The sequence below is a fragment of the Neolamprologus multifasciatus genome, chromosome 7 (assembly GCF_963576455.1).
Source record: "Neolamprologus multifasciatus chromosome 7, fNeoMul1.2, whole genome shotgun sequence".
Lineage (NCBI taxonomy): Eukaryota > Metazoa > Chordata > Actinopteri > Cichliformes > Cichlidae > Neolamprologus > Neolamprologus multifasciatus.
This window is the reverse complement of record NC_140445.1, coordinates 52,587,579-52,798,173: the sequence shown is the minus strand read 5'-3', so window position 1 is coordinate 52,798,173 and position 210,595 is coordinate 52,587,579. Positions and strand designations below refer to the sequence as shown.

The following is a 210,595-nucleotide window of genomic DNA, read 5'->3' as shown; positions in this document are numbered from 1 at the left end:
TTCATGTGTCCCATGGCTTGAGAAAATTAGAGAGGGAAAGATAGTATTTTTACATTTTCGTATTTTTCGTTTTGTTATAAAAAGGCTGATTGCAGTGTCTCAAATGTGAATTCAACTTAATAAGAACAAACAACAACGTCCCCATGATTACATATTTTTATCTGTGATATTTGGGAAGCAGTAGCCTGTACTGCATTATATTTAACTTAATACTGGGTCCACGGCTGTGGGGTTTTTTCTGTTTTGATAAGTGCAGCTTTCAGCAGGAGGATAACTGGAGAGCAAATCAAATTTGTCGACGGTCCATTTGCAATTTGCTGTCCGTGGTAATTTCCCGCAGCTTTAGTAAATCAGCACGGAGGAGGACAGGAGGTGGACGCGTCCATCTCAGGACCTCCCCTACCTCCCGTCGCCATGACAACAGCCGTGGATGGTGGCGATAGGGGAGCGGAGGGGGGTGTTGGGGTAGGGGGGTGGGAGCTTGCATAGAGGAGACAGGTGTTGCTGGCGTTTGCGCATCGCCAGTGAGCTCGTTTGGCAGGATGGGAGCTGAGGGAACACCTACACAACCCCGCCACAGTTTCCCATGTTTTCCGCAGTTTTGCGTTTTTTAAATACGGAATTTGATTTGCGCTGGGAACCAACTGAACGCCGCCATGGTGCACCACTCGGGCTCAATCCAGTCCTTCAAGCAGCAGAAAGGTTTGTGGATAACGTCAGGGGAAATTCAAGGTGTCTAGATGTAATTTTCTTTTTTGTCGTTGTTTTTAGACGAGTGTGGCTACTTTTTTTCTCTTGTTGAACAGTTTGTGTGTGAAGTGGTGCTCGGAGGTAATGGTCTCTCCACTTGCTGTTAGTGTGACGCAGAGTTGGAAGCTTTGCAGCCTCGTCCTCCTGGGAAGAAGCCTGTTTCTGAAACCTGCACTTTTGGTATTTTGTCCGCTACTTGACGTTGCACCGACAGTCTTACCCACGTTTTTATTATAAAGGTCCAGCCTAGTTAAATAAAACCGTACAGGTCAAAATGATCAGTAATTTAAAACAATTTGAAAGATCAACAACTTGAAACTTGAAGCACGTTTGGTAGATTTAAGTGGAAAGCTGCGGGTTCTCAGAGAAAACACATCTCTGCGCAGTTCATACAAAAAAAATAGCCCAGTTTCTAAACTTGTGTTCATATCCATGCTCATATGAATGAGTAGGACAAGAAGGTAATAACCAAACTTAATATTCAGTTGTGCTTTGAAGGGGAAAAATAAATAAAAACCATTCTGTTCAGATCTGTTCAGAAGCATGCCAGATAGTTTGTGACAAAGTGATATGTTTGTGCCCTGAAACCTGCGAGGAATAGCTTCCTTCAGCGTTTTCTGGCAGTCGTTTTTTTTAATGAAGCTGTTAAAAGTTCCTGTAATGCAGTCAAAATAGAGGGAAAAACAGTCAGATTTAATTTCTCCATGTTGGTGTGCTGTTGGTTGTTTTGCATTTTGGACAGGTACTCTTTTTACACACAGGACAAACTGTTCTGTAAAAGAAAGCTACTTCGTGTCTGCACACTGCTGCAAATCTGTGAGTAAAAAAACCCAAAAATCAGTGCCACATACAACAGCTTCTAACTGCAGCTTGATTACACTGCTGGGCCAGTATTGATTTTACACCCTAAGTAGGGTTCCTTGGGGGAAATTAGTGCTTCTTCAATGCTTTGTGGTTCTTGCTGTCTAAATTTAGAAAAACAGTGAAGAAAGAGCTTGTTTTTCATGCTGAGCCAGGCTAATAAATGGGGAACAGTTACCTTTTTTGTTATGCGTACCCAGCTGAAGATGGGAAGGTGCATCCCCTGGCTTCTGATGAGACATTGCCGAGCACCTCGACCTCATGAGTGGGGGATGCCCTGCTGGGAAAGGCTGCTCTTGTTCACCTCTCTGGGTTTATTTTGGGTTCTTTGTTTAATCGTGCAAATCGTTCGTTTGTTCAGTTATTACAGTGGGGCAAAAAAGTATTTAGTCAGCCACCGATTGTGCAAGTTCCCCCACTTAAAATGATGACAGAGGTCAGTAATTTGCACCAGAGGTACACTTCAACTGTGAGAGATAGAATGTGAAAAAAAATCCATGAATTCACATGGTAGGATTTGTAAAGAATTTATTCGTAAATCAGGGTGGAAAATAAGTATTTGGTCACCTCAAACAAGGAAAATCCCTGGCTCTCACAGACCTGTAACGTCTTCTGTAAGAAGCTTTTCTGTCCCCCACTCGTTACCTGTATGAATGGCACCTGTTTGACCTCATCATCTGTATAAAAGACACCTGTCCACAGCCTCAACCAGTCAGACTCCAAACTCCGCCATGGCCAAGACCAAAGAGCTTTCGAAGGACACCAGGAAAAGAATTGTAGACCTGCACCAGACTGGGAAGAGTGAATCTACAATAGGCAAGCAGCTTGGTGTGAAAAAAATCAACTGTGGGAGCAATCATCAGAAAATGGAAGACATACAAGACCACTGATAATCTCCCTCGATCTGGGGCTCCACGCAAGATCTCATCCCGTGGGGTCAAAATGATCATGAGAACGGTGAGCAAAGATCCCAGAACCACACGGGGGGACCTGGTGAATGACCTGCAGAGAGCTGGGACCAAAGTAACAAAGGTCACCATCAGTAACACACTACAACGGCAGGGAATCAAATCCCGCAGTGCCAGACGTGTTCCGCTGCTGAAGCCAGTGCATGTCCAGGCCCGTCTGAAGTTTGCCAGAGAGCACATGGATGATACAGCAGAGGATTGGGAGAATGTCATGTGGTCAGATGAAACCAAAGTAGAACTTTTTGGTATAAACTCAACTCGTCGTGTTTGGAGGAAGAAGAATACTGAGTTGCATCCCAAGAACACCATACCTACTGTGAAGCATGGGGGTGGAAACATCATGCTATGGGGCTGTTTTTCTGCCAAGGGGACAGGACGACTGATCCGTGTTAAGGACAGAATGAATGTGGCCAAGTATCGTGAGATTTTGAGCCAAAACCTCCTTCCATCAGTGAGAACTTTGAAGATGAAACGAGGCTGGGTCTTCCAACATGACAATGATCCAAAACACACCGCCCGGGCAACAAAGGAGTGGCTCCGTAAGAAGCATTTGAAAGTCCTGGAGTGGCCTAGCCAGTCTCCAGACCTCAACCCCATAGAAAATCTGTGGCGGGAGTTGAAAGTCCGTGTTGCTCGGCGACAGCCCCAAAACATCACTGCTCTTGAGAAGATCTGCATGGAGGAATGGGCCAAAATACCAGCTACTGTGTGTGCAAACCTAGTAAAGACCTATAGTAAACATTTGACCTCTGTTATTGCCAACAAAGGTTATGTTACAAAGTATTGAGTTGTATTTTTGTTATTGACCAAATACTTATTTTCCACCCTGATTTACGAATAAATTCTTTACAAATCCTACCATGTGAATTCATGGATTTTTTTTTCACATTCTGTCTCTCACAGTTGAAGTGTACCTCTGGTGCAAATTACTGACCTCTGTCATCATTTTAAGTGGGGGAACTTGCACAATCAGTGGCTGACTAAATACTTTTTTGCCCCACTGTATTTCCTTCTGTATTGATGCATCAGAGAAAATCCTACATTATAAAATTTTATAAGCTCAGAATAATGACCTCGTGACTTCAGTCAGCGCTCCAGAGGACTATATCAGATTTATGTTAAAGTTTGTAACCCAGAGGACCCACTCAATATTTCAGTGGCTGTTAAGTGCACCATTAAAATAAACGCGAAGGTGGTGAATTTTGGCTCACAAAGACCTGCTAAAGCAAAACTCAGCGATTATATTGCAGGTGTGTATGCAGAAATGAAACAGGGGCTTTGCAGAAAATCCTGTCATGTAGTGGAATCAGAAGCAATCGGAGGCATAAGTGGATAGTGTGACGTTAAAGCGATGAGGACGCAGATTGGAAGAGAAAGAGGATGTTTAATCTCCTATAATGATGCAACCCAGAGGTCCTGCCAGGCTTGTATAATAGGATCCTGAATTGTGTAAACAGTGGGTAAAAATGTGCCATCTGTGCAGAGGTACGTTTACGGTCAGGCTGTCCGGCTCAACTGCACGTGACTGACAGACGTGTCCATGGAGCTAATTATAAATGTCATAAACCATTCATTCATGTATTTTAAAGTGTTTTGCTGTTGGCATTTAAAAGTTTAATCGAAGCAGTGACCATGCTATGTTGTTCTTTGAAACCAGACTGATTAGAGACCAAGTATTTTTTTAATTGGTCATTCACCAGTTTCTCAAGCACTTTAGCTGGGATGCAAACTTTAGAAATGGGTCGATAGTTATTTAATAAAGTGGGATCACCACCTTTTGGTAAATGTAACACAAAAGTTCTTCTCCAAATATCAGGAACAGTATAAGAATATTTGACACTGTTCGGGCTAATACCAGCAGTGAGGTGCAAGAAATATGGAGGGAGGTTATGAAGACCTGCTAATTTTTTTAGGATTGAGGCCTTTTACAGTCTTTAAACTTCACTGACAGAAAATAGAGAAAATTTGATAATTGAGAATACAGTTATTGGGCAGGAAACATTTTTAAATGGGGAGCTGGAAGAAATAAAGTATCTGTTAAAGCAGTTCAGCATTTTTCAAATATGAACTTAAGACTTAAAGTCATTGCAACCCATATATTGCAATGAGCCAATGAGCCAATGAGCCACAATCATATGGGGCGATCGTGGCTCAAGAGTTGGGAGTTCGCCTTGTAATCGGAAGGTTGCCGGTTTGAGCCCCGGCTTGGACAGTCTCGGTTGTTGTGTCCTTGGGCAAGACACTTCACCCGTTGCCTACTGGTGGTGGTCAGAGGGCCTGGTGGCGCCAGTGTCCGGCAGCCTTGCCTCTGTCAGTGTGCCCCAGGGTGGCTGTGGCTACAATGTAGCTTACCATCACCAGTGTGTGAATGGGTGGATGACTGGATATGTAAAGCGCTTTGGAGTCCTTAGGGACTAGTAAGGCGCTATATAAATACAGGCCATTTACCATATCCTATTTATTTTTAGCCCTTATTTGAGCCTTTATTTTGCAAATAGTAATTGTTTTGTGATGGACTTGCAGGCCTAGGCCCCTGCAGCCTTTCAGCATATGGGTCGCTTGCTCAAACAGATGACATATAGTTTTAGCTCCATTGCCTGTTTTTTAAATGCTTTTAAAGCTATTGTAGCCTAATTCCACTGTTTAACCACACGGTTCATTACACAAAAAAAAAGGTGTGAGGGCTGAATCAATTATTAGTGCACAACAGAGTCGCCAAAACGGCAATTTTATGACAGCTGAATAAATGCATTGAATACTGCTGCGTGTTAAATCAAGCTTAGGGATGCGTTATTGCACTCTGCTGTGGATTTATCACTTGGAAGGTGTGCACTGAAAATCCGCCACCCTTTGCCATCTAATGGCTTTTAAGATCGTTCAAGGAAGCTGTTTGCACCAAAATTCTCATATGACTCATATCATTAGAATAGCCTTCACACCATGTTTTACTGGCTAGGCCTGATAAGGGACGGATGAATGGGAAAAGTGCCCTTGCTCTATGTGTTATGTCTCTTGTTCAGGTCCTTCTAATTAAATGAACTTTCCAAGAGGTGATACATCTTCAATGCCTGATGAAGCATTAAGCTTTAGAAGCTTAGAGTTAAGGCAACCTTAAATGCTGTGAAGAAAAACAAGACTCGAAGACTCTCCGGACTTTACTCAGCAATGTTTTAAGACTTAATTTCTCATCATCTGGAAGTGGGGAGTCATTACTGTGTATGAAAAAGAAATGTGGTAATCTGTGTGTCTTCAGTCAGTGTTAGCAGGTCTTTAAATGTAAAAAGTATTGGTTTATTAAAGATGGCATCATTTTGTGCTTCAAACCTGTGTGCCATTCTCCCAGTAACTTAAATGTGTGTCTGTGGTCGTAGTGTCATTGTGTTTCTGAGGTCTGGGCAATCTTTTCCACAGTGTGATCATCATATCGCCTCCCTGTGTGATCAGCAGTAACTGTCGCCATCATCCCTGGGGGTGTATCACAAAAAAAACGCAAACAACACTCTCACCAGAACTGCTGACACACACACACATTTTGAAGTTTATTTCCCACTCACAGCATGATAACAAAGAATAGAGGCTATACCAGCGGGAAAGCCTCCTTCGCATACAGTGGTGAATGATTTAATTTACTGTTGTGGATGGATACATCGGCCGGACAGCTAAAACACTGTGAAGTCATAACATGCCCGGTTCTTTATTTTTCTTTGTCCCTGCATGTCTTCCTCTCTGTTTTCATATCAGTAAAATGAGCAATCCCCACACACAGCAGACTCTTTGACACCTGCCTAGTTTTTGAAGGTGAAGACGGAGGATGAACGTGTATTTCTGCAAAGGCTCAAATGCAATAAGCTTCAAATCAAGCCAGCAGACACAAACTGCACTCCTGCTGTTGTCCTGATGATGATGATGGATCAGTGTAACTCCTCTCCAGACGCACATTCATCTCAAAGAGGAGAGACGTGAGCTTGAACTTCTGCGTGGGTGCCCAGACAGGTTTCTGTAGCAAGTGTCAGTTATTTATACGCAAGGATGCTGACATGAAACTATAGCAGGTTAAATATAATGTGAACCTTATAATGATGATAATAATAATAGCTGAGTACAGTAATAGGGCTGCATGCAGAAATTTGCAGTGATTTGAAAGCTGTTACCAGTCACTCCACCCCATCATCCACCCTAATGCAGAGAGCTTCGACCTATTGTGTTCCAGTGTTCACAAGCAAAACGGCTTTTTGTAGATCTGTGTCCTTTAACTTTAGCAGGCAGTTAAGTGACTACAGTATCGACAGTGTCTTACTCACCAAAAACACTCTGACATTGCACTCAGGATCATTTCCAGTTGATAGGAGGATGGAGGCAGCTGGGCAAGGTAGTGCTTCAAATGATTTCAGAATATATTCTACTGTGGCCAGGCTTCATGTCAAGTATTGTTCAAATAAGCTTTTACCTGACACCAGGGGGAAACTGTGGACTTTCATGTGGACCTTTACAGGATATTGCAGACACTGAGCAAGTCCTCTCACCGGATGTGGATGAACAAGAACCAGTTGGATAATGAACATATGTGATTTCCCTTCACAGCTCACCCTGAAAGGCTCTTTGAACCTCGTGAGGTCTTTAAAACAAGACAGAGGCCCCATCGTGCACTTGGCTGGAGTATTGGAGTATTCTGTCTGCGCACAGGCCCGTACTAGCCTGCAGATTTTCGGACCTCGATCATATTTGTTTTTTTACATACTTTATGCTCCTTAGAGAAGGTGCATTTGTTCATTCCCATGTGCTGTTGCCTCGGCGTTTTATTGCAAATGTCAAGTCTGATGGTGCTTGATCCTGCAAACCTATGCATGAGTAGGTTTGGGTAATCTAGAATCGTACTGTTTAATTTGTGAGGTGTTTGAAGGAAAAGCTAATTGTGTTGGTCACAAACGTTAATCCAGGCCACAGTGGTGGTGAGGGAGAGGCCATAGTTGTTATTTCAGGGCCATTTTATTATGGTAATCAAAAAAAACAGTGTTTGTCATCGGACATAAATGAAATTAGTTTCTAAAAAATGAAACTGATGAATGGTTTACTACATGAGCTTTTCTTGTTGCTGCCCCACTTCCGTATGTCTGTTTTAATGGAGGGATTCTATTCTTGAAGTTAAACCAAGCTAAACGCTACAGTTAAGAATCACGTGGGCTTTGAAACACGCTGCCAAACTCTCGAGAGACAACATCAGTCACATTAACACAGACTTCTAAACAAGTCTGTCCCAGCAGCTAGCAGAGAGAGCACTCAGGTCACATTATTATAATATGAACCGATTCTGTCAAGATTTTATTATATAAGAAAAACATGAAATATTACACACCCAGAAAGTACAGTAAAATATAACATTAATGGTGATGATGATAACAAGAAACACTCTGAGAGTGCAAATCTCCCCCGGGCAGCTCACTCTCTGGGTATTGTTTACTTTTAAGGGAATATTTGTTTTCTTTGTAGTAGTGCAGGAAAATAATGTATTTTGAAAGAAACGCAGATGTGAAATGTGAAAGTGAGGTCAGAGGTCAAATGTGTATAAAATGCATCCTTGAATGTGATATTTAGAAACACCATATACCAACATCATTTTCTAAATGTTCCCAAACAAGCAAAGGCAGCAGAATTTCAAGCATAGCTTTAAAGATAAAAGACATTTTATGAAGATTTGAATTTATTTGACCTTGAAGAAAAGGTCAGAGGTCCAAATTAATGTGATATTAAGAATGCTGTCGAACGGCAGTGAGAAACATAGTTTTGAAAAGCTGTATATAGCAGTATTATCACTTTGACCATCACATCAATCTAGTGGCCTCAGATGAAAAGTCAAAGGTCAAATGTGACATGATATTTTAAATATTTCTACAATAACAGTATACACCACACTTGGTTATTCAGGGTTTTTATCCAATTTTGACCAATAAATCATTGAGTTGACATTTAAAAACAATTCACATCCTAGAAAATAAATGTGGACGTTCACGGAAGAAGAAGAAAAAAGCTTCATCATAAAAAAACTACAAACAAGGTTACATGATTACAGTTGCAGTGATCTATTCTGACCAACTCTCTGTGAGAGAGAGGGTTTGACAGCATTTATCCAGTTTTACTTTGTTTTGCTTTTAGAGATGAAATAACAGAAGTGCCTTCGGGTGAAGTGTATTTTCCTTTTGAGATACTCCTGCTGTTTTTTCATCGGAGGCCACACATAGCACTTAACCAAAGTGATTGTGTGTCAAATGTGAATAGAGAAAAAAATAATGAAAAACTCAATTATCTATAAATCACCATGTGTCTTGAAAAAGTATATATTAATTAAACATCATGAAGAAAATAATGGTGATCCAGCATGGAGGAGTGACTCGCTTTGATAATGTAAAAATTGTTATCTTAGGATGCAATGAAAATGTAAACTAATCAATATGAATATAATCTAATTTTTAAATGTAATTTGGTCTGATTAATATTTTTCCTTTGTAATCTGATGACACACTCCAAGTGATGTTTAATCCTTAAGTACCTAACCCCAGCATTGTTTGAAAAGGCCTTGATGCAGTGTTCCTAATTTGAAAGCTGTGACAGCGAAAGTGTTATAAGCTGAACAAGGATGAATAATTCAAAGGGTAAAACGAGGAAACTTAGAGGCATGATGGGAAACAGCCCACTAACCTGAATTCTCTTTGTGCAATATCCTTTCACATAAAGCCTCAATGCCTCATAGCCCTTTTCAGTGATAGCGGACAAAAGTGACTCAAAGTGACATCCCGCAGAACTTTACGTCTGTTTCACCGCACTGTTTTTAATATCTCACTGCTTGTACCTGATCATCAAATCCTTACTGTTTTTCAAATCAACCGCTTGCTCTTCCAGCTGGCTCAGAGTACAATCGCTGCATTCACACCTAGACACAGTGCTGTGAAGCTGTCAGGCGTACGCCAGACTTATCATATCATGACAGAATTAATCAAGAGGAGCATAATGGTCTGATAATCATCCTCCTTTCTTGACTTTAGCATTTGTCACTAACATTTGGAGGCAGTAATAGAGTACACAGTATACAATCAAACAGGCACATGTATACGGTATCATACCCACACACACGGACAGACCTGAAAAATCCTTTTAATCGCACATTAAAAGACCGTCATGGACAAGCTGCACAGGAGAGATCCAAATCCCAGATCACGACCCTCCCTGAAGCTCGTCCAGCTTCACGTCAGATGAGCCTGAGTGGGTGTTTGCGAGAGTGCACAGAAACTGTCTTAGAGACTTTGTTGTATGCTGATGCAGAGAGAATCTGGAGGTGTTTTTTAACCTTATCACCTCACAGCGAGCGTCTTTTTCTCTGAATAGTGGGCGAGCAAAACTCGGACGTGCACACATGCACGCACAGTCCGAGCATGCACATGGGATTAACTTTGTCCTCACAAACCAGTTTAAGCCAGAACACAGCGAGATTAAGCATTACTAGATGAACCCCTTTTATATTTATGTCTTACACGGTGCACCGTCTTCAGATGCTCTGACAGCAGAGTACATAGATTCATCCTGCATGACAAAATTGGGCCAATATTATTGATCAGGCCAGTGATTGTCAGATAACTATTATTATATCTCTAATATCCACAGTCTGATTTGAATGGTGCTTTTTCCATCTCTAAATCATCTCAATTTCCACAGAAGCAATTTCACACAACACCAACCCCAATTTGTGGGTCTATTTTAAACTTTGAGGACCCATTGAGACCACCAAGCAGTGCCCCCACAGACCAATTAGCTCACTTTGCTCTGACGTAACATCTCAGACATGTTGAGTCTTGCTGCTGTCTTTTAAAATAATCGGGACATTGTTTGACTTTTTTAACCTTTATGCATAAACATAAGAGATTCAACACAGAGTCAGCTTATTGGACAGTTACATTGTATAAGGATACAGCCACTCTTTAATCTAATCCACTGTGACCAGTACACTTTAGGCCTCTAGCCACTTAAGCTCTCAATGATTTACTCCAGTCATAAAGCAAAACACGCCGCTGAGCCTTTTTGCTAACCGGACCGAAAAAGCTCTGTTTTCTTTTTAAATGTCAGTGCAGATGTAATTGTCACAATAAGTCTCCCTACAGAACAAGTGCTTGACAACCTACAGCTCTGAGTTGATTAGAAATATCGAAAGTCCTTCCAGAAACAAGTCTTGTCACTAGTCTTGCCATCTTTAAATGCCTCTGGGAACTTAGTTGCTCAGTTAAACTTTTCCCCAAAATAAGGTTTTAAAACTTGGAAGTTGTGCCTCTACAACTGTCTTTTGAATTGATTTATCCCACGGATTTCACTCTCTGCATGTAATGACTCTCTCTGATAATGCCTCTGATTAAACTGACTGAAACATTAAGCGTGCTAAGGAGGAACCTTTGTGATCCCATGTTGTTATGAGCCTGAGGACAAATTACATGATGGAAACAAAAAAATAATTTCCAGCTTCCCCATGTCGTGTTTTTGCTGACCATTCAGATTTATTATTAATCGACGCTCCTGAATGGAGTGGATTTCAAGCTGTAAGCACAATTTTGCTTTAATGCATTGAAGTTTTTCACTTTAGTAATTCATTGTAGATGTTAGCTATAGCTTACGACTTTCATTCATCTCATATCTACGGGGTTATTGGGGGAACGAACACCGTGATTGGCCGACAAGCTTGCATATTAAACTGCTTTATTCTCACTCAGTGCTGAAAAATCCCGTGATGGTTGGTTGAATGTTAAAAAGCATCAAGGGTCATTAAGTTGTTTCCGATTCGAAGCTTGCATATTTTTTTTTATTTCCCCTTTGTCTTTGGAGCTGGGGATTAATGCTGCACATTTACAGTTAAATTCATTAACTGTAAATAATGAAGAGCAACAGGATGCTTTAAACTTTAAAAGGAGAAACTATAACATACAACTTTTCATCGGGCTATAACCTTTTAAAGTTGGGCCCTTGGCAGAGCAGCCACTGTGGCCTGATTTGCCAAAATGACCCTTGTTTATATAAAGCAGTCTGCTGCCTTAGCCTACGGGCAAAGGCAAATTTCTCAGACTCCAGTGTTGCCAGCATATCTCCAGATAGTTAAAAAATGGATGTCTGGCTCAAGACATCCTACCGTGTGCATTAGTCATTGTTTACAAATGCAGATGATTTCAAAAATCTTATAAGAGGCGAAACTGTTGTCATGCAGCAGCAAATGGATTTCAGATTGTATATCAGCAAATTTAATCCCTCTTTTGCTTTCTACATAACTCGCTTCAGTCCAAACTCTTAATAATCCATTCAAACCTTTTATTTTTTACACTCCTACATTTATCTATTTCATCCATAAAAACTACAAGTAAATCCTTCTTAAACCTCATCACTGATTTAAATTTAGTCTACAAGCAGACTCTAAACAGAAACCAGGTCTGATACCAAGCATCTTGTAAATTCTGCATATTCGCATGTAAATATCTGTTTATTAAGATTGTGCAGACCAGCCCAGTCCAGAAGAAAAAAAGAATCAATTAACTTAAAGCGGTGCTCTTTCATTACCAGACTTTATTTAAACGATATTAAGCATGTTAATAGTGGAAACTTGGTCTCCAGCTGCTTCCAAGCTTTCCTCCTTGTTATGTCATCAAGGAAAGCCCACACCACATAGGGGTCAGTTTGGTCCTTCCTGCTTTTAAACCAGAGAAAGTGCGGCCTAGAAGACAGGTGAGAAACACGAAAATGAATTAAAATCTTCTTCAAGATCTCATATATGACCGTGTGTTCAGCATAACACTCACAGATTTAAATGCTTAACCTGCAGCACGATGGAAGAATAAGGATGACTGCGGTCGACGAACACTGCGTGCCACGTCCTCTTTAATTTACAGGGCCTCCCCATGACAGTCCCATTAAGCTCAATGTCATGAAAATGACATTACTGAACAGCTTGCAGCTCGGGCCCTCACTGTACAGAGAGTAAATGATCAATTCATGTTTCACTTGAATGTTTCAGGAAGGTCAGTGAGTGAATTCATCACTGGATGTGAAAAGAAGTCACGTTCCCATCTAAAGGCAACGCCTTAATTTCGTTAATGAATAAGTCAGGAGCTGCAGAGCTGAGGCTGAAGGTCATTTACAGTGTTCTGTTTCAACTGATGGCCATTCATTATTCTCATTAACTTCTCTCTTTACAGTTCATCGTCACAGTGATGAATATTCTGTTAGCGCAAAGCTAATCGGGGTGTAGAACAAGTTAATGTTATTAAATGTTTATTTGTTCAGGCGGTTGGAGTGCTAAGGCACTGCTGGTCTCGAGGTACTGGAGTGTGTCATTTGATGGAAATGAGGGAGTGCTGATGGTTTTAATGCACTATGAAGGACAGACATTATCAGTGGAGCCCATAAAAAAGTGGACCTTTTGACAGAGATTTCTCCTTCCCTTTGTTTTTGTTTTTTTCATCCCCTCTCGTGATTTCAGGGCACTCAGTTTTTTTTATGTTTTGTTGTTATTATTACTGGTCATATATGCTGTTTTGTAAGATACAAGCAAATATAAAAATGGTGAATGCAAAGCAGATACAAGCAAGGAAGTAAAAGGATAAGATGAATATTTTATATAAACTTGTAGCAGGTTGACTAACTCTCGTGTTGCCTCAGTGATGATTCATGATCTGCTTTCCATGGGGAGTTTGCATGTTGGTGTTGGTGTTGCTTTTCTCTGGGTGCTCTGGTTTCCTCCCACAGTCCAGAGACAAACACTTTAATTAAATGTTGATTCTGAATTGGGCTGTTAGTCATGTGATGTAGCTGTTAAAGGTGTAACCCTACATCTTGCCTAATGTCAGCTGGGATAGATTTCAGCCCCACTGTGACCCTGGTTGGATAAATGATTAAGACAATGGATGGAAGCCTGATAGGAAACAGCGGAAAGAAACTCATTATTGCTATAATGGATGTACAACATGTCAAGTTCTTCTTACTTTAACATCTTACCAGGGGTGTTATTTTACTGTTTATTGACTTCAGCTGCTTTATTAAAGAGATAATCCAGTCATGCGGTGTTTATTATATTATATAAAACTGGCTGACCCAGAAGAGCTGGATATATTAAAGAATTATCCAAACTGATGCAACATCAAATGTCCAAACTGAAATGCCATCATTGTGGTGATTTCCACAATGTTGTACAAGCATTGAAATTGGAGAACAGCATTACATGACTGTTGTCCACTTAGCCATAACTAGTAAGCTTACTTTCTGTTGAGCGGTGCTCCTTTCATATTTTCTTATCACTTTCTCATTCATTAGCTACTATGCTACTAGCTGTCAACATGTAATCTAACGGTGTGAGTTGTGATCAGACCTCTTCCCTGATTATTTTCAGAGACTTTCGTGGTAATACGTGTAACCACCACATACCACACGGACTTTAGAGTACCACTTTTGTAGTATTGCTGACTTATAATGAAGTGCTGATGTAGTGGTGAGTAGTTCTCTCTGCATAATTTTTGTTTTTTTGATGCCTCTTTGAGAGCTTCATCAACGAGCGCAGCCAAAGCCAATCCATCCTTTAATGCAAGTGCATCTGATTAAAACATATTTGTATTATTCTGTTTGCTGTATATAGAAATATAAAATTAACAGTGGATCTGAGCATAAATTGTACAATATGACATAAAACTAAGTGTATAAAACACTTTCTTTTTCTCCATGAGCTAATCTGAAAAACTCATGCTCATTCACTCATTTTTTCAGGCTTGGGAGATTTCCGACTGCACTTCTTTCTTTTAAGCAACTATTGACATGAACTTTTCCTCCGTTTCTTTTTCCTCAGGCATGCACACAAGCATCAGCGAGATCCTGAAGGAGAAGAGCCTAAAGCCGTCTCGCCGCAGTCTGCCCTGCCTGGCCCAAAGTCAGACTCATCCACTCAACCTCAACCACTTCCTGTCTGTGCCTCTGAGCCCAGAGCCTAAACCAGAGATTGAGGGTCTGAGTCAGAGCATCAGCACTTCCTGCAGCCTCCTCCCCCCACAGACAGGTCAGTCCACTGTCAGTAACTCACACATTTCTATACCCATTAGTGGACGAGATGCTTCAGTTATTAGAGAGCGCCTACATCAATTTAAATTGATCTTGCGAGATATTGAAGCTCACCATGAAAGTATGTGCACACTTTAACATTACAATATTATACAACTGTAGGTTTAATCACCGTGTCTTGTTTGCTTTTAATTTGTGACTTCTGCTCTTCTTTGCTGGCCAAAAATAAATAAATGAAAAAAATAACTTAAAAAAAAATTCTTGTTTTTGTTGACGAAGCTTTATTTTTTATTTTTATTTTTTTTAAAGATCCCCAGCGATCATGGTCTACAGGGCCTCCTAATAAATATACAGTGGAGGAAATAATTTCTTGATCCGGTTAATGTGCTTCTTCTTTAGTCACTCGTTTGTTTTTTGGTGGTATGATTGCATGTTTTGGGTCACTGCCATGCTAGAAGACCAACAGTTCTGGCTGAGGGAAGGAGGTTCTCTTCCAGATTTTATGGTACATGGCCCCGTCTAATGGCCCCACAGTGACGTACAGTTATCACGTACTCTAGCACAAGAACAGCTCAAAAACATAACGTTTACATCTCCATGCTTGATGGGAAGTGTTCTTTGGGTTTATACTCAGCATTCCTCTTCCTAAAGAATTATTTCCCCCAGTGTAAGTTTTTTCTGTGAAGTAATTCTGTTGTATACATCACAGGTTGTACAATATTTCCAAAAAAACAAAAGCCTCTTAAATGTTTTCACCATTATTGCCTTTCATTGTCTGAATGGCATGTTTAATTATTTTCTCCGTACTGTGGACTGATTGTATTGAACTTTAGGTTCAACAGGAATTGAGCTGGTCACTACACAGATTTTTATATTGATGGTGGTATTTAAGGCTTGTGTGTAATATTGATGGAACAGATTGTGTTAATGCTGCAGGAGATTTAGAAAACACTGCTCAAAGTTGCAGCTGCTCGGAGCACGTTCCGAGGGAATGCGATAGCGTGGGAAAATGCTGGTAATATAAATACAGTATATTATTGTTATGGGCCAGTACCACGGATGTGCCTGCTGGAGAGGAAAATTACTCTGTCTCATTAACAGCTTCAAGAATATTTAGAGGCCACAGACAGTGAGAGTGCTATTTTTTTCACAGCATGAAAACTAGTGCATGCAGCACTTCAGCATATTGGTATTTTCCTGACCTTGAAATGCCCTTTGTCTGCATACTTGTTATTTTGGTGCGGAGTGCAGTGTGCAAAAGTGGGACTTGATATAAGAATTTCACGCTGTCTGCATGAGGTGTTTCTATTCTGGTGTAAACCGTCTCTTTGACACTGTGCTGGAAATAGTCGTGTGAGGAGCAGGTCTGAATTTTTTTTTTTCCTTTTTGGCTCAGAGTGCAGACAGAAGGAGAGAGTGTAGACAGAGCAAAAAGCAGGAGCTGGTAAACAAGGAAGATCATCCATCAACAGTTTCCCACCTGTGGAAAGTGACAGATGTTTTTCAGTGGTTCTCAAGCTGGAAGACAAACTGCTAGAGAACTGAAAATGTACAGCGGGTTATATTTTACTGCTATTGTTATCATTTTATCGCACCTTGAAACAGGAACTACAGGCATAAAAATCCACACAATTTTTATTTGAATGAGAACTTGAACAGTGGCCACATTATATAAAGACAATTAGATCACACTTCACCTTAAAGGGACACATTCTGCTCATTATTCCACCTCCTTACGTGTACAGAATGGTGACAACTGCACGCTCAAGAAACCCTGCAGCCACTTTGGTCCTTCGAGCCTGATATGCCGCACCTGCATGACATGGCTGCCTCCAGAGATCAGGATGATGCACGAAGTCCCCGTCCTAGCAGGATCCATCGAATCCCTGGACATCTGGTGGACTATGAGTTGTCCTACCATACCCGTGGGCCAAGGCTGTCACCCAATCTAACAGAGGAGGTTATGATGGCACCATCAGACTCCCACTACACAAGGAGGCCGGATGTGGAGGAGATAAGATGGCGAAGAATGGAGGATTGTCTGATTAATATCCAGCATCAGATGTGATCTCTGCAAGTGACTGTAGCAGAGTCCCGCGACCTTAACAAACGTGTGCAGCAACTTGAGCAGCTCACCTCTCCGGTGCCAAAGGGGACATTAATGGAGGTAGAACCAATGGCTTCAGCTGTCTCTACACCAAATCCTACAGCCAGGGAGCCCGAATCAATTCAGGAGGGGGTGTCTGCCCCGAGATTCACTTCACCATGTCCTGACTATCTTCTCATACCAGTGCATCCAGCAACTCCTGCTCCACCTGCTGTAGCCAGCACTGTAGCTCCACTGGCAATACAGATGTCTGGGCCTCCTGTGCCATCGCAGACACCTCAACCAGACCCTTCCTTAGTGGCTCAGCCGGCCACTATGCAACCTTCTACTGCAAAGGAGGATTTCACTCGGGGTTTCCAGCCATGGATCCCCCCACTTCGCCCTCTGCCTCAACAGTCTCGATATGCTTAATTCCAACCTGTGCTATCTGCACAGGAGCTTAGACCTCAGCCAGGTATGCCCCCAGCAGCAAACCACGCGATATCAGAACCCAGTATGTTGGAAATGTTGATTGCATCCTCCTATGGCCTCCCTAAGCCCAAGCTCACTGTTTTCAGTTCTGGGAAGGAGAGTGACTTTGCCTTACTGAAGAAAGGACTGGATAGTGTTCTTGCGCCTCACCATTACTTGTCCGAGGATTATAAGTATCAGATCTTGCTAGATCACTTGAAGTTCCCAAGTGCATTCCAAGTGACTAAACGCTACATCCATGACCCAACTCCATATACTAGTGCAATGAGGGCTCTTGAGCAGAAGTATGGTCAGCCAAGACAACTGGTACAGAGTGAACAGCCATCCTGTGCACACCACACATAAAACCAGGTGACTCACAAGCCTTTGAAGGTTTTTCCCTGTCAGTTGCCAGTCTAGTGGGGATGCTTACCACGATGGACGGGGTGGCAGAGAGTGAACTCCACTGTGGATCCCACGTAGACCGATTACTCACCAAATCCCCTCTGAGTTATTGGGATAACTTTGCAGAGTACTGCCTTAACCGAGGGATCCTGCGGCCTGGATCAAATCGCAATTATACCCTCTACGATCTAGCCGAGTGGTTGGAACACAAGACCCAAGCAATGCAGGTCTCCCGACGGGCCACAGAGCTGTATGCCTCAGAGAAGCCCTGGTTGGAGGGGAAAGTCAGTAGGCACTTGGAAACAAAACACAAACCCAAGTTGGCCTCTGTTTATCATGGACCTGAAACCACAGCCACCAAACCACCTGCTGTGGCCCATCCAGGTCCAAAGGCTGTTGCGATGCAGAAGAAAAGAGAACGTTTCAAGCCTTACTACCCTTTCTGTGAAGGGACAGAGCATTACTGGGCTGGATGTAATGAGTTCTCATTACAGGCAATCGACATTCTTGAATCAAGGACGGTCCGCATACAGGTAGAGGGAGTCCACCAATATGCTACTCCCTTGCTTCGCCGCACGGAGTTTCCTCGGGTGAAGGCACCTCAAGAAGCTGTCATGGCTCTTCTGAGGGCCAATGAGTGTCGGCTATGCAAGGGCCCCAGCAGAGCACAGACATACAACGAGGAGATCAAAAAACTGGAGAAGGCAGGCTATCCACTTTGTACAGAATGGTGTACGTCAGTTTAATGCTGGGTGGTGCTGCAATAGTAACTATCCTCGGTCAGAAGGAGAGGCTGACATCCAGGGATTAGATTACCACAGGTGGAGTTTATTGGCGGTCAGATGGATGGTACAGGGAGGTATGGCATACAGTAGGAGGATGTGGGGGGGGGGGGGGGGGGGGGGGGTGCTATGGTGTGGTTTGTTTATGTGACGCACACCATCCCCAACAAATACAGGATGGGCTATTTGCTTCCCTTACCAGCAGCTCTCTCCTCAATCATTTAGCCCAGGAACGAACGAAGACCATCTAGCTCAGAAGTCCCATGAATCCCATCACAGCCCAGAGGCCACTGGGTAATGTAGTTCACACTAACACAGGCTTTTCTACATTACGTCTATTGTTTGACTCTACTCCGCATTATTAACAGTCCAAAGTAATCCTTACTTATCTCAGACTGGTTCTTGGTGCAACACCTCAGTTAATACACTCACAGAAAGAAGCTATTTTACCTCTCTTCCCCCTGTAACAGTACACCTGACAGAAAACAGGGAGAAACATAACCAGTCCCCCTTAAAGATAAAAAGGTTTTGAAAGTTAACATCACATTAAGTAGCAAGTACTTCTGCTCTTCTGTATTATAATGATATTTTCTCCAGATGTGAAATAAAATGGATAAATCTGCTCGCTTTTTACTTCTGAGCCTCTTCATGAATCAGCGCAACTGATCAGCTTCAAATATTCATATTAGTTTCACAGTGTGATTGGACATCTCGTCTCCTTTCGGATTTGTTTTACCACCAAATATTAGCCAGACGTCAGTCATTTTTCAACACAATACTTTTATTTCTAAATGATTAAAAAAACTACAAATATTAACTTTAATTGTGGGGAAACTTTAAACTAGCTGCTTTGTTAGGTACATCTTACAAAGTACTGAGTGTGGACCCCCTTTTCCCTTCAGAGCTTCCTTAATTCATTATTGCGTATATTCATAAAGGTGCTCGAAACATCCAACACATCCCCAAGGTGATGTATTAGATTGAGATCTGGTGATTGTGGGGGCGTTTTGAGCACAGTGAACTCGTTGTACCAGTTTGAGGTTATTTGAGTTTTGTGACATGATGTGTTGTCCTGCTGGAAGCATCCATCAGAAGATTTATCCACTGTGGTCATAAAAGGCAGGCTGTGGTGGTTAAACAATGCTCAGTCGGTACTAAGGGAGCCTAAAGTGTTCCACAAAATTATGCCACCATGAGCACGAACTACTGATTTAAGGCAGAATGGATCCATGCTTTCATGTTGTTTATGATAGATTCAGAGCCTACCTTCCCAACACTCCTGCAGAAATTGAAACTCATCAAATCAAGCAATGTTGTTCGAGTCTTCTCTTGTGCACGTTTGGTGAGGCTGTGCAAACTATATCCTCGGTTCCCTGTTGTTAGCTGACAACAGTGACTTTCTGTGTTGTCCATCTGCTTCTCTGTGTTCAGAGATGTTCTTCTGCATACATTGATTGTAACGAGTGGCTATGTCAGGTATTGTTGCCTTCCTGTTAGCTCAAAACAGTCTGGCTATTCTCTTCTGTCATCACCACCCAGAGAACTGCTGCTCACTGAATATTTCTCTCTTTCGGTCCATTTTCTGTAAACCCTGGAGACAACTGTATGTGAAAATCCCAGTAGATCAGCTTTTTGTGAAATACTCAACCCACCTTGTCTGGCACCAACAACAATGCCACATTCAAATCACCTTTCCTCCTTCTGTTATTTGGTTTGAACTTCAGCAGAAGGCACACTCTACACCTGCCCCACTTCATTAACAAGCAGTTGAGCGGGTGTACCTAATAAAGTGAGTATAAATAGAGAATTAAAACAAACTGTATGCAAACTGTGTACACCAGTAGGTATAAAGAAGGTAGTCAATTTAGCTCCTCTCTCTGGACTAGATTTGTAGACTTAGGAAGAAATGCTTTAATACTATTAATGTTTCATCCTGTTTGTGCTGGGGAACAGATATTTCCTTCCATAACCTCCCTGCATTCGACATCTGACACATGTGAAGCGAGCTGAAAACATATGGAGGTTGTTAGCCACAGCAGGTATAAATGAACCCTATGCTGCTTTTTGTCCCCGAACACTGAAGCTTTGGCTCATTCTGATCGCTCTAGAAATCCAGACGAAAGCTTCAGGTCACAGGAGCAAGGTTAGCTACAGAAAAAGAAGTAGAACCCTTCTCGTAATATGGATTTCTTATACTTGGTTTCTGCACATCAGTATCAAACAATACACTACACTGATAAGGAGGTAAAGATACAGCTGCCTGAAGAAATTAGCTAATGAGCTGTCAGATGTACCTGAGAAAGTATAACTTGTGCTGTGCTGTGAAATGCTTCATCTCCCATGTCACGCAATTACAGAGCTTGTATTATGAAGTTTGGATTGTGTCATAACAACCCACACAACAAGTATTTCTTGAGACTAATAAATCACTTTGTTTTGCACAGCAAACACATTTGTCCTCATAAAATGGTGAGCTGAAAAGCTAACACACATTTTGCTGCAGAGGAATAATCAGCAAGGCAAAAAAAGCAACGCTGGAACATTTAGAAAATGAATTTATAGCTGAATATTTACTGTTTATATTGTGTGGGCTGGACAAAATGTTATTTGGTTTGCACATATCAAGGCAGGAAATAAGATTGGGGCTTTTTAAACGTCGGTGCTCAGATCTGTTAAATTGCATCAAGGTGCCGTTTTCAACCTGACACCCACGTTTAAATAAGTTAGATTTTTATTTCGCTCAGAGCTAATGTCAGCGTTGGCAGCCAGATTAGGGAGAATATTGACTTTAGCAAGAACAAAGACCTATTGCACTTCAGGTACTCTTAGTTGTTTCTTACCAGTTCAGTAGTGTTTTTATTGGTCCTGCTGTGACTTGTGTGCAGCAGAGGATGGCAAGGATCACTTTGTGGAGGAGTCTGAAGTGAGTACGTGTGAAACGAGGGCAGACGAGTCATTTCTGCTGCACAAGCCTGTCACCCGTGCTAAATTAGAGGCCCGCACAGATTCAGTTCAGGTAACACACTCTCACTGATCCACCTGAATCATCACAAAATGTAAACTGATGATGTTCCAAGTTATTTTGGCATCAGCGCACTGAGAAGCAGTCCTTTGTTTTGGATAAAACTTTGTTGTTCCAGAGAAAGAAACCAACGGATTCATCCGGGCTCTTTTTCCGAGATGGTAAAAAGCGCATCGACTACATCCTGGTTTATAAGAAGTCGAGCCCACAGGTGGAGAAGAGGTGCACGTTTGAGAAGAATTTACGAGCTGAAGGTCTGATGCTGGAGAAAGAGGTAAATATACCTGGGAGACTTTTAGTTGCTTTAATATTTACTTAAATCTCCCTTGTTCTCAGTTCCCTGCACTCCTTTTTTGTTTCGAAAGCCTTCCTTGACGAACAACGACATCATGTTTGTGAAGATCCATGCTACCTGGGACACGCTTTGCAAGTACGCTGAGCAGATGAATATCCGAATGCCTTTCAGGTAAATAAAGAATTAACCTTTTAACTCTGAAAAAACATAAAAGTAGATGTTTTTGTTGTTGTTTTTTAAGCCACAAGCAACTTTACACAGTCTTTCTAACCTATATTCTTGTCTGTTATTAAAGAAAAAAATGCTACTTTACAGACTGGAAGAGCAAAACCTTGGGCAGGTAAGTCGATTTAAGGAATAATTTACTCTGAATACATCTGTGTCTCTAATCAAATCCATAGGCATAGGTGTGTCTGGGGGATTCAGTAGTAAGTTGGATGATGGACAGAATGTTTGAGTCTGTGAGGAACAGAGACGGTGGAAGATTGAGTAAGCCTGTTTTTGTCCTTTTGCAGCCCTCAAAGTGATAAAGTATGTGAAAGTTGAGTGTACTGTACATATAGAGCATTTATAAACATTGGAATTTTAAAGTTGGAAGGTATGCAGTAAAGATGAGTTGCAATAAATAATTGAAAAGGAAAGCTTTTAACAATAATTAACAATATCAACTACTATTCTTAACTGATTAAGTGCGGTACTTAATTTTTCCAAATACATGCCCTTTTTTATTTATTTAAAAATAATGAGTTTACGATACAACACGTTTTTAAAGGTCCAGTAAAGCAGCTCACCCAGTTCTGACTGCTTTTCTATAAAATACTCTTCATAAAAGATAAAATGGAGCCCCACAGACTTATTTGCATGCTATTTTTAGAGAGCCACATTTGCGCTTTGATGTGGTGTTCAAGTGTTGTCCAAGTTCTGTCAAGAACTCCAAATTTCCATTTCCTCTTCTCACTGGAAAGCAGACAGAAATAACCAGAAACTGTGGTAAGAAAAGAAAGAAAATGTGGTAGAACACTGTTTTAAAAAACACCATACTAAAAATCAAAACACCTGGTTCTTATATTTTTGTACACCAAACTTATTTTCCCAGTCATATAAAGGTGGCATCAAATTGCTGGATACATCATCGGTATGTGGTTAATCACTCGTGAGTGAGTCGTGCACAGCCATAGGTTTCATTAAATGCAAATGATTCTCAACTGATGGTCAAATATATTGATTTACAATATCTCCTTTAAAATATATACTCACTCATGCAGCAAAATGTTTGTTAACTTTAGTCATGGCTTATTTGTTATAATTATTTAACATTATGGAGAAATGCATAAAATTTGAAAGCTATTTTTTCAGTGGCTTTACTCACTTGATGAGAAAGAACTAAAATGATACTTGAGCAACAGCAAAGTGGACACTTAATGTCTGAGCTATGAAAGGGCCTTTGTTAAGCTCTGTAAAGGTAACGTTTAGTGAAGTGTGATACTGCTGGTGGTGGAGGACTGTTCGCTTCAATCCATTAAACTCCGAACATGCTGGGAGTGTTGTCGTTGCTGTTGTTTTGCTGTTTTGAACACAGCTTATTAGCATAGCTGAACAAGGCTAAGTGGACCTGACACACTAACTGCAGTATAAGTGCCTGCTTTAGTGTTTTATTCTACTTAAATGCCGACTGCGTTGTAGCCATAAACTAACACAATGACATATGATAGACAGACTGTAGTCAGTAGAAAATTAAAGAGGTTGACCGTACTCTGATAACTGCAGGCTTGTTTTGTTAAGCTTTCACATACTGTGTATACACACTAACCGCACGCACAAAAATCAGACAATATCACACGGACAGACAAGAATCACTCGCCCACCTGTCCAACTGAGAACAAAGCACTTCAGGGAACTAAATTAAATCTTGTGTGAGAGCGATCTTAGTCATTGTGAAGAATGAGGATCTTTATGTTTTCCTCAGCGCTCCTGCAGGCTTTCGCTAAGCTGTTGTTCTTAAAAGAAAAATCTACCCGAGCAGTAAATGAGCTTTATGTGATAACTAATGGTTTGTCTCTAACTCACATTTCTGTAAAGCTGAACAAATGGGCTGTGGCGACTGCTTGTTGGTTTGATATCAGTATCTTTACATACAGTACCTGGAGCCTTCATAACAACACATTAAACACTATCTGGCAGCAAGTACGTTTTGCAGCAGAATTGCTATTTGTATTTATCTAATGCATACAAGAACAGCAGCCTCACAAATTACTGGAGGCCTCTCCAACAAATCTGGAGAAGGCTGCATTGCCAAGCGAGCAGATTTTTAGCTGCATAGCAGAGTCACTGAAAGAGTGTCTGTCTGAAGGCTGATCAAACACTTGTCCAGACTGAAGGATTGTCAGGACATTTTGTACAGAAACTGATGGCTGCCTGAGGATAATTCCTGCTGGGACTGATATTAAAGTCAGATACATTTTATTAATAAAGCCCGGTATCAAAAACTGTGATGTCCTCTCTACCTTTAGATCCATACATCTGTTTCTTTTTGCAGCTTCTTACTACTTATGTCATCACCATTAGGTTTCAATTTATTAGATTTTAACTTAAATTTCTTTATAATTGTGAGTCGACTACAGTTAAATTTTATATGCAAATTTTTACATTTATACTGACCAGGGCATCAGCAGCAGCTCTGAGATTTTCACCTTTTTATACTTTGAAATATCTTGAAATGTACTCTTTGCATTGATGAAAATGATAATTCAGTTAACGTGTTATTGACACTAATGCACATTTACTACTTCTATAGGAATTCAGAGGCTAAGTAGGTGCCAGATGTCTGCAATTAGATACCCAGGAAAATTAATGCTTCAGCTCCACTGTATTTTTTATGGCACGACAGCAACAAGCTAATGTCCTAAAATTAGATAGTGTGCAATGTAAAACTCAGACAGGATATAAAATATGTCCAACAGTATCACCCAGTTTGTTAAATTCTGTTTTAAACTCTCAGCTTCAGCATTATTTTTCTTTTTTGGGCGCCACAAATGACCATACTTGGAACTGGGTTCAGTGCTAACGTAATACTATACATTTGGCTATTCCTGAATGGTGAATATATGGCACAGTCATACAGATAGACACTAGTGCACATTTACTACTTCTATAGGAATTCAGAGGCTAAGTAGGTGCCAGATGTCTGCAATTAGATACCCAGGAAAACCTCGTCTCTCTGACAGCACAGCTTAGATTTGCACATTGGAGATGTTTGGCATAATACACAGTGGAAATGAAAACATATGGCATGAAATAAACAATAAATAAAATTAGTTTGAGTGTATAGAGACCGCATGGAGTTCAACGAAAACTTTCCTTTTTCAAATGACTGTAAATAACTTGGGTAGATGTGTTTGTTAGCATAAGCAAAAATATAGTGATGCTATGATTTGGATTAAGCTAGCTGTTATGCTGGATCGGTCTCTCTCGGGCTCACGGGTCATGGAAATGAGAATGAAAAAAGATAATCAGACGTGCTGTCCAGCAATGCATGTACATGTGCATGTGTGTGCAAACATGCTTTTTTTGTGGTAGCGCGAAGTCGTCATGGTAGGTCAGGAGAAAAGGGTCAGGGACCTCCGTCTCACACCAAAGTAAACGATCTTCATTTAATCTGTGCTGTTAATCTCGTTTCTCTGCGTGCGCCTGTGCAGCAGGTTTCATCGGAGATGTCACCAAATCAAAAGCTGGCTTCCCAGAAATCCCATGAAGCTGGACAAAGAGGCCTTGCCTGACCTGGAGGAAACCGACTGCTACACAGCTCCCTTCAGCAGAGCACGCATGCATCAGTAAGGAGGATGTATACACACTCGTGCATGCCAGGACTCACAAACAGGATCACAGTGTTTTTACAGAGCACCAGCATTCCTAGCCCCCCCACCCCTCTTTTTAACCATCACTTCCACTCACGTCCTGAAGTCTTAATGTGGAATTTAGAAACCACGCGATGAAGTTTGCACTTTAAAGTCTTGTATATTTTATAGTTTTGCATCTGAACTTGGGAGCCATGATGATAAAGACAAGTTGATCATAAATAAGAAATTGAAATACAGCAGCAGATGTGCGTGAAATAACTTGCTTGCTGTTCCATATTTTCAAAACGTCCCTGTGATGAAAGGCATCATCTAATCTCGTCTGTCAGTGAATCATTTCCACTTTCCCTTAGCTTGTCAGCCGTTTTTTAAGGGGAAAGGGGATAATAATGTTGGGATGAATACAAGCTTTGCACCATGAATTGTGTTTTAATAACCTCCCATCGTTATCGACTCAGCTCTCATTAAAGGCCTCTGCTGAGTGATATTGATACACTGTTGCTTTATGAATAACTGAAGGAGTGTGCCGTTATTTCCTCCCAGCTTCACGATCAACAACAGAGAGACCTTCTTCTCCAATTCCACCAGAAGCAGAATAGTCCATCATGTCCTGCAGCGCACCAAGTATGAGGACGGAAAATCAAAGATGGGTAAATCACCGTGCTTTCTCCTCACATTCAGAACAATGTTCCCAGCAGCATCGCACAAATCCCATTCCGTATAACCATCTTAATGATCCATTTAGGACAATTTATCCACTGAGAAAGGAACGGAGTGTACATTTATTTTAAAAGGGAAAACGTTGGTTTCTGTTAATTTGATTTCAGAGTGATAGTGGGAGCTGCCGATGCAAAAGTGGTACAGTCTAATTTGTGTCTGATCTCTCCTCTCTTCTCCTTCTGGGCAATTGGTTTTCTTTTTTTTTCTTTTTATCTCAGCATCTTCTCTGTCTACTGCCAACATTATTTGCTGATTAAAGTTTGGCCTCAGCATCTTGGATTTATATATGTTAATATATAAATATTAACATATATAAATGGTAATATTTATAAATAACATATAAACATATATAACATATATGTTTATATGTTAATATTTTAATAGCTTTGACCACTCAGTCACAAGAATCAAATCCAAACTCCACCTTATCGCACTGTCTGGTGTTTCAGTAAATGGATGACAATGCGCTTTTGTCCTCCAGAAATAACGGTTTTAATGAGACACTCTATGGATTTGTCTCTCAATTACGAGTGGGTTTAATTTTTTAATGCGGTGTCCTTGTTCTTTATTCCAATGTAGGAATCAACCGGCTATTGGGCAACAATACGTATGAGGCTGCATTTCCTCCACATGAGGTGAGATGATTTTAATTCCTACTGAAAAGATGTCATCCAGAAGTCTTGCTACAAGACTGTGCATACTCATGCCAGGTCTTGTACTGACTACATGAATATTCACAATTGCAATTTTACCATTTGATGTCAGACTATTGATGCAGAGCTCTACCACTGAGGTGTCTGAGAGAGCGATCAATGCAAACAACCTAAACTTGTGGCTCCAATTCAGTTCCAGTTCGGTTCCAATTCAGGGTTGTACCTAAAAGCAAATTCAGAAATGAACTTATGCTTTGGACTCTGGGAAGAAGCTGGAGTACCCGAAAAGAACCAGTGCGTGCCCAGGTAGAACATGCAAACACACACAGAAATGCCCTGGCTGTCTGACTGGCTGGCTGGTGGATTCAAACCCTGACGCGAGTCCCGGATCTGGCTAAAATTAAATTCAGATTGCTTGCACAGGCTGTGCAAACATCTTGAATTCAGTCCCTCGTTTCTTTAAATTTTGCTAAGAAAGTATAAAGCAGTTAATTTTTATTTAAACATACATAGAAATACATATATATGTATTTGGCATAACCACCTTTACTTCAAAGTTTGAACTCTCTTAGTCAAACTTTCTTAGAATTTCTATCTGAAGATGACTTTTCTATAAAGTCATCTTTAGGAATATTCTCTTCTGCTTATCCTTTTTAGGGTCACAGGGGGGCTGAAAAGGGCCTCTTGCCTTAAGCTGTCTTAGGGCAAGAGGCAGAGTACACCCTGGACAGGTCACCCATCTGTCGCAGGGTCAACACATAGAGACAAACAACCATTCACACCTATGGGCAATTTAATTCAATTCAATTCAATTCAATTTTATTTATATAGCGCCAAATCACAACAAAAGTCGCCTCAAGGCGCTTCATAGATACAGAGAAAAGCCCAACAATCATATGACCCCCTATGAGCAAGCACTTTGGCGACAGTGGGAAGGTAAAACTCCCTTTTAACAGGAAGAAACCTCCGGCAGAACCAGGCTCAGGGAGGGGCGGCCATCTGCTGCGACCGGTTGGGGTGAGAGAAGGAAGACAGGATAGAAGACATGCTGTGGAAGAGAGACAGAGATTAATAACAGATATGATTCAATACAGAGAGGTCTATTAACACATCGTGAGTGAGAAAGGTGACTGGAAAGGAAAAACTCAATGCATCATGGGAATCCCCCGGCAGCCTACATCTATTGCAGCATAACTAAGGGAGGATTCAGGGTCACCTGGTCCAGCCCTAACTATATGCTTTAGCAAAAAGGAAAGTTTTAAGCCTAATCTTAAAAGTAGAGATAGTGTCTGTCTCCCGAATCCAAACTGGAAGCTGGTTCCACAGAAGAGGGGCCTGAAAACTGAAGGCTCTCCCTCCCATTCTACTTTTAAATACTCTAGGAACAACAAGTAGGCCTGCAGAGCGGGAGCGAAGTGCTCTAATAGGGTAATATGGTACTACAAGGTCATTAAGATAAGATGGGGCCTGATTATTTAAGACCTTGTATGTGAGGAGCAGGATTTTGAATTCAATTCTGGATTTAACAGGAAGCCAATGAAGGGAAGCCAAAACAGGAGAAATATGCTCTCTCTTTCTAGTCCCTGTCAGTACTCTTGCTGCAGCATTTTGGATTAACTGAAGGCTTTTCAGTGAGTTTTTTGGACATCCTGATAATAATGAATTGCAGTAGTCTAGCCTGGAAGTAATAAATGCATGAACTAGTTTTTCAGCGTCACTCTGAGACAGGATATTTCTAATTTTAGAGATGTTGCGCAAATGGAAGAACGCAGTCTTACATATTTGTTTAATATGTGCGTTGAAGGACATATCCTGGTCAAAAATGACTCCAAGGTTCCTCACAGTGTTACTGGAGGCCAAGGTAATGTCATCCAGAGTAAGAATCTGGTTAGATACCATATTTCTAAGCTTTTCAGCGCCGAGTACAATGACCTCAGTTTTATCTGAGTTAAGAAGCAGAAAGTTAGTGGCCATCCAAGTCTTTATGTCTTTAAGACATTCCTGCAGTTTAACTAATTGGTGTGTGTTATCTGGCTTCATGGACAGATAGAGCTGGGTGTCATCTGCATAGCAGTGAAAATGTATGCTATGTCTTCTAATGATGCTGCCTAGGGGAAGCATGTATAATGTAAACAGAATTGGTCCTAGCACTGAACCCTGTGGAACTCCATAATTAACCTCAGTGTGTGAAGAGGACTCTCCATTTACATGCACAAATTGGAGTCTATTAGATAGATATGATACAAACCACTGCAGTGCAGTACCTGTAATACCTACAGCATGTTCTAATCGCTCTAATAGGATATTATGGTCAACAGTATCGAATGCTGCACTAAGGTCAAGAAGGACAAGCACAGAGATGAGTCCACTGTCAGAGGCCATAAGAAGATCATTTGTAACCTTCACTAAAGCTGTTTCTGTGCTGTGATGAACTCTGAAACCTGACTGAAACTCTTCAAATAAACCATTCCTCTGCAGATGATCTGTTAGCTGTTTGACAACTACTCTTTCAAGGATTTTTGATATGAAAGGAAGGTTGAATTTAGAGTTACCAGTCAACCTAACCCCACTAACTGCATGTCTTTGGACAAGAGAATGTGGGAGGAAGGTGGAGTACCCAGAGAGAGCCCACGCAAACACGGGGAGAACATGCAAACTCCACACAGAGAGACGTTGGCCTGATGGTGGAATTAAACTCAGCACCTACCCACTGTGAGGCAACACCTTGCCACCGTGCTGTCCCATCTTCAGAAATATTGCTCCAGATTTTTTTCAGATCACATTCAAAGCTCTTCTTTGAATGTTGTCTGCCTTTTGTTTTGTTTTCAGTAAAGGTGATCCTACACAGTTTGTGAGACATTGTGTGTTTTTCTGTCCAGGTATTCTTTTACTGCATTGGCACTATGTTTACAACTATTGTCATGCTGAAAAATGAAGCTGCTGCCAATAAGATGCTTTCCGTATGGTATTGCATGGTGGATCAAATCTGAGTTCATAATGCCATCAATTTTGAAATGCAGCCCCAAACCAAGACAGAGCCTCCACCACAGTTTACAATTAGCTGTAGACACTAACTGTTGTACACTGACACCGATTTTGATGAGGCCTTTGTGGACAGTACGTGGCTCACCATAGAGACCTAAAGAAATTGGTTCTTTGCTAACTGGCTGTTGTATGTAGACACAAAACAAACAAAACATTCCTCTGAAAATAGTCAGGTACGAGAACTGGACTGAAGATAGTTGAAAAAGCAGATAATGTACAAAGAAAACCTTCGACCTTCAGAAAGCCTAGAAAACTATTTCTCAAGACCACTTTCAAAATTACGAGCAATGTAAAGAAATGAGGTGTGGCTCAAGATTATTACACAGTACTGTACATCATTTTTACACTGTGAAAGACTTCCGGTGCGCTTCACAGAGGTGCAGGTGGAGAGAACCTGACTTTCCATGAAAGGCAGCAAATATAGGAGTAGCTTTGGTAGTGCTTCACTACACCACAAAAAACAACAATGCAGGAGATAGTGGGAAAATTCAAATGTGGTATGTTTTGTGTTTCTTATCGGCTGATTATATCTGAAGGATATAAAAAAACATTTTTAGTCTAGACTCTTCTTCTCTTGTCTCATCAGGGCGGTTACAAGAGCAGACATTCAATCAAGACGCATGGTGCCCAGAACCACAGGCATCTTCTTTATGAGCGCTGGGCCCGCTGGGGGATGTGGTACAAATACCAGCCTCTGGATCTCATCAGGTAATCAGCTTTGAAGCAGGTGACACAAATCACGAGCTGTTTTTGTACACATACATTGTGTACGTGTGTGCGTCGTATGCGAGATACCGCATCCTGATTATGTTGCCGATCCGCTCTTTGATCACGAGATAGGTTGTTTAAATGGAGTTTGAAGTCTGCACGATCACAGATTTCTCACGAGGAGCAGTCTCATCTACAACTCCTTGACATCGCAGCACGTCTGTTATTTCTGAAGTGATGGAGCTATTTTAACAGCTGACGATGAACTCGCTTTAGTTTCTGGCTTCCTTGGTAGCTCTGCATTTCATCACCATCTGTCAAGTCTGTCATATCCATCTTATTACGAGGAACATGAGAGTGGCAAGGAATGGTTTGATATTTAGGGAAATATTATTTTCACTTTCTTGCCAAGAGGGAGTTGAAATGATGACTGTCTCTGAAGCACACCTTGTCATTTTCACATTCACAGCTTTGTATGCATTAAACAGGTGATAGACAGCGGGAAAGTCATTAGGTTTTTGAGGTTCTAGTAAGTACTTTGGAGAGGTTTTTTGGTTTTACACTGTATTGAATCTTTACGAGAGCAGTTTTGAAATAAATGTCTTGCTTAAGCTTGCTGGGATCATCGATTATTTTCCAGCCTCAGCGTTCAACTTTCTCTATCCATTAAGCAGCTGTGATCATCTCACAGTGCACCACTGACGCCTACAACTCCACGCTGAACGGGCACGGTCAAGTCTAATTAAGTCGTCACAGTTAATTGGTGAATTTTCTCCACTCTATTTTTTTGTGTCTCTCCCAGGCGATACTTTGGTGAGAAAATCGGTCTGTACTTTGCGTGGTTGGGCTGGTACACGGGCATGTTAATCCCCGCTGCCCTGGTTGGGGTTTTTGTCTTCCTCTATGGTCTTTTAACCATGGACGCAAGCCAAATCAGGTCAGTTCACACCACTGTGCCATGTAAGTCCGAACATCATGTCGGTTGATGATGGCATTTACTGGTTTACTCTCTCCCCAGTAAAGAGATTTGCGAGGCCAACACTACCATCATGTGTCCCATGTGTGAGGAAAACTGTGAGCCTTGGACGCTGAGTGACAGTTGTGTATATGCAAAGGTCAGTGCAGCTTTGGTATTTCTCCATATGCACAACATTACATGATCTTAGAGTTTCTCAAAAAAGATATGATGCCAGCAGACATGTATCTAGACTAGAAACGGGGACACAGTGAACCTGGTTCTTCAGGTGAAACCTTAGGTTTTTTATTTTATTTGACTTTTTTAATGTTGATTAAATAAATTAGGTCTTTTTTTTAGTAAGTATCAGGTGGATTTATTCCCACTTGACAATAACCAGTGAGCTGTTTCCACCTGCTTCCAGTCTGCATGCCAAGCTAAGCTAATCAGTTGCTAGCTGTAGCTGTGCGATCATTATTATAGGCAGTTGATGGTATTTAAAACTATGATTTCTTTAACAAATCTCCTGTGTTGGGGCCTGAACTCAAAAATGTTGATTGTCAGAGAGCCTGGAGATCTTTTTGGGTAAAATTGGGGCTGTGGATATTGATAATGTATTCTGTTTCACTTTTGTTTTTTTAAGAGCAGCCCTCCGTGTGCTTGTGCTTCTAGGTGACCTATCTGTTTGACAACGGTGGCACTGTATTCTTCGCTATCTTCATGGCTATTTGGGGTGCGTAGAAGCAGTTTGTGTTGGTGGCTTTTTCTTGTTGTTCCACATAAGCTTTGTTCTCTGCCCGATACGAACCCTACTGGAATTTGATTCTATTTATACTCGAGTGCTCGTGTTTCCACTCACCACTCATCTCTCCCAAACGTATTAAGTTTTTCAACTGAGAATTTAGTCCACAAGACACTCTGCAGTACACAAACAAGAGGTCTTCAGTCTGTAATGTGTTTTTCAGTAAGTAAATCTCAGTCCGCCTTCTCTAACTCCACACTTGTACTTCCAGTGCAGTTCTGATGTAATTAGTTTGATAATTAAAGATTTCTCCAGGGGCAGAATATCACTCGGCTGTCAAGGTTGTAGAATTGCACTGTGATATTCATATATTGCAGCTACGTTTCCCACAGCTATAATAACTTTGTAACGTGAAGTGTGAGCATTAGAGTGCATCGGCTGGCCCAGATCCATCTATCTGTCAAGGAGGTAAATAATCACCTGTGCCAGAGGGAGCAATTGGCACAATTTGTTCTTTATTTGGACTAAATGAAGGATAATGAGAGCTCCAAAGCCAAAGAATGTCCACACAGTTGCACTAACTGAGGTCTGTTGCTCCAAATCCTGCATAAAAGCTTTTGGCTATCTGGACCAAAGTTAGCAGCACTGCACCACTGAGTGAGTGCACTCAAAGTCTGGAGTTAGTGTTAGTGAGTGTGTGTGAGATAGACATGAAAAATTGGTTAGCCCAAGGGATTGAATGTAGGCATCAGAGAAGGCCGCTTTTCTCTCTCTTTAAACAAAAGTGGGTCAAGCTATATTAAACTTCAACATCTTTACGAGCAGCTAAAGTTGTTCTGACTGAGGATTCAAACTCTGGTGCATTTTTTGCCTCTGGTCTTTCTCATTTTACTCTACATTAAATAAGTTCACAGAAAATATATCACTTGTTTTGTTGGTTTGTTTGCTTGATTCATCGCTTATTTATCTGCAGGGTTTTAATAATTTGAGTTAAAACAGTGCCGGAAAAAAGCAAAACAAACCACATGAGGTTTAAAAAAAACCCCAAGGATAAAACATTTTTAATAGATAAATGGGAGCCATTGTGAGGCTACAAAGAACCAACCACATATTTATATATTTTATTGGAAATCTGTTATAAAAACCACATTGTGTTCGTATCTAATGCAAACGAATACACAAACTGTATCACTGCTACAGTGAGGTCAATAATATTTTGGACAAAGACACAATTTGTGTAGTTTTGCCTCTGCACTACAGCACAGTGGCTTCTAAATCAAACAATCGAGATGTGATTAAAGAGCCAACGTTCAGCTTCAATTCAAGGGGTTTAACAAAAGCACTGAATTAAGCATCGCTCATTTTTACAATATAAACTGGACAAGATCGGTTTTCTTGTTCTTTCATGACAAATAATTTTCAAAATTCATTCGAAAATATTGTATTTTGTGTTTCTTAAATATGAGATGAGATTTCAGAGCAGGTGAGGGAGGACTGAAAAGACAATATAAAAACTTCAGGAGCAGCCAAAACAACAATCTTACATATTTGAACAGATGGTGTTGTCAGCTCAGCAACACCAAAATAACAAGAAAGACCACAAAAGACAACTAAAGGCTGTGATGAAAGTTTTTTTTTCCTTATTCAAGAAAAACAACTTCTCAACATCCAACCAAGAATACTGTCAACAAGGCAAGACTATCACTGTCAAGATCTACACTCAAGAGATGCCTTCATAAAAGGAAATAAAAGGGTTTACAACAGGTGCAAACCACAACAAGTGCAAACCACTAGTTACACTCAAGATCAGGAAAGCCAGATTAGACTCGAAAGACTTGGAAACATCTAAAAAAAGAGCCTTCACAGTTTGGAAACAATATTTGGACAGGTGAAACCTGAAAAATGAATGTGTACCAGAATGATGGGAACAGAAAATTATACAGATGGAGAGAAACAATTCATGATCTGAAGCATACCACATCTGTCAAACATGTTAGAGGCAGTGCTATGGCATGTGCATGTATGGCTGCAATTGGAACTGGGACACTGGTGTTTCACGATGATCTGACTGCAGGTAGAAGTAGCAGGATGAACTGTGAAGTGTGCAGGGCTGTACTCTCTGCCTAGAGTCAGCCAAATACTTGTAAAAATAGGATATTCTTCAATGGCGAAATAGGTGACATGATCTCAACCCAGCCGAGGCGCTTTTCAGTTACTGAAGGCAAAACTGACGACAGAGAGACCCATCTCAAGTTGGGGAAACCCAGCGTGATGTCCATGGGTTCTAGACCTCATGCAGTCATTGAGTGTACAGGATTTTCACCAAAATAATAAAAACAGTCCTTATATTTCAAATTACATTAGTTTGTAGAATTAATTTCGAGCCTCTGAAAATGGAGACATCTGTCTAAAATATTTTAAATTTCCTAAGCATTTAGTGCAACACTTTTGTTAAACTACTTGAATTAAAATTGAAAGTCTTTTTATTTAAAATCCACTGTGATGTTAACAGGGGTAAAACTGCAACAATTGTGTCTTAATCCAGCAAATTGTGCATCTTAATGTATAGAATTACATTGTTTTCCATCATACATGATAAAGTTTCAGTTTTTTACTGACTTTGAAGCCAAATTCTTCCAACATGTGGATCTATGTAAATGATTCCTCTGTGTGCACGTTTATAAAAGCCCCTGTTTCTCTGTTACACATTTGTCACATTTTCTAGGCGGAAAACATAAAAAGCCTTGACAGAAAAAGAACATCATTTCCAACGTTGTTTTTTTACCTCAAGTCACAACAGAGCCTGACACAAAGGAAACAATGCCTCCAGTCTGAAGTCATCCCACAAAAAGCTTTACTTTAGAAGTCTCTCAAACCAAAATGGATCCTGCTCGACAAAGACACAGTTTGAGGATGTGCACTGAACAAGAAAAAGCCTATTTGTTGTTGCCAGTCTCCTTTAACTTGACATCCACAGTGTGAGTGTGAACTGATGACTGTAATCAGTCTCCATCTTGGGCCATGCACGTCACTGCAGCCTGTTTCACCCAGGATATCTGACTATGATGTGCTGTTTGCTTCTACATGGCCTCTTCCTCTTTGCAGTTAGCTGTGCTATAGTATATACATCAAAAAAGATCAATAACCTGATTGATTCATGATCCCTTCTGCAGCCACTGTATTCCTTGAGTTCTGGAAAAGAAGAAGGGCAGAACTGACTTATGACTGGGATCTTATTGATTGGGAGGAGGAAGAGGTATGTTAGACATATGCTCAAATATATGATTACCTCACAGTTCTAAGGTGTTCATGCTGTAAGAAAGCTACAGTTCAGTAGACAATGCTGGAATATGTGTTGTTAATCAGGAGGAGCTGAGGCCACAGTTTGAAGCCAAGTACTCCAGGATGGAGAGAGTTAACCCCATCTCCGGCAAGCCCGAGCCTTTCCAGCCTTTCTCAGACAAGCTTAGTCGGCTCATGGTGTCTGTGTCCGGAATATTCTTCATGGTAAACCCTTTAACCTTTGAATAATCTGTCTTTTTGGGAATCAGGCTTGGCGTAAGCTCACTGTTATTTTGTGTGCCATCTTTATTAGAACAGTGTGATGCGTTTGCAATGGTGTAACATCTCCCCCTGCTGGACAAAGACCATACTCAAAGGAAATGGTGTATTAGCTATTCTCATGGCCTAATTTCTCCTGTTTACATATAAGTTGCTTCTGAATATCTATCATTTAAATAGTTAAATGTTTCTAAACTTACAGTTTTTTCATATTTACGGCATACTTCTTTCTTATAGGATAAATTTAAAACTTTATTTCACCCTGTTAATCGTACTGGTTCTTCATCCTTTCTGCTGTGCTTGTCTTCTCTCCATCACCTCTGCTTAGATTTCCCTCGTTCTGACAGCAGTGTTTGCTGTAGTGGTTTTCCGCCTTATTGCGATGGAGAAGTTTGCTTCCTTTAACTGGTATTTTGTGAAGAAGAACTGGCAGTTCGCCACCTCTGGCACCGGTGTCTGCATCAACTTTATGATCATCATGTCTCTCAATGTGGTGGGTGCTCGGACAAACATCATCCCACATCCCACACGTTCGCATTTTCTATCCCATAAATACTTCACTCAGCACTTATTTAAGACTTTTTTTCATTCCAGCCTTCCTCTCTTTCTCATAATCATTACCCTCCTCAACCTTTTCCTGTTGACACTGATGTGTACTATCATTTTGTCAGGTGTATGAAAAGGTGGCCTATCTGCTGACTAATTTAGGTGAGTGTTTCATGCATTTATGCCTTCATTATCTTTGGCTTCCCAGCTGGTTGCACATTATTTATTCTCTTCACCCATCTGCCTAACAAACCCCTGTCCCTCCCCTTTTAGAGCACCCACGGACGGAGTCTGAGTGGGAGAACAGCTTTGCTCTGAAGATGTTCCTGTTCCAGTTTGTGAATTTAAACAGCTCCACGTTTTATATCGCCTTCTTCCTTGGAAGGTAGGCAAACTGCCATAAACTTTACAGTGACTGTTTACACCGACTTTAATGAGGGATTGTGCAAAGATGTTTCCTTTCAAACTCCCAGTCATGACCAAGCCAAGACTCCTTCCCTTCCCCTCCTCAGCTGGGGAAATCATGTTTTTTGGGTGCTTCATCTTTCAGCAGTTACAAAATGCCGCCCCGCCTACAAGTGTAACTAGGTCACGGATTGTTGCACATAATTAGCACCTCTAAGTGTCTTTTTTTTCTACTCTAAGTTTATTATTATTATTATTACATTGATTGAATCAACAGCTAATGTTGGCCGTCTTAATTTGATCAGGTTTGCTGGCAGGCCTGGAAAATACAATAAACTCTTTAGTCGATGGAGATTGGAGGAGGTGAGTGCAATTACCCATCAAACGTAAGTAGGTGATTATGTCAGCAGTGACTAGGCTGATTAGTGCCTTCTGTTTTGGGATATATTTAGAAATTTCGAGTAATTCATCTTTCTAATGATCCGCCTGCATGTGAACCATTAATCTCACCCCATAATTATTGTGATTTTCAATTTTAATGATTAAAAAAATGGAATCGGATCAAGTGTGTCCCAGAGTTTGCTCCTAGCTCTGAATTATTAGGCACAAAATATGAATGATACGCTTTTTGTACTATTATTATTTTTCATTGAAATCTATTTTTCTTAGTGTCACCCAAGTGGGTGTTTGATTGATCTGTGTCTGCAAATGGGAGTCATCATGTTCTTCAAGCAAATCTGGAACAACTTCATGGAGCTCGGTTATCCGTAAGTGCCTCATTATAATCGCACGTCTTCTTGTCTATGAACTATTAGAAATGACATGAAGCTTAATGACGTGAATTCAAGTGATGGCAATTAACAGGCCGTATGTAGTTTCTGCACGGCTTTTCCTCTTTCAGCTCATTTGCATGTGAAAAGATTTTTCTCCTGAAGAAGCACATCAAATCCTCTCGCATGTGGCTCAGTAAAACAGTTCCTGCAGAGCACAGTGCTTTGCCAGGGTTTATCGCTACTCTCTATGTTTTCAGTCTGCTGCAGAACTGGTGGTCTCGTAGAAAGATGAAGAAAGGAGGTGGTGGAGGACAGAATGTAGAGAATAAGGCCCAGCTTCCTCAGTGGGACAAGGACTGGAATCTGCAGCCGATGAACGCCCATGGGCTTGTGGATGAATATCTTGAAATGGGTAAAAAAAAAAACACTCCTACTAAGAATTGTGTTTTGACTTTCTGGAGAAGGAAATGATCCATGCAAATGCAGGCTATTATTCAAGCCTCAGCATTTTTTTTGTGCCAGTGTTGACATCCGAATGATTCTTTCCACTGCAGTTCTTCAGTTTGGCTTCACCACCATCTTTGTAGCAGCTTTCCCGCTGGCTCCTCTCCTCGCTCTGCTCAACAACATCATTGAGATTCGTCTTGACGCCTACAAATTTGTCACTCAGTGGAGGAGACCCATGCCTGCTCGAGCCACTGATATAGGTCTGTGCGGCTCACACGACATCTTCTTGGATCAGAGTCACTTTTAATTATTGTTTTTTCTTCCAGCAGTAAAATGTTGTGTTAGCTTAACATGACCTCTCCTACAGTGATGGATATGTTTCCATATCCTGTCCTTCTGCAACTCCATATGCTGCACCTCCCCTCTCATCAGCCCATCTCCCCATACGATTACAAACTGCATCCTTAAACTGCCATATGACCCAGTGATTCATGTGGCATGTTTCCTTGTAATTAAAGGAGGAATCCACCCTGAAACATTTAGAAATTCCTCCGCTGTAATGAACACATTATGTGTCAGTCACACAGCATCAAAGAGCTAAGCTCCTTTGAAGAGTTAGGCTGACATTTCCTGATCATCCACACACAGATGTAATGCAGATAAGGAGGAGAGATCCTTTTTATCTACTGTCTCTGTCTTCATTCAACTGCCACAAAACAAAACATTTTGTGTAATTCAATATGCTCCACCGGGCAGCACGGTGGCACGGTGGTTAGCACTGTTGCCGCACAGCAAGAAGGTACTGAGTTCAATTCCAACATCAGGCCGGGGTCTTTCTGTGTGGAGTTTGCATGTTCTCCCCGTGTTTGCGTGGGTTCTCTCCGGGTACTCTGGCTTCCTCCCACCGTCCAAAGACATGCAGCTTGTGGGGATAGGTTAATTGGAAAATCCAAATTGCCATTAGGTGTGAATGTGAGCGTGAATGGTTGTCTGTCCCTGTGTGTTGGCCCTGCGACAGACTGGCGACCTGTCCAGGGTGTACCCCGCCTCTCGCCCTATGACAGCTGGGATAGGCTCCAGCGCCCCCCGCGACCCTGGAAAGGATAAGCGGAAGCGAATGGATGGATGGATGAATATGCTCCATTACCGGAAGCTGTTCAATCGCATTCGGGGACATTATTAACTAAGGCAGAAGTAAATCGAGTGCAGTGAAGTAAAAATGGCATCTTGAAAATTGTCACTTATAGAGCTTGAGCTACACATGTCAGGAACTGCTAACAACTGTGACCATAAAAGGTTCATTTCTGTTATTTGTGACCTTATCACTAATATGGAGTCTTGTCACACCTTCAGTTTCCCTGATCAGAAGCGAGCCAATTAGATGACGCTTACTATGCGCACGATCGGTAGGTGGAGAAGGAGCAGGATTGTTCACCCCGGGAGAAGCTTTAAACAAAAACCTGTGCAACCTATAAATTTACTGCAATTTAAACTTTAGTTTATTGGTTAAAAGGGGAGCAAGAACAACTGAATAAGATGGCCTCGTCTTTTATTATTGTAAATCTATCAGCTGCATTCTCATATTCACTGCATGAATGTTTAATCAGCATATCAATTTATCGGTGTCTACAGTATTTGATGTAGTCTGTGTTTTATAAAGCAAAATACGGTATGCTGGTCATGTCAGCCATTGCAGATAAAGGCACCCAGGTTTAAACCAACATACCAGCTGTTTTTCTTTCTTCTTTGTTTTGTCTGTCAGGGATCTGGCACGGGATTCTCGAAGGTATTGGTGTGCTGGCAGTCATCACTAACGCCTTCGTCATTGCCATAACCTCAGACTATATCCCCCGCTTTGTTTACGCCTTCAAATATGGCCCATGTGTGAACAAGAGGCACCACCATGGCAATGAGTAAGCCTTAAAAACAGCGCGTACACTTTAAGTGCCCTGTATGTAGCCTATGCGGTTTACGTGATGGCCGTCTGCTTTCGCCCGTAGGTGTTTGCAAGGCTACGTGAACAGCAGCCTGTCCGTGTTTGACATGGGTGAGCTGAATAACAGAAACCACTCGGGATACTGCAGGTACAGAGACTACCGAGCGCCGCCCTGGAACACAGTGCCATACGAATTCACTCTGCAGTTCTGGCATGTCTTGGCTGCCAGGCTGGCATTCATCATCGTCTTTGAGGTCTGTAACCATTGGCCATTTCTCTTCTGTATGTTTACAAGCAGGACAAGCAGCTAAAGCTAAATCCTCTTACGCTGTGCCACTTTGAGTCAGCCTCAATATTTTTGTAGCTTTGCAAATGTTTTACTTTAATTATTTTATGTGCTGAGACTGAAACCGAAACCTCACAGCAGTAATTTAAGTGATTTTCATGGGTTAATTAAATCAAGGTCCTGGAGAAGGCTGAGAAAATTCTACCATTCAAAGCCGACCAACTAAAAAAAAAAAAAAAAAAACATCACAAATTACATGGTTGCCATGCAAGATATTCCCTTGACAACACTGCCTTGCACATTCTACACTACACTACATATAAAAGATAGAAAGGCATATGAAGATCCTTGGGTTTACTTTTACTCTTGCATGCGCCACTAATACCAAAACAAAATTGGCATCTAAAGCACGTGATTTCTCTGGATGTTGACTCATGAATAATTTAATCTTCCCTCAGCACCTGGTGTTTGGGATCAAGTCCTTCATAGCGTACCTCATTCCAGACATGCCGAAGGATCTCTGCGATCGCATGAGGAGGGAAAAGTACCTGATGCAAGAGATGATGTATGAAGCAGAACTCGAGCATCTGCAGAAGGAGAGGAAGAAGAATGGGAAGCGTTATCACCACGAGTGGCCTTAGCTTAAATCCCCCCACCCTGTCTCCGCTACGCAATCCTCAGCTCGCAAGCTACACCTCCCCTGCCTGCTTATTTATGTGTTTAAGCTTTTAGAGTCTAGCTTCACTGATGGCTGATTCTGTACACCAAAGACACCCTCTTGAGATCCTCCCCAGATCTGGCACTGGCCACTCCCTTGCCATCTGTTCCACCTCCCGGTTTCTGGCTCTGACCCTTTCTGCCTCCGCCCTCATCCCTTACCTGGCTTCACCCAACAGGGTGCCCTTGGGTCTGTGCTGCATTGTGGCTTAGCTGGGGAAAAAAACAAAACAACTTTGCAATTGTAATGTTTACTATGCAGATCAAGGGCTGCAGATCAGCACTGTTCACTGTCCCATCCTGCACTCTCTCTCTCTCCGTGTGGCAGCTACCATTTTGCTTTGACTCTGCAGTCCAGTGCAGCTCGCAGCATGGCCGTGTATCCCCTCCCCCGCCACCGCCCCCAACCCTTCGTGAACATCAGCAGAGCCACTTCTGTGTGACAGAACTACAGTGGCATTTTTATTGTTGCAAAGTGATTCTGGTGATGTGGCTACCAAATAAGAACGACTCGACTCTGTTCTTGCTTCTTAAATGTATATTTGCTGTTGAAGCATGCTGATTAATATTTGCAAAGGAAAAAAAACAAACAAAACAAAACTGAAAAGCACTCCTTGTAAAGGATGTTAGCATCCATTTAGTACATCTGACAAAGTATTCCCTCAGACATCACAAGAAGTGCATGGTAATCCTGCTTTGTACCTTTTCGATAGACAAACTTCCTGTCTCGAGGCCTGGTTCACATGTGTCTGTACTCAGTGTGAGCTGTGTGTTAATCTCTGTGCTACCGCTGAGCTTGACTGTCTCGAGTTGAGGAAATGTGAACTCTGTGCAATTTGACTGTGCCTACAGTGTAACAACATGGCCGCGTACCACAGTTTGTGTCACCAAACATCACGTGTGCCTGTGTTGTGCAGCACGTGCTTTTTTGTTTTTCTTTGAAGTGCAAGAAATATTCTCTCTCCTCATCCTATTGTCCTGATCTGCAGCAGACTCTCTGAACTCTCCGTTTAGGATTTGTTTTGGACACGAGTCACGCCGCAGTGTACCTACTTGGATCTCGGCTGACGTCAGCAGAGCACGCCGTAACGTGTACGCTCGCATGCAGGATCCACAAATCTGCTCTTCCGCTCTGACCCTCGAAGTCTGGTTTTCATTTGCTGCTGGAGGCCCCAAAGCGTGGTTGAAAACTTGGATCACTTAGAAATACCTGTGGCTTGGATGTTCAGTTTTGAAACGAACTTCTATCCACTGTTCTTCGCTCGCATAATACACTACAAGCTTCTGTTGCAGACTTTTATTAAACACACAGTGAGACACGGTTTCAGCAGCTGTCTGATCTTTGATCAAACAGACGCAGGAGTTTATTCAGTTGCAGAGTGGTGACATTGCCTTTTTTTATATTGTTATCAGATTTGATGTCATGGATTCGAGAAGTGTGTTTTTGCCTAATGAACTCAGGAAAATAGGCATCGTGGCAGGTATAGTTGGACCTGCGAGGTTGAGTCGGGATAATTTCCTTTCTCTGCGCTGTTGAGTTTGAGAGTTAAAGGGTTTGTGATGTGAACTGAGATGGGGACTTCAAACACTTCAGTGCATCATATTGATCATGTGGTGTTAAATGTAAAAATGTTATGCACTGTAAAGGTAAAAGCTGCACCAATCTAACATCTGAAGGGAAAATTTCTACCCTGAATGCATTGCACAACACTGACAACATTCTTCATTTTGCAAGGATTGTCCTCCTTTCTATATCTTACTTTGCCTGTTTTTTGTATATACATTTAATGACGTACGTAATGTTTTTATACATTTTATTTTGTGCTATCATGTGCAAGTTCACTCGTTCTCACCCTCAGATAGAAAACGTTACGTCCACTTGTCTCAGGTGTCCTCTGAATGTCTGCAATGATCAACTTTTTTATCATATTTTCTAAGATGCAATCAAAGGTATTCTGCTTTTTTTAGATATATATTTTTGCACTTCCATGTTTTTGCATGACTCTAATGCGCACTCACAATAATAAGCATGTTTTTTTATTTTATTTTGCTGTATGTTAGAGCCGATCAAAGATCATGGAACACGCTCACATACTTCATTTAGTTGGCATTTTTTTCAGGTTGTTGGTCAAAAAACTCCTTTCGGGTCACATTCAGTCCAGCGATTCATAATTTCATTCACCAGAGAGAGAGATATTTGCTTTCAAATCTTAGGAAAGTAGTCAGTGTTTTCAGAGTATCCTCCCTGCTATGTGAACACCTAAAATCTATGCATGTTGTTATCCTTGAATGCTATGTTTATTTTGAACAGTCATAAATGTACTGGTACATTTGTGCTGTGGAGTATGCATGACTTAACTACTGCTTTGAGCAGAGCTAACTTCTGTAAAGTTGCGTCTTAAACATATCACTTCCCTGTTTTTTTAGTGTTGATCGTTTCTGGAAGGACCGGTGTGTTTCTAGATGTGGCAGGATTTTATACTGGTGCAGTATTTTCTAAAATAACAGCATGATCTCCAGACTGATTAATTTAAAAGATATGTCCGGGAATTTTACGCAGAGTCTGATAAAACATATGAAACCTCAGACTTCCTCCGCTTGGACATTCAAACGGGAATTATAATCACGCTTACACTCTAACAGCTGAAGCATTTAACCGAAGGGAATAGGGGCACTTTATGAATGAAAAATGACATGACCTTGGATGTTTGGCTTGCCCAGTTACTAATTGTTTCTGAGTGGATCTTCATCAGTTCACCTCACTGATACTAATGCTGTACAGTGGTGGAAAAGTGTCTCTCATGCTTTCTACTGTTGGCAATAGCACAATCTGGGTATTGTATAATAAGTAATAATAGCGTGACCTTGCACATCTCTGAAAATATAGCAGTCTGGAGGGGGATTAAGCTTTCTGTTCTATGCCTCCTAATAGGATTGTGCTTGAGCAATGATGTACTTGAAGCACAGTGACGTAAGCCCGTAGATTTATTTGTATAATAGGACGATAGCAGTCGTGACATGAAGTGTATCAATAACATTGTTTACTTTGTTCCTGTTTACATGTAAAAAAAACCAAAAAAAAAAACATAATGAAATGTATAAAAACAATGTAACATAAACTAATTTGGATATCACTCTTTTCTGTAATAAATCATGGATTGTATCTTTTAAATCAATTCTGCTCGCTTCATTCTTGTCTCTCTTATAAACAGCAGAGAAAAGCCTTTGTGCCTATAGCTGATATTCTTCACACACCAAAGGGTGCTTTTTTTCCCCTTTCTTTCTTTTTTCCTCACTATTATCATAAACCACCAGGCCTCTGGCCACAGAGTGTTCATGTAACATATTGTTAAAAAAGATTGCATTTCTGTAACAAACCCACTATTTGAGTATGGCAGGGGTATTTTTCCACCACAACTATGTTACTGTTAAATGCTGCTTCTCTTCTATCTGCTTTTCCGTTTATGTCGTCTTGGTTAACATTAGGCTTCATTTTTTACAATGAAATCTAAACACTCCAGAAGAAACATGGTACGGCTTCGTTTACTTTGAGCCCCGATGACTGATATTCTATACTCTGAGTATTTCCTCTCTTCTGGCGCCCACACTGACATATATCCTTTCACCTCTTTGACTTAGAAAGCTGTGGTTTGACTTTCATGTCAGTGTTGAGCCTTTCAGGGAGAATAGCATTTCAAAAGTGGATACCGATATTTTTATCTTCTAGTACTGTTGCTCCATGTGAGGGGAGCTAGACCATGTGGTAATGGAAAAACTTTAAAGCCTCAGATCTATAGAAGGAAAAAAAAATGCCACTAATGGACAAAAAACTAATGAAATGGAAGCAAAACACCCAAAAACAGAATCAAATTATAGACGAGGGAAAAACCAGCGACTGAAACAATGTAGCAGTAACAGACACCTACTATCCTGCAGCACTCTAAATACATTTGAGTAGTAATAATACACTTACCAGCCACTTGATTGGGTAAACCTGTGAAAATGTTCATTAGCACATACATCTAAAAGCCAATCACATGTCAGCAATGTAGACATGGTCAACACAACCATATGGTTCACACTGAGCATCAGAATGGGGCATGAAGGGTGATGTAAGTGACTTTGAATGTTGCATGGTTGTTGGTACCAGACGCGCTGGTCTCAGTATTTCTGAAACTGCTGATCCACTGTGATTTTTCCACACAAGTGTGTCTAGGGTTTACAGAGAATGGTCTGAAAAAGAGAAACTATTCAGTGAGCTGCAATTATTATAGTCAGACTGCTTTGAGCTGAGAGGAAGGTAACTGTAACTCAAGCAACCAAGATATGCAGAAGAGCATGTCTGTAGGCACAACATAAATGCACTGATCTTACACTCTTTAAGCTCCTGCCAATACAGGAGCATCCAGACCCGCCAGACCCATCGGTCTACTGAACTACTCAGTTTATTTTGTACAATCAGTCTACACCTCTGCACTAGAGCCTACAGTAGTTTATCCAAGTGTTACTTACTTACCTTTTTATGTGCAATATTGAGAGTGCTCTGAACCCAAGAATTTCATTACCAGTAGTAATGTGCTATTTTACCTGTACATGACAAATAAAACTTGAAACATGCTGAACCTTCTAGCAGATGAGCTACAGCAGAAGCACAGTGCCACTCCTCTTGAATCCTTGCATTGATGGTTCAGGCCTGCAGTGTAATTGTGTGGGAGATATTTTCTTTCCACACTTTGAGCCCCTTAGTACCAACTGACCATCATTTAAACCTCACAGCCTACTTGAGTATTGTTGCTTACCATGTCCGTTCCTTTATTACCACAGTGTACCCATCTTCTGACAGCAGGATGGTCTCAAACTGTGTTTTATATACATAACAAAGAATACACTGTGCACTGCTCAAATGCTTAGCTGATCTCAATCCAAGAGAGAACCTGCGTTGGAAGAGGAGATAGTGTCTGCTTCAGAAGGGGGTTCACCCCAGTACTATAAAGGTGTACCTAACAAAGTGGCTCTCTCACACTCTGAAAAAAGTTATATACATAGTTATTTTTTCAAGGCTTGATTGAACAGTCAACACTTGAGAAGCTCGACTTGTTATTTTATATTTTACCCACAAAAAGTTTCACTGTTCAGTTTTAAAGCACGTCCAAGTCTCATAGAAAACACTGACCATATAAACCAGTTCAGATTACTGTGAGGCTCTTGTGGCTGTTTTCAAACTGAGGATTAAATGAAAGATCAAAGAGACCCTCGGTGTCCAAATATTGCTGTGATGGGTGCCATGATTATCATTTGTATTATTATTGTTGTCATGTATCTCATCAAATAAAACAAACTGAGAACATTCTGATTCTGCTGAAAAAAAGAAGGAAAAAAATGAATGAATAATGTAAGAAAGTCAAACAAATGGATAAAAAGCCTCCAGAGAGACAAGCAATCTTTTCACATATCTGCTCCCCACAAAAAGACAGATGCTCTGGTCCAATACAATATTTATTCTCCACTCAGAAGCACGTTAGTAGCTCTGCCACTAAAACAGAAAGGTTATTCACATTTTAGGCTGAGCAACCATATACTGTATGATTTAACCATCTTTCCACCCCTGACTGCAGACATCAATTCTTGGTCTCCAAGAGCAGTGCCATGTGACTGACGTTATTGATACAACACAGATTTACACTGCAAGTTAGAAAGGCAATCAATAGATCCCCTGAGACGGCCGTCATAAATCCACCAGCACAGATGTGTAAACAGGACAGCGAGTAAATAATGACCAGCAGCAACAAATCAGAGCACTGAGATAGCTCAGTGCAGGAAAATGCTCTCAGCATTATGTAGGGAGGTGTTTACTCTTCCATAATGTGTACTTAATGAGATTTGTAATGGAAAAATGTGTTTTCACAAGCAAGTCAGAATATTTATGAATTTTCCACTGATTTCATCTGGTAGTTAAGTTTTAGCTGTCCTAGAGAGATGATTCAAAGATGATTCATGGTCGTTCTCCAGAAAGAGATCTCACAATCTTTTAGTCAGTGTGCCATGACATTTTGTGCAGACATGATTCTCACAGGTTGAAAGCCCACTAACATTTTTCTCTGCACCCTCTGCGTCAGCGTGGAGGATGTTCCGAGGGAGTTTTCTCACCAGCTAAATGGACTGGTATTTACTGGTCTGGCTTTTCGTTTACCACTCAAAATGCTTTTACAATACGAGCTGTGTTCAACCATTGACACACGCTCTATGCAGTTTAAGTGCTTAAGTATTACGCAGAAGATAACATGCTAATGAATGCATCGGCGACAACTGTTGTGTCGAAACGTGACCATCTGCCAAAAATGATTGCCCATATTTGAACTGTTGCAAATCACTTGTTGGCCTATAATCTGTCAAACATATCTCTCACGAATGATATCAAGCCATTTTGAACCAGAAAGAACATTCATGTCACGATGTAGAAGCTGCAATCAGTGACTAAAAGTGTAATTGACATTTAAAATGTCTTTTTCCAGAGAGATGTGGCCAAGAGGGCAGCAGAAAATGCAAAAAATATAACATCACAGCTCTGCAAAGATATTCTTTGTGGTCAAAAACGACTGGACTGATTATACTGTAGGCACAATGATGCAGTCATGAAGATACTTACAAAACAGGTCATTTGTTTATTTTATATATAAGCCCTTCATAATTCCTGTTGACTCCAGTCTATGTGCCAGTGTAAGCAAAAGTATTACACAGAAAATATACAGAAACATTTGAAATCACTGTTTGGCACAGCAACGACACTGGAGGAGCCAGGGGATTGAACCCCAAACCTTCTGATTAAGTAATTTATTTATTTATTTATTTTTTGCTCCTAAAGGTCATTTAGTAGCCCAAACAATCCAAACAGCGTTCCCATCAGCTTCATTTTTGTTTTTTGGGGGGGGGTTTTGTTAGCAACACGCATTCTAAATGGATACATGGTAGCCATTTTTGTCATCGTGAGCAAGTTTTTTTCTTATCTGGTGGCATAATACCTATCAGAGAGAGATAATTTTAGACACGCAGCTGAACCACTTTGAGTAACATTTATAAGAATATAATTTGGTATTTTGCAGAGCATACGAGGGGAAGATAGATGTGCAGCACGCACGTTGGGAAAATGAGCTGGGTGTAAAGAGGTGAGACTCAGATATGAAGCGTGAATAACAGCGATGATGGATGAGTGGACCTAGGTAAAGCCTCCTGCACAGAGAAGCAGCCTCAAATTACTTCACAGAGCTCAATGGATGAAGGATTTGGCGGCTGTGCAGAGGGACAAAGCAAAACCTGCATCTCTGAAGCACCAGGACCTTAATGAGCAGACTCCATCTTTTTATGCCATCATGTTATTATTCTCAAAATAGAGTTAGCAGTAATAGTATTAGGAGAGTGGCTGTACTCCCACACCAGAACTCATTTTACTTTTGAAAGCATTTTTTGGTCGTTTGCTCTTGCGGTCCTCTCCTATTAGAGAACATGAAAATTGACAGTGAAGTGCACACTGCTTCAAAGTAAACGTGAAAAGATTAATCCAACATCTGGTCCTACCTTGTAAAAATGTGTTATGTTGCATCTGCTTGGCCACTTTAACATATTACCGGTTCATGTTTGTGATCCTGATTATTCTCGTTCGTGTGTTTATACAAACCTTTATTAATTCAGGTGCTGGTAGCACTGAAGACAGTCATACCGCACACTGCTGCGCTGCTGTTGATGGTCTCAATGCTGGTGTGATTATCATTAGCAAATTGATTGTCTTTATGTTTTAAAGCTGCAAGCTGCAACAAAATGCTCAGAAAATCAATGAAAAGTGAACACAGTCCAGAAATATGTGTGAACTTTTACAAGAGGTTCAGTAAAGCACATTCTAGTAAAGCAAGCAGTGGAAGCTGTGTAGCTGTGTGGAACTAGGGGCACTTAATTCCGTGTCAACACTTGCGTGGGAGGTGAAATCTGCAGAGTTTCCACATGAAAAGTCATCATTAAAGCGGGCGACTCAACACAGGAAACAAGAGTGATGAGCACGGGGAGACGACAGAGAGACAGTGCACGGGAGGGAAGGGCAGTGTGAGAAAAATCTCCCTCGTTTAGACTTTTGAATATAAATGTGACCTTCAGCAGGTGGATTTCCAGTGGATTAATAATTTAATGCTCCTTCATCACAGATGGGTTAGAGACCTTGTTGCTTTCGGTGATGAGTATGCGCAGTTCGTAACATAAAGGCATAAACCCTTCTGTGACTGATCATAATGCTACAGCTGATGTAAGAAAGCTGACAGTGGCATGTTTTGTAGTTATAATAATAGTCTATTGGGGCTGCTGACAATTATTTAACAATTATTTGATTGGCTTCAGTGGATTTCTTCTTTTTGCTTGTAAGATTGTCAAACTGGGATGAATAGCAAGCCAGAGAAAAGCCTTTTGACTTTACAGTTAATTCCCAAACCCCTTACAGTTCACGCTTTGGATGCTAATCGATTTCAACTGCAGCTGCAGTGAGATCTGACTGATCTGACTCGGCATTTGATCTGCAAAAATCAAACCAACGCAGCTTGAAACAAACACTTTATTGTCCTGTGGTGGTGCACAGTCAAGACTGAAAGGCTTACCCATGTGTTTATGAAGATCCAACTTGTTTTACTGAAGCATGAGATATAAAATCTTTTTTTCATTTGAAATGTTACATTTATTTCCAGTTTTTCACCAAAATTTCTTACACTTCTGTTTGGCACTTTTGTGTTTTTTTGTTTTCCGATTTGTTTCCCTGTATGTTGCTGCCAAATTTGGCTCATTTTACAAAACTACCTCTCTTGAATATTTAATGAAAAAACACTTAAGGGCATATGGCCAAAATGCCAGTCTGATGCAGTCCTCCAAAGATAGCATTTTTTTCTCACAGAACTGCAGCAACAGTCCTTCATTAATCTTTCATCTAACTAGGGCGGTGAGAGGGGCTGGAGCCTATCCCAGTTCACAGTAGACAGGTCTCCACAGGCTCAAATCCAATCCCTCTCCTACTCCACTATGGTGTAACTCTATTGAGTCTCTGCTATGGAGTTCATAGATTGTATAAAAACAAATAGATGTAGTCACATAATGTCATCCATCAATTTGGCTGCTAACGTGTTTTTTGATGCCACAAGTGATCGTGTTTGGACGAGAAGGTGGTGTGCTAAGTAATCAGCTAACAATAGCAAGATTCATAACCCACTTCTGCTTGAGGCTGTTTGCTTTGCAAAAGGAGTCAAGTGTGTAGCCAGAGGGTGCTGAGGCCAGATTGGTACCAGGACTGTCACGGGGCTGACACAGGGAGACAAACAACCCTTCATGCTCACATCCACACCTGTGGCCAATTTGGAATCACTGCCTAACCCGACACGCATGCTTTCTGGACTGAGGGAGTCCTGTGTAGATTTGAAGTGGCTATAGAGAGATTTAGAGGGTTGCGTTGAGGTTTGTCCTCTCTGCGTGCTTTGGAAACTTTTTTGCTGATTAGCGGAGGTCACCGTTTTAAATCCTCTGCTTTAATAAAACATGTGAGCATGAGCCTGATATGAATGATCACATCAAAATAATCCTTTTGATGGAATGAAATGAGCATGAAGTCATTAACAGCGAGCTGACTCACAGTCTCACAGTGAGTCAGCTCGCTGTTTCTGCAGTCTCCCACGCAGCCCGCAGGGCCTCGACCTATGCACCATGAGGAAGCCCATCACCATCAAATAGGGATCTGCTAGAAACAATAGACTCTGGGCCTTCTTATTCACATGCACACGTACACACTCACAAAATCAACAATAGTGGATCAACAAGAACATCCCTTCCAACTCCACTAAATTATATTTGTTTCTGCATGTGTTGTTACATCTGCTTTTGGGCGGCTTTATTTTACCCCATGGTACCCCGCTCTGCCTCTGCGAGCAGGACAGTTTATTCTGTTCGTGTTTATATTGAGAGACGCTGTATTTATTCAGGTGTGTGACTTAAGAAAAAACAGAGAGGGCCTGCATGCCGAGAAGCCTCAAGCTGTCTCTGCTTGTTTCCCTCATTCAGCAGTGTGTTCAGAAGTGCAACAGCAGTTTCAAACAAACAAGCAACACTCCGATGACCCAGAGCTGACGGGAAATGAAAAACATGTGCATTTGTAGCATTTCTCACATGTATTTCAAAGTGCAATTGAAACATATTTCCATGAAGACTAAGATGAGATAGAATACACTTCATTTATTATCCTGTAGATGGGAAATCCCCGCATTAGAACAGTTATAGCAATGAGCTATAACTGGAGGGAGGCCTGTGAGCTAGTTCAACCAGTCATCTCAAGCTGCACTGTGTCATATACATCATATCTCTGTCCCCTCCTATCATCCCCACCCCACTTTTGGGGTGCATTTAAGCTGCAAACGTTCAGTCTCTTTGCCACTGTTGCCCTATAATGACACCAGCTGTGGCAGCCCCTCCACCACCTCAACATCCACCTGTATGGGCTCCCTGATTTCAGCACATCTGCTTCTAATTAATCATCCTCTTTATCCAAGCATCAGTCTACCTTGCCACAAAGTTTTAAGAGATGCTTTAACATTATAGAGAGGGAAACCTGACTGTAATACTCCCATTGTGTATGCTGACATGGTTTACTGATACTCTTAGAAGGAGCCTAGACTGTGTTAGCATTAATTATTAAATAAAAAACAGAATGCAGAAAAGCCCATTACCTCTTTCTGCAGCAGTTGTCCCCCCCCCGTATTCCCACTTTTCCATCAATCCATTTCTGTCCATAAGAGTAACCCCAATCTCTATTCAACTGTTGTTTTCCTACCTTTTTTTTTTTTTTTTTTGGTTTTGTTTGCTGCTGCTGTCAGCTTACATCTTGCTGACCTATATCCTTCCTGTTGACAAATCCTATAAATCCTGCTTTTATCCTGCTGCTCTAAACTGCTTGTTGGTGTCAGTCAAGAAAGGCAAGTGAAGGAACAGCAACTCCTGCATGCTGAATGTGAAATACTGCAAATTTAGAGCTCACTGAATATTTTTGCATGGTCCTAGTTCATGAATAAATCCAGTCTGTTTTGTATTATTGTAAAAAACAAAACAAAAAAATAGCATTTCCAACCGCTCTACCTCATTGTTTAGTGACAAATATGCATCCCCTCTATAGTAAATACTGTATGGCTCAAACACAGGACCAAACAAGACATTTCCAGCCTTGTGTTTACAACTCACCATATGTTTCCAGTTTGGGTGACTATTGCTGACAAGCTGTGAGCCATATTTGAGACCACCCGGTGATGATGCAATTATCTTGGACAGGATGTGCATTAGAGGGGATCGAAGCCCAGGGGAATCTCCCCTTTTCAGTAATGTAATCACCTGACTAAAGTCATCAGAGTGAGTGCTCACTGCTCACTATATTCTCGCAGTCTGAAAATATAATAAAAATGCATTAACTACTAAATCTGTTTGAGACACTCCTATCCCCATGGAGGCACAGCCACAACATTAAAACTACATATTAATTTGGAGGCCGCCCCACCACCACCACAGCAGCTCTAACCCATCAGTGTATAGACATGGGGGTTCTGGAGGTAACCTCTAGTGCAAATGTAGGAAACATACAGCCAGAGGGCCAGAACTGACCCATGCGCTATCTCAAGATGACCCCTAATGTCTTCAATGGGAAATTAAACATCCGCTAGCATTAAAAAAATCTATAAAACACAGCCTCCAATTAATGGAGCATGACGTCTTTGACTATAGCAAGTCTGTACTGCCCTATGACTTGATTTCAGCACAAGGTAATCCAAATGTTTTTTCTGCAATAAACTTCAGTACCTTTATTCTAAAGGTTAAAATTATATTCTGAAAAATAAAATTGATACAGCTTTTAAATGGATTGTTTTATGCCACAATACACCATACTGAAGAAAAGTAGACAATTTCTAACACAAAGATTTTTGTTTTTAAATTAAGAATTCATTCTTTTTCCCACAAAGTTGAGTTGAGTATTATGTACAGAATGCTTCTACTCAGTTTGTTCAAAATGCAGCTCTTCATTCACTTTAGCGAATACATTTCTAAAAAAAATGTTGCCCACCCCTGCTAGTGTGCCACCTGGAAAATGACAGTTGATCCTTTGGATTCAGTAGGTGGTGGGATGACGCCTCCGTGGATCAGGCTTGTTACATTGCACTCAAAAAAATGAAATTGGGTGGTTGTTACATTTACAAAATTCAAGCTTGTAATGTGAACCAAATAATTTCATGTTTCTGTGGTGAACGTAATTAAATCATGTAGGATCTGCATGAAATTCAGCAACTTCAATTATTCTTGTTGAGATGACATGATACAATCTACTAAGAGTGGTTAGTTAGCTGGACTCACAAAATTCACAAGATCACACAAGAGTTCAAAACACAGGAAAATCACTGGGGTTAGAAGAGACAGACAACCATACACGGTTACCAGCTGTCAGCTGCTTAGAAAAGGATCCTGGTGTTATTTGTTTCTCAGAAACAGTTCATAACTTTGCTTCAACTCATTCATGTCACCTAAAAGGTAAACCTGTTTCTCCATCACCTGTACAGGTATAATTCGCTAAATATACAAACCGATATCATGACCAGCAACTTTTACGGCTGTGGCTCCAGCAAAACATCAGCTGATACTAGAAATTAATATTAAATAAATTCTAACAACAGCTGATCAAGCTTAAACATGCTGCTCTTGTTTAGCGCGACATCCGCTGATTTCCTCTTTCTGGAAGAAAGTGGGCGATAAACAAACAAGAGAGAAAAGCAATCAGCTGATCATTGATCAGTTTCATGATTGAATTAACAAGGGGGGGGGGGGGGGGGGAGAGAATGACAGAAGAAGAAACAGCTGTGCAGCATAAAGACACAGAATAACTCCAGCTTTGTGTCTTTTTCATTGTAGCTGAAGTACCGGACAAACTGTGTTCCTTTTCACCTCAATACGAAAACTGTAATATTTTCTCTGAATACGAGACGATTCCGGGACGGTTGGCAACTCTAATAATTAACCTTGTGAATTAAATAAAGTTCACTATCGGTAACATCATAGCACCCACCCAGGTGTATAGAAACTCCATCATGCTAGTTATTGTAACTGACTGTAAAAAGTCAGCACAACAAAAATAAACTCCACCTAAACTTGGTTTATATCTGACCCAGATAGACTGCAGGTCATAACTTCTTACCTGAAGTTCAGTTCACCTGACACTCGGACCGGCAGCCGCCTCGGGTCTCTCCTCCTCCTGCCTCCCCTGCTGGCCTCCACCACTTGCTAATGTTACTGAATCTATGGAAGCTCCGCTATAGCCACCACCAAACAACTGAGTTATTTTTACACATCTCCCAGCATCTGGCCAATCCACCACCTTTCAGTGTTTATACCGTTATGGAAAAACAAAAAACAAAAAAAGATCGGCCCATAAAAACGAAAAATCACATCGGCCCACCGGGCCAGTCCAGCTATGTTGCCTTGCAGCAAAAAGGTCTTGGGTGTAAATCTGCAATCTGGCCAAGTTTGCAGTGGGTTCTCTCTGGTTTCCTGCCACAGTTAAAAGTCATGCAGTAATTAGGATTAGGTTAATTGGCGTTTCTAAAATATCTGCGAACATGAGTGCAAATGGTTGTTTGTCTCTCTGTGATAGACTGGTGACCTGTCCAGTACTCTGACTCTCACCCTATCACATCTGGGATAGGCCCCAGCCTCCCTGCAACCCTGGTAAAGATAAGAGGATGGATGGAGTGGAAGTTATGATAAATCCATTAACATTTTATGTTAGCCAGACTCTAGACTGTTGAACACTCCAAAAAATAACTCTTTAAATGAACTTAAAATAATCATGGAAAGGATTTCCACATTAATAAATGGCTTTCTATTACGATTAAGCATTTTTGTCACACTAACGTAATTGGCATGGGTTGGATCAGCTCAATTAAATTAAGTTGGACTCAAATGTAGTGAAACAGTTGATTCATCATTAATTAATCAAGTGCATTAAGTTGGAATAACAGAATTGCATAATGCTAAAATAAAGCAATTTTAATTATGTGGAAATTCTTTCCATGATTTGTTTATGTTCATTCAAAGACTTATTTTTTTGAGTGTGCTCACCCAATTTAAGTCTAATGCTCCATCGCTGTATTTGGCTCTTTGTCATTTTCCTTTTGATATTTCTGACACCGGATTTGTCATGTGGTGTGTGAGATTATTCTCCTGTAGGAGGTTTGTTCTATTGAGAACCGCCTTTAGTTAGTAAATGTCAAAGTCACATCCATCTGAATCCCAAAACCCACAATTTCTCAGCAGCACAGTGTCACTGTGAATGTAGAAGGAAGCACTTTGTAACCTCTTGCTGATGAGCCACGCTTTGCTTATTATATGCCATGGGTGTTTCCATGCTTCCAAAAAGGCAATTAAGACATGTAACAATTTTGCATGTTATGGCTTATTACCAACAGCTGCCACAAAAAACTGTATCTGTATTATATCCGTGTAAAAACCAGCTAAACATCACATGCAACTTTCCCCACAAAAATCTTGCTCTTGTTGTTTCCTAGACCCTTTAAATCATGTTCAGGCCCCCAAAACGCCCCACAGAGGACAAAAAGCAAACAGTGGGATTGCACTTGTATTGAAATAAGCACTGCTCTTCACAAGAGCTGCATAAATACACTTACCTGCACCCTTTTCTAATCATATGACAATCACTTACATTTATAGCCAATGCTGTCTCTTTATCTTAAAGCGTCTGTTCACTATGCACTTAGTAGCGGCTCAAGGGCCTGAGAGAAGAGCATTAAAAGGATCAATATCAAATCAATAAATGGTTAATGGTTCTCGTGCGTAAGTTTATGCTTCTCAGTGTGCAAATGTTCTTCCTAAAAGTGCAAATATGCCCAGAAAAGTGTCTAGCAAGGTTTCTGGTTGTAACAAAAGGGGAGAAATGAAAATGCAAACCAGACTGCTGATACATGATCGATTGCAAATAACTGTTAAATACGAGGTTATATTTGTAAATCATAGAGCATAATGCACAAAACACGCTGTAGAAAAACCACTTATTCTAGATATGACTGACGGAATGCTTATTTTCCACCCAAATATATTTTTCTGCTGTGAACCATGCCTTAAAATTCTGCGGTCGGAAACACAGACGCTCAAAGATCAGCCGCATGACTCTGCACTGGTGCTGCGCGCTTTGCCTGACCCTGGAGCCACCACAGAGGGGCCCTTCTGCCTTAAAACAGGCAGTCTGCGCCTTTTAGGTGACGGGGACTGTGTAATATGAGTCGGGATGAAAACTGCGCGCTGAATCCGGCTGCCAGTCCAGATGCTGTTCGCTGGAGAGAGGAGGTGCATGATGGATCCCGTCCCACTGCTGCTCATCATCGTCACATCTCTGCCAGTTTGCTCGGCAGTCTACACTGGGCCCCTGCAGCCCGAGATCTCCAATGGCACTTTCCATCACTTCTTCGTCCCGGATGGAGATTACGAGGAGACAGAAGATCCCGAGAAATGCCAGATGCTGTTTAAATTTTCAGACGTGTATCCATGCGCGGCCTTAGATGACAGTGACTCTGTGGTGAGGGAGGACTTCGTCCTCACGAAGCTGCAGGCGGAGGACTCGGCGCGCCTGCTCGAGGGCATCGGCCGGACTGTGGCCCAGGATCTGGACGGAGAGGACAGTTACGGAAAGTTCCTCCGGCGGGAGATCTCCCAGATCGGCGAGGCTTTTTCAAACGTGGACAAGTCCCTGGTGGAGCTGGAGGTGAAGTTTAAACAAAGTCAAGAGACTGAGCTAAGGGAAGAGCAACAGCTGAACGTGCATGTGGTGAAGCAAGTGGGTGACGTTAGGGACGCTCTGAAGGAAACCACCGACATCTCGCTGGGCCTGAAAGATAAACATGAGCTTCTGTCTCTCATCATTCGCAGTCATGGTACCAGGCTGAGCCGCCTAAAGACTGAGTATCTTAATGCTGGTTCTTAGTGGGGCTGTGGTAGCTTTAAGTGTGTGTTTGTGTGTATGAAAGAGAGAGCGAGAGACTGAGAAAAAGAGAGAGCGAGGACGCTCCAGTTCATTAACCAACTGGAAAGTTTATTGTGGCTTATGAATATCCTTCTTAAGCATTTGAACTTCTCTGAACTTTGGTTGTTCCCATTCCTTGGAGCTGTGTCACTGAAGGAGCTCTAACAGAAATATTAGCACATTCCTCTGAATCAGGAGGGAACAAAGAAATGTGGGCATAAGTTATGTCTGCAAGGAACCCTCAGAGAGAGGAGAGAGTGTGAAAACAACACCCCCCCCCCCCCCCCCCCCAACATGGATGTATTGTCAGTAAAATATGTAACTCTGTATGATTTTAACTATGCTGTTCACGCTGTTAGGTTGTCATAACTGATCAAATAAATATTAAATATCTGATATTTCCCCCTTTCTTTCAAGACACAATGTTCTTCATTCTTCTCACCACATCAGGACTTTCAGGTATTTTCTTTTTCATGCTTGCCCTGAGACCAATGTGAGACGTCTCCCATCCTTTAAAATTTGCGATGTGCAATAAGAACTCGAAATCTTTGAAATTGTAATTTTTTTCACTTTCATCACTTTCAAGTGACCCTCCTCCTCCCTCATGTCTTGACATCACCGTGTTTGCTGTTGGCACTACAAGTGGCAGGCTCGACTGTCCCTTCAAGTGGCCCTGGTTAATTGGCGTCTGAAGTCTGTCACTGCCTCCCACTTCCATCTGGAAGTAATCTGCTCGAGTATGAAATATGCTTCTTCAAAGGCCGTCACTGTCATCATTATCTAGTCTTTTGTCTATCATAATCCACGCAGTTCGAGGTTGACATGAGATGTTACTGTGTTTAAACTCTGAGCTGTTTTGGATTATGTCATTTTTACTAAAAATAGGCTTTTAACTGGCAAGTGTTTTATATGTCTATAAAAAAGCCCTGTTTTGCTCTTGAGTTTATTTCAGAGACACTGTTTATGGATGGAAAATTGTTTTGAATTTCCAAAATAAGCATTAACCCTGGCTAACAGGGTCACACATAAACACATCTGTTAGGCAGTCTTCATTTGAAGTGCCTTGGATTTAATATCACAAATGCCTTTGGTGGTAATCTCTGTATTTTCTTTCTCTGACTACCGTAAAATGTTCTTATTCCAGCCAACGTCTGCAACAACCACAAAGTAACAGCTACAAGCATGCCCACTTTTTTTTCTTTCTTACTTTTTTTTGTTAACAGAGATCATGTCTATGCAGATGTGAGTGAACCAGATGGGCTGCAATGGGCGCAACTGGGTGTGATTTCCTCTGTCTGGTTTTCCTCACAGTCCAGCTTCCCCTGAGGGACCCCTTTTTAAAAAAAACAGCTCTTTCTTTCTTAGCACAGTGCAGACCAGCACAGCAAAAACCCAGAGCTGCAGGAGCTCCTGAGAAACCCTATATGTCTATACAGCTCTTAATTTCCAGGGGCACAGTACAGGGCTCCAAGATTTGATTAAAACATTTGGACAAAATTTCCACTGTGTTAGTAAAAGTGGAGCTATTCGCAAAACCTCTCATAAGCAACCTGCCCATCATAGTTAATTTGTCTTTTTTGGCTCTGATATAAATCCACCTATAGGAAAATATTTTTTTCCCGCAAGATTAGATTCAGATCCACGCTGCTTAGAGGCACGACTGCCCGAGCGTTAAGCATGTTGTTAAAGAATTTATTCTCCTTAAGAAAAAGAAAGAAAGGTCAAGAATGCAGACCAGAGTCGACCTGAAGCTACTCTGACCCGAAAATGACAGGCCTCTGGGGTGCTATTGTTAGAAAGGAGAGATTTGTTAAGTGCTCCATCTGCTACTATCTTACCGTTATTATTACTGCAATGAAACGACTGATAGTTTTAATATGATTCAACTGCATCTGACGCTCTTTTAAGGAGCTCTTGTTCAATAAAAATAGAGATACTGTTTAACTTCTCAAGTTTTTTAACACATCTCAGTGGACCAGCTCCATGACAACAGAGAAATTTCCCACTGAGCAAAGTCTGCCTTCTGCTAAAGACCATGAAAGCTCTTGAAAGAGCAGGAAAGTGAACCTTGAGATAAGATTTTTTTTTTCAGATTGCTGTGTTGAAGGCCAACCCCCCCTTTCACATACTCAGGAGCAGAATTAATTTACATCCTTAACAAATGTTGCTGATGTAACAAGACAACATAACTAAGTCAACGACTAAAAGAAGTGAGAGCTTTAACTTCAGTAAAAAATAAACACTTATACCAGTGTGGTATGCAGGGATGTAAGCAAAAATCCTACATTTAAAATTAACTTTAGTATAGGAAGTATTGTTAAAGAAAACAAAATGCAGAATATGTCTGTGAAGGTTCTCAGTCATCCAGGTCATCGTAGTCAAAGGAGCTTGCAAAGAAAAGCGTCTGGACTTCTTTAAGTTACTTGAAGACGTTTCACCTCTCATCCGAGAAGCTTCTTCAGTTCTAAGGTCAAATGGTGGAGAGTCCCAGATATAACCCTAGTGGGAGTGTCCCCCCAGACGCCTTAAGGCCCACTCACACCCTGGGCCATCTGACCTCAGGAATTCGCATGATAAGGTGGGGCCAGGTTTCACAATGAAATCACCCGAAACTCTGGCTGATTGGGACCCACACCCAGTTCCACACCTTGGCTCAGGCGATTAGAGGATCATCAGGGGGTCCTTTTGTCCCTCTGTGGGGGGACACTCCCACTAGGGTTATATCTGGGACTCTCCACCATTTGACCTTAGAACTGAAGAAGCTTCTCGGATGAGAGGTGAAACGTCTTCAAGTAACTTAAAGAAGTCCAGACGCTTTTCTTTGCAAGCTCCTTTGACCAAAATGCAGAATAGCCCATTCGGAAGTGACGGATTACCTTTTTCAATGCTTAATTGCAATGAAAAAGCATTACTTTGGTGTAAGTGGAAAAGTGGATTCCTTACTTTATAGTAGCTGGTGATCAACTATAACTATTTATGTATATCAGTCTGTCTTATTCTTTTATATTTGTGAAGTCATTACTTAATTGATGAGAAATGGAAAGTACAATATTTTTTTCAAAAATATATTTTAGTATAAACCAGAATAAAATACCAACATTAAAGTACAATGGCCTTCAAACTGTACTTTAGTAAATAGTCCTTGCTACTTTCAGCATACAGGCCTATGGAAAACTAAGTACAGTCTTACTGCTTCCATTGAAATTCAAAGAGTAAGGCACAGTGAGGTGCTACTAATTAAATGCACTTGATTAATTAATCATCTGTATGTGTGAGCACCCTTGTAAAACCAGATGTTTTGGCAGTTTGATGTCTGCAGCATTCAGGTAGGTGTTAATGGAATACCAAGAACTGTTCCTGCCCATCAATTTGAGATGAGTTATGAGGCCATTTCCAAACAATTTGAAGTTCATCATTGTGCAGTGAGGAAGATTATTCACATGTGGAAAGCTTTCAAGACACTTCAAGCTCAGACTGCGCAATGCTCGGAGAAACTGCCAAAAACAAAACAAGAGGTACATCTCAGAATCTGCAGGCCTCAGTTAGCATGTTAAATGTAAAAGTTCATGAATATTACGATCAGGAAAACAAATGTGGTTTGTTTGGAATGGTTGCCAGGAGAAAGCCTCTTCTCTCTGAAAAGAACATGAATGCACAGCTTTGGATTGCAAAACTGCATCTGAACAAAACAAAAGGCTTCTGGAACAATTTCCTTTGGACAGACAAGACCAAAGTGGAGATGCTTGGCCATAATACACAGCACTCGTGGCTTGTTTTGCAGTCATGAGTCGACAATGAACTCTTCTGTATAGTCAAATGTGAACCCATCTGTCTGACAGTTAAAGCTTGGTGTAAAACTGCATCATGTAACAGGTCGATGATCCCAAACACAGCAGCAAATCTTCAACAGAATGGCTGAACAAAGATGTTGCAATGGCCCAAAGTCCAGACCTCAACCTGTTTGAAATGCTGTGATAGGACCTTAAGATAGCTGTGCATAAATGAGTCCCTCAGTGAACTGAAGCCACGCTTTAAAGAATAGTTGGCTACAAGCTACTGAATCATGGGCTGCATTTAGCTTTTCTTTTCACAAGACTCCACAGAGTCCCATATGACCTTATATAGAGAAAAGCATACATGCTTTTTACTCCACTTATCTGACATGGTATTAGTCACTTTTTCAGATTGGGGTTTTTAATGCAAAGCATACTTAAAGTTCAAGCAATTGAATGCACTTTGGCCAACAAGCCATGGGTATGTAGCATAATTAGACCACCTACAGCACCGGATGACTTTTTAATGATGTGGGCACATGTATGATTCCTCCTCATTAACCACACAGTCCTTTGTATCATTGATACCAGAAACTGTAACACTGCAAAACAAACCAGTCTTCACAATTCGTTTGAACAGTTAGTTACATTTACAACAGAGGACTACTGTTTGTTTACATGAAAAATGTTTTCATGTTTCCAGGGGCTGTTAACGGAATAAAAAGGAGCTCTTTGAAATGAATTAACGGTCCACAAAGAGAGTCTGTACATCCTCTAGCAAATGATTTTATCACTAAATATATTATGTTCATTTATGATGTAGAATGTTTGTTTACTTAAATCTCCAGTGCCTTAAGTAAACAAACACTGTGCCTAATCAACAGCAGGGATTTATTTGAAGACTGCAGATGAAGATTGCCACAATTTGAGCAACAGAATAGTACCGATGAGCAGCGAAAGTTCAGGAAATGAGTGAAGCCAATATTTGAATTAGCTGTCAGAACGATTAATTTTTTTCTTAAAACTAGTACACATGAAAAAAAAAAACTTGAAAAATTATCAGCATCATCAGTGTGTTAATCTGTGAATTGTCAGCATGTTGTGATCCGAGAGCTTTGGATGAAGTTATCCGGACATTCCTCATTTTATGTGGCCCTGATGTTTATAAACATAGATTTAATTTCCACTGAAGCGTGCAGGAGGGAAAAAAATGACTTCACTTTCATGTTCTATTAAATTTGGACTGATTTATTTCTGTCAGTTTTGGTCACTGACGCACATTTTGGCCACTGACATTTGCACATTTGCACATTTAGAAGTGGTTGCATAAAACGGTGGCCTGCAAGCAGCTCCTCGTAACACCAAGAGAAATAAATTCAGCTGCAGTTTTAAAACAATGCTGTAAACGCGTTGACTCGGTTAGCAGGCCTCTTCTGCCTGCTGGCATAACAGTGAACACATGTTGAGACATAAGACAACCACAAAGGGTTTTTTTGCTTTTGTTTCTTTTTATATGATGTCTGTTCAGTGCATTACATGAGGGGGGAAGAAAAAAAAATACTTTTGCATGGCTCTTTTATTTTTCAAAAATATTCCGACAGGGGTAAGACCTCAAGAACAACAAAACACTTCCCTCAAACACAGTTTGGTCTAATTCTCTTTTTTTTTTTTCCTTGAATAAACACAAATGCATCTGCATACATACAATTCATAAAGTACATGTACATATCTTGTTTTGAATGGGTACATAATGATACACAGTTGCCCTTTGAAATGTGAATTACAAGTCCATGGTTTGATCTTCAGTTCCCATTTGAAAGTTGTGCTATTGACCTCCTGCCAGTGCATCTTTTTCTCTTTTTTATTCTGTTTTTCTTCTCAAACTAGCAGATTTTACAAGAAGAAATTGTTATATTCTCCTCTTGAAGAGCAAGCAATGACACTCAACAGTTTATTCATAAAGAGGGACAGAAGAAAAAAATCAAAAAGCACCAGAGGAACTGAAACCATCTTCAGTCAAATGTCACCTCTTTATCATTTCCCATGTGAGTGCGAGCAAGTGTCCCATGCTTTCTCTGTGCCTGGCTAAGTGAACGCTTTCTCTTCTCTCTGAGTCCCTGGGTGAAGCTGTCTCTGGAACAGGGCTCGTCACTGTTTCACAGATGAGACAGGTGTCTGTTTGGTATGCCCGCGGCCTGTCACACACAGCCGTTCTCCTGTCTGGGCTTGTGCACCGCACTGGCCTGTGGGGGGTAGAGGGAGGGAGCGAGTGTGCACAGGAAGCCAGCCAGCAACGTGAGGCCCAGTCCACCCCACGCACAAAACATGGACCAGCCGTAACCATGACTGATGTCCTCTGGTATGCCAAACATGTAGCGCGGATAGCGGGACAATTCAAAGTTGATTCCGGCCACACACGTGCAAAGGGAGATTATGCAGCACGTCCCTGCCAGAGAGCGAGGATGAAACAAGTCAGCAACTCGATTTGATCCCCCCCCCTTTTGATGCGCCACGGTTAATAAAGACCACACCGCCCCTCTGCGGTGAGTCGGGGCAGTGCTCTTTATGTAAAGAACTTCTTACCTCCCATGAGGAAGAGAAGTCCGGCGACATACTGCATCAGATCGTGGTCTTGACAGCAGCCCAGAGCGCCTATGATCCAGCCGAACATGATGATGGATATGGCCATTCCTATGAAACTGGCAGTCATCCTCTGGAGATCTGCAAAAAAAAAGGCACAGCAGAAAACACCGTGTATGTCAGGGGGCGTGCTCAGTTTTTCTACATTAATTCATCAGATTAAAAAAAAGGTAACTCACGAAGCGCGTGCCACTCATCCTGCCTTATTGTCTTCGTCAGATTGATTGGCAGATTTCTGGGGAGCTCTGATGATGAGTAGTAGTATTTTATTGGTGTGCAGCGTGGAACCAATCCTGTGGATGTAAACAACACAAAAAGGATGTCTCACATTAGCACTGAGACGAGATGAAGAGGATATCACAAGGCTCGCTCCTGCCACCCCCCACCTCCCAAAAATACGCACCCAGCCCCCCCTCCACCACCACCGCCCACCCATCCACCCACACCACTGTGGAGTAGCTTATTGTACGCATCCCGAGGCTTCTGTTACTACAGGCTGCCCTTTTGTGCTGGGGCGAGAGAAAAAACACAGCACGTCGATCGCATTGTAACTGTACTCCGTGCGATACTGCGTAGGCCTCGAGGGTCTTTGCGCAGCATCAGCACCTTGGATAGCGCATTCGTGCACAAAGTATTGTTACCGACAGCGCCTGTCACTCGACACAAAGCTTCCGAAACAAACACGTTACAGCACAAAAACACGAAGCCCGACACCAAACCTTTAAAGATCAAATCCTCCGTCTCCAAGTCAAACCCTTCTCTGTGGCACTTTCTCCACAGTCCGGTGACGGTGGAGTTGAAATGCCGACTGCAGAGAGACTCCATTGCCGGGGCAGGAGGCAAGAAGTGCCGCTTAGCCCGCAGCAGCATTTCGCCGCTGACACTGGAGCCCTTTCTTTCAACGTTTTTCTCCTTTGGCAGCATCCGAAGCGGAAGGTTGTTGTTGGAGATGTAAATGTAGCCGGGGTCGTTTCTTTTGTTTGAGTAATTCTTGCAGCGTTCCCGGTGCCTCCTGGCGTCAGTCTCGTACCAGTTGTCGGTGCTGATCGCCACCGCGATCAGTCCCAAAGCGCAAAAAGCCAAAAACAGACCTGCCACGGTTAAAGTCCTCATAGCAGCCATGTTCCATGCGTATCTCGCCTCGGTGCCGTGATATTTCCACGGGACAGCGGGACTCCGCTCCTGGCTGCTGCTGCTGTCAGTGTCTAAGGTGGGGAGGAAATTTGGCAATACGTGAAAATCGGAAGTGCTGATAAATCGGCGAAGCCCTCATTTCTCTAATTTGTCAAGCATCCCCTAAAAGAGCCATATTCGGGGGCGGAGGATAAATAGATTTGGGCCTCGATGTGCTATTTTGGTTGTCTCCTCTATGCCTCTGAACTCAGTCTAGCCTAGATACTGGCCAGTTCAACGTTTCTTTCCAGTAGATGGAGACAGAGCAAATATTTGAAAGCACGAGAAGCCCCAGACCTGCACTTTACGCACCGTGGGTCACGGTTTGCAGTCGTCATAAACACGATTTTCTGGGGTTAAACAAAATAAAGGAACCTTTGCTGTCTTTTAATAGACCATGTCTCAAGGCACCTCAGCTGATGTGTTCCGTGAAACACAAAAATGCAGACAAACAACCTGCTTTTCTCCCTGTGGTGTGCTCACAGGAAACAGTTTCATCACAGCCAGCAGACTGCCTCTGGTAAGTTTCCATTAAACAGAGGCAAAGATGTCAAAGCACAGCGTAATAATGCTTGACTCATTCGATTATTTTAAAAGAAGTCATAAAAATCCACCTCCATGCCAGAAAAAAAAGTCAGAAGGTGGTTATAAAAATCTCAGTGTTGTATGTATAAAAACGTAGACAAGTTACAGGGACAAAGTGAGTCCAGCTCTTTCCGTCTTTTTTTCACTGGTTTCATCTCATGGTCAGAACTTCCTCAATTGAAACCATAATGCCAAACAAAAAGAGGAACAAGCCTGGTCCAAACTTCACTTTTGGTTTCGACTGCTGCCTGCAGTAGCGATTAAAAAATTCCAGTGTGAATAAATCATACTCATTGTAATTGAGAGTTAGAATCTCATAAAGCCTGCTTTCCTATTCAATTATGATGTGTTAAATGAAATAAGTGTCGCATTATCTTTAACTTTAATCATGTTAGGAATGAGTCCAAAGATTAGAGTTAATGTCTCTCTAATCACATCAGTTGAACTGATGAGAGTTGAAGCAGGGAAGGGCTCGTCACTTAATATGTGATAACCTTCTCCTCTCACTGCGTCTTCTTTAAGGCTGTGGGGTGTCTTTAAGGGTGTCTTTAAGACATGTGGAGATATTTTGCACTCAGAGTGTGCTATAACACACAAAAAAAGCACACTGGGCTTTAGACTTTTAATAAATGCATGTAAACATGGTGTATGGCCATCAGGAACTAACTCACCATATGAATCTAGCAACTGGATATGAATGCAGACGGTATATGTTCCAGCTTATTTCTCACTTTCAGTTCCCATTTGCGTGCTGCAGTCAGTGCCTGGCGACACTCCGTATCTATCGGTGAAGCAATAAGAAAAAGTTAAAAAATTACCACAAGCTTAAAGAACCAAGAAGCTCATGAAGCCTTGTTTACATGATGGATGGCTATGTTATATCATCTGTAAGTGGATTTCTTTTGAATTTTTACCATGTATATGTCATACACCAGGAGATAAGGCTTTGATTTCAGTTTGCGACATCATGAAGGTATTTTGTTTTCCATGTGGGTTTCTGTTAGATTGAGTTTTCAGTTACCTTTGAAGGTTATTCTAGTGACCAAAGTAGAGCTTTAAGACACTGGAGGTGATATTTTATTTGTTATTAATGTCTGCAAAGATGATTTTTGTTTGTGTTTAAACAGGATATACTTATTTCACTGCATTTTAACCGTGAACATATGGTAAAGTCCAGTATATAATCTGCACTCCTGCTTTATTCAGTTGATTTGATTGTTTTTGTCTGTTTTATGTTCTTCTAAAAGCAATGAGTAATAGCTGAAGATCATATCTGAAAACATTTTGGAAAGACAAAGAGACTCAAACTTTAAATTTTTCAGAAACAACATCTCATATTTCCCCCCCAAAAGGCTTCAGAGGAGGTTATTGCAAATGAGGCAGAGAGCTATCGACCATCTGTGGAGCTGTACCCCTACCTCACCGGCGTGGGGGAGATTTGCGATGGTTAGTAGACTGGATTTCAGTGTTAGAAGGTGACTCATCATACGGCCATGTGCTTAAACCTCGGTCCCTTTTCAGAACGTAGATGGACCTTCCAATCTGAGCGGGTCCAGCCGTCAGACTTTGAGAATCCCCTCACGGAGCTTCAGGCCGTGTCTCCCCCACAGCTGATACCACCATACCGCTATGGCAGTGAGTCACTGTACCTCCAACTTGATCCTCCACTCGTTCCTCTGACTGCATCACCACAAGTAAGTCCATGTATGGTAGCTTGAAAAAACACAGTTTCCATTGATGTGATTGGAATTACTGACAAGTGGCCTGACAAGTAACGAACCCCCTTCTATTAGGATACACTCACTGCCCAAGCTACTATTCTAAAGTAGAGAAATGCTTTTAAGTGTACTGCTGTTTTTTTTTTTTTGTTTTGTTTTGTTTTACTGTGATTGAGGTATTAACATGCAGCAGTGATGTTAGGCAGTGATGAAAAAAACATTTACTCAACTGTTACTACACTGCGTGACTCACATCAGTCTGATTGCTCATTATTTCTTCCCTGAGGGAGAATACATTTACTGGAGTCTTTAAAAAGACCTCAAACATTAAAAGAAACTCAGAAAAAAACAAAAAAAAAACTAAAGTTTTGGTAATTATTCTCACTGTCTTGAACACAGCCGTGTCTGAAGTAACAGTAAATTATTTGACTTTACTCTGATTCATTTGACGTTAAAATGTTCCTCATGTAAGGGTCACGTTCACTATGAATCCTACATAATGTCAGAAAATTGCCTATAACAATTTTCTATACTCCAAGCAGAATCACAGGCCAAGAAGACCAGACAATATTTGGTATTTTTCTACTACACACTTGTAATGAACATATAATCAACAAATGGATTAGCCATTTCACACATAACTGTGTATATAAACTGTACGTGCTCCTGACTTTCAGAATCATTCAACTGCTGCCAAGAAATGAAAACGAACTGTGCTGCTGTGAACTGAATCGGGGATTTAGAAGATTATAATGTGATTTTATCTACACAAATACAGCACATGATGTGGACAGTCTGGGATATTTCCTCTGAAATGTCATCTGCACTGTTGGGTACTGCTGAGCACTGAATTCTAATTCTGGCACGGCAACTTCCTCTTTTAACACAATGACTGAGTTTAAATGAAAATGTCAGGTGATGAATAACTGCAAAACAAAAAACGTTGCCCGGTCTGTCACTTCTGTGCATAAACATGTTTTAAATTTCCCCTAAAGATCCCATATTACACCTCACCCCTGTGCTACCAGTACCCGCCTTCGGCCTCACCTGGACAGTACTACTCAGAGGAGGACCAGAGAGGAATCAGTCCACCGCTTGAGGTATCAGAGGGCGAGGATGAATATGAAGGTCATAACCCTTCTTCCTTCAGGAGAGACACTAGTGGGTATTTTCAAACCTCTTTTTTTCTTACATTCAGTCATAAACCTTGAAAAACTGAATAAAATTGCTTTAGCAATTCTTATACTTTCCACTCCAGACAACAAGAAGAAAATCCGTCTGTACCAGTTCCTCCTTGACATGCTAAGAAATGGCGACATGAGTGAGAGTATCTGGTGGGTGGACCAGGACAAGGGCATCTTCCAGTTCTCCACCAAACACAAGGAAGCCCTGGCGAACCACTGGGGTATTCAGAAAGGAAACCGCAAAAAAATGACCTACCAGAAAATGGCTCGAGCTCTGAGAAACTATGGTAAAACCGGAGAGATTAAAAAAGTGAAGAAGAAGCTAACCTACCAGTTCAGTGAGAATGTGTTGAGAAACTTATATTCACGTCAGTACCCTCAATGACAAGGGAACAAACGCTGTCTCTAATCATGCTAAACTACTCAAATTTTGTCTGTAGATTTACAATTTCAGTTTGTTTTTCTACCATGTTTCCTTCCTTATTTATTTGTAATCTGTGACATTTGCTAATGTCTATATAAACAGCTTAATTTCAAACTCAAATTATGGGTGAATAAGAACAAAACTAAGAGTAAAAGATCAGTGACAGCTGCAAAGAAATGTTTTAAAAATGCATATTGTAATTTTCTGAATGGTGTAAATAAATATAATGCTCTGCTATTTTTGTCAAATTATTCAAATGAACTGGGTCTGTCTTTGAACGAACAAAAAATATGTTTTATTCCTTAAAATAATTTTTTCCTAGCTTTGTTAAAAAGGCAGAATAGAGCTGTCCCTCTCTGGAAAGATAGAGAACTCATTAGAATAGTAAATTAAATAGATGACGCAACAAGTACAATAGTTGCTACGAAATGACCTGCGAGTAAATTATAAAGGTGTATTTAGTCTGTACCTATGTAACGTCCTTCTTTGGACAAAGCTTTTTCTTCACTCGTCAGTCCAGTCCTTATACCTGGCTATTTAAGAGGAAGGACTTTTATTTTTCTTTGTTTTGTTTTGTTTGTTGCAGACATTTCAAACACTTTTGTATGAATCATTAAAGCAATATATCCCCATTTACCTCTTGCTGAAGACTGCTGCAGCCCCGCGTTTGGACAAGTGGGAGAAGTTCCACGTACAGCATAAGCTTTTATTTTACAAGTTCTCTGGTTCCGCTCCACAGCTATTTCCGCTGACGTCATTTCACCAGCCAATCAGAGTCCAAGCATTGTTTCGGTGCAAATTTCAAATGCACTCGACAAACGAACGGGCAGTCGGGCAACTACACTGACTTTAACCTAGATTTTTTTTATTTGAGGAGTCAAAAGACCGTTTGCAGGAACAGGACGATTCTTTTTAAAACATTTCAATTGTCTGCGGTGGCGAAATGAGAGTGAGGTTAGTACTGAATATAAATATAATTTTTAGCGGTTTATGTAAGTTGTATTCTAAACTTGCTGATTAGCGTTAGCATTTAATGTTAATTGTGAGAAAAGTCGCACAGCCTGTTTCACACATTGAGACGGAGCAGTCGTTAGGTTATGCTGTCATTACTATTTGGGTTTTTTTGGTCACTCGTATTATTTAGGATTAGGGGTACCACGGATATGCTACGCCGTCTGCAACTATTTAAATGTTAGTTTGCTCGGTCGATGGTGGAAGGGCTGTTGCGTCTGGCTTTGCGGGTGCTAACACAGCTGTTTCCTGTCTGGTTTTAAAATCCCTGGCTTACTGTAGTATAAAATAATATACATTTTTGTTTACATTTTGAGTAATTGAAACACCAGTTAAAATATCCAAGTCCTGCTAACGTACAGCCCCCCCCCCCCCCCCCCCCCCCCCCCCCACACACACACACACACACACACACACACACACACACACACACACACACACACACACACACACACACCCCCGGAGGGCCACTCTGAGTCAGGAAAAAGCCAGTGAAACCTGTCTGATTTGATTGTTAGCCCCGAATACACACTCGTAACCTCTGTGTACACCAGCTTATTTTATTACAGTATCCACCACACTTTACACTTTGTTACCCTGAACCTGTGTGCGAATACGTTTTTCCGTTTAATGAGCTCTTGAACTTTATTTTTACTTCATGAAATTAAATTTTTACTTGTATTGCGTTGTCATGTTGTATTTTACTTCACGGAAATGTATACCTTTCTACTTTTTTATGCCATTTTGTTATGTTTTTTGTTTGTTTTTTGTATTTAGCTTATTTTTGAACTGCTGCAACAAAGGAATTGCTCAACTTTTGTGGTAAAGTGTATCTTAACAAACTTGAGGATCTGGTTCTCTTCCAGTGAAGTCCATGCCGCAGAGTCTGTTGCCTACCTGAACAGAGCCCTGGTCAGGTTGCAGGATATTTGGGAAGAGATAGGGATTCCTGAAGAGCAGCGCCTACAAAGAACCAATGATGTTCACAAGCACATTAAAGTGAGTTCTGACACTGGTATACATTATGGTACCTTTTGGCCTTGTAGGACTAATCATACAATTGCCTCTTTGATTTTTCTTGCCTTCAGGGTTTGCTGGACCTCATGATTGCAGAAGAAGAGGAGCTCAAAAAGCGAGTACTCAAAAGTATAGAGTCTTGTCGCAAGGAACTCAGTATTTTGTATAGTGAGCTTCAGATGCCCCCTTTTGAGGTATTTACATTTGAGAAGTGTGTCTGAGTGTGTGTGTGTTTTTTTTTTTTTTTTTTTTTTTTGTTTTTTTTTATAACCAACTAGATGATCTGTGTTAGGCCTTACCATACCTTTTGGATTTCTTTGCAGGAGGAGGATGGCTGCAGCATGTTGCAGATGGAGAAGAACTGCCGCACACATCTGGAGGTGATGAAGGAGCACAAAAAGCAAAGAATGGAAGAGCTGAAAGGCCTCGTTGTCAAAGACCGAGAGCTGTGTGATGTTATGTGCACTACCCCATTTTGCATCAACCAGGACTCTGTTCCATCATTGACACAGCTAGAGAGCTATCGGGCCTACCTTGATGATCTCACCAAAGAGAAGGTGTTTTTGATTTTCTGTTTGTTTCTTTAATATTACAGTTTTTGCTTTTGGTTTGTAACCTGTCTCGTCACTGCAGGAGCATCGTCGCAAGGAATTTGTGAGCATCAAAAAGGAGATCATTGTATGCATGGATGATCTGGAGCAGCAGCCAGAGACCAGTTTTGAGACTGATGTGATTTGTGAGGATGAAGAGGCATTTTGCCTGTCGAATGACAACATTGCTGCTCTCAAACTCCTCCTCGGTCAAGTGAGTTTGTGATCTTTCCTTTTCTAATGTGATCCGTCTACGGTATTGCATAGAATAACGTGGATGATTTCTTCTTCTTCCAGTTGCAAAACCGCAAGGCTGAGAATGAGCTCCTTTGTTCAGGTTACCGTACTAAGATCCAGGAGCTCTGGGAACGGCTTCAGATTCCCCAAGAGGACAGGGAAATTTTCTCAGAGCATATGATCAACACAAAGAAAAGAAACATGGAAGCGGTACAAACCTACCTTTTGATTTATGATTTTAAATAATGTGTCTGTTTATTTTTCCACCCAGATCCACTAAGCCGTCGTAAAAGGTTCTGATAATGTGTATCCTGTGTTTCCAGCTCCAGGCTGAGGTCCAGCGTCTAGAGGTGCTGAAAATGCAGAGCATGCAAAGTGTCGTTGAGGCCATCCGAGCAGAGATTGCCCTCCTATGGAAGAAATGTTTCTACAGCCCCGAACAGCAACAAGCTTTTGCGCCATATCATGATGGTGAATGTCTGTTTTAATAATGACTGCTTTATTTCAAACATATGCACCAAAGGTCACAGAGGGAGTTACTGTTCTGGTACATCTTTTCTTTACTCAGATGATTTCACAGAAGAGCTCCTGAATCTACATGAGGCTGAGATCACGACCTTGAAGAAGTATTATGAGGGCCACAAAGATCTCTTTGAGGGAGTCACTAAATGGCAGGACAACTGGACGTTGTACTTGGAGCTTGACGTGAGTGCTGTCTCTATAAGTTTTTTGTGGAAGCTTTTAAAATGCTTATCTCTGGGCATGGTGACATGTGGCTGTATGCTTCCCCTTTTAGAAAAAGGCTAATGACCCTTCAAGATTCAACAACAGGGGTGGGAACCTTCTGAAAGAAGAGAAGCAGAGAACTGACCTGCAGAAAAGTTTGCCTAAGGTGAGAGTTTCTATGCTGCTTCAGTAAATATAGCATTACTGTAAGCAGATGCCAGCCTGTAAGATATTCTCTTAGAAGACATTTCAAAGATGTCATATTGGATGAATTGGCAAATAAAAGGAGATGAAGCAAAATTCCATTGCTGTATTGAAGGTTTTGTCCAACAGATGGGGATATTAAATGACTGTCACTCTGTGGTTCAGGTGCATATGTCTGTTCATCAAAAGCATTTCAGAAATTGATGTAATCTGACAGTCCACTGTCAGTGCAGAAGCTGTTAAAAGGGAATCGGCTGAGCTCTGCTAATCCAAAAATGCACATTTTGCTGTTCAAAATGGGCTTTATTTAGATAGCCTAGTCAGGGGACACATGCAGCAAAGGGCCTCTGGTGGGTGGCCCTGCATTAAGTATTGGTATTGTTTCACAGTGGTGTCTGTTTTTTTGTTTTTGTTTTTTTGTTTTTGTTTTTTAAGTGTACATATAAGAGAAGTAAATGTAATAAGACCCCCTTTTTGTGACAACATAAAAACTGTTATGCTTGTTTTCAGTTGGAAAAGAGTCTGAAAGCCCAAATCGACGCTTGGGAGCAGGAGCATGGCAAAGATTTTCTGGTGAATGGACAGAAATTCCTCGATTATGTGCAGCAGCAGTGGGATCAACACCACAATGAAAAGGAGAAGGAGAAGCTTGAAAGGGTATGTGAAGTTATTGCTGTGACACGCTGTCGTGACTTTCACTTCCCTGTAGCAGTAGTTTTGTAGTTTTGCCAGTGCATTTTTTTGTTTTGTTTTAAATGCATTGTTCTTTGGAAAATAGCAAATGAAGAAAACTAAGCAGATACAAGAGGAAATGCTGTATGGAACGACGGTGAGAACCCCGTCTAAAAGGCGGATAGGAGGGACTCCCACACCTGGAAAAATGAAAAAGGTAAATGGGTAGATATTTCTGTGGTTTTTCTGTAACTGTGTTAATGTCAAACATGAGCACTGACTGAAACACCTTTGTCCCCTGTCCACTCAGCTCAATGGCACCTCAACTTTCTCCACTCCAACCAGCTTCCTGAGTTCAGGCCTCAGTGGGACCATGTGCCTGTCGTCCACCCAGAAACCACCGTTGTCTGCTAGCAAGGTATTGTGCTTCATGTAGTTTTTGACAGTCAAACCATCAGGATTAGATTGGTTTGTTCAGTATCTTAGACAGGTTTGATCATTATTTTTTTCATATTGAAACGGTAAAACCTCTTACATTAGTTTGTATCTAGACTCAATGTTGGTCAACGTTTGAGTTTAGTGTGTCCTGAATATTATGCAGACGTTGACACTGATAACTTTTCATTCTACCCAACCAGTCAAGTCCAGTGTCGTTAACTAAGATAAATATACATAATATGAAATGCATTATTTTGTATGTCAATATATTGGACACGGTGAAAGTGCTCATCTGTCATAATGTCCTATATAGTCCTATATAATGAAAGGGCTTGCCAAAACACATCATCATTCTAGTTGGTCTCATTGTAGGGTCTTGGCCTGCGAACCCCTGGACATGGAAAGGCACCCCGTGCGCTAGAGCGAAACAAGGAAAATATCTCCCACCTTAATAGAAACACTCCAAGTGGCACACCATTAAGGTCTCAGGATACTCAAGATCACACCTTCACCTTTAACTCTATTGCTGGCTCCTATTCGGAATTTGCGGTAAATGGGGTTTTTACATCTGTTTAGTCAACTCAGTAATAAAGATTATTGTAAGACTAAACATTTGGCTCACAGTTTAAGTTTACGACCAAATGTACAACTTATTTAATTTCTTGCTATGTGGGTGTACATGTATTTTATAATGCAGATGAAATTCCCACATTATGCAGTTGTGATGCAAAGAAAAAGCTACAAAAATCATTTATAACATGATGACAAGACTTTAAGAAACAAAGCTGTCTGCCATCTTTTAATGTTTGAATACATGTATTCCAAATTTCGTCATACAGTCAGCAGTAATTAATATATAGAAAATGTTGATTATTTGTATTGAGATTTACACGAACCATCACCTTTTACATATAAGTATACATATAGTGTTTGACACATCCACTGGGAGAGCGGGCAGGGGGATTGCGTCAGAAGGGGCAGCCGGCATACAATCAAAGTTACTGATTCATCCACTGAGGCAACCCCCTGTTAATAAAGGGACAGCCAAAAGAATCTGTCTACAATGAATGTATAAATTAAAATAGTCAAAGTACACTAGGTCTTATGAAAAAAATATTGAAATGGCTACGGCCCTGTGCTATAAATAATAAATCAAAAAAATTCCTGTCATGCCGAAGTTTCAATGACTTATTTGTCTGAGCTGCAGCTAAAACTTTCCACCACATGACTCAAATCTGGTCATCATGAGGTTAAAGGTTTCCAAAGTGAATACATCTACTTAATTTGTCATGTGAGAAAACCATGTTGATACACAAATATTTTACCTTTGATCTTTTGTTGTTTTGTTTTTTTAATATGAAAACATTAATTTGGACTGTTTCTTACAGAGGGACCTCACGAAGTCTTCTAAATCGAATGTAAAGTCAGGACTGCTGAACTCGACTGTCAGTCATCAGTGATGGTTCAACAGAGCTGCTCTGGCACAGAGGGTCGCCCACCTCAGGGGTAGTTTGGTGACACAATGAACAAGAGGGAACTTCCTACAAAAAACTGTAAATATTTTGTCAACATTTCTCTTTATTAGAATTTATTCCAGGGTTTCCTCTGCTCTTTGCATTTCTCTGGCATTTTAATTTTTTTACGATGTCTTTTTATTTGATCCTATTTTGGCTTAAATTAAATATCTGTTATCTACAGCACTACTGTTTTACTAAAGTGGAAAGTGGCACCATGATTTTCTTTTTCGAGCTGGATTGACAGCTAATTTTGCTCATCAGAAACCAAACATTGGGTGGTTTTATTCTTTTCCTTAACCTGTAAATAAACGTTTTAAAAGCAGTTTGTTCTCTGTGACTATTATTTTCCCATCATTCCTGCCCCTAATTATTCAGCTGAACATGGTTTTACTTCCACTGAGCGTAAGCCAAAACGCAGTATTTGAATTCAGCCAGAGGTAAATCCTTGCCAGAGTTATCAAAGTATTGTTCTTTCTCTAAAACTATAGGTAGGTGACTGGTCTGGTCTGGAACTGAGCTCTCACAAGTGCTCTTCTAGTGAGTGGATGTAAAAGTCCTTCCCTTCTTTTCACTGGAAATGTGATGACTTATTTAAGCCATGCGTGTCATGAGCTCCTCAAGAGCCCTCTCACTGTGATTTTCATTAACAAGCAGCACTTCTTTGATTGCGCTTTGCTGGAAGCCCATCTCATTAAACTGAGCCAACAGGCGTAGGAACTCAGCAGCCTGGAAAAAGAAGATATTGTTTTGCTCCTTCATGTCAAGGTACAATAGGGTGTGACAGGTGCTGACTTTTCAACCTGACTTGGAAAAACTGGATTTACCTTGCTTTCACAGTTCTGAAACATCTCCAAAGCCTCTTCCACCTGTGCTTGGTCATAACCCAGCTGACACAGACGATCACAAGTAACCAGATATTTTAGCACCTGTCGATAGCAGAAAAAGCATGAATTTTATCCATTTCTGTGTACAATTTTTATAAAGTCTATTCATTAACATTTGGGAATGTGAATACAGGATATAGATTGACCTACATACTATTACTTTACAGATGTGTTTTATGTTTAATGCATTAGAAAAACATTGGTTTGCCAAGTATTGCAAATTAGGTGATAATTGTGATTGCTGTATTTTCTTTAACCTCTTCTTTCTTCTGATGCCATTATTTTTTATTTTTTTTTAAGGATGTGTGTATTGGTTGTTAAATACTTAAAAAAACGCATTTATACAAAACAAATTGGCGGCGGCTCAGAAAAAGCATTACTTGAGTTATAAGTGTTCATTGTACAATGTGATATTATTAATCCACAGGACAATGGATAGAATAAAGATTTATTTTGATCACCAATTTCATGGTGGTTGGTTCCCTATTTAAGGCCTTGGTGGAAAAACTCAAATTAGTTACCCCAAAACGTCTATAAACTGTTACTGTAACTGTTGTTGAACTCATTAGATAGGGTTCCTTGCTCTGTTCAAAAATTTACACACAGAGGTGAAGTGCCTTTGAATATTTTACGTAATCTAGTTGGATAGAAGTATGGACAACTTTGAATTGTATTGAGGTGTGCTGAGCATTTATAGAGATACTGTGAATGTTTACCAATCTGCCCGGAATGACTCTGAGGATGAATCACTTAAATTTTGTTGGATGCTGTAGAGTTGAGACACGGCTCCTTTGGAAAATAGCTTAATTTTCAGGAGACCATCCAAGACAGCATGGCTAGGCTTCTGTTCATCTTTAAAAAGGATACATGTCTCAAGTTTGCGCATGTCTTTCAGTTTTTCAATTGAAAGCTTGAATGTCTTCTGTAATTTTTGGAAAGGGGCAAGCTAGCCCTCAATATAGATGTCTCCCAAATAACTTATACCCTTCTGCCTCCAGATTTTAAACACACAGTCCTCCAAACCTGGACTGAATGCTTGATTGAAGCATATTGATGACTCGACATATACCTTGGGGCCTTTCAGTAGTAAGAGCACCTGAGGCCAGACTTGATGCCCAGTGCCTTTAATTAAAATACAATAGCATATATCTCATCCCACCACTCATATCTGTGATGCTGGGCTAACAAGGAGATAGATACCATTCATGCTCACTTTCACACCTATGGCCAATTTAGATTCACATGTTAACCCAACATGCAGGTATTTGGGCTGTGCAAAGAAGCCAGAGAACCCACACAGGCAGGAGAACATGTAAACTCAACACAAAAGGCTCCAGCAACTACTGTATCACTGTGCCGCTCTATCCTAAAAGTTTTAATTTCAAGTCAGAATTTACTCAGTCAGACTTAAGAGTTCACAGTTTCGTTGAAAAATGCAGTCATTAAACAGCATGTTATAACCCCAGTGTGTTACGTACCTTTTCAGGGCTCCTATAGCCTGTCTTCTGCAGCGCCAGAATAGCTGTTCTTAAAGGGTAGCCTTTCTCAGTGATTGTTTCAAGCAACTCTCTCTCTTCCTGGCTGAGGGCTGTCAAAAGCTCTGCTGCACAGTCGAAGAAAACCCCCCGAGAGGCACCGCTCGTCAGAACCTGATGATGACAAGGGAAGACCAGGCACAAATAATAGAAAACAGCTTTACCTGCTTCAAGTATTATATTGTTATGTGACGCTCTCAGAAAAACCAACCTTCTTTCTGCGGTTTTTTAAAACAGGCCCTGCAGAGGAGGGTCGTTGTTGTTGTTGCCTCGGTGGGGAAGGTCCAGCGGGTGGTGTGTTTTGGGAGAACTTCCTGCCTGAAGAGCGCTGCCTCTTCTTGATGTTCCTCTGGCCCTGAGGGAGCGGGCTGGCCTGCTGTGATCTGTGCTGCTCGAGCACACGCAGAGGCTGTCTGCACTCTTGGGGAGAAGGCGTGCCCCTGTGACCTCTGAAACACTGAGCTGAGCCAGTCTTACAGTTGTGAGGGGAAGCAACAAAGTGCATGTCTTTGACTCTGGAGATCGGGCCTTTGAGTGAAGCGCTCCGGGGCCGCTCCCTGCAATTGATGAGGTGAGGGGCATCTTCAGTAGAGGACATTTCATTGTCCTCATGATAACCATCTTCATCATCAGAGTCAGATACGAGGAACTTGACGGTGCGATGGCGCAGCCAGTGAGCGTCTGCAGAGTTCAAGCTGTGGCTGCGGGGCCGAGGGTTGGGGACCCACTGATCGCTGCTCCTGGGAGTGACTCTGTGACTCTCCTTAGGGCTGCTGAACATCAACCAGTAAGGTGGGCAGGATGGAGCCTGGCAGACTGGCTCCTGGCCAGTTAAAATCCATCTCTCCAGGTTGAATCCGTACTGCAGAAAAATTATAAAGATTTGGAGCATTAGCCCTTTTTCACAGCTGACATTAACAGGTGTGGAGGTTATTAAAAACAGTAATAACTGTGTAGTATTCAAGTGTGAACATGACCCTAAATATACTAATTTTATCATACAACCTGTGCTTTTCTTCCAGGGGAAAAAGACCTATACCAGTAATGTTAATAAGGTGCAATAAAAACTATTTCCAACTTCACAGTAAAAGCCCAATCTGGCTCTTTTATTTGAACTTAATCCTTCATTACAGTGTGCATATTGTTTCAGGAGAACATTGTCTTCAGCACTGTTTAAACTCTTATTAGAATCTGTAACTTCAGAAGTGCATTAAAATGAAGAAAAAAAGCTTTGCTAAACTCCAAAACTCAAACCCTGGATTTTAAAGTAATTAAACTGAGAAAGTAAAATTGCAAGCAGATACTGAACAAGAAAACACACAGGCTCTATATTGAGATATTTTTGGAAATGTTTTTTTAATGTTTGACCTCAGTTTCCTTCATTATCTGTCGGCAGTCTGGTAGAGTAATGTCCGGAGCGGGCAACAGCTGCATTTCTTCCTCCAGTGGACCCAGCTCAGTCTGAAATGGGACATCTTCCAGCATGTTCATCACCACCAAAATGCTTCAAATCACCAACCTGCATCAGAAGACACGAAGCTGTCCTTTATCTTCACCTTTAAGTTTTAAAAGAAAGTTTGACTTTTTGAAATTTTTACCTTGGTAAGATATGTTCTTCCAGGTCCGCGGTCCTCTGAAACAATCGGCAAGTGTTTGGAGTAAATGACTCACAAACAGCAGACGCAATAAACCCCTTCGCCACTAAGCCTCTGACATCATTGGGTTTGTTTACCAATACCTCAGGTGCCTGCTTTAACCTCCTAAGACCCGAACTCTTAAACAGCATGCATTTTTAATTTCTCTTTGATATTTGGGCATATTGGGGCCCGATAAATGTAAAAACAAAGAATTACCAGAATTTTATTTTTTTACCTTATTTTTGTTTTTAGGAAAATAAGAGCCACATATGAGGATATTCGTTTAAAATTTTAGAATAGTAGCAGTATAATGTCCTCGTAAGATATCAGGCCCTTGTAGAGCAAAATTTAGTATTTTGGTCTAAATAACCCAAAATGTGATGTCAACATATGTGGACGCCAGGTCCTAGGAGGTTAATCCCACGGTCATAGAGCCATAAGAAATATATCAAACAAACATATCAAAATTAAACCATATAACACCAAAACATATTATACATATATTTTGAAAAACAATCTAATACAGTTGTCTCTAATATTTAAGTATTATTATTAAAACTTCACTATTTTATCCCTTTCAGCAGATTGTATCATTTTCCATCTCTATTCAAGGCCACACTAAAGACTTTGTACGGACACTTTGTGACTTTCCTGTGTACTAGGAGGAGGATTAGGGAAATGCTGAGGTATCAGGAAACAAAGCACAGCACAATACTTTCCAGAGATTAGCTGATTACATAAAGGTGACAGCCTAACAGTGCATCACAACATTGTGATGTCTGTTGCATTCATTTATTTTAAGGTTTTAATCGCACCTCAAACTTAAATGAGAATGAAAGAACAACAAAAAAAAAAAAAAAAAAAAAAAAAAAAAAAAATTGTACAGAGATATACATTTTATTTATACACTTTAAACAATCACAATAAATTTAAGATTCACAAAAGTTTGGGGGTGGGGGGTACAGGTTCTGTAACAGACCTCTGAAAACTTTAGTAAAATAAAATGAAGCTTCAAGCAAAGGGGGGAACAAATCTAGTTTAATCTAGTTTGAAAGCACAAACAGCATTTTAAAGACAACAGCAGCATGGTTCAGTCAGAGCATTTAAGTAGAGGCTTGATTACAGACGTGTACTGAGGTACCATTTAGTAACAGGATATTACATCACTAAAGGTAAGGTGAGCTTCCAACAGCCAACCAGGCAACCACAAGGAAAATAAAAAATATCCATGCTGCTCTGAGGGGTGTTTGACAAAGCAGGTTTGGAGAGGCAGCCAGCATTAACAGGAAAGAGAGCATCTGAACACGGTTCAGTTTTTATAAAACAAAACTTCAGAAGCTATTTCACTGATACTTCAAAGTGACCCGGCTAACCAGCTTTGTGAAACAGCCCTCTGTGAGACAGAGGTCTGTAAGTAAACACTAATACATTCCCTAAAAAGTGTGCTAAAGGAGGAAGCCAAAAACTGAAAATAACCATTCTGGCTGTTTAAAAGGTCACCATTGTGTCTCACCTGCTGTAATTAGTGTGCTGGTGCATTATACCTCACAATATGTTCTAATAATTAGAGGTCATGTCATACAAACTGCTTACAAATGCTACCTAAGCAGCATGCCTAAACATTTACAGCTGATTTCACTGTGTGCACCATTATTACAATGATGGTAAAGGAAAAAGAAAACATCAAAAATATTGATGTGCTCATGGAATATGATGCCCTGATGAGGCATCAGCTAACATGTTAACATCATATCGGGTCTTTCTTTTCTCAGCATCCCATGTTTGCAAGTGTACAGTATGATCCCATAATTTCCATTTGCTTCCCTTGCCATTACAACCCCTCACTACAAAAAGGAAAAACAAGCTAGCTACAAATACTTCCATGAATAAAATTTCATTATCTTTATATAGATAAAATGTTAACAATCCCCAGAGATTGAAATATTTTAAGGTCCACCCTGTGAGTGCACCACTATAGAATCTACATCTGATGCACAGGACCCAAGGCTGTTACACTCTCTTAACTTCATCACAAAAACCCTCCCCACCAGTGTCCACAGCTTATTCGTCAGGGGCTTTAATAAAAGAGTTGGTACCAAACTTGGTATCCAAAAGGTTCATAGTGATCTAATGATTTGCAACAGCATGGCCTTTAGGGTAAAATGGTTCAGTTGTTAGCAGCGTCTGCCTGCCTAGGCCAGTTGTCCTCCTCGATGCCAGAGTCGTATTCCTCTTCTGCCGAATCCTTGGCAGGAGTTCTGAAATTCAAATAAAGGATGCAGGTCGAGTTTCAGTTACTGAGCCGCCGTGTACTCGGTGTAAGAAAACTGATCTCTAGCAGGACCCATCTACCCCGACACTGTGAGGAGAGGTACTGACCTGACATATCTGGGTTGGGATTTTCCTTGGACAACATCTTTGTCCAGCTCAACAGCCATGATGTCAGAGTGGGGCACCTCAAACATGGGCTCAAGGAGGAGTTTTTCCTGTACATGAAGACAAGTTTTCACTTTACACCACAACAAAAAAATAAAAACCTAAGTTTGGCACCTTCTGTAAGAATCACATACCATGATGGATCTGAGGCCACGAGCTCCAGTTTTCCTCTCCAAAGCCATTCTTGCTATTGCCCTCAAGGCATCCTGAGTCACATTGAGATCACACTGAAACAAAAGATATTGACCATTTAATTTTAATTCTAAAAATCAAGTCATTTAAGTCACAAACACAAATATATTATTATGTTTCTGTACATCTGATCTAACAAAAGAAATAGAGGCTGTTTTAGAGAGACATGATTTTTTGGTACCAGTGAAACAAGAAAGTACATGCATCAGATTACCCTCTGGAAAGTGTTCGTATTATAAATAAAAGCAGTATGTGCAGATATTTGAGAGGACAATGCTGTATTTTGACTCAAGAAAACCCTCCTGTGCAAACACAGCAGCCCAAATATGAGAATGTCTACCCCCCACCACCCACACAGCGTTGCAGCAACTACAATATTAGAACTCCTACTTTGTCCATGCTGAACAGAGCCTGGTACTGGGGCACTACAGCATTGCGTGGTTCAGTCAAGATCCGGACAAGCGTGTCTTCATCCAAGCTGTGCAGAGGAACGATAACGGGAAGACGGCCAACAAACTCTGGGATCATTCCAAACTCAATTAGATCCCTGGCCTCGACGTGCTTCAGCAGCCTGTCCTTCTCCTCGATCTCTGCTACGGTGTCTGTCTCGCCGCTGGTGTTTGCCAGATCTGCAGCAGCGGCTGCGCGGCGCCCTTTCCCCAGGTTAGAGGGAGTTCCAAAACCCAAATACTGGACAGACATGAAACACAAGGAACATTTTAAAGGCAGGAATAACAAACAGGCTGAACACCTGCTGGCGTGCAATACGTCTGAGCCTTGTCAAGTTTACCTTTTCATTCTTTCTTCTGCTAATGATTCTGTCAAGTCCATTAAAGGCACCAGATGCAACAAAGAGTATGTTTGTTGTGTCGACCTGCACAGTTTCTCCTCTCAGTTTCCTGGAGTTTTTCTCAGGAACGTTGACAACTGTACCCTCCAGAAGTTTAAGTAAACCCTGACAGAGCAGAAAAAGTGAATGTAAGTCTCAGTTGACCAATACAGAATAAAAAGGACAACAAACAGAAAACCGCAAGGTCATAAATGTAAACAAAATCTGTCTGTGTTCGCACAAAACAAAAAATAAATAAATAAAAATCTCAAAACATTCACCTGGACTGTCCTAAAACTTTAACAAGGAGGAATAAATCGAACATATGATCTCTAAATTAAATAAAAGTATAATCAAAAATAATTTGTTGCAGCTTTTAAACAAACTGCTGCATAAAGTTTGCACACTAACCTGCTGAACTCCCTCACCACCCACATCTCTCAGCTGATGGATTCCAGGAACACTGCCAATCTTGTCAACCTCATCCAGAAACACAATACCTGCACATGAAACAGGAGAATAAAGCTTAATGTCTTACAAAGACACTGCCTGAGACACTTCTTGTCTTTGATGAGCTTTCTGTGGATAACTGCTTAGTATTTTCTTCCAATCTCATGCTTTCTGGTGCATACACCTCACCAGTATTCATGCTGAAAGCTTGTAAACATGCAGTGCAGAGTACAGTGCATGTGTAAGCTAACCTGTTAATTTAACCTGAAATCCAATTAATTTAAACCTGTTCCTCTTCTTGTCAGTATATTCAACATAGTAAAGCCATAAACACATTCTTTAGCACAGTCAAGGATGCAACATGGAAAAAAAGCATTCTAGTTTTTAGATGTGTTGTAGCAGAGTAATTCAGTAATGTATATGAAAATGAAACAGCATTAATCTTCTCAATGATTAAGCTTCACAAAGTGGTTTTGCATACAAGAGTCCAATGGTACCATTTTAATTTGTTTATACTCTAATCTTTTCTACTCCCAGTCCTCTAATCTAATTACTACTGAGTTTTGGCCTCGCAGTTGAGGCCTTGTTTTTATAAAATACCACTGTGATTGCTTTCTTTTAGGGTCACCATAAATTAATCTGTTAATAATCAGGTTCATTAATTTGTACAACAATGGTTTGTATGGTAAACCAAACATTGCGACATTCAAATATTTGCTCATTAACCCAACACTTGTCTTAATTTTAATTTTAAGTAGTGATTTGAGACTGCCTATATCAAATGAAATATTATTATTAATTGCATGTTAACATTAAAGAAACAGTTGGGTGGATGTGAGGGGGAGGAACGAGATTATGTTTGTGTTAGATACTGCTGGTGCTTGCTGCTTGTGCTCAGTGTTTTCAAAACAGGCCGTTTCTTACTTAGTAAACATACGTATCATTCTGACACTGGAAACTCCTTCTGTAAATAAAGTCTCTCTGCCCACCTTGCTGTGCTTTTTCCACTGAGTAGTTGGCATCTTGCAGGAGTTTGGCAATAACCGATTCGATGTCCTCTCCCACGTATCCAGCTTGAGTTAGTGTGGTGCAGTCGCAAATTGCAAATGGAACATCCAGACAACGTGCCAGTGTCTGCGCCAACAATGTCTTTCCTGTGAAAATGTATGTGAATCATAAAATTGTCTGGGGAAGGACATAATACAAACACATTGCACAGTGTATCTGACAGAATCGGCTTAAAAGTATTACAAACCAAACTTACCTGAACCAGTTGGACCAAGCAGAATAATGTTGCTCTTCTCCAGTTTAATCTCATTGTGTGTAGAGTCCAACACTTCCCCACCTCTCCTCTCCTGAGGTGCCTGTTGGCTCGCCTGCTGCTGCATGGACGCCCCGAGAGCATTTCCATGAGGGCTGATTCCTGCAATCTGCAGCAGCTCTGGAACAACAAGCCAATCGGACAGGTCACCTCATTACTAAAAAGAACTGTAAAAACTCTATGCTTCATAAATCACTAAAAATGCAATGTAATGGATTCATTTGAGTCACTGTTAGACAAACATGCCATTCACTGATCATGAATGCGACCATTTGTGTAGAGTAATAGTTCCCATACAAGGGCTAAAAATACACACACCCTGTTCAGTGTCACTGTGAGTTACTGAGAACAGCTCGACTAAAATTAGCAAACATCTGAAAGTCGGTCAAAGGTCAACTTCATTTGCTTGTCTGGTCTGTCAATCATTGAAAAGTGTAATTTTACTGGTTCAATTTCTAGGTTTTATTTTATATAAAAGGTCACTGTTACAAACTGGAAATATACGATGTGATGTTGACAAAATTCCTTAATCTTTTTAGTTCAAAGTTCATCATTTTTTAAATTGGACACGGCCATAAATGCATAAAAAAATGCAATCTCTCTGAAAAAGGCAAAACAAACCCTTGACTGTCACAGCGGTCTGTACACTTTGGCATTTGTGCAACTTAAAAGCAACAAACTGCTGATTAAGTGACTTCAATAGTGCTAAAAGACAACAGCGAGTAGGACAGTCACTTACTTGTGAACCTGTATTCATCCTCTCGTCTTCTCATCTCTAGCTCTACAGAGAGAGGGTGAAAGTGCTTAAATCAATATTAATACTAATACCGCTATATTACCATTATAACATTATCAATGCAGTCGCTGAAAGAGAGCTTTATGAAATCATATGATAAATATTGAACAAATGCCAAATAATACAGATTATAACTTAAGGCCACAGCTGTAACCTCTCTACGGTTATTTGTAAGGACGTTTCAAGAGGAACCGTTATACTCTTAACATGCAAATATTAATATTGTTTTCAATGTGGCAAACTTTAAAGTCTGCTTATTTATTTTGGCATTTGCATGAACACATTTCAAAGTGAAAACTTGCATGATCATATTTTGTTAATTTATTACCAGCTTATTTAAATTAGCCTTGCTTTTAGGATATACTGTTCCTGTCTCCAAATTCAACTTAGAATTCACTAATTCTCTACTCTGTGTTTGACAGACATTCAGCACAGCCTATTTTCACTTTGAGGTTTAGTTTTGAAATCATTAAAAATAATCTGCTGCATTCATTTTTTAAAGATTCATATTACATTTCAGCTCTTGTTCATTTATCGATCGTGTTTCTGGTGTTAAATGAAGACAAGAATTTCACCCAAAATTTGACTAAGCTCGGCACTATCTACCAATACCGAAAAGGGACTCATAAGCTTTTAAAAAAATAAATAAATAGATAAAATCAAGTATGGTTTCCATCAGACAGTAATGGTCGATATTATTTGAAATAAATCCTTAGATGCAGAATGATGCAGTGTCTGCAGAGAAGACTGATACTGACCACGAGGTGTTAAAGATGGCTGTTTTTCCACCTCCACCTGCTGTCGGCTCCCAGAGGGGATGTTATTGTAGATGCGCTTATAGTGATTATACACAGCAACTGCCAACACTTTTTTTGCATAGGACTGGCCAACCACATACTTGTCAAGATAGGCATATATCTGGGAAGGAAAAAAATATATCTTTCACAACAGGAGAAAAACACAATCAAATTCCCAATCGAATGTTAAAAGCTTGTTTTGACCAATTGTTTCCTGCTTCAGTTTCTTACCTTCTTTGGAGGTGGAGGAGGTTTCTGTGCAAATGCCAGTTTCACTGCCTCCGCAGCAGATTCTGGCTCTTTGTTTAGCCCTTTCTTAGAGTCAGTTTCAGACAGCACCACGAAGAAGTGATGACATTTCTCACATTTGACAAATCGTGTTGATGCTACAAAAAAAAAAAAAAACCACCACCACATACAGTGTTAAAGACATTTTTAAACCAAGCTGAAGCAATTTTTAAAGACACTTCAACATAAATTTATGCATTAATCCCACTGATGTTGAAACCTAAACTAAATATGGAAAAAGTGAAAAACTGCAGCTTATTATGTTTTTGATCCTTCGTTGTTTTGAATACTGTTCAGCTTTGATTACCAATAACAGTCAACACATGCTCATTTAAGGTCCAGTTAAGGACAATCACAATCTAACACATAACAAGCAGTTCTCTTCATTGCATGTACTACAGGCTTAGGAAAATAAACTCCCCAATAACCCCATCAGATTTCCTGTAGCTGCTCATATTCATTTCCTCTGTAAGCTATAGATAGTTCATGAATATTTCTGAGATGTGTTGACTGACTAGTGTGGTGTCGACCATCCACCCCTAGACAACAGAAAAAGCTCAACATTTTCTGCATTTGTTTGTCTTATTGAGAAATAATGAAAACCCAGATATTGATTTTTCTTAGGCCTTTGTTTATAAAGACCTTTATTACCTGCAACTCAGGTTTTATACTCCTAACTGGAACACTTGACTCTCAAGCTTTTATTTTTGTTTTTTGTTTTAATTTGAGCATCAAAACAAACTTCCACCTTTTCCCTGTGGTCTATAAGAAGATAAATTGTTAAACAGCTCACGAACTGTACATCATAAACCACTTCTCTGTCTGGAAAGTGTATTGTAGATTTAGATTGGCAAAAATGAATAAAGCAGGTGCAGCTGATGAAAATGTGATTTTTAATTGATAGTACTCACTATGATTGGCCGATTTAAAGTCAGAAAGTCGTATAGACCAGCGGTCCCCAACCCCTGGGCCTCGGACCGGTACCGGTCCGTGAGTCGTTTGGTACCGGGCCGCGAGAGTTGAGGCTCATTTGTGAAATGTATAGTTTTCAGGGTTTTTAATCGGTTTTCAGCGTTATTTTGTTATCGTTTTATCGTTAACTCGGTTTTCCTGGGTCTTTTCACGTGTGTTATGAATAAATCTTCTTTTTTTCGGTACCGGTACCAGTTTTATTTTGTTGTATTTATCCGTGACACCTTAAAGGCCGGTCCGTGAAAATATTGTCGGGCATAAACCGGTCCGTGGCGCAAAAAAGGTTGGGGACCGCTGGTATAAACAATTATACCCATGTCCAAGATGTTTCTCACACGTCCAACAATCCTAACAGCCCCTCTTGGTTTAAAGCAATGAGTCAAAATGTTTATGTGGCACCGCAAAATCTAAAACATTCCTGAGACAGCAATAAAACCGACATTACACAGTTTATATCCACATCTTTATTTTGACAAGCTGTGCCAGGAAATACTTGAAGTGATGGTTTGTGGTGCACTATTCATCTCCTGTGTTTACACTAGTGTTTATAGTTATTTCCATGCACAAAGGTCTGTGTCACAGAGAAATATGAAAGTTGATGTTAACATGTTTTAACACTAAATCATGAATTTAAGTGACGTCTAATGCATCTTTTTTTCTCCCTGCTCATCATCCATGTTGAGAGGAATCCAGTAACAGCAACCATTTATTCAGCAACCATTAGTTTTCTAGCAGTGATAATACCATGTATTTATTTATGATCAGTTTATTTACTTTGGTTTTGGTAAACAACAACTTTATATCGTAAGAAAAACATCTGGGACACAAACATTTCCACAACTGACACAACATCACATGACATCATTCAACAGTTAGACCATTTGTAAATAATTGTTGAAGAGTAATATGTGTACTCACATACGAAGGTCTCTACATGTGTGCAGGGGTCCCCACACTTAGGGCAGCGTAGCTGGCTTCCACCCTTACCCGATCCTCCGGAGCCAGACATTCTCTTCCCCTCACTGAGGCTCTTCTGTGTAAAAACAACTGTGTTAGCACGTGTTAAATTAAAGTATTATCATCCACTGCTTTAACTAGGTTGTGTACGTCCACATTTACAAAATGTTGCAAATAAAGATTACCTTTCCACCATCACTTCCACCATCCTTGGTTGTCCCATCTTTAGAGCCATAACAGACAGAGGTCTCTGAAAACGACCTCACACGTACTCGAAGAGGCAAATGAGTTTCTCGAAACCCGTGACGACTCAGAAAAAACAACTGAATCCGAGAGCATGACAGTCCTGTTAAAAAAAAAAGAAAAAAACAACAACATCCCTTTAGATTTCTATCAGCCATAAGTCTGAAAACTAATGACATTTACATATGATTTTAATTGTGTTTTCCTATACAATGCATAGTGTCCTTAGCATTAATTTTGGGGGAAGAGGGAAGGGGCCATAATATTTTCACTTAAATTTTCTTTTAGTTTTCAATTAGGCTTCACCTGTGTCTGGGAAATGGGAAAATACAGGTTAAAAGTAAAACAAAAATGTTTTTTAGAAACGTTTAAAGATTTTAAAAAAGGGGCATTTTAACAACATGTCTAAAACTACATGTTATAAGGCTACATAATGCATAAATACCATAATACCAAAGACAATATTTCTATTTCATGTATATTATTAAGAGCAGCACTTCACGGTCTGATGCAAGAATTGTATTTACATGGGGTAAAATCGCTCCTTATGTTTTTGTTGTTTGTCGTGAAATCATATGTATTGTTGGTCTAAAATCTGAAATACGAAAACGTAGGTGATGTGACAACATTGTCCTAACTTTAGCTTCTAAACTGTCATGAATTACCTTTTTACCTCCTGCTGACGTTAGCTACAGAACTGTCATAACAAACAGTAATCTAGGTCAGCTGGGGCCCTGATTCCACAAGTTGAACCAAATAGCTCAATGTCATGCAGCTTAACGCAGCTGTAGGGCAGGGAGTGTGTGCGTCTTCCCTTTCGTACCTCTGTTAGCAGTGTTTAGGAACAACCTGGCAGCCGAAGCACATGGACAGGACATCTTTTCTTCTGTCTCAAACTCCTTAAACAAACAAAAAAGTGTCAAGTTAGCATCGTACAGCTAACAGACTGCGCTGAATAAGACAGGCCGGTTTAACGCCTCAATACTCCAACGTCACGATTAGCATTAGCACAGCAGCTCGTTGACGAGACTAGATAATCGCCACTACAGTCTAAATATTTACACTGTACACCACACGAAAAGGTGTTGGTATTTTAAGCTATCACGCGATGCTAATGCTATAAAGGTACTCTGTATGAACACTGTATCTAGTTAGCTTAAGTAAATAGGTAACTGTTAGCTTCGCATGCTAGGCCCTAACCAAATTCACTAAGCGTTTTCTTCTAGAGGAAATGACAAGCAGCCGACGCTGCAGAGCTAATAGACAGAGTGACTCCTAAGAAAAACAAATTTGCAGGTATCGTTTCCAGCTTATTTAAAACTACTAACTACGAAACACAAATCAACATTTAACTAGCTTTCCAGTTTTACTCACAGTGCGCGTTGAAAGCAGTCGCGTCTTGACAGCCCCTCTCTGAAACACAAATTTGCTAAATCACTAAAGCTTCTGCACGTTTGTTACAGCTAGAAAGGTCAGTGTGTCATGCTAATGCCACAGTGCCTGTTACATGGACTGAAAAGTGTCAACTTCTTTAGGCCGTTATTTCACAGGTGTGACACGAACTAAAGTGATGTAACGCCTGCTGTTATGAACTAGGTTATTAGGTTGGTTACCCGGCTAGTGAACTAGCCTTCCCCAAAGGAAGCGATAGAAACAGTGTGCAGGGTGTCAGCAGCATGGTGGATTCATTCGTGCTAGCGCATTCAATACCCATCCAGATATTTTGAGATCTGCTCAAACATAGCGCGATTCGTGGTGCGTTCATGACAACATCGTAATATGCAACGTTAACAAAGATATTGTGAAATTGCGTTTGGTAGTTAAGGGACATATCACATCTAGCATTGTAACCTGTTAACAGTCGTTTCAGTCACACTTTGTTATTTGATAGGCTCAGTTCAGATTCAGTATGCATTATTATGTAGAAGTTTAACACAGCCTTGGTACTCATGAGAGGTAGTTTGACATTTTAATGCATGTAACTTTAAACAAAGAAAGAAATGAAAAAATACTCTCAAAAATATGGGCTATAGGTTTGACATCACCCGTGTTAATGGCAAATATGCACTATTTTGTCTTTGTTCTTGATATTGTGCAGTGTTCTTGTTAATTTGTGTATTTCTTGTTGCGCTATCCAATAGAGTTCAGTACATCACTTATGGATTCTTGTGATATGTGTCCGCCTCTGTAACCCAGAGCCACTCAAAGTAAGGGCCATTTGTCTGTCTATATGTGGTGGAAGGGCCCGAGGGTTAAAAAATACTGTGCAGTCCCATATAAAGTTGTCTTTGTGTCACTGTTTTGCTGACAAGGTTTTTTGGGACACTTGATGAGATCGAGTCTGTGAAGTGAAAAAAAAGGTGTATGATTATCTTGACCGTTTCATATGTCATGCTGTTTCTGCACAGCTAACAGTTCACCCTGTCAAAGCAGCTTGATAAAAGACAGACAGAACTTTAAATCAGAAGTTCTGTCCGTTATCTATGGATAACAGAAAAACTACTAATTTTAGGGATATGTTTCATCAGAAATATACTGTATGCTACAAACAAGAAGCTGTTTTTTTGTTTTAAGAAGGGGCCATGACACTTTGTCATGGATGTTATATGGATAACGGAAAAACTACTAATTTTAGGGACATGTTTCATCAGAAATATACTTTATGCTACTATCATTCAAACAGACGGCTGTCACAAGATGTCTTGTTAAATATAAGTAAATGAATGTGAGGTCAGAGGAGAATGGCCAGACTTCTCTGAGCTGATTGGAAGGTAACAGTAACTCAAATCACCACTCGTTACATCCAAGTGTATGCAGAAGAGCATACCTTGAAGCTTCAGCAGCAAAACATAACACTCAAGACTGCATCTCCTGTCAGCTAAGAACAGGAAACCAAAGCTACATTGAATTGCTCACCAAAATTGGACAACAGAAGATCTGAAAAAACATTACCTGATTGAATGGTTCTCAGTTTATACTGCAACATTTAATCATGTTGCAATCATGTAATTAAGGCGGTTCTAAAAGCAAAAGGAGGTCCAGCCCGGTACTAGTAAAGTGTACCTATAAAAGTAGCCAATGAGTGTGTAAGGTTACAACTTTTCTCCCAGTCAGTTGTACAAAGTAAGACATGCAAACAAAAACTACTCATATAAATGTACATTTAAAGTCTGATTTCAAATGTTTCAACCCAGCTGCACAGTTAGCTGTAAAAGCTGTTCCAGTGTGTCATCTCTTAAGGCTCCTGGACAAAACTTGGCTTGTGAGCTTCTGCCGTCCACCACCACCTGTACACCACCATCATGTATTCAGATAGCTTTATCACATCCACATACTCATTAAGGCAGGCTCTCGAGAGAAGTGAAAAATGCTAAATATTATGTTGACACAGCAGAACCTGATTATTATTAAAGAGGTCTCACACACCTTTTATTTGACCAGATTATAAGACTTTCAGTACAGAAGTCTGTCTACAGAAAAATACAAAAATATACGTTGCTATGAATACTATTCGTCTTTGGTTTTTGGTTGTTTTTTACAAACAAATTAAACTGAAAAGCACACAACAAGAAAAATTGCGCAATTATTTACCTGTATATTGTGACAAAACTAAATCATACAATGCTTTGTTAATCCAACTGCATGATGTCATAGAGTTTGATTATTTATTTTTAGGTCTTTTTGAATTTAACTCTGCAGGTATTCACACTTTTGTTGTCCCACACGTACAAAAGCTTTTTGTTGGGATAGTACGACAGCATAGCCAAGATTCCATTACCTGATCTTATGTCAAAACCTGCATCCACAGGACTCTCTTTCTTTAAATCATAGGCATATGTCACCCTTCTGTCTTTGTCATCTGTAAAATACAGCACCCCACACACAATGAAAGCATTTCCTGCTTTAGCTGTCGGGTAGGTGGTGTTTATGACAGACTCTATAGAGAATGTGTCATCGTCGAGCTTTGCGACCAGTGTGCTGTCATCTGCGTTTGAGGCAAAGATGACCCACAGTCCACTTTCATCCACAGCAAACTTGAAATATGTCTTTGAGTTTCGAAAAAGATAAGTCAGGTTGTGATATTTGGTGTCTGGCATGGTCAGAATCTGTGTTCTCTTCGTTTTCAAACCAAATCTGTAAAAATTTAAAATATTGACCATTAAATAAATGTTGCAGGCATCAAACACCTCAAGACAGGCGCAGATGGTGCAGCACTTACTTTATAAGTCTGTTTTTTCCGCCGTTGTGGTAGTAAAATGATCCTTTATAAACAACATGGCCACACCCCTGGTAGAACCTCTTGGTGTCTATAGTGTTTTTAGTGTTTTGCAATGTTGAAAGGTCCTGATATTCCCACAAATGTCGACCTGGTGACAAAAAGTTCTCGCGTTAAATCCAATCAAATAACTCTCAAAAGTCTGTTATGAAGTGAGAATTCATGGATGTTGTGTAAGTCACCTGAAAAATGATCGGCCAGCCAGTACTGATCTTCATCCAGCTGTGACGCGTCTGACATCCAGGCTCCATAGGTGCTTTCCATTTCAGTGGGCTTCTCTGAGCATTTTATGTTTTTAATAATACACTCTAAACAAAAACAAAGACACACACACACACTTTTGTATTTCAGTAAACTATACAGTAGAAGATAATTAGATAATGGCATGATTTGAAGCTTAATTTAGCAAGTCTCTAACCACTTTCTGTTGATTTGTCACCAGTGGTCACACTGATCTTATTATCAGACCAGAGCTTATTTGAAGAATCTGAAAAAAAAGAAAGATCATTTTTAATGTAAATATTAATGATGTTTGAGTCATAGCAAGTGATCATTACTTTGTATTTTTGTGTGAGGTGACTATAAATTATCAATACTATTTTTTATTGAGCCTTGCAACAAAGTGAAGTGTCAGTATTGAGGTCAAATATGGGACACGTGGCCATTCCTCACCAGTTGTCATGGGTTTATCGTTGACGTTTCCACTGTTATTGAAAGTGTCTCTGTTTTTATCCAGTTCTTCTGAAAGTGAACCTTTAAATTGAAAAATGAAAGAGTGTATAGAGATTCCAAAGATGTTATAGTTTAAAAAACACCATATTAAGCACACCCTACTGGCACCAGGTTGGGCCTCTTTTTCCTTCACACCTTTGATTTTTTTGGTATAGATTCAACAAGGTGTTGTAAACAACACTCATTTTGGTCCATATTGATATAATAGCAACACACAGTTGCTGCAAATTTGTCAGCTGCATATCCATAATGTGAACCTCCCACCCAACATATCCCAGAGGTGCTCCATTGGATTGAGTTCTGGTGAATGTGGAGCCCATTTGAGTCATGTCAATTAACCAGTTTGCTAGAAGCAGCCATTCACTGTGGTCATAATACGCGGGTAGGCCATGGTCTTTAATGATGTTTAACTTGTACTTAGTGGCCAAAAGATCCATGCTGTCACATGGTGTTTACGTAAAATTTTAACCATACCATCCAAATGTTCCAGCAAAAATCAAGACTCCAATAAAAATAGGATGAAATATTCCATATAAATAAATAACGCTATGAGAGTAACGTTCATAACGAGAGTGTTAGTCTTACCTATAAATAGTGTCACTGATGCCTCTGTAGCATTTTGTTTAGCAACATTGAAGGCAACATCTTTATCAGCTGCTTTTAGCTCTAGAAAACAAAGTAGTGCTTACTCTCTTGTTTTTTTCTCTTTTTTCATATAATTAGACTTCAGTTTATTTCTAGTGTTTTACCAGGTTCTATTGTTTTATCTGCATCCTTTTTAGAACCAGGAACAGTAAAAGCATCTCTGGTGTTTTCAGCTGGATGTGGTGTTGGTGTTACTGCAGATACAAAGATACAAGTGAGTTAGTACACATATAAACAGTATAACCAGAATCAGATACAGTATGGCAGTTTTTTTTACCTGTTATTGTGCTTGTTTTAATTATGGTTCTCCTGCCATTAAATGTATCACTCTTTATGTTGGCATCATGGGGGGCTGCAGAGTGAAATTGGAACCACATTCAGAACTTTTATTATGAAAGAAGTAACTTAACCATTCAAAGCAGATGATTTCCTACCTATTAATACTCTTACTGGCCCCTCTGTGACATTTGCAGTGTCTGTATCATTCCAGGAGCCCTGGCTGTCATTTTGATCAAAATTTAAGGACTCTGGGAAATTTAAAGAAAAAAATGGCTTTAGCATATTCTCTTCATGTAGTCAAACTAAGGTTTGTCTCATCTGAGGTTTACCAAGTTCTGTTGTTGCCTCTGAAAGTTTCTCCGAGTCAGAAACATTCAAAGCACCTCTGGATTTTTCTGGTGAATGTTCTGTTGGTGATTCTACAAAAAGAAAGAAAACCTTTACTAGAAGAGCTGGCACACCAACTCGAATCAACCAGTCCTTATAAGCTTGAGCTTCCTGTCACTAAATGTAAAAAGTTAAGCTATTTAAGGTTTAACTAAATATTGAACCTTGAGTCAGCATAGCTCCTGATTTTGTCAGCAGCTCGGGTATCATTTTGGATATTTATTCAAGATTAGAGTGAAATGATAAAGTTCAAGAATGTTTTATGAATAATAACCAAAGTAAAATAGGATATTTCATAATCCAAAGCAATGATTTCATACCTGTTAACAGCATTACTGTACTTTCTGTGTCATTCAAGGTCCCCTGGCTTTCATTGTCAGCAAATGTTACTTGTTCTATGATTTTAAAAAATAAGATTTAGGTTGAATTTTGTTTTTTAATATATTCAAACTTATGTTTGCCTTTGCAGTCTTGGTTGATTTACCAGTTTTCACTTTCATGCTCAGATGTTTCTCAGATTCAGAGACATTCAAAGCATCTGTGGTGGTTTTCTGAAGAGGATACGCTGTTGGTGATTCTTCAGGAAGAAAAACAAGATGTAACTACAATTTCTGCTGCACACATTAGATTTGTATACAAGTAATATATAAAAATTGGTTTCTCACTCCTGGTTAAATCTCACTGTTCATGAGATAAAAAAAAAATAAAAAGCCTAAACTATATATTTTCATAATTAATGATGTTTAAGAGATAAAGCTCTTACCACCCCAAAACATTTACTACAGAAACATAAAACATCGCTGAACTTTAAACAGCTTGAATTTACCAGTTTTCAGAGTTGCTTTAATGAAGGTTTCGCTGCCATTAGAGGAGTCACTGTTTATATCTGCATCAGGTGGAGCAGTGAAAAGAAGACAACAAAGTTCAACACGTCTTCTTTGCATACCAAGCACAACAAGAGGAGGACATGCAGTTAATAATTCAAAGCACAAGATTTATTACCTGGTAATAATTGTACTGGTCCATTTGTAACATTTTCAGTGTTGGTATCATTAAAGTTGTGCATAAATGGTTTTGTGTCTAGAGGAATTAAAATGTTGTCATTAATCAGTCCTGGTGAATTTGTTGTGTTGGATTTTTGTGTCAGAAGGGTTACAAATGTTCATACCTCCTCTGGTGTTTGCAGCTGGACGATCTGTTGGTGATTCTTCAGTAAGAAAGAGAAGTCGGTCCACACATTAGAAAAATTATATATTCGAATAGTTAATTGCTTCAATTTGGAGCTCAAATTCATACTCTGCTGCAAGTATTTTAAACAGTTTCTCATTCAAAATCAAGTTAAACACTGCAGACATGATTAATTAGCTTAAATAAATAGAGCTCAATAACATAGAATACAGTATGATCACATTAGGATTAAAAACAAGTGTTAAAAAACAATCTAAAAGCAAATGAAGTAAAATAAGTATGGATAAAAAATATGAAATGATAATATAATACTATAGAACTAAGGTAAGTATTCAAAGACGTCTAAAAGATATTAGTACACAGTCTGTTAGTCAGTTGTAACGTCAGCTTGTGAATGATTGTGAATGAGTAATGTATCTGCAGCCAGTAAAACTAATCAAACCAATTATGAGCCCGTACACTCACAACAGGAGCATTTTTAAAACACACCAGTTTTTACTGTTGTTCACTGACAGTTCTGCTGCCCTTAAATGCAGCACTGTTTAGATCTGCATCCCTGGGGTCTATACAGTGAAAGCACTTCTAAAGTGACCGAAAGAGGATGTTTTAGAGTTTAATACCTGTTAATTTTCCTGCTGCCTCTGTGATGACTTCAGGGTTTGTAAGAATTGCTGTGCTGTAGCTGTAATCTTCATAAAACGATGAGCGATCTAGAATGTTTTTTTTTGTTTTGGGGGGGGGGGGGGGGGGGGGGGGGGGGGTTAAACTGTGGGGTTTAAATACATTTTTCATATATTCAAATTTCGTTTTTTTGATCATTTACCTGATTCTGTCTTATTGTCCGGTTTCTCAGAGTCAGAGACAGTCAAAGCATCTATGAGGTTTTCAGCTGGATGTTCTGTTGGTGATTCTGCAGAAGGAACGTAGAAGATGCCACTGGATAATTGGACACACAATTTATCATAATCGTAGAAGAAACTTTCTGGTTTATTACAAACAGCAAGCGATCTTTATGTCACTGTGGAATCAAAGAGGAAATCCAGTACAATGAGTATAGTGTGAAATAAGATTTGTGTGTACAATGAATGAGTACCAATATTAACCTGCTAATAAATTCATTGGTGCTTCTGTAACATTTTCTGGATCGATTTCAGTCAGGTTGTCACTTTGGTAATCTGGGTGAGGTGATATCCAGTCTGCAGAAAAGAAAAATGATCAGCATAACCATAAATGTTTTATATGAATCCAGATACACTATTATACTGTATATGTGGCCAAAGTTTCAAATCCTTTTGAGCCAAAATGGAAATAAGCATAAAAGATCACATTTGAGGTTTAACTGAGTGGGAAATGCAATTATTCAACCATTTTTATTTGTGTTCTGAAGTGATGTGGCAATACTGATAGCAAACACAGCAGACATTTTCTTACCACTTTCCACTGTAGTAACAGTAACATTTCTGAAGGAGTCACTGTTGATGCCTAAGACTACACTCAGCAGGCCTGGAGGGAAAAGGAGACATTTACAATTCTGCAGCATTTTCAGTTGTGACACAAAAAACAAATGATAGTGGCTGCGCTCACTGTTGTTAAAGTTCAGCACTTCTCACCTGCTGATGATTGGGACCTCTCGCCTGCTGGGACCTCTGTGACATTTTCTTCTTTGGTATTGTTGAAGGCGTCTTGGCTGTGGTTTGGATAAAAAGAACCAAAATCTAGGAAATAAAAGATGTTGAGTTTGATGCTCTTTCTTAGTCAAATATTAGTCTGCCAAACAAGACTTCTTATCGCTCAGAGTGGTAACTAACCTAATTTTATATTTGTGCCACTAACATTCAAAACATTAGTTGTGTTATCAGCTGGACGTGGTGTCTGTGATTCTGTGAAGAAGAAAAAAAGAGACATAAATTGCTACCCTTATCTTAGAGCAGTTACGAAGCACACACCATCCATAACATCTACCCATACAGACATACATATATACTTTGCAACGTGTTATTTTATTAGCTACTAATTTTAACCCTGTGAGGTCTAAGTCATCATCAGTGATGACTCTTACTCTAACCCAACTCTAACTCTAAACAATCAGAAGATGGATGAATGGATGGACAGTTGTCGATCAGGCTAATGGACACCTCTATGACCAGTGTGTTGGGAACTTATCTTTAAGATCAACATGACTGAAACTAAGAGACTAAATAAAATGGAGACAAATCCAGACAATCAAAGAGTTTAAATTAAAATCTAAATAACAGTCTTAAATCTTGTTTCTGTAGGAGAATGGCTTCTGTGCTTTTAAAATATTGGCATTAATCATGCCTTTGACTAGTCTGATTTGTGAGGAGAGACGTGAAAAGATTTAACTTTGTGGTAAAACCACTAGAACTGTGAATGTTACACTGCTTAATATCATAGTGGATAAACAGGTGATTTTTAACTACTACTGAAATCGAATATACAGTGAACAAATGCAACTGAACACTCTTCAGGTCAGCCAACACTGTTTTTTTTTTAAATCACACAGCTTTTCATATCATGTTTGCAATCCTTGGTCCACTGGCTTATTGTGGCATTATTCCTACCTCTCCATGCGTAAATCTGATGACTACTTCCTCCAGTAATCTTGTTTTTCATGTCACTGCTGGAACAACAGGTGGAGCAGGGTGGACCAGGTGGACCAGGAAGACCTTTATGTACACAGATTATTAAAAATATGATGTGCAAAACAGACCAAATTAACAATACTGCTAATATAGACTCTTTAAGATTAAACCAATTATATTTACATAGTGAAAAGTCAAAACGTAAATCATCTCAGAGTATTTTTACACTGTAAGGCTAAGAGTTCACGTGGTGGGTGGGTGGGTGGGTGGGGGCTCTGATTTTATATTCATTTTGAATGTTACCAGCCAAAAAAGCTGTTATCAGTTATTGCCACTTTCATAAATATCACTGGATGCATAAATATGAGGTGAGTGACTTTAACATGAAGAAAGATCAGCCTGGGCCACACTTATGGAGAGCACCCATCAGCCTTGACTGGTTGGGTTAAAGGGAGAGAGGAGAAAATAGGTCAAGGAGACAATTAAAACGAAGGAGGTTGGCTGAGTCAGAAACATTCAGCAAATGGGGTCTTAACACACCCCCGTTCTCTGCTAGCCATCGGGGCGGGGGGGCTGGGAAGAGATGCTGGCTGTCCGATTGGCCTCCCTGCTGCCGCGGAGCCTGGGGCGGTCTGCTTGCCTCCACCCCGGAGGGAAGGGTAACATCTCTTGGGTCTGGGTGCCGTTTCCATCTCTGGGGGTGAGGATACCTGGACCCGGGGTATAGAGTATGTTTGGGGAGTGTGATTGTGTGTACATGTCCATTTACATGTCCGGGTTTATTCCTACGTTGGGTGAGTGCTGAGTGTTTGTATATGTGTGCATGAGGGTGGGAATGCATGTCTGTGTCTGTGTGTGCCTGTTTGTCTGTGTCTATATGTCAGGTCGGGTCTTAGACTCCACCTCTCTGGGAACTCCCAGGCCCTCCAAAGTGTGGGGGCCTATCTCCCCTCACCACACTCCCTGCCGGTGACTGATGCCCTCAGGGGTCGGTGCATTGTTGGTTCTTGGTGTCCGGGGCTGGGCGCTCAGGTCATGTGCCAGCTCACTCCCGGTGGCTACTTGGCGGGGCCTGGCGCCTGCTGCTCGGTCAGGCCTCTTCCGGGGCGCGGGGGGCCCTCGGGCCTCCGGCCTCTGTGCCTGAGGCTCGGTTCACTCTGGCACAGCTGGCTGCCGGCGGAGCCGGCGGGCACGCCGGTGCAGCCCCCTCTAGCTTCTGCCCGGTGGCTACTGGGTGACCCCTCGTCTGGGGATCCTCAGCCCTTCCCATGAAGGTGGCACGGATGCCCCTCCGGTGGTCCTCCTTGGGCTCTTGCACTCTGGGGCCTCTGGATGTCTGGGGCCTGGATCTCCTCCATGCCTGCTTCATGCCCTGGGGGACGGGGCTATGGCTCTCTACATCCTCTAGCAGACCATTACATGGGGAAACCATTTGAATACAAGCGCGCCGATCCACACAGGTGTGCACATGGGTGTTCACTGTTCGTAGACTTAAATCACACCTTTCTTGGCTGCTACTTCAAAGCACATTGTGCGCTGTCTGTGCTGCACAACAACATTCAATATTTAGTATTTACTGCTGTTTACACTTAGCTAGATTAATGCGATGGTGTTGTGTATAGTATGTTGCTTTGTTTTGGGGTTTTTTTGCTTGTTTTCTATTCTTTTTCTCTCAACAGGTGATCCCGGAGATATTTTTTCTTCCCCCCTTTTCTCACTGTCCCTCTCCCCTTCTGTTTTTCTTTTCCTTCCTCTTTCTTTCTCCCTTTCCTATCCCTCACTCATGTCTGTCCCGTCTGTAACAACTGAAAATAAAATAAATAATAAAAACAAAGGTCGATCAAATGGACCAATACGGCAATGCCATGATGATCCATTTGGCAAAATAAATCCATTGGGTATCCTTGTTGGTCTTCAGACAACAATTCTGACGGCTAAAGAACCAAATGGGACAGGCGGGAAAAAAAAAAAAAAAAAAAAAAAAAAGAAACATTCAGCTCCAGAGCCAGAGACCTCTGCTGAAAGCACAGGGAGGTAATGGCATACAATGTTCATGGCCCTTTGAAGTCTGTGGAGTGAAAGAGAGAAGAGTAGAGGAAAGGTGCTCGATGCATCATGGGAGGTTCCTCTGACGCAGCAGCATAACTAAGTGATGGTTCAGGGTCACCTGATTCAGCCCTAACTACAGGCTTTATCAAAAATGACCGTTTTAAAACTAATCTTAAAAGTAGAGATGGTGTCTGCCTCACAAACCCAAACTGGGAGCTGGTTTCAAAGGAGAGCAGCATGATATCTGAAGGCTCTGTCTCCCACTGAAATGCTGAAAATGTGAGGAGCAGAAGTAAGTCTGCCCTCTGGTGCTATCTACAGAATATGGTACCATGAGATCTATAACATGTGTCAGAATGTGAAGAAAAGAAAAACTACCTTTTAACAGGAAGCCAGGCTCGGCGAGTGGCAGCCTCTGCCATGACTGGTTTGGGAGTGAGTGAAGGGAAACAGGACACAAGACACAATAATGGTGTGTTTTTTGATGGAAATTAGAACACTGGGGTTTTCAGGTAGCCCTGAAAACAGGGCAGAGATTACCCTCATTAACCTTTGATGCACACCCAGTTATTTTGTTCTGGAAGCAGGCCTGAAAAATGACAAAAGCTACTCAGTTCAGAAAAGAGAAGTAAGGATTAGCCCTACTTAGCATATGTTTAACACATCACATAACACATCATGGGCTTCATAGATAATTGGCAAACCTTCTGGAGGAAACCTGGTCTTGTTAGGAGAGATGGCATCCATCCCACTTTGGATGGAGCAGCTCTCATTTCTAGAAATATCGACAAATTTATTAAACCCCTCAAAACATGACTATCCAGAGTTGGGACCAGGAAGCAGAGTTGCAGTCTTACACGCCTCTCTGCAGCTTCTCTCCTCCTGCTACCTCCCCAAAAACCCATCTCCATAGAGACTGTGTCTGCTTCCAAAAAGACAAAAAACAAACTAAAAACCAGCAACAAACAACTTAAACAATCACAAAGAAAGAACAATACAGTATCCACATCTGAACCAAAGAGTAAAACAGTGAAATGTGGATTATTAAATATTAGGTCTCTCTCCTCCAAGTCTCTGTTAGTACATGACTTAATAATTGATCAACAAATTGATTTACTCTGCCTTACAGAAACCTGGTTGCAGCAGGATGATTATGTTAGTTTAAATGAATCAACACCCCCGAGTCATTCTAACTACCAGAAATCTCGAAGCACAGGTCGAGGGGGCGGTGTGGCAGCAATTTTTCACACCAGTCTATTAATTAATGAAAGACCAAGACAGACTTTTAATTCATTTGAAAGCCTGATGCTTAACATTGTCCACCCCAGCTGTGAAACTCAGAAACCAGTCTTACTTGTTATCATCTATCGTCCACCTGGGCCTTACACAGAGTTTCTGTCTGATTTCTCAGACTTTATATCTAATTTAGTTCTGAGCTCAGATAAAATAATTATTGTGGGTGATTTTAACATCCATGTAGATGCTAAAAATGACAGCCTCAACATGGCATTTAATCTGTTGTTAGACTCAATTGGTTTCTCTCAAAATGTAAAAGAACCCACCCACCACTTTAATCACACTCTAGATCTTGTTTTAACATATGGCATAGAAACTGAACATTTAACAGTGTTTCCTGAAAACCCTCTCCTGTCTGATCATTTCTTGATAACATTTACATTTACAATAATTGATTACGCAGCAGTGGAGAGTGGACTTTATCAAAGTAGATGTCTTTCTGAAAGCGCTGTAACTAAGTTTAAGAATATAATCCAGCCACTGTTATCATCGTCAATGCCCTGTACCAACACAGAGCAGAGCAGCTATCTGAACGCTACCCCAACAGAGGTCGATTATCTTGTTAATAATTTCACCTCCTCACTACGTACGACTCTGGATACTGTAGCTCCAGTGAAAACTAAGGTCTCTAATCAGAAGTACCTGACCCCGTGGTATAATTCTCAAACACGTACCCTAAAGCAGATGACTCGTAATCTGGAGAGGAAATGGCGTGTCACAAATTTAGAGGATCATCATTTAGCCTGGAGAAATAGTTTTGTTGCTTTATAAGAAAGCCCTCCGCAAAGCCAGAACAGCTTACTACTCATCACTGATTGAAGAAAATAAGAACAACCCCAGGTTTCTCTTCAGCACTGTAGCCAGGCTGACAAAAAGTCAGAGCTCTGTTGAGCCAACCATCCCTTTAACGTTAACTAGTGATGACTTCATGAACTTCTTCACAAATAAAATTTTTATCATTAGAGAAAAAATTACCAATAATCATCCCACAGATGTAATATTATCTACAGCTACTCTTAGTTCCATTGATGTTAAGTTAGACTCTTTTTTTCCAATCGATCTTTCTGAGTTAACTTCAATAATTACTTTCTCCAAACCATCAACGTGTCTTTTAGACCCCATTCCTACAAAACTGCTCAAAGAAGTCCTGCCATTGATTAATTCTTCGATCTTATATATGATCAACCTATCTCTAATAATCGGCTATGTACCACAGGCCTTCAAGGTGGCTGCAGTTAAACCTTTACTCAAAAAGCCATCTCTAGACCCAGCAGTCTTAGCTAATTATAGGCCAATCTCCAACCTTCCTTTCATATCAAAAATCCTTGAAAGAGTAGTTGTCAAACAGCTAACAGATCATCTGCAGAGGAATGGTTTATTTGAAGAGTTTCAGTCAGGTTTCAGAGTTCATCACAGCACAGAAACAGCTTTATTGAAGGTTACAAATGATCTTCTTATGGCCTCTGACAGTGGACTCATCTCTGTGCTTGTCCTTCTTGACCTTAGTGCAGCATTCGATACTGTTGACCATAACATTCTATTAGAGCGATTAGAACATGCTGTAGGTATTACAGGTATTGCACTGCAGTGGTTTGTATCATATCTATCTAATAGACTCCAATTTGTGCATGTAAATGGAGAGTCCTCTTCACACACTGAGGTTAATTATGGAGTTCCACAGGGTTCGGTGCTAGGACCAATTCTGTTTACATTATACATGCTTCCCCTAGGCAGCATCATTAGAAGACATAGCATACATTTTCACTGCTATGCAGATGACACCCAGCTCTATCTGTCCATGAAGCCAGATAACACACACCAATTAGTTAAACTGCAGGAATGTCTTAAAGACATAAAGACCTGGATGGCCACTAACTTTCTGCTTCTTAACTCAGATAAAACTGAGGTCATTGTACTTGGCGCTGAAAAGCTTAGAAATATGGTATCTAACCAGATTCTTACTCTGGATGGCATTACCTTGGCCTCCAGTAACACTGTGAGGAACCTTGGAGTCATTTTTGACCAGGATATGTCCTTCAACGCACATATTAAACAAATATGTAAGACTGCGTTCTTCCATTTGCGCAACATCTCTAAAATTAGAAATATCCTGTCTCAGAGTGACGCTGAAAAACTAGTTCATGCATTTATTACTTCCAGGCTAGACTACTGCAATTCATTATTATCAGGATGTCCAAAAAACTCACTGAAAAGCCTTCAGTTAATCCAAAATGCTGCAGCAAGAGTACTGACAGGGACTAGAAAGAGAGAGCATATTTCTCCTGTTTTGGCTTCCCTTCATTGGCTTCCTGTTAAATCCAGAATTGAATTCAAAATCCTGCTCCTCACATACAAGGTCTTAAATAATCAGGCCCCATCTTATCTTAATGACCTTGTAGTACCATATCACCCTATTAGAGCACTTCGCTCTCGCTCTGCAGGGCTACTTGTTGTTCCTAGAGTATTTAAAAGTAGAATGGGAGGGAGAGCCTTCAGTTTTCAGGCCCCTCTTCTGTGGAACCAGCTTCCAGTTTGGATTCAGGAGACAGACACTATCTCTACTTTTAAGATTAGGCTTAAAACCTTCCTTTTTGCTAAAGCATATAGTTAGGGCTGGACCAGGTGACCCTGAATCCTCCCTTAGTTATGCTGCAATAGATGTAGGCTGCCGGGGGATTCCCATGATGCATTGAGTTTTTCCTTTCCAGTCACCTTTCTCACTCACTATGTATTAACAGACCTCTCTGTATTGAATTGTATCTGTTATTAATCTCTGTCTCTCTTCCACAGCATGTCTTTATCCTGTCTTCCTTCTCTCACCCCAACCGGTCGCAGCAGATGGCCGCCCCTCCCTGAGCCTGGTTCTCCCGGAGGTTTCTTCCTGTTAAAAGGGAGTTTTTCCTTCCCACTGTCGCCAAAGTGCTTGCTCATAGGGGGTCATATGATTGTTGGGCTTTTCTCTGTATCTATGAAGCGCCTTGAGGCGACATTTGTTGTGATTTGGCGCTATATAAATAAAATTGAATTGAATTGAATTGAATTGAATCACAAAAAGACTCAAGAGTTGAAGGAAGGAAAAGGAACCAATAACAGTTAACAGTCTGTTAAGGTGATGTCAGGCTCCTTGAGTATTCATCAAGAGCTTCATGTTAGTTCAAAAACCTAAATTTCTTCAGAATCTCAGATTAATCTTAGAGTTTAAGCCATGCAGAGTTGGTAAAAAGATACAGTGAATGAGTAAAAGTAAAAAAAAAAAAAAAAAAACATTGCCCACACTGCAATTTTCAGCTTCAAAACAACAAAAATACTATAATTTGGGCTAATCAGTGCTAATCAGTGCAGCAAACACTTATCCCACTGCAGTAAACAGCTATGTGGCAGCTAAACACAAGTTTCTTGCAGACAGTGAGTGGGATGCTCGTGTTGTGCAATCACAGCAGGAACAATGAAAGACTGTTTGAAATGCACGAGAAGCTTCTGTTCTGCAAATTTGGTTGTTTTCATACAGCTTTTCACTGAATGGGAGAGGAGATGGGTTCTCAGATTTCTTAGACATATAAAAGTTCTCACCTTTTCTACCTCGTCTCCCCTCTGGCCCCGGTGGACCTGGGAGTCCAGGTGAACCAGGTATACCTGACAGAACAAAAACACTTTGTAATGCAGTAGGAATTTAGCATAATTTCAGTAAATTTACTCAGTAAATTTAAATTTCAGTTTTTACCTGGGGGTCCAGGTGGGCCTGGAAAGGAAAAAACAATTCACATATTTAAAAAACAACAACAACTAAGGGCAGTAAATACGCAAATGAAAACAGTGGAGATGCCTGTTTTTATGATGTGCACCTGTTAAACAAATTCCTTTGGAGCTCCTGCACATATCTGTGAAGGTTTTGACCTGAAATAAAGAAAAAGACATGCATGAGGAAAGTTTTGATTTAGGTGTAAGTTAACCACATATAGGGCCATTTTAGTTAGGCCCTGTTAACACAGAAAAGACAGGGTGTTTTCTAAAGGTCTATATTTTAATCTTTTGCCATGTTCAGCAAAACCGGTTCTTTAACAGTGTTTATTCCCAAAATCCAGCAAAAGAATCATTCTCATTAACGGAGCTGAAGCAGTTAGAGTATAACAACAACAACAACTAAAATTCCCTAAAATTTTCTCACTTCTTAAATCTCTGCTGTTCTTTTAATCTTTAGGCTTTAGATGAAACAAACTGAAAGTGAAGATTAATTGTTAATAAAAACAATGATACTGCCCCTGGCTCCCTCACAAAGTATACAGTAGCACGGCTTTGAAGAAATGCCAGTTTTGTAGTGGAAGAAAGTGGAGCCGAGGGAGGAGCAGTCACTCTTCACAGCACAAAGTACTTTTTCAGGAAGCACTCAAAACCATAAATTTGTTAATGGTTACAACAGACTCCTGGATTTCTTAGATTGCAAGGAGATGCCTCACATAATCGTATTAAAGATTATAAAGATAAAGATAATCGAAAAAAAATTCCCCCTCTCTTCCGTTTTATAATATATATTCAGAGATTCATAACTCAGTTTTTGTCATAATAGAGTAAACAACATATAGCATTAGTATTCACAGTCCTACAGAAACATCCAAGCATGCTGATGTCTTACAGGAACCATAGAGTATGTCATGAGCATCAGCATATCCTTCTGATCTTCGCTTTGCATTGGATCTTCTTCCTGGTTTCTCCTGCGGCGGTGGAGCTTCCTGAACTCTCGGGCCTCTCCGGGGTCGATGGGCAGGATTCCCGCCCGCAGCCTGCAGCTCTCTGTCAGCTCCTGCATCTGGGACTCCAGCCTAAACAGCTCGTCTGCCAACTCTTTCTGCCGAAACAGCAGAAACACTAAACCTGCCGTGCTCAGGAGCAGCAGCACGCACATCCCCACCAGCAACACTTTCCACATGGGAGAAACTCCACTTCCCTCTTTCATGTTTGTGCCCCGTTCCTTGGTCCTCTGCTGCACAGTGATCCGGGCTGTGTAATTCAGAAGCACATACAGCACATTTCTGAACACCTGCCAGCAGATGATACGTCAGAGAGAAACCACAGTAGAGCAGTTGGAGAGGAATAAACATGTCAAAATCTGCCTGGAACTACGGCGAGAGAGAGACACGTGATGCATTGCATAATAACAAACATCTGCAAGACTGCTGAAATCTGTAGGCTTGCATGATTTAAATGCAGTTAATGGACATATTTCCAGAATGACACATCCTCCAGACAGCATAGGGCTTCCCATCATTCTGGTGCCTCTTTTCCTCAGCATTTTCACTAGCCTGTCCTACTCAAAATTACATGGAAGTGGAATAAATAAGCTGGGAACAAGGGACACATTGTTGGGATCTACAAAAGAACTTTCAGAGAGCTTTCAGCAAATGTCTGCGAGTGTGCGGATGTACATGTGTGGGTGTCAGAATATCCTTTTTATGAAAGGGTTTTGTTTTTTTTTCTATTCATTGCACTATGAATTTCGAAATTGAAAGTTTCGTAAATAGTCAATGTTACATATTTTTTTGATCGATTTTTGATTTGCTGCTTTTTCGGGGGTGGGGGGGAAGAGGTCATTGTAGCTTCTGTTGCTAATTTCAGAGCAAGACCAACACATCCACCCCTAGATGTGTGGCCAGTATCTTTAAACAGGGCATACCAGCTATTCACAGGTACCAAGCATGAAAACCAGCTCATTCACAAAAGCTTTCCATGAACAGTGTTTTTTCCTTTCAAGTTTGCAACTATGATTTCTTACACTGGACTAACTAACATGCAATCAATCGCTTTGACAGCACTTTTAGATTAAATTATTAAAACTGAGCTTTTAAGAATATAATTATGACATTTTTTAAATTCTTCTTTTCCCTTTCTGAACTCCTGAGTAAGTCCTTGTCTCCTTTGACACAGGTCAGTCTGACCCAGCTAATTAATTTCCCTTTCAAAAGCCTCCCGGGTTGATGAATTGGACAGTGGGGTTTCTCTGGGTGCACCAAAGCTAAATGTGAAGTAAGCCCATCTAAACACTAATGCAGAGCACAACCAGTGAAAGCCTTGCAGGTTCTCCATTCTTATGAATAAAAAGCACCTCCTTTGTTCTGCTGGAAACTGCTTTGTGGTTCAGATGTGCACTGCTGTGTCTCAGGTTCACTCCTCTGCTATGGTGCTTGTAACCCTCAAGTGACCACGTCTCCAGGCAACTGTTAAAGTGAAAGCTCAGCCAAAGGATTTATAAACACTTGAAACACTGGATTTATTTGCACAAAGGATGCTGGTCACCTTTAAAACCAGTAGAGGAAGTACTGCACCTCTTCAAATTGTACTCTAAGTTGGACTGGAGCAGGAGAGGAAAGAGAAGTAAGTAGAATTATTCAACCTTTTTTTGTTACAAAGATTTATGAAGCAAACTTCTCACATAGACTGTTAATTTTTTTTATTTATATTTTCTACATATTTTTATTTTGTATTTGGACCTTGAATTGAGAGACTGTGTTTGATATTAGACTTTAATATTAAATCAGTTTCTGCGTCTGGCATCTTGCTTATTTAGTCTATTTATTTATAATGAGCTCCCATTTCGCTGCTCATCAGTGTCCTTCTGATGCAGTCTGACAGCAGCAAATTCATGTTGTTCAATTTTCTGCAGCACAGTGATGAAAAACTTAAGATACATGACAAAATACTGTAATTGTAAAATAACTATAAAGGTATAAATAGTTTAGAAAATAGCAAAGACAATAAGTAAGATAAGGGCTAATGACCCTATAATTGTAAGATAACAGACATCAATATGGAAAAAAAATCATAATGATGTCTGTAATTACTGTATATTTGATGCTAACTACTTCAGTAATACAAACAGTTAATGATAAAGGTTGATGTGGGTGTATTTTGGTTTGAATGTGGCTCAGTGCTATGTTACGTCCTAGACTGAAGGACAGACTCCACAGGAGATTAGGGAGGAGGAAACACACAGGCTGATCATCTTCTGTTTTGTCTGCTGCTTATTAAAATATCTGAACGCAGACTGCAGACGCACTGTGTGTGTGTGTGTGCTCCATTGGGTGTACCCGGCTAGAGAAAGGCAGAGGATGCTGCCGGTAGAGGAGCTCATCGCTGGCCCCATGGTGGCTGATAGAGCGTCAGAAGTCACTGCTGTCCTGCTACTTCTGCTGCTGTTGCTGCTGCTTTTCACCACCTGGAGACAAAGAAAACAGTCACACATACCAGGTAGGCACTAATATATATATTCATATGTACATACATACATACATACATAGGTATATATATATATATATATATATATATATATATATATATATATATATATATATATATATATATATATATATACACACACACACACACATATTGATATAATGTTGATATAATGGAATAATATGTTCCTTATAGAGAGATATTTAGGATGAATAATAGGATTTGATAAATAAGGTAAAGATTTTTTAATTGTAATTTGAAGTGTATTTAGAGTGTAATTACTGTAATTACTGTACTAACTATAAGTATTTATATACCATATTAATTAAAGGCTCCAAAGTGTCTTTTTATATCATTTAGCCATCCACTGCAAAAGAATCAGATACAGAGTAAAGTCAGCAAGCATCTAGTGACAAAGAAAGGGAAACCCTCATATACACAGAAGGTCTGCAATTCATCAATGACAAAACAAGGTTTACTCAACCATCACAGAGCGTGTTCCTTGTCTATTAAAAATAATCACAAAGAGTCTCTGTTTTGCAGCTCCAGGTGCAAATTCCTGTATACTGATGAAAAAGGTTCATGCAGAAGTCAAATAACAGTTACACACAGAACAAAGAGTGCCGTCCGTACTTGCCACTCTCCTATATACTAAGATCAGAGCCTGGCAGCTATCCCAAAAAAATATACTATCTTTCTCAAATTAAACTCAACAGACAAGGTTCTTGCTAATTTGCAGTAGAAGTGGGAGTCTACTATCATAACCCATTTCTCTCTGTCAGGTCCTTCCTTCTTAGCAGGACTCGGTCCCATTCTCTCCTACAGCAGGTTCATCTGGTCTGGGATTGGAACAGCGTGTAACTACTACAACAACAAATATGGGAGCATTGTGCGGGTGTGGATAAGCGGAGAGGAGACCCTGATTTTGAGCAGGCAAGTGGGTTGTTTTTTTTGTTTTTGTTTTTTAGAGTAAACCGAACTTGTTTTACATTAAACTTTCAGACAGGATAAAGGTAAAGCCTGGTTTCTTCTGCAGGTCCTCTGAAGTGTACCACGTTTTGAGGAGTGCCCACTACACCTCCAGATTTGGGAGCAAAAAAGGACTCGAGTGCATCGGCATGTACGGAAATGGTATCATTTTCAACAGTGATGTCCTGCTTTGGAAAAAAGTGAGAACATATTTTTCTAAAGGTGAGCGATTACCACACACTGATAGCACATACTGTGGTTAGACTATTGCTTTCTTGAACTGTGGAGCTACTGAATGTTACTGTGCAGCTCTGACTGGACCCGGCCTGCAGAGGACTGTAGGAATCTGTGTGAGCTCCACAGCCAAACACCTGGACAACTTACAGGATATGACTGACCCCTCTGGACATGTGGATGCTCTCAATCTCCTGAGAGCCATCGTGTTGGACATCTCCAACAGGCTGTTCCTAAGAGTGCCGTTAAATGGTCAGTTGCGCGTTTACTGCACATAGATTCCTAAAACCGCATACTATCTGCAAGAGATTGTGACGCATGAGCTCTGGCGCTGCATCTATTGATTTTTTGTTGTTGTTGTTGTTCTTTTTAATAATTCAGAGAAAGACTTATTGATGAAAATTCACAACTACTTTGAGACCTGGCAGACAGTTCTAATAAAACCAGATATATTCTTCAAGGTTGGATGGCTGTACAACAAGCATAAGAGAGCAGCGTAAGACACCTCATCTCACAGTAAGTCAGTATTGTGGTTTGCGATTTCTTCAACCTAATGTTTGTGTTGCATTTTGTGCCAACAGACAGGAGCTGCAAGATGTGATGGAGAGCCTGCTTGAAGTTAAGAAAAAGATGATTCATGAAGCCGAGAAACTGGACGACGAGCTCGACTTTGCAACAGAGCTCATCTTCGCCCAGGTCGGTCTTTTTGGAGGGATTTTTGTCGTCCCCCAATACAATTGTCTTTTCTTATTCCCGTCTGTTGTGTTTAACAGAACCACGGAGAGCTATCAGCAGATAATGTCAGGCAGTGTGTGCTAGAGATGGTGATCGCAGCCCCCGACACACTTTCCATCAGCCTCTTCTTCATGCTGATGCTACTGAAACAGAACCCGTACATAGAGCTGCAGCTAGTGGAGGAGATGAACACCGCCTTGAGTTAGTGCAGCTTTACAGTGTTTCCATATTCCATATTCACAGTTTCACTCTGGTGAGTAGAAGTATTCTGACAGATCTTTCATTTTCAGATGAAAAAGACGTGGAAAATATCGATTACCAAAGTCTGAAAGTGATGGAGAGCTTCATCAACGAGTCTTTGAGGTTTCATCCTGTGGTCGATTTCACAATGAGGAAAGCTCTGGAGGATAATGACATCGCAGGTACAAATATCAAGAAAGGCACCAACATCATTCTCAACATTGGCCTCATGCACAAAACCGAATTCTTCCCCAAACCTAAAGAGTTCAACCTCACGAACTTTGAAAAAACGGTAAGTGAGCCGAGTGTAGTTCAGCAATAAAGGTTTCATGGTTTAAACTAAAAAAAAAAAAAAAACATGCACACACACACACATTTGAGTCTTTGCTTTCTCTCTTTGGCAGGTACCCAGTCGTTACTTCCAGCCCTTTGGCTGCGGGCCTCGTTCCTGTGTGGGCAAACACATCGCCATGGTGATGATGAAGGCCATCCTGGTCACTCTCCTGTCTCGGTACACTGTGTGTCCTCGTCAAGGCTGCACGCTCAACAGCATCAAGCAGACCAACAACCTGTCACAGCAGCCAGTGGAAGACGAGCACAGCCTGGCCATGCGCTTCATCCCACGAACGACATAACCCCACAACATCAAGCTGCGAAACATAACAGCGCTTTTTACACTTCAGATGAAAACATCTTGAAATGGGTTTAAAGGCCTTAATGAAGTCCTGTACTAGGAAATACTAACAGTAAATTTGTATTAACAGCACATGTACTCCAAATTAAACTTTACTAATCTTTAACAAAGTACACTTGTTAAGTATAGATTTCTGATTCGTGTTTTGACAGTGTACACAGCTCATACATTTAATAAAGGTGCATTTACAATGACTGAAATAACTGAAGAAAAAAGTCACATGCAGAGGAACAATGGTTCTGTATTTACATTAGTTTTATTTGTATTATGTTTTCAGTTTGATATCAGTTTCTTCTCATCTCATTTAGCATCTGTTGTTTTGTAAGTGGGTCACCCAAACATTACATTACTACAGGAGCTGCTCAGCCACAGAATCTCACGCTGTGAAGCTTTCTCAAAATTCCTCAAACTAAACTGTTGCAATGGTGGCACAGTGATTGGTCCTGAGTTCAACTCCGCCACCTGGCTTGGGCACGATCTCTCCGGGTACTCAGTGTAGTCTCATTTTTGGCTGTGTTGACAAATTTGGTCAAATTAACTTGAGACTTTTTACTCTGTGGTTTTGTAATTACCCAACATTATGCCTGATTTAAAAAAAAAAGTTTTTTTTAGTTTATATAACTAAAAATAAAGCTATAGAAAAAGTACATTATTGCTAAGAACAATAACCCTTTTCATGAATAATTTACCGTAAATAAAATCTGCATTTACTTTGCCTTTGTGGGTATTTCTATGTTATATAATCAGCGTAGAAATATGCTATAGTGCTGTATATACTTCAGCTTCACTATGCAAACAACTTCACATAAAAAAGCTCATTTTAAATATTCATTTTCATTATTGTGCAGAATCAGTAGTTCATATAAATTTTCGTATTATTACTTCCTGTTTCACACCCAGTACATGTGTTAATAAGCATAAACTCCACGAGAGCCTCAATTTATTAAATAACCAATGAGTCAAAGTCAAAGGGTCATTTTCACATGTTGAATTTATTCATAAGTTAACTGAATGTAGGGACAGGCACTCCAAGAAACAAGGATGTTTTTTCCTCTGTACCACAGGCACAAATCAAACATGCCGTACTGGCATTAAAACATAAGGCGTAGGCTTAAAACTGAGTATTAGAGACACTGTTAGCATCACACTGTGCTTCAAACCAGCACACAGGCATAGAAGAAACGCAGAAAGCAAACTTTCCCTTCAGGCTGAATTACTTAAAACAAGCCAAAACATGTGAAAGAAAACATACAAGTGTAATCTGGCACAGACCAGTCAAACAGCACATGAAGAACAATGGTTCCCTTTCTTTCAGTGAAATGCATGTAAACATTTTATAAGAATATAAACTCATAAATATGTTCTTCTAATACTGCAGTCATACAAAAATATAACAAGACAGAGCGCTCTCACTGTATGTGTCAGAAAGAAAAAAGGGGAAGTTCACGTCAGCCGCGAGCAGGCCAACTGGATATTTTACAAATATTTACAACACTTTAAATTTCATTGGAAGACAACCATGAATATGCCAAACATGACTGATCAAATGCTTCAATTTCTTATTAAGCTCCACGAGGACTCGTTGTCAGTATCGTCCTGTGCTTTTCCCATAAAGGAGCAAAACAGCTGCAAATAAAATGAACTAGTGCAAATATACTGTGCACTCATCCATTCAAGAGACTAAATCAAAATCAGAGGACAAGCTGCTGATTCTTGGAAAATAATCAAACACTGCACTTCTGTTTAGCATCTCATGAGACAAGTCTGTAAAAAGTGAACAAGAGAGCATCTTTCTTCAGTTTTATTTGCATTTCAGCCTGATGTTATTATGGTGAAAGTCAAAAAAATTAAAAGTGTAGCAATTCTGTAAATCCGAGGTTCAGTTGTAAGCAGGAAAAGGTGGTTGGGCTGGTTTTACCATGAGATTTATCGCTAGATCATGATTGGATTAAGTAGAAATAATCTCCATTAAGCGTCTTTAAATATTAAAGCTAGCATGCTTTTACTGGGCATTAGCCATCACAGCTCAATAGGGCTAATATGTTAAAGGTGTAGAATGGATATAGTGGTGCTGCTAATTTTGAAGCCGCAACGTTTGCATTTTATCAGCCGTTTTTTTTGGAGAGAGAAGCAATGATAATTAGATCAAAGGTTGGATTGGCCAGATGGAGAGGTCCACTTCAGTTTTTTAATTTAGTAAAGTCCTAGCAGGCTACTATTGGCTGAAGCTTCCTGTGTAAACACGTCTGCCAATCAAAGGACCCAAGCCCAAGAAAACAGCATATAGTTGTTATGAAGACAAAAAGTATGCATTTTTGTAAAGTTGCTCATTTTAATGTGGGATTGATTTGATTTGGGAGTCAGCCTCAAGGGGCCATTTTTGGTTGGTGCTGCATATTTAGCAACCATGCTTGGCTAACGAACTAATAGAAAGTAGCTTAGTGATGACATGATCCTTCAGTTTCTCTGCCGTGGTCGTCATGTAATCATTCTGATTTGTCTGTGGTTATTCATACACTGAAGTTGCTACACTATCTTTTCTTCAATGCATCTGTTGTAAATGTGAAAGTGGAAGAGGGACAAGTGACTGTGGACTTACTCGCTCCACTGTTATGATTGTTGTAGCCTAGAAAATGTATTTCAGATCACAAAAAATATATATCTTCTCTCTGGTCTACAGGAAAAAGAAACAACTGAGAACTTCATTATTTTACACTTTGAGAATTTTCTGTTATACAAAGCATACCATCAGAATTTAACCAGGAAAGAAGGCTTCAATCGTTTAGTGATTATGGAGCTCTTTCACGACTAAAAGGCAATAATGAAACACCCACGGATGATTAAACACCATCATTTGACCCTGAGCTTTTAACCTGCCATGTCTTTCAATGAGTTATAATTCTGCCAAATAAATAAAACCAAATCTTACTAAATAACTTTGAGTGAAATTCATGAAGACCGCAAAATAAAGATCAAAAGCCACAACAGCAGGTTTCTCCTTTTCTGTTCAGTACTTCAGCTCTGGTGGGTTTAGTTCCTCAGTGGTTTCAGTGGTGATGGTGCTGCAGCTCTGAGTCTCAGAGGCTCTGTAAAGCTCTCTGGCAGTGGTAGATCAGGCAGTCAGGCAGGTCGGGCACCGGCGACCGCAGCCAGACAGCCAGCCAGCCGGCATTCACCCGGCAATGCATCAGACACGGCAGATCTTCAAGGAGACGGCAAGCTACGATTCCTTCCATGCCTGAGCAGAAAACAATGAAGGTTACTCAGTGTGAAAATACAGCAAAAAGTATAGGACACATTAATATCTGTCTCCTTTTTTGTATGCAATTTTAAAATCTTCTTCTTCCCCTTTGTAATGCTGTTTATTGGTACCGCCGTGTTATTTAATGATGTTCATGCTGCATACAAGTGAAAGTTGAAGTTGTAGGTTTTCTTCATAAACTCCTAACTACACCTCATTAGAGGCATATTTGACGTATAGTCAAGCTGCATTATCTCATGTTTTTAATTAATGTAGTTTTTTAAAACAGTTATTCCTAAGGTTAAGAATAAATATACAGTAGTTACCAGAGATGAGTTGGTGAATATTCTAACACATACATGTTGATGTGAATGCTGCTTTTATATGTATTAAGCATAAAATGATACTCTCAGTTTGAACAGCTTGAATACGAGCAGGAAACAAATGTTCATTCACCTATAACTTCCACAACATGAAGCTGGAGCTTCTTCTTCAGAGCATTCAGAGTGGCTGTGAGAGGTTCTTGGTTGTCATTTATCAACGTCAGATTCTGCTTTGTGTCGTGAGAGAAGGAAAGCCACATCGTCCCGTATTCCTCCGTGGACACCACAAAAGGCCTGCAGGAAACTTGGATTAATTTTATGTCACTTAAATGCTGCACTTCAAATACGAGCACTACATATCTCACCTGATGAAGCTGGTTAAAGGGACTTTATATAAAAACTGCAATGACTGAGACGTCCCAGCAGGCAGCTGGTAAGATACCGTCCCGACCACCTCGACGTGAACCGCAGGCCTCTTCACAGTTAGAGAATACTGGCCCACTGCTACACTGTGGCTTGTCACCTCCCCCGCTGGACTATCACATAGGCAGGATACCTAAAAATAAACAATACAACGAAGCAACCTCATTATGAAAGACTAATGGACACCAAACGACTCTATTGATTTTCCACTGAATAATTTACCTCAAGTTCTTCCGAGTCGACCTGAAGCAGCATCTGTTGTATGGCAGACTCAGAGGAGTTCATAATAAAAACAACTAATATTAATGAATCTTCCTTCTGCACATGACAGGCTGAGAGATTCAGGCTTTGGTTGGCACACAAAGGAGCGATTTCTGAGCGTGAAAGGCCAGAAAGCTCTGCAGGAAGATAAGAATCCAGACACACTTCTGTTAGTCTGCCTGGGTCGTTATGTGGACCAGGATCAGCAGCTACCACACAGTTATCCCTGCGGAGAGCAGGGTTACATCCCTTTGTGTCAGGTTCAGTTAACTCTGCCTCTGCGTGACAGGTGCCATTAGCAGTAGTGGGGCTCTGAGAGAACTGAGATGCCTTTTCGGCCAGCTCTGAGGCGTTGTTGGAGTCTAGTAGGTTGTTACACAACAGGTTATCTACAGCACTGGGAGGAGAGATGAGGGAGCTGGATATTTGCTCGTTTGCATTACAGGACGAGCCCAGACCTTGACCTTTGGCTTTTCTTCGGAATCGCTGTGGTGTTGGCTCAGATTTTCCCATCTGTTAGAAGCAAAAAGACATATATGTAGAAAAAATGTTCAGAATCAGCAATGCAAATAGCTGCACAAATAGCTCCACGTTAAACACTTTCACTTATAGAAGGGGTTTTAAACATAAAGCCTCTAAAGGTCTCCAATCTGGCCCAGTGACAGCTTTGGAAAATATAAAGAACATCATTAATTTTGGACTTTGAAATGTGTGTTCAAGACACACCTAAGCAAGTTTAAATGAAAGTTTAAATGAAAGAACTACTAGAACTTTTTATGCATTTATCAAGTAGTTTCAAAGATCTGGCCCACTTAAGATCAGAGTGGGCTGCATGTGGTCTATGATGTAAAATGAGTTTGACATCCTTAAATTAATAGCATTAGTAGATCCTACCACCCAAGAAAATGTTCAGCCAATCATGTTCTAAAAAGCAACACCTTTTGTCTCATCTTAGACTCACCAAGTAGCTAAACGGGCCTCACAAAAATGTATCATTGTTTGGTTCATCATCATTAATTTTGATAATAAAAACAGACGAGTGTTCATCCGGTCCTCTTTGTGCAATACTTCTTCCAAAAAAATGTTGCCCTCTGTGTTGAAATTGCCAAAAATGTAAAAATAGATTAACACATATTTTATTCAGGGCTACCTTCAGGGACTTAGTGCGATCATAAAGTTCCACAACTCTGGCCATAAATATCTAAAACAGTCACTGATTTAAATGTTCCTTAAAGGTCATCTCCTTCGGCAACACTCCAATGTTTTCAGTGTGGCTGCTATTTTTGAATCAGAGGAACTCCTGTTCTACCCCACTGCCCTTGTGGGTGATGCATGCTTTATCTCCTCCTCATTTCAAAATGATGACCCTTCAAAAGAATTGAATTAATTAAACGAAGGCAGGCAAATCTGGTGAGTTGGGTGATAAGCACAGACTGAGTTGTCGAGGCCAAAAAAAGATATTAATTTTAATTGTATGTTAAATGTGCTGTCAGTAGGCACATTATGACATGTACAAGTGATCAACTTGTTTACAGCATAACTGACTCTGGTGACAGTTTAAACTCGGACCTGATGCCCTAAAACTCCTGTGGCTAAAGTGCTTTCAGTGATCCTCCACATAAAAATCAGAACAGTCTGAACCATAAGCTGATGCTTGCTCGTTGCACATATGGTATATGGATTGATAACCTCACCAGAGACACAGAGCTTTGGGAAGCCAGGCCAACAAACAGCGAAGAGGCCAGCTGCTGTTTCTCTTGTTCAGGCTCTGGGGTCGGTGTCTGAGTTGGAGTTTGGCTGTGAAAACTGTCGCCTTCGCCCTGCCGGCCGGGAGACTGAATGGGACTGGGAACCTCAACCTGTGCAGCTTCCTCTACAGGTTCTCTCTGGGCCAGATAACCCTCCCTTCCCCACACCCTCTTTATGCCATCCAGCTTCAAAGCTGAAGAGCTGAAACACAAACAGCAAGTCTTCAGTGTGAATTCAACACTAAAACTAGGAACTTGATTACACCAACAAATGCATGCATGTGGTGTCCACATACCCTCCTTTGTGTGAGAGGTCAGCGCTATCCCCTGACAGACCCGAGCTCATGGACAACAGTGTAGGAGACTGTCTGTCAGTGATGCTGCAGGAGGACATGCTGATAGGCAGAGAAAGGCCATAGGGCTCCAGGCTCAAGGCTGAGATAGACAACAAAGTCAGAACAAATTCAAACAAGATGCCGAATGTGCTGCCAAGATATTTATCTACATTTTACCCTTTTGACTGATCTAATTCCTCCTGCCGTTGGTGGGGAGGTTTGTATGGAGCAGCGCCGGCAGCCAACGCCTCTGACACAAATCTGTCAAGAAATGACAGCGAGGAATCCACCTAAAAACAATCAAACAGTCACGCAAAATTGCCGCAGGACTGAAGACGTTGTGCCTGAGTGCGCTGTGTGCTTTGCTCAGCTACATAAAAACATAATTACTAATTTATATGTTTAAAATAAAATTCTTGGCCAAAAGAAGAGAGATTGGTTTTCTTGCGCTCTAAATGAATGAAAGTGAGTCCGATACTGAATGAAGTTCTCTGGAGAGCCCCGCCCTTCAGACTTCTCCAGACATGTTACAGTTTTGATTACTCATGAAATGAATAATGTGATTACGGTAAAGGCTGTCATCAATCTAATCAATTTTGCACCCTGAGGGGTGTTTCCATAAAGTGTTTGCAGGTTTTCACAACCGTCAACTAACCTGCTTTTACTGCGAAAAGAGCTACAGAGTTAATATTTAAATGTTATTAATGTGGCCGGGCTCTCTGCTCACTGCAAACAAGTTAAACACGTTACCTCCAGAGTCTCTGGTTTGGCACCTCGTGGCAACACCCTGGCTCTTAGTTCAGGGTCTTGGCTGAGGTACTGCAACTCATGCGCCCTTTGTCTCAGCACTGTATCCAGGGAGCTGCTGTATGTCTCAGAAACCTCCTGAGTTACAGAAGCATCAGCGCCACCTTTGCAGAGTTTGGTCATGGCCATGAGGACCCAGCTCTTGGTTTCACTACTGCTGTTCTTCATGTCCAAAAGTTTGGCTAGCAGGCTCAGGACTTCAGCAGGTTCAAGATCCTCCCTCAAATGAGAGTATTCCCCAAGCACCTGGGAATTACAGAGAGTAAGTAAAGGTTTAGCATAAATATTAATGAAGTTCTGTAGAACGTTTTTAGTTGCAACACAGGAAAACTGTAAACTTGTTGTTGTCGCTCTCTTTTAAACTAGTGTCACCTTCTGCAGTGATACCCAAAGCAAATAGTTTCTCCACCTATTTCTAAAGAACAGTTCCTGGTTACGATCCTGTTTTCATACAGCATTGTGCAAAAGTCTTGAGCCAGCCCTCATTTTTTTATATTTTACTTCCAAGGAGCAACTCTTTTAAAATGGTCTTGAGGAATACTTCTTAAGGCTTTGTGAAGGCTTTTTTAAAAGTTTTTCTTTTGATATTGGCTGCTTTGTCCCCCATTTTCACTCCAATCTCAGTCCTGAGCCACTTAATATGGACACATGAATTATTCAAGCACTTAATTCAAGGGATGAACTAGTGTTTTACCTACACATACAATAGAAAATTTAGCAAAGAACCAGTATTAATCTGTATCTTTAAATATTTTGTTAGTGGTCACAGTGGAAGGGTGGTTATTAAGCCATTCTTAAGGAAGGGAAACTGCTAACCCTTTTTACAGGTGTGGTGTGATCAGGAGAGAGGAATAATAGTGGATGTGTAGGCCACCTGTTTAACATTGGAGGCTGGTTTAGTGTTGCGGTTCAACTAGTTTGGTTATTTTTTGAGTCCTTTTAAAAATGTAATTCTTTATAAATTCAGTAGTCAAAAGATCAAACTTACCACATAATCCACTTTAATGTGAGGCAACATTTGTGCTCCTTTATTAGTTGATCTCTTTGGGCTTCCCGACTCTTGGGTCAGGAAAAAGCAAACACATCTGCACTTGTTCTTGTTGGTTACTGCCTCGATATTTCAAGCTAACACATATTAACCTGGCTGTGGTGTTTATTTGTCACAGGCTTCAGTTCCTGTGAGCTGACTAACATGTTCTCGACCAGACTCAGACATGACTAAACGTTCAGCTTCTGGATCCTGAAACCTGTGCAGAATTTGTACACTCATATTTTTTCACAGCACTGATTTTATTTTTCCTCCATTTTTCGGAACATTAATTTAAAAGAATTTTGTATTTCAAGCACTTTTATATTTAACTGTTTGACGTAAACCGAGCAGTAACTGCATGTACTGTTCTTTTGCTTCTCGCGCTTATTGCATAATAATATGTAATAATAATAATTATAATAATAATAAAAGTCTATTAATGATCCACATCGTGAGAGCATCACTCACCCAGCTGATGACTTGGAGGAAGCGCTGTGGCAGTTTGCCAGGCTCTCCCCGCAGCAGAGGAATGTACGAATTCACAGCAAACAGCCTCAACTTCCTGTCTTCCTCCACACTGTCAAAGCCTGCGTATTTAGAGAGAAATTCATCATCCATCGCTCACAATTAAAATTTCAATCAATCAGCATTATATCAGTGAGCAAGAAAATCACAGTAGAATCATTTGAACGTGTGGGTTTCTCACCCTCAGACAGCAGTTTGAGAAAACTGTTAGGGATGTCAGGCTGCATCATGTCTCCACCAAGAGAAAACACAGTGTTCATCGTTTCTATGAACCACTCGTTATCTGGTGCATATGTATAGTGGTTTATAGGAAAATACAAGAAATTTAACAAACAAAGTATAAAAGATACACTTTGGGCAACAGGTTGGGATAAACCCCAGACAGGTTAAATGAGATTATATTTAAAAATCTTTTGTTAGTTTCTGTTTACTTTCTGTCACGTAATCTCAACCTCCAATTGTTGATAGTTATGATGTTTTAGCGCAATATTAACTGAAAAAAAGTATCAAGGGTTTCAAATAAAAAGAAACTTGAAAGTTAATGTTTTCTCTAAATTCATCATATTATTGCTAGGAAGTATAAATTTACATCAGGATTTTTCAAAACCTTTTTTGTGCAGTGCATTCACTGTGGGTGAAGAACACTGAGTCCCCACCACATGTCCATTTGTGAAATGTCCTAGCTACTAAATATTCTACAGTGAACTGTTAGAGGTTTTATCACAAAAGGAAGTGATTGGGATCGTGAGAAATTCAGCCACAAAGTTGTACACCTCGTAAAATCCACAAAGCAGGGTCAGCGGATGCTGAGGCACATGATGCACAGAGGTCACCGACTTTCTGCAGGCTCAATCACTACGACCTGATGGAGGAGTCTGGGTTTAACGGTTGGATTATGGGCCCATAGTTCCAGTGAAAGTAAATGGTTCTTATATACATATATATATATATATATATATATATATATATATATATATATATATATATATATTTCTACTCTAAGTGTGCATTCAACATGCTTTACACAACTTGCCTCATTCACCCATTCACACAAGCTCTCTTTCTCTCTAAGATTCACACACACTCATACTTACACATTCATTAATTATAATACATTGTTATCATAGTTGGCATGTGGACTGGAGCAGACGGGGGATCAAACCACCACCAATTGGTGCTCTACCACCTGAACTACAGTCTCATGCTTTAGCATACCAGGACATTTTAGACAATTTGACTCTCCCAACCTTCTGTGAACAATTTGGCCATGGCAACTCCTTCCAACATGACTGCATACCAGTGCACAAAGTAAGGTCCATAAAGACATGGATGACTGGAAGAACGTGACTGGCCTGCACAGAGTAATAATATGAGTTTTGCCAAAATTCTATGACTGTGATTTCTTAGTCGCAGCATTTTACAGCTCCAGAGGGCCAGAGGAGTGATAATGAATGGACATTTAAGACGATTACACTTTAAAGGATATTTTTCCGCCAGTTCTGCCACCTTTCCCACCAGGTCAATGGTAGTGTGATCATCTTCACTGATACACAGAAACTCCAGCATCTTCTCAACAATGACTGTAACATTCTGGGCATTAGTGATACGAAAAAGCAACTCCAGCGTCTACAAGACAAAAAAAAGAAGAAGCCTGGTAATGCTAAAAACCTGCAACCCTACAACCTCACACGTTCAGACTACATCACCGTGAGCCTCACCTCACGCTTAATAATGAGGTCAGGGTGATCAAGACACTCTATGATGGTCATCTGATGCTGCAAGGCCAGTTTAGGATCCTGCTGGACAACGTAGGTGAGGGCCTTCAGGCCTGCAGTATCATAGAGAAAGTGTTTTTGTTAGATTTTCAACAAAGAGACATTATTTATGTACAGTCGTGTTTCTCTTTGTCTCTTACCTAGATATTTTAGATTTATCTTGGGGGACAAAACAAAGTTTCCAATGCACTTTGCAGCTTTTTCCAAAAGGTCGGACTTTGGATGAATTGTGTAAATACATTTTACACACTCATATAAAATAGCTGGAAATAAAGAGAAACGTATATAAGTGGCTGACAGAAGAACTTAAATGGTTACAAAAAACGCACTGATTAGAAACGCTGCATACCATAAGTGATGTTATGGTTCATCTCTGCTCTTTGTAAAGACTCATCAAGGACTTCATACATGACCTCACTTGTACTATGAAGAGAGAGAACATGCACAAAATCGGTGAAGAATCGGGTGATTTTAGTGAGATGTGAAGATGGGACAAATAATATCTACCTCTGATCATTTTTCCCAAGTAAGGAGAGTATTCTGAGCAGCTGAATTTGAAGCCATGGAGCAGGAACAGTGTGATAATTAAAATCCATGGGCAGCTTTCCTCCCACCACCTGCTTCAATATGGTGACAAAACTTGGCGTCAGGTCCTTGTAAGCTTCTGGGTTCTCCTGTATTAAAGCATAAAAAATAAATAAATCCATACATATGTACATTTCAACAGAGTACTGCAAATTATGAGGAAACCAGTAACTACCTGGATCATCTGCAGGTAGATGTGTAGTGAGGCTGTCATCACACCAGGATCTTTGTCACAAAGAGCTTTGCGAAACTTGTTGTGGATGTGCTGAACTTGATTTGGTGCTATTAGGTAGAACTTGTACAGCGCCAGGACTGCTTTCCTTCTAATGATTTCTCTGAAAGTTTGTTCCCACAAAAACGTATTAATAAAAATATTCAAGCTCAACGGCACAAAGAAATATTCAACCATGCATGCAGGTGATGAGCAGCGTCCATTACTTTGGGTGATTTAGTTTTTCCTCCACTAGAGGAAGGATTGCAGGGATCATATCTTTGGGGAACATCTGGCTGACAACAGTCAGAGCCATGCACACTTCAATAAGATTTGTACTCTGAAGATCCTGTGAACACAAAACACGACAATCAAATATCCTAAATTCCCTTTTGGACATCGTATGACGAATGTTGTGTAAGCCCACGCCCACCTTTAACACAGTGTTTACCAGGAGGAGCAGAAGCTCGTGACTTTCATTCAGAAATAAGGACACAGCGAGGTAACCTGAAAAACCACAAATAAACATATTTGTGACCAAAGCAGTCTAGCTTTTTCATATTTAACACTGATGTTGTAAATAAATCAATATTCTGCAACACTCTCAACACTCTGAAGCTTTTAAAGTACCACCTTGTGTCTTTTTTTGTATAAATCTTTATTGTTAAATCCTCAAAAATGACAGTATTATCCTTTAAATTACGAAAAGAGGAGGGAGTGAGGCCACGTAAGGACTCGCACTGGAACATAAATGTAAAATGATTCATGAGACCAGGTGCGGTGGGTTCATGGTATTCTTTTATATGTCGTTCTGTGTGCCAAGGATTTAAAGGAAGATCAGCAGCTTTTAACAACCAGCTGGAGCCCACCTCCTGTCAGTACATTCTGTTCAGCTGACTCTCTCATCTCATCAACACCCTTATGTTTTTTCCAAGTAATCAAACATGAGTTATGAAACTAGACATATGTCAGAATTTGCCACAAAGGACAAAGCTTTTATTGTTCCATGCAATATTCTCCTCGTTGTCCTAACAGGTTTATGCAACCTTCCTCATCATCAGCTGCTCCTCCTGGCCTTGTGTGTAGATCATAAGAACAAATGGGCCCTGACACACGAGACTCTGAGGAATGAGTTATTTATTAAACCTACCGACTCTCTTTTCCAGAACAGTGCCTTGCTGAGCTAGTTTAATGGCATGAATATAGCTGAAGGAAGCCTCGTAGCCCAACATTTCACAGTAGATCGATCGCACCATGAGCTCCTTCATCTGCCTCTGAATCAGATTATGACAAAAGGAAGAAGTAAACACACTGGTAACTTCGTGTCTTAGTGGAATTTTAATGTATATGATTTCTTGTGCAAGACAGCAGAGAAAAAACAGGAAAGATTTACCATGGTGGTGTTGGGAGAGGACACTTGTTCCTTGATCCCCAAAAGCTCATGCTGAATAAGTTTTTCTTCCTCCTATAGAACAGGAAACAATGGGAAGTAAGATGAAATACAGTGGTGGTTTACCGAGTCATGCTTATTTCAAGGTAGTGAGAAGTTTACAGCGAGCCAGTGATGCAAAGAAACATAAGTTTAAATGTATTTCAGACTGTGAGACTCAAGGTTTATTCCTATAGAGTATTCCTACTGAACATGAGAATTATTTGAATTCTGTCATAAAGTTTTCGGCCTTGACGATACCTTGTAGAGCAGGGGTCTAAACTTAAATGAGTGTGGGCCACTGTTGGCACTGTCATCTCATTGGGGGGGGCACTTTAGTGTTCATGTAGTACAAAAACCCACACAAATATTTCTGTTGAAAATGGACTCATTGTCATGTTCAAGAAACCGGTTTGAGTTTTGTGACATGGCGTGTTATTCAGGTTATGGTGTTTAATTGATGCTCAGTTTGCACTGGGGTGCCCAACATGTGCCAAGAAAATATCTCTCACACCATTACACCAGCAGCAGCAGCCTGAACCACTGAGTAGGATGAATCCAAGATGTTTATGCCAAGTTCAGACCCAACCATCCAAATGTTCCAATAGAAAATGTGAAACCAGGCAATATTTTTCTAATCTTTTATTGTCCAATATTTGGTGAGGCCATCCAAATTGTAGCCTCAGTTTCCTGTTCTTTTTCCCCCTTTTATTAACCAGTTCCTCCAGTCAGTTTCCTGTTCTTAGCTGACAGGAGTGGCACCTGGTGTGGTCTTCTGCAGCTATAGCACATCTGCTTCACAGTTAAGTGTGTTGTGCATTCAGAATTTAAACATTCAGGTTTGCTCTTCTACGTTTTCTCTTTTTCGGGCAATGTTCTCTATAAACTCTAGAGAAAATCCAAGCAGAGGAGCAATCTGAAAGACTGAAATACTCAGACCAGCCTATCTGACACTAAGAACCATGCCATGACCACCTAAATCACCCTTTTTCCAGATTCCTGGTGGTCAAGTTTGAACTTCAGCGGGTTCGCATGTCTAAATGCATGGAACTGCTGCAACGAAATTAGCGATTTGTGTTAAAAAGCAGCTGAACAGGTGTACCTTATAAAGTGGCAAGTGAGTGAATACTGCTGACTACTTGTCCTGTATGCATTGAGTGCTTTCTGTCACAGAGACTAGACGTGATAAATACCAGGATCCTGTCCAAAAAACATTTACCAAAACCTCGGAAATCCCAGAAGACGAACTTCTCCAATTTGTCTGAGTTTACGAAAATGACATGAACGCACCAGTGAGGATAAATGCGTGAAGTAGCACTGCTATCATTTGTTCTGCCACATGATATTAACATGGCAAAAACAACACAACGCCTGTAAACCAGCCTCTAACTTAGTACAGTAATGTAAGGCCTCCAGTAAGTAGGTTAAACGTAAAGACATGCCAATAATGAGTTAGCACAGGCAGCTTAGCTTAGCAACCTTAGACGGTATCGTCAACTTATCTTGTTTTTAGTTCATTTCAAAGAGCAAACTCACATGTTTAGACGTTAGCTCAGTGATTCCTCTGATGAGGTTTCCTAGCTTTGAAGTAGAGGACAGTTTTGCAGACCCAGGGTGAGAGTCTAAAGAGAGGAGGCTCGGCAGAGCTGTCAGCGTCTTCTCCACAACATCGCTCATTTTGGCAGCTAAAAGCGGACTAAGCAGCTGGCTTCTCTCTTATAAAACACACTTATTAAATCGCTAAACATCACAATAAGAGTCTCTTACATACACACAGTAAATGTTACTAGTTAAACATTTAAAACGACTACAAGAGTTACAACACTGGCTCTCCTGTCGGCCATTGTTTTGAATCGGCAAGGCTTTTTGATGATGTCACTTCCGCTTGATTTGAAACTTTATTGGAAACCCTCAACAGTAACAGTGAGATAATAATAATAATAATAATAATAATAATAATAATAATAATAATAATAATAATAATAATAAAGAGACACGTAGGAGCGATATTCAAAACTGATTTTATTATGTTTGTAATAGTTTGATTAACAGTCCCCTGCATATCTGTACACTAAACTACAATAATTACTCTAAATATGAAATTACAACCATTGGACAACTGCATGAAAAGGAGTACATTCAATTATATGTATATATTTTTTTTTTAATTAATTTTTTAAACATATTAGTATTTCAACAGTGGGGTAGCACAAGTTCAGGGTGTCTCTAGTGCACATCGAGTAGTGAGTGGCTTCCACATCTGGAAACGAAAAAAGATGTAATAAACCATGTTTTAAATTACAGGAATGAAAAAAAATAATTCATCTCATGTTTACCTATTAATGTGCTTTCTTTGCATTTGATATTGATACAGTATTATATTGGCAGGTGAGAAGCAGCTGTTGGGTGCACAGGTTGTTTGTTAGATGTACATTTAATATAATTTCCAAAAATAAATATTAATTTGTACCTTTCTCCATAAATCTCATATTATTTCTCATAACTTTTGCCATTCACAGAAAAGCCCACCTGCTCTTTGATGTCTCCACTGAATGAATGTCCTCATTTGTTTAATAAAAAATAATAACAATAAGTAAACATGTATTTTCCTCCATGTGGGATAATTAACAATCACATTATTGTATCACTTCTATCCTAGACTGATGCAAGCCACTACCAATAATATTTTCAGTAATATACTTGTTTCAACTCATAGTTGTAATCATAAGAACTTCTGTGCACCTTTTCTTCCCATCACATTGTAATGCGAGCTAGCCATTTGGTTTATTACTCTTTAAAATATGTAAATCTACCCTGGCCAAAACACTGGAGTATATACAATGCTATTGATGTGCCCTATGTACAATCAAAACTGAGTCTCTATCTCTGTGATTGTACTCTAGCAAACAGAAACATCAGTGTGTCTTCAGTAGGTCTGTCTACTATTTAATCCTTTGTGTCTTGATGCTTAGGCCAGATCTGGAAGGCAAAGAAAATAGGACATTACAAGATATAACCAGACAGAAACCTGGAGTAATCACATGTGCCCAGATCAGATATCATACCCGAAGAGTGTGGTCCCAGGAACCTGTGCAGAAGGCTTGTCCATCAGGGGAAAACCCGCAGGGTGGCTGACACGGTTCTCGTGTCCAAACAGAATAGAGACCCGTGTTCCTTTGAGAACATCCCAACATTAATGGTGTAGTCGTTGTAGCCACCAAACAGTAGCCGGCCTGGGGAAAGAGAGGGCACACCCAAAACGTTTTAACGGCATTATCCTTAAGCTCAGTACAAACAACAGCGAAGGTAAATATTCTATATATCGTACCACTGAGCGAGAAATCAACACTGGGAGACGCCAAATTATGATGCTGTCTTTGGAATAGATAGCCACTTCCCTGTCTGCCCTTAGGTCATACAGGCGGCACTGTAACAAAGGGAAATGTTTTCATTTTTTTTTGGTTTTTTATGGTGCAGTGTAATTATGATTAATTATGTGCAGCACACTGCACATGAAAACTGGCTTCACCAGTCAAAGGTAACATGAAGAAATCAATTCTTACTGTAGCGTCATCCGATCCAGATGCAAAAGCGTCTCCCGCTGGGATAGTATCTGTTAAATACAGACAGCACTAATAAGAAATCAATTTTTAAAAGCTCTTACATGTAAGATTTGAAAACTTCTGACTTATAGCAACTCCTAGTGGTAGCATAAGAAAATGAGACTCCAGATTTTAACATTTTTGTTTGCAAACAAAAATATAGAGGCCATTGCAATAACATACAATATGTTATGATAATGCACACATGATGAGGCCTTTAAAACACCTCCTTTTTTGCGTAATTATAAATAGAAAAATGCGCTCATCTTTACACTTACCTTCTCTACACTTACATTCAGGAGCCATTACAAGGGGGCGACTTACCGTACACTATTTATGTCTGACTCGTGAGTTTCAAAGGACTGAATACACTGCCCTGAACGCATATCCCAGACATTGGCCTTCTTATCACAGCCCTGCCAATGAAAGCAAAGCAGAAAGTGTCAAAAATTTCAGTGTTTAGCCTCTTAAGTAAGCTGTACCGAAAGCTGTGGCAGAAAGTGTCCTCACCCCAGAAACAAACGTGTTTCCGGTTTCAGATGGGGCCAGATCCAGACACAACACGTCTGCAGCGTGTCCATGGAAACTCTGTAACAGCTGCCCACTCTCAACATCCCATAATGCACATGTTCCATCCCCGCTGGACGTCAGGATCTTAAATGCATGCGGCAAGAGAAAAAAAAAAGAAGTCGTTACAGGCTATCATGTAGTTGGAAATGGACTGCCTTTGTAGTGTGACGCCTCATGTGACCAGGAAGTCAAACTTGTAAATTATTAACAAAGTATGGGAGCTCTTTCACTGGAATATAGAAGGAAGTGATATCTGATTGAGAGAAAAATAAAAAGGTAGCTTGCAGCTACTGTCTCCACAGGCATTTCACCCATGATCCTCAGTGGTTTGTGGATGTTTTTAGAGTGTGGTGACAGTTTTCTCACCTGCATATCCGAGTTGGTGAAGCTACAAGCAGACAGGTAGTTGTGTGCATGGCCACTGACTTCTTCTTTGCAGCTAAGTTCTCATTCTTGTCCAAAGACAGAGGATAAACTGAGCATTTATTGTCCAGGCCTCTGCAACAGAGAAGCTACACACTTTACCACAAAAACAAAATACAGAAAAGCAACAAAAGTACAGAAAAATACAACCAGATCTGGATCATCAAGGAGAGTAACGCACTCACCCACAAGCTACAGCGCAGCCAGAGGGGGCATAAGCACAGGCCATCACCCAGGTGCAAGGCATTGTCACAGCATGTTCCTATAAACATCAGAAGACAAGGCTTTTGTGCTCGAGCCGCACAGGGAGAATTCATTATCCATAATCAAAGCAGAACAACTAGCTTTGTTTGTCCCATGTAGAAAACTTTAGAAAACACTTTTACACAATTTGGCGGTCAGTTTTTATCATCTAACTCTGATGTCTCGTTCATAAAAATAGGACAGTTGGATTTACCATCAGCACACAATAGATTTATTGATGCACAAATCCTATGTGTCACTCCTATCTGATCTAAAAAAAATAAAATAAAATCCTATCTAAAGCAAACTTATTATCATCATGGAAATTTATATTATTTTTATTATTATTGATTCAAAAGCGAAAAATACAAATATCTAAGAATATGTCATGATGACCCATGAAAAGTAAATGTTACCTTGTTGGTGGTGAAAGCGTCCCACACAATAACTTTTCCATCCTGCATCAAAAGATAATAAAGGTTTGTACACTTTTAAAACACATGCCACCAACAACAAACTTGCTCTGCAGTCAGCTGGAAACGAGACTAGAGGTTTGTGACCTGTGAGGAGCTGACGATCCTCCTCTTGTCCTTGCACCAGTCCATGCACAGAACTTTATTCCCGTGCCCCTTCAGGGTCCTCCGGGTCTTCATGACAAACTGGCCCAGCCCCTCCACCTTCTCTGCCACCTGATGTACTGCACAAACACACATGTATATTATACATTAAACATGTCCCCACACTAACACTCGTGGCAGCAGCCAGGATTAAACTACAGCAGGCCCATCTACATGGAGGAATATTGAATTAATCTGTCTTTAATCTGCCATGTCTCAGATAGCCCGAATCACATAAAATATTCATCAGAAATGACCTGTGCTTGATTTTCACGTTTTTATTTCACACTCTTGCTTTAATTGTCATATTGTTCAGATATTATGAGTAAAATATGAGTAAAAATAAATCAATAAATAAAAAGAAAGAAAGAAAAGGAAAACAGTCCATGGAGGAAACATGGATGAAAGTATTAGGCTATGAAATGGGGAGGCAAACCCCCCGTCTCTTGTCAAATCGGTGACATCGGCGCCGATCGGATCGATAATCTGCTCCGCCAAATCCCCCATCTCCGGTAACACCGGCGATCTTTGACTTCTGGCGGAGAAACGTGAGGCTATGAGAGACGCTCGCTGTTATCCGTCCCGTCACAGGGTAAACGCAGAAATGAATCAGGGCCTCTCCATTTTTTTTAGCACTCACGCTCGACATCGTGCAGCTTCGCTCTTTCCTCCTCCAGCTTCGACTTCAGCGTCTCCGACTCCGTTTTGAGGTGAGCCAGAGTCTCGTTCAGCGGTACCTTCCTGTGTCGCCATTTCAGGGGTTGGAGGGGATCTCATATATTTCCTTTGAGCAGGAAGCGATCGGCAGCGAAAAGGCTTAGAGCAGAGCTAACAGCTGATGCTGCTGTCATGACGTCAGAGGGTGAAGATGCTCCTCCAGTTTCCAGGGGAGGAGGATCCTGCATCCCGGTGATGCTGCCGCACACACACACACACACACAGGATGCATCCCCCAAGCAACACTATACTCAGATTAATAATGCATTTTTTCACACTGCCCACATGAAGAGAAGGGACAAGCTCGTTTGCCTGAAAGGCATTAATGTGGCAGAGGGAGAGGGAGAGAGGGCTTTCTGGCATTTTAATATGCTGAAATGGAGCAAAGATGTTTTCATTTTAACCAAAAAAGAATTACTGAGAAAACAAGTAATATTGTTTGTTAAAGTAATTTTATTCTTCTTCATTTTTTTTAATGAGCTGTTATGAGTTGGTGATTTGGCATGCTATTTTATTAATTCATATTACTTCATTTTCACATCTTACATCCTCTGATTCAACTACAGGACACACATATGAAAAAAAAAATACACAGTCAGCATTTAATTAAGTCGTATTATAGCCTTGCTGTATTTTAACCTGAGTATATGATAGTATAAAATAGGTTTGCATTGGTATAGCTTTAATCCAAGATAATGCCTTTATTCATTTATTTAGCATGTTATTGCAATTTAAATAAAAATATACACACACACACACACACACACATATTATATACAGTACACAAGAATAAAATATCATTGCTATGTTGTGTTTGGTCAAAATGTTGCAATGTTATTCAGTTGTTCTTTGTTTAAAAATGTGCTGTACAGGGTTTTAATGAAAGTGCTTAAATATTTCTATCTACAATCTAGTGCAACTTTAAACAAACTGACCAAGACTCAGTATAAGGAGTAAAAATGTCAAAGGATCTGTGTGTCAGATCCTGTTGAGGAAGTCGAGATGAAGGCTGTTCGGGACCTGCAGCAGCTCCAGAGCCTGTGTGGACGTGCAGAAAGGAAACGTGACCTGGAAACGATAATCTGCGTCCAGCATCAGCTGTGCGGAGCCTTCGTGGTCTTGGAGCAAAGACTGGAATGAGAAATATATTGACAGCTTAGTCAACTGTATTTTTTTTTGGCTAGGAGGGTTTTTATATTTGAAAGTGAACAGCTGGGCTCACCTGAACTTTGCGGACAAACGATGATGTCACTCTTTTTTCAAAATCGTCAATGGGTGTGTACGAGTTCAAAATTTTGACAATCTATAAATTTTAATGTCAGGTTGGAGTTTAGTGCGAGATTTAAAAATGAAAAAAACAAAACAAAACACCAAAACCACATTTTAAACAACAGATGGAAGTACCTGAACGGGGCTGAGTTCAGAGCATTTTTCAATGATCTCCTTGGCGTCATCAACAGTGGATTTGTTGACTTGCAGTAACCACGCAGTTTGAGCCAGTGGCTTCAAAGTATCCATAGCATTCACATTTTGAAGTTCCTTCTCTTTCAGCCACTCTTCTAGATAACTGATGTTGCATCTGAAAAGAGAAAGCAGCTGTTAAACTAAACTCTCTTTGAGTTTTGTTCAAAGCACATACCTGATCTGCGAGCACAGACCTGATCTGCATCCCCTTCCTGCAGGAGCACATGTCCTTGCGGAGCATGATGTTGTTAAGAGTGATCGCAGCCACGAGGTAGAACAGCTGTTTGATCACTTGTTTGATGAGGCCCTGGTCCAGACCATGGTGGTTCATGGTGGAGTGGAAGACAGTTAGATGCTGGAGGATGGAGGAGATGGTGTAGGTCTCTGATTCCTCATAGAAGCTGTTGGAACGCTTCCTGAAGCCCGTCGGCTTCATGCTAGAAATCCCCTGTAGACTCTCGTGCTCCAGCATGCCGGGTACTAAGAAAGTGTAGAAGTAGGGTTTAGCTTACTCATAAAAGTCATAGTAAGGATTTTTTTTGCAAAATATTACATTTGAAAAAACATTACCAATAGTGGGAGTAAGAGTCTTTTGCATGACTGAGATAAACCGATGATAGATTTGGATGGCCAGATCGCTGAGAATCTGTCTGTGTTCCGACAAATCGAAATTCTGCAAGCAGTTTTTTTTCTGGCGAGGTGTACTTTGCTTCAGGAACTCCTTTTGTTAACAGGATGGAAAACAAGAGCATTTTAATATGTATATGATATTATCAACAGACCGAAATGAAACAGTAACTACTGAATTTTTTAAAAAAAAGTAAATTTGTACTTCCTCCCCGCTGTACTGCTTCAGACAGTTGAGGAGCTGGTGGGTGTTTGAGAGCCAGAAGGACAGGAACTCTAAATCTTTTTGATGACTCTAAAACAGGAAAATGTTCTTTACATTATTAGATATAAACAATACCTCAAAATACATCAATCCCTTCACTAGTCTATCCATATATATCCAGGGGAACAGAGAGGTGTTCCCAGGCCAGCCAAGAGATATAATCTCTGCAGCATGTCCTGGGTCTACCCCACCTCCTCCTGCTAGGACTTGTTTCTCAGCTAGCTTAACCCCACCTATCTGGGGTGCAAAACCCCAAACGAGAATCTTGAGCTCAAGAGTTTTACTTACTGGTTAAACAAGGGTTACAAAAATAGTTAACCTTACCATGATGACTTTCTTGACTCCAACAATGATTGCATTCATAAGGGACTTGAGTTTTGCCTCATCGTTCAGGTAGTCCACATGGCGGATGCACATGAAGAGGATGTAAGCTGGCAGGGTCGGGATCATGTTGACCGCCACGCCTTTGAGTTTCAGATCTGCGAGGAAATTGGGACAAATTTGTCAGAGAATATGGTTTATCCATTCATCCGAGTTTTAATACCCTCACTCCTGCTCACATCCATGGATCAAATAGCTTATATGATTATTAAATAAAAGGCAGGTAACATGGGCATATTGCAGACATAGTGCAGGGGAAGAATACCCAGAATGATGTTTTCAATGAGCCTTGGTTCATCCTCTCTCTTGTACTCCAACATGCCAAGGTAATCTTTGGGAAGGGTGGATGCAGTTTTTTGCCTCGCTGTTTGAGAAACAATAAATGTGATGAAAAAGTTGAGATAGCTTGTATGGACTCAATTTCTTTGTTTACAGGAGCTCCGGTGCTACCTCTCTGTGACGTTTTGAGGCTCTTAACTTGAGTCTGAAGTTTCTTTATTAATCTGTCTTTCTGGTCGAGCAGCTCGTCAAAGTCCTGAATTAAAAGTGGAATCAGTTATTGGTTTAGTCTCACTGTAACCTTCTACCCTTCGTACGCTCAACGCACCATGTTCTCAGCAGTTAACCGTGAAGTCTCCTCTCTGAGTTTGCTTTTGACCTCATTCTCCATCAGCTGCTGTCTCTTCAAGTGATCATTCTCCTCTTCCAGCTCCTCTACTCTGCCTTGAAGCGCTCTCTTCTCCCCCTCCAGCTCTTCAGCTTTCTCCTCAAAGTACCTAAAAAAAACATCCAAAATCAGGATGAACCAGATATGACCATCACTACTTTAATCAAGAAAGACATCACTACCTCTGAGTAATTTACCTCCGTTGTGAGCTCTCTTCTGTAATCTTCTTTTGAAGATTGTGAGTGATCTCTTTGGTTTTTTCTGTTGAATGACATAAAAACAAAAGAGCAAGTTAAAACAGTAATCTGCTTCACTGCGAGACTCCTGAACAAAAGAGTGTACCTGTTAATTCTCTTTTCTGCTCCTCGACAAGGCCTTCAAGCTCTTGTTTCTGTCTCTGCAGCTCTGAAACCCGCAGCTTCAGCTCCGGGATCACCTGCGAATGAAATTAAAGCAGACGTCACAGTTACATTCTGAAGCTCGCCCCTTTAACCCGTGACATATTGAATAAAACGTGCAATGACATACTGAGTTTTCACTGCTGAGTCTGGACACTTCTTGGCAAATATTTTCATTGACATTGCTTTTCTCCTGGAACAGGTTTTGCAGCTTGCTGTTCTCATTCTCAAGGTGGTCCACTTTCAATTTCAAGCCCTCTACTTGAGTCTCATAGCTTTCCTTCTGCTCCCTCTGGTGGTTTTCTAGAATCCTGCCAACAAATGTGAGACGTTTAACAAATTCAAGTACAGACACCCAGAAGGAAAGGTGCACGTTTCTGTTAATAAGAAAGTGGTTTTCTATGGTTGAAAAATAAAGACCTGATGGCTTTTTGTAGGCCTTCAAAGGCTGACAGCAAATCTTCAACTTCATAAATCTTCTCTGATTCGTCAGAAGTCATCCTTTGGAGAAACAATGTGTCAGGTTAAATGACTAATAGAGATGAAGTGAGGAAACACAGTGCTCAAAATATCTGGATTACCCCAGTAGAACTTCCTCTTCAACAACACCTCCAAGAAGCTGCCTTGCGATCTCACTCACTTTACCTGCAGAAAACATTCAAGGCTCATCAACAAAAGACTTTACACAAAGGAGATTGTTTTTTTTACATAAAATTCTATACACACCTCTTGCTTGTTCTGACTGCTGCTTCATCTTTCTCTCCATGTTATTTCTCTGATTTTGCAGGTTGTTCAGATCTCTGCGTAGCTCGGGAATTAGTTTGACATGCTTGGTGAGCTGGATGACCTGCTCCTGCAGGTCTGAGTTTGCCTGCGCCCCCTCTTCTAACCTTCTCTGCAGGATGACTCGTTCTTCTTTCAGCCTTTTTATCTCCTCTTTCAGAGTTGCCACCTCGGCCTCGTGGTCCTGTCTCTGAATTTCAATGTTGTTTTCTGCGATCCTTCAGAGAAGAAAAAGCTATCTGATTAAACCAAAGAAGCTGGGAAAATATTAGCTTAAATATTTGCTCAACCATGCTGTACACCAGGAGTGTTGTTCTTTTTCCTTCACACTGACCCCAAAGTGTTTGCTCATAAGGGGAGCTATATAAACAAAATTGAATTGAATTGAATTCTGCAATTGTTATACTGGTCCCACCGCTTGAGATCAAACTGGGCTGTGTGTTGTACATAAACTAAAAGGAGTTGGAACCCCAGCTGTAGATGATAAATCTCACTTTTTAAATACTTACTTTCTAAGCCTTGCTTCATTTTCTTTTTCTTCCAGAAGGTTCCTCTTTACTTGATCAAAGGTCTCTGAAAGATTGTGAGGCCGGTCACAAATGCGACGCAAACGCAGTCACTGTGGTGTTTATACAGAAATCTCAACTCTTATTACCTTTGGCGTCTTTGGTAGAAGCTTCAAATGTTTTCTCCAACTTCTCCTTCTCAAGGTTGAGAACTTCTACGTCCTTTTGAAGTTGTGCGATTATCTAGGCAAGAAAAACAGGTTTTCCTAAAGGATCTCAAACAGAGCGCTTCCTCTGCAAACAAAAATGCAGCAAAGACACAAACAGACTTCAGGCATCAACTTCAATACTAACCAAACTGGCATCTTCTTTAGCTTTCTTCTCTCGTTTCTCTAAAGAAGCCTTCTGGTTGGTTGATTTTTCCAGCTGTGCCTCCAGACCCTGAAGCTTTTCCATAGTTTGGGAGTGTGAGTTTGCCAAGCTTGTCAACCTTTCCAATAATCCACGATTCTCTTTGTTCTGTCAGGGAACACATTAAATTATATTATCTGCAAAAAACAAAAAGAAAATCACAGCTAAAATTTGTCTCGAAGCACCGTTACCTGCTCTTCAATCTTCTTTCTGAGCTGCTGCACCCGGTAGGAGAGCTGGACATTAAGCACGAGCCGACGCATGGTCTGAAATCGCCGTCGTGCCAGCCACGCTCTGGCATACTTCTGGATAACCAGCGCTTTGTGTTCTTCTATCATCTGAGGTTTACATAAATCAGGAGGTTACATTCAATTTGTCAACAATATTTATTTTAGTGATGAAAATGATTTGTAAACTCCCTGTTACAGACCTTCTTGTATCGTTTACGAGCAATCCAACCTCGTGTGAAGGCCTGGATGGTGATGGTTGCCAGACGCACTACCTGGTAGACCTGCCTCAGGCGGTAGCCTCTCCAGTGTCTCTGTATCACCAATGCTGCCCAGCCCTGCTTCAGTGTCGCAGCAGTCACTGTTTTACTGAAGGTTTACGAACAAAATAAGTGTATATTCATTTTATAATCTTAAGAGGAATCTTTACAGGATGCAGGTCAACAAAACTCAAACAAGTGAACGGTTCTAACCGGATTGTCCTCTTTCCACGGACATACTGCTGGAGAATGATGACGGCCTTTCTTAGGGCCAGGTACTTCCTCCTCTGGCTCCATCCACGAGCATGTTTCTGGATGGTCACACAGGCTCCTCGAAGTCGGTCCAGACGCAGCTTCTCGAGGTAAGCTACCTGGCCAGCTCTGAAGAAGATCTTCGTCCGGCCAAACTTATACTGGTTAGAGTCCTGGGGAGCAAGCCATGAGGACAAAGTGACGCACGGCCATGAATGACACTTACATTAGTGAGTGCCATATGATACAACATACGTGAATCAACCTCTGCAGCACATTCTTGCAAGTCTGTTTCTTGTCATTGAGGTCTGCCTCCACGTGTGACATTAGGATACTGTATCTGCTGTAAAACTCAATGTATGTCCACCTACAAACAAAAACCATGCCAACACTCAACATGATGACATGGAGCTGAACATGCTATAAGTTATAATTACGCTGCATGAACATATATGATATATAAAGTCACCTGGATGGGTAGCTCTGTGCACTGATACGAATAGTTTCAAGGACTCCGCAGGCTCGCAGCTGCTGCACTACCCTCCTGGAGTCAAACCTAAAAACATGAGAAAACACCAAAAACAGAAACATGAGCAAGCGCTTCAGTGACGCAAGAGAGAAACATCTGAATTAAAGATTCACTAGTAATCATACTCAAATGGGAGCTTTTCATCGTTAGGCTTAATGCAGCGCACGTAGTGAGGCGTGGTCGCATTCAGTGTTTCCATGAGTAAGGAGAGGGAGCTGCGAAACTGCATTCAACAACATCGTTCAAGCGACAGAAAAGAAATAGAAATTCAGCCGGTTGGATAGGAAACAATACAGTATGTGAACTTCAGTGAGAATGTGAGTTCAGCCTACAGCAAAGCAGAGAAACAGAGCAAACATTAGCACCTTATCTCCCACTGAGGTTCTCAGGTGTTTATTGGCTGGTTTCACTGAAGGCCTGGCGGGCTTCACTTTGACACTCTTACCGATCGCAGCGTTCTTCTCCTCCTCTTGGAAAAAGTTGGCCAGAAAAGGTAACTGATAACATTTGCAAATAAGAGGAATGTGTTAAAAGGAGGAAAAGCAAACATAAAGTGAACATACATGAAGGCTTTTGATTACCTTACTAGACCTCATCATGTCCACGAGTTCTTCATAGAGAGCATCTCTGTTCTTCTCGAGAAAACCTCTGCACTGATATTCCACCTGTAGAAATACGTATATAAGAAAACAGTTTATAAAGTTTATAACAGCAGGGAATTTTTTGCTATATTGTGCAGACGCCAGGTGATTAGACTCCACCTTGTCTGCAAAGTGCTGAATCACAAAGGCCTCATTTGATAACCTGGGCTTCTCAAACATAGGGCTGGCTTGTAGGTAGTTATAAAGCTTTTGCAACCAGCTCTGATCGGTGCCTTGAGGGAACTGGGAAGCAGAAAGACGTAAAACAAAAGATGCTGACAATCAAGTCAAAATGCAATTTGTGACTGATGACACCAAGATCATATTATTAATCAGATCTTACTAAACATTCTTCATCGAGCAAGTCAAGGATCCCCATCTTTGCTTCAATCAGATCGATGACAGGTTGATTGTCATAGAAATCTATCAGCGTCCACGGGATGTCCTCTTTCATGTACTCCTCTTGCTCCAGCTTGAATACATGCTGAAAAGACCCAAGAGAATAAACGTGTAAGCTGGTAAAGAGGTGCGTGTGGTAATTAGCAGTGAATGTGGAAGAAGGTATTGCTGACCAGGTTAAACTGCTGTTGAAGCTTTTCGTTTGCATAGTTGATGCAAAACTGTTCAAAGCTGTTGATGTCAAATGTTTCAAAACTGAAGGAAAAAAAACAGAATGCACATTTAAAAAGGGCAGCAAAAGAAAGCTGCACACATATTAAAAAAAAAAAAAAAAGAGTTGCGCTTGCATTACCCATAAATGTCCAGAACACCAATGAAAGCATGTTGCTTTCCTGGCACCTGTAGTGCTGTGTTTATCCTGTTTATAATGCAGTCAAACAGATGGGCATAGATATGCTTAGCTAGAGCGTCTCTGGCATTTACTGCCCGATCTTTGGGGACCGGCTTCACAACCGTTTCGGCTACCAGAACGATCCTCCGATGGCACAGCCAGCGTACGAGCCCCTCTGCGCTCACCCCCAGCAGCTCGCAGAAGACAGCCAGGTGTGGATCACTGGGCTGAAAGATATACAAATCAAGCTTTGTACTTAACCTGGTGAATGATTCAAGATCGGTCGCACACACAAGTTATGAACAGCTACTCACGGGAACTGATGATTTGTCATCGCCTATGTTTTTAATCTCCACATTACCCAAATGCAGAATGGCTGCCAGAACTTTAAACACATCTGACTGAAAGTCCTCCTTCAATCCTGGAGAAAAGACGTTAAAGCTAAGATAAAACTTTAAAATCATAAAGGGAGGTTTCAGTCATGCTGAGGCAACCTTTACCCAGAAGTGAGAAGGTCTGTCGAGTCTCTTCCAAGTCCTTCTTGTCGTTCACACCTTCAATGGTTATGTCACCACCCATGCAGGTGTAGTTGAACTTGTCCGCACTCTCTGCAGATGAAAGATTATATCACTGATGCTGCTTATAATAAACTACTGCAAGACTTAGTTGTGTTTTCTGGGTGAGTTAGTTAAAATTGTAATAAAACAGCAGCAGTTAAGTGTCACAGATCCACAGTAAACCCTCAGTGCAAACACTTACGTAGTCTCAGGTTCTTAAACACTGGTGAGTCTGCACAGGAACAAATCTGGTAAAATATGTGGTAATTACGCTCATTTTCTGCCTGAAACAAAAACAGAACAAAAGATTCGTATTATGGATTAAACACAGTAACGAAACCTGAAAGAATCCTGATCTCACAATCATGCATACCTGAAAGACCACTCTGGATTTCTCTAACAGGTAGGTCCTCATGTTTGCTCCGATGATCCGGTACTTCCTGTCAAAGCTGATCTCTGTGTATTTCCCAAAACGGCTGCTGTTGTCATTCCTAGTGGTCTTTGCATTTCCTATTGCCTTAAGAGGAAATGAATTATAAGAACTATTTATAAGATTTTTTTTGTGTATGAATAAATATGTGAACATTTTTGCCTGTTTAGTTCAACAGCTATTTTGTGTAGTCTCGAGATCGTACCTCTGTTACTGGATTGGATGCCAGGACTTTGTCTTCAACTCGTGTCTTATTTGCAGATTTGCTCACAACAGCAAAGTACCTCATAGCGTATCGAGCAGACACCGTTTTACCAGCTCCAGATTCACCGCTGACTATGATAGACTGGTTCTTGTGGTTTCTGAGAAAGAAAAGGGGGATATAAACAATGTACGCACCACTGTGTCTTGAAGCATTACTTGGGACTTACTTGGGCAGTTATTGACTAGATTAACTTTAATTTTAATGATCACCAGGACATAAACACGTGCACGCATAGCACACAACCATACAGTTGTGGTCAGATGATGTCATGGCAATTTGGGCTCTTTAATTATTTCTTTGGACTTTTCTTTTTCCAGGGTGGAATGTTTATGTTTAATGAGTTTAAAAAACAAACAAAAAAACAACAACAATAATTAGGCGCATTTTGAAGTGTGTTTGGCTTTTCTCTAACCCCCACAGGGTCAAATAGATATACATACACTCACTCAAATCTAATAAGTGGGGCTGAAAGTTGTACATTGTTTATTATCTTAACAAGGCCAAGGTCTGTTAACTTCTCGTTAGTGATCATGATTGCCTACAACTGTCAGTTTCCCTTTTCCAGCATAAAAAGGATTTGCCTGACAGCACTTATTGGACTGACTAATACTCAGAACAATGGGAGACTCCAATGAACTCAGTGATCTGCAGATTCCAAGAGCATCAGTTCAAATAACTGTACATAAGTACAAGTTATTTAGATGTTTAGGGGCGATCGTGGCTCAAGAGTTGGGAGTTCGCCTTGTAATCGAGCCCCGGCTTGGTCAGTCTCGGTCGTTGTGTCCTTGGGCAAGACACTTCACCCGTTGCCTACTGGTGGTGGTCAGAGGGCCCGGTGGCGCCAGTGTCCGGCAGCCTCACCTCTGTCAGTGCGCCCCAGGGTGGCTGTGGCTACAATGTAGCTTGCCATCACCAGTGTGTGAATGTGTGTGTGAATGGGTGGATGACTGGTTGTGTTAAGCGCTTTGGGGTCCTTACGGACTAGAAAAGCGCTATACAAATACAGGCCATTTAACACTTTCTTGGTGACCAAGAAAGTTTGCGCCATGCATATGTTAGTCCTTTTAAATCTGCAGACTCATGCTCACTGCCTCCAATCTGCATACAGTCATCAGTTCTCGCTGATGTAAAACTACTATAAAACTTAAATGAGGCAATCTCAACTTTTATTTACCTTGCCATCTGTTTGTAAGCCTCCTCTGCCACTGCAAATATATGAGGGTCCATGTCTCCCATGTTCTGTCCTGAGTAGGCATGAATGATTGCATCTCCATAGATAGGAAGCTGCTTATAGGGATTTAGAGCCACCAATATAATACCTGTAATGAGGGAACAACACAGACTGAGCAAGAAACTTAACCTGCTAACACCTCAGTACTCAGTTACACAAATGGGTGACAAATTAACAAAAACGAAAAAAACAACAACAGCATAAAGTGTTTTAGTAAGGTGTTGGCTCACTATGTTGGCCAAAAATCTCTGATGACTCTTAAAGCCATAATTTGTGAGTCATTATTTGTATACTTATCATGTTATTCAGTGATTCATCGTGGCTGCATCAGCTGCATCAGTATCCTGTTTGTGATCACTTGGAGCAACGTCGTATGAATTTACAGTAAAAATGCATTACAGAGCCACAGGACCACCTCATCGTAAGGGTCAAGCATGAGAGGTTTTCCTTTAATTTATCACCCATTTGTCAGTTTAAGGCTTCTTGCAGCTGTACCACAGTATGTATAGATGATTCTGGACTCCACAAATCGCACTTTGAGATTGTGCAGGACTGCAGGTTCATGCAAGTAACTCAGAGCTGTCAGGTCATTCTCCCCCACCAAGATGTCTGGATTTCGGAGAGGAGGGAGTTGTGGTTTAGACGGGTCAACAGTGTAGCAGTACTCCTGTCCAGTGATAGGTGATGTAGGAGAATCAGGTCAGCTGGTGCTTCTCACCATTATAAATGTAATACAGTCATATATTGAGGGCATTATTAGTCACTTTCCATTTTACTTACAGAGCCATCCTCCAGAAGCAATTCAAGAACTTTATCTCCTGAATGGAAATCTTTTACAATCTCTGCCGATTTCCACACATGTTCTTCATCTGATAGCCACACTCTGTTGTACTAAAATGATTAAAAAAGTGACAAATAGTTATTTCAGTTATTAATGCCATGGCTTACTGTACAAGTGACTAAAACCAATACATGCAAGAGAAAATCCACCCAACAGGAACCAATTCTCCATCATATATGCTACCTCATAATATTATACTATAAAAAAGATGTAGCTAAGTGTTTCGCCTTTAAATTCCTGTGGATCTGTTTGCTTTACAACCTTTCAGAGCGCTGACAAAGTTTCCATATGCGTCTGTAAACTTGCAACCTCTAGACTGTATGGAAACATGATCTTACGTGTATTTTAAAAGATTAGGCTCGTTTCCCTCTTACCTTGGTGTACAGTTCCAGCACAGCCATGTTTGTGCATTATTTTAGTAACTTTTTTTGTCCGTGTGTTTATCACTTGCTGTTTCACCGCTTTCCAGGTTACCAACACATTTCCTCCCCGCCCCACACAAATATTCCGGAATAATCTGTCAAGTTAGATTACAAACTCCCGATGATCTTTTTCAAAATAAGAGTCACCCTAAGGCATTTTTTGAAATACACTTTCTACATCATTACAGACGTTACGTCATCTATTTGTGTTAATTTATTCGTCTGCACTGTTTTGTGTCATTCAAAGCAATTAAATTGTACTTATTATAAATGTACTTTTTTTAAATTGTTGGTAGCCTGTTACTGTCCATTTTGAAAGAATCAAAAGATTAAAAGGGTGAAAAGCAATTCTGCTGTACAGATCAATTTTTACATTTTACTTGAAGCTCTTTCCCTGGACACCTAGATGCTGTAAACTATTAAAACCTCTCTAAAGCCTCTCTGGTTAAGTTGATCCAAAATAGATTCAAATCCATGTATAATTTTGTTCTTTGTCTGTTGTCTCAATACCACTGCATTCACTCTGTAACAAAAATACAAAAGCACTGAAATAGAACAATTAAACATTAACAATATTTTCATAGATTGTTTGAATTATATAGATATTTAATTTTAAGCGATCTCAGTTATTGTCAACACAGTTTTTGGCACTACTTAGAAGTAAATTATCAATAAACCATTTGAAAAGTCTCATGTAGTCATAGCTTTAACTGATCACACGCGAAGGCCGGGGACTGCAGCGGCTGAAAAAGCTTTTGCATTCATTCTGAAAAACCGATCAGCCATCTTCCGGGTTTGTCTCCTCATTTTCTCGGTGCCTTGTCGCTCACCTGCTCCGGACTTTGGATGACTCCGCCCTCCCGTCTTGTGACAGCGGCTTGCCAGAGTGGGTGTGCTCGTTTTTGATCAAGGATTCTCACTCCTAAAGAAACAGGATGCTGACGTCGGCCACCTCACCATATGTGAGCAGATGTAAGCACACAAACACTTAACTTTTTTTTAAAACCAACTCATCACATTTAAGTCAATCCGACCCAAGACTCACAAGAGAGTGAACCAGAAAGGCAAGGAAGCACATTAACACATCCCCAGTGGGCAGCAGGTTAATCATTCATAAATTTTTAGGTCATTTCATCTGTTAACCTTTTGCAAATTCACAGCACTTGTGAACAGGAGATAGCATGCTATTTAGCTGCACAGCAATGTGCAGCTACAAAGGCAATGTTGGGCCAGCACATTTAATTCAATTTTACTCCCAGTTTCTTTAATGGAGGATGTCTACAGTCAGACACAGCTGTATACCTTATTACAAAGAGAAGTGGATGCATTACAGTGTCAAGAGAAATATTGACTATAAAATACTCTTGATTGTTCTGAAAATTCAACAGAACACCAAGCTTGACATACCTCACGAGGTAGTTAAACACTGTGCAGCATTTTAACATCATCATGTTACTGATCAGCCAGCCTTTAATGTGACCGACAACATCAATTAAATACATATACATATATGTACTTGAACTCTCTCTTCCTTCCCCTTGCCATGATGTGCATAAATAGAATAACATTACATCAGCAGTTGTAAAAATATAAAGAAATACTGGAGTGCTCCCAAATTTCTTACTAAATTTAAAAATATGAACTCCACTTTTATGAATTCATGTAATCATAAATACCATATAAGCAAGTGAAGTTGTGAAACTTAGTTTGGTAGAAGAAACAATCCAACCCATGAACGCAAGAATGAACCAGTGTGTTTACAATACAGTCAGCAACACAAGATTTGCAACCTTTAAGAGATCTATATTTTATATTCACTGTTCCAAGAGCATTTATGCTTCATACTAAAAGCAAACAGATAACATGTACACGGCCTCTCCTTGGTTTCTGGAGTCCAATAAAAGCCAACTGTGAAGATATTTTTATACTGCAAGTATCAGAAGTTACAGGTCTAGATGCGAGTAAGGAAGCCCAGATTGAGGCTACTCGGGATCTGGATGGTGTCCAGAGCCACAGAGGAAGGTGTGAACGGGAGGGTGACGGTGAAGATTTTCTTGGCATCCATCATCAAAGTGGATGACTCAGCTCTGTCTTTCAAAAGGTTCTAAAATGCAAAGCAAACAAACAAAGCCAGATAAAGAAACATATTAAACATTAACATAATAGTAAAAGAGGACAAAGCTTTACTCACTTTAATCGTTGTGATGAATGAAGGTGACACTCTCTCTTCAAACTCAATCACTGGTGTGTACAAGGTCAATACTTTGACAATCTGTCAACAATAAACAACAAAAAACAAACGACAATCAGAGCACGAGCAGGATAAACTGTCTACAGATTAACAAAGCTGAGTCTTAACTGGTGGTCAACCTGCGCTGTGGTGAGGCCAGTGCACATGTTGCAGATGGCTTGGGCATCTGCTTCAGTCTTTTTCTTAATCTGTAAAAGCTGTGCAGCCTGTATGAGAGGCTCCAGAGTTTCTTTTGCACCGCTGTCTGTCAGCTCTCTCTCAGCCAGCCACTCCTCCAGCTGCCATACATTGTACCTGAACCCAGAGAAACAATACAGATCAAGCTCCATACTGCCCAGGTAAGTTCTTCCATCATTCTTCTATCCAACCACAGAAATTAAAACAAATATAAAAAACAGATATGTATTATATTACCTGAAAACTCTGCCACCTTATGATTTTGGCAGTGCTATTTGTTAACCTCATATTCAAGGGTAAAGGTCAATTAAGTAGTCTTATGTTAGGATCAGTTGATGCCCTCTTCATGTTTTCTCTCTGGTGAATGCCCAACTCAAATCAAAAAGTTGTCTCAAATGGTATTACCTTACATTTTGCTCTTTGAAATAAAGCTGGGCCCCTAGATTTCTCTCCCGTCGTTCTCCCAGCTAGATCTCATTCAGTGTGCCATCAGTGACCTTGACATTAGTTTGGGTGAACCTGGCTCCCCTCAGACCCCATCTTAACCATCTCTCCTGAGTTACCATTGTGCATTTGAACTTGTTAAATCATATGAACTGTTTTCCAAATGTGTTTGCTTAAGAAATGGTGAAATGTGTTTAAAAACCTCCTTTGTATTATATCTGGAATATTTATATTTCATGTAATGATGCAGCTATAAAATAATAGCATCTTCTTTACCTGGACAGCCAGGTAAATTATATTCGGTACGTGATCAGTCTGTGTCAAAAGGGGGAAACTTCAGATTAAAATCAAGGTCTAAACATATAAGGCTAATGTAACATAACTCAGTAAGATGGGACTGAGGTCTTGTGTTTGAAATTCATACCTGTAATTCAAATACGACAAGCAGCCGTGTATTTTATGTCTTGACTTTTGAATGCTGATTGATGATAAAGCAGAAATCTTGCCTGCTATAAATAATAGACTATCATTTTTATTTTTTATCTTCACTCTTCTTTTGTTTTTCATGCCCAGTGTGTGTTTGGCTGTACCTGATCTGCAGGCCTTTACCCCAGGAGCACATGTCCTTCCGCAGCAGCAGGTGGTTGAGTGTGACCGCACAGATGATGTAAAACTGCTGCTTGACCACCTGTTTAATGAGGTCTGAGTCCATCCCATGCTGACTCATGGTGGTGTGGAAGAGGCCAAGACGCTGCAGGAGGACCTCCATTGTAACAGCCCCCTCTTCTGAGAAACTGGTGCTCCTCTTCCTCAGGCCTGTTGGTTTGGACCCTAAAACACCCTGGACTGTCTCGTTCTCCAGCATGCTCGAAACTACACATAAGACACAAATTGTAGATGACAGACTTAATAACATATGTTGTTACTTGTTAAGTATCATTAGATTAGGTCTCCTCACCTATGAGGTGCTGCAGGATGTCCTCCATACATTTGATGAGTTGACGGTAAATCTGAATGGCCAGATCGCCAAAGACCTGCTGGTACTCTGATAGTTCAAAATTGGTCAAGCAGTGCTCATTCTGCTTAGCCGTGTTGTGCACTATAAACACCTGAAGTCCACAAAAGTCGTACAGATATGTAGGATTAATTAAGTTCTATGTACAGCTACATAAATAACACTGGTATACTGGCAAACTTTCAAGCTTACCTCATCACCACTGTACTGCTTGAGACAGTGCATTAACCGGCAGGTGTTAGCCAGCCAGAAAGACACCACTTCAAAGTCATTTCCTCTCCTCTGCAGAAAGATTATAAAAATTAAATCAAACTAAAAGCGTCACTTACTTTAATAATGCAGATTTAAGTTATATACTGCACCTTGATGACCCCTTTGATGCTGCTGATGGTTGAATTTAGCAGAGCGCTAACTCTCTGATCGTCATTCACAATGTCTGCATATCGTACGCACATGAAGATGATGTAGGCAGGAAGGCCTGGAGTGAAGCTGACGGCAAAACCGCGAGGCTTCAGATCTGAGCAGATTGAACCATTTCATTACAAAAAACATCAACCACATTTTATTATTTCCTTGAACATATGTTTGTCCCACCTATGACCAGATTCTTAAGCAACCGGCTCTCGTCACCCTGCTTGTACTCCAACATGCCCTGGTACTCCTTCTCCTTGCGGGTGATGTTCACTGCTCTGCCAGGAGGACTCACCACTGAGCGTCTGTTCTCTTGCTCAGTGCTCACTAAACACAGCAATAACACGAGCAATGACAGGATTATTGCTAACATGCTCTTAAAAATAAGTGTAACTATGTACAAACTCAGTTCTTTGTGTTTACCTTCAAAATCTTCAACCTTTTTCATGTAAAGTTTAAGTTGTTTTTTCAGCTTTCTTATGGTTTTGTCTTGTTTCTCTTGCTGTTCCAGAAGTTCCTAAAATTCCATGATTACATTATTATTTTAAGGCTAATACGTGGCAGAGAGGTATTTGTTACTGAAACTGTGAAACTAAAAGTATTACTAATATTACTATTACTACCACTTTACTTTAAGGCAGAGCGATAGATGTTGGATAAACCCACCAGGTTCTCTCTGGTCAGCCGTGTAATCTCAAGCTTCAAGCTTGCTTCAATTCGGGCATCTTCAGGCAAAAGGAGGCTCTGAGCCAACATCTTCTGCTGCTGCTCCTTTTCATCCTTCAGCTTGTTCATCTCCTCTACCAGCTTCATGTACCTCTCATTGTGAACCCGTTCCTGCTCGTGCATCTGGTACTCCAGAAGCCTGCAAGATGGAGGGATAGCTTTCAATGGCCTTGAACATGAACTTGCTTTAATAAGTCCTGACTATTATTACTTCATTACCTATTTGTCTCTTTCAAGCCTTCATAAGCCAGCCACAGCTCTCCATCTTCATTCAGTGTGTGGATGTCAGTGGATCTGAGTAATTGGAGCATCACAACATGAAAGTTCATTTTAAGACATTCTAACTCCACATAAGATAATATACAAATAATAAATAATAACAACTCATAAGTTGTCGCAGATTTTCTGTGCGTAGAGATTGTGCCAGCAGTGCACAATTGTGCACCCGCGCAGCTTAGAGGGAACATTGCACACAAGTATTAAAGCCAAAAGAGATGGATAAACCAAACAAATAATTATCTTTGCTTAACACACGAGACATTTCGGTAGTGACAGTGTTTCACCTCCCCCAGAAAAATAAAAAAAAATTACCAGCCTTCTGTGTGCAAATTCAAAAATCACAAATTATTACTCATATTACCTCCAGCACACAGAAGACTTTTTTTTTTTTTTACCTTTAATGGCCTTTTTGAAAATGAATTCATTGCATTCAAATTTTTCGGGAACATTAATATTTCAGCAGAAGCCAGGAGGTCTTACTTGTGAACGTCTTGATATGAGGGAATTTCACTGAGATCCAATTTCACGCCTTCTCCCAGTGCAGAGTCCTGCAAGTCAGATCAATATTATATCCCTCTAATTACTGTTCATTATACATTTTAATGAAAATACTGTGTTTTAAATGAATGTATTTCTATTTCTTTTAATGGGAATAACAACAGTATCATTCAATTTTTCACCTTGTGTTTAAGAGCCTCTTGGCGCACCAAATGCGACCGCAGGAGCAGCACCTCCTCTTTCCTCATCTCCAGCTCCTCCGTGGAAGAATTGAGTTGCTCCAGCAGGACTTTGTAGGGCAGAGAACCAGGGACAGGGGGCACTAAATCACTGTTCTCATTAGTCAGAGACTTTCGCAGCTCATTTAGATCCTGCTTCAATTTCTTGTTCTCAGACTCCAGTTCTTGTCGCTGCATCGAGGCATTTAGAAACAAGAAAGACAAAAAACAAAAAGAATCAATAAATATATTTTGTTCATAATCATCTTTCAGTATTTCAGTACAAAGAAAGGTTATTATAGACTGTGGTAATATGTTAAAACTATTTGTGGGCATTTTATTTCTGGCATGCTGAAACTGAACCATAGAGCATCACACCTTCAGTGTTTCCAAGTCCAGTTCTGCTCTTCCACTTGTTCTCTGTTCCTCGACCTCCTTTTATTTTGAAAAATATCAATAAATAATAATAATAAATAAAATCACCAAAACCCTTTAAGAAAAAAAAAGAAGCTTTACAATTTTACATTTTTTGGAGAGAGAAAAATTGCATTCATACTTTTGCTTTTTCTTGCTGGTCTTCCTCTCGTTTATCCAGCTGCTGCCATAGTGACTGTTTCTCCTGCTCCAGCTCTTTCACTCTCCTCTGAAGCTTCAAGAGGACTGGCAGGTCCACTGCAGTCTGGGTCTCATCCTAACAAAACACAGCAAGCTCTGGTTGATCTCTTCAGAATCTAACTAAGAATGCTGCACTAATAGGATTATAACACAGACATTGCCAGAAAGAAATCTTCCCACAGATGATCTGAGGAAGGAGTATCCAGTGCCTAGAGGAAACCCACATAGATAACATGCGAACTCTACCCAGAACAGTCCTTCTGAAGTGCCTCATAAAAACGTGTTACTTGTAAAATTCCTCATAGTACAACATCCCACAAAATGCTTCACAGCCACCTCAAAGCTGACAGACAGGCGAGTATTTCATACCTCTGTTTGTACAGAGCTTTCTTCACCCTCAGTAGAGCCTGAGCTCTGACTAAACTCAGATGAGTTACTGCTGTAGTTGGAGTCTCTCCTCTTCAGACTAGATTTGCTTGAAGTCTAGGTGAAAATGAAAAAGACAACATGTCATACAGGGAATAAACATGACAAGCATTCCTATGTTTGCAGCACTTAGTCTTTGTCTAGTACTTATAGCTGGCTTCGGTATGCTCTGTAAGTCATTGTGACCATGTAAAAACTGGTCATGGTTTGTAAGTTATGCTTGAAATTCCTAATGTGTGTTTGAATACTAAGTATAGTTCCTCACAGTGTTGAGATCCATCTGTTCCTTCAGGTCTTTGTGCCGCTCCTCCAGATGCAGGTGTTCGCTCAGCAGACTTTGGTATCGAGAACGTTCCTCAGTCAAGTCCTGCTCCAGCTGTTTGGTGTTCTCAGCGTTGGTTTGAATCTCTGGGTCAAAACAGTTTTCTTTATGCATATTTTTTTTTCTAAATGTCAGGAATTATTGATGACTAGTAAAGGCCTGACGGTAACCGTTTAGTACCTGTCCGCTGTTGTGCTTGTTCAATGATTTGCTTGTTCAGTTCATCTACGTCATTTTTCAACAAGTTGTTCTTCGTGTTAAGTTCATCTACCACCTGATTGTGAGAGTGGACATAATCATCAGATATTATTTCTGTTCATTCTTTGGAAAATGACACATTTTAAGGTCCTCTTGCCACCAAATATATAAAATTGCTTTCTGTCATATAACACTCTTTATTCAACATTTACAGTAAGGCAACTTATTATTCTCTATAGTCTGAGGTGTTATGGAATACAATATTATATAAATTGCATGTGACATTGTGTCATTAATCTACGATGTCACCTTTTCTTATAATTAACAGGTATGAAAGAAAGTCAGGTCAAGGTTTGAGGCAAATTTCGAAGACTGGAATAACGGCTTACCTGCTCTGTCTGCTCCTTGTAGACCTTTGTCTGCTCTTCCAGGTCTTCCTTCTCTCTGCGGGTGTTTTCCAGTTCGTGCTGGAGGAAGGAGAGCTGCTCCAGCAGTGAGGGTAGCCTCTCTGCTTTAGCTCTGGCCTCTTGCTCTGATCTACGCAGGTTTTCTATCTCACTGCTCTGTCTCTCTATCTCCATAGTCTGTGCTTTCTCCGTAACACTCAGCTTCTCACTGAGTTCTCTGTTTTCCTTTTGCTGCGGGAGGGGGGGTACAAACACATGCTGTTCATGTGATATGACAACTCCCAATGAACTTTTTTTCTTGTGACAGAGTAATCAAATACATACCTCATACAAATCTAGACCTCCATACTCACACAATACCCACCTGCTCATTTATCTTGTGCTGCAACTGCATAATCTTGTTCTCCATGCCAATATTGAGCTTCTTGAAGTGCTCCACAGAGCGTGCTTCTACTTTCAGCTTCTTTAGTTCCCTCTTTGCCCTCATGCGACGCACACAACTCTGCAGCAGGATAATGGCTGCCAGGATGCGCTTGTAATGCTGTCTGGCCAGCCAGCCTTTCACCCACTTCTGAATGACCATTGCCTTTTTCTCATACATCAACTGTGAAAACAAAGAAGGGCAAAAGCAAGTCCATAACGTCTTATTTAAAAGTGAAGTAAAAGACTTTCACTTAAAAAAAATACAGTTACTTATACATAGTGCTTATCATATATTAAAAAAAATGAAGTCTGTTAGAAGTGCATCTCTGTCTTACACGAATAATCCCAGACCATTTCAGTTTCAAACATCATTAATTACACATTTTAACTTGAGAATCATATAGAAATAGAGCAAGCAGACGTCATTCTTTATGTGGGTCTGCACTGTGTTTTTCTCCCACGTAATGAGAGGTTTTCAAAAGTCTCTGCTGTAAGACAGAAGCATTAAAAAAATAATCTGGCTTTCACTGAATGGAAGTGAGGGCAGGCTTGGGTTTCCGGGGGCTAAAACCCAAGGCGGAAAACAGCACATCATCACAAGGTCACAAGCCGCACTACATTCAATAAAAAAATACCACAATTAAAAGGAAGTTCAGCTACAGCTAAAATCAGGAAACTTCTAATAACTGTCTGTGTTCTCACAAGAAACTTAAAGCTCAAAACATATACCACTTGATGGATACAGTGATGATTACCAGCAAAAACAGCTATTAAAATAATAATTTTAAATCTTACCCAGGAAAAAAAAAGAAAAATACATAAGAATAAAAAGACATAACGCATAAGAATTAAACTTTAGCTTATTTTTATGCTCACTGCATTGACTTAGTGAAAGGGTTGGGAAGACTGCCTTTAAATATACTGTGTTCAGATGCTAAATACGTCTCATTTGTAACATATCCCACATTATTAGGCAAAGATGCTCTTTTTCCTGGTCACCTTATATTGTTTATTTTTTTGTTTATTGATTAGCATTCAAATCTCTCAATGAATACAGCAGAAAAAAAATAGGTAGGATATAGTAAACGTCTACAGATCAACATGATGTTACCTTATGGTACTGCTTTCTAGCCATGTGAGCCCTCCACAAGCACTGAATAGTGATAGCTGCAGAACGCTGCTGCTGGTAGAGTTTCCTTTTCGACCACATTCGCACATTGCGTTGAATGATAATAGCTGCTCTGGTTTGCCGCAGAAACTTGGCGTAACTGACAGAAAAAAGCATTTCAGAAATACATCTAAAATATCCATAAAGTTTCTAAAATCAAACTTCTGCTCTTGTTTGGCATCCCCACTTACCAGCGTGCCTGGTGACCCCGTACATGTTTCTGAATAGTAATGGCAGACTCCCTCATCCTCAGGTACTTTTTGCGTGCCAGCCAGCAGCGAATAGTCTTCTGGATGCAGACACAAGCCATACGCAATTTGTCCGAGCGCAGCTTCTCCAAGAAAGCCACCTGGCCAGCTCTGAAGAAGATCTTGTTTTTGCCAAACTGGTATTTCCCCTGGTCCTAAAACAAACAAACAAAAAAAAAACCACAGTCCAATATGTATTATATCACATTAAAGTGAGCCTGTGAAAGCTGATTTTATAAAACACACCCATACCTTTATAAGTTTTTCCAGGAGATTTTTGCAGGTCTGTTTTCTATCAGGAAGCAAGTCCTTTTGCTTCATGAGAACCCGATAGCGGCTAAAAAATTCCTGATAGGTCCACCTGCAATAATCAGATTATAAATTATATCTATAATTTATATAGGATTATCTATTGCAAAAAAATTTAACAGCTTCTCGTGGCTCTTTGCTCTGTATCAGAAGTGCTTGCTGATATGCTACCTTGATGGGAAGCCTGCTGCTGAGATCCGGATAGTTTCGAGGATACCGCATGCTCGAAGCTGTTGTACAGCCCTCACAGGGTCCAATCTTTATTTAAAATAACATAAGCGCACAACCTTTAATCTGTTCTTGTTGAACATAGCTGTATGAAGAAAAAGTGGGAAACAAAAAAAAAAACAACAACAAAAAGCAAAATCTGCCTCACGTGAACGGAGCTTTATGGTCATTTGGTTTGATGCAGCGCACGTAGTGAGGAGTTGTAGCATTCAGTGTTTCCATCAGCAAATAGAGGGACTGTCGAAACTGAATAAAAAGACAAGATTTAATTCTTCCTAAGAGAATAAAAAAAAACAATAATTAATATGGTCAGTTACTATAAATTTCCACGTTTGTTTTAATTCTCCCCCATCATGCAAGGATCCTAAACAGACTTGAACCTGAACAGCTGATACAATGTCCACAATCATGCATGCTCTCCAGGCTTTGAGAACAGGGACTTCAGAACGATCAAACATCACATTCACAACGCTTCTTTATAATTTAACAGTTATAAAGAAGGGCAAAAAAACTTAAATATGAGTACTTTAGTGAACATGGAGTACAAATCAACAGTTAAATCAAAGCATAGCGGCTTCTCTGTCTGTTCTGCACAAGCTGGTTATTACAGGTTTAACTAACACTGTGATAAATTCATCTTTACAATGGTTATGCTTACATAATGAGACACTGTACCACTTTACAGAATTCATTAGCACACAGTTACAAGAAAGACCAGCTAAAACCCTGTAATTCTGTCCAATGTCATGGCCGTCTATAGTACGAGAGTTATGTGAGTGGAAATGTTCCTTGGGGTGGTTGCCACTCAACTGGCTATACATCCAACCTTTATGTTGAGAAGGCCAGAAAAGCCTGGGTTCCACCCCAAACCATATTCTTCATGCCTCCCTCACTTTCACCGTAATTTCCTGTTTGCTCGTTAATGTTCTACCAAAATAAAGACTGAAAAAAAAGGGGGGAAAACAGTCAAAGAGTTACCTGTGAGTCATTTTCTTACCTGCAGTCCAACAGTCTTCTTGGTATCCTTCTTAGCTGATCCAGCCCTTCCAATGCTGCTTGTAAGTTTGTTAGAAGAATTTGCTGCCTGCTCATCATCCTCAAATAGCTTCAGCAGCAGATCAAACTGAAACAACAGAAGTAATCAGTGAACAGCAGATGGCAGCATTTTCAATGCAGACAAGTGTGTACTTCCTTCAATAGTTATGCCTGAACAATTCAAGGGTGTGTGCCCACAAACTTACGACATTTGATCTTGGCAAAGTGATGCTGAAATTTAAACCTTCTGAATGCTTTTACACAAAAAACAAACAAACAAAAAAAAAACCCTGAATATTAGCAGAAGTGAGAATATAATAAACAACAGAAAGTTTATAAGTTCACCTTGCTCTTTTTCAGCACATTAATCTGTTCTTCATTGACTGTGTCCTTATTTTTCTCCAGGAAGCCCACACACTGATACTCCACCTAGGCACAAAGGACCAGGTCAGACTGTGTTCTCTCACTAAAAGAGCAAAGATCATATTCACCCAAAGCCTGAAGCAGACTGAGTGGTATGGCTTCAATAAACAGAATCATATGAATCAAACATTTGTGGGAAAGGTATGAATTTTGACTTTGCAGACAGGTACAACTTCACTGTTTTTAGTTTTGCTTAGTAAATGAGTCACTCATCCGTCTGTTTCCACACTGCTTGTTCTGTTCAGGATATGGAGAGCTGGAGCTAATCCCAGCACACGCTGGGCAAAAGCATGGGTTTATACCACAGAGTAGTCAGTAACCAATCAAGTCACAATTACACACATTTGCACACACAAGCAATTCAGTTAAAGTTCATTTGAGACACCTGGAGAAAACCCACGAACACACAACAGAAAAAGATCCTGAACCCTTCAAGCTGAAGCAAGGGCACATTAGCGTAAGCCATACAATTCCTTTTCACCTTGTCAGCAAAGTGGTGGATGATGAAAGCTCTATTTGACAACCTTGGTTTTTCAAAGTGAGCATTCTGCTTCAGGAGGGTGTTGTACAGCTTCTGTGCCCATGTTTCGTCAGATCCTTTGGGCATCTGTGGAAAGAGGAAGAGCTGACACATCAGTTAGTCACGGCATTACTCATAACCTCCAAGCACAGTGTGGCGGAGAGTCTGAAAAGCAGCTGGACACACTTCTGGTGGGAAGAAAATAAACAAAAACGGCATTTTACCTTACACTCCTCATCCAGAAGGTCCAGGACGCCCAGTTTGGCTTCGATGAGATTAATACAAGGCTGATTGTCATAGAAGTCAATCAGTGTCCAAGGGATTTCCTCTTTCATGTACTCCTCTTGTTCCAGTTTGAAGACATGCTGGAAAGAATGGGAGCTAAAAATGATTTACAGGTAGTGTAGGTTTTGACAAAAAAAACAAAACATAAGATAATAAGATCTGTCATTATCGTTCAAAATAAATAAATATGTAAAAACATTTTGAAGAGAAAAAGACACATACCAGATTGAACTGTTGTTGAAGCTTTTCATTTGCATAGTTGATGCAGAACTGTTCGAAGCTGTTGATGTCAAAAGTTTCGAACCTGAGGAAAAATACAAGGTTAAATTAAAAACAAACATATCTGGTGAACTGCAGAGTATAAACAGAGACATGAACAGCAAAGCTAGTGTTCAAAAACAGACCCGTAAATGTCGAGCACACCAATGAATGAGTGCTGCTTCACTGTGGATTTTAAGGCACTGTTGATACTGTCCACGATCCAGCTGAAGAGTCTGGCATAAATGTGTTTGGCTAGGGCATCTCGGCCATAGACCGCGTTCATTTTGGGAACAGGCTTAACAAAGGTTTCCGTGGTTGTCTTGAGCTTCCTGTGGCATAACCAGTGGGCCATTTCTTCACAAGGCACTCCCATCAGGTCACAGAAAACCATCAGGTGGACATCATCCTGCTGGAAATACATGAATAACATTGATCTGATAAAGACCTACGCATCCTCAAAGGAACATTCATACAATTATATCTTTTTTTAAAATTATAAAATTGTATGTTGTGTCCTGTGAAAAATAATGTTTACCTTTATGCTGCATCTGTCTGCTGACTGGTCTTTTACCTCCACATTGCTAAGATGAAGAATAGCTGACAGAATTTGGTAAATTTCCATTTGATCACTTTCCCCAATTCCTACAATCGAGACAATAAATGAGGATTTATAATGTCACTGAGTCCAAAACCAAGACTGTACAGATGAATGACAAATAAACCCTTGACCCCTATAGTGAGGGGTTCCCATGTTTCTATAAGAGGGGGGCTTTAGTTAATTGCCAGCATATAGCCCAATTTAATCTCAAGTGGGCTGGACAGAAAACATGTTTACTTAATGTGAAGAAGTGCATGCATGTTCTACAATGTTTGCATTTAAGGAACCACATGAAGTTCATTTCTGTAATGTTTCACATTATTCACACTGGACCTGCAAAGCACAGAGAGTACAGTTTGTGTAGCTATTTTACTGTGTATGAAGCAAACAACTTGTGGCCATCCAAAAATACTTTCTGCACAATTTAATATCACTCTTTCACAGTGTTCAGATCACTCCATCAAAATTGAAGATATCATGCTATCCAGAGGCTGAATTAGACCTACTGGCCTGCCAGTTCTGGCCCCTGGGCAACATGTTTGATGCCACTGCCTTAAAGCAAAAGTAACTCCAACTCAGTACAAAGTTATTCTAAATTATCATCTTTACAAAGAAACATTTTTCCCCCCAAAGGGAATTGTTCTTTCAGCAAGAAAATGGCCAGACTCGTTGGATCTTACGAGTCACTGAAAGTTTTGAAAATGAAAATAATGTGAATTAAATGTTGCGTCCTTCCCACTTTGGGCTTATGTGTCAAACAAAACTCTATAACACAATCATCAAACGATCTGCTCTACATGCACATGTAAACCTTACTAAAACACAGCAAACACTCACCTAACAGTGAGAAAGACCTACGGGTATTGCACATTTCTTTGGCATCATCCACTCCATCTATGACTGGGCTCTGACCCTGATTAGTGCAGTGGAAGTCATCTGCGCAACCTTACCTCATTAGTGAAAGAAAATACTATATTAATACAGACAACTGCAATTGCAAAATGTTTTATTTTTATTTTTTTAAATGCCTAAAGGAAATTTATATTTTAGAGAATTGCACACCTAACTTGAAGGCTTTGAACTCTGGTAAATGTGAAGAGGCACATAGCTGGTAGAATATATGGTAGTTCCTTTCACCGTGGGCCTAAAGTTGTGAATACAGATGTAACATAGTTACCACGAAAACGTACCACAAAGAAAACTTAGTAAAATTAGGCAGAAATTCAAACTAAATGTTGCCTTAAAAATAGCTGGTGTTCTCCCAGACAGATCAAACAGTGGGTTGTTTATGGTTCATTGTTACTACACTGCGCATTAAACACACTGTTACACAAACATTACAGTGCTTTAAAATAGCTTCATATTCAGGAGAAATGCTTCATATAAAAAGATCAAATATTCAAGTAAAATCCAAAGAAATGAAATTTACCTGAAACACAACTCGAGACTTTTCCAGTAAGTAGGTTCTCATGTTAGCCCCAGTTATACAATACTTTGTGTCAAACCCAATCTCAATGTATTTTCCAAAGCGGCTGCTGTTGTCGTTCCTTGTTGTCTTGGCATTTCCAAGGGCCTACATAAAACATAAAAAGGTTCAGTTCAACAAGTTAAAATAAGATGAAGCTCTGACCATGGACAGGGAATTCTGATGTAGATGATCAGGCATGTGTTTGGCACTCAGAAGTGATAGTTGCAGGGTTTTCTGTAAAGGTCCCGGTCTGCTGTTCTGGATCCTAATCTATTTCTAATTTATTTGTCTTGCTGCAGTTGTCATGCTCAAACAATCTGTTAGTGCTTAGTGGCATAATCAAAAGCCTAAATTAATTGTTGCAGAGACATGTAGACCACAGGCAGAGAAAGTTGCATCATGATTAACGCTACAGTTGCAATTAAATGAAATGAAAGGGTAAATAAGTTTTTTTTTAAAAACAACAACAAAATTGGACACAAAACTGAAAACAATGACACATGTACAAATTTAGTGTATAACATAAATAACATCAATATACGTACAGATGTTCAGTAACTTTTAATATCTTCTATTTTTGTCCTAAGTCCTTTACCTCCATGATGGGACTGGATGCAAGAACTCGCTCCTCCACATTGGCCTCTCCAGAGGAGCTGACTGTTGCAAAGTAACGCATTGCATACTTGGCAGAGACGGTTTTGCCAGCCCCAGACTCACCACTTACTATAATGGACTGATTTCTTTCATCCCTGGATTAAAGGGTCATACAGACTGAACATTAGTAAGAGGAAATACAAAAGAATTTACTAATTTTAAAGTTTAACATGATATGTACTTTGAAATGTCAACACCTGGCCATCTGTTTGTATGCCTCCTCTGCAACTGCAAAGATGTGGGGATCCATATCCCCCATGTTTTGTCCGCTGTAGGCATTAATGATGCCAGCGTCATAGATGGGCACTCTCTCATACGGATTGATGGCAACCAGGACAATTCCTAAAAATCAACCACAAGAAAAATGTTCACACTCAATTACAACATTATGAATTGTCTAAAACTACTTCTTCCCATGTATTTAAACTCTACCACGGCAAACAAGCTGCAAAAGCAGACTGGTTATCAGATTGTTAAACGTATTACTCAAATTTGGTAAATGAAAATATATCAAAAGCATTTACAGTGGAACCAAAACAATTTCACTTTCTTTATATCCAGAAATAAACAAATATGACAAAAATGAACAAACATGAATGAACATCAGTCTCTTAATCCGATAAAGCTGATAAAATAGTTTTGGGGGGAAAAAAAACAGCTTGGGTAAGACAAATGATGCTAAGCCCTCCACTAGAAAGAAGTCTGTACATATATATAGTATGTGTATATACGCATATGTGTATGTATAACTTAAACTTGCATTGTTTCTGACAGCCACCAGAGGGTAAGTAAAGTAAGTAAAAATGTATTTATATAGCACCTTTCAAGATAAAAATCACAAAGTGCTTCACAGAGAAGCTAAAACATAAAAACAAAAATCAACCAAAAGCAAGTTTAAAAAGATGAGTTTTTAGAAGAAACCACTGAATCCACAGATCTCAAGCTCAAAGGGAGAGAGTTCCACAGTCTGGGGGCCACAGTTACAAAAGCTCTGTCGCCTTTTGTTTTCAGCCTCGTGATACCATTATGGACGAAAAAAGACTTGTGCAAGAGTCTGGGAGAAAATAATCCAGGATATGCTCACAATGGCTTCCGACTGGCACGTCTTTTTTCAGTGAGTATGTTGTTTCACTCATCACATCCACACACACAGGCAGTGACTCTGGCAACCAGAGTCCCTAGAAAGGGACGACATTTGTCATCCATAATTTGTTGCACAATAGCCATATTTGTAATTTTGTCTCTGTATACCACCACCAGGGACTTAAAACAATCAAGGTCTGACTGAAGCATAAGCTTCCAGCTTAATTTCAAGGAGTTAAAAAATAAAATGGCAATAACTGTTTTAGAAATTTTATCAACTTTTATTTTCAAGCAGGGCTAGGTGAGGCCTGTACCATCAGTGTTTCAAGACAAATTGAGACGACATATTATCTGAAGTGAATTCAACGTTGAATTTGCATATTATAGCTTTTCACTGTAATTTTAAATATGAGGCTCAGAGAGATGTCAGTGCAAGTAAGAGAGGAAGTCTTTAGGCTGGGGGGAAAAACTAAAAATAAACTTGTCAACGAGATAGCAATAATTTTAGGAGCAGCCAACAAACAGTCTTAAAAAACAACAACAATAAATCCAGCAACACCAAAAGACATGAAAGACCACAAAAATGCACGATTACAGAATTATTTCCAGGGATAAGAAAAACTATTTCACAACATCTAACCAAGTCAAGAACACTCTGCAACTAAATGTCAAGCTTTATGATCAATGGACACTTTCATGAATGTAAATACAGAGGGTTTACAACAAGATGCAAACCACTCGTTACACTCAAGAACAAGAAGACCAGATTTTGCCAGAAATCGTCTAACAGAGGCAGCACAGTTCTGGAAAGAAAGAAAAAAAATCCTTGTACAAATGAAAAGGTGAACTTGAGCTGAAGCATAACACACTCTGTAAAACATGGTGGAGGCAATGTTATGGTGTGGCCATGCATGGCTGCCAGTGGAACTGGGCCACTAATGTTTACTGATGATGTGACTGCTGATAGCAGTAACAGGATGAAGTGTGCAGGGCTATACAGATTCAGCCAAATGCACCAAAACTGATCAGACAGAGTTTAATATTGTAAATGGATAATGACCCAAAGCATATTGCAAAAGTACCTCAAGAGTTTTGTAAGGCATATTCTTGTCAATGTCTTCAATTCAGTGTCTCCAGTCAGACACCTGATCTCAACCCAAAAAGAGCATGCTTTTATTTACTGAAGACAAAACCAAATCTAGAAAGATCCACAAACAAGCACCAGGATTTTCAACCAGAAATCAAAAACAATCTCTATTGTTAAAATGACTGTTAGTTTTACAATTAACTTTGAGCTCTGAAAAACGCCCCTTTGATTAAAGCTGAAAAATTGCACTTCAATCCCATCTTGATTGTTTGAAAAATTTGTTATATGAAAATCCACAGGTGTTGTTAGTGTTGAGAGGCAATACTTCAAAAGAAATGTGGTTTTAGCCAACTAACTATGGACCTGGAACTACATGACAGGGTGGTAAATATATTAGAGGCTTACCTAGACTCATGCAGAAAACAAAATATTCACAGAACTCAATGCAGTCCTGTGAAAATCTAAATATGCTCTTACTGATGGTATAGGCATTAACAGGGTAAAAAGCAGGTTCAGCTAATCAAATGACCTGTAGTTAACTGATCATCCACAAGTATGACCACCATAGCACCATATAAAAAAAAAAAAACAGAGCAGCACAAACACCTGTATTTTAGACTCTTTTTCTCCAATCGATCTTTCTGAGTTAACTTCAATAATTACTTCCTCCAAACCATCAACGTGTCTTTTAGACCCCATTCCTACAAAACTGCTCAAAGAAGTCCTGCCATTGATTAATTCTTCGATCTTATATATGATCAACCTATCTCTAATAATCGGCTATGTACCACAGGCCTTCAAGGTGGCTGCAGTTAAACCTTTACTCAAAAAGCCATCTCTAGACCCAGCAGTCTTAGCTAATTATAGGCCAATCTCCAACCTTCCTTTCATATCAAAAATCCTTGAAAGAGTAGTTGTCAAACAGCTAACAGATCATCTGCAGAGGAATGGTTTATTTGAAGAGTTTCAGTCAGGTTTCAGAGTTCATCACAGCACAGAAACAGCTTTAGTGAAGGTTACAAATTATCTTCTTATGGCCTCTGACAGTGGACTCATCTCTGTGCTTGTCCTGCTAGACCTTAGTGCAGCATTCGATACTGCTGACCATAATATCCTATTAGAGCGATTAGAACATGCTGTAGGTATTACAGGTATTGCACTGCAGTGGTTTGTATCATATCTATCTAATAGACTCCAATTTGTGCATGTAAATGGAGAGTCCTCTTCACACACTGAGGTTAATTATGGAGTTCCACAGGGTTCAGTGCTAGGACCAATTCTGTTTACATTATACATGCTTCCCCTAGGCAGCATCATTAGAAGACATAGCATACATTTTCACTGCTATGCAGATGACACCCAGCTCTATCTGTCCATGAAGCCAGATAACACACACCAATTAGTTAAACTGCAGGAATGTCTTAAAGACATAAAGACTTGGATGGCCACTAACTTTCTGCTTCTTAACTCAGATAAAACTGAGGTCATTGTACTCGGCGCTGAAAAGCTTAGAAATATGGTATCTAACCAGATTCTTACTCTGGATGGCATTACCTTGGCCTCCAGTAACACTGTGAGGAACCTTGGAGTCATTTTTGACCAGGATATGTCCTTCAATGCACATATTAAACAAATATGTAAGACTGCGTTCTTCCATTTGCGCAACATCTCTAAAATTAGAAATATCCTGTCTCAGAGTGACGCTGAAAAACTAGTTCATGCATTTATTACTTCCAGGCTGGACTACTGCAATTCATTATTATCAGGATGTCCAAAAAACACACTGAAAAGCCTTCAGTTAATCCAAAATGCTGCAGCAAGAGTACTGACAGGGACTAGAAAGAGAGAGCATATTTCTCCTGTTTTGGCTTCCCTTCATTGGCTTCCTGTTAAATCCAGAATTGAATTCAAAATCCTGCTCCTCACATACAAGGTCTTAAATAATCAGGCCCCATCTTATCTTAATGACCTTGTAGTACCATATTTCCCTATTAGAGCACTTCGCTCTCGCTCTGCAGGCCTACTTGTTGTTCCTAGAGTATTTAAAAGTAGAATGGGAGGGAGAGCCTTCAGTTTTCAGGCCCCTCTTCTGTGGAACCAGCTTCCAGTTTGGATTCGGGAGACAGACACTATCTCTACTTTTAAGATTAGGCTTAAAACTTTCCTTTTTGCTAAAGCATATAGTTAGGGCTGGACCAGGTGACCCTGAATCCTCCCTTAGTTATGCGGCAATAGATGTAGGCTGCCGGGGGATTCCCATGATGCATTGAGTTTTTCCTTTCCAGTCACCTTTCTCGCTCACTATGTATTAACAGACCTCTCTGTGTTGAATCATATCTGTTATTAACCTCTGTCTCTCTTCCACAGCATGTCTTTTATCCTGTCTTCCTTCTCTCACCCCAACCGGTCGCAGCAGATGGCCGCCCCTCCCTGAGCCTGGTTCTGCCGGAGGTTTCTTCCTGTTAAAAGGGAGTTTTTCCTTCCCACTGTCGCCAAAGTGCTTGCTCATAGGGGGTCATATGATTGTTGGGTTTTTCTCTGTATCTATGAAGCGCCTTGAGGCGACTTTTGTTGTGATTTGGCGCTATATAAATAAAATTGAATTGAATTGAATTGAACTTTGAACCATGGTGGTGGAGGGGTGATGATTTGGGCTTGTTTGCACACACAGGATCTGGTCATCTTGGAGTCAGAGTTCACGATGAACTTCTCAGTATACCAAAATATTCTAGAGCCAATGTGTGGCCCAGGCTGCCTACAGTCAAAATAAACGTTGTTTTTCACATTATTGTAGGCAACAGGAGCACAGGAATGTCCACTGGGAACCAACCGCCAGCTACAAGGTGGTAAAATCAAGTATCCATTAGCTTTCACTTAATTCACTTATTTGCAGTATCCGGTATTATATGGTGCTGTGTTCCTTTAAAAGCGACCTGCAGCACATACATCAGCATAACATAGTGCAGATTATGTCAGAGTGTACAGTGAGCAGAGCTCCAAAGTCTACAGTGACAGTGATAGTGCGATTCAAAGGAAATGTCGCTCATTACCACAGTATGTGTAAATCAACCTGGAGTCGATAAAGCGCACTTTGAGGTTGTGTAGCACTGCTGGCTCATGGAGATAGCTGAGAGCTGTGAGGTCATTCTCCCCCACCAGGATATCTGGGTTTCTTAGTGGTGGCAGGTTGTTGGTACGTGGGTCTATTTTGTGCTCCACTTTCTAGAAAGACACAAAAAGGTAGCAAAACATGAAGAAGAGAAGAGAGTAAGTTGCTTCCACTTTTAGGGAATGGCATCACCAGGTGTGCCTAATGATGAAGCTAAAAAGCAGCCACTGTGCTCCCCCTGTTCATGTTCACTCACGATAAAGCTTCGACCTCATTTTCATACCTGCTGTGCAAGCCCAAACTCGACATCATAGCTGCAGGCAGCAGCATAGCTGAGGATAACTCTTTCACCACATAATTTTTCCTATTTTCCACCTATTTTGAAGCCAGCAAATGAATTTGTTGACTTCTTTAAGTGTTTTTTAAGGATTTTTGTGCGCTCATCAAACAACTCAGCTGTCTCAAATAATCCTCCAGGGCACATAGAAATTTATGAGGCTCTGTTGCCAGCGTTCCTGCAGAGAAATGTGCGCATGGCTCTCAGACAGAAGATCAATGTCCATTTCAGTGCCTCTGTGTGAAACTCTTGTGTGCTTATGTACAGTAGTTGGTATTTAATTGTCTCACCGTGCCATCCTCCAGCTGCAGAGACAGCGTCTTGTCGCCAGGAGTGTAGTCTTTGGTAAGCTCTGCTGATTTCCACACTTCTGCTGCATCTGGGAGCCATACACGGGCATACTGAGGGGAAACGGGTCAGAACCATTCAACCATTGCACTTACAGAAACCGTACAAAAAACTACAGCATAAACATCAGTGACAGGAAAATTAAAGAATAGCAATTATGAAGCTGCCAGACAGCATTCACTCATATCATCGGCGCTGACACAGTCTAAAGGTCTGATTTAAAGACCTTTACTAAATGAAGTTTTTAAACTCTTCATTTAGTAAACTCTTCATTTAAGCGGACACTCCTATGAGAAAAACGCCATACTTGACAGTTACCTAAAAGTTAACTAACTCAGCTGGGTGGAGAAGCTGGATACCTGATAGTCAAATTCAAACCTACCTTGGAGTAAAGTTCAGCGGCTGCCATCTCTTTGACGTCCTCAGTGAGCCTGCTCAAACGTTTTCCTACCGCGAAGAGAGGCGCCGAGCATTTTTACTGACTCCCGGAGTAGAATGCCATTAACTTTTCTCCTCTCCTCCTCCGCTCTCTGGGACTCCGAGCGCCTAGCGGAGAGTGGGATTCAACACATGCGCGTGCTCAGGCACGGTTTGCTCTCGTGCGTCTTGCGTGCCTCCCAGCGGCCATCAAACTTATCTCAGCCCGCGAGGACAACGCCACACTGTAACCGCGGAGCCACTAATTATAGTGGAAAATATTACTCTTTCGAAATCATTACTTGTCCACAGGGAGCATCACGGGGCACTGCGCAGAAGATCACATCTTCTTGTATTAACGAACTGTTTTTGCAGGGCAGTGGAAAAAGTATTTAGACGGTTTTTTCTTTGCCCAAGTAAGATGTGCTGTGCATAATGTGACCTTTCACTGACTTCATATCAGTCTGTTTCTTAGATATGAAGAGAAAATCACATTATTAAATTACGATAAAATATAGGAAATGTTGTTAGTCGAAACACATTTGAGTGTGTTTTTCAAAACCCAACAATGACATAAGATTGCGTCAATGCTGTAGAAACATTATTATTAGAATGAATATTCTTTCATCATAGGTTTGTCTGAACATGAGTGGAGCGCCTGGCTGAAATTGAATGAAATAGCAATATGGACTTTTGTTAGTCATTTAAGTCAAACTATTGCCACCATGCCTCCGTTTGTCTGTAAGTTGATGAGAGGCTGAGGTTGTTTCACTTTAAGGATAGCCAGATTGAGATGCTTCATGGGCCGGTTCCATTTGATTATAGTCTTTACCTGAAGTCAAAGTCCTGTTTAAGTGTTAGTGCAAAAAGTTAAAGTACCCACTACACAGAATCATACACGCTAACAGAAAAATCCCAATAGATTAGCAGTTTCTGAAATAAAGATAGAGACCAGCCTGTCTGCCTCAAACAACCATGCCACATTCACCTTTCCCCCCATTCTGACAGTTGGTTTGAACTTCAGCAGGTTGTCTTGATCATGTCCACATGCCTAATTGGACTGAGTTTCTGTGGTCCTGCTGAATCTCAAACAAACTGGCTTATTGGCAGTTGAACTGGTCTTCTTAGCAAAGTGGCAAGTGAGTGTACATCATTGGATCATCGGTATTGATTCATTAACATGCATGTTATTTGCATACAAAATATTATGGAGCAAATGTAGAAATGGGCATACCATTGAAATACAGGTACATTTCACTACTCTATTCATGCTCTCATCCAATGGTTTTGGGCATTGTAATATAAACAGGTTCCAGCTCAGTGGCATGGGGTAATTTACTTGCACACCTCAGAATGTATCTGTATACTAAACTAAAAAATATTCAATATAAAACACAATATAAAAAGTAAAATATCTTTTTTATAAATACATCAATGCAATAGAAACATTTCAAGCAGTTCTTCTGTAGTTTTGTTTCTTAGTAAAATTGAAGCATAAAAAAAAAATCATGCAAGGACAAATTCCACTGAAAAAGTGTAAGCTATTATGCAAAACTATTTTTATTTACAAAACAAATGGCACAGTGTGACTGCACAGTAAATGCACATGCACACTCCAGACATGACAGGGGAGTTTGTTTCCATAAAATCATAAATCCCAGTCAGACAGTGAAGGACATTTCAGGCAAGATTCACAACTAATATTCTAACAGAGGGAGCAAATATTGCTCAAGAGAAACCATTCATTCATTTTAAGGCCATTTTAGAGGTCAGGATGAGATTGAGACCAGCAGCAAGTCAATGCAAACCAATGTTACTAATTAGACTTAAACACAACTGGATACAAAGCTAGTCTTGAGAACTTCAAAGCATGGAATCAAGTAGAATGACAGAGAAAACGAGGGACGTAAACAGAGTAGAAGGAAAAAACATAAATGGAGGATTATTGACTTTTCACCCATTAAAATGTCTCCATAAGAGAATGGGATCCCTCAAATTGCTGTAAATTCAATTTTCTGTTCATAGTTCTGTTTCTAGCCTTTCACAAGCTTTCAAGCATTTACTTTGGAGGCATATATTCTTAAAAGCGAAATAATTTGTCAACATAAGATAGCCATAACATATAAATATATAAGTGTGATAACTGTTCAGGAAATATCAATGTATTGAGTCTTTAAGAGCCTGAGAAACACTTTCACTTAGCTGAATTTGTCTCACTGATGCCCCAGTGCCTCACAGTTGCCAATTCTTCAAGTATTTGGCTTGTTACATGACTTGTTCTTACAGAATACAAACAAAAGGAGAAAAATAAACAAAATGTAAACAGTGAGCGAAGTAGATATTAAATGGACATGGGAATAGTAGCAAAACAGTAAACATAAAACCATCAACCAGCCAGTTTACTGGCCACGATGGAAGTTTTTCTTTGAGGCAGGTCCTGAGGTGTTGGGATGTGTCCCCCTGTGATCTCAGTCTTCTCCGTTGGGGCGGATGGCAACTGTTTATTCTTCATTTTTGCCTTGGCCATGTTGTAGTCCCCAGAATCAAAATACTTTTGCTGTAAACAAGAATAAACAGAGTGAGATCTCTATAAGGCTGACATCTTTTAATTGTAGTAGCTAGCCAAAGTTAGGTGAGAAAACTCACCCCCTTCTGGAGTCTTTTCCTGAGAAATTCAGATCCCCCTGGCTTGCCTCCAAGGTTGGGATATCTGGCCTTCAGTTTGGCCTCCTCTGATTTTTCTGGGCTGATTACCTTGTCCTCCATTTCCTGTTGACAGAGTGCAATGTGTAAGGATAGTAAAACTTGCAATTTGGTTTTCCAGCCGTATGCATCAACGTGACAATAACGAAACTTCAATATGTTGTATACTGACAGCAGCACATACTATGGTCACAGATTACTTTGTTTGATTAGATACCGGCGCCGCCATGAGGTAAACTGCTGTTCGCACTAGCATTAAAGTTACTGTTAGCATGATGAGCTACTGTACAATTTTGCATGTACAGTGAAGAAACCTGTTTGCCAGACCCAAAACAGCACAATTTTACTCTACCAACAAACGCTAACAGAATATTAGCCAATTCAGCGACAGCATCGCTACGGCTCTCAGTCAAGGTTAGCAGCTGGCTAACTAGCTTGGTGCTAGCCGCCAGCTAACCAAGCAGCACTGGCTAACTGGTGTTAATTTGATGTAATTTTCCATTTAGTGGTTACAGTTTACCTGCTGTTCCTCTGAAGTTCTCGTTTCTTCAACTTCCACGGACATGGTTGTGCTGTATTCCCGCTCTGTTCGCAAAACTGTAGTTATGGCCGAATAAGCTCCTCTTCGGAAAGATAAAAGGTAGCACTGTCAAAGCAGCGGGCGAAGACAGCAGCAGCCTGTCATGCAGCCTGTGTAGCAACAGGCCGGTGAATCGACGCTAGAGACACAGATGGGCGGGACGATAGCGATCATAGAATCTGTAGGCGCTAATAACAAAGTTGTTTTTCTTCAGACTAATTCACGCGTAAAAAATATGATAGCGTTGTTGAAATTTGATTTTGCATTGTATATGGATTTTTTTGAACTCGTCACTTTGTTCAGGTACACCTGTTAAATAAGAAACATAATAGTTTGTTAACCCCAGAGGAAATTATGCAACTGCTCATAAATACAAATATCGAATCAGTCACACATAGGACCAACTTAATGTATTTAGTAATGCAGACACGGCCAAGACAACCTGCTGAAGTTCACACTGAGCATCAGAATGGGGAAGAAAGGTGATTTAAGTGGATCTGAACATGACATGGTTGTTGCCAGATAGGCTGGTCTGAGTAGTTCAGAAGGAGCCATTTCCAAACAGCCATCTCAAAGGGAAGAGGAATAGCCATACTGCTTCCAGCTGATGGGAAAGGCAACAGTAAAACAAATAACCACTCATTATAGCAAAGATATGCAGAGGAGCATTTCTGAAAGCATAACACCCTGAACCTTAAAACAGATGAGCACCAGTGGCAGGCAACCATATTGGCTGCCATTCCTGTCAGGAAGAACAGAAAACTGAGGCTATAACAACGGATCACAAAAATGGACAACAGATGACTGGAAAAATGTACTTGGTCTTGACTTCTGATGCAATATTCAGATGATAGGGCCAGAATCTGCCATAATCTGCATGGGGCCATCCTGCCTTGTGTCAACAGTTCAGGCTGGTGGTTTTGAAAAGGTGAGAAGGATATTTTCTCTGCACACTTTGGGCCACTTAGTACAAACTGAGCATCATTTAAATACCACAGCCTACTTCACTGCTGCTGCTGGCCATGTCCATCCCTTTACTACAGTGTACTCCCAGTGCACCAATCTTCTTAAGGCTACTTTAAACAAGATAGTGAACTATGTCACAAAGCTCAAATATCTCAGACTGGTTTCTTGAACATGACAATGAGTTCAAATAACCCCACTTAGGACATCTCAATCCAATCAAACACATTTGGGGCGTGGTGGATCACATCATGGATATGCAGCCACTATGTGATGCCAATTTTGTCAATGCAGCCCAAAATCTGAGAAATGTTTCCAGCAGCTTGTTGAATCCACCTATGAATAATTACATTTGTTTTAAAGATGTGAAGAGCTACATCAGGGGTGGGCAACTCCAGGCCTCGGGGGCCGGTGTCCCTGCAGGTTTTAGATGTGTCCTTGAACATCCTGCAGTTCTCCAGAGGCCTGGTAACGAACAAATCATGTGATTCAGGTGTGTTGACCCAAGGTGAGATCTAAAACCTGCAGGACACCAGCCCTCGAGGCCTGGAATTGCCCACCCCTGAGCTACGTGCTCAAAATGACCATGTGAAGGATATCTGCTCTTCCTGGCATCATAAAGAGACAAAAGTAGGACTTATATGTACTCTGACCTCATTATTTGAAACTTCCAACATGTTTATTAGGCACAGCCACCATTTTAACAGTATAATAATTATATTAATAACTGACCCTCACAATTTCTCTGTACAGACAAGTTGTGATTGAATGACTGGCACAGGCCTATAGTTTTTCCCTGCTGTATAACAGTTGCTGCAGATTAGGATTAAATGTTTACATTGTACAATATATACAAGGGCAGCTAATCTCTTATGATGCTCATGCCAAATAATAACCTGCTGAAAAAAGTAACACTGTTTATGGTCTATTAGTCTTACAAAATTGAATCTATTATTGGCAGCAACTTTAATATTCATTCATGTATTATTTGGTATTATGATCATCTCACAAAATAAAGAGCAGGAGAAATTCCAGAAAAGATGCTTTTTAATATATCGGCAATCTTAATATTTTCAGAACAACTGTAATACATTAGACTTTGCAACAGGGTTAAATCCATTTCTTCACTGCTCCAAATACTACACAGTGAAAACCAAAACAGAACAACTGGGAAAACTGCAGTTAATGGCTGCTGCTTTGAACTAAGGCCTTTATGAAGTCAATACATTCAAATCTTTCACAGCAATTTAAAGCCAAATGCTTTACTCAGCACAACAACTGCTATTTGGAAACTTAAATTTCCAAACAAATATACAATAACGTTTCAGGAAAAAAAAACACGTAAAAAAAGAAAAGCAACAGAAGATTAATCATCCTCCTCCCGCATGTCCACATCTTCTTGCAACTTCTGCACCATTTTGTCTTCCAACTGTTTGGCTTTTCCTGTAACAGACAGCGCAAACCATGCTGAATTTATCTTTATTAAAAGGAAAAGTAACCAACAAATATGTATGATCAGTAACTGCATTTACAATGATTCTACTTGAACAACCTCCATTCTGAAGAAAGAAAAAGCAAGAATAGTAATCTTATTTCTATTTTATGTGCAGACATTGGTTCATCATCTCTTTTATACCTAAAGAGTGCTGCACCATTGACCCTTACCCTGTTTTGTCTGATAAAGTCACACTTGACTGTAAGACACTTGTACTAAAATCACTGTCACCAAATTCACTACATGCACAGTCATATGGATAACTTCATGAGTCTTTACCTGCATGTGGTGCTTTGATGAGGTGAATGTTTTTCTTGACTTCGCTGATGGCCTCTTCTTTCTCCAACTCTTTGCCCTTCTTTAATCTACAGAACAGAAAGAGTTTAGGCAAGGCAAGTGCTTTTATCCCCAACCGTTAAACATATTTCCCTAATTTACAGAGATTTTAAAAGTATCATATTTAATATTCAATATTCAAAAATCTGAAGAAAGTCTATTAAAGTTTTTTTTTTTTAAAATGCTCACCTGTTCATGATAAATCTTGCCTGTCGTTTATGTTTTATTTCGCTCACTTTCTTCATTGCTTCCACTGCAAAAGTTAACAGAACATAAACACATTGCTTAGAATGAGACAATAACCAGAGGTTTATATGAGTGTGTTCTTTCATGTATGTGACAATCAGAACATCTTGTTATAGAGTGATACTTGAAAAACCAGCTCATGGATTTATTACTGGTTGTCCTAAAACCTCCCTGAAAGCTTTCAGCTGATCAAAGATGCTGCAGTCAGAGAAGGAACAACTAATGAGACAGATCACATTTCTGCTAGGTAAAATGTAAAATATATATATACCTATATACAATTTAAAGCCTTTCTACTCACAAAGCTCGATGATACCTTAAAGACCTTAGAGGATTATAATAACCCAATAAAAACTGTACACAGGCTTCAGCTATCAGGCTCCTCTCCTGCCTGGGTTGGGTTTTGCAGGTAGATGCCCCTCTTCCTCTGAGATTAAACTTCAAACTTTTGTTGTTGATAAAGCTTAAAAATAAGATTAGATCCTATGATCCTGAATAATTGCTGCCAACTATATTACCTATTTTCATGCATCTTTCATTCTTCATGCGTTTGTATGCTACTATTACCTTTGTTCCTAGTCTGTCTCACAGTTTGTGGTTTGCCTTTTGTTGCCTCTCTACGTGCTTACATGTTATCCCTTTTCTTTCCCCGAGCTGGGTTCTGTATTTTAAGCTCTTAACCTTACTTTTTTTTTTTAAGTGCTCTGAGATTCCTAATGTTGGTATTTAATGGTATACATACAATTAATATGAATGTTTTTGCCCAAAAAGCTTCTAATAAATAAATAAATATATACATTACCTGTCTTATCCCAAAGCTCTCTGTTATATTTAACAGGAATATTTCTGCGTTTCTCAAACTCCAAAGAGTTATCCTGAAAGACAGCAAGTGTGTTGGTTAAGGTTTAGTCAAACAAATGAACGATGAGATGGTCCTCATAGATGGACAGCTTACCACTGTCAGCTCCTTTCCTGATGCCTTTCTGAATGCTTTGGTCCATCTTGTTTTTCTTGGGTTGCGCTTCTTCTTGAAGTTCTTGTGGCATTTTGATTTGCAGAATCTGAATGTCTGTTTTATTAAAGAGAGAAAAACAATTTAGGGATCACCCGATAAGAAAATGTGTGGATATAAACAAGCACATGAGTTAATGATAGAAAGTGAGACATCAGCAGTAAAGATATTACATTTGCTGAAAATTTAATGATTGGAAGTGCACTGGCAAAATCAATAGCTGAAATTGGAGAAATTGTTTAAGACGACCTCCAAAAATAACAGGAAAATTATGAATTTACATATACAAACATACATACATATATAGGGGATATAGTTGATACTTTACAACTTAAAAATACATTTTCAAAACATTTACTGCTTGTTATTAGCACTTAAACCTACATTTATTGTATATTATTAAATCCTTTATCTAAACAGTCTTTTTGACTTCCGGATTTCTCTGTGTACGAAATCAGATACACTGTGAAGAAGAACTACATTATACATTTTTATCTTTAAGAACAAAGTTATGACACATTGCTTTAACTGTACTAATGAGTATATATATTCACAAATAATCGGAAGACAAGAGACATATGTAAACTAAACACAAGTGAGTTTAATGACCTATAGCATATTTTCCCTACAAACTAAAATGCTTATAAATACCATTACCGTGGCACAAAAGTCAGGATTATGAGGACCATCAAGTGTTTGTATTAACATTTGTTTACAGCCTACAATTCCAAGCTCCTGGTCTCACACTGAAGCATAAGAGGGCGCACTCACTCCATCAGGAAAAACCGAGGCCCTCCGATTTACACGTCCAGACTCACCCAACAACTTCATGTCCATTAGGTTTGCGAAATAAAGTAATGTGTTTTAAAAAGAACTTTACTGTCTATTTCTTCCCCTTTCCGTCGCAAATACGATTTACGACTGTTATTTACCGTTTTCCAGCCCTAACTCCCTGCTTTGGACCCACGTGAATGAATCCAGCACGTTATGTTAGCATGCTAGTATTAGCCGTACACTAACGAGCTACCACTATCAGTCAAAACAGGAGCTTCGGTTAAAATTAACAGCATTGTTCGGGCAAAAACCTGCGCCATACCTTACAGTCGTTCCGTACAAACATCACCCCATGTCCGGGGTACACTGGTCCCGAGCAAAAATAACACTTTTCGATGCGCATTTTCGCATCAGGAGTGCTGCGTGTGGCAGCGGACAAAAACAAGACCGTTCCCTCTTCTTCTGCTTCTTTTTGTTGCCTGACATCCAGCAGTTTGGTGTCTTTACCGCCACCTAAAGACGAGACTTGAAACTGCAGTTATCCTTCAAGAGATCGGAGGTTTTCCCAAGCATTCTAAGTAAACTGTGGAAGAAAATATGTAACAAAAATGTAAATAAATAAATAGATTTATAAAATTCAAAAATTAATTTCTGTGCATTAAAAAAGTATAAATAAACAATTTCCAGAAACACATTTAACTTTAATCTTTGTACATTTGGTCAAATTTGTCAACACAGATAGAATTTGGTGGCATTGGATGGAAATGTTTACTAAGAAATGGGTGCCTGTGTGACTGTTTCAAGTGTTTGTACTGTTGTGTTTTAGTATTTCTATTAGTAGTAGTAGTATCCTGAACTTATTACATCTCACAGTCTGACTAATGCACTCTAAAACTAATTTACTACAGATAAAGCTAACACCGAATGTCTTTGCTTCTTTAGTATTTTCTGTCAATTATACAAGATTGTTTTTCATGAAGTCATGCTGTCAGAGAGATAACCTCCCTTCGGTATACAGCGGAGTCCATGGGGAACCAAGTGATTCTTAGGTGACAATGGGCATCCCTCCACAATTACGCTTGACAGTTGGCATGAGGTGTTTGCACTGATATGCTGTGTTTGATTTTCTCCAAACATAGCCAGACACCCCGACTATGGTCTTGTGCAAAGAATATCGATGAAGAAGTCTTGCATTTTGTTCAGATGAAACTTTACAAGTTACGTTGCCATGTTCTTCTTTTAGAGAGATGAAGCCTTTTCCTGGCAACTCTTCATAACAAGCCACACGGTCAGTATTTTTCATGAACTTTAACATTTAACATGCTAAGTCCTGCAGAGTCTGAGATGTAGCTCTTGTGTCTTTTTGCAGTTTCTCAGAGGATTGCACAGTCTGACCTTGATGTAAATTTGTTAGAACATGCACTACTGGGAAGACTGCCAACCATCTTGAACATTTTCCAGTTGTGAATAATCTTCCTCACTGAATAATTATGGACTTAAAAATTGTTTGGTAATGGCCCTATAACCCTTTCTAAATTGATAGGCAGCAGCAGTTTTTTCTTAAAGTTCATTGTTCATTACTTTGCACTTTGTCATTGTTCATACATACTTGAATACTGCTAAAACCTCTACTTTTATAGAGGCACAAGATCAAAAAATGAAAACCTAAGTGGTCCTAGCAAACCTCATATGAGCTTTAAAAAAAAAAAAAAAAAAAAAAAAAAAAAGACAAACTGAGACAAGTGCAACACATTATTTTTTCCAAGAATTTTATCATCATCATCATCATCATCATCTACTAGTGTGATCATCTTGAGAGTATCAAAAAAAGGCTTTTTGGAACATTTTAACACATTAAATTCTTTGTTTTGTTGCTCTCTTTGGATCAAACATGTAATTTGGTATTTAAAAGCAGAAATATTTCAAAAAACAAAACATAACTTAAATAATAACAAATACATCTACACCCTAAAATCTACACTCTGAACCTGAATGAAGTCTGCAAAATTATCAATGGCTTACAACGCAATCTTTCATATTAAAGCATTTCACAGAGAAACTTTAAACTGACCGTAATTTGCAAAATGTCACATTAAAATTAGGAAATGTTTTTCTTGACATTATTATAAAATGGGTCATCTAAACTATTTAAACATATTACTCAGGTAAAAACATTTTTTGGTGATAAGCACTGTTTTTTGACATCTCAAGCTTAAAATAAAACAAAACAAAGAAAACCCTATGTAAAATGCCTTTTCAGCAACCAAACCCACAGATATTATCACATTTAAATGCAAATAATGTATATAATGTAAATGAAAACCAAAGAAAATTACTAAATAATACACATCAATATTCTTTGGTTAGCATTATTTGTTTTAGAAAGGTATCAAAAATTGATTATGTTGCTCTTCACACATAGGGTTTCCATTATGATAGTCAAAATCCTTCATTGTCGCACCTGGACAGGAAACATTATGGAGAGAGAAAGAGAAGTCTTTCCCATACGGCAATATTTGTGAAAGGTGACAGATGATTCTCTGAAAAATATAAACCTCATCATCTGTCACTGGGACGCTGGATCTTTGGTCTTGGCATCAACATTTTCGTACCAAGGATCGACTGAATAAAAGAAAAAAGGCTGTACCCATCTGAGGAAGCAGACAACTCTTTGGATAATAGCATCGGCATCACCGCTGCACTCAGCAATGGTCTAGAAGGCAAATGAAACAAGCCCCGGAGACTCGTGCTAAAGCTTTCACCAGAATAAAGCATTAATAAAATTTACACAGAGGAAAATCAGCGTTCTAAAGGGAAATTTACATCACTGGCACAAACAAAATTTGGGCAAGCACACCCTTAATGTAAATCTACTAAGTTTTTGGCTGCCTTAGAATATCTTCTGTAGTATCAAAAACTCTTTGGGTATAACTTTTCCCGTCTTTGGATGTCATCATCTAAAGTACGCAAAGCCCTTTGACGTTAAGGCATTATTAAAGCTTGAAGTTCAGTGCACTGGAAATGCCAAACAATACTGTTTGATAAAGCTTTACAAGGTTTGAAAAAAACTGAATGCACTTTTCCTCTTCACAACATACAGGATTCAAAGACAAACATGTAACGAAAGCCCTTTCAACCATGAAAACAAAAACTATGCGATAACTTTTGAACACGGTAACAAGACGTGGTGATGAAGTGTTTTCACTTTGTCCCCTGAGTCAGAGATAATACTGCACAATAGGTGGTTAAAAACAAAAGGAGGTAGTAATGTATATAAAGAATAGAACACTGAGGTAGATAATCAGTCTAAAAAGGCTCAACTACATCCTCCGCTCCAGTGGAAAGTAGTTAAATATAATGAAAATGCACCGCAGTACATTTCTGACATTCTCTTTTTTGACATTCATCGTGGGTGAGTTTTGGTTTAGGACAGACCATGCCAAACACAGAAATACAGGTAGGAAGTTGTTTAAAAAAATGGAAATAAAAATGTTAGGACAAATGTTCATACAAAATCCTGAGGTAAGTCCAAAGCAAACGCACACATCTTCCTTTGCAGCAGCAGGATTCCTGATCCCTCGTTTCCCAGGAGATATCTAAAGGGCTTCCAATCAGGAAGCGGATGAGGTAGAAGTGGCATGACTCTGGCTGTTGGGAGAGCAGATGCAGGCCTGATGATGTTAGCAGCTGGCTGCTTGACAAGTATTGGAGACCACATGAGCCTCTGAGATGCCGCAAAGCAAGCGAGCGTCAACCTCTTTTTCCACTTTGAACGACTGCTTCAGCTCCAAGACTGCGATGCCGTCGTCTGGCCCTAAAGATTCAGGCCTAGAGCTTCGGCTGCTCGACGGGCTGCTCATCTCTTCATTGCTTTCTTCGTTGGAATAGTGTCCAGAGTCACCCGTCTCTTGGCTGCCCTCACTGGTGTGAGAGCTCTCTGAGCGAAGAGGTCCGTAGATGATCTCCCGTGATGAAGGCGGCAAGGGCGCTGAGCCGAGATGCTCCTCGTATCTCAGAACAGTTTTGCCAGCTTCGTACAAGCTGGCTCTGGTTTCGATCTGAAGATGAGGACAAAATTAAATTAAGATTCAAAAAGAAAAATCTATTTGGGGAAAAAGCCGAGTAAGCAAAAACAATGCCACATCACTTACATTGCTGTCAGCTGGATTTCTGATTTCTCTGTTGAAAAGCAGCCACTTCTTGCTGCTGACTGGACCCGTACCATTTATGATGATACTAGATCCACCCTGTAAAAATGAGAGAATGTATGGAAACTACATGAGAGTGTTTTCTCAACAGACGTGTAATCACGAGAACCTATTTACTGTTCCGTTTCTCACCTTAGCATCTATGAAGTGATCACTCATCATGGGTATAAGGGCCTCAATATTCTCCGAATGCCGTTCACTGGGAAAACCAGAACGTGGACCTTCAGGAGCTCCTACAGCAATGACTTTATGACTGGAAGATTTTCTATTAGTTAAACAAATGACAATAAATATATAAATATCAGTAAGAATGCTTATGCTTTATTATATGATTCCAAGTATTTTTTCATCATTTGAAATACAGATAATCAGTACCTTTGTTTCCCCTTACTGATCAGAATCAAAGCACATGTAATTATACAGGTCAAAGCGATGCTCACACCAACGATGATCCCTGTCATAGACCTCTGGTCTATGTGGTAGAGACCATCAGAGAATACTGGAAGATAAATAGAGAACAATTAAAGATCTGCTATATTATAGGATTAACTTAAAATACATCTAAGAGACAGAAAGCAGCCGTACCCATTTATTATTATTATATTCAAACTCCTGTTAAACAAACCTGCATGTTTGTGGTTCACCGTCAATACTGCATGCAGTACTTGAAGTGAAGTCCACCAGACATTTATTAGAAAAACACTTATATTCCCCCCTTAAATATCAAAATGCACTGGACTGGATGATATGAGACAGACCTTTGCCCAGACCTCTGTAAACTCTTTCCTGTTGAATTTATGGGATCAGTCACTTGTTTCGAGTCTTACTGAATAAAACATGTGCATTTTGGAAGTTCTTTGGAAGTGAGATACATCCCACAGTTTTTGTTTTTGCTTCTGTGATTCATCTCACTCTTTAAAAAAAACAAAAGCAGTTTTTGTCAACAAAAGGAACGTCCATTCAATAAAAATGAACTGAAATTAAACCTAAAGACACAATCCTAACAACACAACCTGAGAATTACCACACGGGATTTTCAGTCATTTCATTCAGTCATTTCATTTGAGACATAGAAATGCAATGCCTTAGAAACCAAAGCCAGATAAAAGCATGTCTGACCTGTACTATCTGGAAACCAGTCAGAGTGTCTGGGATTTTTGCTTCGGTGGACGTTTCCTCGCTTCGGTGCCAGCTCCACGATCTCAGAGAAAGGACCTTCACCCACCTCACTGGAGGCAGCTATTTTTACAAGGTAGACATTTCCTGGCTCCAGCTTCTCCAGCAAGGCCATCGCATGACTCCCTATAAATGACAGCACAATCACACAGTAGAGATTAGATCATGGCTGTCAAATATATGGCCAGAGGTACAGAACTAGAACACCAGAAGATCCAATTTGTCCAACTTTGCTTCGCAAAATATTTCAGTCACAAACAAGGAGATCATAAATTTGGGACTTTTCGTTGTATGTTTTAATTAAGTATGGAGGCAAAGACAACATCATCATATGCAATTAAGAGGTAAAGTATACCAGAAGGAGGAGGTAAACTGGGTGTGAAACATTTTTTCACACTCAGTTTTAGTTTAGTTTGACTTAACTACAATAACCTTGGCTGGATCATTCAATCCCCCAAAGAATTATTCTGAAAAACTTATTTAACACATTATAAAAACAAAGTAAACTACTTGCCCTCTCTCTGGACTTTTTGCCAGTGTCCAGCAATCCAGTCTTTTTGTGAAGCATACAGGATGGTATAGCGTGTAATCACCACGTTGGACTCTGTGGGCTCCCTCCAGGACACCAGAGCGGTGTCTTCCTCAATCAGAGTTACTCGCACTCCTGCAGGAGGTTGGCTTGGTGCTAGGCACACAGAACACAGAAAAATTCTGAGTACATTGGTGAAAAATATGCAATGAAATGATGAGAAAGAAACAGGAAGAAACATTTACAGTAAAATGGCGTTGCAATGATATCCAGTTTGTTACCTGCTGGGAGGGTTTGATGGTAAACTACAGAACTCCAGGGACTCGACATCTGGTCCACATGAAGGCGCACCATAAACTCATAACGAGTGTTTGGATCCAACTTCTGAACTGTCACACTTTGCTTCGTACTGCAGAGAAACAAGATTCCCACATCATGGCAATTTGGCAGGAAATAGCCCAGAATACATTCTCACAAATTACATGAAATACAAGATGTGAATTATTAAAGGGATGTACTCATCAAACCAAACTAAAAGCAGGCTTCAATTCTCATGCCTTTGGGAGGTTCTTACGTTTGCAGGTAGCGTATTGCAAAGACGTTATGAGTGCCCACAGGTGTACAGCGGACTGTATAACTGACAGCCTTGCCAGAGGGGAAAGGAGGATGACTCCAGCGCAGAGACACTGCAGATGAATTGCTGTCCAAAACAGTGACTTGATTTGGAGGTGGAGGAGCTGCTGCAAGTTGGTCTCTAGCCGCTAAAGGAGAAAAGAACATGAATCTTCTTTTTTTTTTAAATTTACAGGCAAAGGTTGTATTTCATTTTTAGTGTCTGCCATGAAAGCACTGAAGTTATTTACTATAAATACACTATATTGTACAAGACCATCATCAGAAGACCAAACTGAATTAATGAAAACACGAAGAAATTATTCATCTAAGGCTTGTGTGTTGACAGGATTTTCACATAAAGGTTTGGGTTGGCTGCAAAAGAGCAGTCTTTGGGAATGGATGATTTACACCAATACTTACACACACATCCTGGGGTACTGATGGTCTGGTCTCTCTGATGACCATCTGCAACTTTGCTGACAGCCAGAATCTTGACGTGATACTTTTTCCGTGGATCTGGAAAGATAATATTCAGATTTTAGCCATTTTAATGGACATTTTGCTAGAATAAAAACATTTAATAATTTAAAGAAAAGCTGAAGGCTGAGAGATCATGGTGGTTAATAATCTATTTAAAAAAAAAAAAAAAAAAAAAAGAGTGAGAGGGGGACATAAGGACAATTAGCTGCAGGAGGGTAACTGCTGGTCTTAACTGGCCATCCCCCATGTATGGACAATACATGGCCTCCTGAGTCACCCCAACCTTTCATTTGTCTCGTGGTGTCATGTGTAACGACCATGAGAAAGCTCAACCAGGCCCAAGCCAATGTAAATAAGGTGACACGCTCAAATCTCCAGCATGAATGTTGTCACTCCATGATTCTGCATATAACTGACTTTACAACTATGAAGCTCTGATACCACAAGCTTGCTTCAATATACAATACAAATTACTGATGTCCACAGAAATAAACAAAGGTGGATGAGGTAAAATATTTGAATAAGACATTCAGGACAGCCACAAAAAAATCTGAAGTAAACAAGACCTCTAAGGTCTGAACTTTTCATTTAAAAATATTCTGTCACATTGTATATTTTAACTTGAGAAACTACCATTTTTCCTCAGCACCTAAATCAGGATGCTTTTAGGGAGCGTTAAAATTTTTAATGCCTCTGGAGTGAAAGGTCATCCTTTGGGTATTGACCAGTGAAGGCAATATGTCCAGGCCTGTTGTGGGGGCTGGGGTAGGGGCAGCGTTCAGCTGCTGGGATTGTGGGCCCATGGGACAGGAGGGGGTTTGACTGGGGTCACCGGGTCAGGCCAAGAACAGAAAGAATCCAGGAGCAGGACTGTGGGATAGGAGGTGGGCCTCTTTTGTTATTTTCTATCGCTTTTGTGTTACAGCTTTAAACTTGGAACAACAAAAGAAGTTCAGCGATATTGTGAAATATCAGACTAATAGCCACTTGTGATTTTTTTTTTTTTAACTTAAATAATACTGAAGAGTTTTGGATTTTTAGACAGGTTAGTAACACAAATAGATTTCCAAACAGAAACATGCAAACTTCTCCCGTTTCAGCTTATTTGGGACTTAGAAATCAAACTGTGCTCAAAGACTAATTCATATATATAATTTATTTATTTATTTATTTTTTAATCTGTAGATTATTTAAATGGACATCAGAAACAACTGGTGGGGGTAGGGTACTAATCCAAGTGTGCTGTCCCATGGCTAGAGGTCAGTGGCTTGCTCTGGTCTTTGTTCATGTGCACTAGTGTCCATCTGAAAAAAGGGTAGTGGCCAGGGTCTTACATGCCACGTCTGGCCCTGGACAAAACACAATGGCTAAGCATAATTATGCAAGGCCCGAGATGGCTAGTAGTGGTGGGAGGGACATCTGGAACCTGACCTCTAAACCAGGGAGCCTCGTACTCCAGCCTGACTGGAGAGTACTGCTGGTTAGGCAGGAGGGGTCAGCACATATTGATCAGGATAGGGGGTAGAAATGCAAATTCAGAAGCCGACTGCCCATTGAATTAAATTTGAGTGATGCAAAAATGGCCCATCACTCTCTGCCGTGTCCTGTCCAAAGCACAGGTGCAGATAAAGGAAATTCACTAATTGTAAACATTTTTTAAATTTACTCCTGGGTTCTAGGCACACTCACCAAGGCCACCAATCGTGTACGTATTGGTTTGAGCCTGCAGCTGGATGTCGGGCTGCTCTGGTTGTCCTTCCTCATGGTAACACAGACGATAGCCCTGAATAGCCACAGATTCAAGGGAGCTTTGCCAGCGTGCCACAATGGAGGTGCAGTTTAAAGCTTCAAGTTGAAGAATAGGGGCTGAAGGCACTAAGAAGGCAGCAGAGAGAGCACTCATTAGAATTATGAGACTACTGACATAACAGAAAACAAAAAACAATAACAGCAGGACAGCCAAAGAATGGATTGACGCTGCAGTAAAACCAAGAATTCCCTTTTGGTTTTAGTGTTTTACAACAATGTGTAAATATAAAGCTAAAATTCAGCTCTGGTGGAAAAAAAAAAACCAACCTCCCCAGCACATCAGGCTATGAAAATAGGATATTCTTTCCCCCACATAGATGCCTGAGGCCCTCTCTTTATGACCCGTGACTGAGGCCAATCTAGCATCACTGACAGCAAAGGGCAAAGGTTTCTGAGTAACCAACACAAAGACTGTGGGACAATGCTAAAACAGCAAACTCCAGTCATATGCTAGCCACTCTGCATGAACTCTAGTGTCCTGGTTTTCAAAGAGCAGCCAAACAGTGATGCGACAAAAGAAAAAAAGGTTCTGCTAGTTACACGTTTAAACACCATCTGATTTCACTTTGCTGTAGAATTTACTAATTTGCTTTTTAAACTTAATTTATTTTTATACTGCATGAAAACAGGAATAAACTAGAATCACAATCGTGTGATGAGCCTGCAGAGACTTTTTGTTTTTTTAAAGCAGCTAAATGTACGTTTTTTTTCTTTATCAGACTTCTGCTGGTTTACCTTTGTTGCCGGAGGTCTTAGGCGTACGGTGTGATGTCCATGCTGAGGGCTCACACCAACCCACTCGGGTGGCTGCGGCCATGCGGAGCAGGTAGATGGTGTCAGGCTGTAGCCCCTCCAGCAGGTATTCAGTGCTGTTCTGCAGTAGCTCTACAGATGTGACGGTGCTGTCTGCAGCTGTGCGATAAGAGAGTCTATATGCAGACACACGACCGCGGCTCACCTTGGCTGGCAGTGGCTGCCAGCTCACCTGGATGTCTGTTGTGCTCTGGCTGGTCAGGCTCAGCTCCGGAGTACGAAGAGGCACTGCAGGGAAAAAAAATTGGATATAGAAAATGTATTAAAAACTAGAGATTTTTCTACTTATTATTCAAATCAACCAAATTTTCTTAATAAAAATCTGATTTATAACACTACAATCTTGCTAATTTCCTTTCAAAACATGCTTTGCATACAAGCTAGCTTAACTACCAAAATGATTTACTGCGAGGAATGTTGGAAGCGCTTCAAGCTTACCATCCTCCAGGGTATGTTGACTGACTTGGTCTGACATTCGACTGGCTCCCATTGGCATATAAGCTACAATGTAAAAGCTGTAGTTTCGAGCTGGCTCCAGGTCATCGATGATGTAACTGGTAGTGTCGTTGCCAATAACAACTTGGTATTCTTCGTTGTTTAGACCTGGAAAAAAAAAATAAAAAAATCATACAGCAAGTCATTAATTAGGGTAAGATTATCCACAAGAGAGTGAAAAAAAATAAAGCAAGTTTAACTTGGTAGTTAAGTGTGCGTCCTATAAACAATCAGTGCTTGGAAAGAATTCAAATTTCTGAATTCTCTTTTTTTGTGTAAATGTGTAATGAAAATGATAAACATACAATTGATTCCAGCCAGCATAAAATAAACCCAGTTTAACATCTAAAAGACATGATTTATTGGAGGGACTCAGCTATTACTTTAATGGTTAAAGTGAATACAATCTTACAACTTTAGTTTGCAAAACTGTGATTTTTTTTTAAGCTCGCTGTCCCTTTAAGTCCGAGCAGAATGAGCTAGGGAGTGGACAAAGGGCTGACTAAGCCTGTTGTTATTTAAGTGAAGTTGCCTTGACCCCTGCGCTGTGCAGAAGCAACAGATGGCCTTCACCAAGGAAAGCTGATCATGTGAGAGTGTGATGCAGCATAAAGATGTAGACCCGTCAGCCTTTTAAGGCCCAAATTATAAGAAGAATCAAATAAACCATCTTTTTCCTTTCTTGTCTCACCTTCAGCCTTCATATAATGGACAGAGTAGGCAATGACTTTGTCCGTATTGTACAAAGGTCTCTCCCAAGCCAGTAAGATAGCAGAGCTTGAGATGGTCTCAGCATGGATATTTCTTGGAGCACTGGGCCTGTCCTCGGACATGACAACAATAAGGCGAGCCAAGGATAGCACAGATCCCTGTTCATTCTCTGCCACACACTGATAGATGGCATCATCCTCAGGAATGATCTGCGTAATCACCAGTTTACTATGAAACAAAAGAAAAAAGGAAAAAGAAAAATCAGCAAAGCCAAAGAAGCCAGCTTATTTAAGCAGGTTAGTCTTTCATAATGTTTAATTAAATTTAAGCGTGCCCAAATCTCCTGTCTATACTTTACCTGCTGTACATCTTAATCCTCCCATTTAAGTGAACTTGTTCTCCATTCTTCAGCCAGGTGATGTGAGGCGTGGGTACTCCCTCTGCTTGGCACATGAACCGGGCAGTGCCTGCCCTCGGACGGGTCTGGCTCTCAGGTTTCTCAACTATGTTTGGTGGCACTGAAACAACAGCATAACAGAAGAGCTAATGGTTACCTTTTATTAAGCCATGGAGTTCTAACTGTGTGGCATCTTGCACCTAACACATTTGTTACTTGGATGTATAAACATTTGCAAAACCTTTAGTTATGAGTCTGTATACTGAATATAAGAACCAGGCCAAAGATGTGATCTGAAGACATCTGTGGCGTAATCACCAAAGACTGATCATTACCCAAGACTGTGAGGTTGGCTGCAGCAGTGGTGTGGTTGCGGGTTCCAGGGGTGGTGGCCCTGCAAATGTAGACTCCGCTGTGCTTGGTACTGACATCAGTAATAACCAGGTTTCCATTGCCCAACACTTTGGCATTGTACACATCAATGGGTTTACTGTCAGCACGGCTCCAGGAGATGATGGGCCGGGGATTGCCTGTGGCCACACACTCCAACACCACCGTTTGGTGAAGAGAAACTGTCACATTTTGAGGTCCAGCAATGATTCTGGGTCTTTGACGTAGTTTAGGGCCTGCATCTTCACAAGAAAATGTAAACAAAAAAAGTCAGGGAATGACAGTGCTTAACATTCATTCATAAAATGCAGTCAGTGCAATTAATTTACCTAGGTTGACTGTCAGTGTGGCCTCTCGACTCTTCAACACACTACCAATGTTAGTTGCCACACATTGATAGTGTCCGGCATCCTCCAGATGTACATTGTGAATCTGAAGAACTCCGTTTGGCAAAACAGTTATTCTGAAAACATACAAAACATACGGTCTGGGTCAAACTAGAACGCTCATGTGAAACCCAACAGAAGATGGAGCTGTAGGCTAAAAAATAAACTAATAAAAATGTGCCTAAACAAGTTATAATTATGCTTCTGCAGTTACCTGTCTGTCTGCAGTGGCAGTGTCCTTTGGTTTAGCTCCCAGGTTATGGTAGCAGGTGGGCTTGAGATGACTGCACAGGAGAATCGTGCCACAGAGCCCACAGTCACCACAACAGGCACAGGATGCAACACAAACTCTGAGATACCTGTGAAAAAAATTATAGAATCAATTTCAACTAATTAATTTGCTTTAGTTTTGGTAAAATATACATTATGCATGCAATGCCCTGACTTTGATGAATGGTAATTGATTAGATGAAAGGTACTGATTTTATTTTTGTGCAGATGAGCTATGAGGTCCTCTTCTGACCAGCTGGCCTAATCAATGGATCAGTTCAACAATGACACTGAATGATGCATTATTATATATAAAAAGTAATCAATTCACTTCACATAAAAAAACAAAAAACAAAACTGTAAACAAAAGTAGACATGAGAAATGTCGAACAATGCTGAACTATAACGCTGTGGTTATTTTTTGCACACACATGCAACAATTAGCTTTTCTTACACATATTTTAGACATTTAAATCTACTTTAAAATTACAAAAACAGTGTACTCTTTATTTATGCACTTCCGAAACGTGTTTTAATAGCCACCACAAATAAGCAACCACGAATCTGCATTTAACTGAAGGCTACAAGATATGATCAATGATCTTCATTTATTAAGGTGATAACCATCTCCCTGCCCCCTCACTCACAGGAAGGAAGTCAATATCATGTTAAAGGAAATCAATGCTCTGTTTACCCACTAAAACTTCCACATTCAGATTCTGGGATTTAGAACATCAATAATTGAAGAGCAATGCTTCAATTTAAACTCTCGTCTCATCAGTATCAAACAAATAAAACTTTGATTCTGTATCTGTGAGGCGAATTAAAGACTGCTTTTTGAATGGATTTGGGAATTGTTTCTCTGAACTTGCAATAAGGGGTTGGTTTAAGGTTAATGTACAACGGCAAAATATCACAAAAATAAACACACTTATTTAGTCGCCAATCATTTGTCTTATTGTGAAGTCTGTTACTAGCCACATGCTCCTATTTCTGACACCAAGACAAGCTGGTGGACATCCTGAAAACACACACAGCGTCTGGTAGGACGTTAACAATACGATGCTGACCACCTGGTTTTGCTCTTGTAGATGGAGGGTGTGGCCAATCTGCTAATATGGTCACCTCTGCTGTAGACTGCAGATCAATGTCTAGGTCAAACAACAGAAAGGTCTCTCCAAAGAGGTCAAAGTGCACTGCAACCCAGTGTCAATTCCATTTTAGCCCAAACTGGCCAAATCGAAGCCAGTTTACTATTGGTCAACCAAAGAGACCTGGTGATTCAAATGTGGGGGTTTTTTCCTCCCCCAAATGAGATACTTGCAATGATCTGATCTATTGCAAATAGATTTTATATACATATCAAAGGGCAGGCCAAAATTTAAAGCCACACCTGTGTTCATATTTGCAAAAGAAATAGTTTCTATGGCCAGCTGGAATATAATCAGATCTTCTGATTGTCAGATGAAGACACAAAAGTGTGAGAAAACCTAGCTGGCCTTTGCAGCTGTTTCTCCCAACACTTTTATTCCTTTTACATGGTTTGTGGGGTTTTCCCTGCAATTAACTGATGAGTTTTACCAACTTAGAAATGCCATCTTCCTTAAAAAAAAAAAAAAAAAAAAAAAAAGTAAGCATTTTTGTGTACTAATGTAGTAAATTTCAACTCCATTCATAATTTTTTGTGGCACACCATTTGGAATCAACTGTTGTAAGCAATGTTCAGAAAGATATGATTTCTGACATCTTTCCAGTTCCTGGATTTGTTAAAATTGGGGACTTGGTGAAAGAAAACCTTAAAAATGCCTCCTTTTATGTGGAGGATCAGGCTCAATCACTCACATGACAAACTGGCCTTTCTTTAACAAAAGCGCTGTGCTTGACAGGGCAACAGAGAGGCTGATCCAGTGAAAGGGGTTGTGGGCTGGGCAGAAGAACAGCAGGCTGACCCAGCTAAAGCAGGCCTGTGACATCACAAAGCCTTTCCCCAGCTGACCCCTGACCCCAGGACCTCTGGACAGAAGGGGAGCACAGAGGAGCCCCATCCTCCACTCCCCTGCCTACAGCTGACCAAAAACCTTTAACCCTTTCACAGACAATGGCTGAATCCCAAACCAAACTTGACTTTGGAATATTTTCAAGTGGTCAACTTCTAGAAATTCTTATTAAATAGAAAACAACTGCAAAGAGTGCATTTTGGTGGAAAATCAACAGTGGGGATGAATTTATTCAAACATAAAAAACTTTTGTTTTCCTCCATCAAATGTCCAGCGACAGAAACATGCACTAGCTTCTGTTTGCTAACCCATCAGGTTTATGTGTAGATGCCTCTCTAAATGTCCGTACTGGGCAAATAAATTGTAAAAAAAAAAGTTTATTGCTTTGAATCTCATCCTCTTGGATTGAAGTTGTAGTTTTTTTTTCTAATGCTGAGTATTAATGCTAATCTCTATAACCCCAGTGCCCTCTCAGTATATTGCAGAGGCCAGTACTAGTTTCCATGACACCCGTCATGGGATATCCCCTTCTAAGAACTATGAAAAGTGTCCATGGTAGACCAGGCCCATTGTATAGACACAGCTGTCCTGGCCACTGATATGTGGACAAATAAATGCCCCAGAATCAGGCCTTTTCTTCTGGATCAGTCAGGGGCACTCCAAACAAAGGCTTAAAGGCAAATGCTTTTCAGAGATTCCTTGGGGTAGCAGACCATCCGTCAATTACACACCACTATAGTCCACTCATATTTAAAGAAAGGAACCGATAATACTATTTATATGATACATACCATAAAATGTGTGAGTGTGAGTGATACTTAGTCAAAATACAGAAAACCTGGTCTGACTGATTATGGAGTATTTATGAACCTTTAGATTTAACCCCATCTACATTTAGCGGTCTTTTAGTGATTTTAACACTGGACTAGCAGCTTTTAATTCTGACACAGAAGCTTGTGTTTCAGAGGATCTTCCCAGGAAAATAAAAGGAGAGGGACTGAGGTACATCTGCCTCCCCTTTCCAGGTTTGTTGTCCATGAACTTGCCATTGTGATTTTTGCATGCTGACAACACCACAAAGTCAATACCACCAGCAAGTCTAACCAGTCATCACACTGATCAATGGAAGAAAGGAAGAAAGTCCAAGTTAGGAAATTCTTTCACCTGGAGATCCATACTCACTTGCGATAGTCAAACGTGATCTTTGGCTTAAGATAGCTCCAAATTTGTTTTGGGAGAGGCACTGGTAGAATCCTTCATCTGAATCCTCCTTGGTATGCTTTATCTTTGGTATGTACAAGGAGCCATTTGGCAGGAAGTGTATGTGCTCACTTTCTGCCAGCTTAACCCCATTCCTCAGCCACTTGATGGTGACTGGAGGCTGTCCATGGGCCTGACAGTCCAATACAGCAGGGTCCTTTGGTAACACAGTAACATCACTGGGCTCTGTGATGAAGGACAACTCGCTAAAACATAAAACACCTACAGGGAAAGAGAGGCTGCATTATTAAGAAGAGAAGAAGACTAAAGCAGGTCATATTTACTCTATAACCTGTCAGAAAAACCTCACTGATAACAGGATTATTTTTATTTTAAAGACCATCCAGCATTATGTAGTTGACATACATGTATTTTCTCAACATAACAAACTCTATAAAAAGCAGATGCATGTCTTAATGTTAATATTTTACGTGTTAGGACAATTTTCGGAAACAAAATGAAATTCGGAAACAATGATGTGAAAATAGTATCTGACGTGAAGGCTGAAGGCACGCGTCCCAAGCGACGGAGCGTTATCGCCTTAAAGTTAAAAATTTAGCGACATGCCATCTTATCTCATCTCATTCAACGTGGAACAAAAAGCAAAGCTATGTTCAAATAATAGAGCTAAAATAGTTTGTTTCAAAGAAGAACGGCTGTAGGCAATATAAGCGTAATGTACAATCAACGGTAGAGGAGTGTGGACAGAAAAGGTCAAGCACCGCTAAAAGTTAGCTCATTCACAACCATAATATCAATTATTTAAAAAACAAACCAACACTTACTTGATAAAGGCAGACACAAAACAAAAAGCAACCAGTGCCGGAAAAATTTCATCTTAAAATGTGCCATTTATCCAGACTGCTCTGTCATTTTTCCCCCACCGAGCGAACGCTGCTCCTCTCCGTGATGCTCTCAAATCCCCAATGAGGCTTCTACCAGCAGAATAGCACCAGCGGCTCTACTGGGGTACCGGGGAGAGGGGGTCCCACCCCGCCCTCTAACGCATGCGCACATAATAAACGAGCGTAAAAGTGAAGTCAGATGACCACGCGCTCCTTGGAAAGTCTCACAAGATGACAATCTCTAATTATTATTATTTTTAACTAAATACTTTTATTTATAACACCTACACGGTGGTCTAGCCCCGAGGTTTCAAACATACAGACAGCTCGTCCCACTGGCTGGCTTTGCAAAGTGTGAAAAATCATTAAAAAGAAAAATAACACCTTGCTAGCCCACAGACCACAATTTGTTTGGCATTACAAATCTGATGTAGCTCATTATCACAGCTCTTTAAGGCCCTCACCTGAACAACAGCATATCTCACAGACAGGAATACTTCATGCAGCCTGCAGCTTACACCGCTAAATAAATGTGACATTGAGTTTCACCCTTTGTATGTAAATTCCTATTAATGTATTAATAATATGGGTCATCTGTAAAAGTAAAAACTGCTTTGTTATGGCATAATGTTGTCCTTTCTTTCTTTTGTTCTAATCTAACTCTGTGTTTAATTACATATTTTTAGCTCAGTGAGACTTTCTGAATATTTAAGGCTTACTTGTAAACTTTTTGTGGGATTTCATGGGGCCTCCAGCTGTTGTCCTTCTCCATTATGTAATTTGCCATTTTTGCTTACTCTGCATGTGACACAGCCTTTCCATGCCTATTAGTTTGTTCATGGATTTGTAAATACCATAAAGCCCTATAGACTACTGAATTCTTTTAGGCTGTTAACATTTCAGCATCAAGCACTGATCAGAAGCATTGACTAGATTACCTACACACTGATCAGAAATCAACAACCAGTTTCAATAGATCAAATGTTCTGGACAACAAAATAAGATGAACTTTTGAATTATCAGTTACCAGCAGCTAATGAGGTCACACTGAACAGCATCTGCTCCTATAGTAGAGCCTAGTAATTATGACGAGATATTGATGGCTACTAGTCAGCTGCTTAATGAATTCAGATATTGATCCAGCGACTGTGCCTTTTGACAATGGCCCTCCTGTCTCCAGGCTCTCATTCAGTAGCAATACAATGGATTCCAGCTGTGAGCTCAGCCACGCTGTATCAGCAAAACCTCCCTCCACTGGCACAGGTAAATAAAGTCATCAAGCTGGTAACTGTGCTCCCTCACAAAACATATCACACTCTCCTTCTCAGCTACATCTATGAATGGATGTTTACTGATTTCAGAGGATTACTACTTAAAAACATGCATCGCCAAACTCCAATATCCAATCAAATGAGGAGACACGAGTGTAATTATGTATTGATTAGAACTAACTATTGATTTAATCATTTAAAGCCTTCTAGTCATAACTCAAGGCTCAAAATTATTTGTCAGGCAAATAGCATGTGCTAAAGTGTTTACTCAGTACTAATAATTTATGCGAAAAGTACGTTTTGGTCACCTTCTCAAAACCCTCAGTGATAATAGTAATTGTCACTGTGCACACTTTTGCCCCCCAGTATGTTTAACTGTAGATTCTTTATTGCCATGTTCTAGCCTATCAAAAACAAACACTGCATTTTCTTTCCAAATCTGTTGACTCATGTTGCTAAATGTTGGCTGAAGTAACCACTGGCCCCGTATGGCTAAAGGTCAGGGTGTTTGGCCATGATCAATAGGGTTAAGGTTATTAACATATGATGAATATCATGAGGCCCTGGGAAAGCAGAGCAGAGGGCCAAAGAGCTGGATTCTGGTTGGCTGTAGCTTGTTTCTAGGAGGCGCCAACCCCCCTACAGACCTTAGAGGTCAGCTGAAGAGCTGCTGACCTCTAACCTTGGGTCGAGAAGGTGATGGAGAGGTTTGAAGTCTGCATAAAACAGACTGATAAAGTATTAAATGTGTCTGTGTTTAATCAAAGACAAATAAACATCAGTGTTAGTATATTTGGAAAAATCTTTACTGTACAAGCTTTATTTCTTACTCTCCTTTCCAAAAATAGACAAACAATAGCAGGAATTGGAAATTTCTTAACTAGTAAAGCAACCAATTCCTTTATTTTCACTTGGTTTTGGCATGCTGTGGGGCTTTTTTTAAACTGTAAAAAAAAATTACAAAAATAAGGCCAAGATGGTTGTTTGGATTTAAATATATAATCTGAAAGCTTATCTGCTGATTATATTGTTTTAAACATGTGGCTACACTGGTCAAAGAAGGCTAGGGTAGGTGTGACAAAGCCTATAGCGACCCTTAGATTAATAATAATAAAGTAATTATTTGATGCGCGTGTGGAAGCAGTGGCCAAGAAGAGCCATCTACACCTGTACTGAGGAAGTTGCTGTTTTTTCCTGTATATAGAAAACTGCTGACTATTTGTTGTTGAATTGGTTTTAACATTTCTCATTATTATGTGGTTTGGAAATATTAGAACCAAGGACAGTATAAATGTGAACAAAGATTTGAGGATAGTCACCAAATATGACCCCCCCCCCCCCCCCCCCCCCCCACAGACGTCACTACCTGCTGCGAAAGGTCCCCCCAGTTGTGGAAAGCCAGACCCAACCATGCACAGAGAATTTAAACTGCTTCCTTCATGCTGTAAGTACAGAACAGCACGAGTTAGGTGTATTAGGACTAAAAAGTCCTTTGTTCATGTAGCAAAAATGATACAAATTAAAACTGAGATGCAAATGTAACATTTAATTTCATGTTTAAAAAAATAGCAAGTTATTTTGTGTGATATCTGTACCTTACCTTACACCAGTGGGTTTTTTTTCCACAAGAAATTTTAGTTTAGTTTTACTGGAAGATTATTTATTATTATTTACATTTAGTGAATTTTGGATGTGGATTTATGTTTTGTGGTTGTGTATCGTTTTTGTTTTTCCTTGTGGAGGATTTCATGAGAGAATGCCTGTAAACCAAGTTTCCCAGTAGGAACAATAAAATGACTGAACGTGAACTGAAGCGAAAGAAGAAGAATGACCACTTAAAACGCCTGCACAAAAAAAACCTTCTTTAAAAAAGTTTATTGGCTTTTAAAACCACTTTAAAAATCTCACCAGTGAGTACTTTCCATTGAAAAAAGAAACAACGCGATTGCAATATTAACAAGCTACTGTACATTAAGCGAAACACCAGACAACACCACAGAGGAGGGTTTTTTTTTTCTCTACTGGTAGAAATGGACAAGATAGTCTGACAGAGTTGGGTCTGGGTCAGTCAAAGGTAAAGAATCACTGCTTGATGGAGCTTCGGAACTCATAAAGAGGTGCATTTCCTTCATTCAAATTCAAATATCAGTGCCATATTGTTAAAGAAAAAAAATGAAGAGAAAATGTTAAAGTAAAATACTCTTCACAAAATGCATTTTGCAAAAACAAAATACAAACAAACAAAAAATATGTAAAAATTGTCAGAAAACAGTCAACATAACATACAGAAGAACATTAACTTAGTAAACAGCACACAACGAAAATGATGTAACTCATGAAACTAGCACTGCCAGTCTGGTTAACAGAACCTGCCCAAATCACAGAAGACAGTGGTTACCAAGAATACAACGTACAACAGAAGTAATCACACATGCGTGCGTACAATCATTTATCAACATAATGAGCATGTAGGTTTTAAAAGGTTATTTAACTTTTTTCCCCCCTCAATGCTTTATATTCTCATGTAAGAGAATGAGTAAGAAATGTGTATCTCACTGAGATTAATGCACATTTTGCTACAAGACAATTAGTCATTTTCTGACAATTCACTGAAACTTCCTTACTCGTTTTGTTGTAAAAAAATTGTTTTTTTTTTCATTTTTTCTCTTTTTTTTGCGGGCATCCATCATTACATTTGTCCATAAAGATGTGGCAAAGCCATGTGTCATAAAAATTTAGTGCAATAACGTGAACCTCCAAAGTTTGTTGAAACGTGAGTAATCGCTTTTTTTCGTTTTTTTTTCCAGTGTCTGCTGAAAGACTTTGAGCACAATGTCTGTCACAGAGATGTTTGCAACCAGCTAACAGTATCACAACTTTTTTTTTTCTCAATATACCATGCTATTGATCCTGCTCAAAGCACACATCACTTCTGCAACTGCAGAGACCTTTGAATAGAACAAAAAAATAAAACTAATGGAAAAAAAAAACATAATCAGCAAGCGAGACCAGACAGCATTACTTCTACGACACACTGAGCCAGAAATGTAACACACAACATACAGTATCTTGCTGACTATAAATCTGCTTTTTTTTCCTCTTTTAAATGGCACATACTTAGCTAGAATAATGGCCATAATATAGTGTCTTGATACATCAAATCTCTATGTATCTATCCTATTTACAGATGGAGCTTAAACATGACTTATACAACATTGACAATAGCCAAATAACTCAAGCAAGCATCCTACTGTATCACTTAGCCTACCTGGCTAGCAGTGATGGTTTCAACATGCTTTCAGGTCCATGGTTACCTATAAAACATAGGACAGTGACCATTTCACAAATATACATACTGTACATAAGATTTATCTAACTTCATCCTTTTCTGCGAATGCAATAGATCTCTTTTATATCTCTGAGGCTGCCCGCTCCCCGTTGTTGTTAATGTTTACAAGGAGTGTTTCTACGTGTAATAATCTCTTATGATTTTCAAACAGAGCATCTTTGGTATGGACATAAGGCTGGATCTCCACAAACATAATAATGTAATTTCCTCTTGATCTCAAGATGACATCAGAACACACTTCAGCCTCCATCCTCCCTTGTAAATGAGCCTTCTCCATACCATTGATATTCTTATCCGAGCTGGGCGTACAGCATGCCAAAACCCCCCCATTAAAATAAAAACAACCTCATGACTGTGAGTGCGCCTGCCATGGTATCGTGAAATGACGGCATATCAAATTCCTCTAAATTCTTTAACGATAAGGGCACACACAGTGTAGTCGTTAGCCTATACAATACATATCTATACTGAAACACTGCGGAACAAAAACAATAAGAAGTAGTATTGAAAATATCAGAGTAACAGCTGCCTTGATATGATGAAGCTCTGGATGGTTCTGAAGATATCTTAACATTATACTATATACAGTCTCTCTAAAGATGGCGTAAGGCCTTGGACTTTGGAAATAAGGCAGCCAGTTGTTGATTCCTTTCAATGTATCGTCCACAAAGTGGCCTGAATCCCCATCTTCTCACTACAGATTCATCTACTCCCTTTATATGATAATAAACAGTACAAGAAGTATAGGCTTAAGAAAATTTCACTCTCGGACAATGCTCAGATGTGAATCAGTTTTTCCACTGATTTGGTATATGATAAAGATCATGTCATAAATTCAGCACCCGGCAGCTTAAGAGGCTACCCTTTTAAATATTCAGATATGGCAGGCAAATGTACTACAACTAACATGTGCATATACTACAATATCGTCTCCATTTGGTTGAATTTGAACTGCAAAAGCATAAGTTGTTGTTTTTTTTGGTGAAGTCTCTTGTGCCAAATTTCCTACCCATCTCTCTTCCTTAATTGTTCATCAAATACAAATATTGCATTATTGAAGATTACCCTTCTCCTAACGTTCTTAAGTAAGTGCACGCGGCCACTGAGAGAACTCAGATGAGGGAGAAAAGTGGTTCGACACTGAAACTCTGGGTGACAAATGCCAAAAAAGGGGAAGGGATCAATTAAACATCGCGTGTAGGAGAGATTTTCTGGTACGCCTGGCACTTTGAACAGAACAAATGGCAAAGTCCAGACAAATCCCAACAAACTAGAGTTTAAAAACAGATTTACTACATATGCACAAAACCAAACAACAGAGAACAGAAGTCTTACAGAATAAAAGATAACATTAACCCAGCATCTCTACTGTAGTAGGCTGGTCTTTGCTTTCTAGCCAGTCAAAACCAGAGTTCACAGTATCACTGCATATCTGCTGAAAAAGCGGGTCGTTCTTCAGTTCTTCCAGTGTTGAGTCTTCATATTGTTCCTGCTGTTGATTGGGATCAAACAGTAAGTTGGTGTCCAACGTGTTAAGGTCAGTGATGCTACTGGACAGATCTGAGGTCAGTCTGATGTCGTTTGAGAAGTCGGACGCCACGGCGTTGAGCTCCGAAGCTACCTGACCTACCAACTGGGAACTGGGGTTGAGGCCATCATCCCCCAGCAAGTCCTTGACAGTGTTGTTGAAATCCAGCTGTTGTTGTTCATCCTCCACCTCCTGCTGCTGTGTGCTCTGGAGGAGCAGCTGTGGCTGTGTTTGCACTGGATTCTCCTGCAGCTGCTGCTGGTCTTGTTCACCAGAGCCCACTTGTGCTTGGCTGTCCCCAGTAGAGAAACCTCCCTGTTCTCCACTTCCGGTGGTGAGGTAGCCGTGCTGCTGGAGCTCAAAGGCAGCAGGACTGGAGCTGACGGGCAGCTGAGTCTGATGAGCAGTCCCTGCAGCAAAGCCAGGGGTGGTCTCCAGGATCTGTGTGAGGTTCATACGGGCCGTGTAGTTAGAGGGGAGGTTGTTTATGCCTAGACCGCGGACAGAATCATCCCCGTCCGCTTCCATCTTGCTGAGGAGAACATTCGTGATTTTGGCCGTGTTGCTCTGACCCTGCACGGGCAGCATCTCACTCTGCATCATGATGTTCAGAGGTACAGACTGGCTACGCTGGACCATGCTGTGGACAGAGGTGACAGTCTGGCTGTTCGACAGGATGCTGAGAACCTCGGAGGTGATGGGGGAGTTAAAAGGTGAAACCACAGCGCGCGTTGTCGTGGTGGTACTTGTGGTGGTGGTCGCGGGGCCAGTGTTGCCACTGAAGTTTCTCTGGCGCACTGCTGGGCTAACACTGCGGCAACGGAAAGTACTAGATGCAGACGAGGATGAGGCCTTGCTATCTAACGGTGCCGGCACAGCAAAACTCTCTTGTTTTGTAGGAGTTGTTACAATTTGCTGCTGTTGCTGCTGCTGCGGCTGTTGTTGTTGCTGCTGCTGCAGCTGCTGCTGCGGCTGCTGCTGCTGAACTGGAGAGATCGGGGTCAAACGGCCAAAGTGAGCAGCATCCTGTCTTGACTGAGACTGAAATGACTGGCCAGGAATTGCAAATGCATGTGGCTTACGAAACTGATCGTCCACCAGGTCTTGGTAGCTGGGCAGAATGCCAATGCTATGGTTCGACAAAGGACCTGAAGAGTTGCTGTTGTAGCGGTTGTTGATCCACTCCAGCTTGGCCTTGTCAGGGTGGGTTGCCATGGGCCTTTGCATGGGCTTGACAGGGCTGCTGGAGACAATACTGGCGTCGTGGTAACCTGTAATGCTCGAGTTAATGGGAGTAAAAGCAAAAGGGTTCCTGCACTCCACGGGGCTCGGGGGGACGCTGCTGCTGCAGTTGGACAGTGGTGTGCTGATAGGGGTGTGACGACCCATGGCTCCATCCACAGGGGTTATGGGAGCCATACGGGAGCACGGGCTCTCCCTCGTCAGGCTGTGAGCGAGCGTCATTTCAGAGGTAGGGGTGGGTGTTGGGGTTGGTGTCGGCGTGGGGGTTTGGACTGGAGTGGTACTGCTGTGGGCAGACGGGTAGAAGGTAGTAGTGGCCTGGTGAGTGCTGAGGATAGAGCCTTGACTGTTGGCTGACTGACCTTGCAGGGTAACGTCCACACAGTTACCGAACAGACCCTTCAGCTTCATCTGCTCCTCCATTTGGACTAGCTCCTCCACAATGCTGTCTTGGGTCATGTCATCATCATTAAATGGGAAATAGTCCATGTTGGTCTGAGAACCTGCAAAATCAACCATTTCCTGTGTGAGGGTGAGCTGGCTCGAGGCTTCAGAGGGTTGGGCTATAATGGAAAGTTGGTCAGCAGGGGCTTGTTTGTGTTCTGCTGGTATCTGCTGGGCAAACGCCTGCTTGCGAAGCTCATCAAGGTGCCCCTCCTCCCATATTGTGCTCTTTAACTCACTCATCACAGAGGCTTCGTGTGGTCCTGAGTTGGCTTGTATGGCACAAGGATCCCCAGTGATCTGCTGCAGCAGCGCCTGATCGGTCGTGTTATTTCCCACTGCCCCAGTGCTGGTATCGGAGCTGACAGAAGGGTCTTCGTGTTTCACCACCAGGTCTTGGTGTTTGACAACAGTCTGGGTGCTCTCAGTGTGTGTGATGGGTGAGTCAGAGAGTGCGAGGATCTGTGTGGGCCCTATAGAAGTGTGTTTCACTTTGCAGGGGGCACTCTCTGGTCTAGCAGGGGTTCCTGGTCTGGGGATCCTCTTCACTGCAGCGCTGACTCCGGGTTTGGGATTGTCAACTAGAGCCAGCGGCTGCTGGGATATAAACACCCTTTTCACTGGAATTGCATGGGATTCCCCGCCTGTGCGCTTCCTGGGGCTCTTGGCGTCTGCGCAGGGATCCTTTGATGTTGGGGTAACAGCAGAGGAGCTGCTAGATGATGCGTTGACACTGGAGTTCTGATTATCAACAGTCAAGTACAAAGTACTGTCATGGCAGTTACTGTTATTGCTGTCCTGAGTCCCAGCTGCAGCTACAGAAGTAGGAGGAGATGTGGGGTCATTTTTTATCCTCGCCCCTTTGTCTGGTCCTGGAGAACATTTAACAAGGAAACTTGGCTCACTAGCAGCCCTGAACTTTGCCACTCTCTCCTCTTTGGCTCCTACAGCAGTTTTCTCCATGCCAGAGGCAGAGTTATTGTCATTTCCGGCTTCAGACACCACTTTGGCGTCAGCAGAGGGCGTGAGAGTAGAGGCAGGAGCACTAGGTCTGACTGCAGGAGACTGGGGGGCAGCAGAACTCCCACTTTGTAACTGCTGGGATTCATCCAAAGCAATGGTGGTGCTCACGCCAGCTGAGGCTGGTCGCACAGAAGTGCTGCTGTTGTTACTACTACTGCTGCTGCTGGGAGCGAGAGCGATGGCTGTCATCTTCACCACGTTCACTGAGCTGACGTGGGGAGTGGGCATCACAGTTTTTATTGGGCTGTTGGTGATGAGCAACGTGGGGGGTGAACGCAGCGTGATGGCACTGGTGGCAGAGGGCTTAGGCAGGATTTGGGCGTACCGTGTACTGTGTCGCGCCAGCCGGTCACCTACAGGACTAGCTGAGATATTCTGAGAAGTTTTGGGGGACTGTTTGAGAGACTGAGTGACCACTTGAAAGTTCACAGGCAACACTTTTCCTTCGGCTGTCCCTACGGGACTGGGTGAGGTCATCAACTGCCTGCTTCTCTGTACCTGGGAAAACAATGAGAACATAACAGCACATTTTAGGCAAAATGATCAACAACTTGTCAGATAATAATTAAATAGAAAACTCAGTCACGCACCGTCACTGGGCTAGGGACAGCTGCTACTACGATGCCTATGGTAGGCTGAGGGGAGAGCAGAGCAGGGCTGCCACAGGGGATCGTGGGGCCCGGGGTACTGGCCTCTGTTCTCTTGACCTGGGTCTCAGTGGGCAAGGGTGAGTGAAGCTTCTGCTCCTGCTGCTTCTTCTGGATCTTGCGTTGCAGTTGCTGCTTTGCATCAACAGAAGGCGAGGGCAGGGTCTTCACCTGGGGCTGGAATGAGTTAGACTCCGCTGTCGGCACAAACGCAGAAGCTGGAGTTGGTGTCTTCATTCCTATCAAGACATACGAGAGGAAAAGAGCGGTAGATCGTTGGTGGTGTTCTTGTCTTGTCAAACATCTCTGCTGAGGCATGAGCTGTCTGCAGTTCTGGATAGTTAAAATTCAACAAACATGTACTATGTGTAGCCTAACAAACATTTTACAGCACACAGACATCATGGGGACGGTTAATTTAGATAATGCTTAAAAAGTAACTACCTAAATAAGGCCTTGATAGGTGTCAAGAGGGCTACTGATTGGTGTGAATTACTTCAAGTCGAAGTGCTTTGCATAAACATCAGCTAACATCAGTAAATACACTCTCTTGTGCAGATATGCCAGTACTGGTTAACAAGACTGATACTGGCCAATGCTGGCTAAAACCGATTGTTGGACAATAACTTGGTGCACTCCTAGAGTATGTGCAATCACTATTTTAAGTGACAGGTTAGTTTTAGAAAGATTTGCATTATGCACGCTGTAGCTTCACTTTAAACATGAAGTCAGTTTTTTCATTTTGGTATTTCTGCTTTGTCGCTTGCAGTTCAAGCATCAGCGTGGCAGAAGCCGTACATTTCTGAAACAGGACTTTTGATTTGCATTAAAAGCTAGGCCCAAAAAATTAGGATCACACTTAGAAAACACTCTTGAATCAGTGAGATGGAAATACGTAAAGAAAGAATAACAAACAGCAAATTATATTTTTTGACAGACGGTGGCTTTATGCCTTCCAAGCTTGTATATCTCAAGTGAAAAAACACAATGTTTAAGATGTACTACAGTGCCTAATGAACTTCAAACTTACATGCACACGAGACAACAATGAAACAAACACGCCAACAGATCAATAGGACACCTTTACCTGTGGGTGTTCCGGTCATAACAGTGAGTGCAGCCATGGACTTAGTACCGATGTAGTGGCTATTAAGCAGAAAACGAGCCAGGTCCTCCACGTTATCAAACTGACGGCTCAGGACCTTTTGAGCCCACTCACACACTAATCCACAAGCTGCAGACCTCATTTCATCTTCAGCACTCGGAGACTGGCCTGTTGGCTCCATCAGTTCACACTAGTGAGACAGAGCAGAGCAGCAGCGTCAAACAGGGAGGTGAGCGTCAAACAAATTTTTCGAGTCTAACTATATGGATCTGGGTTTTTTTTGCAGGCAATCTTACCCCATCACCAGACTTCTGAAGATCCAGGTTGGGTAGGGATGGCATGTGAACAAAAGCTTTCTTCCTTAACCCACTATAACAGTATGTGCGAAGGAGTTAAGGTTTCTAAAGCATGAAGACTGTGCAAACCTAAATGGTTATAACATGCCGATATTTGTAAGTTTTTTGAAATTCTGCCCTAAAAATATGACACCATCTAAGGCCAGTCATCAGCCTTTCATCTGTGAGCCAAGGATTCCCTGCTACTACCTTTCTACTTCTGTAGCCAGACTCTCTTGGAATTTTGAAAAAAATAGTTCTCCAGGCTTTATGAAGGTATTCTCTGGATATTTACTGTTTTTTTCTTTTTTTTACCATTTTCAGGGGGATGTTGTTTAATTTCTTAAGCCACTTCACACTAAGCTATGAATCATTCAAGCACTAAAAAGGCACTTAGTTCAAGTGTTAACACAGTTTAATAGGCAAAAAATATTTTTACACTAACAAGCTGATTCCCAAAGAGATAATAGTTGAAAACGTGGCTTCTCAGCGTGGTGTGCAATGTGTCTTTAACAATATCTGAGGGCACTGGACTCTTTTTGAGTTCACAAACTTGTATCTTTTCCCTTGGTTTGGTTTCTTTTCACACAGCAAAGACTCCAAGCAAACTCCAAGTGAACCAAAATGCATCACCACAAACCACATGAGAACATTTAGTCTGCTTACTGCTCAGACGCGTCTGGGGTGTGAGCAACACAAGCAAACACAAGAAGAAGGTGCTGTGTTTTGGCCTTATAGAGATAACATGGAGAATTTACATTCACTTTACAGCTAGCTGCTAGCCCATACTGACTACTTATGCACTCTGCACATCTAGGTTACCATGCTGCATCCCAGAATTCAAGAGAAGATGTTCAGCTCAAACTTGCTGCATGCACCTGCTAGTTGGCTCGGATTACGTTCACACCATAAATGAACCGCTCGCTTGGAAGTGGACTGAGACCCACGACCATGTTCACACGTGCACAAGCAAACCACACCAAGATTGAAAACTATTTTGGCTAAATTAAAAACTGGCTAAACACCGCAGGTGTGAAAGCACACTAGGAGAGTTCAGGTATTTTGAAGAATAAAGGTTTTCACACCAAATATTGACTTAGAAGCTTTTAAGAATTGTACTAACTCTGTGTTGCCTTGTCTACTGTATTGACATTTATGTTTGCATGTTTCAGTAAATCCCTGCGCCTAGTTCCCATTTTCCTAGCAAAATATAAAGAAAGATGCCTCAAGACTGTTTAACTTTTTTCTTTCTTTTTTAATTTTTTTAATAAATAAAGGAGCAGCTTTGAAGCTTCCTCTTTTGGGGCAGCATGAGAACGTGAAAAAAGACTCAAACTGGGCATGACAAACACCCGGTTTGAGTCTTTCTTGGCATGTAAAGCCGAGAACTTTACTTTTTTCCCTTGAATTTTTTTCCCCCTGAAGCTTTGTAATCCCCTTATGTTGTCTGGCCATAGGGTCTGAGCTCAGGTAAGCCTGTCCATAAAAAAGGGACCGTAGCAAATAAATGGCAAACTAAGTTACATGCACTCTGGAACTTAAATTCACAGAAGCCGAGCAATGATAACTAATGGCGCAACTGCTCTCTTGACTCTATCCTCTGTGGAATTGTGAGGTTTTAATATATTTATAAAAAGCTTATTTTAAGCCCAGCTAGTAGTATCGTGTTGAGATGAATTGCCTAAGATCTCTGCAAGCAAACATTAATGATCTGCCTGCTCAGCATCCATACAAGCCCAACTGCACACATGCAGTCACCTAAAAGAATCACTCATGTTGAAAAAAAAAAAAAAAACGAAGAAAGAAAAAAAGAAAGAAATACAACCAGGGTAACACTTTGTTTAAGGATATTTGGATTTCCCTCTCATTCCCAGACGACGTGCCTTCATGTTAGGAAAGACATTCTTCATGATCTTTCCAAAGTCTGCTGCACTCAGTGGATTGTAGCCGAGATTGTCACAATAGCTCCTTATAGGAGAAGAGAACCCACATGAGATTATGACGAAACTATAACTGTCTGAGAGCAGATCGCACGTCTTCTGCAAGGTTATCCACTTACTTGTATTCATCATACACCTCTTGCTTTGGGAGGGAAGTCTCTGGGTGCTCTTCTAGGTGATTACGTATCCAGTTGAATGCATACATCTGTTGAGTACGGCTTGACGACATGGAACTCTGATCACTGAAAGTGGTGCATAAGAAAAAGACATTTGGTGAGGCAGTACCCTCGACTGCGGTGCATCATTTCTTGTTAATACAGAAACTTTAATACCATAATCCAGGAGTGGAGGACCCCCTCTCATTCTCAGTCCAAATGGGCAGAATTTGGGGGTTGGGGTGATGAATAGATATGGGGAAACAAATGAAACACAGACAGCTAGGTATAGCAAAAGTCTACAGATTTCAGTGGTTCAATCATACAGCTGAAATGTTGTTTTAAGAAGAAAAAGAAAAAACCCTCAACAGTGACTTAAATTCAAATTCGATGCCCCTCTAGCGTCTATCAGCCTAACCTGTGTCTGTGTAGCAGCCAGTGGATTTTTGACAAGCAATGAGACAGTGCCGATAATGTAATGAGAGCCACAACAAAGCATGTATTTGTGTGTGCGTCTGTGTGTGTGCATGTGTGAGAGGGGAAAAAAAAAAAGAAAAAGCCAGAGAGCAAAGTGGAAAACTTAGTTTAAGTGCTCGCCTGTGACATACCTTTTATCATTGCCACTGCTGGGACCAGAAGGCAACTTAAGGTAGAGGTAGAGCTTTTCGATGTCTGTAAACTTCTCAACATCTTGCTGTAAAAATAAAAACATCACAGAGAGGAGAAAAAGGTGAATATGTCTGAAGAGTTTAACACACGTGCTGACGAAGGCTGTGGTCAGGCTGATGGTTTAAAATCTGGTTCATAATTCAACTCAAACAAACACGGACTCTGGAATTACAATTGCATGCAAGAATTATTATTTTTATTATTGATCCCAACGTAAGTGCTTTTCATCTGGTTTCTAAGAATGGATTCATCTCACCTCTTCCTTTTGTATTTGCCTCTTTGTTGCTAGGGGAACCAATACTTAAATGAACGAGGTGAGAGCTGTCAGCCAATAAGCAGTGAACGAAGACGCTATTTACTACACATCACTGCTGCAAGCCCTGAGTGAATTACCTGCACAGGTCCTGACCTGCTGGCCACTGGCTGGAACTTAACTCTTCCCTTTTTAAACTTCCTGAACTTCTTTTTGGTTTTTAAGTCTGATCTGATGATCAAAATCACATCACACCTATGTATTTCTTAAAAGACTTGCATCAAAAACAACTGCAAATGCAGATTATACTGGTGGAAATTTCTCTCAGTGCTTTTCCCAAGGTTTTTACTGCATAGAGAAACTTTTGGCAACCGGCAAAGAGATTTTAGCCAGAGCCAAAGAAAAAACTACAACAAAACAACACTGGAATAAAACTTTGCTTCTACTAAGTGTTATTAATCTGAGCTTCATTTACTCAAGCATAAAATTTGCTAATCAAAGAGGTCAGAAAACAAATGCAAGGCAAAACAGACTGAGCACCACTAATCTTTGAGGACTGATTGTGCACAGCCCTCCAAAAAAAGCTCACTCTGCAGGAAAAAAACACTTCAATGTGTCACCTGTTCAATAAATTTTTCTACATAGTTTAAGGCATCTAGTTTTACCATTTTTGCATGACAACAGTGGATGTTAGTGGCAAACATTTGTCACTGACAAAAAAAAAGAAACATATACATTTTATCTGATTCTAAAATGACAATATCATATATGTATCTTATTGCTATCTTATTAATAACAGAATATACAATTTGGTACCTTTGACATAGAAATTCTGTGCACATTATTATATGCCGATAGTAACTCTATCAAACAAAGTTATTAATATAACCACATCTCAGTGCGTCTAAAAGCCGCCCTTTTAGATGTTTATTTACTGTTTTATGTGGAAGCATCAGAGGAGTCAAAGAATGGATTTTTTTTTTTTTTTAAATCGAGACAAAAATGGAATAAAGCCCAAAAAACAGCAAAAACAAAAACATCTGCCTAACACCAGACAGAGGTGTTGAAATTAAAATCCATGCTCTGTCTGCTTTATTGACGACAAAAAATAGACAAAAGCTTTATCACGTCGCTTTGATGTCACTGACACTTCTTTGCAGCTGCATACGGCGGCGAGACAGAGGGAGACGCAGCGCCTACAGTTTGAGAATAATCTAAAACTGTGTATGAATAACCAGCTGAAACCAAAATACAAAAATCTTCATATATTTATATAAACATTGGAAACACTTTTATCATTTGCTTTGCACAGTGCAAAAAAAGGCATTCGTGAACATAACATTTAATGTGTTACATGTGTTACTAAAAAAAAAGAAAAAACACAATAGCATTAAGATTTCTGCATGTAAATATTAGTTAATCAAATTGAAGCTTTGTGGGGTTGGCTTTGTCTACTCTGCTTCATCAAGCATGAAACATATTTAATCATTTATATGATTTAATGAAACATTCATTGCACAACTGTTCTCCGAACGCAACAAGAAACATTAACACATGGCTCTGATAATGAGGGGATTGCAGATTAAACAGTATTTACTGATACTCACCAATATGCTGTCCACTTTTGATTGTACAGATTTGCTACAATGAGAAAGAGATAAAAATTCAAGAAAGTGAATAAATAAGAAATAAAATGTCATGGAGGCATGCAAGATTTTGTCAACATTTCAGCAAATAAAAGAAAAAAATTTCCCTTCTGGGTTACATTATTTTTGTACGTCGTTCAATACGACATATTTTATCATTCGCTGATATACTTTGAGGGCATCTTTGATAAAGTGAGAACATGTTTTAGGAGATTTATGAACATATTAAATCTGTTTAAAAAAATGACATGTTTGAGTCCTCTCTCTGGCAGATTCTCTCTAGGTCGCTCTCTGAAGATGAACTAAGGCAGCAGTCCCCAACCCCTGGTCCACAGACCGGTACCGGTCCGTGAGTCGTTTGGTTGTGAGTTGAGGCTCAGCTGTGAAATGTATGGTTTTCAGGGGTTTTATCAGTTTTTAGCATTTTTTTAAATCATTTTATCGTTACCCTGGTTTCCCTGGGTCTTTTCCCGTGTGTTATGGATAAATCTTCTTCTTCTGGTACCGGTACTGGTTTTATTTTGTTGTATTTATCCGCGACACCTTAAAGGCCGGTCCGTGAAAATATTGTTGGACATAAACTGGTCCGTGGAGCAAAAAAGGTTGGGGACCGCTTAAGTAAGGGACTGAGTTCCAGGTTTTGGTGGTGTTGTCTTCTGTATGCTTCGGGTCACTATCATGCTGAAATATCATTTGTGTAAGTTTTTTGCATCGTGTCCTGCAGAAAACTGGCATCCAATATATCATCACCAGTGCCTTGCTGTACGGATGATGTTAGCCAGACTGTGAGTAACAACTAGTGCCTGTATCTCTTGGTCACTCTCCCGACCAAAGCTCTTCTTAGACCGTCACAGAATTTTTCTGAATGACCAAATCTAGGAAAAATTCTTGTTAATTTCCAACTTGGCTGGAACCCACTAGCTTTTTATGCCTCATGGCCAGATTTAAACATCTATGGAGATCGCAATGTGGGTTTTTGAATCACACCCAACCAATGTGAATCTGCCACAGGTGTCCTCATTTACTTGCTACTCTCAGCGAAACGCTTGGTGACATTTTATCACGATTTTAGGCTTATCACGAGCAGATCGCGAGTTACACGACTGTGTTGTGGTTTTTTTTTTTGCAATTAAAAAAAAAAGCAGCATATTTTGAGTCTGCTGTTACTACACAGTAACGCTTCCATGCCATACCGGACTCATAATAACAGGGAAAATTCCGATGCGATTAACATTGCTGAAGCCTCCGTAGCGTGTGCAACAACGTGTAAAATTAGGCCTTCACTAATCACATTTTATACAGCACGTGCTCGTCCATACCATGATGCCGACGCAAATAACACGGCGGCCGGTTTCAGTTAAAAGAGACTCATCACTAGAAATATCACAAGGCTAATCAAAGCAGGTGTATCAAAGGAAGATGAGCTGAATATTTATGTAAATGAAAAGTTTCACCATTTCATATGAAACCCCAGAAAACTAAACACACCACGTTTGCAGCTTGTCACTGTTGGTTATTGTGTGTGTAATGACTACTTCAACTTTAACCTTTTTTTAAAAAAAATTAAAGCCTCAGTGTAGTATGGCATATCATCTGAGCAGACACGATAATAGCAGCAAACGTGCATCTGGTTAATTTTAATCCCAGTGCTTTTAAATTTGCGACGTGCTTCTTTTTCCTTGTGGTCTTCATGAGTGATCTTTACTTTATTACTCACGCGCTTCTGACTCTTATCTACGCACAGATGCTGTTTACATCTTTGGCTTCCTTTTTTAAAAAAATGCTTTCTGCTGGAAATGAGCCCGTGTGGCCATTGATCTCTTTTTTTTTTCTTGTATTTAACATAAACTTAATTTGCTGTAGAGTAATGATGAGGTAAGGGAGGGAGGAGGGACAGAAACTGGTGAGTAATTTCCAAAGCCACAGTGCACAAAATAACGTACTGGTTTTTCAGAAGGAGCATTTCTATTTATAAACACACGTTATTCCCCCACATGATGCAGCCCTCTCATTAGGAGCATTAAATCAGAGCGAGGCTGGACGTGTGGAGCTGCCTGCTTTGACACCTGTCATCCCGAGCATCAGCACCGCCGGTGGAGTCGGTGTCATCTATTATAACATGGCCTCCTATGGCTCGATGCTAATGACCATAGCTACCCCTGTTGTAGGTAACCCGACGTTACCGTGTCGTTAGCGCACAAACAGGAACCAGACGGAGCGGCGCGGCTCGGTGCCGTCGTGTTTCTCTGAAATATTTACGCCTAGCACGGCAGCAGCCGTGTTGTTTTTCGGGCAGCTTTTTTGTGCAGCACACTGCCTCCTTGCCACTCCACAGTCAGATACGCTAATTACAAGGCTACGGCTAGCAAAAATGACAGTGTGGCCGCTTGTGGATCGCTTCCATCCTTACCAAATTGAATTCTTTATTTTGAACTGTAACGCGTTAGCCTCGGGCCCCTGGAGTCCTGGCACCAGCGCTGGAAGAGAGCCTAATCCCGAGGCAGGCTTCTGACCAGGTTGTTGTTGATCATCAGCCATCACGATGGAGGGGTGGTGGGGGAGCTTTAACAAGTAGGCCTCATCCCCGGCTGTGCACTGCACCGGACCCACCGCTGCTGGAGCGGCTCAGTCAGCTAGGACAGCCCGCTGAATCCACCACAGAGCATGGCTACAAACACTGTGATCTGACCCTCGCGAAGCACAAAACAAAACCCCCCAAAAAACACCCGGGAATACAAAAGGCATATCGCAGGGGTATCTCCGCTGCCGCAAATTGCACGCCTGCAGCAGCCAGCAGCAGCTACAGACGGAGCTGCCTGCGTCAAGACGCACGCGAGCTGCAGCGCCAGACCGGAAGTAGAGAGGGTTTTTTTAGGGTGAAAATAAAATCCCGATGTTTGCCATGTCGAAAGTTCACTCATATGGGTGGATCTGCCTTAAAATAGAATAGTTTATGTCCTGAAGCTCATAGCACGCGTTCAATCTAAATATCGATAATATCGATACCAGCGCTGGTTTTTATCCTTCAAGTTCATACATATCTCACTGAAATGTGTTAAATGAATTCTTTTTTTAATGAACCTTTTTGTTTTGACTGTCATGTCAACTTTATTTACAGCCTGTAGCACATTTGATTTGAATAGTGAATCTAGGACGCCACTGACATTGCCCCGTAGAGCCATCCATTTTACCCTTATGCTTATCCATTATATTATATACATTTAAATTTACTTACCTTTTCTAATCTGCATCTTTGGCGTGACAGAGGAGGATGCTAAGGATAGGGTGAGATAGAGGCAGCTGATCTGCTGTAGTGGTCACTAAAGGGAGCTGTTGAATGAAGAAGAAGAAGAAATATTTTAATGAATGATAGCTGGGCACAGCTGTTATCTAAATGTCTGTGATGTGGTTTTTTTTTAAAAATTATTATTATACTTTATTATCTTCCACTGCAGACCAAAGAATCGAACAGGCAGTTGAAAAATGTCCCTGTTGTTAATAAGAAATACATTATTAATCAAATTATGTTAAACAAAAAAATAATTCTTGCCTTAAATTTTCTTCAGCCTTATGAATAAACTAAGCAATGAAGCAAATATAGGGAGGGTCTGCTCAATTCTATCTGCCTGATAAACTTAGAAACTTAGTTTCAAGTAACAGTGCACGCCGTAATTGATTTAAACATGACACACCATTATCCCAACATCTGCCTTTTAAATTTGAAAAATTCCAGGAGGCTTTTATTTGAAAAGTCATCAGCGGGACTTCAGGGTCTCATAGCGTCTCACTTGACGCGCTGTAGTTCCCATATGCACCTGCAGGGGGCTGCTGCAGGAAGCTGGTTGATCAGATAGTGACAATGACGGGTAAACAGCCAGGATGATATCACTTTGCCATGTAAACCAAGCATTTATAAACAAATATATTGATCTCAGTATCTACCGACACACTTGAATAAAACGGTGATCGAAAGAGACGATCGACGAGGAAACGCTGATACACCAAAGAGGTGTCACAGACAGGTCGCTCCAAGATTGTCTTTGCTCATTGAGCAGCTTGCTATTTTTTTCCTACTTCGGCTGAAATCTGAGACACAGTCGGCAGGAAAAAAAATAGCCCGGGAGCATGACACTAATCGAGACCATCGGCACCAGATCTAAATATAACGTTTACTTATGCCACATCTGCCATAAATGAGATATTTTCCACGTGGCAAATTAATTCAGTGGTAATAACCTGTTTTAACCAACGCGTGATCAGCAGTGGTTTATAGAGGTCCTATAAGGGAAAAATGCATGTGAAAATTCAAAAGAATGAAGTAACCAAAGCAAGAAAAACAAGACCTAAATAAATGCTTATTCATGACTTATTTTATGCTGCCATCTGTTGATGGAAACTGGTAATGTTACTCCACTACTCCACTAACGCCGCAAGAAAGCAACAGACACACATGGGTGGGTGGGCATGTATGAGCAAGTACACAGTGACTGGAGTGACCTCATGGCTCCGAAGACAAGAATAACAGGAAGAAGAGGAAATAGTACCAATGGTGCTGCTCGCTTTCTGCTACTTCTGCAGGACTTCATGCTGCTCTGCCCCAGCTGTGTTTGTCCACATGTTTGTTTAATGTCCACAGGACTGTGTGTGACAGCTTCTCTGTTTGCCTTTGCAATGGCTAAGCCTTTATTTTTTCTCAGTGTGAGTGACCTTATGAGTCAGAGGCCCAGGTTAGACATCCAGGTGTGGAGATATTAAAGTTACTGACAATCCAGTGCATGGCTTCTGTAGTTGAATGTTACACAGTTTAGTGTGCCTGCAGTGAATAGCAGAAAACTGGCATAGAAATTAAACTCAGGTTCAGCTAGACGGGTTATTCTCATTTTAGCTTGTGTTGCAAAATGGGACGAAATAGTATTTGTGAGTGAATTCTTCCTGCAACTAGTTCCTTGTGAAAAGCACGGCAAGAGCACTCAATTCATTTTCTATTCCTAAAATTAAGAAATAGTAAAACTCACTGATCTGGTTGATTTTTACACACTGCACAAATTATATATAAAGAAACAAGGACACAAACTGCTTCCTGGGAATATTCTAAAGTGATTTTCTGAAAGAGACAGGGGGTACAATTTGGGGAGTTAAATTGAAAACATGTATCTGTACATGTCAAAAGGTCTAAAGTCTAAAAAGCGCCACTAAAACATGTGTTTTGCATGGTATGGGAGGAAATGGGGCTTAGATCAGGTGTTCTCACAGACTATTTAGTCTATATGTATGTGTACATGTGTATCTGTGAATATGCAATACTGGGCCTGTTATTGGGATTATAAACCCAAATACAAGTAACAAATTATAATAAAGGATTTATGACGTAATAGAGCATGAACAAGAAGAAAAAGTGATAATTATTTGTTAATAAATAGTGGAAAAAATAAGCTTGTGCTTCTTCCTGCTCCTTGTTTGGAACATGTTAAGCTATTTATTATAATTATTATTTTTTCTTGTGTTTTGTTTGTGTTTTTTATTGTTGTTGCGTTATTTTAACGTGTTCAAAATAAAGCCACATTACATTACAATAAAAAACATATAAAAAATATATATAAAAACATGGATTTTTACTCCCTAATCTACTATTTCGTAGTTATTTGCAAATACACATTTATTTTGCTGGATGCTTTTATTGTGTTGTTTTCATTTAGGAGCTTTACAAAGACTGTGTTTGGTCAGTGTGCGCTTAAAACTCTGTTACCCTTCAGAAACTGTTGCTTT

At 40.4% G+C, this 210,595-nt stretch overlaps 17 protein-coding genes across 31 annotated transcripts; 5 read left to right on the top strand and 12 right to left on the bottom strand.

Moving 5' to 3' along the window:
* The first annotated feature begins 450 nt into the window (after positions 1-450).
* Positions 451-44,230, top strand: ano3 (anoctamin 3). Of its 6 annotated transcripts, none has more exons than XM_085166329.1 (25): positions 451-702; positions 14,437-14,643; positions 21,275-21,405; positions 21,530-21,685; positions 21,777-21,877; positions 22,002-22,046; positions 25,402-25,536; positions 26,104-26,210; positions 26,860-26,915; positions 30,565-30,686; positions 31,489-31,623; positions 31,705-31,801; positions 32,314-32,374; positions 35,557-35,639; positions 35,750-35,890; positions 36,273-36,437; positions 36,616-36,652; positions 36,764-36,875; positions 37,201-37,258; positions 37,565-37,662; positions 37,926-38,080; positions 38,223-38,375; positions 39,878-40,028; positions 40,116-40,305; positions 40,796-44,230. In XM_085166329.1, exons 1-25 carry the CDS (start codon positions 657-659, stop codon positions 40,976-40,978), a joined length of 2,925 nt encoding a protein of 974 aa, XP_085022455.1. In that variant the 5' UTR covers positions 451-656; the 3' UTR covers positions 40,979-44,230. The 6 variants fall into 6 exon arrangements, with proteins under 6 accessions (XP_085022455.1, XP_085022454.1, XP_085022453.1 ...); XM_085166328.1 differs by having other exon boundaries at positions 451-732; positions 21,278-21,405; XM_085166327.1 differs by having other exon boundaries at positions 451-732; positions 25,405-25,536.
* Positions 44,231-56,288: 12,058 nt separating this feature from the next.
* On the top strand, positions 56,289-59,449 carry fibina (fin bud initiation factor a). Its single transcript, XM_085166406.1, has one exon. The coding sequence runs from the start codon at positions 56,437-56,439 to the stop codon at positions 57,091-57,093; it is 657 nt and encodes a 218-aa protein (XP_085022532.1). The 5' UTR covers positions 56,289-56,436; the 3' UTR covers positions 57,094-59,449.
* A 2,972-nt stretch (positions 59,450-62,421) lies between these two features.
* On the bottom strand, positions 62,422-65,153 carry tmem276a (transmembrane protein 276a). The gene is made up of 4 exons (XM_085166399.1): positions 64,265-65,153; positions 63,725-63,838; positions 63,489-63,626; positions 62,422-63,351 (listed from the first exon to the last, which is right to left on the bottom strand). Exons 1-4 carry the CDS (start codon positions 64,665-64,667, stop codon positions 63,104-63,106), a joined length of 903 nt encoding a protein of 300 aa, XP_085022525.1. The 5' UTR covers positions 64,668-65,153; the 3' UTR covers positions 62,422-63,103.
* Positions 65,154-66,017: 864 nt separating this feature from the next.
* Positions 66,018-68,866, top strand: spi1a (Spi-1 proto-oncogene a). 4 transcript variants are annotated; one of them, XM_085166403.1, is made up of 5 exons: positions 66,018-66,190; positions 66,626-66,749; positions 66,825-66,997; positions 68,050-68,182; positions 68,280-68,866. In XM_085166403.1, exons 1-5 carry the CDS (start codon positions 66,164-66,166, stop codon positions 68,588-68,590), a joined length of 768 nt encoding a protein of 255 aa, XP_085022529.1. In that variant the 5' UTR covers positions 66,018-66,163; the 3' UTR covers positions 68,591-68,866. The 4 variants fall into 4 exon arrangements, with proteins under 4 accessions (XP_085022529.1, XP_085022527.1, XP_085022528.1 ...); XM_085166401.1 differs by having other exon boundaries at positions 66,021-66,190; positions 68,017-68,182; XM_085166402.1 differs by having other exon boundaries at positions 66,022-66,190; positions 66,656-66,749; positions 68,017-68,182.
* Positions 68,867-69,402: 536 nt separating this feature from the next.
* LOC146515372 (protein regulator of cytokinesis 1-like) lies at positions 69,403-80,960 on the top strand. 3 transcript variants are annotated; one of them, XM_085166365.1, is made up of 14 exons: positions 69,403-69,583; positions 70,507-70,639; positions 70,729-70,851; positions 70,981-71,214; positions 71,291-71,461; positions 71,545-71,694; positions 71,808-71,955; positions 72,053-72,189; positions 72,281-72,376; positions 72,925-73,071; positions 73,193-73,303; positions 73,397-73,504; positions 73,897-74,006; positions 74,913-80,960. In XM_085166365.1, exons 1-14 carry the CDS (start codon positions 69,573-69,575, stop codon positions 74,944-74,946), a joined length of 1,713 nt encoding a protein of 570 aa, XP_085022491.1. In that variant the 5' UTR covers positions 69,403-69,572; the 3' UTR covers positions 74,947-80,960. The 3 variants fall into 3 exon arrangements, with proteins under 3 accessions (XP_085022491.1, XP_085022490.1, XP_085022492.1); XM_085166364.1 differs by having other exon boundaries at positions 73,897-74,073; XM_085166366.1 differs by lacking the exon at positions 73,897-74,006.
* Positions 72,807-78,951, bottom strand: ubap1lb (ubiquitin associated protein 1-like b). Its single transcript, XM_085166388.1, has 5 exons — positions 78,829-78,951; positions 77,672-78,322; positions 77,404-77,574; positions 75,866-75,967; positions 72,807-75,767 (listed from the first exon to the last, which is right to left on the bottom strand). The coding sequence occupies exons 1-5, from the start codon at positions 78,949-78,951 to the stop codon at positions 75,633-75,635; spliced, it is 1,182 nt and encodes a 393-aa protein (XP_085022514.1). The 3' UTR covers positions 72,807-75,632.
* On the bottom strand, positions 79,976-90,051 carry clpxb (caseinolytic mitochondrial matrix peptidase chaperone subunit Xb). 2 transcript variants are annotated; one of them, XM_085166361.1, is made up of 15 exons: positions 89,753-90,050; positions 89,202-89,277; positions 88,321-88,481; positions 88,097-88,211; positions 86,150-86,304; positions 85,880-86,039; positions 85,065-85,106; positions 84,269-84,445; positions 83,994-84,158; positions 82,966-83,054; positions 82,516-82,680; positions 82,116-82,415; positions 81,668-81,760; positions 81,477-81,583; positions 79,976-81,355 (listed from the first exon to the last, which is right to left on the bottom strand). In XM_085166361.1, the coding sequence occupies exons 2-15, from the start codon at positions 89,254-89,256 to the stop codon at positions 81,265-81,267; spliced, it is 1,875 nt and encodes a 624-aa protein (XP_085022487.1). In that variant the 5' UTR covers positions 89,257-89,277; positions 89,753-90,050; the 3' UTR covers positions 79,976-81,264. The 2 variants fall into 2 exon arrangements, with proteins under 2 accessions (XP_085022487.1, XP_085022488.1); XM_085166362.1 differs by lacking the exon at positions 85,065-85,106 and having other exon boundaries at positions 89,753-90,051.
* Positions 90,052-91,779: 1,728 nt separating this feature from the next.
* Positions 91,780-107,663, bottom strand: LOC146515370 (uncharacterized). 3 transcript variants are annotated; one of them, XM_085166345.1, is made up of 26 exons: positions 106,464-107,648; positions 105,676-105,727; positions 105,555-105,572; positions 105,404-105,466; positions 98,468-98,572; positions 97,694-97,765; positions 97,496-97,600; positions 97,317-97,388; positions 96,989-97,081; positions 96,709-96,795; positions 96,506-96,595; positions 95,866-95,904; positions 95,700-95,777; positions 95,524-95,583; positions 95,182-95,274; positions 95,018-95,092; positions 94,640-94,729; positions 94,466-94,558; positions 94,309-94,383; positions 94,136-94,225; positions 93,972-94,052; positions 93,327-93,407; positions 93,073-93,141; positions 92,837-92,962; positions 92,598-92,745; positions 91,780-92,512 (listed from the first exon to the last, which is right to left on the bottom strand). In XM_085166345.1, exons 1-26 carry the CDS (start codon positions 106,782-106,784, stop codon positions 92,050-92,052), a joined length of 2,739 nt encoding a protein of 912 aa, XP_085022471.1. In that variant the 5' UTR covers positions 106,785-107,648; the 3' UTR covers positions 91,780-92,049. The 3 variants fall into 3 exon arrangements, with proteins under 3 accessions (XP_085022471.1, XP_085022474.1, XP_085022473.1); XM_085166348.1 differs by lacking the exon at positions 96,506-96,595 and having other exon boundaries at positions 106,464-107,663; XM_085166347.1 differs by lacking the exon at positions 95,700-95,777 and having other exon boundaries at positions 106,464-107,657.
* A 321-nt stretch (positions 107,664-107,984) lies between these two features.
* Positions 107,985-113,062, top strand: cyp19a1b (cytochrome P450, family 19, subfamily A, polypeptide 1b). Its single transcript, XM_085166375.1, has 10 exons — positions 107,985-108,199; positions 108,857-109,072; positions 109,843-109,993; positions 110,097-110,251; positions 110,339-110,515; positions 110,645-110,759; positions 110,845-110,959; positions 111,037-111,199; positions 111,289-111,530; positions 111,643-113,062. The coding sequence occupies exons 2-10, from the start codon at positions 108,934-108,936 to the stop codon at positions 111,871-111,873; spliced, it is 1,488 nt and encodes a 495-aa protein (XP_085022501.1). The 5' UTR covers positions 107,985-108,199; positions 108,857-108,933; the 3' UTR covers positions 111,874-113,062.
* ap4e1 (adaptor related protein complex 4 subunit epsilon 1) lies at positions 112,527-126,478 on the bottom strand. The gene is made up of 21 exons (XM_085166416.1): positions 126,162-126,478; positions 124,590-124,661; positions 124,347-124,470; positions 123,630-123,703; positions 123,424-123,545; positions 123,161-123,320; positions 122,908-123,074; positions 122,750-122,823; positions 122,541-122,663; positions 122,344-122,453; positions 122,112-122,251; positions 120,807-120,919; positions 120,569-120,687; positions 119,014-119,316; positions 118,444-118,553; positions 118,225-118,365; positions 117,875-118,130; positions 116,142-116,693; positions 115,862-116,052; positions 115,630-115,790; positions 112,527-115,170 (listed from the first exon to the last, which is right to left on the bottom strand). Exons 1-21 carry the CDS (start codon positions 126,300-126,302, stop codon positions 115,010-115,012), a joined length of 3,414 nt encoding a protein of 1,137 aa, XP_085022542.1. The 5' UTR covers positions 126,303-126,478; the 3' UTR covers positions 112,527-115,009.
* Positions 126,479-126,627: 149 nt separating this feature from the next.
* Positions 126,628-131,010, bottom strand: gnb5a (guanine nucleotide binding protein (G protein), beta 5a). The gene is given in 16 exon segments (XM_085166390.1): positions 126,628-127,753; positions 127,756-127,817; positions 127,820-127,858; positions 127,954-127,987; positions 127,990-128,052; positions 128,189-128,224; positions 128,226-128,238; positions 128,552-128,643; positions 128,738-128,881; positions 129,164-129,207; positions 129,210-129,295; positions 129,406-129,482; positions 129,880-129,921; positions 130,024-130,160; positions 130,721-130,817; positions 130,819-131,010. Coding segments are annotated over 16 exon segments (1,074 nt in total). The 5' UTR covers positions 130,858-131,010; the 3' UTR covers positions 126,628-127,684.
* A 639-nt stretch (positions 131,011-131,649) lies between these two features.
* Positions 131,650-142,973, bottom strand: myo5c (myosin VC). Its single transcript, XM_085166322.1, has 40 exons — positions 142,697-142,973; positions 142,262-142,372; positions 141,977-142,148; positions 141,425-141,569; positions 140,191-140,347; positions 139,929-140,072; positions 139,758-139,839; positions 139,499-139,606; positions 139,313-139,419; positions 138,960-139,225; positions 138,781-138,862; positions 138,552-138,692; positions 138,329-138,451; positions 138,149-138,232; positions 137,933-138,064; positions 137,693-137,790; positions 137,508-137,594; positions 137,294-137,405; positions 137,000-137,211; positions 136,730-136,895; positions 136,491-136,637; positions 136,243-136,407; positions 136,038-136,131; positions 135,892-135,955; positions 135,326-135,600; positions 135,181-135,244; positions 135,020-135,100; positions 134,730-134,910; positions 134,544-134,637; positions 134,399-134,462; positions 134,142-134,310; positions 133,985-134,069; positions 133,800-133,898; positions 133,478-133,632; positions 133,094-133,183; positions 132,832-132,982; positions 132,456-132,741; positions 132,202-132,376; positions 132,020-132,100; positions 131,650-131,928 (listed from the first exon to the last, which is right to left on the bottom strand). The coding sequence occupies exons 1-40, from the start codon at positions 142,721-142,723 to the stop codon at positions 131,776-131,778; spliced, it is 5,229 nt and encodes a 1,742-aa protein (XP_085022448.1). The 5' UTR covers positions 142,724-142,973; the 3' UTR covers positions 131,650-131,775.
* Positions 142,974-143,418: 445 nt separating this feature from the next.
* On the bottom strand, positions 143,419-165,295 carry LOC146515365 (unconventional myosin-Va-like). The gene is made up of 40 exons (XM_085166321.1): positions 164,698-165,295; positions 164,258-164,368; positions 163,572-163,743; positions 158,549-158,693; positions 158,293-158,446; positions 157,659-157,802; positions 157,292-157,373; positions 157,067-157,174; positions 156,167-156,273; positions 155,775-156,040; positions 155,593-155,674; positions 155,310-155,450; positions 155,047-155,172; positions 154,488-154,571; positions 154,105-154,230; positions 153,256-153,353; positions 153,051-153,137; positions 152,823-152,931; positions 152,514-152,725; positions 152,266-152,422; positions 151,096-151,335; positions 150,714-150,962; positions 150,307-150,400; positions 150,070-150,212; positions 149,748-149,861; positions 149,320-149,454; positions 149,142-149,198; positions 148,728-148,955; positions 148,528-148,595; positions 147,988-148,062; positions 147,709-147,907; positions 147,466-147,559; positions 147,226-147,369; positions 146,994-147,148; positions 146,824-146,913; positions 146,575-146,725; positions 146,207-146,489; positions 145,115-145,289; positions 144,936-145,016; positions 143,419-144,848 (listed from the first exon to the last, which is right to left on the bottom strand). The coding sequence occupies exons 1-40, from the start codon at positions 164,722-164,724 to the stop codon at positions 144,696-144,698; spliced, it is 5,466 nt and encodes a 1,821-aa protein (XP_085022447.1). The 5' UTR covers positions 164,725-165,295; the 3' UTR covers positions 143,419-144,695.
* A 979-nt stretch (positions 165,296-166,274) lies between these two features.
* Positions 166,275-168,165, bottom strand: arpp19b (cAMP-regulated phosphoprotein 19b). Its single transcript, XM_085166411.1, has 3 exons — positions 167,956-168,165; positions 167,379-167,501; positions 166,275-167,289 (listed from the first exon to the last, which is right to left on the bottom strand). Exons 1-3 carry the CDS (start codon positions 167,998-168,000, stop codon positions 167,119-167,121), a joined length of 339 nt encoding a protein of 112 aa, XP_085022537.1. The 5' UTR covers positions 168,001-168,165; the 3' UTR covers positions 166,275-167,118.
* A 1,842-nt stretch (positions 168,166-170,007) lies between these two features.
* rsl24d1 (ribosomal L24 domain containing 1) lies at positions 170,008-173,323 on the bottom strand. Its single transcript, XM_085166410.1, has 6 exons — positions 173,164-173,323; positions 172,011-172,124; positions 171,858-171,930; positions 170,999-171,062; positions 170,753-170,838; positions 170,008-170,421 (listed from the first exon to the last, which is right to left on the bottom strand). Exons 1-6 carry the CDS (start codon positions 173,242-173,244, stop codon positions 170,345-170,347), a joined length of 495 nt encoding a protein of 164 aa, XP_085022536.1. The 5' UTR covers positions 173,245-173,323; the 3' UTR covers positions 170,008-170,344.
* Positions 173,324-174,622: 1,299 nt separating this feature from the next.
* LOC146515362 (protogenin B-like) lies at positions 174,623-189,360 on the bottom strand. Its single transcript, XM_085166323.1, has 19 exons — positions 189,163-189,360; positions 188,300-188,599; positions 185,065-185,209; positions 184,794-184,927; positions 184,410-184,706; positions 184,036-184,195; positions 183,658-183,905; positions 182,910-183,074; positions 182,394-182,699; positions 181,539-181,724; positions 179,790-179,885; positions 179,329-179,515; positions 179,036-179,163; positions 178,736-178,910; positions 178,169-178,347; positions 177,425-177,548; positions 177,182-177,314; positions 176,993-177,088; positions 174,623-176,899 (listed from the first exon to the last, which is right to left on the bottom strand). The coding sequence occupies exons 1-19, from the start codon at positions 189,227-189,229 to the stop codon at positions 176,522-176,524; spliced, it is 3,504 nt and encodes a 1,167-aa protein (XP_085022449.1). The 5' UTR covers positions 189,230-189,360; the 3' UTR covers positions 174,623-176,521.
* A 2,993-nt stretch (positions 189,361-192,353) lies between these two features.
* On the bottom strand, positions 192,354-207,672 carry rfx7b (regulatory factor X7b). Of its 2 annotated transcripts, XM_085166414.1 has the most exons (10): positions 207,240-207,672; positions 204,791-204,824; positions 202,871-202,955; positions 202,439-202,478; positions 202,226-202,348; positions 202,018-202,134; positions 200,128-200,212; positions 199,814-200,021; positions 198,670-198,965; positions 192,354-198,577 (listed from the first exon to the last, which is right to left on the bottom strand). In XM_085166414.1, the coding sequence occupies exons 1-10, from the start codon at positions 207,365-207,367 to the stop codon at positions 195,194-195,196; spliced, it is 4,500 nt and encodes a 1,499-aa protein (XP_085022540.1). In that variant the 5' UTR covers positions 207,368-207,672; the 3' UTR covers positions 192,354-195,193. The 2 variants fall into 2 exon arrangements, with proteins under 2 accessions (XP_085022540.1, XP_085022541.1); XM_085166415.1 differs by lacking the exon at positions 202,439-202,478 and having other exon boundaries at positions 202,870-202,955.
* Positions 207,673-210,595: the final 2,923 nt, after the last annotated feature.

Coding starts and splice junctions, on each gene's coding strand:
- ano3 (XM_085166326.1), top strand. CDS start 657: ATGGTGCACCACTCGGGCTCAATCCAGTCCTTCAAGCAGCAGAAAGGT. Junction 26,211..26,859: donor GGACGGAAAATCAAAGATGG/GTAAATCACCGT, acceptor ATTCCAATGTAG/GAATCAACCGGCTATTGGGC. Junction 35,891..36,272: donor TGTCCGGAATATTCTTCATG/GTAAACCCTTTA, acceptor ACCTCTGCTTAG/ATTTCCCTCGTTCTGACAGC.
- fibina (XM_085166406.1), top strand. CDS start 56,437: ATGCTGTTCGCTGGAGAGAGGAGGTGCATGATGGATCCCGTCCCACTG.
- tmem276a (XM_085166399.1), bottom strand. CDS start 64,667: ATGGCTGCTATGAGGACTTTAACCGTGGCAGGTCTGTTTTTGGCTTTT. Junction 63,839..64,264: donor GGAGGATTTGATCTTTAAAG/GTTTGGTGTCGG, acceptor TTACATCCACAG/GATTGGTTCCACGCTGCACA. Junction 63,627..63,724: donor GGATGAGTGGCACGCGCTTC/GTGAGTTACCTT, acceptor TTTTTTTTGCAG/ATCTCCAGAGGATGACTGCC.
- spi1a (XM_085166401.1), top strand. CDS start 66,164: ATGATGGATGGCTATGTTATATCATCT. Junction 66,750..66,824: donor CGTGGGGGAGATTTGCGATG/GTTAGTAGACTG, acceptor GTCCCTTTTCAG/AACGTAGATGGACCTTCCAA. Junction 66,998..68,016: donor CTCTGACTGCATCACCACAA/GTAAGTCCATGT, acceptor TTTCCCCTAAAG/ATCCCATATTACACCTCACC.
- LOC146515372 (XM_085166364.1), top strand. Junction 70,852..70,980: donor TTCAGATGCCCCCTTTTGAG/GTATTTACATTT, acceptor ATTTCTTTGCAG/GAGGAGGATGGCTGCAGCAT. Junction 73,505..73,896: donor CACCGTTGTCTGCTAGCAAG/GTATTGTGCTTC, acceptor GTCTCATTGTAG/GGTCTTGGCCTGCGAACCCC.
- ubap1lb (XM_085166388.1), bottom strand. CDS start 78,951: ATGAACATGCTGGAAGATGTCCCATTTCAGACTGAGCTGGGTCCACTG. Junction 78,323..78,828: donor AGATAATGAAGGAAACTGAG/GTCAAACATTAA, acceptor ATTTTTCTGCAG/TACGGATTCAACCTGGAGAG. Junction 75,968..77,403: donor GCTATAGGAGCCCTGAAAAG/GTACGTAACACA, acceptor TGCTATCGACAG/GTGCTAAAATATCTGGTTAC.
- clpxb (XM_085166361.1), bottom strand. CDS start 89,256: ATGTCCTGTCCATGTGCTTCGGCTGCCAGGTTGTTCCTAAACACTGCT. Junction 83,055..83,993: donor AGTGGAAAAAGCACAGCAAG/GTGGGCAGAGAG, acceptor TTTCATGTGCAG/GTATTGTGTTTCTGGATGAG. Junction 82,681..82,965: donor GTGGTGAGGGAGTTCAGCAG/GTTAGTGTGCAA, acceptor CTGCTCTGTCAG/GGTTTACTTAAACTTCTGGA.
- LOC146515370 (XM_085166345.1), bottom strand. CDS start 106,784: ATGAAAGAGGGAAGTGGAGTTTCTCCCATGTGGAAAGTGTTGCTGGTG. Junction 97,766..98,467: donor TCAGATTTACGCATGGAGAG/GTAGGAATAATG, acceptor TCTTCTTCACAG/AATCACAGACACCACGTCCA. Junction 95,778..95,865: donor AGCTGCAAACACCAGAGGAG/GTATGAACATTT, acceptor TAATTCCTCTAG/ACACAAAACCATTTATGCAC.
- cyp19a1b (XM_085166375.1), top strand. CDS start 108,934: ATGCTGCCGGTAGAGGAGCTCATCGCTGGCCCCATGGTGGCTGATAGA. Junction 110,252..110,338: donor GAGAACATATTTTTCTAAAG/GTGAGCGATTAC, acceptor GTTACTGTGCAG/CTCTGACTGGACCCGGCCTG. Junction 110,516..110,644: donor CCTAAGAGTGCCGTTAAATG/GTCAGTTGCGCG, acceptor TTAATAATTCAG/AGAAAGACTTATTGATGAAA.
- ap4e1 (XM_085166416.1), bottom strand. CDS start 126,302: ATGAGCGATGTTGTGGAGAAGACGCTGACAGCTCTGCCGAGCCTCCTC. Junction 123,704..124,346: donor TGTTCTGGAAAAGAGAGTCG/GTAGGTTTAATA, acceptor GTGGTTTTTCAG/GTTACCTCGCTGTGTCCTTA. Junction 122,824..122,907: donor CTTGGGAAAAATGATCAGAG/GTAGATATTATT, acceptor CTCTCTTCATAG/TACAAGTGAGGTCATGTATG.
- myo5c (XM_085166322.1), bottom strand. CDS start 142,723: ATGGCTGTGCTGGAACTGTACACCAAG. Junction 137,212..137,293: donor TGCTGCAGAGGTTGATTCAC/GTATGTTGTATC, acceptor CTTGCTCCCCAG/GACTCTAACCAGTATAAGTT. Junction 134,638..134,729: donor GACTCAGCAGTGAAAACTCA/GTATGTCATTGC, acceptor TTTCATTCGCAG/GTGATCCCGGAGCTGAAGCT.
- LOC146515365 (XM_085166321.1), bottom strand. CDS start 164,724: ATGGCAGCCGCTGAACTTTACTCCAAG. Junction 149,199..149,319: donor ACCAGCAAGAAAAAGCAAAA/GTATGAATGCAA, acceptor TCAAAATAAAAG/GAGGTCGAGGAACAGAGAAC. Junction 146,726..146,823: donor AGCAGTACAGTGGTGATGAG/GTAAGCTTGAAA, acceptor TGTGGACTTCAG/GTGTTTATAGTGCACAACAC.
- arpp19b (XM_085166411.1), bottom strand. CDS start 168,000: ATGTCCGTGGAAGTTGAAGAAACGAGAACTTCAGAGGAACAGCAG. Junction 167,502..167,955: donor GAACTTCAGAGGAACAGCAG/GTAAACTGTAAC, acceptor CTCTGTCAACAG/GAAATGGAGGACAAGGTAAT. Junction 167,290..167,378: donor GGAAAAGACTCCAGAAGGGG/GTGAGTTTTCTC, acceptor TCTTGTTTACAG/CAAAAGTATTTTGATTCTGG.
- rsl24d1 (XM_085166410.1), bottom strand. CDS start 173,244: ATGCGCATCGAAAAGTGTTATTTTTGCTCGGGACCAGTGTACCCCGGA. Junction 172,125..173,163: donor TTGTACGGAACGACTGTAAG/GTATGGCGCAGG, acceptor TTAATAAAACAG/ACATTCAGATTCTGCAAATC. Junction 170,839..170,998: donor GCAAGATTTATCATGAACAG/GTGAGCATTTTA, acceptor TCTGTTCTGTAG/ATTAAAGAAGGGCAAAGAGT.
- LOC146515362 (XM_085166323.1), bottom strand. CDS start 189,229: ATGGCACATTTTAAGATGAAATTTTTCCGGCACTGGTTGCTTTTTGTT. Junction 184,707..184,793: donor CACACTGACAGTCAACCTAG/GTAAATTAATTG, acceptor TTTCTTGTGAAG/ATGCAGGCCCTAAACTACGT. Junction 177,315..177,424: donor ATCAGTAAGGGGAAACAAAG/GTACTGATTATC, acceptor TTTAACTAATAG/AAAATCTTCCAGTCATAAAG.
- rfx7b (XM_085166414.1), bottom strand. CDS start 207,367: ATGGCTGATGATCAACAACAACCTGGTCAGAAGCCTGCCTCGGGATTA. Junction 204,825..207,239: donor AAAATAAAGAATTCAATTTG/GTAAGGATGGAA, acceptor TTCTCATTGTAG/CAAATCTGTACAATCAAAAG. Junction 202,479..202,870: donor CAGCAGTGGCAATGATAAAA/GGTATGTCACAG, acceptor TTCTGCCCATTT/GGACTGAGAATGAGAGGGGG.